Source organism: Mesocricetus auratus, unplaced genomic scaffold (genome assembly GCF_017639785.1).
Source record: "Mesocricetus auratus isolate SY011 unplaced genomic scaffold, BCM_Maur_2.0 Super-Scaffold_100009, whole genome shotgun sequence".
NCBI lineage: Eukaryota > Metazoa > Chordata > Mammalia > Rodentia > Cricetidae > Mesocricetus > Mesocricetus auratus.
Genome location: NW_024429193.1, coordinates 24,809,169 through 25,093,396, shown reverse-complemented (window position 1 = coordinate 25,093,396; position 284,228 = coordinate 24,809,169). Strand labels below are relative to the sequence as shown.

The 284,228-nt window shown below is 39.8% G+C and overlaps 1 protein-coding gene, 3 long non-coding RNA genes and 1 other non-coding gene across 5 annotated transcripts; 2 read left to right on the top strand and 3 right to left on the bottom strand.

Annotated features, from left to right (window-relative positions):
* The first annotated feature begins 148,534 nt into the window (after positions 1–148,534).
* Positions 148,535–253,646, top strand: LOC110343071. The gene is made up of 5 exons (XR_005879309.1): positions 148,535–148,570; positions 152,694–152,774; positions 158,877–158,939; positions 165,797–166,028; positions 253,383–253,646. It is a non-coding gene; the product is annotated as an uncharacterized LOC110343071 (long non-coding RNA).
* On the bottom strand, positions 161,673–165,836 carry LOC106022113. Its single transcript, XR_001197165.3, has 3 exons — positions 165,747–165,836; positions 164,816–164,912; positions 161,673–161,825 (listed from the first exon to the last, which is right to left on the bottom strand). It is a non-coding gene; the product is annotated as an uncharacterized LOC106022113 (long non-coding RNA).
* On the bottom strand, positions 180,510–181,381 carry LOC101841383 (60S ribosomal protein L7a). Its single transcript, XM_005081980.4, has one exon. It carries the CDS (start codon positions 181,357–181,359, stop codon positions 180,562–180,564), a length of 798 nt encoding a protein of 265 aa, XP_005082037.2. The 5' UTR covers positions 181,360–181,381; the 3' UTR covers positions 180,510–180,561.
* Positions 252,664–267,060, bottom strand: LOC121142323. Its single transcript, XR_005879310.1, has 3 exons — positions 266,884–267,060; positions 254,262–254,393; positions 252,664–253,373 (listed from the first exon to the last, which is right to left on the bottom strand). It is a non-coding gene; the product is annotated as an uncharacterized LOC121142323 (long non-coding RNA).
* An 11,952-nt stretch (positions 267,061–279,012) lies between these two features.
* Positions 279,013–279,121, top strand: LOC121142556. The gene has a single exon (XR_005879590.1). It is a non-coding gene; the product is annotated as a U6 spliceosomal RNA (small nuclear RNA).
* Positions 279,122–284,228: the final 5,107 nt, after the last annotated feature.

Here is a 284,228-nt window from a genome sequence, read left to right as displayed (position 1 = left end):
TCCTGAATGCAAGTTCCTGTTTTCTTCCCATCCTTATTGTCTAAATTCAAGTTCCTGTTGTCTGCCCATCCTTTGCCAGTGGACCCTGGGAACGTGAGCTCCTGACCTTGGTAGTTTTCTATCGTGCCTGCTACTGGTATTTAATGCTCCACTCTTGTTATACTAAATGCCATTCTCCTTGCAACAATGAGCTGCTGTCTTTGTCTTCATTTAAATCCTCAGCCCTTCGCCCAGGTTCATTGAGAAGTGTTGTAGCCCCAAAGCCTGCAACTGTTCGTTACATATTTTAACAGACAGTAGATTTTAATGAAGGAAATTTACCTGAACCACTTACATCAGAGAATACCTGGAGCCACTGTCTTCTAGAAAGCAAGAACTAAAACAGTCTGTCTAGATTGAAAGTCTGGAGAAATGTGACATAATATTTTTTTGGGGAGAGGTAGTGAGGTTGACTATTGAAGGTACAGGCAACATGAACTTTAAAAAGTAGATATTTAAGAGCCACATGTAGTATGTACCTGTAGTGCCAGGATTTGGGAGTTTGAGAGAAGAGCATTGTGAATTTAAGGAAGCTTGTGCTGCACAGTAAATTTGAGGACAGCCTGAGCTGTAATACCTTGCCTCAAAAAAATTTTCCCCAGAAAATGGTATTGCACACCTGTAATCTCAGCATGTAAGAGACTGAGCAAGGAGACTTGCTGTAGGTTCAGGGCTGGCCTGAACAAGATATTGTGTTTGAGGACACCCTGGCCTATAGAGTGAGACCCTGTTACTAAAAACCAACAGGACCAGCAAGATGGCTCAGGATAAAGATGCTTGCCTGTTGCCAGATTGACAACTTGACTTCAAACCCCCAGAACCACACAGTAGAAGACAGGAATGGACCCCCACATATTGTCTCCCGACTCCACTCACACATCATAGCATGTATACCACTTCCCCTGCCACGAAATAAAATAAAACCCAACAACAACAACAACCACCGTTTTCTCTTGGGCCACATATTTACTAAAACAAGAATATTGCAGAGATGATAAACATGGCACATGTGTAGGGATTAGATACAAACTTATAACCCATTCCATGTTTTATTAAACTACTGTGCATGTATACTGCATGAGTCTGAGCGTGCAGGTGCAGTGGTCAGAGGACAACTTGGTGGAGTTGGTCCTCTCCTTCCACCTTTCCATGGGAACCAGAGCTAAAACTCAGATTAAGCAAGCTTGGGTAGGAAGCAGCTTTGCCTGCCCAGCCATTTATTGTCTTTAAAATACTGAAGAAATTTAGAGAGAGAAACTGAGGGTTAGCGAGATGGTTCTGCAGGCAAAGGTGCCTACTACCATACCTGATGGCAAGAACTTGATCCATGAGACCCAAATAATGGAAAGAAGAAATCCAACTCCCACACGTTATCATTGGACATCCATGAATATGCCACAGCATGCCCTAGGGTGTACACACAGACACACACACACACACATTTTAAAATGTAACTTTTTAAAAAGAGAGAGAACTGATAAAAGCACACCTTTTTGAAGAGTCAAACTCAGTCTGAGGCAGATCAGTGACAAAATCCAGGACTGTATTCTACGCTCTGCGACTGATAAGTACCCGAAAGACTTGCTTAGCCCTCTCTTTTTCAGTGCTGGGCAGGTGTTCTCTGCTCCTGAGCTATGCTCCTTACCTCTGCAGTAGTCTTTAAAGTAAGACTGTGTTGATTCCCGTCTAACTGAATCTTGTCTTTTAGCATGAGGAGACTTGTGTTTAATGCAAGCAGGGATGTGTCAGAAAGATTAAATAACTTGTTTTGGGTTGAACAGCAGGCAACACAGGGTTCAGATTTGGTCTTCAGTGTTCTTTTATGTGCTGATTCTCTCCTTCAGGTATACGATGGTGAAGAAGCTGTGTTGCTTTGCCCAGAGACATTCTGTGCAGGAGTAGGGAAACAGGCATGCAGAGGGGTTAATACAAAGCACTGTAAGCTGTGTGAGAAGAGATGTGCTGGTGTGCCGTAGCTCGGATGCCTCAGCCTCAGAGAAAACTCCCCATGGCAGCTACATTCCAATGGATCTCCAGAGCAAGGAAAGAACTCCAGAGGCCAAACATGACTTGAGAGAATACTTCATGAAGAGAAAGACTATGGATAACTTGCTCATAAGAGAGCAGGATGTACTTGAAGAAATTAATTTCAAAGGACTTTCAGATAAAATCAAGCCAGATGTTGGGGTGGGGGTGAGACTGGTCTGGACTATCTAGTGAGTTGAAGCCCAGCCTACGATGCATACAAAACCCTGTGTGAAAACCAAAAACAAAAAAACAAAACAAAACAAAACAACAAAACAAAACAAAACAATAACAACAAAGTAGGTCCAGCATGGTGTATATACCTTTAATCCTGATACTCTGGGAGCAGAAACAGGCGGGAGTCAGAGTTTGAGGCCAGTCTGGTCTACAGAGTGAGTTCTAGGCCATCCCATGTTACAAAGTGAGACCTTGTCTACCCTTCTACCTTGAACCCCAAAAGGAGAACAGACATGGTAAGTCAAGTCTGGAAGACTCACCAATATGGAAGAGCAGAGGCAGGTAGTTCTCTGTAAATTCAAGGTTAGCCTGGTCTACACAGTGAATTCTGAACTAGCCAGGGCTATGCAGTGAAACCTTAAGAATAAAAAGTTTTGGCAAAGGTTGAGGAGATGGCTCAGCGATTAAAGCGATTGCCTGCCATGTAAGGGAGAAGACCAGAGTTCAGATCTCCAGAACCCATGTGGATCCCAGGTGAGCATAACAGCTCTGCTGTAACTCCAGCCTCCGACGGCGGATGCAAGATATCCCGACAGCAAGCTGGCTAGAGGCCAAGGTAGAAGAGCAGTTGAGGAACCTCAAATGCTGTCTTCCCTGTGCATGCTCATTTTCATATGCATGCGAATCCCCATACACATAAACGTGTACACATAGGAAAATAGAAAGGGAAGGCCAAACAATAGGAAGAAAGAATTGAGTTCCAGCCTTCATCTTTCTCTCTTCTTGACTTCCAATGCAGCGTGAGTCAGCTCCCTCAGATCCAGGCTGCAGTGCCTTCCCCACTGTCCTGGACGGGACCCCTGGGCTCTGACACAGAAACGATACCTTCCTTTCTTAAACTCCTTTGTCAGGTGTTTTGCTGCTGCACTGAGAAAAGTGACTTAGCACTTATGTAAAACCAGAGTGGTCTGGATTAAAGATCAGGCTACCGGGAGAAGAATAGGTCAAGCCAGAGGTGTTCTAGAAACAGGAGATGTGGAAAGGAGGTCAAGGGGAGTGAGAAGACCCTTTGCTATGAGGGTTGATCTAAACCATGGTGAAGGGTTTTCAGCAGTGTGCCTCTGGACACAGCCAAGGATCCCACTCACAGCTCCCTCCTGGCCCGGGGGATGTTTGGTGATCATTTCTAGAGCTAAAAATACCAAGTGGGGGTATTCTTGGGAGTGGACGCTTGACAGATTGTGGGAGGAAAATCTCAGTAGTAAACAAGTTATTCTGAGACACCTGAGAGGCACCCATGTGGACATACTCAGGTGTGGCGGTCTATCTGAGCCAGACCCTTAGAAGGAAGACTCGGAGTAGAGGTTTGAATCCGTGAGCCACCTGGATAAAGACAGCATTGAATGAAGCTGTAGCCTTAGTAGGGAGTGAGAAGGTGAAGTGAAATTCCATCCCTGTGGCAGAGGGGTGGGGTGGGAGGGTCCTTCATGCCAAGGGAGCAGGGTTAAGGAATAGTTTAAAAGCTTCTTGATGGAATGTATGACCTGGTCAGCAGGGCCACCCGTCATCAAGCTGTCACAAGACACAGGTGATGAGAACTGTCCTCGGATACACAGTGGGACAGTCCTGTGATCTTTAGCCAAGTGAATTTCAGAAGAAGAGCCTTGATCCCAGAAGCCAGATCGCCTGAGGTTGAAGGCCGAGCAGGAAGTGAAGCTGTGGAGACAACTATTTAAAGCACGTTTACTGTAGCTGAGAGGAAGGAGACAGAGTAGCTAGGAGGGATGTGGGGTGAAAGGGGGGTTTTCTTTTTAAGATAAGAAAGACTTGAAAATGGTTTAATACCTGTAGGAGAGAGAGAGCAAATTAAGGTAGGTTACTGAAGGGAAGAACTTGTGTAGACCAGGCTAGCCTCAGAATTACAGAGATCCCCCTGGCTCTGTCTCCTGAGTACTAGGATGAAGAGCCTATGCCACCAAGCCAGGTTTTATCTACTAATGCCTCCACGGAAAATAAGAGCTAATCGGAAATGAAAATAAACACATCCAAATCCTCTACTTTATGGCTTTCTCAATTTTGTTGTTATATATCTTGGACATGTACTCTGTGTTTGTGAAGAAAGTGGGGGTGCCCACCAACTCTGCAAATAATTTACTTCTCTTCCTCAGAATGCAAGAAAAGTACTGTAAAAAGAAAATTGTAGCCAAAGAAAAAGTTTCCTTCAAAGTAACTGTTCACATCAGGGCATGAAACTACTGATGAATAAATCCTGGAGTGCAATGCAGAAGCCTGGTCTGTTTCTTTTCTAGGCAAGCAGTGTGTGTGTGTTTGTGTGTGTGTGCTCACGTGCATGTGTGCACACACGTGTGCATTAGAGAGGAAGAGAGGAAGAAAGAGAGAGTGTATGTACATGAGAGAGATTGGGAGAAAGAGTATATGTGTACACATTCATGAGAGAGAGAGAGAAAGAGAGGGAAATGTGTGTATACATGCGTGAGAGAGAAAGAAATGAAAGGAAGGAAGGAAGAGAGAGAGAGAGTGTGTGTATGTGTGTACGTATTTTGAGAAGAGATCTCATGTAGCACATGTTAGCCTTGAACTCCTGGGCCTCCTGTCTTTATTTTCCCAGTTCTAGGATTATAGGTACACACCATCCATCATGCTTGGTTTATTAAACAAATGCTTTTATTCATGTGTGTTCACTCACACATGCCAAAGTGTGCATGTCAAGTCAGAGGCCATTTTTTCCATTCACTATGTGGGTCCTGGGGACTGGATCTGCAGGCTGACAGCAGGTGCCTTTAGCTGTGGAACCATTTCAGTGCTCTTCCCTTGTAAGGATTTTTGAGACAGAGTTTCTCTGTGTAGTTCTGGCTGTCCTCGAACTCACAGAGATTCACCTGTCTCTGCCTCTCAAGTGCATGCGCCACCATGTCTGGCTCCTTTTAAGGATTTCCTAGAATTTTTTTAACTTAGTGTCTATGAGGATTATGCCTGCATATATGTCTGTGTGCTGTGATGGTGCCTGATGCCTTCAGAGGATGGAACAATGTGCTAGACCCCTATAACTGGGGTTGCAGACAGTTGTGAGTGGCCATGTGGGTGCTGGGACTGAACCGAGTCCTCTACAGGAATAGCAATTGCTTTTATCCACTGAGCCATCTTTCTATCCCCATAATGGCTTGGTGTTTAAAAAATGGTTATAGATAAGGTTTGGCCTGACTAGGTTGGCCTTGTACTTATAAGAATCCTCTTGCCTCTGCCTCCCTAATACTCAGTTGAAAGTATGTGCCACCCAGGCCCCCTCTTCCTCCCTCCCTCTCTCTCTCATTCCCTCCCTTCCTTTCTCTTTATTTCTTTTTGCATTTATATATTTACTATAATAAGTTTTGATACAGGTTGTCATGTGGTCCAGATTTGCCTCACATGTGGCTGACACTGGTCTTGATCTCCTAATCCCAAACTCTGGGAACACAGACAGGACCCACTCTGCCCAGTTGAAAGTAGCTTTAAATGTCTATCATGAAAAAGAGGATCCAACGTGGATGTCACATGGTGGCATTCAAAAATAAAGAAGTGAAACTAGCCATTCATGATCCATGCATAGATCCTCAACCACTTGGTTTAATCATCACCCAAAAATCTTCTCCTTTCTTTAAGCATTTTCATCCCAGAGGAAGGGGGTGATTGTGCACCGTGGTACTGATATCACTATGTCATACATGCACATATGGACTGCTGAACACCCGTAGGTGTGTGAGTGTCATGTGCAAAGAGGAGGCACAGAGCCCCTACATCCTTCTCCCGTCCTGTGGGCTGTGCCTCTCTTCGACCACGCCATTTGTTATGTCCTCTGTAATAAACAGGTCCATTTGAATTACTGCCTCCCTGAGTAGTTCTGAGAGACACTCTGGCAAAGCAGTCAGACCAGATCAAGGGATTGTGGAAACTCTCCTTTGTGGCCAGTAGTTCAGAAGCACAGGTTAAACACCTTGGGGTTTGTGACTGGCTTCTAAAGAAGGTGGAAGCTGTGGGACTGAGCTTTCAACCCGTGGGTTCTGATGGTGTCTTCCTGGATTGAGTTAGAGCACATCAGGCTGTTATTCATGGCTACAGTCTTACAGCATTACTTGCTTGCTAGGAAGTGTGTGTGGTATTCTTACATTGTTGTTGTTTGTTTGAGACAGGGTTTTTCTGTATAGCCCTGGCTGTGCTAAAACTCACTCTGTATGTAGTCCAGGCTGGCCTTGAACTCAAAGATCCACCTGCCCCTGCCTCTAAAGTGCTGGGATTAACATTGGGCACCATCACTGCCCACGTAGTACCCTTATATCTTTTAAGGCTCCCCAATTAACATCTGCTAATTGTGGTGTGAAAGTAGGTGGGGGAAGCCTTTACTTTTTTTTAATTGACTTCTTACCCGTTAAATGGAATTTGCTATAAGAGCCCTGGTTCGTTGATGGAAATGTGGTTTGGAAGTAAGAGAATGAATGGGCTGGAGAGGAACAGTGATTCCCTGGTGATCACATGGCCACCATGCTCTATGGAGTAGTCACTGAACTGTAATCAGTTATGAAAGGCCAAAGGGGGTCCATGGAATCTAGAGACAGCTCCAATTATGGGGTGGAGGGTGGGGGTAGGTTTATTAGATGCTTAAGGAATTTTGAATTAATGAGAAAAAATTAAATATATAACCCTTTGGTTACTGCTGTCTTTCAAAACAAGTTTTACAAATTTGTGTGTGTGTGTGTGTGTGTGTGTGTGTGTGTGTTTTGTGTGCGTGTGTGGTACCCATGTGATGTCATAGCCACAGAGGTCAGAAGATAAACTGAGGAGTCCGTTTTCTCATTTTACTATGCAACTTCTATCAGGGACAGAACTCAGGTCATCAGGCTTGGCAGCAGGTGCCTTTGCCAGCTCTTGCCAACTCCATTACAAATTGTTTTAAAAAATTACATTTATTTGCATGTTCATGGATGCGCACCACCATGTATGCACTCAAGCGTGTGTCACCGTGTGTGTGGAGGTTGGAGGGCAACTCTCTGGAGTGGTTCTCTCTTTCTATCATGTGAGTTCCATGCCTTGAACTCAGGTTATTGGACCTGGCAGCAAATGAACCAAACGGAAACATTTGGCTGGCCCTATACTTCTTGCAGAGGTCCTGAGTTCATTCCCAGGAACCATATGGTGGGTCATAATCATCTGTTGTGAGATCTGATTCCCTCTTCTGCTGTGGGTGAAGACAGGTCACCCATATACATAAACTGAATAAATACTAAAAAAACCAAACACAGTGAAATAGATAATTGCTAGATTGGGCCTTAAGGTTGGACTCAGTTCTCATGGCAGTCTGTCCAAGCTCAGGCCACTAGCATCAAAGCTGCTCATAGAGCGGACAGTTATACGAGAACAACACAGATGCTGATGGTCTCTGTTTAGCAAGAAGGCTGTCAGTGTGAGCAGAGGGATGCAGAGTAGGAGAGTATGATGGGCTTGGCCACTTTGGAACAACCACAGGTAAGTGTGTGTGACAAAGACACACAGGGTATCAATCCCTAGGGAACTGTAGTAACATCTCACCTTGCCAGTGAATTTGTGTTAGTGGACACCCCCTTTGGGCGTGGCTTCAGTTGGGGATGTGATCAGAGGGTAGAGAAGCAGGGGGTAGGCACTCTCCCTTGGGTCTCAGATCCCATCGGAAAGGCAGAGACTACATCTTCTGGAGCAGGAGCGCCGTGGTGGTTTTTTTTTTTTTTACTATTATCTATGTAAGTTGTTCCCCAATAAAACAGCCATTTTTCATTTATTTTGGGTCTAGTGAACTTCTCATTAATACTCTGCCTTCAGGAAATAGCCATCCCAGTAGACTAAACAAAAGCCACTGTAAGGGAGACTGCTTACCCCTTCCTGTAGCTGCCTGGGGAAAGCAGCTGGTGTGTGTTGTGTGCAGGCTGTATGGGATGAGCTCTATGATGTGGGTAAGTCAGGGTAATACTGTGGTTAAAGGGGCTCCTCTCACACTCCTCTAAGTCACCTCATTGGTGCAAAATAGGCTGTAGCCAGTGAAGCACAGCTAGTAGCTAAATCAGCTTCCCTCCAAGAGTCTTGTAGATGCCGAGAAAAGGAAAAAAAAACTTTTGGTTAATTGGTAGGAGATTGGGGAAAATGGGAGGTGGTGGTGTCATGTTTCTTCCCAGGCAGGTGGACATTTTACAAAGAAAACGTTGATAAGGTGACGACTCAGCTCTGAGCTGACTCTGCATTGTAAAAACTCCTGTGTCACGGTATTCACTGCCTTGGTGTGGTGACAATGACCTACTCACAGAGTTGGGCAGAAGATATTGTTCTTTTGGCCTATTAAAGGGATGTCCATGTGGGACTCCACTGTGGAAATTTGAAGGCTGCATTAAAGTAGGGCATGCCAGTGCCATTAGGACTTAGCTGGTTTTGGAAGGTGACTGGAGAAGAAAATCTGCTGTCTTCTGTGTTCTTTTATGGGGGGCATTTATGTCCATGCAATGAATACATGTAAGGGTCTTGCAGCAATACTGAGCTGCGATATAGTTAGACATGTTCCTTTAGCATCCTCAGTTGCACAAAATGCAGATAAGAACTATTATCTGCCATCAAAGAGACCCAGAGTAATGATAGCTGTCAGGTCGATTCCATGGTGGGAAGGTCCTGGATGCAGCTGGAAGCTGTGACCTGATGCTTATAGTTCTTGGGGCCTCAGAGAGAATCTGAAAGAAGAACCATCAATTCTAGAGCCTGCTTTGCTTAGCTGAAGGAAAATGCAGATTCTCAGGGTGCTACAGAAATACTAGGATAGATGGTACTGTATGGGCTCGATCAAGTAACCATCTTGTCTTCAGACCAAGTACCACATCATCTATCCCATAGCATCTGCGGTAGTTTGAATGAAAATGTCCCCATAGGATCATAAAGAGTGGTGCTATTGGGAGGTGTGGCCTTGTTAGTGTAGGTGTGTCTTAGTTGGAGGAAGGATGTCACTGGTGGTGGAATTTGAGGTCTTAAACGCTCAAGCCAGGCCTTGTGTGATTCAGTCTCTTCCTGCTGCTTGTGGATCAAGATGTAGAACTCTTAGGTCCTTCTCCAGCACCATGTCTGCCTGCATGCTGCCATGCTTCCTGCCATGATGATAATGGACTATACCTCTAAAACTGTAAGCCACCCCAATTAAATGTTTTCCTTTGTAAGAGTTGCCATGGTCATGATGTCTCTTCACAGCAATAGAAACCCTAAGACAGTATCCAATAATGCACACATAGTTACCCTCAATACAGCAATGATAAAGAAGTGAACTGGGTAGGGTAATTGAAACATTGATTGTCTAAAGCAGAGGATTTGAAGGGCTGGCTTTCATGTAATAAGTGTCTGCATTACACTCTCCTCTACTCCTGGTAGCTCTAGCAGTGAAGGGTTGGAGAAAGATTCTGATATAACTTCAAGGGTGAAGGATGCTTACACCCTGGCACTGTTGGCTCTTTCTTCCCTGAAGCTTTTCTTTCACCCCGTTACCAGTAATGGTGGCCACAGGACCCAGATTCCGACTACATGTGCTGAAGCCAGCACTAATTGTAATCGAGGAACTGTTTTCAAGCCTCACGACAGAATTCCTAGGGGCCTGACTGGAGGTGTGTTGAAACCTTGTCCCATCTGGCAAAACTGGGGTTAACAGGTGATTACATTGCTTGTTGATGGACACAGACACTGGTTCTGCCCAGGTGAAAACCTTGCCCTATATAAGAAATGGACTAGGGAGATACTCCTTAGGTCAGCATTGCTTCCTGCCATTCAGACACGCAGATCTATTGCCTGTTTGAAAGGTGGAACTCTGTGGGTATTAAAGGAGAGAAGAAAGCATGGAAGGGAGGGAAGGAATGGATTACACGGTGGGGTGAAATCCAGTCTCATACTGATGCCTTGAAGGAGACTTTAAGCAAGTCTTAGCTCAAATATTCCAGATGTCTGAGATGCTGGCACTGTCTATGTGCTGGAAATCCCTGCTTTGGGAACCTGATAGGATAGAATGGGAGGCTGAAACCTTGAGTGGGCTCAGCTTGGAAGACATGTTCATATGATGGTAGACTGGACTGATTCTTAGTGATGAAAACTGATTCTGACAATACAACAGTGAAGACAGACAGGCATCAGTGCTGGCTACAAACTCCTTACAAAGAGTCTCAGGAATTGTTCCATATTGTTTGATAAAAATATAACTAGAAAGTTAATTTCTAATCAATAGCATCAAATTTTATTTTATCTATCTGCCTATCTATGTATGTATCTATCTATAATCTATCATTTATTTTTAACATCAAATTTCTTGACAATCTGTTGAAAATAACCATCTACTTTTCATTATAAAGAGAAAGCTGGAGATTAAATATTTACACAAGAGCACTATCACACTACTATGAGGAACATGCATGTAGCCTAATCCAATCCTTAAGACAGGGTCTGATTATATAGCTTTGACTGACCTGCCATACTTTGTAGACCAGGCTGACCTTGAATTCACAGAGATCTGCTTGCCTCTGTTTTCTGGTTAAAGCAGTGTACCACTACACACAGCAAACCACACATTTCTTATCAAAGTCCTTTAAAGGAGATAATATTAAGAATATTAAGAGCAGCTAAAGAAAAAGGCCAAGTAACATACAAAGGCAGACCTATCCGAATTACACCTGACTTCTCAATGGAAACGATGAAAGCCAGAAGATCCTGGTCAGATGTCCTACAAACGCTAAGGGTGTCGCACCTGCTGTGCGGCCTGCATCCGAGAATGTAGCGAGGTGGTCGGGATAGATGACACAGAGACCGGTCGGTTGCTTTAAGAAAACTTTATCTTCCCAAGTCAGTTTAGGAGAGCTCTCAGGAGAAATCTCAGGAGAAGTCTCTCTAAGAAAAGGGAGCTTCCCTTTTTAAGGACTTTTGCCATCCATTTACATACCATTCTTTCCACTTCTCACCCTCCTGGCTGGTGGTTTAATCTCTGGCCCCAGAATCGGGGAGACACCACAGGGGGCAGGAAGAGGCATCTAGCCATAGGAGGTGTGGAAGGCATGGTATTTCAGTGAGCCAGCCCTATCTGAGCCCTATCAAGCTTTAAAGCACTGAATTGTTTTCAGTAAACAATACATAGATGCCTGCTCCCAGGCCAAAGGGGAAGTGGGTTTCTGCTCAAGGTCTGGTGTCCCCACAATTCACCCCTTTTTATTTTTAAATGAGGCACTCCTGTCTTAGGTCAAGTAGGGTCACCCTCCCTGGCCCGTCTTTGGGGGACCTTGAACCCCTGTTAGGTGGGAGTGGGTCTTCCCCACAAGTTGCCCGTCATTGAAGTAGCCCCACCCTTAAAATCATTTGTAATAAGGCTTTATGGCTATCGGGATTGCCATGGGCTAAGGCACTTTGAACTCAGCATGAAGCCAGAGCGCCTACTGCCACTGTTACCATTCCTAGGACCCCCACTGACATAGCGCCTCTCTGTCACCTGCCCATCCCCCGATCTGGGCCTTAGCATTCTACCACCAGCCTTTCTTTGCTACAAGGGTGATTTATAGTTACAATTTGACGGTCAAAACAGTGATAAAGTTTACAATTATTTTAAGATCTACTTAGGAAAGCATTAGAGAGTGCGCTTGCACAGATACATTAGGTACAATCATTGATGTTACACATGTAGCATTATAAAAAATATGAACAAGAGGCTTGTTGCACTATTTACAGGGTACCAATTTGTTCCTGTGGTGATGTAGTCTGTTGATTTAATGTCAGTAGTATCAGCCGAACATGCAACCCGAGTCAAAGTCTTTTTGTCGCACCAGGACAAACCACATTTCTCCAGAAAAACACATTGTGATTCCAGAAACAGGAACTACCGAGTCTGATATTTCAAGTGACCATGTCCTGTTCAAATACTGAAAAAAGGCTTTTGCCATTCATCACAGTCCATACCAATGTCTAAATGTTAAATGGGTCCTTTTTCCCCCAAAGGGAAAAGCTGGCAAAATGAATTCTGTTGTTTTAAGGTGTATCAAAGGCTAGCTGCTAATCTTCCAGTTTTGTTGGCTTTGGGATGAAAACTCACGGGTCCAGGAGGTTGATGTAGCAAGCCTGATGAGAAACTGGAAATCTCGAACTGACTGTTTTATTTCTTTCTCGGGCTGTAGATTTGATGACATCAAGGGTCAGGAACACTGATTTAGGAGATCTCGAACTGGCTTGAGCAGGCTCCCACGGTCTCAGGTCCAGTTTTTTCTGTTCCATGCATCTCACCAGATGTTGTGACCGCTACTGAAGCTTTATTCTTTTCCTGTAAGAAAACACAAACATGCCCTCGACCCCAAATTAGGGTCTTCTCTACTGTCTAGTGTATGGATGTTTCCATTTGGCCTGAGTAATAGTTATTTAACTTTCATTATGTTAGAATCTGTCTGAAGCAGATTCCTCACTGGCATTTATATTTTATAAATATTTAAATGAGGAGTGGATTATTTAATGAATCATGTGGAGACTGGGGACATTACTCCCTTTTATTTTTAAGTTTTGTTTGAACTGTTGAAGTTGGACCATAACAGTAGAAGGATTTGTCTACCCTCCTTAGTCAACTATCTAGGTGAATTGGGATCACTATTTAAAGTATAGTAGATGTCCTTTAAAAGGGACATAACCATTAAGTACCTTTGAGAATCATTTAAGGATTGTAAACTATACTATGTCCCAAATAGTCCTTTTTTTTTTTTTTTTTTTAACCTGTAGCTCTCACTAGCTGACAAGGCCTCATTTGCATCTGAACTGACAAGGCCTAATTTGCATCTACACAGACACCTTTGGGGGTGGGGGCCTGCCAAAGCGGCAGGACAGTTCCCTGAAAAAAACCTCTCTTTCTCTCTCTCTCTCTCTCTCTGACTGGCTCTGAGGGCTTAACTTGAATTTTTTTGTTAAAATATTAACCGACTGACTGGATGTTTCTTTTGGCTATATCTAAATCGATTTAGGTAGTTTTTAACTGTTTGAAGGGATTTAAGTATCCCTTTAATCATATCCAAGGCAATTAGAACAGTTGCTTTTGTCAACATTCACGCATTTACATTTCACACTTCATACATACTGACGTGGCCACGTCCATACACACAGACCATGCATACATATCTCTCCTTGCCTAGGTTATGATTAGTTTGTTGAACTGAAACTTCTTTAACAGAACAACTTCAGTCAATCTTTTAATTAAAACTAAAGGTTGAAAAAGTCCTGTATGTCCCTCGTCATTTCTTCATTAGAGAAGTTTTGAGCTACACTCAGGGGCTACAGCCATACCCACTCCTTGTAATTCTGTAGATGCAAAGTGGAAAGGCCAGGCTTTTGCCAAAAGTTTTTAGAGATGACTCACAAAATTCAATAACCTACCCTATATAAATGTAACCAAACATTTTTATTTTATATGCCTTTGTCTTTTTCTTTACTGAATACTAATACCTCATTTATTAACTGTTACCAGTTTTTTTAAATTTACCCATCTTTAATCTATCCTCCCATTGAGGATGATCCTCCAAACCACCCTCTAACTGAGGGCAACTTTTCATCTTAGGTTCCCTTTCTTTTTTTTTGACCTTTGTTAGGTGAGGGCCTAGACATTTAATCCAATCCACCCTTCAACTGAGGGTTTAATCATGGAGATATCAAATATTTTTAATAAAGCAGAGATTCCCCTTTTAGGAGGGGGAAACTCAGACTCTCGTGTTGGCAGCAGCCACTCCCAATGTATTTGTTAGTGCTATAAAGGCGATGAATGGGGAGCTGCAGTGACTAACTGCCATCAAAACGGTGGGAGGGGTTTTCCTCACCAGTGTCCATACTTCCCTTACCTGAGTTTGGCAATGTTTGGATCATTTTTATCATGGCGAGCATTCCTAGTGTCGGGAGCAGAGTCGGGGTCAACATGCCTGATGCACCGTTCGGGGACCCAAATAGGCTTCTCACTTCCTGGAGGGAAACACAAACAGCCCCTCGGACCCTAGCTAGTAGGAGAGTGGGTGGCTGCCATTTTCCTGTAATCAAATCCTTCCATCTGACCCATCCCAAAGACTGGGAGGGTTTGTTCCAATGTCTCTCCATGGCAGACAAATTATTACTGTCTATGGTCAAAAAATTTAAAATATAAAGTATGGTGGATAACTGAATATTGGGGAGGTAACATACTCCCCCTTTTTTATTTTCTTAAAATACTGTTTGAGAGTGGCATGGGTGCGCTCCACAATGGCCTGTCCGGTGGGGTTGTGAGGAATACCAAAAGAATGGACAATGTGATGTTCCCTGCAAAAGGCAGCAAAGCGATTGCTGGCATAGGCAGGGCCATTGTCCGTTTTTAGGGCATCTGGAACACCCATGTAGGCAAAGGCCTGCAGGCAATGAGAAATAACATCTTTAATCTTCTCTCCTGAGTGGAGAGAGGCAAAAATCAGTTTAGAATACGTATCCACCGAGACATGCATGTATTTTAATTTCCCTGCCTGTGGCAGGTGAGTGACATCCATTTGCCAGAGATGGTTGGCCCTGAGGCCCCGGGGATTTACCCCCTCATTGGGAGAATTATGATAAGGGGCACAATCAGGGCACTGAGAGGTAATCTGTGTAGCTATGGATAAGGGGCACCCAGTGTGAAATTTAATGGAGCGGGCATTTAGATGATACCGCTCATGGAGCTGGTGGGCCAGCTGCTCCTGAGTAAATAAGACCCTAGGGCGGGTCAAGGAGTCAGCAATTTCATTGCCCTGGGCAAGGGGTCCTGGAAGGTTAGTATGTGCACGAATAAATCCCACATAAGCAGGGTGGATGCGCTGCCAAATAAGATGTTGGAGCTGAACTAATAAGGAACGAACCTGGGAGGTTGGAAGAACATATGGAGAAGTTTCTAAAGGTCTAACAATGTTGGCAACATAAACACTATCAGTATATAAATTAAAGGGCTCTCCCTCAAACATTTGGAAAGCCATCAAGCATGCAAACAACTCGGCGGCTTGTGCTGACATCTGCCCTATGGGTACCCTCTTCTGCACCTGAGAAGAAACCACCACCGTGAAACCCTTGGAGGAGCCGTCTGTAAAGACTGAGCGAGCTCCAACTAGAGGGTTCTCCTTTAAAATCTTGGGAAAGATCACAGGGTGTTGTTTGAAAAAAGACATCAAGGGGCTGTTGGGATATTGGTTATCAAACTGTGCGCCTGTAGATGTAATAAACAGGGTCCACCCATCATGGAAGATCTGTAGATGTTCCACCTCCTCCTTACCATAAGGAAGGATAATTTTATCAGGACTCTTTCCAAAGGGTTGAATGCTAAACTTGTGCGCCTTCCACAACAATTGTAAAATGAGATCATAGTACGGGGTCACTACCTTCTTAGGGGAGGCTGACAAATGTACCCAATAAATAGGACCAGTCTGCCAAAACACGGCAGTGGGCGAAAAGCTAGATGAAAGTACAACCAGAACAAGGGGCTGCCCATAATCTATACGCCGAAGGTGGGCTTGCTCTATACTTCTTAACAACAATTGTAGGGCTTCCCTGGCCTCTGGGGTAATCTGTCTAGGGGAAGTTGGAGCAGGATCCCCAGGAAGAATATCATAAAGCGCTTTAAGAGCCCCTGTTTTAATAGAAAGAGAAGGACGAAACCATTGCACCTCTCCCAAAAATCTTTGCCAATCATGAAGTGTTTTTAAATTTGAACAATCGATCTGGAGTTTTTGTGGCCGGAGGCCAGTTTGTTGAATTTGATGACCCAAATAAGTATAAGGGGGTCTCTTTTGGATCTTTTCAGGAGCCAAAATAAATCCTCGGGCCTCCAGAAGCTCCTGTAGCTCTGCAAAGGCTATGTAACATTGTCTTTCTTCGGCCGCGGCCAAAAGAATATCATCCATGTAGGCCATCCTTGTATATAGAGCGAGTTCCAGGAAAGCCTCCATCCTACCTACCTCTGTCTCTCGAGTGTTGGGATTAAAGGCATATGCCACCAACACCCGACTCTAAAGATCATAGCAAACATCCTTCCAATCTGGGACATTTAAGCCTTCCCCAGTAATGAACCATGGACTGGCACGTTCAATCCATTTTAAAAAGCCTTCCAAGGTTTTAGACTTTACTGTAGTCCCATGTCCTTCAAGTAACTTTTTAACTTGATACTGTAATTCAAGCTTCCCAGAACTATTCCCCATGGTTTCTTTTTTTTTTTCCCCAATCTGTCCCTGGCCAGAAAAAGAGATGAACCGGCTCACTTACCTTGCTTTCATGATCTCGGTGGGACCTCCAATTGTCGCACCTGCTGTGCGGCCTGCATCCGAGAATGTAGCGAGGTGGTCGGGATAGATGACACAGAGACCGGTCGGTTGCTTTAAGAAAACTTTATCTTCCCAAGTCAGTTTAGGAGAGCTCTCAGGAGAAATCTCAGGAGAAGTCTCTCTAAGAAAAGGGAGCTTCCCTTTTTAAGGACTTTTGCCATCCATTTACATACCATTCTTTCCACTTCTCACCCTCCTGGCTGGTGGTTTAATCTCTGGCCCCAGAATCGGGGAGACACCACAGGGGGCAGGAAGAGGCATCTAGCCATAGGAGGTGTAGAAGGCATGGTATTTCAGTGAGCCAGCCCTATCTGAGCCCTATCAAGCTTTAAAGCACTGAATTGTTTTCAGTAAACAATACATAGATGCCTGCTCCCAGGCCAAAGGGGAAGTGGGTTTCTGCTCAAGGTCTGGTGTCCCCACAAAGGAAACAAGGATGCCAGCCCAGACTACTATATCCAGCAAAGCTCTCAATTACCATAGATGGAGAAAACAAAATATTCCATGACAAAGCCAGATTTAAACAATACGTATCCATGAATCCAGCTCTACAGAAAATGCTAGAAGGAAAACCTAGAGCCAAGGAAGATAACTACATTCACAAAGACACAGGCAATATATAATCATACTTTACAAAACACCAAAAGAAAAAGGGAGGAGAAACTACACAAAATAACTTCACTAACAATAAATCAAGCGCAAACAAGGATCACCAATCAATGGTCATTAATATCCCTCAATGTCAACGGCCTCAACTTGCCTATAAAAAGACACAGACTAGCAGAATGGATACGAAGACAGAACCCTTCCTTCTGCTGCATACAAGAAACACATCTCAACACCAAAGACAGACGTTATCTCAGAGTAAAGGGCTGGGAAAAGATCTTCCAATCAAACGGCCCCAAGAAACAAGCGGGCGTAGCAATCCTAATATCTAACAAATTAGACTTCAAATTAAAATCAATCAAAAGAGATGAAGAAGGGCACTTCATATTCATCAAAGGAAAAATACATCAAGACGAAGTCTCGATTTTAAACATCTATGCCCCAAATACAAAGGCACCTACATTCGTGAAAGAAACATTACTAAAGCTCAAAATGCACATAAAATCTCACACACTAATAGTAGGAGACTTCAACACTCCGCTCTCACCGTTAGACAGGACCTCCAGACAGAAACTTAACAAAGAAACAAAAGAATTAATAGAAGTTATGACACAACTGGGTTTAACAGACATCTATAGAACACTCCACCCAAATACAAAGGGATATACCTTCTTCTCGGCACCACATGGAACCTTCTCTAAAATTGACCACATAATAGGAAACATAGCAAATCTCCACAGATACAAAAAAATTGGAATAACCCCCTGCATCTTATCAGACCACCATGCATTAACATTAGAATTCAACAATAACACAAATCGCAGAAACCCTACAAACTCATGGAGATTGAACAATGCACAATTGCACCATCCCTGGGTAAAGGAACAAATAAAAAAAGAAATTAAAGACTTCCTCGATTTCAATGAGAATGAAGACACAACATACACAAACTTATGGGACACTTTGAAAGCAGTGCTGAGAGGAAAGTTTATAGCACTAAGTGCCCACATGAAAAAACTGGAAAACAGTCATACTAGAGAATTAATAGCACAGCTGAATGTTCTAGAACAAAAAGAAGCAAACTCCCCCAGGAGGAGCAGACGCCAGGAAATAATCAAATTGAGGGCTGAAATCAATCAAGTAGAAACCAGGAAAACACTGAGAAGAATCAATGAAACAAAGAGTTGGTTCTTCGAGAAAATCAACAAAATAGACAAACCTCTGTCCAAACTAACCAAAAGACAGAGAGAGAACATGCTAATTAACAAAATCAGGGATGAAAAAGGGGACATAACAACGGACTCTGAGGAAATCAAGAGAATCATCAGGGCATACTTTGAAAATCTGTACTCCACAAAATTTGAAAATTTAAAGGAAATGGACAATTTCCTGGATAGATATCACTTGCCAAAACTAAATCAAGAACAGATAAATAATCTAAACAGACCTATAACCCCTAATGAAATAGAAGCAGTCATCAAAAGTCTCCCAAACAAAAAAAGCCCAGGCCCAGATGGCTTCAGTGCAGAATTCTACCAGAAATTCAAAGAAGAGCTCATTCCAATACTCGTCAAAGTATTCCACACAATAGAAGCAGGAGGCTCACTGCCAAACTCTTTCTACGAGGCTACAATTACCTTGATACCCAAGCCACACAAAGACACCACTAAGAAAGAGAACTATAGACCAATTTCCCTCATGAACATTGATGCAAAAATACTCAATAAAATACTTGCAAACCGGATTCAAGAACACATCAGAAAAATCATCCACCATGATCAAGTAGGCTTCATTCCAGGAATGCAGGGATGGTTTAACATTAGAAAATCTATCAATGTAATCCACCATATTAACAATCTGCAAAAGAAAAACCACATGATCATCTCACTAGATGCTGAAAAAGCCTTTGACAAAATCCAGCACCCCTTCATGATAAAGGTCCTAGAGAGATCAGGGATAACAGGAACGTACCTGAATATAATTAAAGCAATATACAGTAAACCAACAGCTAACATCAAACTAAATGGAGAGAAACTCAAAGCAATTCCTCTAAAATCAGGAACAAGACAAGGCTGTCCACTCTCTCCATATCTCTTCAATATTGTACTTGAAGTTCTAGCTACAGCAATAAGACAACAAAAGGAGATAAAGGGGATACAAATAGGAAAAGAAGAAGTCAAACTTTCACTATTTGCAGATGATATGATAGTTTACATAAGTGACCCAAAAAACTCCGCAAGGTTACTCCTAGAGCTGATAAACACCTTCAGCAATGTGGCAGGATACAAGGTAAACTCAAAAAAATCAGTGGCCCTATTATATACAGAAGATGAAGTGACTGAGAAAGAAATCAGAGAAACATCACCTTTTACAATAGCCAAAAACAGCATCAAATATCTGGGGATAATGTTAACCAAGGAAGTGAAGGACCTGTATATCAAGAACTTTGTGTCTTTGAAGAAAGAAATCAAAGAAGATACCAGAAAATGGAAAGATCTCCCATGCTCTTGGATTGGTAGGATCAACATAATAAAAATGGCAATCTTGCCAAAAGCAGTCTACAGATTCAATGCAATCCCTATCAAAATTCCATCACAATTCTTCAAGGACCTGGAAAGAACATTAATCAACTTTATATGGAAAAACAAAAGGCCCAGGATAGCCAAAACATCCCTATACAATAGAGGAACTTCAGGAGGCATCACCATACCTGACTTCAAGCTCTATTATAGAGCTATAGTCCTGAAAACAGCTTGGTATTGGCACAAAAATAGGCAGGTAGACCAATGGAACCGAATCGAAAGCCCTAATTTTAACCCACACACCTATGAACACCTGATTTTTGACAAAGAAGCTAAAACTGTACAGTGGAAAAAAGAAAGCATCTTCAACAAATGGTGCTGGCATAACTGGGTACTGGTATGCAGAAGACTGCAGATAGATCCATGTTTATCGCCTTGTACAAAACTTAAGTCCAAATGGATCAAAGATCTCAACATACATCCAGCCACACTGAAACTTTTAGAAGAGAAAGTGGGAGATACTCTTCAACGAGTTGGTACAGGAGACCACTTCCTAAACATAACACCAGTGGCACAGGCACTGAGATCGACAATTAACAAATGGGACCTTTTGAAACTAAAAAGCTTCTGTAAGGCAAAGGACACAGTCAAAAAGACAAAAAGGCAGGCCACAGAATGGGAAAAGATATTCACTAACCCTACATCTGACAGAGGGCTAATCTCCAAAATTTACAAAGAACTCAAGAAACAAGTCTCCAAAACACCAAAGGATCCACTTGAAAGGTGGGGTACAGAGCTAAATAGAGAATTCTCAGTAGAGGAGGCTAAAATGGCCAAGAGACACTTAAGAAAGTGCTCAACATCCTTAGCCATCAGGGAAATGCAAATCAAAACAACTCTGAGATACCATCTTACTCCTGTCAGAATGGCTAGAATCAAAAACACCGAAGACAATTTATGCTGGAGAGGATGTGGAGAGAGAGGAACACTCCTCCACTGCTGGTGGGAATGCCGACTCATACAGCCTCTTTGGAAATCAGTATGGAGATTCCTCAGGAAAATGGGAATTAATCTACCACTAGACCCAGCAATTCCACTCTTAGGCATTTATCCAAATGAGGCAGGTTCATACAACAAGGGCATCTGCTCCACTATGTTCATAGCAGCATTGTTTGTAATAGCCAGAACCTGGAAGCAACCTAGATGCCCCTCAACTGAAGAGTGGATAGAGAAAATGTGGTACATTTACACAATGGAGTATTACTCGGCAGAAAAAACAATGGAATCTTGAAATTTGCAGGGAAATGGATAGCACTGGAAGAAACCATCCTGAGTGAGGTAACCCAGTCGCAAAAAGACAAACATGGTATGTACTCACTTATATATGGATTTTAGACATGGATCAGGATAGTGCCAGTCTGCACTTCCACAGATAGAGAGTCTGGGAAACAGGAAAGAACCTAAAAGATATGCATATATGCATAGTACCCAAGAGAAGAGGATGGAGACAAGATCCTCTGAATGGATGGGGAACACGGCGAGGGGAGGGGGAGTGGGACCTGGGAAGAATAGAGGGGGTAAAGAGGAAGGGAGTTGGTCATGGGGGAACAGGAAGTTGAGGGGGTGGGGGTAGAATAGGGGGAAGAGGGAATCATAGGATCGAAGACAGATCAGGCACCAGAGTGACCTCGAGTGATCTAAAGGTATAACATCAATTGGCAAGCTAAGCAATAGTGGAGGGACCACCTCGAATGCCCATTCCTGATAATGAACTTGATGTCTATAACCATCCGGGAGCCTTCATCCTGTGACTGATGGAAGCAGAGGCAAACACACAACTAATCACTGAACTGAACCCAAGGAACCCAGTGACAGAGAGGAGTGATGAGCAAATTGGCAAAGAATGGGCTGGCAAAACCAGCAGAGACAGCTGATCTGAACAGGGGAGTGCTCTTGGACCCCAGACCGACAGTGGGGAGGCCAGCATGGGACTGATCTGGACCCCCCAAATGTGAGTGTCAGCGAGAAGGCCTGGGCAACCTATGGGGCCCTGAGCTGTGGATCAGTGTCTATCCCTGGTATACAAACTGTCTTCGTGTGCCTATAGCTCAAAGAGAGATGCTCTCTCAGCCTGGACTCTTAGGGGAGTGCCTTGACCCTACCAAGAGTAAAATGACAGACTCTAGATAACCCCTATGTGGAAGGATTTGGCAATAGGGTGGGAGGGAGGGGGGGAAGGGGAGTGCGGGAAGAGGGGAGGGAGAGGGAACTGGGATTGACATGTAAAACAAGCTATTTAAAATTAAAATAAAAAATGAAAAAAAATAAAAAAAAGAAATATATTCTGTACTGGCTTATTTTATGTCAACTTGACATGAGCTAGAGTTATCCAAAGAGGATCTTTAATTGAGAAAATGCCAAAGATCTAGCTGTAAGGCATTTTCTTAATTAGTGATCACTGGAGGAGGGCCCAGCCCACTGTGGGTAGTGGCATCCCTAGTCTGGTGGCCCCAGGGTCCAGAAGAATGCAAGATGAAGTGAGGCAGTGTTGGTGCACGCCTTTAACCCTAGCACTGGAGAGGCAGAGACAGACGAATGTCTGAGTTTGAGGCCAGACTGGTTTACAGAGCAAGTTCTGGGATAGCCAGGGCACCACCGAGAAACCCTGTCTTGCAAAGCCAATCATCATCATCAAATGAAATTGAACAAACAAACAAATATTTTTTAAAAGAAGAAAGCAGACTGACCAAGCCATGAGGATCAAGGCAGTAAGCAGTACCCCTCCATGGCCTCTGTGTCAGCTCTGCCTCCAGGTTCCTGCCCTGTGTGAGGTCCTTTGATGATGAGCAATGTGGAAGTGTAAGCTGAATAAGCCCTTTCCTTCCCAACTTGGTTTTTGATCATGATGTTTTGTTGCAACACCATTGAAAGCTAAGACACACACACACACACACACACACACACACACATTTTTTTTTTACTTTCATAGTAAGTAAACATTTTTGTTTCAAACTCAATGGTATCCACTCTTTGTCACCTACTAGATAATTTTTCAAATTTTTGGAAAAATCACCAAATTTCTTAAGTATTGCCATGTGAATAGCACTCAAATTTTACCTTTTATAGAATCACTAGGAAAACACCCTCATCTTAGCCCTGGTGTGCAAATAGACTTTGGGAGCCCATTCCACATGGAGGGATGCTGTCTCAGCCTGGACACATGGGGGGAGGGCCTATGCCCTGCCTGGGATAATACAACAGACTTTGAAAATTCCCCATGGAGGGCCTCATCCTCCCTGGGGAGCAGAGGGGGAGTTGGGTGGGGGTTGGGGGAGCTGGTGGGGAGGGTGAGAGAGCTGGGATTGACATGTCAAGCAAGCTTGTTTTTAATTTAAATAAAATAAAAAATGAAAAAACCCTCATTTCAATTTATAAATTAAAAATGGAATACATTTCTATTGACTATTCCTGTTGGGGTGCATATAATGTTTAGTGATCCCATGCTTCCAATATAAAGCAAATACATATATTTTCCTTACCTTCCAGTCTTAGAAACTTCTGAGCCATGATCTCCTTCTTGGTTAAAATGATGCTTTCCCTTCTTCATGCCTTCATGTGTGACTGACCGGAGAGCCTTGGATACTGCATTTTGTGGTTGAAATTTTGACTAAGAGATATTTGCAGGATCGATTCAGAGCATTTGAGGGTAATTAATTCACCATACTCATCCTGGAAAAAGTGAGGTGAATTGTACAAGCATTAAAAGTAAGCAGGCAACAAGTTCATCTCAGCATTATAAACCAATGCTTTCTGTTGAGCAGGGTGAGATACATGGAGCCTAATTAATGTACTGTTTGATGGAGTCTGCTGTTGGGAACTTTCCCAACCAATCCTGAGCATCTGAGGCTTGGAATAAAACCTCTTGCTGTTTTCTCACTGATTGTCCTTGAATTTGAATTCCGCTATGGGGATCAGCAGGAGTATCTGAAACAAACAAACAAAATAACTGTTCACAAAGTAACTTCCTCATCTTATTTTAACCCTCATCTAAGAGTGACTTTAGTCACACTGGAATTGGCTGCACCCACAATGCCATGGTGTTCAGGACAACTGCCAATGATTTCAAAACCTAGAGGGCTCAAGACAAGTGGAGTTTAGACTTGAAAACTGATTTTGTAAGTGCTTTTGCTTCTACTGTGTTTCTTGGAATCTCACAAACCCATTTCACAATCGTGTGATGATTATCACATTGATTCCCCAAAGAATGGCAATCATTTTAATTCATTAGAGGAGTAAAGTCCTTGTCACATGAAGTCAGGGTCAGTTTATGACCCTCTACTACTGTTCAATTCACCATTGATTGTGATGTCTCTCCTCTTGGGTGCAGGGATTATAGGAATACACTACCATGTCCAGCAAATACCTGCTTCTCTGTAGTTTTTTAAAACAATTTATTTACTGTTCATTATTATATTATTATTATTAATATTATTTTAGTTTTTCAGGACACAGTTTCTCTGTTATTTGTTTATGGTATTGGGGTTGAGCCTATGCACATGCTGGGCAAACACTCTATTACTGAATCCTATTCCAGGTCTTGTCACTAAATTGCCCTGACTGACTTCAACCTTGATCTCTTCCCACCTCTTGTCCCAGCCTCCTCAGTATCTCAGATTAATAGCCATGAGCTTGATGGGCCAGCTGACTTTCTAATGTTTTCTTTTGTTTTGAGACAGAGTCACTAAGTCTTGGGTGGCCTTGAATTCACTATTTAGTTGAAGACGTCTTGGTTCTCCTGCCTCCATCTCCTAATTGCTGTAATTGTATATTTCTACCATCACAGCTGGCTTCTTTTTCTGATTTTAAGAGTGTGACTGGTAAAGCCAAGTGTGAGAGCCTGGCGTGACAGCACATGCCTGTAGAGCCAGCACTTATTTACGAGGCTGAGGTAGGAATATTGTTGTTGAATTTGAGGTCAGCATGACCTGCATCATGAATCCCAAACCAGCCTGGGTCTCAGAGTGAGACCCTGTCGAAAAAAAAAAAACTTCAATAAAGAAATTAAGTTATAGGAATTAAGTCAGGGATGGTGGCTCGAGACCTTATTCTCAGCACTCAGGCGGAGAACTGCAAGTCTTAAGCCCATCTGGGTCATGTGTTACATGAAGAGTAGTAGCCTGTAATCCCTGCAAATGCTAATAGCATTGCAAATCCAACTACAGAGAGAATTCAGGTCCAGCTGGGCAACCTAGTGGGCCACTTCCTTAAAATAAAAAGTAAAATGACACTTCAGTTATACCTCTAGCACAGAAAAACAAACAAACAACAAACCTCATTCATTTTTTTAAGCACTACAGAAGGGAGAGCCAACAACCAGATGAGTCCTTGCTGTTGATGTATTGTTAAATTTTACTTAGATTTCATTTTCCACAAGTGCTTAGTTACTGTTTTAATTTCTTGTTTACTTTTATTGATTCCTTGTGGATTTCACCTCATGCATTCCCATCTCACTTGTCTCCCTGTCCCCTCACAGCTACCCTCTGCCCTTGCAACACCCCCCACCAAAAATTTTTAAAAGACAAACAAAGCAAAGAGAACAAACCAAACCAAACCAAAACCAGTCAGTTACTTTTCTACTCTATAATAAAATACCATGGCCAAGACAACTTACAAAACAAGCATTCATGTTTACTCAGCTTCAGATGATCAGAGCTCAGCTGGCAAGGACAGCTGAGAGCTCACATCTTGATCCACCCTTGCAAGGCAGAGAGTGCTAACTGAGACTGGAGAGTTTTTTTTTTTAATCACCCTCCTTCTGCCTGGGGACAGAACTCTGTTGTCACTCTTGGTGGTAGATGACTTTACCCACTGACCATCTCTCTGGCAATGTAGTTTATATACACCATGGATATATTTATCCATAAAGAAGAATAAAACTCTCTTGTTGGCAGAGAAATGAATGACGATCATTGTAAGTGAATCAAGTCAGTCTCAGAAAGATGCATCCTGTGTTTTTCTCATTTGTGGATCCTAGATGTTATAGATGCTTGGTGGTTGGAAAGAAAATGGTCCCCGCAGGGAGTGGCACTATTTCAAGGTACAGTTTTCTTGGAGTAGGTGTGGCCTTATAGGAAGGAAGTGTGTCACTGGGGGTGATCTTTGAGGTCTCCTTTGCTCAAGCTGCACTCTGTGGTAGAGAGTTCACTTCCTGTTGACTGTGGATCAAGATACAGGACTCTCAGCTCCTTCTCCAGCAGCTTCTATTTTCTAAAATTTATTTGTTTCTTTTACTCTATAGGACTAAAGAAGTCATTTTCATGCAAGTACAATGTACTTTGCATGTATCCCCCAGACCCACTGCCTTCCTCCTTCTCGCCCCTCCCATCAGTCCTATTTGCTCTCCAGATACCTTAGCTTCTACTTCCATGCCATCAGTGCATATATGGTATTAGTTAGGGTTTCTATTGCTGGGAAGATATACCATGACCACAGCAACTCTTATAAAGGAAAACATTTAATTGGGGTTGGCTTACAGTTTCAGTAGTTTAACCCATTATTGTCATAGTAGGACATGGTGCCATGAGGGCAGACATAGTGCTGGAGAAGGAGAGTTCTATACCTAGAAATAGAAAAAGGAATATTAAATTAAGAATAAAACCACCCAACCAAACCCAAAACATAAATGTATACTCACACTGTAGAAGCATCTCTGATCCTTTTAAAAATATTTTGTTTTATTTAAATAACATTATTTCTTTATTTTACACACCAACTGCAATGCTCCCTCCCCCTTTCTCCCTGGTCTCCCCCTCCCCACATCTTTGCTCCTTAATGGATAGTACCAGCCGTCTTCAGAGGCAAGAAACGTGCCTCGGAATCCATTTTCCTTTCTAATTTTGAGACTTAATTAAAACCCCCACTTCTCCAGGGATTATGTTGCTTGTCAGTATTCTCAGAACTCAGGAAGTAGAGGCAGAAAGGCCAGAAGTTCATGGGTTTCTGCAGATTTGAGGCTAGCCTGCTCTCAATAGCAAGCACCAGGCCAGCACCACTGACTGGGTATTTCCCTCCCTCCACTTCTCCTAAGAAAAAGAAACCTTACATTTACAAAAAAAAATCCCTGTAATTTTAGACACTTATCCATTTATTCAACAATATTGATCAATACCATCTGTCTTCCCTTGTCTTTCCTTGAACTTAAAATCCTCTCACATATGAGATGAATTACAGTTAGCAGGTAAGCAGAGGAATAAATATCAACTTTATAGTTTCAAGTCTTTGGAAGGAATGAAAGCAACCTAAAGGATAAACCTGGCCAGAGTGTGACTATAAGATGTCAGATTAGTGTGCTCAAGAAATGCCAAGAGCTAGCAGTTGGTCAAACAGACCGCAAGCACACAAGGTCAAAGATCAGCAGGAGGGTGAGAGGGTAGCTTCGGTGGGGCCACTGAAAGTTTAGCTTTGTGAAGACTCCTCTGTAGGAGGAAGCCGTGTGCCGCCATTAACCATGTGACTTACTAGAGGCACATACAGATGAGGTAATAAAAGAGTGGTTTACCACACCACTAACCACACCCACTTTAGGCCTGACTAAAGACGTATACGTACGTAGGCGGTGAACTATGTCACTAGCCAGGCCCACTTTTGGGCATGGCTGGGGGCGTTATGGGGGAAGGCATAAAAGACAGCACAAAGGAAGTCTTGGTCTCTTTTCCCGGATTTCGGCTTCCAGTTTGGCAGCGGAAAACTACTGGGCTCATCTGGGTTACTTGCTTGGTATCTTGTGAGTAATTTCTACAATAAATACTTAGTTTTATTTTCAGTAAGTGTGCCATTTATTGTTACAGCATCAGTTTGGTGTCAGAAGTGGGATTGTAAGGTATACCAGTTACATGTTTTATATTATAATATTTGAAACATTGTTCCAATTTACTGGAGACATATGCTGGAGCAGTGTCAGTTTTTATTGTTTTAGGTATACCCATAACAGCCATCACCTCTAAGAGGTGTGTAATAACAGAATCAGCTTTTTCAGAGATGAGGGCAGTAGCCCATTAGAAGCCTGAGAATGTGTCTATGGTATGGTGTACATATTTCAAACTGCCAAATTCTGGGAAGTGAAATACATCCATTTGCAAAAGTTCATTTCTGTGAATACCTTTAGGATTACAACCTGCTGGTAATGGAGTTTGATTGTAGAATGAGCAACTGGGACAATTTCTTACTATTTCTTTGGCTTGTTGCCAGGTGATAGAAAAATCCTTCTTTAAGCCTTTGCTATTAACATAGTGTTTCTTATGAAATTCTGAAGCTTCCAACACATTACCTACTAATAAACGATCAATTTCATCATTGCCTTGTGCCAGAGGACCTGGCAGACCTGTATGGGATCTGATGTGTGTTATATATATATAGGATGAGTCCTGTTTCTGAATCAACTAGCCCTGAAAATGGATGGCGCTGAACGCAGTTTTATCCGGTAAAGCGAATGATTAGAGGTCTTGGGGCCGAAATGATCTCAACCTATTCTCAAACTTTAAATGGGTAAGAAGCCCGGCTCGCTGGCGTGGAGCCGGGCATGGATGTGAGTGCCTAGTGGGCCACTTTTGGTAAGCAGAACTGGCGCCGCGGGATGAACTGAACGCCGGGTTAAGGCGTGCGATGCCGACGCTCATCAGACCCCAGAAAAGGTGGTGGTTGATATAGACAGCAGGACGGTGGCCATGGAAGTTGGAATCCCACCCAACCCCCCCCCCCCCCCGTCCTCTTGCCTCTGCCTCCTGGCTGTTGGCATCTCAGGTAAGCACAGGCATTCCCAGCCTGTCTATTGTTTTGAGGGCGGTGATAGATGGCTGAACATGGTTGTTCATGAAATGCCAGTTATTACAAGAGAGGACATCCAAACTGCATTCAGCTGTTTGATTATGTAATCAAGTTAAGTGAAGGCATTCTTTCCAATTAATGGAAGAATGATTGTCTCAGGAAATGTGAGGGAACAGGCAGGCCAGGTGTTGTATATCAGTACTCCCAGTACCAGAAACCAAGGAAGGAGTTTCATGAGGTTGAGGCGAGCCCAGGTTACATAATGAGGCCCTATATAGAAAAAGAAAGAAAGAAAGGAATGAAGGAAGGAAGGAAGGAAGAACCTTGTGTGAATTGATGGGTGTTTTCTCTTGCTGGATTTTTGAAATCCATTGATACAATGTTCAGACAATATATTTTAATTATATTTTGTTCTCTTTTCCAATTCCTCAGTGATCCTTCTCACCTCCCTACTCACTCAGATTCATGTCCTTTCTTACTCAAAAAAGGATAACAGAAAAACAAAAAAAATTAAAACAAGCCAAAACTAAAAATAAAATAGACAAATAAAACCCAAGCCAAAGTTAAACAACATAAAAGCTCTCTCTCTCCCTCTCTGTCTCTGTCTTTCTTTCCCTCTCTCTCTCCCTCTCTCTGTCTCTGTCTCTCTCTCTCCCCCTCCTCTCTCTTTCTCACACACACACACACAATTCAATAGTAACCGTGCTTGGATTCTTGCCATGCTGTGCCAGGCATGTGCTTACACACACACACACACACACACACACACACACACACACACACACACACACACACACACAATTCAATAGCAGCCGTGCTTGGATTCTTGCCATGCTGTGCCAGGCATGTGCTTTGCCCATGAATCTTTCTGCCAAGGACACCGTCACCGTCACTTGGTCTTCAACATCTTATTATATTTTGGAAGATCCCCTCAGGTGATTCTACACATCTAGAAAATAAAGTCTATCTTCTAGACAGTTACAATATTTATAAATAGTTTTATATGCTTGAGTTTGAGGCAGGATCTTGATACATACACCTTAGTCTGCTTGTGTCTTGCTGTGAATTTTAGGCCAGCATCACACTCCTTGTCTTCCGCCCCAGCCTCCCAGAGCTGGGTAGCAGGCATGTGCCACTGTGCCCAGCCTCTTCATCTGTGTCTCTCTCTTTCTCATTGTCTGCTTTACTCCTACTCTCTGCCCTCCTTCCTCACCCCTTGCTTTGGAATAATGCTCTTGTGCACTATAAAGACTTGTCATTCAAAATGGTTTAATACAACATCGATTGGCCAGTAGCCAGTTAGGAAGCATAGGTGGAGCAACTGTTGTAATTTGAAAAGTGGTGCCAGAGAGAAAAACACCATTTAATTAGGGGAAAGGGAATGTAGAAAAGGGAAGGGGAGGGGGAGATCAGCTTCTGGGGACAAGAGCAGCAGAAGAGAAAAGAGAGGTGGGGGAGGGAGACAGAGAGACAGTCAGAGATTCAGAGAGAGAAATAGAGATAGAGAGAGAGAGGGGGGAGGGAGAGAGGGAGGGAGGGAGGGAGAGAGAGAGCGCGCTTAGCAGATAGAGAGAAAGATAAAAAGATGGGAAGTAGGCAAGGCCCTTTTGCACAGGAGATGCTCTTAGTGGCTGCAGCTGAGGGCGTATCCTGTCAGAACCCCATGGACAGGCCAGTGCAGATGCTTGAATACTAACAATGACCAAATAAGGATAATGGGAACGAGAAGAGTGGAGTCAGGAGTCACCAGCCAGATGCAGAGGGAGCAGAAGGTGAACATGCCATGCCACGTGGCAGAGTGTTGTGGCTCTCTTTCTTCAGCTTCCAGAGTAGCTGGATTAGGCCCTGTCCTACACACTGAGCTGCTGTCTAGGCCTAGAAAGCCAGCATTGGGACTTGATCTGCTCAAGACAAAATTAAGAAAATTACCGTCTACTATCCCTTAATCTTTCCATCCTCTCCTCATTTCTAGAACTAGGACTCTAACATATGTTTACAGATCTCATGCCTTCTTGTTCTTTTTAGTATTAAAGCACAGAGCCAACTAGATCTTACTGGGGGCCTTAGATAGGCATGTCAAACTGTACACAACTGATGTGAAGGTTCATATGTACAGAAAATGTCTGCTTTTTAACACTGGACAATTGCTTAATTCAAGAAAGAGGGTTGAATCATGATATGTTCAGAACAGACAATGATTTAATCCAAATTAGTCTTTGCCTTCCAGAAGTTTTGCAGGGATTTTCTGGGAGAATGCCTCAGTAAGGGCAAGATCAGGATGAGCAGCTAACCAAGAAAGACAGATCTCACAGGAAAGGGACTGTACGGGCAATAGAGGAGAAAGTGACTAGCTCCTGAGTCATCTGGTTAGCTAACGCTGTACGAAAGAAAATCACCCTGAAATGTGGTGTTTTAGAACAACCATCTTGCTTGCCCGTGGTTCTGTGCATCAGGAACTGGGCACAGCTTAGCTAACCGCTTCTACTTGCCTTGGCCCTAGCTGATGTTAGTCACTCAGTGGCACTCAGAAATCTCAATAACTCTTCCTCCATACGTTGTACCTTTGTGTTCTCCTATGTGGAGGGCCGGCACACACATAGTCCTGGGTTCCTCTGTGAATTCCGGGTGAACTTCTTCCCTGGCAGTACACTTCTCAGAAAGAACATTCTGGAAAAAGAGATGCAAGGACCTCTGAGGTTCAAACCTAGTAGTTACATGTTACTTTTGCCACAATCTACATAGTCTCTGCTATGGTCAGTGTAGCTTTAAAGAGTAGAAACAGACTTTATCTCTTGACGAGACATGGCATGATTTAATGACACCTCAATGTCACCACTCATGCCATGAGGCCTTCTAGCTTTGTGTCTCTGAAGTATGCCTACAGAAGGTCCTAACAGAAGAGGTTTGGTGGAGGGGAGGTATTTTTAAGTGTCCTCTATGATAGGTCACCATTCACTTTGGGAATGGTACCTTCAATCATGATGAATACACAAAAGAGATTTGTTACATAAAAAATAGTAAGAGAACTTGGTTTTGGACTAAGTTTCTGAAAACCAAACTGGTGCCATTCATGCTAAAGTTCCCCACCATCAAGCTGAAGCTGCACTGCTCATCTGACCCAAGAGATCAGGAATAGAGAGACAGCAGCCTTATCCCAGGGAAGTACCTTCAGGTGCACGGTAATGAAGCTCCTCTCCTTACAAAACAAACAAGCAAACAAACCAAAAAACAGCCACTTAGCCTAGAACCGACTGATGCAAACTGATCTGCTATTTCTTTATTATTATTATTACATTTGTTGGTTCTTTTTAGAAGAAAAGTAACTTCAAAATGACCAATTGACTTAAATTTTTTATATTATCAGTTGAAATGACCAATTAACTTAAACATTTTTATATTATCTATGTATCTATTTCGGTATCTATCCTTATATGTCTGTCTGTCTGTCTGTCTGTCTGTCTGTCTCTGTGTGTGTCTGTCTATCACCTACCTATCACCTGTCCACCATCTGTCTACTTGGTATTTACGTGTGTGTGTGCCTGTGTGCATGCTCTGACATTCACCTATGGAAATCAGAAGACAACCAGCAGCAGCTGGCTTTCTCCTTCCACCATTGGTAGATACTCTGGGCTTAAACTCAGGTTATCAGAGTTGGTGGCAAGCACTCTGGTCTCACTGAGCCATCTTGCCAACCTATTTTTTGTTCCTTTTTTCTTCTTTATTCAGCTTTTTGTGCCTGTAATGACCAATCCCCTTTCCATTTTCTGAAAACAAAAAGTGATTAGAGAGTTATAAATAAATTGTGATTTGACTAATTTGATGGAGATAAAAAGGACTTTAATTCTTCTTCTTCTTCTTCTTCTTCTTCTTCTTCTTCTTCTTCTTCTTCTTCTTCTTCTTCTTCTTCTTCTTCTTCTTCGTTCTTCTTGTTCTTGTTCTTCTTCTTCTTCTCCTCTTCCCCCTCCTCCTCCTTCTCTTTCTCCTTCTTTTCTTTCTTTCTTTCTTCTTCTTCTTCTTTTGAGACAGGATTTCTCAGAGTAGCCTTGGCTGGTCTCAAACTCACAGAGATCTGCCTCTGCCTCTTGAGCCCTGGGATTAAAGACTTGTGCTACAACTGCCCGGCCAACTTTAACTTTCTTTAAGGTTTTGCTAGTGAGGTGGTTCAGCTTGCTGTGCAAGCCTAAGTACCCAGGTTCAATCCTGGAAGCATGGTGGAAGGAGAGAACTGACTCTTGCAAGTTGTCCTCTGACCTCCTCACAAATACTATGGCATGCATGTGCCTGCACCCATGAACATGAACCTACACACATACATGCACACACATCACATATATATCACACCCCACACACACATACAAAACACAGAGTGAATTGTGAAATTCATTATAGTTGTGGGATAATTGTGAAAGATTGTTAAAGTGTATTTATTTAATTTACATGTATGGGTATTTAGCCTTCAGATGTGTGTGTGCACCACACGTACTCCTGGTACCCACTGATGCCAGAAGAGGGCGTTAGGACCTTGTGGATGAGAGTTACAGATAGTTGTGAACCACAGTGTGGTTGCTGGGAATTGAACCTGGGTTCTCTGGAAGAGCATCCAGTGCTCTCAACCTCTGAGTCATCTCTCCAGCCCCTGTGAAAGAGATTTTTAAAGAAGTTGGGTATGAGTTGGGGAATGTGACTCATGGGTAAAGAGCTTCCCTAACTTGAATCAGAACAAAGTCCATCCTCAGTACCAACAAGTAAATAATAAAATAAAACTAGAATTTGTACAGCAGAGCAAGTACAAGACATTTGCATCTGTTCCTCCATCAGTGATATCAAGTAAAACAGAAGAAACATGTATTCAAGAGGACATATTCTGAAGGACACTTTACTGTGTCCAGTTAATCAATTCAGACTTCTTAGAAATGAAAAGGTTTTTGTTTGTTTGTTTGTTTTTAGAAAAGGGACTGTTGTTACATTTCAAAAGCTAGAGCTTTACACAGAATGCCCGTAACACATGTCCTGGTGCTTGGTGGAGAGGGTTGTGGGTGGGAGAAGCTGGAGGGAGGGGCTCATGTAGTGATAGGATTGAGGTGACCCTGATAAGAGAAAGCCCCTTGATAAATGGTGAGAAAGAAGACCCAGAACAGCCTGGGATGTAACTGGTGGTAGAGACTTTCTAAGCATGTAAGGGGGCCCTGGGTTTCATCCCGAGTATCACACCACACACACACACACACACACACACACACACACAGGAGAGCAGAAAAGAAGCAGTCATGTTGTTCCAACAGCGGTTGCCAGTCTCTTACAGTTAGCAAAGACCTTTGCTGTCATTGGTGGAACCAATGAGAACCAAAATAACACTTGCCAGAATGAAGCTTTTAAAGACTTGAAGCTCATGAAGAACTGTGCTTTGCTACGACCCGATTTTGTGTCCATGGCTTCTTTGTGCATTTTTCTCTAAAACATTCTTTTAGATTTATTTTATTTTAGGCATCTGAGTGTTTTGCCTGCATGTATGTCTGTGCACCATCTGTTGGAAGGAGGTGCCTGATTCTGTGTAACTGGAGCCACAGATGTTTGTCAGTCACCATGTATTAAGCCAGTGCTGGGAACTGAACCCAGGTACTCTGAAAGGACAAGTATTCTTAACCAGTGAGCCTTCTCTCCAGCCCTGACTCTTCTTTCTTAAGTGACACAATGTGTAAGCTACCTGAAAGCAAGAATGGGACATTATACTGGGTCTCAGCATAGACTTTCATGTTACAAATGACCATGCCTACACTGGAAAATTAAACCAACTGGATGGTATGGGACACACTTTTAATCCCAGCACTTGGAAGGCAGAGGCAGGTGGATCTCTGCGAGTTCAAGGCCAGCCTGGTCTACAAAGCAAGTACCAGGACAGCCAGGACTATTACTCAGAGAAACCCTGTCTCAAAAAACCAAAAAATCAGAAAAACTGAAAACCCAAACCCAAACAAACAAACAAACAAACAAGAAACAGAAAAAGAAAAAAGAAAGAAAAGTAAACCAATACCCCTGAGAAATTTGGATTAATATTAACGATTATACAATTAGCTTCTCTATAAAAAGCAAAGAAAAATTACTTGGGATGTCTGTAAGTCTCTTGGGGCAGTCCAAATGTGAATTTAGGGTCATAGATAACTGTGAACTACAATGTGGGTTCTGGGAATTGAATCTGGGATATTTGAAAGAGCAGATAGCACTCTTAACCATCAAGTCATCCCTCCAACCCCCAAATTTGATTTTTGGGACTCTGGGTAAGAGGTGTTAGGGCAGTGATGTCATCTCAGTTTTTTTATTTTATTTTTATGTGTGTGTGTGTGTGCTGCATGTGTGTATGTGTGCCGCATCATGCCTGTTCTGACAGGGCATCTGGTCCCCAGGAACTGGAGTTCCAGATGCTTCTGAGCTGCCATGTGGGTGCTGGGAAGAGAACCTGATTCCCTGCAAGAGCAGCCAGTGCTCTCAGCTGCTGAGACATCTTAGAAAGGTCCCCACATTAGCCTCCAGCTTTGCTTCAATCCTATGCCTTCGGTGGGACTCACAATACGACACATCTGCTTGTAAATTTGCATGTTTTTTTCTGGAAAGATTTCCCCAACCATATTATCTAATGTTTAACATAATATTTCATATAGTGATATAAGCAGGCATTGAAGGAATGTTACTCACTGAATCCTCTGATTATTACAGAAATAAATCTAAATGGAAAATCAAGTTCTACAATATAAAAAATGATATGCCTTAATTTAACCACCCTTACAGACAACACCTCATTGTATAAAAGTGGTCGATTAAAGAGAGCTGGGTCATGGGATGTTGTTTAATGTCTGTAGATGTTATGCACGGTGTCTATAGAGTAAGCCCACATGGCCTACAAGGTCCTGGGCACCATACTCAGTACTGACAAATTGAAAAAAACAGTAAAAAGAAACAGCAATGACTCCTGATGGTCACTTCTGTGACTAAACACATTTCATACACACTGACTCATAAAATCTTCACAGTGTCCCAGTGAGTAGGTCTGCTTTTTGTATTCACTTTGCATATGGGGAGGGTCAGAGGTACAGAGACTTTATTAAGAAATTGGACATGAGAAACTCACAACTAGAAGATGCAAGATATTTTACCTCAAATTTACATAATGATCCAGGCCTCATTTTAGCTACACCCAATATAAAATGTGGCTCTTTTAAAATTAACCCTTTTAAAGGAGAACCATAAACAGAACCATAGCAAAGATACAGACCAAAAATAATTGCTTGCATCAAATTGTCATAGGCAGTTTTTTCTGATCTCAAAGCTATCATTGTCATTCCTTGAAAAGATGTTTCTGTACCATTCTAAACTGAGATCTAATTTAATTTTAATATAATTTGATGTGCTTAGTATGCAAGAGAGGTGAAGGGAGAGCTTGTATTTGACACTTCAAAAGAGATATTCAATTTGATAGACTTTGTTGCACACTGTCCTAGGCTATTTACCAACAATTCTACTGACTATAATAGCAAGTGAGTCACAAGCCAGAAGATTGCCTTCGCCTGTGCTTAGCCTTCCCATGATAGAGTCATAGTATAGCTCTGGCTCCCATGGCTCTGTGCTGGCATTTTCTCTATTGGGGTTTGTAAAGGATTGTGAACATTTCCTTATTATTGAGCATTTCGTTTCTGTTGCAGTAAGTACCCTGGAATGACCATCTCAATGCATATAGCAGTGTCCTCTGTCTCCTCCTCCCTCCTTTACTTTTGCTTCTTTCCTTTGTATTTTGCCAACCCCATCATCCTTTGTGTAAATAACGAAACATTATCAATGGATAAGAATATTGTAACTCTTGGAATCACTTGCCACATTGACTACCCAAAGCACTTTACCATTTTTTGCTGAATCTAGTGATGGCTCTCTGGCCTTACTATTTCTGTTTGTCATTGTTAATAATCATTCATTATAATTTTAAGCTTAGTGTAATAGTAAATGATTTCTTTTTTTTTTTTTTTGGTTTTTACGAGGCAGGGTTTCTCTGTATTGTTTTGGAGGCTGTCAGCCTGGCCTTGAACTCAGAGATCCGCCTGCCTCTGCCTCCCGAGTGCTGGGATTAAAGGTGTGCGCCACCACCACCCGGCAGTAAATGATTTCTTATTAATAGATTTTTTTTTTTGCTTTGGGGGAAGGTTTCTTTTTAAGGTTTCCATCTAAAAATATATATTTGTGATCTGAAAGTTGAAGGGGGACTGTGTGGGTGGAGGAAGATGTAGGGAGAGGGAGGAGGGAACAGGAGGGTAATGGAGGAGTGAGACACATGCTCTCTCATGGGAAACTACCTTTAATAAAACATACACACACATATGAAAGACATGAAGGCAGAAAGAGGGTTATTTGGGGTGAGGGGAGGGCAAGAGAGGGGTAAGAAGAATGTAAGGGGTGAACAGAAGCAAAAATACTGTGTTATGCATGTATAAATTGTCACAATGAAGCCCATTACCTTATGTGCTAACAGTCATAGTAAACAAGAAAAATAGTTTTACACCTTCTAGAGTATTGGAGAAGCATACATGTACATCTTCCTTCTCTCTTCAGAGACAGTCTACCCATCAGTTTATTCTCCACCATATCTGCCTAAAATACATGATACAAATTGATATACCTGTCACATAATCTCCTATTTGCTTTTCCCCTCAAGAAATCACACAGCCGACTCAATTGAGGAGAAGAAATTCCCCTGGGCTCTGGGCTAGCTTACTTCATTTTTTTTTTTTAGCTTTTTCTTTTTTTATTTTTTAGCCACAAGCTTAATTTGCATCTGGAGGTTCCTAATTTCGACTCTCAATGTTACCCAATAGATACCACAATGTAACTGCTCCTGTCCACACTCATAGGCAAGAACTCCTGTGGTCCTAATGAGAAGAGTAATACTAAGCCCCAAAGACCTTGTGTTCTTATTTGCAGAATCCATCGATAATTAGATGGACAAATGTGGAGCATTTCTGAAAATTTAGTATGTTACATACTTAAGGGTTTTAAATTTTTTCCAGTATATATCTTATTTATTTATTTATTTATTGTTTGTTTGTTAGTTTGTTTGATTGATTGAAACAGGACTCTCCTGGAACTTGTGCTGTAGGCCAGGCTGGCTTTGAACTCACAGAGATCTACTTGCTTCTGCCTCCTCAGTGCTGGGATTAAAGGCATGTGCCAGCATACCCAGCATAATTTAGTTATTGAACTGTTATGTGAATGGATTCTTTTGTAGGTCAGACTGCCTGAGAACTCGGATCCTTCAGTCTCATTATTCTGAGTGCTGGGACTTCAGACCCATGTTCATTCCTTGTTTTAATGTGTGTATGTGTAAATGTGAATGCACGCCACATGTGTCTATGTTCCTTAAGAGACCAAAATAGGGCACTGGATTCTTTAGAGCTGAAATTACAGGTAGTCACAGCACCTGACATAGTTTCTGGAAACCAAATTCAGGTCCTCTGGAAGAACAGAAACACTCTTGAATGCTGAGTCATCTCTCCAGCCCTAAACATTTTAGTTTTGAAACTTTAAACTTACAGCTAAATGACAAGAATATACAATGACTGACTATGAAAGTTGCATTTATGTCACTTATCAACATTTAGATTGACTGGCTTTGTCATTTATTACAATATGTTTTCATCCTCAAGAAGTTGACACTAATCTCAGGTATCCTAGAACTTTACTGGTCTTTAAACACCACATATACCATCAAATAATAATGCCTATTATATACAATACATAGAGCATAAGTATATAATATGCGTAACTACAATACTGTTATTGCTTTTAGAAAATGTAGCAATACAGTACCTATAATCCACATCCAAATTTTCCCAGTTCCTCCTAAACTACCAAAGTATTACAATCCGGTTTCCCAGTAGGGTCATTTGTTGGTTTTAGTTTTCTTTCATCTAGAACAGTTTTCTCACTTTTGCTTTGTTACTCATGATATATTTTTTGAAGTCTCAAGGCTCTAACTTATTCCTCTTATTTTTTTCAAATGGGAGATGTGGCGCTAGGAACTGGACAAGGTCTTTCCCCACTTTGATCAAGTGCCTTACCAGTGTCTTTAATTTGTCCCTTTTGTCCCCCATGCTTCCTTTCATTTCCCTGGAAAGCCTCTTCACCTTTTTTCTGCAGTACCACTAAATGTGATAATTACTACCCTCATTTTACAAATGAAAGCAAGGAAGCACAGGCTTGAAGTAACTCTTCTGTTTGTTAGTTAATTGATTATTTTTTGTGGTGCTAATGTTCAAACTCGAGTCCTCACAGTCTGCCCACGAGACTTACTGCAAACTCTAAATTTGTTCGAAGTGTCAAAGTGGGATGAAAACTGAAGTGGTATGTTTCCAGGGTTATAGACCAATCTTTCATAGATTCATTTATCTTTGTTTTATATGTATGGGTATTTTGCCTGCATGTGTATATGCATATAACATACCTATACCTAGTGTCCACAAAGGTCAGAGTTGGGTATCAGATCCCCTGACATTGGATATACAGACAGTTGAGAATTACTGTGTGGGTGCTGTGAATTCGATACAGGTCCCATGGAGGAACAGCAAGTGTTCTTTACATATGAGCCATCTTTTCAGCCTTTACCCACTTCTTGATCTTAAGGCAATCAAGCACAAAAATCAGTCCCTCAGGAAAAAGGAAAATGAAGCCGAGATAGGGTTCAGTGTTTTCCTTATTGGTAGCCAGTTGTGGTTTTAATTAAAGTGACCCCCATAGATCCATAGGGAGTTGAAGATGGAGTTTCTTTCTAGCCAGGACCTGCAGCCCTTTAGTCCCAAATAAACACACAGAGGCTTATATTAATTGTAAATAGTTTGACTGATGGCTCAGGCTTCTTACTGGCTATATCTCTCTTAATTAACATATTTCTATTAAAGTATATGTTGCCACAAGGCTGTGTCTTGCCCGTAATGCTCTGACATGTTACTCCTTTAGCAGCTACATGGCATCTCTCTGGCGACTCTCCGAGTTTCTCCTCACAGTATTCTGGTAGCTCTGCCTATACTTCCTGCCTGGCTACATCCTGCCTGTCCATTAGCTGAAACAGCTTTATTTATCAACCAATAAGAGTAACATCTTCCCAGTATACAGAAGGACATCCTCCATCAGGGAGTGGCACTATTAGGAGGCATGGCCTTGTTGGAGTAGGTGTGGTCTTGTTAGAGGAATTGTGTTACTGTAGGGGCAGGCTTTGAGGCTCAGAAGCTCAAGTCAGGCCTAGTGACTCAAGGCTTTTCTTCCTATTGCCTGCCAATTTGTTTGTAGAATTCTCTCTCTCTCTCTCTCTCTCTCTCTCTCTCTCTCTCTCTCTCTCTCTCTCTCTCTCTCTCTCTCTCTTTGGTTTTTAGAGACAGGGTTTCTCTGTATTGTTTTAGAGTCTGTCCTGGAAGTCGTTCTGTAGACCAGACTCGAACTTACAGAGATCCACCTGCCTCTGCCACCCAAGTGCTGGGATTAAAGGCATGTACTACCACTGCCCCAAGAATTCTCTTTTCTTTTTCCAGCACCATGCCTGCCTACATGCCACCATGCTTCCCACCTGGACAATAATGGAGTAAACCTCTGAACTGTAAACCATCCCCAAGTGTTGCCATGGTCATAGTGTCTCTTCATAGGAATAGAAACCCTAAGACACCAGTCAATGAAGGAATACTAGCCTAACCTGAACTGTGTATGAAACTGGAAATTCCCCAGTATCACCCAGGGGGTACATTCTAAGAGTGACACTAGCTCCCGACATTTCACTCACAGTGCTCTCATTTTGTCCATATCTCTTTTCCCTGCCAATGTGAACTCTGAAGATGGCTTTTTGTAGGTTATATCACCCACAAAAAAGAACTGTAGCCCTATGCAGAAAGCTGTATGTGTCTGCTAGAAACCAGACATTTACAGCCAACATTCTCCTCCAACAATAGAAAACATCATTAAGTTAAACCCTACATATCTTATCTCTGATGAATTTAGTCTGGTTTTCATTAAAGTGAGACAATGTCTACATAACTATTGCTATAAAGTAATTTAAAAGGTCATTAAAAGCAGACATAAATACAGTCCCTAACCAAGTTGAATTTTTGGCCAAGAGTATGAACTAAGTTACCTGCCAGGCATGGCCTAACATTGGGATAAAATCTGGCTGCTGTTCAAAGTGCATAATATTTCAGACACTTCTGTCTGTTCTTAGATTTTGCAACAACACGAGACCTAGAGATGTATGCTCCATGCTCCAAACAGCATATCTGCAGATGTGACTACAGGAGCAATTTGGACTGGTGGGTTCCCAGAAAGCAATAGTAGCTATGGCTTTGGATCTTCTGATGTGAAGGAATGAGACAGAGAGGTGCTTACTGTGCTTGAGACTGTTTGTGGAGCACAAGGGGGGGGTGGGGGGTGGGGGGACGAGAGGCTTAGGAGAATCAAAACAGAAGACGGGCTGAGAGAAGATGGCAAAGACACAGTAGGGCTGTTTGTGAAGCTAGATGGCGAGCAGCATGGCATGAGGTCACTGTACTCTAACTTTAGAATGTTTTCAGTACTCCGAAGGAAACTTGATGCCTGCTGGCAGTCATGGCCTACACTGCTCCCTCAGCTGCTCAGACGTTGACAAACTCTCTTCAGCTCTTTCTCCATGAATCAGACTAGGATGGGCGCACACAACTTTAATTCTACCAGCTACACCAGTTAGCTATAGAAGCTGGGCAGTGGTAGCACACACCTTTAATCCCAGGACTCAGGATACAAAGGGCAGATGGATCTTTGTGAGTTCAAGCCCATCTAGGGTTACATTAGACTGAATCAGTGTAAAAGAGAAACAGCTCACACAAAGGAGATCTCAGCAATTGGGAATCCCATGCTTTTAATCCCAGCTCTAGAGAGGTATATAAGATAGGATCGGAGCATTCAATAGTCAGTTTCAGAGATGTATTCTGCAGCTGTGCTGAGGACAGGGCAGCCCTTTCAGCCTGAGGTAGAGGTAAGAGCTGGTGGCCAGCTGCTTTGCTTCTCTGATCTTCAGCTTGGAGCTTGAACCACAATGTCTATCTCTGGTTTTTATTATCCATGTTACAAGAAGTCATAGTTAGAACAGCAAGGCAATAGAAGCAAACATAAGGGATACGACTAGGAAAGGAAGAAGCCAGAATACTGTTTGTAGATCCTAAAGATTCTATTGGAATACTCTGAGAACTGTTAAACCAGTGGTTCTCAACCTGTGGTCACAACCCTTTGGGGGTAGTTGAACCACCCTTTCACAAGGGTTGCCCAAGAGCATCAGAAAACACAGAAATTTATATTATGTTTATAAAAGCAGCAAAATTACGGTTACGAAGTATCAATGAAAATATATAGTTGTAGGTCACAACAACATGAGGAACTGGTATTAAAGAGTCTCAGCTTTTAGGAAGGTTAAGAACCACTGGCAGGTTACAGAATCAACATACAGAATCAGTAGCCTTCATATACACCAAGGACAAAAATACCGAGAAAGAAATCAAGGAAACAATCACATCCACAAGAGCGTAAAACAAATATCTTGGCATAAACCTAACCAAGGAAGTGAACAGCCTGTTTTACATGATAAAGAACGATTCTTTTCAGGTTTGACAGAACACTGAGCTGTGTTTCAGGTGGAATATCCTCCAGTTATGCTGGCCACCCACAGCTGGGATAGGAGATCCAACAACTCAGAAGAACAAAAGAAAATTTTTGCTTTCATATACTTGTAAAGGGAGAGGACTTTGACTAGCGTTAGGGCTTTCTTTCAGGGTGAATAATCTGATATGGAGCCGCTATGTACTGGTAGCTTAGAAAAGGTACTAGGCAGGATACAAGGGCATGAAAGATGTTGCTTTGCGCCTGGGCAGTGAGAAGCTGATCCTATGGCCCCACCCTTCCTGGGTTTTAAAGATCTGATGGTAATAGCTGAGCCTGCCTGTTGTACCTGGGTGGGAGACTGAATGGATAATTCTTATAATATGGCAGCAGTATCTGTGATCTGATATTCCAGCCTTTGTTTTGTTTTGTTTTTTTGAGACAGGGTTTCTCTGTGTAGTTCTGAGATCACTCTGTAGTGTAGCATGATTAATAAAAATCCAGAGACAGTTATTGCTTCAAGCTGAAGATCAGAGAAGCAAAGCAGCCAAGCCAGTAGATCTTACCTCTAGACCAGGCTGGGCTTGAACTCAGAGATCCTCCTGCCTCTGCCTCCTAAATGCTGGTATTAAAGGCGTGTGCTACCATCACCCAGTAGCCTTTTTTGCTTATATAAAAGGAAACTGCTTTATGGAACGGGTTAGTGGGAGGTGAGGCCCAAGGGATTTATGACATTGACCTAAGTTCTGGCTACTTACTTCTGAATTAGAGTGTCAACGGGGAACTAAGGTCAACACTGTCCCTTTTAATCCTATAGCTGGTGAATTAGTGATCCTTGTGTTAGGGGCTGGTGTCCATGACTGTATGTTAAGAAATTTGTTATTCTTGTGAGTCTGTGCAGCACTATGGATGAATTCACAGCAGTCTAGAAAGGGACTTATGGGGATGAGAATCAAAATGGTCATTAAAGGAGAGACAACCTCTATGAGTTAAAAAAAAACCAAAGAAGACAAAGCAAACAATGTCACCAACCTCTACATGGAGATTCCTTCTTATTCCAGTCAAAAGTCAGACATTAAGAAAACAAGACAAGTTCCAGGAGAGCCAGGACTGTTACACAGAGAAGCCCTGTCTTGAGAAAAACTTTAAAAAAAGGAAAACAAGGCAAACTGAGCAGGGTGGCATGCGTCTAATCCTAGCAGTTGGATTTCTGAGAGTTGTAACCCAGTCATACATAGTAAGACCTTGTCTCAGACAAACCAACCAACAAACAAGCACAAACACAGGGTTGGAGGGATGGCTCAGCAGTTAACAGAATTTGCTACGCTTAGAGGAGACCTGAGTTTAGTTTTCAGAATTCACATGGGACACAATCACCTCTAACTTCAGTTCCAGGGGGGTCCTATGCTTCTGGCCTCTGTAGATACCTGCACTCATGTATACAAAACGACAACCACACACACACACACACACACACACACACACACACGCACACACACACACAGAGTTAAAAAATGAAAAAGAAAACAAATAACAAACACTGATATAGATGAGAATAGGGATCTTTGTACACTGTTGCTGGAAATTTTAAACTAATTTGACCTCTACTGAAATCATTTTGGAGGTTCTAGAAAAAATTAGAAGCAGATCTATCATATGATCCAGCTATACCACTCCTGTGTATTTATCCAAAGGACTCCTAGCTGGCATGCCAAAGAGACCTGCATATGAATGTATGCTATAGCATTATGTACAGTACCTAAGTTACGGATCTGAGCTTAGATGTGCAACAACAGAGGAAATGAATAAGAACAACGAGATACACACATGGGAATTTTGTTAGCCAGAAAGAATGGCAAGTTAAGTCATTTGTGGGGAAATAGATATAGCCGAAACCAATAGTAAGCAAAGTAGGCCAGTTGCAGAAAGATAAATATCTTAGGTGCTTCTCATTTGTGGTTGATAGATTTTATGTAGTTCCGAAAATGTCAAGCGGAACAAAGGGGACAAACAGTGCAGGGAGAAAGCTAAAATAGAGATATTCTTAATACACAATATATTCCTATATGAAAATTAAAATTAGAACCTAATTTAAATGATATTTATGTATGCAGTTGTTTATTATTAAGAGAAATTTTGCTTGGTAGCCCAGGCTAGCCGCTGACTTGTGATCTTCCTGCCTTAGCTCCTGAATGATGAGATTATATGTGCATGCCACCATGTCTGGCTTATTTTTGTGTTTTTAAGAAAGTATCTCACTATATAGCCCTGGCTGGCCTTGAACTGGCATCAATCCTCCTCCCTCAGCCTTTTGAGTGCTGGCATTATAGGTGTAAGCTCCCCACCTGACTTCAAAGCCTGGACTTGATTTCTTATGTAATAAGGCCTCCCTTATAATGGAGGATCATGTGAGTGTTGGCTAGTTGTAAAGCGTGGCTCTCCCGGTTGGACACACAAGGAGAGAGGATATGCCAGGTTTTGTCTATGGGTTTATTGTGAAGCCGACTTTGGCCAGGATTCACGTGACCTTTAAGAACTCCACTGAAGCGGCAGGGCCTAAGGGCAGAGATCATGTGCCTCTGCCTCTCGGTCACATTAGTATATCTCACCAGCCTGCAGAAGTTAGAGTCCTCTCCTCCAGCATTTTACCATGGCGAGTGGGCAAAGGTCTTTTTCCATAATGAATTTGGGCAAACTTTATTGCATATACTTCCTGCAGCAGTGTGCATAGTGTATATTCCTTTAGAAGGGGTCATTGTCCCCTTCAGTGGCTGACACTCTCTCACATGGCTGGTGGAAGACTGCAGTTTTAAACTGTAGAGGCTTTCCTGTCTGTCTTAGGCTTTCTAACCACTGACATTGTTTGTAGTCAGCTGCTGTGTTACCGCTAAGAATTCTGTAGTAAGGATGTTACTCCTAAGAATTTCACAGTAGGGTGTTCTAATGGCTAGTAGAGATTTGAAACCTGCTGGGCAGTGGTGGCACACACCTTTAATCCCAGCACTTGGGAGGCAGAGGCAGGCGGATCTCTGTGAGTTCGAGACCAGCCTGGTCTACAAGAGCTAGTTCCAGACAGCCTCCGAAGCCACAGAGAAACCCTGTCTCAAAAAACAAACAAACAAACAAACAAAAACCAAACCCCCCCCAAAAACCCAAAAGATTTGAAACCTCTCAGAATAATCTCTTCCACCTTGCTTTGACTGGTAACTGTTGGAACCTGGCTACTAACTTTGTGGAATTTTTTACCACTGCTAGCATAGTGGAAATTAGTTTCACTGTTGTATCATTTCTTTCTGTCTAGTCTGGAGAAAGAAACACTTTGTCTGAAGTTCTCAAAGAAACAATGGCTACTCTCTCATAAAACATTTGTTTTTGAGACAGGGTCTGATGTAGCCCATCCTGTAGATAAGCTTGAACTTCAGGTCCTCTTGCTTTGACCTCTCTAATGCTGAGATAAAGGCATTTTCTTGACCACTACATCTGGTTTGACATGGTGCTGGGGCTTGAACCAAGAACTTCAGGAATGTTGAGCAACCATTCCAACCAAACTACTTCTCCAGGCCATACAACATTTTTCTCTGTGTCTCTGTCCCTGTCCCTGTCTCTGTCTCTCTCTGTCTCTGTCTCTCTCTCTCTGTCTCTGTCTCTCTCTCTCTCTCTCTCTCTCTCTCTCTCTCTCTCTCTCTCTCCCTCCATGTTTTTGAGACAGGGTTTCTCAGTGTAGCTTTGGCTATCTGGGAACTCACTTTGTAGACAAGGCTGGCCTCAAACTCTTAGAAACTGGCCTGCTTCTGCCTCCCTCATACTCGGATTAAAGGTGTGCTCCATCACTGCCCAGCACAACATTTATTTTTAATTAATTATTTTGAGGATGCTCAATATTGAATCCAGAGCACCCTGGGCAAGTGCTCTACCAGTAAGCTATATTATTAGTCATTTTTTTGTGTTTTTTTTTTGTTTGTTTTAAGACATGTAGCACTCATGTAGCCCATGCTCCCCTTAAACTTGTGATGTAACAGAGGGTAACTTTAAACTCCTGATCCTTTTGGCTCTGTCTCCTGAATGCTTGAATTACAGTCTGTGTACCATTATGCCAGGGGTTATTTGGTGCCTCAAACCCAGGACTCTACCAAGCTCCTCCTCTGCCTCTGTGCAGCCCAGGATGGTCTGAATTCATGGCAGGCAGTCCTCTTGTCTTACTTCTTGAGTAAAGTAGTGGAATTAGAGACAAGCGACACCATGCCTGGCTAAACGCTTGTTCTTTCTTGTTTACATAGAAGCACCGTATTCCATGTGTCCTCTGAACACACTAAAGTTTTCTCTTTTACTTCTGTCGGCCTTCTCAGCCCTGCCTCACACTGCCCAGGCTTTCCAACGTGCCCACCTTCATTGCTGAAGGGCCCCGAGTCTAGGCTCTGGTCAAGGCTTTCATCTGAATCAGGACTGGCTTCAACTTTTAAGAAGATGGGAGAGGGGAATTAGGAAAGACTAAAGACTGAAGGTCTGAGAAATATGTAGAGAGCTTGATGGTGTGGACTAGAAGAGAAAATTCTCAAAAGGGAGACGATCTGTATCTTTAAATTGGAAATCCAGAAATAAAAAATACCAAGAAGAAGCATGCCCTGCAGGTCTGTGCTGACTGCTTTGTAAACTCCAGTAGGGTGGTGAGGACAGATGCCGGACAGTGTATTTTTATTGTTTTTTTCTCTCTTCCTCCTCCTTGTGTGTGTGTGTGTGTCTTTCAGTATCTCTCTTGTATGTGTATATATGTATTTCAGTGTCTCTCTGTCTCTTTCTCTGTCCCCTGCCTCATGTCTTTAAGTATCTTTCTCTGTCTCTCTGTGGTCTCTCTCTCTGAGTGTCTATATTACAAGGTATTTAAATGTATCCCAGACTGGCTGGGATTACAGGTATGGACTGTGTGTGTGTACTACTAACCCAGCCACCACAGGGCATTAATGAATCAAACAGGAAGGTGCAAAACACTCAGGGTGATTCACTGAGAAGCAAAGCAGGTGTGTCATTGAGGATTAAGAGAAGTTTTTTTTCTGGGTGGATATTCAAGTTCTAAGCCTTTAAATCGGTCATCTCAAAGGCTTTCTTCTCTATCCCCAGCTAGTTAGGTTGACTTCCTGGGAACTTAGCTTTTCAGCCCATGGAACAGGAGTCTTAGTTGCTTTCAGGATGTAGCTTTTTTTTTTTTTAATATCTCACAGCTTCCTTTCATAAAATGAGACTAGGTTGGACTTGGAGTTTTGCTCTTAAGGCCTGAATGTGCGTGAGGGCTGGGGATATCTAGAGCCTGGAAACAGAAGGAAAAAGTGATTAAAATCAACACAAAGCTTGCTTACGTGCTCACAGGAAACTTCTAGGGACACGTTAAAATGGAAACAAAGAGAACAAGTTTAAGAATGGGATACCAGCCTTGATTTCTCTTAATCTTCAGAGGCCAATTTTCTTTACAGTAAAAAGTCTTGGAAAAGAAAATTAGCCAAATGCACTGGGGTTTTTGCTGGCTGCCAGCTTCCAAGCATGCAGACACATTGTCGCACTGATTTTCTCCTTCATTATAGGCAGGCAGGAGCCTGTAGATCTCTGCTGAAGCAGAAGGGATCCCAGCAGATGCGTATCATAGGCAATTGCCGTATGACTCATGGCTGAGGCTGGGAATATTGGGAGTTGAAGTGAGGACGAGGTGGGAGGGGTTTCCCTTCCCTAGGCTGGTGTTGGGAGGTGTTCTAAAAAGAACTCCTTCACACACCCTACTTTTAATGAGAGCTCAGTTCTTAGTACTCTGCCTTTCTTGAGAAGTTTGTACTTGTAGCTCTTTGGCTTTGCTCACTAACTCTTTGTGCTTTTCTGAGCCATTTTTGTTTTTTCTGAAGCTTCCCCAGCTTCATATTTTAGCTTGTGAGAGTATTTAGAGCCAATCTCATCATCTGTAAATCTATCCTTATTGAGGTGTCTAAACTTAATGGATGTCACTCTTAGAACACCGGTTACAACACTGGGAGTTACAAGGATTTCTGTTGATACTCCATTACAGACTAGACTGGGCATGTTCAGGGTGGTATGGTCATAGACCTGGTAACCCATTGCAGGTACCCCGAGACAGTATTCCTCCTCTTTCCTTTCTTCCTCCCCTTTCTCTTTCTTTTCATTCTCTGTCTCTGTCTCTGTCTCTGTCTCTGTCTCTGTCTCTCTCTCTCTCTCTCTCTCTCTCTCTCTCTGTATCCCTGGCTGTTCTGGTACTCCCTCTGAAGACCAGGCTGGCCTTAAACTTAGAGCTCCACTTGCTTCTGCCTCCCAAGGGCTGTGATTAAAGACATGGGCCACCACCACCTGGCTCTCTGCCTTCTTGATGTTATGATTTCTGCTCTTCCAGTTTGCTTTTCTCACGGGGCTATTGTGAGAGTCAGTAACTCACAAGGAAGTATTTTACATTTCATAAAGTCCTACAGTATTGTTTTGTGATTATAACAGTAGCCTCTGTCATAGTTTGGAATGAAGATCAAGGATGATATCATTGAAGGAAACATAGCAATGGCCTGCATGTTTCTTTGCATCTGCTCTGTACAGGAAATGAGTAGAAACAGTGAACCTGTACTATTTGGCTTAACTGCAGCAGTAGCTGTACTTTCATGGCATTCTCTGTGATGGGAGATGTCATTCTGAAATCTGTCTCTTATTGGTTGTTGAAAATAAAGCACTGTTGGCCAATAGGGAAGTAAGATAGGTGGGACTAGGAGTCCAGGAGGACTCTGGGAAGGAGAAACACAGGAGTCACCATGTAGTCTCATAGGGGTAAGAAGTCCAGACCTTTTCTCTGGTAAGAGAAGTACTTAGAACAACAATTATGGGGTAAATACTTAAGTCAGAGCTAGCCAGTAAGAAATCAAGCAAACAGCCAAGAGCTTCATAATTAATACAGCATCTTGTGTGTTATTTGGGCACTACAATGTGGCAGAGCCCAGGCGACTGGTGGGGAAAAACCAAAGCGGCTGGCAAGGAAAAGGCTTCACTCTACATCTCTGTGTATACACACAGCTCTGTGGAAATAGCATATACTTTGGAGATTGTTAGTCATAAATTTTATCAGGCCCTTCAAGCTGTTAGCTTTTTTGGAATCTATGTGTAGCCCTTCTTGGTCTCTTTAGTTTCTCTAACAAACTTCAGCCTCCCTTTTCCCACAGTGGTTGGATCTTTTCTGAAGTCAAGGGCAGCCTGGGCTTTCCAGAGCTTCTGAGATCATCGTAGCTGTAGACTGTGGAGACAGATGGGTATCTTTTCATGTTACTGAGTAACTTTTCCTATGTTGTTTGTGTGTGTCTGTGCACGTTAATGTGTACACGTGTGTACATGTATGTGTGCTGTGTGTATGTGTGTGTGTGAGAGAGAGACAGACAGAGAGAGAAAGAGAGAAAGAGAGAGAGAGAGAGAGAGAGAGAGAGAGAGAGAGAGAAAGAGAGAGAGCATGTGTGTGTCTGTAGGGCATAGAACAGAGAACAACCTCAGCTGTCATTCCTTAGACAGCACCTACCACTAATCTGGGACTTGTAAGTAGGCTAGACTGGCTGGCCAGTGAGCCCCAGACATCTCTGCCTCCCCAGCACTGGGGTTACAGGTGCACAGTGCCATGTTTGTCTTTTTTAAGCATGTGGATTCTGAGGACCAAACTCAGGTCCCTACTTTCATATTGTCTTCAGCATTCTGTACAGAACATTAGTTAACGATGTTTGATGTAATATAGATACAAAGCCAATCTAGCTCATACCCAATTGGATACTTGCTGGGATTCTCAGAAAGGACATTTGAGTGACGTGTTAGGTTTGCATCTCAGGAAGACACGAACAGTTGACACATGTTTTCCAGGACACTCAATTTGAGTTACTATTGCTATGATCAAAAGCAAGTTGAGGAGGAAAGGGTTTCTCTGGCTCACACTTCCACATCACAGTCCATCACTGAAGGAAGTCAGGACAGGAACTCAAACAGGGCAGGAACCTGGAGGCAGGAGCTGATGATTCACAGGCTATGGAGGGTGCTGCTTACTGGATTGTTCCTCATGGCTTGCTCAGCCTGCTTTCTTATAGAACCCAGAACCACCAGGGATGGTCCAACCTCCAAAGGGCTGAATCCTCATCAGCCACTAATTAAGAAAATGCCCTACAGGCTTATGGTCCAGTCTTATGGAGACGTTTCTTAGTTGGGTTCCTTCCTATCACATGACTAACTTATGTCAACTTGACATAATATTAGCCAGCACACGAGGTGAACACTGTCAGCCTCAATGTTCTTAACACAAAAATCTATTCAGAAATAAGATTCCTGCTTCTTGCTACAGGGCTATTGCTTTACTTGGGTATCAATAAAATCTGAATTATTTATATTAAAAAGCAGAGTATGTTTTTCTCTCCTGGGGTCATAGGTTGACAGAGTACGACATTCTTTCTTCATATTCTCCTCTTTCCATCCTATCCCATGTTGTATAACACACTACAAATACCACATCCTGGGTGTTCTTCCTTCACTGGAATCAATAGAACACACAGATTTCTGGGACTAAGTAGCTCATGACCAGCATTGGCTCTCAGTGGGGACAACTGAAAACTAGAGGAAGGTCACGTTCGGGAAATGCTGCAGATTTGTTACTTACAAGTTTGCCAGCCTCCTCTCAACATTATCCTTTCTTCCAATTGTCAACTGTTCCCACAGGGGATAGTAATGTGGCTTAGTGGTGGAGCACTGCTGTGCAGCCACAGACTTCTCATGGAAGCATCTCCTCCTGAAGGAAAGAGGTGCACTCAGGACACCCAGGGAAACAAACTTCACGAGTTTGGGAAAGCTGAAGCTTACAAGGCACACAAGCCCCCTCTCTCCAAAGTTATAAAAGCAGGGGACAAATGCTGGGGGGTTGGGAACTCTCCAACTAGCTGAACTGCCAGGAAGATACACTTGGAACCCATGGAGCTGCCAGCAAGTCCTGCAGAGAGCTTCAAGATATGACCTGGAGGTGTGCAACTTGCTTGGCACAACCTGTGCTGGGGTGACATTTCCAGTGATGCCTTTGAGTCATCCCTCCTCCTGTAAGCAACCCCAAGAAAGTCACTTGCTCACCAATTCAGACTTTGATGAAATAGTTTGGTCTGTTATTAGTGCCTTCGCTGGGGTAAAATAGATGTTTGCTTCTGTCTCCTGGGATGATTCTCATATAAGACATGTTTGCTTGAAGCCCTGAGTTCAATCCCCAGCACCACAAAAAGAATGTAAGACAAAAGCCAATTACCTGTGCCATTACCACATTGTGTTACACTGAGTGTGTGCTTCTGGTTCCAGGATCACACTGTCCACTGCATTTTCACTCTGGGGGTGTCAATGTGTCCTTGAGAAGAGCTTCTTTGGGCTCAAGACCCCCTCCTTCTCCAACTAGGACAGGACCATCACACATCCCAAGGGACTCTCTCATCCAGCCCCAACTACAGATTAACACAGCGTTTTATTGCTTAATCACTTCATGCTCAATGTTATGTACAATAGCACAATGGGGGGAAAACGCATTCAAGGCATTGAACATCACAAATGCCAGGCAATTTCACTAAACTGGAACCTAGGCATGTTTTTCTTGATTATGAAGCAAGATTTTGTGCAAGGGGTTTTAGTTTCATTGCTGGAGTGATGTTGCAAGAAGAGCATCAACCTTTAAATAACACTCCAATCACCATTTAAACCTCGTTCAGGGCCACTGGATGCTCGAAGTGAAGCCCAGAGTGCAATCGCGTGTCTGGGAGAGTGGCTGCAGATGCTAATGTAGATTTATGGAAAGAGACAATGGGCCGTGGCAAGCACGGAAGCGCAGTAGAGCAGCTGGGCTCTGAGAGGACTCTTGCTAAGGAAGCTGCACACCTCCCTCTCCTCTGCTCTGAACCCGGCAATGGGTACTTAGAGCAGAGAGCTCATCACTTGCTATTCTTCTGCTCTTTTTTCTCTGAGACAGGATTGCTCTGTGCAACAGTCCTGGCTGCCCTGGAACACACTCTGCACACCAGGCTGTCCTCAAACTCACAGAGATCTGCCTGCCTCTGTCTCCAAGTGCTGAGATTAAAGGCCTGTAGCGTCCACCGCTACCTGACAATTTTGGCTCTTTTACGAGCCCATTTGCTATCCTTTCCCTTTTATTCCTTTATGTTTTTGATGTTTATTTCCAGCAAAAGTCGAAGATTATTGAATTCGATTCACAGTACTGTCTCTAATAGGAGCAAACCCTTAAATGAAGAATTCACCTTCCGCTTCGGAGAAGGTCTCCTCTAAAACTACAACAGAAGCAGCCTGTAATTTTCCTTGTGTGCTTTGGTCCAGGCTGCTTCCACACTGAATCCCGCCGACAACTGTGGGTGGCAGGAGAGGCAGATGTGGTGTGCTTGGCTTCAAAACATCAAGCGAACCTTGCTCATGGTGTAAAGTTAACTTTCCCATAGCTCCCCACGGCTGGGGCCATCCTCCAGTGCTTTCATCAGTCTCCGATCGTCCCTGTCCTCCTATTTCTTCTTCTATTTCATCAACACTGGAGTATTCCTTTGGAGTCACTCAGAGTTGTATTTTCTAGCTGATTCAGTTTAAGATATGCCAACCTTTTGATGACAAAGACTTAGCCAATCAAAACCCATCAATGATTCACAGGGCACTAAGGTGACAGATGACCCACACGCCTGGTTTTTAAGGAGGAGGCTGAGCTGTGCTTCAAGTGTTGGTTCCCTTCACAATGCATTGGGGTTTGTTACTGTAAAAGTACGGAGTGAACTTTTAAGTCATGACTAACCCATGAGGACTCCCCGTCATGAATGGATTAATGCAATCGTGGCATTAATCAAAGAGCTGGCTTCTGTACCAAAGGGAACATTTGGACTGGCTCTGACCCTCTCTTTCTGATTGGGGTTTCCACCTTCTACCATGTCAGATGCAGCCTCCTCAATCTTAAGCTTCACAGGTTACAGAACTATGAGTCATAGTCTTAGATATTCTTTTAGAGTATTCAAAAATGAGCCACAGCAGTCAATAGCATGGAGAAAGCATGGCAAAAAGTGATACGCTGCCAGCTTTTCCAAAATTATTATTTTAAACATTTTAATTGCATTTTACTTGTTTTAGTCTCTCTCTCTCTCTCTCTCTCTCTCTCTCTCTCTCTCTCTCTCTCTCTCTCTCTCTCTCTCTCTCTCTCTGTATGATGCACATACCACACCACATGAGTGGATGTCAGAGGACAACTTGATGAAGTTCGTTCTTGCCCTTCACATTTCGGTTCTGGTGATGAACTCAAGTCATCAGGTGTGGTGATAAGTACCTTTACCTCCTCAGTTATCTTGTCCCCCATGGATGTTTTTCTTGATGTGTTCTTGTGTTTGGTTTGCAACCATTTTATTAAGAATTTCTGTGCTTATATTCAAGGAGATTGGTCTTCAGTTTTCTTTTTATGTTGCATCTTGGTTTGCTTTTGCCACCAGCATAACAGCCTCTTTGTACTGTAAGTTGGGAAGTTGACCTTCTTTTCCTGTTTTGTGGAATAGCTGGGGAGAATTAGTGTTGGTTCTTTTGGAAGGCCAGGTAGAATCAAGCAGTGAAGAGTCACCATTTTCAACAACACGAAGAATACACATATTTAATGTTATAAAGTTTATATGATGTAGTTTCTATCACTCTCGTTCTCCCCCACTTTTTTTTCATTCTTATTTTTGTTTTTTGAAACAGGTTTCTATGCAACCCAGGATGCGCTAAAGTTTACCATGTACCAGAGGTTAGTCTTGAACTCCTGATCCTCTGGCCCTTTTCTCTCAACTATTGGTTTATAGATGTGCAGCAGCATGCCTGGATTTTACCCTTTCTTTCTGGTGATTTTTAAATGGTATTTACTGCTTCAGAGCACTTCACAAACACCATTTCTTGCCCATTACAACTTTAGGAGAGATTTTATTTATTTACTTATTCATTTTACATTCCAACCTTAGTTCTCCCTCCCACCCCTGCTCCCCTGCCCCTCCTTACCTCCCCACCTCCCTCCCAGCCCACCACCCATTCCTCCCATAGAGTAAGGGTTCCCATGGGGAGTCAACAAAGCTTGACCCATTAAGTTGAGGCAGAACCAAGCCTAGGAGGGATTTTTAAAAAAACTGCTTCTTGCACAGGAATTGAGTCATTTGTCTGGACTTTTGAGCTCAATTCAAGCTCCTATTTACCTTTATATTTTATTATCATTCTTTTAAAACAAAGGTGATTTTTCCCATGTCTGATATCTTCTCATTTATACATTATAAACATTTTTTTTGCTGTAAGAATTATGGGTAAAAGTCACCAACTTACTCAATATCACCTCTTTAAACTGAACATGTGACAACAACTTCCTATTTTTAATTTTTTAAAATGAATTTGTACTTATATTTCCATGCTCCCTTCAAGATGATATTTCAGGATTATTTCTCAAGATAAAGTTGTATTTCCTCAAAACTGGTGAAATGGGACCAGTCTGGCTTCTCAGGGTGGCTGGGGAACAGAGATGGGAGCAGATACTTCCTTTGCCTACACAGACAGAATGAAAAAAATGATTTGTCATGCACTGATAATTACAGTACAATAGAAATGTGACTATATTTAAAGATCCATTTTTCTCCTTAAGATCCGCAGCTTCCTAACCTCTTACAAAAATCCATTCACCTGGTATTAAAAGCTTCATTCCCTGCACCAGACCCCACTCTCTGACCTCAAGCGTATAATGGCAAGTTCTAAGAAAATGATGCAGCCGCTGCCGCAGCGGAAGCCTTTCTTGTTCTCACTTATCCTTGCACGCAGTCATCTCTGAATAGAGAGGCAGGTGCTGGTTGATAAAAAGAAAAAGGAAAAAAAATCTAGTCCCCGCAGTAAATGTGGATGGCAGTCTGAACACATTTACACCTCCTCCCTTTGCTTTGCAAAGGTGATGTTAGATAAGTTTGGACTCTTGAAATATCCTTCTACAGTTCAGCATCCTCCTTCCTTCTTTATCGACTGATTCTAATATCCTAAAGTCGTGTTCAGTTATTAATTCATATAAGTTGTTAAGATGCAGACATCCCAGTACATGACCAAACAATGGTTTCAGGGAGGATTCTGAAGTCAGAATGGAGGCTGTGCTTGAATATTCTCATTTCTTATTATCTGGAGAGATTCTCTGGAGTCTTTCTTTGCAGACACAGCAAATTCATTGGCAGGATTAAACAATTTGGAGCAGAATTGCAGATGAAAGTGTCGCTGCTTGAATATCAACGCTAGCCACAAATCAGCACCAACAATTGTTCCGTCATTAGCCAAGCCTGTGAACAGGAGCGCTCCTAATAGTAATCCTGCTGGCGTTCTCCTCGGATTTGTTTGACTAGATTGCATCCTGTTACATTTGCAATCTGTTCTGTGATATCGGCACACAGACTGACAGACTTTTAAATTCACATTTAGAAAATCTGAAAGCAGTTTGAAAAAAACAAAACAAAAACCAAAACACAAAAACAACCCCATCCCCATTACTGGAAAGAGTAATTTATCAGCAACATTGATTTACACTACCAATAAACAATATTTAGCCACTGCGAACAAATAATATGATCAATTTAACTTCAGCAGTCTCAGAAATGAAACCTGGGTTCTGTTTGGTGTATACATGTAGAGCTGGCTCTCTCTATTATACTTCTTTTAAATAGCTAGGCTATTATATGAGCTCCCACCTATACCCACAGGAATACAAAGGGGTTAATATCTCCCAGGGCTTTGGTCCTCTGAGATGAAAGGTACCGTGGGGACTCAAAGGCCATTAAAATTATATGCATGGCAAATGCTGTTATCATTCAGTTCAGACACACGAAGCAGCTAGATGTGCACAGTAATAATAATGATGAGAATGAATTCCTGTTTAATGAGTATTTATCGTGTGCTGCCCATGTGTGAGCTATTTTATATTGGCTTTTGCTTCTAATACCCACAGCACTGTGATTATCTCTGTTTTACATGCACAGAGGTACTTGGAGAGGTAGGTGACTCATGTAAGACCACACAGCTCAGGGTTACAGATCTAAACTATGCCCACTTGTCTCCAAAGCCTGTGTTCTTCATTCTGGTATAATTGGAAGGCTACTGTCAAGGTTATATTTCCGGAAGCTTCCTCTAATAATCTGTGTCCTAAATCACATGTACTCCATATTTATGCTTTTGATTGGTTGTTTCTTGTCTTGCAAGAAAAATCTAAGGCTGAACTCCTTGTTCGTCTCTATAACTGCTTCTATGCTTTGTTACAAAACAAAACATATTTTAACGTATTTTGGTTCCCAACAAACAGACTTTGTTTGATTTGCCTTTTTGTTTTTAAGACAGGATCCCACTCCATAAACCTTAATGCCCTGGAACTCACTCTGTATGTCAGGCTGGATTTGAACATTTGTCAGTCTTCTTACAGGGGTTTCCCACCATGCTCAGATAAAAAAAAGAGTTTTAAGGTTCTGAAAGACCTTGACACTGTGATCCGAGTCCTGTGGATTGTAGAAAAAGATGTGAAATTAGCACTCTTCCACCTTAGCAACTAGAGAATTAGCAGAAAGATGAATTGAGTTTTGTTTTCGTCTGGCCCAGCATACATCAGTACAAAAGACGTTCATGTGGTTTTTCTTGTTGATTAGGGATGAGGTGAGCTTGACACAGTAGTTACTACCATCAAAAAGTTTACAATGTAGAGAAAAACATCTACTATCACTGCTCAAAACAAGCTGGTTTTAATTACTAGGGGGGCAAAAGTCATCATATTTTAAAACTGGTAAGACAGAAAAGATTTTTATGTTGGAAGTAAAATAGTTTGACTAAAGAAATTCCTTCCTTCTTGAGTTAAAGTCCACTATGCAGATAAGGTCCTTAAAAATAAAATACATGAGTTCCTGCACCAACAATGGGTCCTTTCTGATAACTAATGGTGTGAGCGTGGATGAGCTATGTAACCTCTATGGGCCCCTGCTTCCTTGAAAGGAAGAGTTGACAGTAATTCCTGTTCCAAAGAGCTAGAAGAAAGGGAAGATGAGTGATGTGTTTGTGGATGTTCCTGACCTAGAACTGCAGGTGCTGGCTCTAGTCTTCCTCTTCTTACAAGCCCCATTTTCCCTCTTTCTGAAGAGAGGAGAGATATATCTTAGTAATCAACATTATGAAACACAACACATTTTGAGGCTATCTCTATAGGAGATAAATATACTTTATTTTTTTGTGTGCTATTTAGGATAAGTAGTGCTTAGCCCTAATTTCAATGGGAAATAGGGGTTGTTGCAAGGCAAAGGGTTAGCTTGCATGTCTGCCAAGCGTCATGGGAAATATGGGACACTCAGGGGCTCTGTTTATTATTTTTCTACTCTTTTCATTGCACATAGAACTTAGCAGTTTCTAGGGACCTATTTTGCATTTAACCTGAAGTATGCCTGTCTTTGTCCATGAACTTGCAGTTCCTCTAACAATCTATGATTGGAAATTGAAGAAATTAGTATGTGAAGTAGGAGTACCACCATTTCCTCTTTTCACAGGTGTTGGCTTCTTATTAATAAGGATCCTTTTATTCATGTTCCATTCATCTTTCCAGGAATTTCTACCAATAATGTTTTAAATGCTCATCCCTTTTATAGAACATGTTTCTCAGCTGACCAGTATTAATACAATTGATACCAAGTATGTTTTGCTGGATCAGATATTGAATGAACTAGGGTTTGGAGCCTAGCTTATTCATACCCAACAAGGGCTAGATAATCCCTGAGTGAAGACCTCGGTCTGGTTGTTGCTTACCCTCCAGAGGGGACATTAGAGGACACACTTGTAGGTAGGTGTGCAGAATCAGGCATTTGAATAATATTAGATGAGGAACAGAAATCCTGCTGAGCTGGCTGATGATAACGGGAAACTGAGTGATTGTCATTAACAAATAAACCCTAACTTTGAGAGGCAGAGCACCTGTTCGGTAGTTTATAAAGTGACTCTTATCTCTTGTGGTGGAGTAGAATAACCAGGACCTGATAAATAGAGTTCCAAACACCTTTGTCAGGAAACTGAGACCTTAAACATGAGATGAAGATGTTTGGATACATTCCTCTTGAACTTTTTGTTCTTTAGTCACCATGAATATTAAAGGTTTACAGATGTGGTCTATTCCTCCACTGGAAGAGTTGCCAGCTGTTAGTATGGGATATCATCCATACAAGTTCCAGTAACCTGGCGCTTTTGTGAGGTTTTTGTATGTGCAGTGATTAGGGACACAGTAGAGTAGTAAATCCTGTAGTGTAATAGTCAAAATGTTGTATCTTGCATCCCTACCAAAGGATAGGAAGTGCAGCTACTGGTAGGTCTCTGTGGTTTGTCTTTTCTTTTTCTTCTTCTTTTTTTAAAATTTAAGTTAGAAACAAGCTTGTTTCACATGTCAATCCCAGCTCCCTCTCACTCCCTCCCTCCCTCCCAGGCCTCCCAGCCCCCCACCCTAACTCCACTCCAATTCCCAGGGAGGGTGAGGCCTCCATGGTGGATCTTCAGTAACTGCCATTTCATCCAGGGCAGGGCCTAGGCCCTCCCACAAGAGTCCAGGCTGAGAGAGCATCCCTCACTGTGGGATGGGCACTCAAAGTCTATTTGTACGCCAGGTTTTTCTTTTCTTTTTCTTTTGGTTTTGCAAGACAGGGTTTCTCTGCGTAGTCATGGCTCTCCTGGAACTCTCACTATAGACAAGGCTGTCCTGGAACTCACAGAGATTCTGTGAGTGCTGGGATTAAAAGCATGCACTGCCACTACCCAGTTCTCTCCTTGGGTTTTATAGGTACTATCCTCTACAGCTTAGACTATACTTCAGCTCCAGTCCACTGACCTGGTTCCACAGAAGGCTTCCAGCATTTGCAAGCTGGAAAGAACTTTGAAATAGGTCTGGGATACAGTGTGGCCAAAGGTCTTGTGCTACTGATGCTCATGGTGGGAAAGGGTGCAGTTTGTAGCTTAATAAAATTTCCAGTGGGTGAGACTCAAGGAAGACCTTTGGGATTCTGGAGCAAGATCATGTTATCTGCAGTGGAGAGTAACATCTTCTCTGCCAAGCAGATCCTGAAGCAGGTTTCACTGGAGATAGAACTCTTGCCTGTGAGGTGCCAACTGAGGCATCATTATGATTTAATTTCTGTTTTACTGCTCAAGTGAAATTATCCATAAATGTGGATAGGACTAGCAGCAATATATCATTAAATAGAAATGAAGTCCAAGCATGACAACAGCAGAGTAAACTTGAGAGAGCCACAATCAGCTCTCTCAGGTCCCCACGTCCCATATCACAGTCATCCTAGCGATGTCCCCAAGGTTTTCACTGGTATACACCTGAGGGTGTATCCTGTCCAATCAGAGAAGGAGAAAGAAACCTAAGCATGGTTAATGGATGGGTTGTATCTGCATGCTACAATGGAAAGCCACTTATAGTTAGCCTATTCATGTCAGTTACAACTCATTGATAATATCTTGACTATAAAACTCAACATTTTAAAAAATTAAATGTTTCTTCTTGAAGATTTTTAATAATGAAAGTAGAATTAAAAAATTTAGTCAACTTATAAATTATGTAGGTTGTAGTTATATTCATATGCTTTCCCTCCCTGACCACCAGTTCTTAGGGCTTTATTTAAACATTTCCATCTGCCCAGCAACTGGAGTCCATCTGGAATAATGTATTTTTATCAAATTGTGTGGGTAACTTAATCCAGGATCATTCATCTGAAGGGAAAATTATTGTATCTCATACTTTTCACACATGAGCAAATTGATCTATAGATGTGCAATGAATAATATTGTTATTTGACTACACATTTAAGTGAAAATCTTAGAAATTATATAGTTAAATATTTTGCACTATTATTGCTGTTTCTTTGGATTTCTTCTTTAGGAAGATCTTTGTCCTTAGAATTTTCTTTACTTTTCATCTTTACTAAACAGTGAAAAGACAGTAGTATTGGTATAGAGTAGGTGAGCAGCTCTGTAATGGTCCATGGGTGTGATGACAAGAATGCCTCCTAAGGTAGATTCATGAGATGAAGGTCATCACCACATCCTTCACATGACTGCATCACAGCATCCTTCAGATGACTGCATCTCTGGCTAGAGAGGAGCATCTCATACCACAGGATACAGGGTAACTGGGTCATGCTGAAAGCAGTTTCCCTAATTTCTACCCCAATCAGTGGCTATGTTGTGCTTGGCTACTTTTTTCCTGTCTAAATGCTGAAGCCTTTGGAAGACATTTTATTGGCTTGTACCTTAGTTTCTCCATCTATAATTCAAGCAGATTTCAGTAGGTTATGTATTCAGTAGATTTTTTTCTGATTTTAATTTCTAGATAGGAAAATTTTTTAACTCAGTTAAGGCTCACTGAAATATGTATCAGCCAGTCAAAAGAATTTCCTTTCGCCGGGCTGTGGTGGCTCATGCCTTTAATCCAAGCACTCGGGAGGCAGAGGCAGGTGGATCTCTGAGTTTGAGAACAACCTGGTCTACAAAGTGAGTTCTGGGACAGCAAGGAGTAAACAGAGAAATCCTGTCTTGAAAAACAAAACAAAACAAAAGAATGGAAAAAAAGAACTTGCTTTCAACCATTTTCTTAAGTTACACAGAAAAATGTATGCATCGTGAGTCTTCTATTAATTGTGTTGTCTTCATTATTCATCTGCTATCCTCCCTCCAACAATATGATGCTAAAATGACCCATTGTAAAGTATAGTGTTTTTCCTGGCAGATATTGAGTGATAGGGATCAATTCAAGTATCTATATAGACGACATGTGCCATCATGTATGTGGCATGCCATGTAGAAACTCTTGAGAGATGATTGCATAGGATATAAATATGTGACACTTTCTATTTTTTATTATTCACCCAGATTCTGCTAATAATTGTCTCAAAGTTTGTCTGAGTGTTTCTTAAATCCATTTAAACTTCCAAACATTTTCAAGTAAAGATTTTCAGTAATTCATTACATGTTTGTGAGGTACTATTTCCTGGTATTTGTCTAAAACCTGTGTCTCAGTTTGGGGTTTCTGATGCTAAGATGAAACACCATGACCAAAAACAAATTTGGAGAAGAAAGGGTTTATTTGACTCATAGTTCCACATATAAGTCCATCATCAAAAGTAGTCAGGACAGGAACTCAAACAGGGTAGGAACCTGGAGGCAGGAAGTGATGCAGAGGCCATGGTGGGTGCTGCTAACAGGCTTGCCCCCCCTGACCTGCTCAGTCTGTTTTCTTATAGAATCCAGGACCACATAGCAGGGGGAGCGCAACTCACAATGGGCATCAGTCACTAATTAAGGAAATGTTTGTAGACTTGCCTACAGGCTGTTTTTAGGGAGGTAATTTCTCAGATGAGGCTTCCTGCCCTCAGATGGCTCTTGCTTGTGTCAAGTTGACATAAAGCGAGCCAGTAAAACCCACCTCATTTAATTTATACCAATATTTTCTGTCTTCAGAATATCCACTGATTTGAGTATATTTAAAAAGTTCTCCCCCACTGCTGTTAAATCACCTTCTTTTGAAAATGTACCATGGAAGAAACAAATGTTCTTCTGAGGAAGGGTGCTCAGAAGTCTTGAGAAACCAGAGCAGTGCTGGTGTGACCCTCAGAGATATGTGGGAGAGAAGGAATACCTGTGACTCATAATACCTCAAAGGGTGCCTGTCCTAATATATGAGGCCACTGGCAGTGGGTTCAAGATCTAACTCTTATGCTCTTAGTGGAGCCCATTCTATATGGAGAGATACCTTGCTCAGCCTAGACACAGAGGTGTGGGGGTGGAGAGGTGCCTTGGTCCTGCCTCAGTGAGATGATGGGGCAGACTTAGTAGACTGCCTAGGGAAGGTCTTACCCTCTCCAAGGAGCAGATGGGAGGTATAGGGGAGGAAGTGGAGGGGACAGGAAGAGAGAAGGGAGCAGAAACTAGGATTGGAATGTAAAAAATAAATTAATGAAAAAACCAACCAACCAACCAAACAAACAAACAAACAAACAAAATAAAAAGAGTATCTGCCCTGGAGGAAGCACTCAGTAGATGCTTACTGAATACCCAAAGAGACTAACTTGGAACAGGACATTTATTTATTTATTTCCAATATATTTTTTTATTTAAATTAGAAACATGCTTGCTTCACATGTCAATCCCAGCTCCCTCTCCCACCCCTCCTCCCTTGTCCCTCCACTAGTCCCCCAGCCCCTCACTCAATCCCCACATCATTCTCCAGGGAGGGTGAAGCCATCTTTGGGAGATCTCTAGAGTTTGTCATTTCATTCAGGGCAGGGCCTAGGCCCACCCCCATGTGTCCAGGCTGGGAGAGCATCCCTCCATGTGGAATGGGCTCCCAAAGTTCATTCGAATGCCATGGTAAACACTGATCTACTACCCAAGGCCCCAGAGATTGTGGAGGCCTCCTCACAGACACTACATTCAGGGGTTCTGGATCAATTCCCTGCTGACCTCTCAGCCATCAGTCTGGGGTCCAAGAGCTCCTCCTTGTCAGGTCAGCTGTCTTTGTGGGTTTCACCAGCATGGTCTTGACCCCTTTGCTCATCACTCCTCCCTCTCTGTCACTGGGTTCCAGGGGTGCAGTTCAGTGTTTAGTTGTAGGTATCTGCCTCCAGAGATCGGCCTTTATTTTTAAATCCTGTTGCTGATGGTAATCATCAAACCATTGTATCATCCCCAACATTTCCCAGCTAGCAAATATAATCATGTCTCTCTCTTAATTTGGGAGATTTTGTGTCTAGTAATAGTACTGTGGGTCAATATCTGAAACCATTTCACTGGTTATAAGGTACTGAAAATGTAGTTAACACAGTCTGAGCGCTTGTTTTTGAGTGAGACAGACATTTTCATTTTATTTTGTTTATTTGTCTCTCAGGACAGTATTCCTGTCTTGACTCCTTAGCAGAAACGTCACTCATTAGACTTAGTTCACAGCTGATTCCATCCTTTGACTTCCTGTTTTCACAATTTGCCAGCCAATCAAATGTATCTGTGGTTTTAAAGCGCGTGCCAGTGGAGCAGATATCAGGCACAGAATGCATATCTACATCCCCAAAGACCTTTGTTAAAAATCGGTAAGATTGCGCAAGGCAGGAACCTCAGAATGCATTCAGACAGAAATGAAGCATCAGAAATTAGTTCATTGAGTGCTGTATCAGAGCTTTATAAACCATTCCTTATCTTTTTTGGCCACTGGGCAGCTCCTAATTGCTAAGTGTCCAAGGTAAGGGAAACAAACACAAGAAAACCTCTCTGCCTGGCTTTGCACATGGGCAAGATAGCCCTATCGTACATCAATGGACAGCCTTCAAGTTGACAACAGGAAAAATGTGACTCAGCGCATACAAAGGGGAAGTCCTGTGCTGAGCGCAGACAATGGACCTGTCATTTTACGGCTTTGCTCGGACTTCTTATGTGAAGATACGCAGGGCTGAGGACTCAGCATTCTCCTTGGGGACAGTGCCTTTAGCATCTAAGGTAGGAGCAGAGCAGAGGAAACAGCAGGAGTACTTACTTCATTTAAGGGTGGAAACAGGAAAGGAAGCAGTGAGACAAAGGCAAATGATAACAACCAAGGCCCTTCTTTAAATGACAGAGTCTGGAGAACAAATAAAACAAAGAGCTAGTCTGTAAAAGACTCACTTTTTTCTTCCTGTATTTATGCTTGTGCCATTCCCTCCACAGAAAAGGCAGTGGTATCAACCTCCTTATTGATGAGGGACATTCCATGGTATGTCACTAGACATTGTCTACATATGGTTCACACACCTTCATCATCAGAATTTTGGGGGGATTTTTATTCGATACTTATAAAGCTGAAGAAAATGTGTTTTTCTCTGGGATCCAAGCACTTGGGTTACATAAAATAATACCACCAGGTGGGCAGACCTCAGCTGTGGAGTTCACAGCAGAAACACCATGTTCATTAGAGGAACCACTTCATGTTGTCCTGTGTGTTCTATGTCGTCCTGTGTGTGTGTGTGTATATGCAGTGGCATGATGCCACTTTCCTCTGTGTGGATGGCCCAAGGCCTTTCTGCACGTCACCCTTTCCAGTTTCTCGTTTATGTGAGTCTTCACTCTCTTCTACATCCATGAATGATGAGACCATGGTGAAGATGGTGATTAGGTCCACAGTAAGACAGTGAGTTACTAAGAGCAACTAGAAGATTACTAAAACTTTTCAGGGTTTTGGAATTCTACAGGAAAGGCATTTACACCCACAGGATAATTACACATGAAAGCATGACTTCCAAGCTTCCATCTTTTGAAAACAGTGTTAATTTTTTACTGAATTGTCTAGACTCTAGAGTGTGATAAACCCATTTTACTATTATTCTGTAACTTGTAGTTATTCTCTTATGGGCTGTGATCTAACAATGTCACAGGAGTTATTAAGGATAGTGCCCCCCCATCTTCATCAGTATATCCTTGATACACAGTGCCTGAAATATGTCAATCATTCCATTGGCATTTTGTTCCTATCAGGCTTAGATTATTCAAATTTACTAGAGAAAAGAACATTCAGGAAATAGGATGAGTTATGTGGATCTTTTTAAAAAAATTTTTTGTTTGTTTTTTGACAAGTTCTCTCACTTGGCTGGCTTAGAGTTCTCTACAAGGCTGGCCTCCAACTCATAAAGATCTGCCTGCCTCTTCCTCTCTCCCTACCTCTCCAGAGCTAGGGTAAAAGGATGTGCTCCCATGCCTCACAGTGATTTACCTTTGACTTAATGCTACCCACAGGATTTCTAGAACCTTCTTTAGTCTCAGATTCGAGGGAAGGTCCCTATGCCTCACCTGCTCCCCACTCTTCAGTGTGGCAGACTTCTCCTTTCTCTGTTCCTGTTCCCATTCTCTCACGTCACACAACAGTACCAAAATGACTACAGCCTTACTCACCAAAGCTGCTGTGTGAGTCAAAAGCAGATACTCTGGCAAATTGGCAGATTTACCATATCTTCAGAGCTCCAAGGTAGCAAGAACTGCAAATCTTCTGTGGAGCTGGAAGAAGGAAGTGACACATTCCCTTCTCAACTACCTTTGGCTAGCCTGTTTGCTTCCTGCAAGCGTGGTCAAACTTCACCTTGTGAACAGTACCCTGACCATTCTCCTTGGGCTATGAACTGCCCATACAACATACTAAACTTCTGACTTATTATATCTTTTCTATGGCACATGTCTTCTAATCAACTAGCCTACCTTCTTACATTGATTTTCTGTTCATACTTTTTACTTGAATGTAAGAAAAAGGGTTCTTAGTTGGTTTGCAAATATATCTTAAGCTCCAAGAACATATTGAAGTAGACGCTCAAGATTTGTAGAAATAAATTAATATCCACATCCTTACCTAAACCTCTGAGTCAGACAACAAAAACCTAAATGCAATTTCATAGAACCCAATAGAGAACTATTACCAAATATAACCCAGTTTTGTACTCATATAAAGCATGACTGATCATAAATGACACATCAAGGCACAGTTCAATTAGATTCAATTCATTAAGATATTTAAAGTGCCTACTTGGATATAGGACTATGATGGGTGCTGAGAAGCAGGGATGAACAAACTGTTACTTTTGCCAAGAATTTCATCTGTTAGGAGACAGATGTGTAAAAAGTGTCCTATAACACAGTTTTATGGATACTCAACTAGTAATACAAGCTCAGAACAGTGTGATGGGAAGTTCCATCAAACAGAATGGTTCTCTGTTCTAGGAACATGAGGAAAGTGGACTGTAGGAGATTGGTAATGAGGGCAGAATCATGAAGACACCACAATTACATGGCCAGTTTTCCTCCTACCAGAATATTTTTCTCTTTAGGACTATCTCTGGCTTCCAGTGTTCGAGTTGAGCCATCATGCAGAGTGGGAAGGATAAATTGGTAACCTGGAGCTTGCCTGTTGGGGCTCTTGAATTTTGTTTCTCCTCCTCTTTTCCATACCAGTTGCTGCAGACTTGGGTTTCATGAGCATGTATCTGCTCGGTGATGCTCTGAATCAGCCTGGTTTCCTCCTAATAGCTTCTCACAGGTCTCAGTTCTCTTCATGTCTTTCTGTCAGTTGTGTACTTTCCTGGTATTGCCTCACTCCCAGCTTCCTGTACCTTGACTTATCTTTTTTGGATGAAAAGCAGTTGGCAGATGACTCACCAGTACAATCATTATGACTTTCTTTGATGCTCATAATAATTGCAGATTCCTGGCCTCAACGGTTTATACTTCTGCTTCAGATGAGTCATATACTTTTAGGTAGTGGATCAGAGGCTCTGTTTTCTCTGTTCTGGCTGGTTCTGAATGTTTTCCAAGGTCTAGTGAGTGTTTAGAAGCTGTACTGCTAAGAGAAATGATGGGCAGGATGTAGCTAGGCAAAATAGGGAGAGAGTACAAAGACAAAGAAATTATGCTAGTGAGTAGTTCTTTCCCAGGGGAAGTTGCTTGGTAGCATCCGATTTTTACTGGTTGGCAAAGGACTGTTGAATTGATCATCACTATAAACCTATAAAAGCATCCAAAGGCTTCAGTGGGTGACAGTTTTGAGCATGTCTCAAGCATCAGTCCTATTGTCACTATGATTTGAGAAAGTCAGAAACAAATTAGTTATAGCTCCTGCAAAACCTCTAATGATTTCTTAAGATAGAGGCAGGGAAACAAAAAGGCAAACATTTAACTTTCCAACTCCAATAGGTTAGTAAGACCCTCATGTCACATTTGTCCTTTCTATGTCTTTGGACATGGGGTTTCATGTACAGTATTAGATGAAATCAGTAAGTTGTGGGCTGGAGAAAGAACACAGGGGTTGACTTATTTCATGATAGGAGACACAGAATGGAGGCTGTCTGTCCTACATGCTTTCTACTGCTGTGAGGAAAGGGTTTATTTCATCTCAAGGCGTATATTCCATCATGAAAAGAAGTCAGGATGGGAATGCAAGGCAGGCACCTGCAGAAACTGAGATCATGGAAGAATGTAGTTTACTGGATTACTCTCCAGGCTCAGGTTCAGTTACCCTTTTATTTTTTCATATCCCCAAGACCATCTACTTACAGGTGGTACCCCTAACAGTGGGCTGAGCCCTCCCGTGTCAATCATTAACCAAGAAATCCCCTGCAGACTTGTCTGCAGGCCAATCTGCTACAGGCATTGTCTTGATTGGGGTGCCCTCTTCCCAGAAGACTCAAACTTGTGTCCAGTTGATAAAAATTACCCAACACACTGGCAATCCAGATTTTATGTCCATGGGGGAAAAACATTATGCCCATCAGCTATCTGCTAATGAGAAACATTGAAGGGCAAATTAAGCAGCTGAGATCTTTAGGCTCAAGAAAATGTGTAAACACTACACTTCTCCAATTTTATAAGAAGTGAAAGTGCACCAAATAAGCACCATCCACAGAGTACACGTTGAGGGGCTGGCTTATAATATCTCTCACTCTCCTGTGACACTTCTCTTCCTCTCACATTGTGGATAATGTCCATCAGTAACCGTGACCTCCAAAGTCAGGTTATGAGCATTTTCACATTTGTTCTTTGTTGTTATTTATTTATTTTTTACTTTTATATCTCACCCAAAGTTTCCCATCCTTCCTCTCTCCCAGTTCCTCCCCACCACCTCTGCCCCCTCTATCCACTCCTCCTCCTCTGTTTCTCTTCAGATATAGGTGGGACTCCCCCTCTCCCATGCATGGTATATTGAGTTGCATTGAGACAAGGTACTTCCTCTTCTATTAAGGCTGGATTAGGCAATCCAGGAGGAGGAAGGGGTCCCAAAGGCAGGCAGCAGAGTCAAAGACAGACAGTCCCTGTTCTCACTGTTAGAAGTCTCACAAAAGACCCAGTTACATAATTATAACACATGCAGAGGACCCAGGTTGGTCCCATTCAGGCTTCCTGGATGCTGGTTCAGTCTACATGAGCCCCTAAGAGCCAACGTTGGTTGATTCTGTGGGTTTCCTTGTGATGCCCTTACTCCACTGGCTCCTAATATCTTTCCTCCCTCTCTTTGGCGGCATTCCCAGAGCTTCACGTATTGTTTGACTGTGGGTTTCTGTATCTGTTTCTGTCAGTTCCTGGGTGAAGCTTCTTGGATGACTGTTGGGCTAGGCACTAATCTATGAGTATAGCAGCCGAGTATTCATTGACCTTTTCTTTAACCAGTCATGTTTGGTTCTATCCTAGGTCTCTGTGGTATCCTGCCTCTGTGGCCTGGCCCTCACTGGTGAGCTCCCTCTCAGTGTATGGGTTTCCAACTGGGCCAATCATTAGTTAGTTGCTAGCACATTTCTGTGCCATCTTTACTCCAGTGCATTTTCTAGGTAGGGTAAATTATAGGTCTAAGTGTTTGTGGCTGGATTGGTGCCCCACCCCTCCCCTGGAAGTCTTGCCTGGTTTCAGGAGATGGCCAGTTCAGGCCCCATATCCACTATTGCTAGGAGTCTTAGCGAGGGTCACCTGCACAGATTCCTGTGAATTTCCATTGTTTTCTAGTTCATTCCAGAGATGTCCTCATATTCCAGTTGTTACTCTCTCCCAACATCCTTCCCCCATCAGATCCCTCCCATTTACCATCCCCATCACTCCCTTTCAGCTACCCTCATCCACTAGCAATGCCCATTCTATTTCCCATTCACAGTAAGATTCATGCATCCTCTCCACCCCCACCCCACCAGCCCTCCTTGTTACCTAGTTTCTTTCAGTCTGTGAATTGTAGCATGCTTTTCCTTTACTTTATGGCTAACATCCTCTTATGAGTGAGTACATACCATGTCTGTCATTCTGGGTCTGGGTTACCTCACTAAGGATGATCTTTTCTAGTATCCAATTGCCAGCAAAATTCCTGATGTCATTGTTTTTAACAGCTGAGTAATACTCCATTGTTTAAATGTACCACATTTTCTTTATTCAGTCTTTGGTTGAAGGACATCTAAGTCATTTTTCAGTTTCTGGCTATTATGAATAAAGCTTTTATGAACATAGTTGAGCAAGTGTCCTTGTGGTATGACTGAGCATCCTTTGGTTATATGCTCAAGAGTAGTATAGCTGCATCTTCTGGTAGATTATTCCCCAGTTTTCTGAGAAACTGCCATACTGATTTCCAAAGTAGCTATATAAGTTCACACCTCCACCAGCAGTGGAGGACTGGTTCCCTTATTCCACATCCTCTCCAGCATGAACTGTTGCTTGTGTTTTTGATCTTAGTCATTCTGACAGGTGTAAGATGGAATCTCAGTGAAGTTTTGAGTTGTATTTATTTGATGCTAAGACTGATGACCATTTCTTTAAGTGATTCTCTTCCATTTGAGATTTCTCTGTTTAGTTCTGTACCCCCACTTTCAAATTGAATTATTTGTTTTTTATGTTTAGTTTCTTGAGTTCCTTACATATTTTGGATATTATTCCTCTGTCAGATGTGGGGTTGGAGAAGATCTTTTCTAATTTTGTAGGCTACTCTTTGTCCTCTTGGTGGTGTCCCTTGCCTTATAGAAGCTTTTCAGTTTCATGAAGTCCCATTTGTTAATTGTCGATCTTAGTGCCTGTCTTATCAGTGTTCTGTTCAGGAAGTTGTCTCCTTTGCCAATGCATTCAAGGTTATTCCCCACTTTCTCCTCTTCAGATTCAGTGTATATGGTTTTGTGTTGAGGTCTTTGATCTATTTGGACTTGAGTTTTGTGCAGGCCGATAGATATGGATCTATTTGCATTCTTTTACATGACAACATCCAGTTAGACCAGCACCATTTGTTCAAAATGCGATTTTTCCCATTGTATAATTTTAGCTTGTTTGTCAAAAATCAATTGTCCTTAGGTATGTAGATTTACTTCTGTGTTTTTGATTCAATTCCATTGATTGACCTATTTTTATGCTAATACTACATAGTTTTTATTACTATGGCTTTGTAGTACAGATTGAAATCAGGATGGTGATACCTTGAAGGTTCTTTTATTGTATAAGATTGTTTTAGCTACCCTGAATTTTTTGTTTTTCCATTTGAAGTTGAGTATTGTTCTTTCAAAGTCTTTAAAGAATTGTGATGAAATTTTGATGGTAATTGCATTGACTCTGTAAATTGCTTTTTAAGATGGCCATTTTTACTATGTTAATCCCACCAATTCATGAGCATTGACGATCTTTCCATCCTTATTGATAGCTTCTTCAATTTCTTTCTTCAAAGATTTGAAGTTCTTGTTATACAGATCTTTCACTTTCTTGGTTAGAGTTACACCAAGATATTTTATATTGTTTATGGCTATTGTTTTTAGGCATTAAGTGGGATGAGGAGAATTGAATGAGCATTTTCTCAAATTTCCTACTTTTGCAGTTATCCTTTTTTCCCCCTCAATATATGTTTTTATTTAAATTAGATACGTGAATGTTTCACATGTCAGTCCCAGCTCCCTCTTCCACCCCTCCTCTCTTGTCCCTTCACCAGCCCCCCAAGCCCCCAGCCAATCCACATATCATTCTCCAGGGAGGGTGAGGCCCTCCTTGGGAGGATCTCTAAAGTCTGTCATTTCATCCAGGGCAGGACCTAGGCCCTTCTCCATGTGTCCAGGCTGAGAGAGCATCCCTCATTTGGAATGGGCTCCCAAAGCTCATTCATAAACTATGGTAAACACTGAATTACTACCTAAGGCCCCAGTGATTTCTGTGGCCTCCTCACTGAGACTACATTCATGGAGTCTGAATCAGTCTCCTGTTGGCCTCTCATCAATCAGTCTGGGATTCAAGAGCTCCCACTTATCTGGTCAGCTGTCTTTGTGGATTTCACCATCATGGTTTTGACCCTTTTGCTCATCACTCCTCCATCTCTGTCACTAGGTTCCAGGAGTTCAGTTCAGTGTTTAGCTGTGGGTATCTGTCTCTGCTTCCATCAGTCACTGGATGAAGGTTCTAGGATTGCATATAGGGTAGTCATCAACCTTATCATCAAGGAGGGGTTATTAGTGTAGACTCTCCACTATTGTTTAGTTTGCCAGTTGGTGTTATCCTTGTAGATCTCTGGAGATGTCACTAGTGTCAGCTCTCTCCTCAAGCCTACAATGACTCAATCTATTACGGTATCTCTCATCCTGCTCTCCTCTATTCTTACCTCAACTCAACCTTCCTGCTCCCCTATGCCTTCACATGCACACAATGTATTTGATACAATCCACCCTCCTTTCTAATATCACATATTCACACCAGACATTTTACTCCTAATTTCATGTGCACTTTCAAAAACTAGTTTTTAACTTTTAAGATTATCATGTATTAATGCCGCATTGATATCATTTTCTCCCGTTCTTTCTTCTCCTTGCAACTCTTCCTGTGTGCCTTTCACATCTTTTCAAGTTCATGGTCTCTTACGTTTTAATTGTTGTTGTTTCATATATATTATAAATGCAATCTGATAAGTCCCCATTTAGTGTTGCTCATATATGTATGTGTGTAGACTTATCCTTGAAGAAGAATGAATCTTCTTCTCCCAGCTGCCATTAATTGGCAATAATTTTTCATTTAGCAGTGTGGTCCTAGGAGATTTTCCCCATCAACTATTGCAAACAGCCACAACTGGTCAAAATGCAGAGAACAACTGAGTATGGTGTGCCCATTCATGATTGATGTATCTACAACATAAGCCCTACACTTAAGACTTGGTGAATATTGAGGAAGAAGAAGCAGAAAGATTTTTGAGAGTAGAGGACCAGGACATCTACTGCAAGATATGACATATCTACATATGACAGTGAAAGTACACCCATGACATCTCAGCATGTGCTTTTTCTTCATAAGCCTACTGAGTCTTCTAGGTGCTGCCTGTATGTGAGTGGATATAGACTTTGTCACCCTGGGTATCTTGCAGCTGGAATTTCCCAAGTATAATTTGTGGATTCTTATCCTACTTACACTCAAACCTCAGAGGTTATGATTTATATCAATTCTGAGCTTACTTTTCCTTAATGGTGTTTATGACTGCTTGAAATCATATGCTATTTTAGTCATTGCTTTTAGCAATGAGTAAACTCTTGGAGTGCATGGCTTTCTCAGGACCACAGAAAATAGTGCTTGATTTACATTAGGTACTCCATAAATACCTTAATAAATTACGTATGAAAAAGACTTCAGTGGGCATATTGATTTGGAGAATATTGAATTAATTAACCATTAACAGTTTTATATGCTGCAGGGCTCAAGGAACATTTTAATGTGCAATATATTGTGAGTGTCTGGATGGAGAGAAATATTTTTGTGTTCTGCCAACTACTTGATCCCTTTAACTATCTTCTCTTCCAGTACCTGCAAATTCCAATAGAGTAGAGGAAATATAGGGAGATACGGTTCATCAGCAAGATACACTGGCATGCTCTAAGAGGTTCCTTGTTGCAGTCCCTAGAAGTCAGGGTAAAGGGAAAGGGGGGATGGTGACAGAGGAGGTCTTACAAAGATGGCTTTAACTATCCTTCCCTTGAGAGACCTAGAAAAATGCCACAGAATTGGATAAACACAACTTAGAATAAAGAACTTCAGGTCATATACCAAAAACATGTATTTTCCCCCTTACGTAAATGTGTGCATACTGGAAGGTATGTAGCAATGTGGGGGACATGATGATTTTGTACAAACTAAGGATATTCACATGCCTAGAAGTCAGAGCAAAGCAAAACAACAGTCCCCAGCATTACCACAAACCCACAAACTGAGTTTTAGCATTACCCATGGCATTGCTTTTCTAAAAAATATTTCATACTTTTTAATGTTTTAAAAAATTGTGTTAGTTTGTACTTAATTTAATATTATTTGTACATTTTTGGGGATTAAAAACAAGCACTGATTTTCTTTTTTGCTTTTGTAACACATGCACTCAGAATTACACATTTGTTAGTTTCATTTTCTGTTATTTTGAGGCAGGGTCTTGCTATGTGTCCTAGGCTGAGGTCTGGCACCTGCAATCCTCCTGCTTCAGCTCCTCAAACCCCGGGATTATCAGCACATACAACCAGGCATGTCTTCATTTTAAAGTAATTCCCGATTTCTGTTCCACACAATGCATTCATTTACACAGGTTCTTACAGTGCAGCCCAGGTTATTTTCAGGCTTGTGCTCTGCTTCCTCAGCCTCCTAAACACTTGGATTCTAGGTAAGCACCATTGTAGTTGGGTTGGCTTAATGTACTTAAGTGTTATTAGATTTACACAAGTTTAGATCCTCCCTCTTAGTTTTGTGATGCTGGGAATCAAACCACGGGGCTTACACATTTTGGGCAAGTGCTTTACCCCTGAGTCACACCCTAACACCCAAGCTCCGGATTTTTATCTGCTTTATGTAACACATCATTTTAAAATGTCCTTTCTAATAACTCGTAATATATTTTCCATTTTTGCTATGCTACCCGTGCAGCTTTGTCAACTTTCTCTTGTTGATGTTAACATGATCTACATTTTCTATCTGCTAATATTCAAACCTCCACATCCTCTATAGTTCAAATGTTTCTTTTCTAAGAAGAACATCTCTGGTTGTCATTTTGATCAAGTGCTGTCAATTTTTGACTTTTAGTTGGAGTTAGCTGTTTTCTTGCCTCTTTATCTAATCACAAACTTGCTCACCAAATGCTGTCTTCTGTTTCTTTTCTCCATATTTCTATTTTTTCCTCCTTTCTTCATGGCTGCACTTCTATGTTTTTATTTGTTTGATTTCTGAGACAGTCTCACTAGGTATCCCTGGCTAGATTTAAATTTGCTGTGCAGACCAGGCTGGCCTTGAACTCGCAGAGCTCTGCCTAACTCTGCCTTCTGAGTACTGGGAGTAAAGGTGTGTCCTGCCACACTGGCCAACTGCTGCCGTTTTGATTGTTGAAATTGTTGCACATTGTGCATATGCTAGGTAGAATTCTGATGGAATAGGAAATTTATTTCTATACATTTATCTACCATATTTTATAATGGTTACCATAGATATTATATAACATATAAATGAAAATTTCGCTACTTTATAAACCATGTTAAGACAATCAGAGACCCTAATTATGTTTATTCTTTGCCTGTCTTTTGCATAATTTTCATCACTTATTTAAAATTTACACATATTAAAGACTGCACAAGGTGTTAGTGGCATTTTATGCCAATATTAATCAACTCCTACATTCCTATCTCCATTCTTTCTTACATTTCTGTGTGTTTACTGGGATTATTATTCCTGCCTGAGAACTCTATTTTCTTCCTGTGGTAGGGATCTTTTAGGAACATATTTTCGGTTTTATTTTTTTCAGTCTAGAGTATATTTATTTTATAACTTCATAGTGTATTTTCACTATGCATATAATTTTAGTTTGGCAGCTAGTTCCTCCCAATCCTTTGAAGACATCATGGCATTGTTTCCTGGCTCCCATGACTACTGTTGAGAATGTGACTACCCTGCCGGTTATTTCTTCCTTAAAGAAAGCCTGTCATCTCTCCTCCCCTAACAGTTTGAAGATTTCTTATTCAGTTTTTAGTACTTTCCTTTCTCTTCTTTTCCTCATATTTTGATGTCTGGGGTATGACGCCCGGAACCTTGTACACACTAAGCAATTGCCTTACTCCCAAATTGGACTCCTAGGCCTAGAACTAAAAAACAAAAGAAAACTGAAATGTCTATAATTCTGCTGTGTAACTGCCTCTCTTAGAAAGGGCTGCATAAACAAGACCTGAACAATTACAGTACCTTAGCTCAGAAGGGAGACAATCTCATAGGGTCCTATCACTTAGACAAAGTATTACCAGGAAAACAGTGACTTTCAAACTCTATATACACAACCCAGCATGTTGTATTTATATATTTGTTCACATGTGTGCATGTAACAATAATAATCAAAGAAAAAGAGGCTATCCATTTGAGGGGGTTGTGAACAGGAATGCCTAGCGAGAGGAAAAGTGAGGAGGAAGTAATGTGATTATATTCTATTAAATATGAAAAAGAAAAAAAACAACAACTCTAAAATGCCCAGGGATGATTCTATTAACATTGTTTAATCCAGAAAAATTTCTGATCTGTAGATTGATGTCTTCCATTAATTTTGAAAAATTCTTTGCAATTAAAATGTTGTGCTGGGCGGTGGTGGCGCTTTAATCCCAGCAGTCGGGAGACAGAGGTAGGAGGATCTCTGTGAGTTTGAGGCCAGCCTGGTCTACAGAGTGAGTTCTAGTACAGGAGGCTCTAAAGCAACAGAGAAACCCTGTCTTAAAAAACAAACAAAAAATTGTTGCTTTTAATATATTTACTGTATGTTCTCTATGCTTATAAGACTCTATAATGCATTATTTGGAAATTTTCCATGTACTTTATGTTGCTATCCCTTTTTGGTTAAAAAAAACTCTCTCCATTTTACATGCGTATTTTCTTTCTCTTTTTCTCCCGTTGAATATAGCATTCTGTTGTCTTTACTTTCATCTGCTGAACATTTTAGTTACAGTATATTCATTTGATTCTTTTTCTGGATTCACTATCTTTGATTAAATTTTTTTCTGGTGTCATCTAGTTGTTTTGCTCAATCTCACTTTTTTAAATGCAATGCTTTATAATCTCGTTCTCTGTAGCCCCCGAAGTTTGGTTCTGCTATCTTTGTCTATTGCTATTACTATTACTGGGATGTACAGAAAGTATAAAGTAAATAATGGACACCATATATGAGCATTTGTAAGTTCCTAGATTCTGTCTTCATGGAAAGGGGCATCTTTATCTGTACACAGTTTTAAATGTGAACATCTGTCACCTGATTAGAACAGGATATAAGGGGGCTGGGGCAATGGCCCAATGTTTGAGAGTCCTTATTGGTCCTGCCGAGGAGCCGGCTGATTCCCAGTACGCGCATGGTTGTTCACAACCATCCATTCCACGGGAACAGAACTTCTGGTTTCCGCGGGCGCCAAGCATCATGTGGTATACAAACAGACATGCAGGCAAAACGCCCATACACATTAAATAAATACATACATAAACAAACAAACAAATAACAAATATGAAATAATAAGAAAAGGAGGATGTAAGGGCTGGCTCGGCAGGCAAAGGCACCTGCTGTGAAGCCTGCTGACCTGAATTTGATCCTGGGATCCACACAATGGAAGGACGGGATGGACACCTGTGGGCTGTCCTCTGGCTCCCACATGCACATTGTGACATTCCAGCATGCACGGTCACACGTACCACCCCCTCCACATACAGTAAAATAATAAAAAAATGAGTAAATGTAAATAAGATAGGATGTGCAGGACTTTGAAGCTGGATAGTGTTGGGGTAAGATTTTGTTTGTCCCTGGTTTGCTACCCCCAGCGTGTGCCCTATGGTACGTTCGCCTTAATGTCCATCCAGCTGCTTGCTCCAAGTCTTCTGCTTGGTTCGACCTGAGCTTTGGTGTTTGGTTTCCCTTCTCTCACAAACGGCTGCAGTGTCTGTTGTCCCATCCAGTGGCTTCCTTAGTGCACCTCAGGAAATTGGCTGATTGCTGGGGTCACATCTTTGGGTTGTGCATGCCACTGAGATTTTGGCTTCTCAGACTCTAGGTACTTTCCACATCTCAAACTTTAGGTTTTGTTCATTTGTTTCTTTTTAATCTTTTTTTTTTAAATCATGCTAGGTTCTTTGCCTTTGAACAGGGGTGTTTTGCTATTTCCTACCAGTTTCCTGCACTGGTCCAAGCTCTGGTAGGAAACAAGAACATGCAGAACCAAACACCTTTTCTCTAGCACATGTTCCCTCACATCCTTGTTGCTCTGTCATCTCTTTTATGTCATCAGATATTATCTTGAGTTCTTAATTTCTTATAACTGAAGGGTAGATCTAATGTAGCTTCTTCGTTACACCTATAAATGAATGTTTTTTTTTAATTCTCAGCATTGATTCATTGAATACTATGGACATGAATTTGTAAAATGCATTTCATATATTCACTAATTTATTAAGCAAATATGTTACCCACTATCAGATATTTGTAAGCATAGAAATTATATCCACAAACAACACTCATATCTGTTTCCATATTTCTTAGGAGTGTAGTAAGACTAAAAACTAACAGTAGAGATGGATATGGTGACATGTAACTGCAACCCTAGAACTTTGTAGATGGAGGGAGCAGGGCAAGGCCTTCCAGCTCACTACTGGCTATTCTTAGTTTTGTTGTTGATACAACACATGTGAAGAAGGAACCTCAACTGAAAAGCTGCTTCCATTGGATAGGCCTGTGGGATTTTCTTGGCCATTAATTGATGCAGAAGGGGCCAGCCTATAGTGGGTAGTGCCATCCTTGGGCAGGTAGGCCTGGACTGCATTAGAGAGAGATCTGCATGGGACATTGGGAGCGAGCCAGGACTCTTCCTCAGAGACTTCTTCCTCAGTCTCCTGCTCTTGCTCCAGTTTCCTGCATTGCGTGCCTTGAGCGATGGGCTGTCACTCAGAAGCAATGAAATAAGCCCTTTCTTACTCATGTTGCTCTTGGTTAGTGTTTTATCACAGCACTAGAGCAGCGGACTAGAGCACTGGCTACATAACAAGTTTGAGAGAAAGCCCAGGGCTTCAACACTGCCGAAGCAATAACATTTTATCAATCTATATTTAAAGATGAAACAACTGAATACTCCCAGATTTCTTAGCTTCTTTAGGGTCACAGATTTCTCAAGTTGCCTAGGGTCCAACAAGTGGTTAGTGATCTTGTCAGAGCTTGTAACCCCGTCTTCAGCCTGCGGGATGCTGTAGTAAATGGTTGTCTGAACTCTCCCAGAATTGAGGACTCGGCTATTTACACATTTTGAAAATATTGGGAGAACTGCCTATATAAACTCCAGGTGCTATTTATAAAATGGCAGATCTCTTTTATAAATAACCTTGTAGACAAGTGGCTTGTCCGTGCTTGACACTTAAAATGGATCTACATTGTTTTCAGAGCCAAACGTGAGGGAAAGCTCCCATGAGCAGCGGCGTCACTTTTTCCTAGGAGGGTCTCCCATTGTTTTTTAGGTGCCTGAGCCCCCTCATTGTCCGTGGATCCACTTTCTCCTTATATTTGGGCCTCACCATGGCTTCCAGTAATTACTGAAGAAAGGCATGGATGACTCTCAGGACATGATTTCAGCTTTTGCCTTTCAGCTCTGCACACACAAGTACAGGCAAGAAGCCGGATTCTCTGCAGCCTTCCACTATTATGACTACGTTGCATCAGTATTTCAGCTGCTCACTTAGTCCATAAGTCACATTCTTTGCAGCTGAGTTCTTCTCAGCTCTCGAGGCACACAGAGTAAATTGTTTTTTAATCTGGCATTTATTCTCACTTGACTCATTTTTAAAGTCTTCTTCATTTTTTTTCTCCTGTTCATTTATAACTCTATTAGCTTAGAGACACCATTCATTTTGTAAGCAGACTTTAAACACATTTCATCTATCAGGATTAATTTTGCTGTACGCACCACCAAATAAATACATTAAAAACAATTGTAACACTTCATTAATCAAAATGTCAACTTCCACAGGAGTGAAATGTTCCCTACCTTAAAAATCTACTTTCTTTGCTTGTGAGTGCTTGTCTATTCAGCTAAAATATAGAAAGTGATGCAAAAATTCTATCATTCTATTAGAATCTGTGTGCGAGATTTGAAGAAGTAATCCATTATAATTAAGGCTAATTAATTATTATATGGTCAAATGAGCGACAAATGCACATGCAAAATCTAAAATGTTAATTATTTGAAAATTGGTTAATCAATTGTGCATTCAAATGCGCATTTGTTTTAGTATGCAGACACTCTGCACTTTTATAAGGGATTAGTTTGAAGAAAAAAGACATAAAAGTCAAATGTTTTCAAGCTATCTCTGCTCTCTGAGGCTCTCTGAGGAAAGAAAATAAATTAAGATCAAATGGATCTGAGTTTTAAGAAGCAAACCAGGTTTTGTAATAAAGAATCTTCAAAAGAAAAAAATTAATGAGTATACTTATTTATCATAACAAAACGAAATCAGTCCAGATCACCTACTTTATGGAAGGTACTTGGCAGGAGCATAATTAAAAAGAAACCTCCCCATATTTAATGGTCTGCCACCTGCATAAAACCCCCATAGGCCAATAATTCCAGAAGGAATTACTATTTTCTTAAAAAACAAAACTAGAATCATGTAAAGATGAGCTAACCCTCAGCCAGTTGATGCAGTTCCCAGTAAATTCTTTCCATCCTCTATTTTTACAAATAACCTATGTTAAAAAAATGAAAAGCGTGGGGAATCACTCTGAGATAGTCAGTTTCAGTAACAATGGAAACCCTAAAGAAGAAGGCAGAAAGAATTCATTTTGAGGCAGGGACAGAATGATCGGGAGTGTAGGACAAATACTGGAGACTTGCAGAATGCTTAAGCCAGGGGGATGGTCACCTGTAGCAGTTCAGCACTGCAGCAGGTGATGAAGGGCAGAGCTTTTATGTGAGTGTGGTCAGTAGAGTCTGGAAACATGGGATGAGGAAGAACGAGGTACAGGCCCGAGGAAACAGGAGTTGTGAAGAAGACACAAAGCTTTTTTTCTTCTTGTAGTTTTGACTCTGTCATAGCCTTTTGTATTTATGGTGGTTAAGTTTACTTAGAAAATAATGTCATTGATAAAAAATGTACAAAACCCTGAGTAAAGTTTCATGGTTTCAGAAAGGCCACTCTGACTTTACAGAAGTTCACTGAGATGCATAGAGTTTAGGATGGGGTAAGTGTTCAAGTGGCTTCCTTCATTTCTCTGTGTGAGGTTTTTATTTGTGAGTTCATTACAAGGACCTGGGTTTGGTTCCTACCAACCATGTGTCAGCTCACAACCATGCGTGATTTCAGTTCCAGGCTCTACAGGCACCACACAGGGGTGGGACACATACATACATGCAGGCAAAGGTCTGCACACAGAAACACTTATTGTATTTTATTTTTTACTTCTTAATAGAAAGGGGTGAAGTTGGTTGGCCCAGCCTTTTGTCCTCTGGGTTTATCCAGGTTGGTGTTTGCTTATAAACAGTTCTAATTCCCCAGGAGCAGTTGGTAACCTGTAATGACTTTGCCAAGTGAGAACGAGCACCTACTTTCTTTGAGCAGATGATCAGGAAGAGCCTGGGTCCTTGTTACCATTTTCTAGAGCAGCTTCACTGGCCTGGGATGTGTAACTGCACATCTCATTTTGTGAGAAAAAGGTAACTATCTTTAGCAAACTCGTTTATCTTTGTTGTCTTTTACAATTGAGTATTTCCCAACTCACATCAGTTCTGAGCCATGGTCATTACAGGACACAGATAAGTTGATCAGAAGGCCTTGAAAGACAGCTGAGAGAGACAACAGGCCACATTAGGCAGAGCTTTGGCCAAGACATCCGATTTTCTGCTTTGGCTGGAAGAGTCTCTACACCCATGGGTTATGGTGTATGGATGGTCAGTGACACGTGGGGACAGAAGTTTCATGACCAGGAACAGAAAGGTATAGAAAAAGGGCTCATGAGTGAATGGATGGTAACTAACACCAAGTTTAAAAGTCTTCATGTTACTTATTAAGACCAGCAGAGAGAAATCACTACAAGAAAGATGATAAAACTTAAAGCAGAACAAAGTTGTTGATATTGAATAAAGAGAAATATCCATTGTAGACTGTCACTAGTCAGTCCAGAGTCAAACTAATAGGCCCTGGAGCAAAATTGCACAGAGACAAGGATTCAGGTTGTACCTGGAGCTTTCAGCATGGACTCCCACTTAATAAAACCAACCTCACTATTGCTATCAATATGGTAGCATTTTCTTTCTATAAACTAATATTTTAATTTATTAAAAACATTCGCATATAGTTTATTTTGAACATACTCTTCTCTTCTCCCAACTTTGTCCACCCTCCACCCACCCAGCTTCTTGTTTCGGTTCTTTGAACTCTACAATGGCAACCCAGACTCTCTCCCTCTCTTCCTCCCTCTCTCCCTCCCTCCCTCCCTCCCTCCCTCCCTCCTTCCTTCCCTCCCTTCCTCCTTCCCTCCTTTTCTATTTATGTGCAATGGTGTTTTGCCCTTGTGTGTGAAGGTGTTGGAACTCAGTTACAGATAGTGGAGTTACACGGAACTGGAGTAACAGACAGTGGTGAGCTGCCATGTGGGTGCTGGGAATTGAACTTGGGTACTCTGGAAGAGCAACCAGTGTTCTTAACTGCTGAGCTATCTCATCGCTCCAGCTCTGGAAACCCTGATTGTCTGGATAGACTTCATGGGTGTACTTGAATCAAGACTATTTTCTTTTCTTTCTTTTTCTCTTTTATTTATTTACTTATTTTGGGCACAGGGTCTCACTATGTAGATTTGGCTGGCCTGGAATTCACTATGTAGACCAGGCTGGCCTCAAAGTCACAGAGATTTTCTTGCCTCTGTCTCCTGAACAATGGGAGTAAGGGTGTGAGCCACATCACACTTGACTCAATGTGATTTTCATACATGGAAAAATAGCTAATTAAGTTACCGTTATCCCTCAATCATCAGCAGAGAATAACCAATAATTGATTTGGGAAGGAGGGAGACCTTTCTTAAGCTGCAGCTTTTCTTTCTTTCTTTCTTTCTTTTTTTTAAAAATTGGATCTGTCTCATGATGATTAACACAGAAATTCCTCTAGCAATTACAAACTCTCTTATAAATGGCTCTCATAATTTACAGCTTGCCAGAAGCAGCTTCAAAGTCAAACATGTGTGTAATTCACTGTCTTGGCTCATTTCCATCACATTTTCGCCCCCACATGTGAAGTTCCTCACTGGGAGAGTGTTTTCCTCTCAGCCGGGCAAACTCACGATGGAGGGTGCACTGTGGCTGGCTTCCCAGATCCATTTGGATGGGAAATGGGGATATTTCCAGATAAAGTAACTTCATTGATCAGTTCTACTCTTCATACGTAATCACTGATTCTAGTATAACCCCCTTTATACCAGTTTTTTTCCTCCCCACCTTTTATTTTGATGCTCCCTGAGCTAAAGGGGAACAATTTAGGTAATGAGTTTGAACTTCTAAGGGTGATTAAGAAGAGGCCCTGGATATTCATCTCCCCTCTCATAAAGAAGAGCCATATATATAAGCTGTGTTTGATGATGCGTGGTTGTGGCAAACCCTGAAATAGCAGGGCAGAGGTCAGAGCCTTGTAAAGCTTAAGGAAGCAGGACAATGGGGACTTAGGAAAAATGAGCTTTGGAAGCACCATCCTTGATGCCGAGATACCCTGGGAGGGGCTCTCTCTTTTGTAGAAGGAAGGGTGGGAATTCTTGCAAACTTTATCAGCAATCCTGACATCTGGAAACTCTCAGTTCTCACAGGGTGGCAGCCCTCCAAGGTGAGTAGCCTGGCACCTGTGTGGTGGCCGGCCTGTGGCAAAGGAACTCCTATTATTTTCCAGACAAGAGGTCCTGTCTGACTCAGGGCTATTCCGTGTGTCAGAAACCCAAACAAGTTCCTAGCTTTCACACTCCACAGACAATCTGATGCACTGGATCAGCCTGTACTGCTGATGAATCCACTACGGCTCAGCAGAGTGACTCTGATTGAGACACACTGAGTGCCCTGTGCTGCAGGGTAGAGATGTGGTGACAAGGAGGGAAGCAGAGGACTTCATATACGGGAATCAGGAGACCAGGAAAATGGCTTGCTACTTGTTTTCTGTCAGTGCCAGAAGAGAACCAAGATACCCACATGGATTCCACTTTCCCTTCCCCTTCTCATGCCCCAGATACCTACCACTGAGGTGAGGAGGGGGTGCTGAGCTTCTGTTCTTATGGACAAGGGGTCAGTTGAGGGACCTTGAGCAATGCTGGGGCTCTGGCTATCCCCTAACCCATGGTACTCACAGTCAAAGAAAGCCCCCAGAGGAAATGAACCTACTCTAGACATACTATGTTCCTGCATGGGGACTAGATACATGGCCTGGGTCTGCTCAAGTGACACAGCACTGGGAAGGTTCACCCTCAAGCAGAGGGGAGGCTCACCCTCAAGCAGAGAGGAGCACCACAGTTCTGACACTCTGTGTGGCTCCTGTTACTGTCCACCACCTCTTGTTCTCTGACCATGACAGCGTGAGTACCACAGAGTGGGTACTGTCCTACTTGCAACCCATATCCCTATCCTGATTCTGGGTCTGTACCACCACCTGACCAGGAAACAAGAAGCTCAGACATTTCATCATTGCTGGTACCTGTAGTGCTAGAGGCCTTTGATTTTACACAAATAAGAATCCTAAGAGTGAAATTGCTGGGTCTAGTGGTAGATTAATTCCCATTTTCCTGAGGAATCTCCATACTGATTTCCAAAGAGGCTGTATGAGTCGGCATTCCCACCAGCAGTGGAGGAGTGTTCCTCTCTCTCCACATCCTCTCCAGCATAAATTGTCTTCGGTGTTTTTGATTTTAGCCATTCTGACAGGAGTAAGATGGTATCTCAGAGTTGTTTTGATTTGCATTTCCCTGATGGCTAAGGATGTTGAGCACTTTCTTAAGTGTCTCTTGGCCATTTTAGCCTCCTCTACTGAGAATTCTCTATTTAGCTCTGTACCCCACCTTTCAAGTGGATCCTTTGGTGTTTTGGAGACTTGTTTCTTGGAAGAATAGAGGGGGTAAAGAGGAAGGGAGTTGGTCATGGGGGAACAGGAAGTTAAGGGGGTGGGGGTAGAATAGGGGGAAGAGGGAATCATAGGATCGAAGACAGATCAGGCACCAGAGTGACCTCGAGTGATCTAAAGGTATAACATCAATTGGCAAGCTAAGCAATAGTGGAGGGACCACCTCGAATGCCCATTCCTGATAATGAACTTGATGTCTATAACCATCCGGGAGCCTTCATCCTGTGACTGATGGAAGCAGAGGCAAACACACAACTAATCACTGAACTGAACCCAAGGAACCCAGTGACAGAGAGAGAGGAGTGATGAGCAAATTGGCAAAGAATGGGCTGGCAAAACCAGCAGAGACAGCTGATCTGAACAGGGGAGTGCTCTTGGACCCCAGACTGACAGTGGGGAGGCCAGCATGGGACTGATCTGGACCCCCCAAATGTGAGTGTCAGTGAGAAGGCCTGGGCAACCTATGTGGCCCTGAGCTGTGGATCAGTGTCTATCCCTGGTATACAAACTGTCTTCATGTGCCTATAGCACAAAGAGAGATGCTCTCTCAGCCTGGACTCTTAGGGGAGTGCCTTGACCCTACCAAGAGTAAGATGACAGACTCTAGATATCCCCTATGTGGAAGGATTTGGCAATAGGGTGGGAGGGAAGGGGGGAAGGGGAGTGAGGGAAGAGGGGAGGGAGAGGGAACTGGGATTGACATGTAAAACAAGCTATTTAAAATTAAAATAAAAAATGATAAAAAAAAGAGTGGCAGGAGCTAAATAGTGACAAAACCAATAGCAGCCACTACCACATTGACAACAGGAGCAATATACCTTAATAATAACTTGTTTAAACTGGGTTTTGCAAGATTTCTCATTAAAAGTTTAGAATTAAAAAAAAAAAAGAATCCTAACCAGAGGGAGCCTGAGCTCAAGAATCCACGATTAGCCAATAAGAGCATCACTCCGATTGTATGAGTAGCCACACACACGCAGAACCCCACACCCACTGCTGTCTACATATCTTCCTGTATGCCTGGAACTTCCCCAATATCCCTCTAGGTGGTTGGACACAGACAGAAAGATGTCCAAGTGGAAAGTCATGCTGCTTTCTTGCCTGTTTTCACTTCTTGCTGGTGAGTATAGCTATCCTGCTGCTACTGGGGCTGCCATCCTTCACTGACACCAAAATCCAGCTTGTTTGGTCTTACAGTGTGGACTGAAGAATGGCAACTCTCTAAACATCCTGTAGACCTTGAGATTGGGACTGTTGGGTGATCCAGTATTATGGACTGAACAGCTAATCCTCCTCCCACAACATGCTAACTTCCCTTGGCAATAAATCAGCCAGTTTTTGCTAGCAGTGGTCAATGAGGAAGCTCATTAGAAAGACAGCACCCAGGACTTTGGTTTTAATGGAGTTAGATTATGCAATTCCTCTCTGCCAAGTGTCTGGATTCCGGACTCCCAGGAGGAAAGCAGATGAGGAGAATAAAACCACAGTCTGCACAGTTGAGGCACAGGGAGACACGTACTAGTTCTAGCAATGGTGGGAATGCTCTTCAAATGCAAGTTCCTAGACATCCAGGGGCCAGGCTCATGAGTTGGTCTTTAAAAGGGCAGGCACTGGACTTGCTGTCTTAATGCTTTCCTACGCAGGCATTTTTATTACACATCACATAGAGACAACACATAGTCCCTTTTTAAAAATTCTCAAGACCTCATTCCTCATATTAAAAATGTCTAAATCTAGCTTAATATAGCTTCACATAACCTTACCCCCTTTTAAATAGAACAATCCAGGGACAATTGATTGTTTATAAAAAAGGATGCCAAGGCCTCCCAGACTTCTATCTCCACTCTTAAGAAAACAAACTAGTTTCCATGTGATCCATGTCAGAATAAAAGTGGGGCTTCTATTTATGTAACACTCAAGATCGTATGCCTCATCACAGCTACTTCAACATGAGAACAAAATTTAGAAAAATAAACTCAATGTGGAGTAAATTTATTTTTCAAAATTAAGCTTCCAATGGCTAAAAACATTAACACTAGTTTTTTGTCTATTGTCCAGTAATTTAAAACACTATCTCCAAAAAGAAATAATTTATGATCCTCTTAACTATGTATGAAGAGTTTATTAGTAATGATTTCTATATAGAGGCCATTCCAGAGAGCAGAAGGTTGCAGGAATAAGAAATTCTGAGACTCTCTGTGGCTTCACTCTTTGCTCCATTAAAACTTCCAATTGAAACATGAACACAGTTCAACTAGTCAGAAAGTACACTTTATAATATTTTGGGAATTTGTCCAGGTTTTCCTAAGTGATCACTTAGTGTCAAGGTCATTAAGAGTATGGAAGCAAACAGACAAATTGCCAGAACCCTTTGTTTAGTAGCCACGCTTCCTGGGAAAATGAGGAGATTTACCGAAGTGTAGTTCCTCATTTGTCAAGTGGGATAGGAACAACGCACTCTTCCCTTTCTGAGTGGTAGGCAATATGAACGAAGCACATAGTTGGTACTCCTGCACTGGTTCATAATATGATCTCAAAACATTTCAGCAATCATGCACTTCATCAGGATGCTGGTATTTTCTGTGTGGTGACTCATTCCTATAATTCCAGCACTTCAGTGGCTGAGGCAAGATAGCCATAAATTCAAGACTAGCCTGGCCTTTATAGTGAGACACTGCAGGAATGAAGGAAGGAAGAGGGAAGAAAGGAAGAAAGAAGAAAACATTTCTTGTATTTGACATTGAATCTTGCTTTAGGTAGAATACCACTGTGGTTAGGATGACTAGAGTCTGCCCTATCATCATTAAGAGTCTTCATTACAGGCCACAAAATATGTAGTTTCTAACCTAAATAAAAAATATAAAATAAAAAATATGTGTGTTAATTAATAGCTGATAGTCACCACAAGAGCAAAAGTAATAAGACAATTAAAACATAACACATAAGTTCATAGACTGTTTCACTGGGTTAGACATCAACTTCAGTTTCTAACCAATTTAATCTGTGTGTGTGTGTGTGTGTGTGTGTGTGTGTGTGTGTGTGTGTGTGTGTGTGTGTGTTTGAGACTGGGTTTCTCTGTGGCTTGGAGGCTGTCCTGGAACTAGCTCTTGTAGACCAGGCTGGTCTCGAACTCACAGAAATCCACCTTCCTCTACCTCCTGAGTGCTGGGATTAAAGGTGTGCGCCAGCAACGCCAGGCCCTATTTAATCTTTTATTAAAATATATTTTTCTTAATTCTTTGAGAATTTCACACACTCATACCATGATCATATTCACTCTCAATCCTATACTTAATGCTTCCCAGATCTGCTCCTCACCACTCCATCCTTTCCCAACTTTGTGTCCTTTGAAAAAAGTTTGTTTATTCATTTTTATAATACACTGAGGCCAATTTGTGCTGCCCACATACTTCTGGATGTAGAGCCATCCACTGGAGCAGGCCACCCTACTGGAGTCCATACCCTTAAAGAAAACTGACTCTCGTTCCCCCACAATTCCTCAGCTAGGGATGGGCACTCATGAACCTTTCTTCCCCCCAGGCTGTAATGTTGACTGATTATGTGCTGGTTTTGTGCAGGCAGCAACAGTTGCTGAGCTCATGACTGTGATCCTGTCATATGCAGGAACCACTGATTTGCATGGGTCCTCCCTGACATCTGGCTTTTACAATCTTTCCTGCCCCCCTTCCTCTTCCATTATGGTCCCTGAGCCATAGGTATGGGGCATGACATGCACATCTCATCTGTGGCTGAGCACGTCACACATATTTAATTTCTGTGTGTTGACCAGTTGTGAGTGTCTGTAACTTTAGGCATCTTTAAATTAGGATAAAGGAGATGCTGGGCCATTTTTGTTTTGTAAAAATAGTCACTAATAAAAATAAGCCTATAAATTATTATCTATATATATGACCACATAAGAGATCAAGGGCAAATTCTGTTTTATTCATTTTTCCTTAGATCTACAAAATGTGACAAGCACAATTGATACTTTTTAGACTTTGAGTCACAGTTCTCTCTATGTAGCCCAGGCCATCCTGGAATTCACTATTATATATCACTCCATGACTTCAAATTCATACAGACCCCCGCCTCTGCCTCATGAGTGCTGAGATTAAAGTTGTACACCATACCTGCATCTTTTGAAACTTTTGAAAAAAATAATGTAAGAGTTTTAAGAAAAATAAAATTATGATATGTGGAAATGCTTTCAAAGCCAACTATGGCTATCCTAGCAAGAAGTTATACACCTGTACATCATAGAGAAGAAACTGGGTAAGAAGAGGACTCTAGCTTAACATTGGGTCTTGTAATGACAGGCTGTAGACACGGGTGCCAGCTCCTAGATTTTTGGCTGAGATAACTGGATGCGCTTATCTAGCCAGAGACCCTAAAAGAGCCAGGAAGTGCTCATAACCGAGCAGTTGTGGTTTGACTTTTGAACATGTCAAAATTAGGTGTCTGCAGAACACGGGAGGACATAGTCATTTGACTAGAGGGTCAGGAAGACTGTATTGACATGGAAGCAAGGTTATCATTCATTTGTCATCGTCTACTCTATGGCAGGTACTTGTTAAAAGCTGTTAAGACAGAGGGACCACCTTGACTGGTCCATGTCCCTGGGGATCTAGCCTCTATTCACTCTTCCATGGATATGAACTCCTTTGTTCTTACCCCTTTACATTTCAGGTATCTTCAAGTAACTCCAGGCAGTCTAACTTTGAGCTCTTCACTCTCTGCCCACAGCCTCTAAGGTTCTACTCTCGTCCTTCTCATAACCTCACTTCAAGCAACTCTTTGTTTTCTGGAACCAGTAGTCCACACCCTTTTGCTGTCTCTAGTGTCCTCATGCCCCCAATTCACCTCTTTTCTAGATCGGATTCCAATCCCATTTCAATTAGAGACTGCACAGCAGCCTTGCCTTTTCAGTCAACTCCTTTGAAACCCGGGGTTTTCCTGTGATTCATGTCTTCATGGTAAACTGTCACAGATGTCAGGTAGGTTTTGAGTGTGGGGTATTTTTGAGAATTTTGTCCTATTTTGAACTGGGTTGGGATTGTGTGAGCTCTGGCATCTGTGTTGCAATCATGAATTTTCACCAAGATTTTGGCTTTTGCTACGCTGGTGTGTCACTGAGCCAGAGGCAACCATTGTATTTTGCAAAAGCAAAAGCAAAAACAAACAAACACAAACAAAATGAACAAGACTTCCTAGCATGAATCAGAAACACACTCTTAAGTAATGTTTCATCCAACAGCGAATGATTTGCAGAAATTGTGTGATAACAAAACAAAACAAAAACTCCCCCAAACATCCTGCTGCAGGCATTTAGGAAAGTTGGTGATGTTTAAAGAAAAGAAACTTTAGATCTGAATTTTCTAAGAGCCTTCTGCTGGTGGGAGGGCTACACACAACCATTTCCTCCTTTGGATCACTTTTTAAAACTCAGTCCACATGGCCCTGGCAGGGATGTCCCCTGGTCTTATATTCTAGGTATTAACCCCCAAATTCACTGCACACCAAATATAGGTATTTTAAATCCATTTTGGAAATGTTCTAGTCAGAGCTAGAAGAGGGAAGCTGAGTCCTGATTCTGGAATCAAGATCTGCGATAGAATGAAGTCCCAGTTGCTCATGTCATATGATCAACTGTTTCACGTGAGGGTCTCTGGAGGGTCACACTGTGATAGAATTTGGGGTACAGATGTTTATTGGGATCAACCTCCTGAAAAGGAATGTAGAAGGTGTATGATGAGGCAGCAGAAGAAGTTGAATTGTGATGTGAGTCTGACTAGGCTCCGCCAAGCTGGGAGTGAGTGGGACTCATGATAACTCAGGATGGTCTAAGATCAATGGTGTGTCTCACTTTGCCACCTCTTGTGTACAATTCTGGGAATGTATGGCCTTCAGGGATGGGGGGGTTCTTTTCAACCGAAGTGTAGTCTAAAGGACTGTTGGCTGTTGTGGCTGCTGATTGAGTTAACAGAGTTGGGAAGATCGTTCTTTCTGGAGGCATGATATGGCTACTGCGTCCACCATATTAACCACATCAGTCATGGAGAAAGGCTGTTTGCAACAAGTGAGAATGAGACATGCAACGAAATAATCAGAGCCTGGGAACAGAAGATTAAACCCAATAGCAGGCTTGAGGCTCAGATCCAGAACTGTTCTCACTGTCCTTAGCTCTTGAGCCAGTAACTTCTCTTGGACTAGCTGTTTTAGCCATTGTAGTCATATTGGAAACATATATTTAAGGTAGTGGTTGTTCTGAGGGTGTGAATGGTAGACACCTTTGTAGGAGTTGAGGAGACTGGATGGGAGATGAAGATGGACAAAATGGTGATTAAAATAAATGCTGCATGAAGGAATCAGTAGGCTTTAAAGACAGATTTAAAGAGGGATCGAAGAGAGCAAGAACTTCTAGACAGCTTTCCAGCCAGCCTTAGGTTAGGTAAAACATGAGGACAGTGAGGCTGGGGAATTTGTAAAGACTTGGGATGCATTTGGCTCATGGTTCTGGGGCCTCTGAAGTCCAAATACAGGATGCAGGCGTCTGGGGAGGGACTTCTTGCTGGTGGAGACTATGAAGAGTTGCATGACAGCACAGAACATTGGGTGTTATTCATAAGAGATGCCCAAACTGGCTTCTTTAGCAGACCCTCTCTTACGTTAATTAGCCCACCTCTTGATAATGGAACCCGGGCTGGCTTAATCTACCCATGACATCAGACCTCAGCCTATGCCCTGATGACTCCTCCAAGATTCCATATCATAAGAGTTTGGAGATCAAGTTAATAACACATGAACTCTGAGCATGGACCTTTAAATATTAAGGACACTATTTATGGAGGTAAATTTAAATCAGAAATCTGCTTGTTTGTTACATGGCTGTAATGCTCATCTTGCCTACAAGAGTACATTTGCCAAGAAAACTGGGCTATTTTTCAGCTGGCATGGAACCTATTGCCTGGGACAGCAGTAGCAAAAACTTCATAACTATGTGTAATCACATACAAATAAATAAAAGGATATGCAGTATACATTAATGCATATGTAGTGTACATTAATGATACTTAGAAAAGAAAACTGTTGGTCTCTTATCTCTGTACCATTCTTTCTTTCATTCTTGGCCTTCTGAGTACAAACTCACTGAAAGTATAGAATTACAAGATGCCCTTTCATGACAGACAGATGATACAAACTTTGAGCCCCTGTGAGAGATCATTTGATCAAGTCTCATGGATTTCCCTGCACAGGGATTGCTGCTCATGTGGAGCAAGTATCGTATCATAGCTGATCTCCTCTGACTTCAGGCCAGAGATCACAAAGGTGGAGTTCTTTCCCACAGAACCACAGGGAAGCCTCGGAGCACTTTCATATGCTTGTCTAACCTAATCTGGCTCTTCCAGGGAGAGCATTGTCTTAGTTGCAGTTCACCAACTGGAGTCGCCATGGAAGCTGAAGGTAATATGCTGTCCTTGACTTTGTTCATTCAGCATGATTTTGTTATTAAGTGAACATGAAGAGCTTCAAAATAGGCCACAAAGTGATTCACATGTACAAGGAAGCATAGGTATTAAAGCAACAAACAAGCCATGCTGGAGAAAATAGGCTTGAGACCTCCTTTTTACTTCCTGTATGTCTGACCTTGGACAAGTTGCCTAACTTCCTTGACTCTTACGTTCTCATCTCAATAGCTAAATAATAACAGATACTTCTCAGAATCATCATGAAAACTTAAAAACATAGAACATGTCAAACATTTGCTCAAATGCAGTCAATATCATCTTGAGGTAATTATCTTGTATTATTACCTTAATTTTTGTGTTTACATTCTTTGGCTTCCCAACTGCCTTATGTCTTTTTATTGTTGTTGTTGTTGTTTTCACTACTCACTGGGTCTAATTAGTGACACCTGTGTATAAATGAACACTGGCCACATGAACATGGGCCATCTCCTGAATCATGGTCAACCTCAGAAGAAAGCTGGTTCTCCTTCCTGAAACAGTCATCTGCTTGTCAATAGCTCCTCAGCTAAGGGTGGGTGCTCATGTACCTGTGTCCCGTGTACCCTGGAATGTTGACTGGCTTCCAAGTTCAATGAATTTGGAATAAGGCTTTTTAACATATAGGATATTTTGAGATTATAAATTAAAAAACAATTGTATTAAATAATTTTTCAATAAACACACTTATAAATGAAGTATAGTAAAAGTTAATCCAGTGAAAGACTTATTGCTCCAGGCTTAAAGACTAGCATGCCTTGCTTCAGTAATGACCATAATTTCTGTTCTCCCTCTTCATCGTTGCCCCTTCTTTGCTATTCTCCACATGGAGTAAGTAAAAATGTCCAAAATGTAAATCTATGTTCATAGTTTAAAATATGTAATGACTTAAAATTCTGCACAAAGTTGAAATTCCCTGCCATGACACATCGGATCTATAGTGTCTATTTAGTACTCTGGCCTCATTGGTTTTTATCACCCAGCCACCCTGGCTCTCTTGCCATCCTGTGACTGAACAGCTGCTGAGGTCTCTCTAACTTCTGATTTTCTCAAGCTTGTTTCTTTTCCCAGAGTATTTCATTCATTAGTTTTGGTGCTAGAACAAACCATTTTTAAAGCGCTCTTTAGATCTTGCTTGCCGGTGTGTCTTGCGGGAAACACAAGCCTGCTGTGTTTGCTGTAATTATTCTTGTATTTCATTGCAAGTGCTTCTACACAGCTCCTGTGACTCTGGCTCCTCTTAGCTCATGCCTCCATGTCAATTCCCTCAGGACAAGGACCCCATACACCCTCTTTGCTGTACTCTGCAGCACCCAGCGTACAAAAAGTATGCAGTAGATTTTGTTAATAAACAAATGTCTGCCGGAGTCTTGGTTATGAAGAATAAAGTTGGCATCTGGTACTAGGCAATGGCACCAGAGGTCAGGCAGTTAAGTCCTGGACAGGGATGACAGGGAGTCTCTGGTTATATTGAGAAGTTGGGGACAGGAGATTAAGGACCCAGTTGTGATGAATGACGACTATAAAGAGTCATGAAGATTTATGTCAGTGTTTTATTTGTTCAACTGTCATTTGACTAGAACCAGATAGTAGCTCATCCATATGTTTTCTTTATTCCAAGTTGTTAACAAAATAACTAATTAAAAGCAATGTCCATAGTGAATACTGATGATTTTTCTCTAATGTACGATGCTTTACAAAAACAAATGGATAAATGTGTTAGTGACCGACTGATGCATTCAATCGGTGTGCTTTGAATATCACACTGGCACTGTCATTTCCTGGTTAGAATTATCCAGAGTAGTCGTTTGTATTATCTCCTATCCACTGAGTTCTATGTTTAGATGTAAGTATTTAGAAATACACTTACAGGATTTAAATATTATATAATTAACTAAAATTTAAATGTATATTGGATTTAAATATATGTGTAAAGGGTGTTTTAATTTTGCGGATGATCCATGTGGTAAAGATGGAGCATTTGTCCTATTACACGCTTCACATCATCGTATCATTGCAATTCAGAGTTACTAAAGATACTTAGTCATACTTCCAGGGATTCTGCCAAATTTCTGTTGAGTCGCAATGCAGTACTAAGTTCCTCTTGAATTTCCTTCTTGTAAGACTTGATGCTGATAGTGAGAATGTACCCATTCCAACTTTTATTTTATACTTCATTTGAAATAAAGTCTTGCTACATCTTAAGGCAGAGTATGTATAATGTGTTCCTCCCTGAGACGATGAGCTAACATAAAGAAGATAGCTGTTCATGGGCTTGTCACTGAACTCTCTAACGTGCAACACAGGGCCTAGCAAATGTCAAACCAGAATTTCGTTTAAGTACCTGGACACATGCATCCATGGAAAAAATTCACCATGGTGCGCTCAAGTTTTGTCTAGAGTAAAAAGTCACCCCAGTATTCAGGATAGGAAGATGTTGGCCCCTTACCACAGGAGTGCTGTGGGCAAGGGCTGGTAGCTTCATTATCAGCAGATCTGAAAAGGCAGCAGTGCAGGGTGGCCACTGCTTGAGAGCCTAGTTGCAGGCACACTGCAGAGTTGTTCGCCAGAGGACGACTGTGGCTACTGGAATCTTTTGCTGATGATCTCAGAGCCCACTTATAGCAGGTGATTCCTGGGAGACGCATCGGCAGCCAGGCAGTGCTGCCAGCAATGATCTCATCTGCCTGCCAACAGCTGCTATGAGAAAAGTGACTTCTCTTCCAAATGTTATGAATGCCTCATTGGCACAATTTATCCTGGAGTGAAACTGAGAGGGGATTCTGGGAAATGGAGTTCCTTAGTATAGATAAGCATGAGGGTAACAGCTGATAAGCTGCAATTCAGCACTCAAGGCTATTAGCTGGGAGGTTTAAAAATATATTCTTTATTATTTTGTACAGAGTCTTACTATGTAGCCTCGGCTGGCCTGAAACTTCTTACATGTAGACCAGGCTGGACTTAAGCTCACAGAAATCCACCTATCTCTGACTCCTGAATGCTGGGATTAAAGGCATATACCAACACACTAGGTTAGGAGGGAGTTCCTTTTTTTTTAAAGTGAGATTCAATTAATCTGCATCTTTCTTGAAGAGAACAGAACCAATCTCTCTTCGTTCCCTTCCTCCCAGCCCCCTTGCTTCCTCCCTCCCTCCCTCCTTTCTTTTGCTCGTTTTCTTCCTTGTCATCATCATTATTATAATTTTAACTGAGAAAATGGTAAGCTGTAGTTACAGACTTTGTGGGCTGACACATGGGTTCAGGGAACTGAACCTGAGGCCTCTACAAAGGCAACAAGTGCTCTTTACTGCCAAACCGTTTCTTCAGCCTTTACTATTGAAAAATGTGTGAGCCAGGTTCCCACAGCTCATAGCCCAGGAGCCCCCAATTCTATCTCTCCTTCCATCCTCCCCACACTGAATCCACCATGTTCCCATCCCTACTACCCCCATCCACTCTCAGTGTCTAGTCTACTTCCCTTTCCCAGGGAGATCCAAGTGTTCCCCTTTGGGCCCTCCGTGTTACTTAGCCTCTCTGGGTCTGAGGATTTTGGCATGGTTATCCTTTGCTTTACATTGGAATGTGCTGGTCTTATAGACACACATCACCACACCTGGCATAAAGGAGTTATTTTTATGTAGAAACTCTATCTTCAGAGACTGGTGCTTATGGCAGAGATGAATGAGACAGTTCCAGTCCCCTTCCGGAGCACAGCACTGGTTCTGAGATGCAGCTGTGCGGCTACTTTCACAGCTTATCTGCATCTAGGTTGACCGTGATGAATCTCCATTCTGAGATGAGATGATCCAGGGTCAAGCACTCAGTTTTCCAAGACACTTTTCTGGCCTCTGGGTTGTGAGGCTTGAGTGTAGGATATCCAGTATTGGACTCTGAAGGGATCCTGAGATGTCACAGAGTCACTCACAGAAACATCTAGATTACATCATCACTTGGGCAAAAGGTGCTAATTAAGAACATCCAGCGGGACTCTATGTAGGAAATAAATCTTCAAGTATACAAGCAATAAAATACGGGGATTGCTTATTAAAGTTGTGAATTCATAAGAAATATTTGATAGTAAATGCATAAAATCAAGTGGCTTCCATGGTGCCATCACAATAACTAAATTATGGGCCCAACCTAGGAGGCTGTCAACAGATGGTGGATAAAGAGAGTGTTGTACAAAGTCACAGTGGATTTTTTCAGCTATAAAAAACAGCTAACCACAAAGGTAACAAGTGCTCTTTCCTCTGTAGGAAAGTGAATGGAACTAGAGATTATCATTTTAAGTGCATCAGTTAGGTCCAGAAACACATATATCATAGGCTGTCTCATTTGTGAATCCTAGATTTTATACGTATCCACAAAATCAGATATGAATATATAGTTTGAAATTGAAGTAGAAGTGTCTAGGGAGAGAATGGGAGGGGAAAAGAGAAAGAGGAGTGGAAGAATATAGAGAAGGGCGCTTAGAGTACATGCAATGCATGTTTGCAAATGTCTTTATGGAACGCAGCATTATGCACAAGAGATATAAACAAATAAAAGCATAAAGAGAAAGACTTGTAGTGTCACTGCTTAGGGATGAGTTCCCTGGAGACAGACTTCACGTGGCTGTGGGCACATTCTTTTTTTTTAAATTCTTCTCTCATAGATTACATTCTGACTGCAGTTTCTCCTTCCCCCAGTCTCTCCCCTTTACCTCCCCTCTCCATCACATTTACCCCTATTCTGTCTCCCCTCCAAAATAGCATCCCTCCCAAGGACATCAACCAAACATGGCATAATAAGCTGCAAAAAGATTACATTAGGGATGGATGAGGCAACTCAGTAGGAGGAAAAGGGTCCTATAAGTCGGTAAAGGAGTCAGAGATACACCCCCCTTCCACTATTAGGAATCCCACAAAAGTGCCATGAAGAAAACCTAGATCAGACCCCTACAGACTCCCTGATCTCTGTGAGCCTTCAAGTCTTGGCCAATTGTTCTGCCAGCCTTGTTCTCCTGATGTTTCTGACCTCTCTGGTTTCCCTGATTCTTTATCCCTTCCTTTATAGGACACCCTGAGTTCTGCCCAATGTTTGACTGTGGGGCACTGCATCTGCTCTCATCAGTTTCTGGTATCTCTGAAGATGATTATGCTAGGTTCTAGTCCCAGAACACTCTGCAGGCAGGACAAACAGAAGGTCAAAAGTTTTGTGGCTGGGTTTGTGTCCTAATCCCTCCACTGGAAGTCTAGCCTGGTTACAGAAGATGGCTGGCTCTGGCTCTATGTCCCCCATTGCTAGGAGCCTTTTCTAGGTGTCCTCTCCAAGATTGCATGGAGTTTCCATTGCACTAGGTTTCCACCTCACCCCTAAAAGTCCCCAATTCCACTTCTCTCTCCCACTACTCTGTCCTTCCATCCTCCCCGCACTGAATCCACCATGTTCCCATCCCTACTACCCCCATCCACCCTCAGTGTCTAGTCTACTTCCCTTTCCCAGGGAGATCCAAGTGTTCCCCCTTGGGCCCTCCTTGTTACTTAGCTTCTCTGGGTCTGAGGATTTTGGCATGGTTATCCTTTGCTTTACACTTAATATCCACTTATGAGTGAGTACATGCCAAATTTGTCTGTCTGGGTCTAGGTTACCTCACTCAGGATGACTCTGTAGTTCCTTCCATTTGCCTGCAAATTTCATCATGTTATTGTTTTTAACAGCTGAATAATATACTCCATTGTGTAAATGTACCACATTTCTTTTATTCATTCTTTGGCTGAGGAATTTTAGGTTGTTTCCAGTTTCTGGCTATTACGAATAAAGCTGCTATCAACAGTTGCTCAAGTGTCTTTGTGGTAGGATGAAGTGTCTTTTGGGTATATGCCCAAAGTAGTTTTGATTTGCATTTCCCTGATGGATAAGAATGTTGAGCACTTTGTGTGTACATCCTTAAGAACCGCTTGTAGGGCCAGGAAATGTTGCTCAAAAATCATAGCAGGCAACCATGACAATACTTGCAAAAATCAAAAGCTGTAACAAACTTTCTGATCATAATCTGTAGAATAATTATTAAAGGGATCAATAGGCCCATACTCCTCTAGTATCTGCTCTGATTAAGACACAGAACTCTCGGTAGTGCTATTTAGAACTGTGTAGTTACAGTTCGACAAGCTGAATGAAATAAACAAGGGTCCCTGGAGCCCGTGGCACTCATAGAACCTCATTGTAATCTTGGGGCAAGATCAGCGATTGGAAATTAACCCACCATGTTCTAGTGTGCTCTAAGTTCTTCGAGCAGATCTCTTTAGTCCTAGTAACACAGATAAAGCTGACAGCTAACCACAAAGCAACAGGCACTATATTAATTGCTTTCCAAGTGCCCCCAGGCCTTTAGCTTCACACACAACCCAACTGTCACCATTCCAACCTCAGGAAGTGGAAGCAGTTGCTCAAGAAATAGTCTCAATGTCACGCATATATTGAGTATTTTGATCTTTATAGATTCTTCACAAGCATAAAGAATCTGTGATTTTGCTGGCAATTGAAAAATAGGAAATGTTTTTATACACAGTTTCCCCCAGTTCTACTAAGTATGATGTGAGAAGGGTTACTTGTCCACATAATCCATCACAAGTACCTCTGATTTCAGATGCATCCGTCTTATATTCATCTCTCCAGCGCTATATGCTACTTAGAGATAAGTCTCTCTTCCCATTGCTTTTAAAACCAGAGACCATTTAATTAGGTTTGATTTCAGGAGTGAATAGAGGTTTCTTAGGTTGTCTCAGTAGTTAGTATAGCAAAAAGATTTCCCCAGAGGAATTTTGTTTGCAATGACCATAAGCTTCAGTTGAATGCAAGTTTCCAAAAACACAAATATAAAATCATCTTAGAATATTAGCAAAGTATCTCTTTTATCTTTCTGAATTTTTACATATATGAGTATTTTGTTTGCATGCGTGTCTGTGCACCATGCGGATGCCTGGTAGTGAAGGAGGCCAGAAGAGAGAGTCATATCCCTGGAACTGGAGTCACTGGAAGTTCTAAGTCACTATGTGTGTGTTGGGAATTGAGTCTTGGTCCTCTAGAAGAGAAGACAGTGCTCTCAATCATTAAGCCATTTCCACAGCTCAGAGAAATGCTTCATGTTCTCTCTCTCTCTCTCTCTCTCTCTCTCTCTCTCTCTCTCTCTCTCTCTCTCTCTTTGTCTGTCTCTGTTTGAGACAGGGTATCTCTATATAGCCTTGGCTGTCCTGGAATTTCTTTTCAAATCAGGATGGCCTTGAACTCATGAAGATCTACTTGCTTCTGCCTTACAGGCACTAGTATTAAAGGCATATGCCACCACTGCTTGGCTTCTGCATTGTCTTATACAACTATTCTTACTATGTGGAAGGAGTTGTTGTCATTACCTTTGTGTCAAAATTATTTACCAAATGTCTGTTATTTGTTTCTACATGCTACCAGAAATTAATACATTTGATACATTTTTATTATTTGAGAATTTCAAACATGCCTATAATGTATTTTGAACATATTAAATTTTACTTTCTCCCTAACTCTTCCTAGATCTACCCTCTCTCCACCTCCTCCCAACTTTGTATAATATGTTTTATTATTTTTTATTTTTATAATGCAATTTGTGCTGCCCATATTTTCATGGGTGTGGTGTCATGTACCAGAGCATAACTGGCAGACTAGGTGATCTCACCTTAAAAAAAACCTACTCTTGCCACCCCAGAAACCATCTATTATCAATAGTTCCATAGTTGGTGTTGGAGCTCAAGAGCCCCTCCCTTCTCCGTGATAGAATGTTGACTGTCTTGATCTTGTGTAGCTCTTGTGAGGGAACCACAGCTGTTGTAGTGATTCTACAATGTCTGGAACATACTGTTTTGCTTTGGTCCTCCCAAAACCTCTGGCTCTTAGCATATTGCACTCCCTTTTCCATGACTGTCCCTGAGCCTTGGGGAGTGACTGTGTTGTAGATGTCCTGTTTGTGGCTGAGTACTCTACTGACACACATTCTCTGCACTTTACCAGTTGCAAGTTTCTGCATTAATTGCCATCCAAATCACAAGGAAACTTCTCTGAGGATGTCTGAGAGCTGCACTTATCTAGGAGTGCATAGATAAAAATTTAAAGACTAGCTTGATGTCCATTTAGCAGAGTAATAGGGGTAGGTTCAACCCTGGTGCCTGTCAATTCCTCAGCCATGGATTCTTGGCTAAATTTACAGAACCAAACATGTTTCATCCTGGGTCCTTAAATATAACCAGAGAGCAGTTGATTACCTCTGTGACATTCATGCCACTCTTGTTCCCTGGGCATATCTTGTCATGCTTCCCAAAATGATAAAAATATTAAGTTAATGAATCAATTAAAATGAGATCTAGAAGTACAGAGAGTTCTCAAAAGATGAGACACAAATGTCTGAGACACTTAAAAAGTTCAACATTCTTCCCATCAGGGAAATGTAAACTAAAACTACTTTAAGATTTTATCTTACTCTAGTCATAATGGACAAGATCAATAAACAAACAAACTGACAGACACCACATGCCGTTGAGGGTGCAGGGAAAGGGGAAAACAGATTTATTGCTAGTGGGAGTACAAATTGATGTAGCTAGTATGAAAACCAATGTTGAGGTGACTTAAAATGCTAAAAAATTGATCTACCACAAAATCTACCTATAGCCCCCTTTGACATGCGCCCCCCAAGACTCTGCATCTTACCACAGACACACTTGCTTATCTGTGTCCATTGCTGTCCTATGTATAATAGCCAGAAATTAGAAGCAGCCTAGATCTCCATGAGCTGATGAACGGATAATGAATATGTGGCACAGTTACACAATGGAATATTTGATTGTTAAGAAAAACAAAATGTGAGGATCCATGGATAGAAAAAAAGTCATCCTGAGTGAGCTAAGCCAGACTCAAAAAGACAGATGTTTGCATTTGTGGATTTTAGCTTTATAAGCTTTAGAAATGTATATTTCATTTAGAATATTCACAGAGGGTAGATAGCTAGTACGTGCTGTAAGGGAGGAAAGAATTGTCCAACGCAGGGCAAATAGAGTATGGTGTTGTAAAGAGATAAAAAGAGAAACCAGACTTGGGAGGACTGGGTGGCAGAGGAGACAGGACAGTAGGGGAAAGGAAGGAATACGGAGAGTGACAACTAACACACGTTGGTTGTTATGGCTATTGTTTCATCTTGTGGAATTCACAACTGGGTAATACTGTTGATGGCTCCTCCTTTGATCCCCAGTAGCCTGCAAAGCACCTAGCAGTACTATGCAAGGCGACCAGCAGGGAGAAAAGTTTCCTGGTTAGTATTAGCTAGATTTTCCCATGTTATGCAACCACAGTTATGTGGTGTCTTCAGCAAAGGATCTTATCATGAAGTTACAGTGGAAAATCAAGGTAAATGGCAATAACTTATATTGTCTGGGGGCTAGGGTGTCTCTGGGATGCCCCTGAGCAACAACTTGAGGTGAGGTACCCCACACTTGGTACCTTTTTTTCTAAAACAAAACAAAACAAAACCCTTAATGTGCATAAGAATTGGTGCATCAACATTGCATCATGGAAGGGGAGGGGCTTATGAGTATCCACTACTTCCTGGGGAAGCTATAGGCAGCTAATGGTTGTTGTGGGCAGGGGAAGTAAGATTCTCAGTGTTATAGCCACTGGTAAGTTGTACTTGCTCAAATAAATACCTTCTTGTTCATATTCATACAAGCATGACATTCATATTCTAATGCTAGAAAAAGAGGAAAGTCACAGGAACCTGAGAAATTTAGGAGAATTTGAAGAGTTGTTATTATTATTACTCCCCTAGACAAAGGCTTCTAGGCAGGTAGCCAATGGCAGGTACTCAGGTACATGCTTATACATACAGGCTGCATACAAGGCAGGCTGCACACAGGCCCCTTTTTGGTAGGCATAGATACCTACAGACAAACATAGGCAGGATGGTAAAGGCAAAGGTGAAGGCTTAAGACTCTGTCCTCAAGACCGTGTTATATATCGAATCATACAATGTGGGAACTCTGCCAAAACAGTTACATAACAGGTGGCATTACTGTTTACTTCGAGGTTCCCAGGACTCCTGGTGGCAACCATTTTCTGCTGACTCATAGCTCCCTTCATGTCCAGTGTCAGTCATGTTTTATTTAGTTGACTCATATCAGATATCCATATCAGTGCCATGTTGTCTAAACATAAGCTGGCCCTGACTGCCCTTGTTCCCAACAGCAAGAAACCCTAATTAAATGCAGTGGGGCCACAGAGCCTCCAAATAGACATGAAAATTGAGAGGAACTGTGAGGAAGAAGGGCCTCAAAGAGAGGGAGATGAGATAAAGATGACAGGATGGATGTGGTCAAAGTACATTACATATATTTATGAAATTCTGAAAGAATGAGTACAAAGAACACAGATTAGTGTAAGCTCATTTGTAATAACCATGTGAGTTAGATGTCATCATTTTTATATTCTAGGTGAAAAAGCTGAGGTTAAAAACTTTGTTCATGGGCACAAGTCTAGTTATTGTCAGAAATCAGGCTGGAATCTGAACTCAAGTCCTGCTGTCATTGCACCATGATGCCTCTCCTAACTCAGAAAATAAAATACCAACCTGAACTGTGGTCTGGTTTACAGTACTGCAACCAGAGAGAAGTGCTCAACTACGTAATGACAGGATTCAGCTGCAATACTATGGACTATCAAGTCCACATGTGACTTCCTGACTCTCGTGCCCACCTCCATGAACCGTCCTCTCTGTTTCTGTCACACAGCTCTCTCCTCATTGACAGCATCCAAGTTATACTTTATTGTGTGTTGGCATTACAAAGTGCTGTCTTCCTAAGACTTCCAAGGTTCCTCTCATGAACATGACTTCTTTAGATTGAGCCTTGAGAGGAGGAAGTCCTTGTTTGGATGATCAGACAGGAACAACCACTAGACAAAGTATCCAGTTAGCTGATATGTGGTAGAAGGAAGCATAGCTCAATTCTGCTCTAGAGAGTCTGCTGAGGACTACCAAGAAAAGTCATGGCATCCAGCTATAATTACCAATAGTATTGACCTGTCTCATCATCTCTGATGGGTAAGGATGTAAAGATAATGCATTAATTGGTAGCATTCCCTTATTTCCAGACTTTCTATATTGGACGTAGGACAAAGTTTTTCTGGAGAACTGGACTTTTTTTTGGATGGTATTAAGTATCTCTGGTTGGCTCTAATTTGCTACAAAGCCATAAATGACCTTGACCTTATAATTCCTAGACCTCATATTTCCTTCTGCTTCAGCCTCTCAGGTTCTGAGATTGAAGGTATGAATCACACCACCCTTCACTGGGTCTATTTTCAACCCCAAGATTGAAGCAAAATGGAAACAGAAACAGTGTCTCAGAGATTTGGAGCTTCAAGAATGGCAGGATGGAATATGAAAACACATCAAAAAAATCATCCACCATGATCAAATAGGCTTCATCCCAGAGATGCAGGGATGGTTAAACATACAAAAATCAGGAAATGTAATCCATCATATAAATAAACTGAGAGAAAAAAGTCCTACATGATCATCTCATCAGATACTGGAAAATCCTTTAACAAAATGCAACACCCCTTTATGGTGTTGGAGGCCTGGATAGATCAGGAATACAAAGGACGCACCTCAGTATAATAAAGTTAGCTTACAATAAGCCTATAGCCAACGTAAAATTAAGTGGAGCGAAACTCAAAGCAGTTCCACTAAAATCAGGAACAACACAAGGCTGCTCACTCTCTCCATATCTATCTAATATAATACTTGAAGTTCTAACTAGAGCAATAAGACAATTGAAGGAGATCAAGGGAAAGGAAAAAGTCCAAGTACCATTACTTGCAGTTGATATGATGGTATACATAAGTGTTTCCATCAGGGAACACCTTCAGCAAGTATCTGGATGCAAGATTATCTGGAGCAATAAGACAATTGAAAGAGATCAAGGGAATACAAATTGGAAAGGAAAAAGTCCAAGTACCAATACTCGCTGCTGATATGATGGGATACATAAGTGTTTCCATCAGGGAACACCTTCAGCAAAGTATCTGGATGTAGATTAACTAAAAAAATCAATATACTTCAAATATACAAACAACAAACAAATCAGAGAAACAACACCTTTCACAATAGTCAAAAATAATATAAAATATCTTGGAGCAACTCTAACCAAACAAGTGAAACACTTGTATGATAAAAACTTCAAGAATTTAAGAAAGAAATTGAAGAAGGTATCAGAAGATGAAAAGATGCTCATGGATCAGGATTACCATAGTGAAATGGCCTTCCTACCAAAAGCAATCTACAGATTCAATGCAATCCCCATTAAGATTCCAACACAATTCTTTATGGACATTGAAAGAACAAGCTTCTGTAATGAACCATGTAACAGAGTCCACAAAAGCCTGGATAAAGGGAAATCAGGTATTTATTGGGGAATCACTCAAATATAACAAAGCAAGGTAGAGAACCACCAAAGTCTTCTGCCCTTACCTCCCCTGGATGCTGCCATTGGCCTTCTGATAACCACCCAGAGTGTCCTCTTGCTCCCAGTCCACACATAGCCTCTGAGACCCCACCCTGAAGAGGGTGGTACCTCAAAGATTATTGGCTGAAAGAATTTCCTCAACAAGATTCAGTCCCACATGAAAACAAAACAAAACAAAAACCCAGGATAGCTAAAATTATCCTGCTGAAGGTATCACCATCCTTGATTTCAAGTTATATTAGAGCAATGCACAGTAAGTAACAAAAACTTTATGATATTGGCATAAAAACTGACACGTTGATCAATGGAATAAAATTGAAGACCCACATATGAATCCACATACCTCTGGACACCTGATTTTTGGTAAAGAATCCAGGAATATACACCAGAAAGAAAGAAAGCATCTTTAAGAAATGGTGCTAGCCTAATGGGATGTCTACATGTAGAAGAATACAAATAAGTACATAATTATCACCCTGCATAAAACTCAAGTCTGTAGCATGAATAATAAAACCCAAGAACAGATACTGGGGTTCAAGCTGAACATCAGAGATGCAAAGCAGTTAGCCATTAGAGAGTTCTCACTTCTACCAGTGCTCAGACTGAAGGGGTGATCCATCAAACCTCAGATCGCATCTCCAGACTGCACTGCTCTTAATCAAGGCTCAGAATCTTAGACTGCTCTCTGAGACTACACTGAGCTTCTTATATAATCTCTAGTGCTAAGATTAAAGGTGTGAGCTCTTTTAGACTGATTCACTTTTATGTAGTCCAGGGTGGTCTTGAACTCAAAGAGATCCATCTGCCTCTGAGTCCTGGGATTAAAGGTGTGTGTGCCACCACTGTCCAGCTTCCTTAGCTAACTAGTGTGGTTGGCTTTGCATTCAGATCTCTGGGTAAGCTTTATTAAATAATAAAGAATATATCACCACACAAGTCCAAGTATATCACAGAGCTCAACATAAAACCAGACACACTGAACCCAATAGAAGAAAAAGTGGAAAATAACCTTGAATGCATTGGTACAGGGAAAGACTTTCTGAAAAGAACACTGATAGCACAGGCACTATGATCAACAACTCACAAAGGGGACCTCATTAAATTGAAAAGCTTATGTAAGGCAAAGGACATTATCAATAGGACAAATGGCTGCCCACAGAATGGGAAAAGATTTTCACTAACTTCATATCCAATAGAGGACTATTATCCAAAATATGTGAAGACCCCAAACTAGATATCAAGAACTCAAATAATACAATTAAAAATGCAGTGCAGATCTAAACAGAAAATTCTCAATACAGGACTCTGAAATTGATAAGAAACACTTAAACATTCAATATCCTTAGCCATTAGAGAAATGTAAATCAAAACTACTTTAAGATTCCATCTTACACCTCTCAGAGCTGCTAAGATTCAATATCACAAATGACAGCTCATGCTGGTAAGAATATGAAGCAAGGGGAGCACTCTTCCACTACTAGTGGGACTGCAAACTTGTGTAGCCACTTTGGAAATCAATATGGTGGTTTCTCAGAAAATTGGATGGTTCTCCTGAAAACTGAAAATTGATCTGCCTCAAGACCCATCTATACCACTCCAGGGCATATACCTAAAGGATATCCCACCAAACCACCAGGGCATTTGCTGAACTATGCTCATAGCAACATTATTTGTAATAGTCGGATCTTGGAAAGAACTTAGATGCCCCTCAACTGAAGAATGGATAAAGAAAATGTGGTACATTTACACAATGGAGTATTAATACTCCGCTGTTAAAAACAATGACATCGGGAAATTTGAAGCTAGGATGGAACTAGAAAAAAAATAATCCTGAGTGTTGTAAACCAGACTTAGAAATTCAAACATAATATATATTCACTTCTAAGTGGATATTAGCTGTAAAGTAAATGATAATCAAGCTGCAATCCATAGACCCAGAGAGGTTAGGTACATTCCTTTGCCTGAGGAGGGCAAATAGATTAGATTTTGTGGGTAGACTGAGGGTGTGTATAGGGACAGGAATCGGTTAGGTGGGGATGGAGGGAGAAAGTTGGGGGAGGAGAACTGGGGGCATTTGGGGCAGTGTGGAAACCTAATGCAGCGGAATCTATGAGGGTGACCATAATAGAGGATATGGAGCATTAAATTGCCACCTTTTGTAGCCAGGAAAGGTCCAAGTGATGGGGCTGGGTTACATTTGTTGAGGTGTTAGCCAAGAGAGTCCCATGGTGATCCCAAACCTTCACAGGCTGATACTAGAGCAGAGGGCCACTCTAAAAAACTAACAGCAAGACGCCATTGCCAAGGGCAACAACCACACAAGTCATTGAACATAGAGAGTTCAAGCTGGTAGCTACATGGGCCCTTCATCCCTTTGCTCTAGTCTCTTTGGTGCAGGAAGTTACTCTGTGGGCTACTGAGAAAGAAACCTCGATACTAACCTACTCACAAAACTTTTGACCTGCAATCTGTTCCGTTTGCAAGATATGCTGGCACAGAACTTATGGGAATGGCTAGCCAATGTGTGGTATAACTTTGCCTGACACTGACTCAATGGCTAGTAACCATAGACTGAATATCCAAGAGACCTAAGGCAGAAGAAAACAGGACTGGTCTTTAAAAAAAATCAATGAAATGATTCCTAATGATATTCTTCTATACTCTGAGATTGATGCCTTAATCAGTCATCATCAGAGAGACTTCCTCCAGCAGCACATAGGAGGGGATGTAGAGACCCATGGCCAGACATTATGCAGAGAGTCTAAATTGGAGATTTTCACTGGTCCTTCCCCTCACAGATTGGGGAACCCCACCGAAAAGGGGCAGAAAAGATTGTAGGAGTCAGAGGGGATGGAGGATACAAGGAGCATATGCCCACTGAATCAGCTATGTAGGGCTCATATGGGCTGACAAGATGAAGAAGCAAGTATGGGACCTGCATGGGTCTGAACCAGTCCACCGTGTATATGATATGACTGGTAACTTGGTGTTTTTATAGGCTCCTAGCTTGGTGTTTTTATGGGACTCCTAACAGTGTGAGTAGGCGTGTCTTTGACTATTTTGCCTGCTCTTGGGATTATTTTCCTCCTGTTGGGTTGTCTTACCCAGCATCCATATCCTTTGCCTTGTCTTATTGTATCTTACTTTGTTGTATTTGAAAAAAAGAATGGCAGGGTATCCATCAGCTGAATGAGGCCTCAAGGGCTTTAATGAGTCTGTTAGACTTAAGGTCTCTGTTATACCATGTTGTGGTAGGCTTTTGGAGCAGACATTATTTTAACTTCATGTGTAGAGTTGGTAAATGACTAGAGTTACCTACTATAGCATATAGGAACCATATGGGGTGGAGGGGAGGCTCATGAAACCCACACAGTCTTAAAAAATCCCAGAGCACATCCACGATTATTTAATGTGGGGGCAAAGGGTATACGGTGCTCCAACAGGGATTTGCTTATACTTCAGAAGCCCATTGGGGTTCTCTAAGTGATTTCAGATGAGAACTTGGGACCAGGTGAATAACGCCAGTTATGGAAAGACAGCATATAGAATATAAGTAGAAAGTGCTTCTCTGTGCAATGGACACAAAATATGTAGCCCAAGGACAAATGCAGATGGTCAACTGTGTGGGTCATACAACAGCTAGAGGCATTAGCATGCTTGGCTGGGGTGACGATTAAGCTGGTGTCCTGTGATGGAACACTAAGGAATGCCAACTTCCTCTTTAGACTTCTCACCTCTAATTTAGAAGATTCCTCTCAGTTCCATCTAGCATTCCTAATGCTCTTGAGGGATGGGAAGAGAACCCAATGACATCCCACCTGAGACTTTATTGCACCTTGTAAAGCCACCATCCTCACAGCCATCAATGACCTGTTGGATTGATGCTCTCTCTCCTTTTTGTCTATTCCTAGTGGTGCCTTCTCCATGGAAGGAAAGGAGGACTAACCAGAACATTGGCCAGCTCTGCAGGTAGGGTAGAGTTCCAGTTGTAGGTTCAGCATTCAGATGCTCCCATGAGATCTGGAAGAAACACGAGATCTAGCCATGTGCCTGGTTCTGCTGGCAAATCCCATACTGATCACCTAGCTTTGTGGTGGTTTCCTGTGTCAGCCAGTGTGAGTTTTGCTTTTGTTTTGTTTTAGAAAGAGTCCTGGTCACAGAACTATGATTTCATCCACAACTCACAGTGGTTCACACTCATTCTACAAACCTCACCTGCAGTTGATTCTTTTCCAGTGGCTCTAATAATCATCTAATCATGGAAAAATATTACTGCTTGACCCGAATAGGTTTACTATCCATTGCCCTTTGACTTGGGTAGATGCTAATGCAAAAGTCTGGTTTTTGTGTGCATAATGTAATTGTGAAAGTCTGCTACCATCTTGCCATATTTTCTTGAAATCTGTTTTATGATATATTTTTAGTAATAAAATTTCAGAAACTTTCAGTCAATGCTTTCGTGCTTCTTCTCATTGCTGTCTCTGGGCGTTTGCTTAGGAAATGAGATGGCAGATAGCCTGACGTCTCCTGTATCCCTTATCATCCTCAGTGCTGTACTGCTGGTGCACATCCCAGTCATTTATTATGGAGCAGACAATAACTTCTCAGAACGCTCTCCATTAGTACAGCTTTTGAATGAAGATTTAATTGTACATTCCTTTGGCATTCTTGCTGTTATGTGTGAGTCATTTTTCCTTCTCTCAGCTTTGTTTTGGATGCTATTCATCCCACTACTGTTCATCACTCTGCCCTCACAGAGCTCAGAGTGAGACTGAAGTAAACAGTCTGATAAGCAGACACAGGCTCTTTCTCTGTTTCCTGTCTTCAAATCTGCAGGGTCTAATGGAGAGGCTGTAGAGATAATGGGAAGCTCTACTTATGGCAGATCTTTGTTTCAAGAACAGGAAAGAAAGCCAGGAGGCCTGGGTACTTTTACAAATACAGTGGTCATTCACAAATTCAGGAATTTGGATTTTATGTAGCTGGTGGAAGCCATGGAAGGAATTTTAGCCTATGAGTGAGAGATTCAGGTTTGTGTATAAGATGTTCGCATTTTAGAGTTGCACAGAGTGATTGTGCTTCAATCATATAAACACAGGAAGTGCTTGGCATTTGTTAATGTATATCTCCGTTCTCTTAAAGTAGAGTAGTAGGGAACTTGTAGTTTGATGTAACTCCAAACAACTTAACAAAATATAAAAAAGCAAGTCAGAACCAAAGGGGAGAAAATATACAAAAGTGAATTCTATTGTTTCTTTGATGCAGTGTAAATTTTACTCAGGTTTGCTGTGAGTGTGGACTTCAAAATGATGTCTTTGTATAGTCTAAATACTAACCCTCTGTCAGATGTAGAGTGGGTAAAGACTTCCCCCCTATTCTGTAGATTGGTTCTTCATCCAAATGAAGGTATCCTTTTAGAGTCATATGGTCCCAAGAGAGGTCTTATGCACTGGATGGCAGTTGGTATAGAGACTCACAACTGGTCAGCGTGCGAAGACTAAGAGACTTCATAGTGCTCAGCAACACACGGGAGGTCTATATCACAGCTGTCTCCATTGAGGCTAAGAGATCTTTGAGAAAGCAGACACAGGAGGACTGTAAGACTCAGATGTGGAAGATGCCATCCAGGAAATAGTGTTTTTCAGACACAGCAAGGCAGACACACACAAAAACCCACAGTGATTGTGACAGCATGCATAAGGGCCACAGAAGCTCAAGTCAGACAAAATGTCAGCATGGGGCTGGGGACTGTTGGCATTTGATGGCTTCTGGGAGAGAGAATCAGCTTTCTTTAATGATGTGACACCTGATATATCGACCACACTCCAGGGCAGTCCCTACACCCAAAAGTGGTTGGGCAACACAAAGTAGACTAGATTTCTTTTAAAGAGACGGTGAGAGAGATCACAACATTGGGTGGGGATGGAGGTAGGGGAGGATCTGGAAAGAGTTGGTGTGGTGGTGAATGTGATCAAAACACATAGTATGAAATTCTCACAGAATTCACAAAAGAGTTTTAAAACAACAACAACAAATCCCAAACATTGGGCATTGGTGGCGCACAACTTTAATCCCAGTAGTAAAATGAAAATTTAATGTTGGAAACCCTAAGAGCATCGCAGGTCCTGTATCTGCAATTTCCAATAATATGTATATATGTATGGGTGGTGGGGGACAGTGCACATGAGCACACACCAGCCTGCATGAATGCTGTGGTGTGCATGGAGAGGTCAAAGAACAGCTTGTGGGGGTGGGTTCTCTCCACCATGTAGGTGCTGAGGCTCCAACTTTGGCTGTCAGGCTTGGTGGAAAGACCTTTACCTGCTGAGCCATCTCACTGGCCCTTCCTGACATTGATGAGTGCATCATAGAAGGAATTCAGGTATCCTTTTGATTTGGAGAATGTTAAAGTCATTATGCTTTATTTATTTTCTATGTGGTGATGGTAAAATATGATTCTAAGTATCATGGTGTCTGGATACTCTTAGTCATAATAAACCATTTTTATACAACTTACTATGTGATTTTATTTTGTTGTGACCAGCTTAATCTTTTAAAAATTGTACTGTGGACTTCTTTTCTGTAGAAGATCAAGACATTTTGGTCATCCTTGATTTGTAAGGGTATTTGGTAAGTTATGAGTTCTCACAGTGGGTGAAACATAAAAGCCATGTTCCTTTGTGAATTAACTAAGACCTGTAGGAAGCACCTATATAAATCATACATAATAAATATTCCTTAATTTTTAATCTCTTTATTTTTTAAGATTTAATTTTGTCTTAGTTCATGTTACTGTTACTGATTTAGGGTTGTATTGCTATGATGAAACACAATGACCAAAAGCAAATTGGGAAGGAAAAGCTTAATTTGGCTTATGCTTTCATATCTCAGTTCATCATTAAAAAAGTCATGGCAGGAACTCGAACAGGGTAGGAACCTGGAGTGGGAAACTGATGCCGAGGGCTGCTGCTTATTGGTTTGCTTCCCATGGCTTGCTCAGCCTATTTTCTGAGGGAAGCCAGAATAGCTGGCTCAGGGATGTCCCCATCTACAACAGATTGGGCCTTCCCTGGTCAATCACTAATTAAGAAAATGTTCTGCAGACTTGCTTGTCTCCAGTACAGTCTTACAGAGGAATTTTCTTGATTGAGGTTCTCTCCTTTCAGATGACTCTAGCTTGTGTCAAGTTGACATAAAGCTAGCAGGACAATTATTGCACATTGTTTTTAGTTATTTTGTTTTATTTATGTGTGTGTCGGGCCTGGATGCAAATCAGTGCACCACTATTGTGTAGGAGCCCTCAGAGGTCAGAGTAGATCACCTAGAATTGTAGTTACAGACAGTTGTAAGCAGCCATGAGGGTCCTCTTCAAGAGTAACAAGTACTCTTAACTACCAAACCATCTCCCCTGTGTTACTTCTCTAGAGGTGGTGGGACCTTGGAAATGGAGCTGAGGCAGACTAAAGTCTCATGCAATAGCCACCTTTATTCAGAGCCCCAGACAATTTATACTCGGAGGGTTAAGAAAGGTCACCTGGGTACAGTTCTCATCAATTCAAGCTACATATGGAGTTACAGACTGTTGTGAGCCACCAGAAGAATGTGGTCATAACTGCTGATCCATCTCTCTAGTCCCCTTGTTTTTCTCTTAATAAGAGACTAGTTACCAGATATCAGGTGGGGTTATGTTGTTGTTAAGTATAAATGCCAGATGAGTAAAAAGCAAAGAAGACATCTATACATTCGGCAAGCCTTTCCCCTACATCCCCTTCTCACTGGTTTTTGCTTTTGTGACTCCACTGATATTGCAAGAGACAAAAAGACCTTTGAAAAGCCCTCATGGATGATGGGACACTTGAAGGATAGTTAGGCTCACAAAATAAAGGAACACTTGGCTCAAGTAGAGAAGCACTAAGAAGAGCCAAGAGATGTGTCACAGGAAAGCTCTTGTGAGCTAAGAGGGAGTTTATCCTTGATTGGCTAAAAACGATCCTCAACTGAACTAAATTGGTCAGAACTGCTGTTTTCATAAGAGTCATTGTGGACACATGAACTTTGAATATATGTAGTTCAAGTGAAGGAGACCTATTTCCCATTTATATAGCAAATGTAATTTTGACTATTTTTATATTGTTATATCCCAATTGTATACCAGTTCCCCCTTTAAGCTGATCTACATGGTTGAAATGTATTTATTTCTGACTTTTTAGTGTTGAATATCAATGCCTCAGAGCTAAACAGTGAATTCTCAAAAGAGGAAACTCAAATGGCTGAGCAATACTAAATGGTCAATATCCTCAGTGATCAGGGAACCGAATGTCAAAACTACTTGGGAATTTCATCTTATACCCATAAGGATCACTAAGATCAATAAAAAAATGACAGCTAATGTTGGTGAAGATGTGGAGTAAGGGGAATTCTTATCCTTTGCTGATGGGACTGTGAACTTGTACAGCTACTATGGACATCAGCGTGGTTGTTTCTCAGGAATATTGTAACCAACATACTTCAAGATCCAGCTATATCACTCTTGGGCATATACCTAAAGAATGCTTCATCCTACCACAGAGACACTTGCTCAATCATGTTCATTGCTATTCTATTCATAATATCCAGAAACTGGAAACAACTTAGATATCCCTCAACAGATGAATGGATAAAGAAAATGTGGTACTGGGCATGCCCAGGGTATGAGTCACCACCTGTGGGCATTTTGGTATCCAAGAGCTGTGTTGCCACTGGGACCATGTTGATCTAAGTGGCTGGTGCTGCCACTGGGGGACATGATGACATCTGGGTCTGGGCTGCTGCTGGGGGACAAAGTCTGGGTCCGTGTCTCAGCTGTAATCAGGGTCTGTGTTGATGTTCATGACTGAAGGCCATGCAGATGATTGAAGTCTGGTTAATACTTGAGTCCATGTCTGGGTTCATGGCTGTGCTATAACCAGGGTCTGAGTTGATGTATGTGGCTCCTGATATCATTGAAGGATATGCTGATGCCAGAGCTCTGGGTCACCATCTGGGGCCATGTTGTTGTCCAAGGGCATCTCTGCTGCAAGGGCAGTGCTGATATGGGTGGCCTATGCTGCCGCCTGGGGACATGGTGACATCTGAGCCTGTGCTGATGCCTGCAACTAAGTCTTGGTCAGTGATATCTGTGGTCCATGGTGCCACCAAAGGCTGCATAGATGCCTGGGGTCTAGGCCACATGTTATGACCCTTTGGGGCCATGCTGTCACTGGGATCATAGTGTGGTCAGGGCCTGGGATGCTGCCATGAGCCACCTCTTGGTCTTTGGTCCAACAGCAGTCAGGATCTGGGCTGATGTCCATGACTTGTGTTAACTCTGCAAATACAGAGGCACACAGGCTGGCTTTATGCAGAAAGTAAGAGACCATGAAACACTCAGCCCTAAACAGGATGTCCCCATCAAATCCCTCTGCTTAGGGCTCAGGGAATCCTAAAAAGAGAAGACAGAAAGGTGTAAGAGCCAGAGGGGAATGGAGGTCACCAAGGAAACAAGGCCTTCTTTGCACAGCAGGACCAACGCACATAGGGACTCACAGGTTTCTGGCAGCATGCACAGGGCCTGTATATGTCTGCACCAGATAGGGTCCTACAAAGGAAAGGAGAGGTGGACAAATGCCCCCTCCTTAATCCAGAAACTCTTCCCAATTAATAACTACTTGCAAATGAATTTAGTTTTCTGCCATGTAACCTCACTGGAAAACAAGCTACACTTAAGGCAAGGCTGTTGTGATGTATTATTTATGATTTAATTAAGCTTACCTGAGGATTCAGAAAGCAAAGCCAACCTCAAGCTATAGAGATCAGGCAGTGGTGATAGACACCTTTAATCCTAGGACTCGGGGTTAACAGGTAGATAGATCTCTGTTAGTTCACAGCCATACTGAAAACATGAAATTGATCCAGTTCTAAAAGAAACAGCTCCTACAAAGATGATCTCAGCACTTGGGATCACATGCCTTTAGTCCCAGCACTAGGCAGGTGGAGACAGGAGGATATGGCTGGGCAGAGAAAGGAATATAAGGAGGAGGAGACAGAAATTCACAGCCTTTTGCATCTGAGTATTTGTGGAGACACAATTGCTATTTCCGCTGGGTAGAGGTGAGAACTACTGGCTTGGCAGCTGTGCTTCTCTGATCTTCAGCTTGAACCCTAATATCTGTCTCTTGGTCTTTTATTTATGGTGCTACAGACTGCCTACCCAGCAGTAAATGGCCAACAGAAAATGAACTCAAAATTATCAATGGAGGTTCGTTGTCACATAATGTATCAGGGCTTTAAAATATGATTTCATCTTTCTTTTATTTATATTTAAAAATTTAATTTTATATGCTTCCTTGTCTTTTTAACCTACAGATCCTTTGTGCATATATTTTGGCTTTCTAATTTGAGTTTCTATGGGATTCCTGAACATGTGAACAAGTGGGTCTCTGTGTCTACATCTGTTTCTTGTGTCTTTTCTTGGGCTCTTTTCCTTCTGGTTTTGTTTGTTTGTTTGCTTGATTGCTTGTTTTTGTTGTTGTTTTGTCCTATCCCAATGTGGGTTTTTTGTTTTATATGCTATATTTTATTTTTATTCCTTAGAAGTCTGTTTGTTTTCTAAAGAGAGACCGAAAGTTTGTGGATCCAGATGGGAGGGGAGATGGAAAGGATCTTGGAGTAGAGGTAGGGGAATACATAATCAGGATACATTATATGAAAAGAAACTATTTTCAATAAAAAATAAAATGTAGATGATTCTGAGATCCAAGAAAAACCTGAATCTCACAGTGACCTCCCCAAAGTTATATAAGCAGCAACCAGGAGTAATACCTGCAAGATGTACAAGGAACAGCCCCTCACCGGAACTGTTGTGAGTAATACCAATGGAGTCATTGGTTTACCAAAAAGAAAAAAAATTCTCTTGGCTTTAAATGTGGTGAGAATGTTTCACATGGCCAAAAAGACGATTTAAAATTTTGACAGAAGGAGAGAACTGGTTGCTTTTGACCCTTGTGAAATATTACAGAAACATTTTTATCCATATCTTAGACCTACAAATGGAAAAGCTGTTTTACAAATTTAAGCGGTTTAAAAAAGACTTCATATGAGTTCTAGATAATGAGATATGATAGCAAGGGTACAATTTTCCTGAAAAAAGTATGTGTTTTTGCAAGAAAATTTGCATGAAATTCATCTTATTTTTCTCTGAACATTGTGATTTCCCCAGAAACCAGTAATTTCCTTCTGGTATTTGAAATCAATATCCTTCTTTTTCCATCAGCTGTTGATGGTGGGACACTTGAACTTGAAACTCTGCTTCACCCTCTAGGTGATGAGGTGACTACATGCTTCACACTGAGGACATCCTCTGAACTCCAATCAAAGTGTTGATTTAGTATCAAAAAACGGAAGCCACTGCTTCACATGAAGACTTACTTCAGAGTGAACGTGGCAAGGGAGGTAAAAAGGCAGAGAAGACACAGAGACAGCCAGGCCCTCCAGAGCTATTCAATACACCTAGAGATGACTTCCTACAAGGCTGGTGGAAATGTCTCTAACTCTCTAAGTTTTTAACAGAGAAGGGGGAGTTGCTGTTTCCTTCTAAATTTCACTGGCAACGATACAAGAAACAGCTATTAAAGAAATGATGTGGAAAAATGTAAGCTGTTTTAAACTTCTCCCTAAGATTCCATTGCCTTGCCAATGTTGAGATATTCTGTTTTCTTCTAATAGCTGGGCATCTCCTTGGGTCATTTAGCCTGAATTCCTAAATTTGATGGTTTTTGTTTTATTTTTCAAATATTTTAAAATTTATATTTGATTTACACATAGAAATGAAAAATTGGGTAACACATTTAATATCTGCATACATTCTAGAACATTTAAATTAGATCAAATACATCTGTTTCTTCATTTATCATATTTTATGGTGAAACTTTAAAATTCCCCCTAGTTTTTGTGCAATGCACAATAAGAACATTTCTGTACATTAGGTACATTTCAGAAGATACAATCTGGCTACCTCGCTGCACACCAGAGCGTCTATCTAATGTAAAACATTTCTTAATTTCAGTTTCAGAACATTGAAATAGAAAATACCCATGCATTAAAATAAATTCTCCCAAGAAACAGTTCTTTGCTTCTCTTCCTTTGTTTTGCTCAAGCAGTGCTCTCAGATTTTTCTCTACCCTTTTTATAACCTCCCTTCAATTTTTCCAGCTACCAATCATCTCTCTCTAATTCTCTCTCCTCCCTTTTCTTCCCCTCCCCCTCCTCACCCGGTGTGCAGCCCAGGTGGGCTTTGATCATTTCAGTTCCCCTGTGTCAGTCTCCTGGATGATGGGATCATAGTAACAATACAGGCGGGTATCTTCATACCGAGTTCTCTCCCTGATACTCTTGACTTTGTAACTCTAACATTTTGACAATTATTTGCTACTTTCAAATTGCTACTTTCGCGTTTTCTTACTGGATCTTTACTCTTGGCTCTTGTTTCCAGTTGGATCATCTTCATTCACTCAGTTAAGCAACCCTGCTCCCTCACCGTTTCACAGCCGGAGTCTGCCCACTCATTCACAGCATGAGCTGCTGTTTGAGATCTTGAAGGCTTGGCTCTTGCTTGGAGAGACTTCCATTCTTCTATTAGTCCTGCCAAATCCCTGTCTGCATGTAAGATGCAGTGTGAATTTTGCCTCCTAAGGAAATGTGGAAATGGCTCGAATGGACCTTGAAATCTTGGCATGATGAAAACACCAGCCTTCCCCAAACCAAATGAAAACCAGCCTTTAAAATTAAAGGACACATTTCTAGAGAATATGGCTTTGCTTTGCAAATTTGGCAAGCCTGCCCTGCAATGACTTTTAAATCCTCTGTGAAGACAAAGGAATAATTTTGAAAAAAATCTCTTTGATGTCTGAAGTTCCCAAACTCTTAGTCTGAACACTAAAGCTTCATGTTTTATCTCTTTCCATGTATTAATTATACATGATAGTGTTTCATTATGACATTTTCATATGCATGTATGTATGTATGCATGCATGCATGCTTGTATAGTGTATTTTGACCAACTGTTTTATTTTCAGTGAATTTTGTGTAGAGTTTGGTCCCAGGTTAGATTTTGTCACATCTAGGCAACTTGACTGAGTTAAATGACCCTTTAAAATTATCAACTTCCTGTCAAAGGAAATATTCAGTTATCTGCAGAGGGCTATGCTATTGAATTAGCTGTAGCAACTATGGAGAGATATGAGGTTACTAACTGGGAACCCCAGTCATGAATCCAGAATGGGACTCAAGTATAGCAGTAATATACATAGTAAAAACTGAAGCAGGAAATATGGATTTCTTCCTTACTTTTGGTTGAATTACATTTGAAGAATCATGTTTACTTTTCAGAGTCTGATTTTGGGGAAAGAGGTGGACATCTCAGTATTTCAGGGGAGAGTGCAGGAGAAGGTCTGCGTGAGGTACAGGTAAAGTGGTGAGGTTTTAGTCTGCAAGACAGTGAGCATACTTAGGCTAACCATTGCTTTCTAATACCTGCTGGACCCTTGTGTGGGAGATACACACACTCCTGTTATAGATACTGACAGGCAGGGTGTCCTTATGAAGGGGGAAAATCATGTCGCAAACTTTTTGATTATGAAAAAGTTTATGTTTGTATGTGTGGTGTGTGTATGTGTGTGTGCATGGTATGTGTGTAAGTGTAGGTGTTTATGGTATGTGTATGTGGATGCATATGTCACAACACATATGTGGAGATCAGAGAAGGACTTTGTGGACTTGTTTTTCTCTATTCATCTATATGTGGGTTCTAGGAACTGAACTAAGGTTATGAGGCTTTCACACAAGTGCCTTTGCCCACTGAACCATTTTTCTGGAACCACTATCTTACTGCTGGGAACAGGGTCTTTTATTAAGCCTGGATCTTGCTATTTCAGCCATCCTTTGCAGCAGCCAGCACTCTCCAGGGACCCTTCTGTCTCCCCAGCGTGATAAACTACAAGTGCACACTGCTGCTCCAGGATTCTACCGGAGGACCAGAGTTAAACATGCTCTCTGTGCTTGCATGGCAAGTGTCTTATCAGCTGAGCCTTCTCTCTAGCTCTTATATGTGACTTTTAAATGTTCATAAATACTTTTATGATTTTCTAAGGTGAAAGTAAATCACTAGACAACATCCAAATAGATGTGAAGAAAACATTTTATATATACACATACATACACACTTTATCTTTTTTGAAATTAATTTATTTTATGTACATGAGTGTTTTGTCTGCATGTATGTCTATGCATCACATGTGTGCCTCATACCTATGGAGGCCAGAAGAGGGCATCAGATTACCCCAAAACTGGAGTTAACAGTTGGGAGCTGTCATGTGGGTGCTGGCAACTGAACCCAGCTCTTCTACAAGAACAGCAAGTGCTCTTAACCACTGAACCATCCCTTCAGCCCTGAATTTTCAGAACCCGAATCTCATAATGTCCGTTTCATGGTTCTGAAGAGCTCCATTTAATTGATCTGATAATCGTTGGCCTTCTAGGCTTTTCCTCAGTTCTCACTTTTCTTCCTGGAGTGTCTATTCAGTCCATACACTTATCTGCCAAGTCTCTGATGCCTGCAGATCAATGTAATGAATTATATCTGATCATGGAAGCTGTTGAACTGTATCTCTTACTGCTTACTGCCCTTCCCATCACGTCTCCAGTGTTTGACCTTGGCAGTCATGGTCTTGAAAGCTCATAACCATTTTTGGTGACTCCTTCAGCTTTCCCTTCTTCTGCACCTCTCGCTTATCTTTTCTACTGGGACAGAACCTTTTACCGTTCTCCAATTTTGAATCTCTCAGGTTAGATTCTGCTAGGCTCTCACTGTCTGGCATGGCTATTATGTGGCTGGATCTGACCTCCTCAAGGGCTATACCTTCAGTCTCTACTGAACCTGTGTGTGCCCAGAAGAATGATTTCTCCTGCACAATGCTTTTGTCTTCATTTTATTTCTTCATATATAAAAGTTTACCTAGGATTAATATGCCAAGTCTTTCACTTCACATTTCATAACTTTTTATTTTCCTGACAAGCCTATTATTCATGCTCTGTATCATGCTTCAATTGGATGATTTCAGTGTCTCCCGAAGTTGATACTTCTACTGATGGCACTTGAGATGTTCCTTTGGTAGCAAATGAACAAGCCTCAAAAAGATGAGAGAAATATCATTTTAGGTTGCAGTCAATGGAGGGATGTATAACTGGTCCAAGCCCTGACTGATTAAGAGACTGAATGCTTAGCCATAAATGGGCACCCCCTCCAGCAAGCTCAGAGAGTGTTGAGGAAGAGGAAGAGAAAAGAAAAGAGCATAAGAACTCAGAATGGGGAGGGGTGCTGTGAAATGCCATCCTCTGGGGGTGACATAACCCTGGTCCATATGAACTCACAGGAACTCTACAAGACCTATACAAACTCAAGCCAACCAAAATCCCAGGAGAGATTAGATCATCTCCAGACTTCACTGAGGGGCCATTGGCAGTGGATAGTTCCTGGAGAAGGGAGAATTATTGTTTCCTGAGGATTTGGTCATTGGGTAGGTTGTTCTCAAACTCCAGTGGGTGGCTTTGTATCCATGCACATATGGGCAGCATTAACTGGATTTAGTGGGTTACTAAAATGACATGAAGTTGGGAAGCAGCATGTTGGGGGGTACTGTGTATTTATGAGAAGAAATGGTTGGATATGATCATATTTCATGTATACTTGTATGAAATTTCCACAAGTAAAAGGAATTGAACATATATGCAAGTAATATGTATTCTTCCCACCAGCCTGGTCCCAGAACCATGTCAGTCCCAAATGAACACACATAATTAATACAGCTGTTGCCCGTTTGCTATGGTTTCTCATTGGCTAGCTCTGACTTAATTATTAACCCATAGTAACTAATCTATATAGTTTTACAAGGATTTATCTTACCGAGGATGCAGCCTAATTCATCCTTTCTTCCTGAGATCACATGGCGACTCCCTCCTCTTGACTATTCCCCAGAATCCTTGACTCCTAGTCACACCTATCTTGCTTCCCTACTGGCCAACAGTGCTTTATTCATCAACCAACAAGAGGAACATATTTATAGAATGACATCTCCCAGCATATATAAGATAAAGTAGAAAAATGCACATATACCTCAAATTTACTATTTCACTGGAGTATTTTTGTTGTTGTTGCTTAGACTAAATCTAAGTATTGAAGGTTTTTGTTTTTGCTTTGACAGCATCAGTTTACTTATATACTCCAGACTGACTTCAACCTTGTTATACTCCTTCCTCAGCCTTAGAGTTTTTGAGGCTCATATGCATTCACCAGCATACCTGACTTTTAAAGTTTTCTATAAAAAGGGTTAGTTTAAATAAAGCTTTACATACATAATATAGAGACATTGTCCATGTGATGTCATCCACAAAACATATTCTAGCACATTCCAGAAAAGATTCCAGTCCTCCTTGTAGGTCTAATTGAATTTCACAGTTCTCTTGTGAAATCTCTAGTTTGCTGGGAGCAAAGGTCATGAACCTGAAGTTCTTTTGAGTGGTGATGTTAGGCACTGATGCATCAGTTTCCATTACGTGGGCTGCTTTCAGTGGCAAAGGGAAAACAAAAGCCAGAATCAGTCTTAAGGGAGGGACCTGGGAAAGCACTCAGCTTGTGTTAAACTGAAATCTTCCTGAAGGTGAACAACTTAAATAGTGGGACACTGTTGTGACTGGGGAGCACCATAAGGAGAGCCCTACTGTGCTTCTGTCTTCTGTTCATCTGTACTTGTCATCCTGTGTCTCTGAATGGAGCCAGTTTGAAGTGAGCAGGGAGTGAGACACCAGAGGCAAGAATTGACACGCCAAGTGCCAGAGGCAGGTGTGACTTGTCCAATTCTGGATTTACACTTGGGAAACCAGTTCTAGAACAGCTTTGAGGAGGAAGCCCAAAGTAGCAATTAGTGTTATCCATCCTCCTCCCACTTCAGGAGCATGGGCTGTTCCCACAGCCAAACCAACACTGTTTATTTAATTTTTCTCCCTCTGGGTCTTAAACTCTTGAGTTGCCCAAGAAAGCATTGTGGTGTATTCTTCCACTTATCAGGGTGCTACTTTTGAGGAATTGTTCCCCTGCCCCTTTGATTTAGAGCAGTAATGGTGAGAACAGTTTTCACAAATGTCTTATAAAATCACTCCACTAGTGGTTTTTCATCTTTCTCACACGTGAGGCAATCCCAGTGAAGACAAGGTGACTGCTGGTGAAGATGGAACTAGGGTGTGTCAGCTCTGCCCTGAGCAAGCTGGGGTTGTATAACCTGATTCCTTCACAAGTAGTGTGGAAAACTGGAATGCACCTTCTTCTCCTTAAGCAAATAAGTGTGAAGGATGCTTTTGTCATAAGTTTTACTATAATGTTTCCTCTTTGAACTCTTGGGACGGACTGCTGGATGGACTGGCCGCAAGTGCTTCCAATAGCATGACAGATCTATTTAACAAAGGGGTGGCTAGGTTCAATCTCACTGTCTACAACACTCTTGGCACCAACAGAAAAAGTCATCATTTCTCTTAGCGCCTGGGTTGAGTAAGAAATAGTCATTGGTTTGATGAGCGGGGGCAATGGTGAATGAAGAGTGGGCTGCTTTTTACCCAAGTAGGGATATTAGACTTCAGTTAATGAATGATAGAAATCCAACAACTGGCTTTGTGAAAATCTAAATGGAACATTTGGACATTAAGGCTGAGATCTGAAGGGAGTTGGCAGGTTCTGCCTCAGGAAGGTTTTATGTGAAATCTCATGCTGAACGCTTCTAGCATTAGACACTTACAGCATCAGTCCTACTCTTCTGGTTCTTGATGATGCTGACATAGTTTACAAGCATGTGGTGGTTTCCTCCAGAGAACAGAAAGTCACATTGGTTATGTACTCCTATTTGTGCAACGAGACAAGTTTATGACTTATGTTTTCACAGGAGAAGCTTAGCTTTTAGCTTAAGGATGCTTTGGGTGGCTATTCTATCTGTGCATGTGGTGAGTTCCATATGCTATGAAATTATAATGTGCCACTTAATACTTCCTATGTTTTCATATAGACAGGAGACACTTGGAAAGAATCTCTTCTTAACAGGAACATGGGCCAGGCGGTGGTGGCACACACCTTTAATCCCAGCACTCGGGAGGCAGAGGCAGGCAGATCTCTGTGAGTTCGAGGCCGGGCTGGACCGATAGCCTCCAAAACAATACAGAGAAACCCTGTCTCGTAAACAAAACCAAAAAAAAACCCCAAAAACAAACAAACAAAAAAACAGGAACATGGAATTAGCAAAAAAAAAATCCAAAAGTGCTCTCTCATGGAGCTTTTTACCATAATGTTTCTGTGGTGATGCCCAAGTCACACAAAACTTTCACTCTAAGAATACAATAGATATGAAAGGAAACTCTTTTCCTTTTTTTTAAAAGGCATATCCTAAATTTTCTAAAATAAGTTCTAAGGAAAAGCATATCAAGAGCAAAAAGGACAAATCTGGAAACCTCACACTTCCATACTTCAAAATATACTCTAAAGATATAGTGATCAAAACAACACGGCATTGGCTTTTATTTTTATGTAGATCAGTAGTATAGAAAAAAGAGCACAGAAATAAACCATGAAATTATAGTTAATCATTTTTAATGAGTGTATATCAAGAATTCCTTTGGTAGTTTGAAAAAAAAATGCACTATTAGGAGGTGTGGCCTTGTTGGCGGAAGGGTGTCACTGTGAGGGTGGGCTTTTAGATCACTTTTGCTCAAGCTTTTCTCTGTGTGACTTTCAGTCAACTTCCTATTGCCTCTGAGACAAGATGTAGCGCTGTCAGCTTCAGCACCATGTCTGCCATGCTCCCCTTCATGATCATAATGGGCTGAACCTCGAAAACTGTAAGTGAGCAAACATCAATTAAATGCTTTATTTATAAGACTTACTGTGGTTATGGTATCTCTTCACAGCTATAAAAACCCTAACCAAGACAATACACAAATAATGGTATTGGGAAAACTAGATGTCCATATGAAGAAGAATGAAATTAAAGTACATTTCACACCATATATAAAAATTAACTCAAAATAGATCATAGACTTACATTAGAGATTACAAATTTGTATGACCATAAAAGAATAGGGAACAAAAGCAAAAATAGGCTAATCATTTTTTATTAGACTTAAAAGCTTCTGTACACAATGAAACAATGTACAGAGTGAAGACATGTTGTCGGATATTTGTACACTATGTGAAAATGTATTGTTGTGATTGGTGTAATAAAGAGTCGAATGGCCAATAGCTAGGCAGGAAAGGCTAGTTGGAATTTCCAGAAAGAGAGAGCGGAAGAGGAGGAGGCATCTAGGTGTGTGGATTATGCCATCAAGATGTCAGACACTGAAGAGGTTGTGCATATGGTATAGAACAGAGGTAACTGAGCCATGTGGCAGACTGCAGATTAATAGAGGCAGGTTAATTTAAGTTACAAGAGCTAGTTGAGACAAGCCTAATCTAAAGGGCAAGCTTTCATAATTAATAATATGTTTCAATGTCATAATTTGGGCCCGTTAGCAGAACAGAAAGCCCAACTACAAAGACACAGCAACCAGGACAGAAATATATTTTTAAAATCTACAAGCCTTGTTTAAAATGCACAAACCCTAAACTCAGTTTCACCCCTGACCTACATAGAGGAGAGAAATTACTACCACAATTTGTCCTCTGACCTCTGAACTCACAAATATTAACACTTATAAAACATGTAACAAAAAATGAATAAATGTAATAAAATATTTCTTCAGTTTCTTTCTATTGAATTTATTTATTCTCAGGAACTTTTTCTCTATTTCAAAGGATGATCAAACTTGATCAACTAGAGTACAAGTGCCAAGAGATGGTTGACAATATATTACTTTGCAGCTCTATTTTTCTGTATAAATGCATGTACATGTATAGTTATTATTATATAATAGAAGTTGAATTTCATTTATAGTATCACATATTACATGGGCCTATAATATATAAAGACATGCACTTTGTAATCTACTTTTATTGCTTGGAAATAGATCAACATCTTTTTATGATAAAACTGTCATTATACAGCATCATTTATGATGGTGGTATTTGTCTTACTGAAAAAATACTATTATTAAAAAAACTTAATTCAATAGCCTGAGAATAAGGACTTTAAAATGTGCAGAAAACCTGAATAGATCTCAAAAGGAGCCATCCATATGCCAATATGCATGTGGAGAAATGTTCAAAATAACTAACCTTGGGGGAAGTAAAATTAAAATGATGTTTCATTAGATCTTGTAGAATGGCTGCCATAAAAGGATGAGTTAGAATGAGTGTTAGTGAAGATACAGAGGAAAGATCTTTTAATAATGTCCTGTTAAAAAGTATAGCTATTGATCTGAGCAAGTGGGAGCTCACAGACCCCAGTCTGACAGCTGGGGAACCAGCGTAAGACTGAACCAAGACTGCTGAATGTGGGTGTCAGTTAGGAGACATGGGCAGTCTATGGGACCTCTGACAGTGGAACCAGTATTTATCCCTAGTGCACAAATGCACTTTGGGGGCTCATTCTCCATGAAGGGATACTCTCTCATCCTAGATACACAGGGGAGGGCCTAGGCCCTATCCTAAATGAAGTGACAGACATTGATGATCCCCCTTGGGATGCCTCACCCTACCTGGGGAGTGGATTGGGGGGTAGGATGGGAGGCCAGTGGGGGGCAAAGGAGGATGGGAAAGCAAGGAAACTGGGATTGATATGTAGAATAAGATTGTTTCTAAATTAAATAAAATATATAAAAAAGTACAGCTGTTATGAAAAACTTAATTTCCTCAAACAGCAACAACAAAAAATAGAGAATCACTATGTGATCCAGAGATCCCATTACCACATGTTTTCAGCCTGGAAATCGGTGTGGTGAAGTGTCTACAGCTCTTTGTTTATTATAACACTATTCACAGAATCTATTGATATGTAACATATGACTACATAATGACCACTCAGTATATGCAGAAAGTTTTAAGGAAAAAGAACAGTTCTACTTGTTACAATCAGGATAAAGAAGACAACACAAGCCAGGCACAGAAAAATAGATATGGGATAAAGACATTGGCAAGTGGAACTTAAAAATGTTGATTCATAGCTCAGAGATGGTGGTGCATGCTTTTAATACCAGGACTTGGGAGGCATAGGGAGGCAAATTTCTTTTATTTTTTTTGTGGCATATGTTTTTATTGTCTCATGTAGCACTCAGAATTAGCAATTTACATTTCAGTAAGTTACAATAATAGCTCTTCCTTAGTACAACTATGAGAAAAATTAACAGTGTTCAGGTAGTGAACATGATTAACTTAGCTTTTTCAACAAATATCCATAAAGAAAGATTTCTAAATTTCTTATAAACCATCTATGTGATCTTGGAGGTATAGTAGAGTAAAACACTACCTTTCATGTATGTATGGGAGGCAAATTTCTAATTTAAGTCCATCCTGGTCTACAGAGCTGTAGACAGAGTTTCTGTTCTATCCGGTCCTGCCACCCTTCAATCCCAAATAAATACACAGAGGCTTATATTAATTATAATCTGTTTGGTCAATGGCTCAGGCTTCTTATTGGGTAACTCTCACTAATTATGAACAAATTTCTATTAAACTATATATTTCCATGAGGCTACAGCTTACTCTCTGGCACGTTACTCCTTCAGCAACTGCATGGTGTCTCTCTGGCGGCCCTTCTGCTTCCCTCTTCCCAGCATTCTCCTACTCTGGTAGCCCTGCCTATACTTCCTGCCTGGGTATGGCCAATCAACATTAATTCACCAACCAATAAGAGAAATGTATTCACAGCATATAGAAGGACATCCTCCATCACAGAGTGAGTTCCAGGTTAGCCAGAGCTGCACAGAGAAATCTTGTCTTGTAAAACAAAACAAACAAGTTGATCCATCAAAGTAGTAAATGAAACAGCACTTGCAGGTTTGAAGAATGTGTTAAAGATATGTATGCTTGTCTCAGTCACAAAAAGAGAAACATGGCATGTACTCTCTCATATATGGATTTTAGACATAGATCTGGGGAGTGCCAGCCTACAATCCTATGGCCAGAGAGTCTGGGAAACAGAAACTTCATTTAGTGGCTGATCGAAGAAGAGGCAGACTCCCTTGGTTAAGTACTGAGCTGAACTCAAGAAAGCCAGTAACAGAGAGGGAGGACTGGTGATCAAAGGGATTAAGACTGGGCTGGTTTAACCCCCAGAAACAGCTGACTAGACAAAGGTTAACTCTTGAAACCCAGGCATCAGCCTGGGAATCCAGCATGGGACTGATCAATACCCCCTGAATTTGGGTGTCAGTGAGGAGGCCTAGGGAATCTATTGAGCCTTGGGCAGCAGATCAGTACCCATCCCAAGTATATACATGGACTTTGGACTCCCATAGAACAATGTGAGGTGCACTCTCACCCTGAACTCTTGGGGAAGGGTCTAGGCCCTGCCCTATATGATATGACAGACTATGGACACCCCCATGGAGGGCCTCACCCTCCCTGGGGGAATGAGGGGATAACGGGGGGGGGGTCTGGGGGGAGGGCATGGGAGGAGGGGAGGGAATGGGAGAGGGACCTGGAACTGACTTGTGAAGCAACCTCGTTTCTTATCTAAATTTAAACTGGAAAAAAAAAGATATGTATGCTTGTCAAAGAACATAGAATTCCCAGTTAGAAATTAGCTTATAAGATCCCCTATAGCAGGGGGACTACAGTCAATGCTGACATATTTTATTAGTGAAAATTGGGATGAGAGTTTAAATGTTCTTACCATTAGAAGACGGTAAGAATGTGAGACAATGCATATGGTAACTGACCCAGCGTCACCATTTCACAATATATTCATATTTCAAAACATATTAATGTGTATGTATGATAGATACATACAACTGCCTACCTATTAAAATAAATTGGAAAATATTGAACGAAAATGTCTTAATTATTGTTCAGCTACATCATTTTCTTCTTTGCGAAGGTGCTCAGTACAAAAAGAGCTTTATCTGCTCTTCACAGGGCAGCAGCAATGACACTGGATGGGGAAGCCTTGTCGGGCAGCCACTGAGGACTGAGAGTTTGACCTCTTAGCTCTTGCAATCCACAGGAGAGTGATTTTTATTTTGCAAATGAGGAAACTGGAACTTGGAGATTGAGTGTTCAGCCCAAAGCTGTATATAAAGCTACCTTTTATTAAATTGTTTAGGGAAACATATTGTGTTCATGTTTAACAAGAAGTCTTTTCTTTTATCTACTCCTTTTATGAGATCAAATCTTTACTGATGCAGCTTTATACACACACACACACACACACTGATACACACACACTTGTACACACAAACATCATTACATACACACTGCTACACATATGCACACACTACTACACACACTGCTACACACACAGTTCTACACACACACTACTACACATACACGCATGCGTACACACACACACACACACACATACTGCTACATACACACACACAGAGTGCTGCGAAAGAAGTGTTTCTGGAGCACAGCAATAACTTCCTCTTTGTAGCAATATACATCTGTGAGTTGGGCGTTACAAAGCAAATCCTTGGAAGATAAGAATGTTGCTTTAGTTTAGAAACTGGGATTTTGACTTTTGGTTTACTTGTTAATGCCAATATGGATGAAATACTCTTTTTTTATATAATGCATATCCTTAAATGTGCTTTTTGTGCCCTTTAAAAATGCATCCTGGGGAAAGCCAAGATGGCAGATTAGAAGCAAGCAGTATTTATCAGCTTCTCGGTGGCTCTGAAATGAAACAACCACAAAACAGCTTCTCACTGTTTGACTAAGGGAATGCACTTAGAGAGACTCTTTGTACTGAAATAGAGGGCAAGAGAAAAAAAAAAAACCTCAGCCTGGAGCGCATTGCATCCTTGCTGTGCAGAGGGGTAGGAAAACTACAAAGCAAAGGGACGACACAGAGATGAAATCGGCACGGAGCCAGGGAAGAGCAGAGTGGCAGGCTGGACTCAGCTGATCTGGCTGCTGCATGCTCTGCTGGTGCTGAAGAAGGCATTTGCATTTCTTAGTGTAAAGGGGAGCCATGTGGAGATGCTACCCATGCTTGCTGTGAGAAACATAAATCCCTCCAGTGTCCTTTCCTCTTGTCACTCATAACAAGTATTTCCCTCTACCCCTCCTAGCACCAGCTTAGTGGTCTAATGTGGCCTTTGCATATGACACGGAAGAAAACTTGAAAAATATGTACAGAATGACTTGGGTCAGAGACATTGACTATGATAGACACTTTCCATTCAAACCTGGTGGGTGGCAGTCAGCTAACAATGGAAGTCAGACTAGGCAGCCCTGTGTTGATTCGAGGCAGAGCCTGAGCCTTTGAAAACAGGGTTAATGGCAGTGACAAGGATGGAACCTGCTCTGCTCTTTCACCAGGACAGTGTATCTCCCTGTACTGTGTGGGCTTGCTCTTGAATGGTCCACTGCTCAAGAAGTCATAGGGAGAATAGAGAGTGACTGTGGTTGTCAATATCTACCCTTGCCAGCACAACTACCTCAACTTAAATAATTCGTTTCTTAGTTTTTAAAAATTAAGATCCACATCCCTATCTTCTAACTAGCTTATTAGAGTGTGTCTTAGGGTTTCTATTGTTATGATAAGGCACCATGATTGATGACAACTTGGGGAGAAAGGGTGTATTTGGCTTACACATTACATCCCTTGCTGAGGGAGTGAACTCAAGGCAGGAACTGAAGCAGAAGACTTGGAGGGTTGCTGCTTACTGGCTTGCCCCCTGTGGCTTGTTCAGCCTGGTTTCCAGTACAGTCTAGGAACACTAGGAATGGCATTGCCCACAGTGGGTTGGGCTCTCACACATCAATCATCAGTCAAGCGTCTACAGGACACTCCAACAGAGGCATTTTCTTGATTAATAGTTCCTCTTCCTGGAAGATACTAGCTCATGTCAAATTAACACAAACGCTAGCCAGCACCGTGTGTGTGTATTTTATATTGTTTCTTTTGTTTCCTGTTATTCTTTCTTCTTACGCTGCTAGAATCCTCTTCCTCATTACAACCTTTCTCTACCTTTTTCTTTGAATATTCTATTCTAGGTGTTCAATTGATTCTTCCCCTTTTCTTTTGCTTTTTGATCTCTCCTACACACACACACACACACACACACACACACACACACACACACACCTGTTTTTAGGGTTGTAGATGGCATATTGAGTTTGCTTTTGTGTCTCACTCACTGCTATTTCTTGCTATTATCTATTTAATTTTTTCTATGCAGTGCTAGAGATTGAGCATGCCACTTCAAGCATCATATGTGATGCTTCACCTCTGAGATATACTCCCAGAGTAGCTATATAGGTCAGCCCATGTTGCTTCAGATATCACCCACTCCTACTCAAACTTCAATGAGTAACCCAAAGTCTGGGAGTGATTAAAAAAACCCTAGCCAGCTGGGCATGGTGGCACATGCCTGTAATCAAAGTACCCAGGAAGCAGAGGCAGGTGGATCTCTGTGAGTGCAAAGCCTGCCTAGTCTAAAAGTCTAGTTCTAGGACAGCCAGGGTAGTTACACAGAGAATACTTCTTTCAAAAAATAAAACAAAACAGAAACAACTATATTAAACCAAAACACCACCTACCATTCAAGCAAACCAAAGTCAATGACCCCAAAAGTGTGTGCAGTCAGTGAGTTACAGAGTACCCACTTCTGGATGCTATTTATATATCAACATCAGACAGAAACAACAAAAAGTCCCCGGAGTACAGCACAGATTGCTCCAGCTGTACTTCACTGTCAAGATTAGAGGAACAATTACACAGGGTATATCTTACTGTCTGCAACATGTCTGCCTGAAATATTAGAAGTTACTCATTCATGGGACCTGTATAGAAATCCAGACTTTCATGTTCCAATGCAAAGTTCACTGTTATAACACACTACAGAAATGACAAAGAAACTAGACTACAAAACGTCAGCTGGGCCTATGTTCAGCACTTCACAACAATCTTACATCCAAGGGCAAGTTGTTAAAAAGGGCAGTTTTCATTCAAGAGGTTCTCAAACATTAGTTGATGCTCTGGAACCCCACGAAAGAAGGGGAGGAAGGGCTGTAGGAACCAGAGTGGTTGAGGACACCAGGAAAACACAGCCCACAGAATGAACTAAGCGGGGCTCACAGGGAATCACAGAGACTGGAGTGGAGCTGACATGGGACTGTGCTAGGTCCTCTGCATACATATTATGGTTGTGCAGCTTGGTGTTCTTGTGGGACTCCTCACAGTGGGAGTGGGGACATTTTCTGACTCTTTTTCCTGCCCTTGGGACCCTTTTCATCCTACCAGGGCACCTTGTACAGTCTTGATATGAGGGTATGTGCCTTGGGGATCCGCTCTTTTATGAAGGGAAACAGAGGAGGAATAGATTTAGGGGAGAGGGAAGGTGCGGGGAGGCTGGGAGGAATGAAGGATGGGAAGGGTATGGTCTGGATGCAATGTATGAGAGAAGAATAAATAAAAAAAATTAAAAAATGAGGGAGATATCCAATAAGTTTCTGTCAGCATGGAAATACAAGCAATTAAACAAACAAACAAACAAACACAAAAAAAGCCAAGCAGCACCACTGCCCCAGAAGTTGAAATGCTACAGCAATTAGTTATAAAGCTTTTTTTCAGTACATGAAAGGACAGATAAATAATTGAAAGATGGGGTTGTAAATTATGGTTAGGTGTTTAAGAGAGTTAGCTAGTACTCAGTTTGGTGTTTGAAGATGAGATGAAACTGATCAATTAGAATACCCAGACACCAGTAGAGAAATAAAAGAAACATAAACAAAAAAATGCAAGTCTTCTGAGACACAAATAAAAGAGCTCCATAATTTCTGTCCATAAGAAGGTAGCAAGGTACAAAGGAAAGACACAGAAAATGTTCTCAGAAAAATATGAATAGAAAATTCCCACTCTCAGGGAAAATGAACAAAATGTACAGGAGTCATCATGAATCTCAAATAGACACCAACAGGAAGAACATCTTTGTGCTATTACAGTTAAAATTTCAAGTACATAACAGAGAAAGTGTGTTACATTCTATATGAGACTAACACCAATCCACTTGCAATGGGCATCCTATCAGAATGTCAGCAGATTTCTCAACACAAATTCTGAAGATCAAGAGACCTGGCATGTTATAGTTCAAATTCCAAAAGACAATAACTGCCAAACTAGATTACTACATATAATAAAGTTATTCTTCAGAATTGAAGGAAAACACATTCCTAGATAAGCTTAATTTAAGAGAATTCATGATCATAAAATCAGCATTGCATAAGATATTTAAAGGAATCTTACACACAAAAGTCCATGAAAACACAAACTCAGGAAAAAACAAATTCTGTTTGAAAGTAGATATACAAATTGGAAGAAGGAAAATTGAGTCTTTGAAAAACAACAAAATGATAGGAATTTGTACTTATCTATTCATTACAACCATTAATATAAATTGTTTTAGATTTCTAATTAAAACAATTAGACTGTTTTTTTAGATTATAAAACAATACCCAACTATTGCTGCCTTCAAGAAACACACATGCTAACATAGGCATGCACAGAGTGAAAGAGACAGGATAAAAAATAATATTCAAAGCAAACAGTCTGAAAGTAAGAAGAAGTAGCTATGTTAATGTCTTACAAATTGACTTAAAGCCAAAATTAGAAGAGACAAGAAGAGCACTATATATTGGTAAAGGGAAGAATACATAAAAATATTTAATGAAAAAAAAGAAAAAGAAATGTCTAAGTCTATGCCCAAAATTTCGGTGTACTCAATTTCATAAAACAAGTTTTACTGGACCAAAAGAAACAGACAAACCCTAACACAATAATAGTGAGAGACTTCAATACTGTAGTCTCATAATATGTAGGCCATTTGGACAAAAAATCAACAAAGAAACTTAAGCTCAACTAGACTCTAGATCAGATAAAGTAAACACATCCAAGGAACAATATTTAACCTCATAATGCACACAAAAGTTTTCCTCAAACTGTGTTTTGGACCATAAACTAAACTTGACTAAACACAAAAAGAATTTCCTGCATCTTATCGTAATCTTGTTCCCTAATCACTCTCAAATGTGCTGAGAGGAGGGTACCATTCTATAGGTAGCAATGAAATGAAGACCCAGGAGGTTACAGAAAGAATACAAATAGTTTGTTTGCATTCCATCACTGGCCTTTTTCTGATTTTTTAAAAAAGGACCACTGAAATCTCATTCTTACAAAAAGCCTTGGGATTACCTTCTGTTACTTAAAAACAACCCAGTCTCAAGTATGTGGTTATAGGAGTAAAATGGTCAAGACAGTGGGCGATAAGAATTTAATGTAAGGGCAGTAATGAAATGGCCATGCTCAACTTGAGCCTCTTGCAGTTAAGAACACCTCATTTAAATTAATGTGTTAAGGAGGTTTATAATCTTTTTATGTGGTGCAAAGGGGAAAATTGTAGAGTATGTTTTTACTCAAATATGGTAAGGAAAAAATATGCTAGTAAGGAACATATTTCACCTCAGTTTCCTCCCCACCCATAGGATGCCCACACATGAGTTGTCTGATGAAAGATTTGCCAATTAGAACTGTTCCAACATGGATTAATTGTGCATCTCAGTTGTCCACGATGTTATTAGATTGCTGGAGGAAGAGTCCTTAGCATGTATGAAAGTAAGATGTGTTTTTCAAAAGAATGATTGTTAAGAATAATCATTTCCATAATTATGACCCATAAAACCACACTGTGCTACACTTTGCAAATAATATACATTTTCCCCAAAGTATACTTGTCCCTGTGGAGGGAAAGGATGGAAGAGCTACCCAGCCTGGGCTAAGGAGTCGGTGTTTATTGGGAGCATGCCATTTGGGTGGTGTACAAACCACACTGACAGTCAGAATAACTTAAATCCCTTTCTGATTCCCTGCCTCCTAAATTATCTGAGCATTCAGGCTGAAGAAGTCCATTTGTGCACCATTCAAGAAAATGTACCAGTGTAGACAACTTTTAGTAAGACTTTTGAAACAAGACATAGACATTATTTCATTCTGCTATGGGTTTTAGTGCATATTCATCACTATATAATATGAGATTTGAAGTTATTTCAAATGTTTTTAAGTCCCACGGCTTTTCATGAGAACGAGCTTTTTATGGTCCTTTTCTTTAAATCAGAAAAGGCCAGTGATGGAGTGCAAACAGACTGCTATTTGTATTCTTTCTGTAAACTCCCGGGCCTTCATTTCACTGCTACCTATAGAATAGCACCCTTCTCTTAGCACATTTGAGAGTGATTTGGGAACAAGACTGATAATACCAAAGACACGTTACAGGTGGTTGACAGTTGCACATAGCAGCAAGATGGATATCAGAAGCAAATTGCATAAGAAAATCCCTGTCCAAACTGTCTCCACAGAGTAAGTGCTAAGCATGTCTTTCCTTTGAATTTTTAAGCACTTCCTTAGTTCAGTTTTTACACATTCAATTTATGATTAACAGCAGAAGTCTACATATTGACAGGCTCATTCTTGTTCTTTTTGTTTTGTTTTTGCTGTGTAGCCCAGGCTGGCTCAGGACTTGCAGTGAACTTCTGGCTTCTGCCTCCCAGTGTTAGATGTGTACCATCATGCTTAGACTAAGAAAGGAAATTACAAACACAGCTAGAAGCTGTCTTGAGGGTATTTGATAAAAAAGATCTTAACACAATTCGACTTAAAATTGCAACATGAGTCTTTAGTTTTTTCTTATTATAATAGAGGACAGAAATCATGGAGAGATATTGGATGAAAAAGAGAGAAGACAAACAGACTGGATGACCACAGCCTTGATGTTCTATCCCGAATGACAAGTCCAAGCCAGCTGGCTGATAGAGTTGGAGAGAAGTAAATGAAATGAGAAAGGAGCATTACTTTTGCTATGGGTAGTTGTACTGCTTAGTTTATTTTTGTTTCTTCATTTGATTTTGCTTTGTTGTCTTGACACAAACTGGAGACACTTGGGAAAAGGAAATATCAGCTGAAGGATTGCCTCCCTCTGATTGATCTGTTGGTATATCTGTGGGGCCATACTCTTTCTTTAAACATATTTCATGTATGGATGTTTTGTCTGCCTGTATGTCTATGCACCACTTGCTACAGTCCTTAGAGAGGCCAGAAGAGGGTGTTGGATTCTTTGGAATTCCAGTGAGAGATGGTTGTGAGCTGCTGTGTGGTTGCTGGGAATTAAACCATTTATTTTAAAAAATTATGTCATGTTACTATTTTCTTCTTTCACATTTAATTTTTAACAAATGAAAATGGCTTATTTATAGCTAAAAACATCTAAAAATTTCATCATACCTAGGTGCTAAGACGTTTCAGTTAAATACTCTTATAGGACTATAATCTGTACTTCTAAAAACTACTAATCATTTCTGTAAATCAAGTCCTATGTGGAAACAGACTCTTAACCATCAATCTTCAAAGTTCTAGCTACATGAATTGTCATGGCAAATATTTTTTAACATTATGGTAAAATTAATTCAGGTAATTCTATAAGCCTTATGTGCTGATATTCATATCCATGATTTATATCAGCATGATAAATATGAATTCTTATTGTATTTACATTTTGTTGCAAACATAGAAAGGCAGGATTATGCTCTGTAGAAACTATAAATTTTTTAAATATTAGTTACTTCAGAGTTTATTTAGCATCTTGGTCATATTCACTGACCTTCTCAAACTCTTTGCAGGTCCACCTCACCTTCCCTACCTAGCTCTTTTAAAATGAAACCCCCAAAGATCAATATATACTACCAAGATATTCTTGAATGAATGGTCTTCCACTGGAGTATGGTTGAATTACCAGGTCCTGTTCTCAGAGAAACAGTCTCTCTACCTCTTATCAGCTAACAATCGCCAATGTTGTCACAGATAGGGGTAGGGGTGTGTACCAAACTCTCCTCTCCACACTGGGGTGTTGTCTGGCTTGGGCTTGCATAGGTTTTATGCATGCTGTCAGAACTGCTGTGAGTTCATATGTGGAGCCACCCCACTATATCCATATTTCTTTATAGTCATCCACCGTCTTTGGCTTTCATACCCTTATTACTCCATTTTCTACAATAATCTCCAAGCAGTGTGTGTGTGTGTGTGTGCGTGTGCGTGTGTGTGTGTGTGTGTGTGTGTGTGTGTGTGTGTGTGTGTGTGTGTGTGATATGTTCTTTTTAGGCCTGAGAATTCGGAAGTTCTTTTATTCTTTGTATTTCACCTAGTTGTGGGACTCTTAATCACTCTCTACTGCAGAAGAAGATTCTCTGTTGAGGACTGAGAGATGCATTGATCTATGTTTACAATTATAAATTAGCAGGAATGCATTTAATTCTGTGTCTATTTAGCAGAGTAATAGTAGTAGTTTCTCGCTTAGGGCCTCTGTCCTATCTATCCACAGGTTCTTGACCTAGTAATGGTGTCAGGTATGGGTCTCATCTTGAAGAGTGGGACTTAGATCAGAAAGTCTTTGGTTACTTCCCTGATGTTTGTGTCACTATCACACCAGTCACCAGATCTTGCCAGGGCAGTCATTATTGCAGCCCAAAGGGTACACAGCTATAGTTCAAAGGATAATTGATGATTTCTTTCTTCCTCTGCTAGAATGCATAGTACCTCTCAGCGGTAGGAAAGATAGCCACTAGGGATGAATTTTCCAGGTTAGTGCCAGGATTTCCCCATTTCTATTACTCAAGTATGCAATGGCTTCAGCAATAGGGTGTTATTGCCAAGTTTTAGAGGGAAGTCAAGAGAATTGTCTATAGTATGTAATGCTCACATCTTGATGTAGAATCCATCAGCTGTTACTGTGTTCCATTCATGTATACATCTTCAAAAGACAGTGCTTAGCTGAAATGTGTTCTCATTATTTTGGATCCATCTAGTTGTGTAAGATATTCAGATGGTTTGATTTCTTTTTGGGTAATAGGGTTTACTTACATATTTCAGGTTTCCCTTGAACTCATTCTGTAGCCCAGAGTAGCTCTGGATGTAAAATCCTCTTGCCTCAATCTTCCAGGCTCTGGGGTTGCAGGTGTGCATTGTCAAGGCCTGTCATTGTGTTTTTTCTGAGAAGATATGTCTATCCCCTAACCACAGGACTTTTGCCTGTTTGACATATAAAGGAATTCATAGTCATTATTGTTTTACCTGTTCTTAAGGTGCAGTTTTTGGATGATTAGCTAACATATTAATGATATTGAGATGCTTTCCAGATAGACAACATCCTATATTGTAGCTTTGGTAGAGAACTTTTGACATGACATTCATCTATAATTATTGCCATGTGAATACATAGTGCTGTAGATTTTTTGTTGTTTTATGGTTAAACTACTCAAACACATCCAACAAATGCAAAACGCACAAATGAAATATTTATATCAACATTAATAAGAAAGCTAAATCCAGGATTTATTTTATTAATCAACAGGTTTTAAGCCAAATAGATAGTGTTACCTTAATGTGTTTTAGACAACAGAATAGTAACAATGGACTTCATTATGACATTTTCACGCATGAATATTGTGTTCTTTCAGTACATTAGATTTCCTATTTCCCTCTCATTCTCCTATTTCCTTCAGTTGGTTGACTTCTTCTTGGTAAACCATTAATTTTTAAATGAAGATATGGACAGTTTGGAATATGTTCACATTTATCAGTTGAATTGATTAACCTTAGGAGAAAGTTTTATTTTACTTAACAAAGTAAGATTTTTATTTGAGACAAAGTTTCTCTATGTAGCCTTAGCTCTCCTAAAACTCACTGTGTGTACACCTTTAATCCCACTACTCGGGAAGCAGAGGCAGGTGGATCTCTGTGATTTCCAGGCCATCCTGGTCTACAGAGCAAGTGCCAGGACAGGCTCCAAGGCTACACGGCTACACAGAGAAACCCTGTCCCCCCCCCAAAAAACAAGCAAGTAAACAAACAAACAAACAAACCCCCCCTCACTGTGTAGGCTAGACTGGCCTCAAACTTACCAGAAAAAAATGCCTGCCCCTGTCTCCCCATTTCTGGGATTAAAGATGTATGCTGCCATTCCTGACTGAAGAAGAAAATTTTCATATCAATTATCCATTTTTCTTTAAAAAATAAACTACATATTAGGCATCAAATAAATGATGCAAATGTAACAACTCATTTTTTTCAATAGAACTTTGGGAAAACAGTGGTACTGTTTCCTTTCATATATTACAGGTGATAAGACTGATATTTTGGGAAGACATGATATTGGTGAGATCAGAGAAGGAGAATCCCAGATGTCACAGACCATGGATTTGTAGGGTTAGGCTTTGTTCAACTGAGCAACTAACAGACACTGATGTTGACTATGTTGTAAACAGAGAAGTTGGTCAGTGCGAAAAGACAGACATAAAGTGGGGATCAGCAACGACAGACTTGATGCCCCAAGAACACAGTAGAGACCAAAATGATGGCTCATCGGTATATATTCCTCCATTTTGAGGGATTAGGAAGAGTGAGCTTTGCTTCAGGGAAGCATGTCATTTTCACTGCAGAGGTACATGGGTATCTCACTCATATTTAGGGTGTTGAGGGAGAGCTAGATAACAAGGAGACCTGTATGCTGCCATGTACCAAAATATGAGCCAGTAAGTTGGGAATGTTCATGAGGTATAGCAATGTGTGTCCCTCCCATGTCCAGACTATGAAACTGACCACAGGTAAAGTTCTGCCTTGCAAGGTTGTTTCTCTTTGTTCAAGCAAGGCCAGTTTTGAAAAATTCCTGGAAGCTTGTTTCCAATTTAGCCATGCTGGTATGCTACAATTTCACCACACAAAGGTTAAGCAATTGCGAGGGTCACACATTTAATAAGTGATAGGGGCAGGAGTTATACCAAATACTACCTAATACCAGACCTGGGTTATAATTAACCACAGTCCAAAGGGCCTTATTGCCTTTTCATTCCTAGGTCAAGAGAGGGGATTCAATAAGTAATTAATTCATTCAACAAAAATTTGAGAATATTATTATTGTTGGATATTATATAAGAAAGAATAACACCCCCTTTCCATTTCATTTTGAGAGAAAATTTGGAAAAGGAAGAAAAGGACAGGATCAGTAGGGAAACTTCCTGGAGGAGGATAAGGGGGAGGACAGGCAGTTATGAGGAGCCAACTTTGTCCATGCCATGGTGTAGACAGTGGTGAACAATGTGCTAATCTTGCTTCTTCATGCTTCTTCTCTGGATGGGAGCTCATTTCAGAAGTCCCAAATGTTTGTGCCAGGCTTCATTTGGGTCTCATCTTTGGGTATTGACCTTTGCCGTTCTGCAGAGGCTCACTACATATTAAGAATTCATGTATTTGTTCATCCTAAAGCTGGAGCTTATTATAATCCACTTGGAATGCTGCAGGAAAATGAGATAGACTGTGGATTGTAAGCAATAGAAATTTAATTTTTACGGTTCTGAAAGCTGCTAAGCAGTGTGCTAGTAGATTTAGTAACTGTGGAAGTCCATGTCTCATTTCACACTGGGTGCCTTCTAACTGTGTCTCATTTGGTGGAAGGGCTAGCTATTTCTCGGAGATTCCACTTACACATTTATTTTCTGTTGTTTAAGATTGAAACTAGGGCCTTGTACATGTAAGGCAAGAGGTCTACCAACAAGTTATAAGCCCCAGCTTACGGTTCCTGTAATAAGGGTACTACATTCATGAACTATTGTCTCCCACGACCTAATTACCTTTCAAAGACCTCCCCTAATATCATCATCTCGTAGTTTTAGTATTTCAACATGTGAGTTTTATAAATAAAAAAATCAGCTTATACTACCCCTCAAGCTTGGGATGCACACACTGTGGCAATTCTTAAGGAGGTCAGCTCTTCATTCATGCCAGCATTTTCTGTGAAAATAATAAACCACAGTTTCTGGAGTAAATTCTCCCTAAAGCGTTACAGCTCTGTGGGAGTCTATCTACATTATTATTCAGCAGAGACACCAACTGAATGCATAAGAAATGTTGCACTCATTTGCTTCCATATTTGCACTAGAAGTGAGACTATTTTAAAAATTATGACCATTGTGTAGCGACCTCTTTAAACACTTTATAATTTTTAACTTACATACCAACAATTAAATAGTTTGAATTTTAATTCTCAGTTCTTTGAGATATGAGAGGAATGACCCATGAAGCAAGCCAGCAGACTATTTCTTTTATTGTTGTTATCTGTTGTTGGACCAAGATAGCCCTTTGGTCTGAGCATTCAATAGAGGTAAGATCTAGTGGCTGGCTGCTCTGCTTCTCTGATATTTCAGCATTTACCCCTATATCTGACTCAACATTTTTATTATTAAGACAAATTAGAATATAGGCTACAGTGATACTTTAATACTCATTTTTCCAGATCTACAAAAATATAAAGGGTACTGGAAAAGAAAGGTAATTATCAATATCATTCAGCTATAAACCTGCAACCTACGACAGTGGCATGCCTATAAAATATACTAGTACAATAGTGGAACAAATGGTAAGGGAGTAACCAATCACTTTCTACTTGGATTTAAGACCCAGTATCTGATGAAACTCATATCTGATACTGCTGAAGTGGCCAGGAAACTGAGCCTAGATAGGTCAGGGAGCTAGGAGAAGCTCCTGTTTCCTCCTGCCTTATAGTCCCCTCTCCACCCAATAATATCACTTCTGTCTCCACTACCCTGGTGCTGGGATTAAAAAAGTATGATCCTAAGATCTGGGATTAAAGGTGTGAGCTCTGTTTCTCTTTGAGACTGGATCAGTCTAGTGTAACACAAGGTGGCCTTGAACTCAAAGAGATCCATCTGCCCCTGTCTCCCTAGTGCTGGGATTAAAGTTGTGTACCACCACTGCCTGGCCTCTATGGCTAGCTAGTGCCTTAGTTCTGCACTCTGATCTTCAGGCAAGGTTTATTTGTTAGATCACAAACAAAATATCAACACAGACTGAGCTACATCACTTACACAATTCATTTGCCTTTATTTGTTCAATAACTTGTGTGTCTTTGGAGAGCACAGAAACTACTGTAGATTTTGGGGCTGAGCTATTTTAGACTTTCTTGTTTTTGATTTTTCAAGACAGGGTTTCTCTGTATTGTTTTGGAAACTGTACTGGAACTTGCTTGGTAGACCAGGCTGGTCTCAAACTCACAGAGATCTGCCTGCCTCTGCCCCCCCAAGTGCTGGGATTAAAGGTGTGTGCCACCACCGCCTGGCTAATTTAGACATTTTTAAAATTGAAATATGAGCCTAGGATGCTGATAGTCCTCACAGCCTTTCTCATCTTTCTACTTAGGATGGTATGGCAAATAAAACTCTTCAAATTAATTGAAAACTGTAGCTATACAAGGCAAAACTATAAACATTCATTGATGTGATTGATCAATGTTTGCTTTAGTAAACACATATTGGAAATAGCTATATTGTCATTGAAAGGGCTCTAACAGATCTGAGAATGGCAAACATGGTTCTCACAGGCCTGGCCCTTCTCAAATTCCTTCTACCTTGCTAAAAACAGTAGACTATATTCCTGAAGCCAGTCACCAGGGTCTAATCCTTCATTTGGCCACTTATTCCCCTTGAGGCTGACTACCAAGGCTTAACTATCCAAGTATTAAAGTACAGCAATTAAAAGTTCTCTTGTGGCTACCCTAATTAGCCTGTCTAAATAAAATTAACCAACTCAAGCCAGGCAGTGGTGGCACATACCTTTAATCCCAGCACTCGGGAGGCAGAGGTTGGTGGTTTGAGGACAGCCTGGCTTACAGAGAGTTCCAAGAGAGCCAGGGCTATAGAGAGAAACCATGTCTTAAAAAACAAAAAAACAAACAAACAAAAAACAAATAATTAAACAAATCATTCTAACTCAGGGTTTCCCCTTTTACCTTTATAAACTGCCATTTGCCTATGGGCCATGTCTGTCTCCTCTCTATTCAGAGGCAGTCCTTTGTCTCTCTGGGACAAATATCTCTTTTTCTCTTCCTTGTTCCCTTCCCCTTCTCCCTCATCCTCCATTTCCTGTCTTTGTTTCTTATTTCCTGACCTTTGTCCCTCTGGGACAAATACATCTCCTTTGTGCTAAGAATGTGGTCTTGGGCGTCTTGTGCAGATACTCTTCTTTCCAGTCACCACCAAGGAACATGTGAAACTTAAGAAATTCATGCCTGTGACTGCAAGGGACAGGATTATCCATCACAGCAGCTAGTGATGCCAAGGAAAGATGATGTGTGTAAACCCTATTTTAAAAGAGAAATGTTGAATCCTGGGTTTGAACTTGCTTTGAATCACTTAAAAGAGTGAAAGACATGGCTATTATTTGCTAACATTGGCTGTCAATGTTCTATTGCTGTGAAGAGACACCATGAGCATGGCAACTCTTATAAAGGAAAACATTTAGCTGGGGCTTCCCTGAAATTTCAGAAGTTTAGTCCATTGTCAACATGGCAGAAAGCTAGATGGCATGCAGACAGACATGGTATAGGAGAAGTAGTTGAGAGTTCTATGTCTTGATCCATAGGCATCAGAAAGAGAGAGCTACTAGGGCTGGCTTGGGCTTCTGAAACCTCAAAGTCTACCCTCAGTAAGCACTTCCTCTAACAAGGCCACATCTCAATAAGACCACACCTCTTAATCATTTCAAATAGTGCCATCCACTAAGGATGCAAATATATGAGCCTGTAGGGCCATTCTTATTCAAACCACCTTATTGGCAAAAAATACTGCAATAAAAAGCAAATGAATTTAAAACAATATTTTGGACAGAGCTCTATAGCAGCTTAGCTTGCTTATTTGAGTACGTATTAAAACATATTGGCCTTTTCATAGTTAAAGAAATCATGCCACATTTCTTGTGCTTCTTTTAAAATATTTTATTTATTTATTTGTTTGTTTGCTTAACATATATATATATATGTATATATATATATACATATATATATCACGTACATGCCTGGTTACTCAGAGGCCTGAATTGAACATTGGTTTACCTGGAACTGGAGTTACTGCTATTATGAGCTGTCGTGTGTTCTGGGGGCCAAGCCCAGGTCTTGCTTGCAAGAGCAGCAAGCACACTTAACTCCTGAGGCATTCCTCTAGCTCTTCCTGTCTTTCTTGATTAGCAATGAATTTCATGGTTAAGTTGGAGATAATGATTAAGCTTAAAATTATTAAGAATACTACTTTGATAATTTTCATCCAAATAAGTAGCAAGCAAGTTTATTTACTGGGCACTTATGTAAGTATCTGAGGTCATTTATCTGTTGGAAAGAATTGCTGTTTTCTGCTAAGAAAATGTACTTAAAGCACTTAATCCCACATAGTTTGTGGCATTCAAAATATTACTTTCTCTTTGCTGTTTTCAAGGCTATATGCCCTATTGGGATGTTATAAATACTGTAAGGCTGCAGACTTGCCAGTGATGTGGGAGCAAGAAGTCATGAGGAAAATGAGATTCAGTACAGCAAAGGGCTAAGAAGAAAACAAACATTCAATTAGTACCTGCAGAGAATACTACAGAAATTCCTCTGATTCATCCTCAGTAACTCTTGTAGGGGCAGATAGGTTTTAATGCTTCCATGTGCCACAGAGGTTGTGATATAATGCCTGGCAATTAGCATAAGCTGGAAGCCAAATAGCTGGAAAAACACGTTCCAGGACATTGCAGATCAAATCATGTTTCTATAAAGGGGACCCGCTGGATGTTTCACTGATGGAACATCAAGCATAAGGAGATATTTAATGGATCTCCATCATTATCTAAACACAGACTCCTTCAGCCAAGTTTATGCGCATTGTTAATTGTACATTGCAAACCCGGTAGGAGAAAGTGGGGCAGAAGTATCACATGAGATGTTTTTCTTTTTCTGAGATTTGGATTGCAGTATTTGAGTTTTGAGACTCACTTAAAAAGAACGGCTGCTTGAAGCCTCTTCTAGGGGAACTAACTGTGTGCTTTTAGGGGAGGTAGACAGGAGTAGAAGAGCTCTGAAGGCAGTGAGTGGTGGGAGGTAGACAATGGTAGAAGAGCTCTGAAGACAGTGATTGCTTTGTGAATCTGCCAAACTTCTTGCTTTGGCTGCTGCTTCAAGTGAGGAGAAGAGCTGAAGTAATGACTCGGTGGTTAAGAGTACCTGTTGTTCTTGTCAAGCACCTTGGTTAGGTTCCCAGAACTGACGTGGTGGCTCAACCATTCATAACTCCAGTCCAAGGAATTCAAGGTCCCTTTTGACTTTTGAGGGTACCAGGCAAACATGTGGTGCACATACATACATGCAGGCAAACACACATAAGACAAAATAAAAAGCATAAAATCCAGTTGAAATGTGACTTAAATTGTGGCAGGGGGCTTCTCTTTTCATGTATTTGTGGTAGAGTATGTTTTTGTGTGTATTTTAAGCCAGCCTTCATATCTTAAATTTAATAAATTATGCTGATGACCCAGATGTTTCCTAGGTTATTTAAAGCCAACCAATCTTTGAAAATATTGAAGACATGACACACAAATTTTTAAAGAATATTTATTAAGGTAGATGATTGCAAAGATTAGATGGGACTATATTATAAAAAATATTGTCAGTAGCATTCTGATACACCATGTTATCAACCACATGGAAAAGTTAAAGGGAAATCATTTCTTTATCTCACTAAAAGCATCGAAACTTAGAAATAGCCTTTGGAAATAGTCATAAACTTGATAAAGAAAATTAGGGAACTCTACATGATAGTATCATAGAAAGACTCAAGGAAACAGAAAGATGTGCCTTGAAAAACAAGATCAATGTTTTAAAAGAAGTTAGTTCTGTTTAAGTTTGTTCTATCTGCATTATGCCATCAATAATGAAAAAAATTTCTTGCGAATATTGTAAAGAATCTGGTAAATCATTTTAAATTTTACTTTTAATAAGTCTCATCCTATAAGAGCAGCTGGAAGAAAACTAAAAACAAAAATACTAAGAAAGAACATTGCCTTAGCTGATGTGCTATAAATGAAAAACATATGTCACTGAGTCAAGGTATCAGTCCTCAGACCAAACTATGTTTAGGGGTTTAAAGTTCAGGAAAACACTGGTCTTTGAATCAATGTGTTGTGTTTTTTTTTAAATAGTGTGTTTAGCACATTTATGAAACGATATCCAGTGTGCAACCATTTAAGAAGAAATGACATTCCTATAATGCCATTTATTTTTTACTTGCTTATTTTCTATTTTAAATTTTATTCAGTGTACATCTTCATGTATAAGTACAGATATTTATTTTGTAATTTTCAGGAGTAGATTATAAGTACATCACTTTCTCTCTTCATTTTCAGAACTCCTTCCAGCCCTACTCATGTACCCTTCCTTGCTGTCTCTCAAATTCATGTTGTCTGTGTCTTTAATTGTTACATATATTTATAAATACATACATACAGCTTGTTCAGTCCTTATAATGTTACTTGTATGCATATAATTTCAGGGCTGGCATTTTAGTATTTCATAACCAGCTGGGGATGCTCTTCCCTGGCAAAGACTATCTCTCCTGCTCTCGGCTTTGCTTTGTTACCTGTGGTTCTTTATCTAGGGTTGAGGCTTCCTTCATAAGCTTACTCCCTTCCTTGTCAGCACATCTACTGGTCTTGTCCTTGTTCAGGCCATGTCTAGGCAGTCATGTTAGTGAATCTTCATAGGGTAGTTTCTCCGATGTTTCTAGGAGAGAATCTCACAGCCAAGTGCCTCTCCCTCTGACTCTTATAGCCTTCCCAACCCCTCTTCTGCTATGATCCCTGAGCCTTGTAGATTTATCAGATAACAAACTACTTTTAGGGAAAGCGCCACTAGGGTAATTTCTTGGTGAATTCATCCAGGAACCTTCCTAATTAATATGAATGTTGATTCATTTCTAACTAATTAATGACACATGTATGAGAAGTCTTCACAAATTTGTTCTTTTTGTATGATAGTTTATGTTTTCTTTTTTATAGTGATTATGTAACTTGGTTAAAGCTTTTATCTTCTGGGGATTCATTTTCTTTTTGTTCTTGTGAACTTAAATCACTTTTTAACACATTCTACATCTTAATAGAAGTATGAGCACTATGGGAATAATTTATGGCAGCTTTGGTAAAAAGTGGCTCCTGCACTTATGAAAGAATGAGTATGGGATTTGCTAGAAATAGTTACATGCATGCTGGGGAAGAGGAGAGACATGTGCCTCAATTCTGTTATAACACATTCCTTTCCTGTGGGGAAGAACAAAAATGTTGTGTTCTGTTAAAATGTGTTACGTACAAGGTAGGGTTCTCATACCTCTTTCCCATCTACAAGCAAACTCGTACAATTGCTGAGGCAGAGTTAAAGCAGTAAGAACCAGGACTTGAAGCACAGACAGAAAGAGGTACAAGTATAGGTGATGCTGTAATTAAAACTATCTGGGACTGACTGACTGCTCTTAGTAATCATATAGATGCATTTCCCTCTAGGATTCCTATAGGGGCTGTTTTTTCTCCACTCTACTAAAATTGGGGCTTTTATAGTTGGAAGGCATCCACTACAGCATACATACAGAATGTATGCACAGTTCATTAACATTATGGGTCGGACAACTTAACTTTTGAAGTTACTTCACAATCTCTACAAACTGAAGATTCATGCTTATCACCTGTATTCCTTCATTGAGATAATTTTTTAGCATTGAATGTTATTTATTTTTGTGGTTTTTACCTTTTTTATCTGTGTATGTGTGTGAGTGTGTGTATGAGTGTGGATGCATGCACACACTGTGTGCATAACGGTGTGCTTATGAAGAAAACTCCAAGGACTTACTTTTCTCCTCTTATATGGGCCATGTGGCTCAAACTCAGATCTTCAGGTTTGGTGCGCATACCTTTACCTACTGAACCATCTCACCAGCTTGTGAATTATACTTCTGTCATTTTCGTGTGGTGTGCATCTGATTGACTTCAACTTTCTGTGGGCTGTCGACCTTTTGAACAGGTTATTTTTGTTACAGCTGATGGGGGTGGTGTTCTTGGAGAACCTCAGGGATAATGACATTGCAGGTATGTCACCAGTCAGTTTGCTGAGGGATCCTTTGATCTACCTAGATAGATAATGGGTGGTTTAGAATCACTGCAAATACTGGTTTCCAGTCTTTCATTTTCCTTACCGTTTGGCATCAGTGACTGGTGGCATTAGGCAGGAAGAAATCGCAGCAGGCTGCACTCTCTAAAACTACAGTCCCAATGCATGCCTTGGGTATCTGGATCAGTACTAGATTTGTAGTCTCTGTGAGGGCTTCAGACTATCAAGACCTTTGCAGCCATAGAAGTCACATACTCTACATCTCCATATAGGCTGATGGTACTTGTCAAAGCACCGTGGTCCTTGTAGATGGCAGTTGTTACAGTTCCCAGTCCAGGATCTGAAGCTCTTGGCCCCAAAGAATTGGTTTCAAAAGCCTCTAGGAAGTGATGTTAGAAAGCAACTTTGCTCTCTGGAGTTTCAGTATGGTTTACAGAGAATAAATGCTTTGCTAGCTGGCAAAGCCTTGGATCAGGGTTTCACAGTGCATTAGAGGATGCTGATAGACCCTCTACCTGGGTAAAAATAAACTATAAACTATAAATTTGCTCAGTTGTTTTATAGGGCATGTTCCAACACAATTTAAGCTTATCTGCCATCAAATATCTTTTAAATGGTGAAGGTATGTATAAATGAGCTCATTTATTGGGGATGATTGAGTAGGGAAGGATTGTATGCCATTTCTGTCACCATGCATGTCTAATTCAGCTGGACTGAAATGTGCATCTTTTTGTGATGGGATTAACATTTAGATGCTATGCTAGTTGTACATGTGATGGTGTTTCTGGATCTCATACTTCTCTCATTTCGTGGGATAGGTAGACTTCATGCTGCATTTACAAAAAAACAAGTAGCAGATCTGGTTCTCTCTAGACTGTCATCTATTAGTTAATGTGAAGTTAAAAGATGGAAAGTGTGTTGCTGTGTGTGTTCATACGTGTGTGTGTTGTCTCTGTGTGTTTCTGCTTGTAGGCACAATTTTGGCTGTCACATGTGGCTTTTTGCTTTGTTGGGCTTCACACATTTTCTTGTAGAAAATGTTTATTAGGTTTTTAATTTTTTCTCATTTTTTTCCAAATGCATTTGCTATGTTTTCCTGTGTGTCAACAGGCCTTCTTTCTTGAGCATTGCTGACAAGACAATCTCCTTTTCAATGCAACCCAATGCCCTAGTAGAAAATATTGTGGGTAATCATCCAAAAGTTGGATGATCTTAAGGAAGTAGTTGGACTTCCAGGTCTCCCTGTCTTCCCTGGGCATAGCGGCGGTGCGTCAGGGATTGCCATGCAGGGTTTAAAGATGATGTCACTCTAATGAGGACACTGCTCCATTGTGGGAGGAGACAATGTGGGCTGCTCCTGCTGCTGCTGCAGCCCCAGCCAAGGCTGAAGCCAAGGAAGAGTCAGAGAAATCAGATGAGGAGATGGGATTTGGTCTCTTTAACTGATCCCTCAGAACAACCAACTCAGCCTATTCAATTTAAAAAACATGGAAATAAAAGCTTACCTCTGTTAAAAAAGAAAATGTTTTGGTTATTATTTATGTGAATAATTATAGGGATTACTCCTATATTTTATCAAATTATAGAAAGCTTAACATTTTTTACTTGAGGGTTTTGATCTCAATAAAATGTTACCTGAGTCCAGTGCTTTGCTCTGAAGTCTGTATGTAGTGTATGTATTTAGCTTTACAGTGAAGTGCTTACTTGCATGCATGAGGCCTTGGGCTTGATGTTAACCAGTGACTTAGAATTATTGTGAGAATAAGGGCTAGATTGTTTCTCCATGTTTCCTCACAATGTATTAATTTATAAACCAAAGACTTTAGACAGAAGCACTTAAAATGTAAGTAAGGAAATAAATGGTACATTTTAATTATATTTTACTTCAGAAATATTTTGTTTGTTTGTTTGTTTTTTCAGGACAGGGCTTCTCTGTGGCTTTGGAAGCTGTCCTGGAACTAGCTGTTGTAGACCAGCATGGTCTTGAACTCATAGAGATCAGCCTGCCTCTGTCTCCCGCGTGCTGGAATAAAAGGTGTGCACCACCACTTCCCGGCCCAGAAATATTTTTAAATAAAATTTTATTAGCTAATAGTCAATGTACATACTGATGGGTTTTATTAAGACTTTATCATGCAAATATCTATACTTTGGCTATATTTGCCATTCCCATTTCTCTCGCCTTCTAGACTTACTATGTGGTTTGAATGAAAATGGCCCCCATAGGCTCATAGGGAGTGTCACTATTGGGAGGTGTGGCCTTGTTGGCATGGGTGTAGCCTTGTTGGTGTCACTGTGGGTGGGCTTTGAGGGTTTAGATGCTCAAGCCAGGCCCAGTGTAGCTCACTGTCTCTTCCTGCTATCTGCAGATCCAGATGTAGAACTCTCAGCTATGTCTCCAGCACCTTGTCTGCCTGCATGCCACCATGTCCTGCCATGACAATAATGGACTAAACCTCTGAACTGTAAGTCAGAACTAATTAACTGTTCTTTTTATAAGAGTTGCTGTGGTCATGGTGTCTCTTCAGAGCAATAGAAACCCTAAGACACTCACCATTACCGTTCATTCCCCCAGTATGACTTTAGTTTTCATTACTCTCATGTGCATGCCTGAGTGCATATGTGTATGTGTGTGAGTGTGTGAGTGTGTGAGTGTGTGAGTGTGTATGTGTGTGTGTGTGTATGTGTGTGCGTGCACACATGGGCACACATAAGCTCGTGGGCATGTGTACATAATTCTGGATGCAAAGAAGAGAGAAAATGCTCAGTGTTTGTCTTTCTGAGTCTGACTTATCTCACCCAATATGATGAGTACCCAGTTGTGTACATTTTCCTGTTTATTCTGTATATATACATATCACATTTTCTTTACCTGTTTACAAGTTTATGGACACCAGGACTGATTTCATAATTTAACTATTTTGAATAATGCTGTAGTCAAAAATCAGCAGTGTATAAAGGTAGCCTGTCCTTGGATTCTCACCAGCATGTGTTATTCATTTCTTTTCTTAATGATAGTACTTCTGGTTGGGAACTCAATGTGCTGTTAATTTGTATTTCACTCACATCTAAAAAATAAATTTTTTTCATGTTTATTGGCCATTTGTACTTTGTCTTTTGAGAACGGTCTGTTTACTTCCTTAAACCGTTTATTGGCTGGATATTTGGTTTCTTGGTATTGTTTTGAGTTTCAAATCCTAGCTACTAGTCCTCTGGGAGATGTGTATTTGGCAAAGTCTTTTGTTGAATGTTGTAGGCTGTTCTGAACTCTTGGTGTCCTTTAGAGATGACACTTGCATGTCTTTCAGTTTGAAGCATTTTCCCTGGGTTTTCTTTTAGCAGTTCAGAGTTTCATGTTGTGATGGTTAGTTTTAACTGTCAACTTGACATATCCTAGAACTACCTGAGCAGAGGATGGTAATGAGGAATTGTCTAGACCAGCTTGGCCTGTGGGCATGTCTGTGGGATATTGTCTTGATTGTCAATGGCTGTGAGAAAGCCTGTCTATCATGGGAGGCACCATTCCCTAGCCAGGGTATCCTGAACAGTGTGACAGAGAGGACAAAGGTAGCTGAGATCTAGCAAATAAGTGAAGGCCCATGCATGTGTTCCCTCTCTGCTATGGAATGTGGATACAGTGCTTTAGGAGCGTTTGACTTCACTCAAATCATAGACTGTATCCTGGAAATGAAAGGCCAGCTTTTACCTTCTTCCACTCTATTGCTTCACTCAGATTTTACTTTATCACAACAACAGAAATGAAGCCAGGACACATATCTTGCATTAGTATGTTTCACCCATTTTGTGTTGGTTTTTATATCTGGTATCATACTTCTCCAGAGAATATCAATTTTGAAATGTCTGTCTTTTCTTCAATGTATACTTTTGACTTCTTAAAATTCACGTGGCTATTAGCTACATATGTTTATTTCTGTAGCTGCTATTCTATTCTTTGATCTACCTGTCTGTTTTGGTATAAATACCATGCTATTGTTATTATTATCATCATCATCATCTTACAACAGTTCTGTGGTATAGATATTAAAATAAAGTCTTGTTATATATAGAATTGTTTTTTTGCTTAGGATTACTTTGTCTGTTCTGAATCTTTTTTGTGTGTGTTTCTGTATGACTTAGATTTTTTTCAAGTTCTGTAGAGAATATCATTGGAATTTTGATGAAAATTCAATAAATTTTTCAGAGATTGTCACTTATATAGATGTTTTCACAGCATTAATTCTGCCAGTCTATGAGCATGAGTGATCTTTCTATCTTCTAGGGTCTTCTTCAATTTATTTCTCCATTATTTTCAAAATTCCATTGTTGTGGTCATTTATTTCCTTGGTTGGGTTTATGTCAAGATATTTTATTTTAATTTGAAGGTGTTGTGAGGGGGATTATTTCCCTTACTACTGTCTCAGCATGGGTATTATTGGTATTAGGAAGGCTTGTGCATTTTGTATGTTGACTTTGTATTTTATTACTTTATTATTGGTGTTGTAAGATTAATAATTTTCTGGTGCATTTAGGATATTTTAAATATGGAACATATCTTGTGAAAATAGGAATAATCTAAAATCTTCCTTTCCAACTTGTATCATTTGTATTTTGTTCTTTTATCTAATTTCTCCAGATAAGACTTTAAGCAGTAAGTTAAAAGGAGTGAAGATAGTGAGCAAGACACTCTTGCTCTGATTTTAGTGGGAATACTTTGAATTACTCCCCATTAAGAATAATATTTGGTACAAGTTTTGCATATATAACATTTATTATACACTGAGGTATATGTCTTCTTTTCTTGATTTTGTCAGGATTTTTATCATAAAGAGATGTCAGACTTTGTCATAGGTCTTTGCTATATCTATTGATAGGATCATATGATTCTGATTTTGAATCTGCTTATTTGAAGAATTTTATGTATAGATTTTTCACAAATTGGTTCATCTTTGTATGCATAGAAGTCAGCTAACCTGATTATAGTGAATTAGATCTTTGCTGTATTGTTGAATTGGGTTTGATAGTAGCATGTATGTATGCATGTATGTATGTATGTATGTCTGTATGTATGTATATATGTATGTATTTTGAGACAAGGTCTCTTTATGTAGCTCTTGCAAGCTTAGAATTCTCTGTATAGATCATGATATCCTTTAACTCACAGAGATCCACATGCCCATGCCCCCAAATATTGGGATTAAAGGCATGCACCACTATGTGTGGCTACCAGCATTGTAAAATTTTTAATTAACCTATTTTATATGTATGAGTGTTTTGCCTGTATTATACCTTTGCATAATGTGTGTGCCTAGTGTCTGTGGAGTCTAGAAGAGGGTGTTAGACCCTTGGACTGGGGTTACAAATAGTTTTGAGTCACCATGTGGATGTTCACAATCAAACATGGATCTTCTGGAAGAGCAACCAGTGCAAGAGACATTCCTTAATCAGTGAGCCATCCCTACAGCTCCATGCCAGTATTTTTCAAAAAATTAATTTTGTGTTCATTTTCATTAGGGAGAAATGATTATAGTTTATTTTGTTGTGTGGGTATGGCTGTTATTTATTTATTTGCTTTGGTTTTGATATAAGGGTAGTACTATATTAATAAAATAAGTTAGCGTTCAGTATATATTTTGCAGGACATAGATTTTAGATATTTTTTGGTAAATATGACTTAATTAAATTAAAATTCATAAGTTAGATATTAGGATTGATACACCTGCTTGTTTCTTAGGTTCATTTGACTGGAAAATCTTTTCCCAACCTTTGCTGCTCTTAATATTCTTTCTTTATTCTGTATGTTTGGGGTTTTGATTATTATGTGGCAAGGGGACTTTTTTATGTGGTCTACTCTATTTGGTGCTCTGTAAGCATCTTATACTTTGATTGTCATGTCTTTCTTTACGTTGGGAAAGTTTGGCTGTAGATATTTTTTAAAGATCTTGTTGAATTCATCAGTGAATCTATCTGAGTCAGGTTATTTTAGTAGGGGGAACTGTTAGATCACTCCAATATTGTATGTTTTAAATCTCTTTGTTTATTTCTTCTTGGTTTAATTGGTGGTTACACATGTCTAGAAATTTATCAATTTCTTTTAGATTTCTCAGTTTATTAGAATATAGTTTTTTAAAATGATTTCCTAGTAATCTGATCTTGGTATCTTTTAAAATGTGTCCCTTTTGCCTAATTTCATAAATTGAGCAATTTACCTAAGGGTTTACAATTTAGTTTATCATTTTACAGACCCTACTACTTAAGTAATTGACCCTTTGTATTTTTCTTTATATTGATTTCTGCTCTGATCCTTCTTTTCATCTCCTGATTTTGGATTGAGCTTGTTCTTCTTTTACTAGGATTGAGACATAGTATTAGATTTTTTCTTTTGGGATCTAATTTCTTAAATGCTGACATTTTAACAGATTATCTATCTATCTGCTATCTGTTTATCTGCCTGTCATCTGTCTGTCTTTCTGTCATTTATCTACCATCTATCTCTCTATCTCTATCATCTATATGTCTATATTTATTAAATCCATTAGATTTATAATGCCATTTAACTGAGTTATTTCTTTGCTGATTTTTTTTGTCTAGATGATTCGTGTATTGGTGAAGATGGGGTATTCAAGGCATCAACCATTACAGTATTGAAATCAATGTGCACCTTTACACATGGTAAGGCTTTGGTTTGTCTTTTTTTTATTGAAATTGGGTTTACTGATGTTCCCTTAATCATTATGAACTGATTTTATTTGCATCTTCTGACGAATTGTGATTTGAAGTCTAAGTTTTCCATTACTAATGTGGCTACATCTTGGTTACTGCTGTTATTATCTGATTTTTCCTATTTCCCTTTCCTTGTAATGCCCTTTTCCATTCTTTCAAACTAAGGCAATTTTAGTCTTGACTAATAAGCTTTGTTTCTTTTGTGTAGCAAATACATGGGTCCTGTTTCTTAACCCAATTTCCTAGTCTGTGCCATTTGATTGGGGTATTGAGGCCATCTTACTATTTGGAGTTATTGTTGATAGTTATTAATTCCTAACATTTCGCTCTTTTTGTAATGTTTGGCATTTTTCTAATCCTAGTTTGCATATAGGGTATTATACTACAGTTTATTCTTTCTCATAGCCTCGTGAGTGTATTCATTTACCTTTTTAGTATGTAGAATTCTTCATATATTTTCAGTGGTGCTCCCATAGTGGTAATAAATTACTTTAGTTTTTGTTTATCTCAAGGTTTTTCTTTCTCCTCCAATTATGATGGATAGTCTTGGTTTATATAGAGATTTGGTTTGGCAGTTACTGTGTTTCCAAGCTTGAAATACATCACTCCACGGTCTTCTTTCAGAGTTTCTGTGGAGAAATTTGCTATTATTCTAATGGGTTTGCTTTTGTGTGACTTGATAATATTGTCTTGTGACTTCCAAAGTAGTTTCTTTGTTCTGTATACTTTTTCTCCATGGTCTTATCTGTTTGGAATTCTAAAGGCTTCTAGTATCTGCATAGCCATCTTTTTCTCTAGATTTGGATTTCCTTTTGCTTTTGTTTTATTGAATATACTTTTTATCTTGTACTTTTTCTCTTTCTGTGCTCATGACTCATATACTTGGTCTCATAATGGTGTATTGTAAATCTTGTATGTTCTGGTTATAAATTATCATTATTGAATCTATGTTATGTGAACACTGTAATTCCCACACACTTTTCTTCAGGCCCAGATATTCCACCTTCTTTCAGATATGCTCTATTTTTCAATGAAGTTTTTACTTGGCTAACTGAGGTTTCCATTTTAAATTTGTTATTTTTATTTCAGTATTTCTATATGCTGACTAACTTCCTCTTTCTATATTGTATTGACATGTTTACTTCATGCAGCTGCTTATTTGTTTTATCTATGACTTTATTCAGGAGGCTAGTTGTATTTTATTTCATTTTTTCAATATTCTGAAATGTCTTATCATAATTATTTTTAATATTTATCTGTTACTTCATCCAGTTCACTCTCATTAGAATCAAATACTATGGAACTGATCATTTTCCCAGGAGCTGTGATGCCTTGAGTATTGATAATTCTTGCACTGGGATTTTTCACATCTGGGATTAGGTTATAGGGTAGATTTTATTTTTAAATGTCTTCCCTTTTCCAGTTGAAAACTTTTCAGTGTTTTATTGGGACTGGATGGTGGTAGGGTTGAGGTCTTGTTAGTCCCCCCCACATCCCCGGACTTAGAGTGTATGCAGGCTAGTATCTACACTTCCAGATGAGTGTATGCAGGCTAGTATCTACACTTCCAGATGAGTGTATGCAGGCTAGTATCTACACTTCCAGATGAGTGTATGCAGGCTAGTATCTACACTTCCAGATGAGTGTATGCAGGCTAGTATCTACACTTCCAGATGATGTGCTCAGGGCATTGCACATGAGTCAGCACCATTCTGAGAGTAGAATATTAGCAGAAGGAACAACCCGCACTGAGGAGAGTTCCATCTCATGTGGAAGGTGCCCATTTTTTTCCTTTGATGATAAAAGAATTGCATTTTCCTTCTGATTAATTCACACATTTTGTTGCCACTCACACATTTTGCTATTCTGCACAAGAGGGTAGTATAAATAACTAGTTAGGATAAAGTTAGCTGTGTTATTTAAAACATAGTCCATAAACAGACTCAGCATATCTGTATGTTTGTGCTGGTATTTCCCATGGAAGGCTAAATGTTTGGCTTTTAATGGACTGAAATATAGCCCCTGTGAATGAAAGGGTACAAGATGTCAGTGAAGAGCAAAACGGAGCTGGTGCAGGCTTAGTCTGTGTGTCTTTCAGGGAAGGTTAGCATACCTAGTGTTATAATGCTTCATGCAAAACAAAATCCTGCAGTTGAACTGTTGTTAGTACATTGCTTTAAAATTGTAAATGTGATTTCATATTTTAATCACATTCTTCTGCAGCCATTTATGTCTATGCCTTCTGTTAGATTGGTTAAGATCACAATTGAGAGCCAAGAGAGGGGTTGCTACAACTTGGTGTGCAGCACATCTGCTCTCCAGGTAAACAGAAAAGATGCACTTTATTTTCTATCTTGGGTCCCATACCTGCAGACTTATAGCAAGAGACAAATTAATATAAGAGGGCAAACAAACTTACCTATGGGAGTTTCATGTGTTACTGGTTACTTCAGAATTACAGACCCAAAGAAAAAAGGAACACACACACACACACACACACACACACACACACACACACACACAGACCTGAAAGTAACAGTATTTTAAACCAGGAGCTTGTCACTAAACTAACTCATGGATACACTTGTATTATTCTAACAAATATAAAATTTAATAAAAAATAGTAATACATACCCATTAAAGATAACTTTAACAATACAGCAAGGCATAAGGAAAGAATGGCAATAATAGTTAATGCCACTTTTTTCTCCAGCTTAAATTAAAAGAAGATTACATGTCCATATGTTGTCTAATGTCTTGGGATTCTTCCTCTCTCAGGAGCCCATTAGACACTCAGAACTTAGTGAGAAGAGGTTGGGTATCAAAACCATCCATGGTTGTTATTCCTGTTACTAGTTTATTCCATACCCTTGCTTTGCATTGCTGCTCTCTCTCAAGGCATGAACGCATGAGGAACTGAACTATTACCTCAGTCTAGGTTGCCATTCCTGGAGTTCAAAGTTTACAGTTCATCTTCATTTCTCTTCACATATATATCTCCCTTATGTTGGGCAAAAGCAGAGAAATTTAAAACTTATATGGCATTTGCTTGGACTTTGGTGTAAGCAATTTATTCTCCACATTAATAATTTATAGTTGTTATAAATTATTATATATCATCATTATAAATTAATTTATAATGATAATTTCTCATTTCTTCAAGTACACTGAGATGGAATTGGAGTAATTTAAACTAAGTTATATGTCAACAAAATGCTTATGTGATGAAGGGTATATCAATATCAAACAAAGTCAAAAGCTTGTGGTTGGATAGGTCAGTGCATCAAGGGAAAGTTTATTCTGGTTCTAGAAGGAACCTTCCTCTGAACCTGTCTGAACTGTAACATTATGATAAAGCAGTTTGATAACTAAAGTGGCTGTTTGAGTGAATCCAAAGACACTACCTAGAGACTGCTAAGTGTGGGAGGCATTGAGGAGGTGCTGTCCAGGCACATTCGGTAGCAAAATCAGCTCTACACCACTCATCACGTCACAGCAACACAGAGTGTAAAGAGAAGCTTTTTCCTTGAGAGAAGCCTTCCCGCCAGCCTGGTTCTAGAGCCGCATGAGTCCCAAATAAACACACAGGAGGCTATATTAATTATGAAGCTGTTGGTCTTACTTGTTTCTTACTGGCTAGCTCTGACTTAAATAATTACCCCATAATTGCTAATCTAAGTATTTCTCTTACCGGAGAGGTTTCCGGGCTTCCTACCCCATGGCGTTACATCTCGACTCTCTTGTGTTTCTCCTTCCCAGAGTCCTCCTGGACTCCTAGTCCCACCTATCTAGATTCCTATTGGCTCAACAGTGCTTTATTGACATAAGACTTCCCCAACAACAGAGGCTCTGCAAGACAGTGAAGGAGGATAGCTGCTATAGCTATACACAGTTTAGAAGGGTACATTTAGTTCTGAGTCTATTAGAAAGATCAAAACAACTTTTATTGATCAGAATGAATCATGGGCACAGTTAGAATACTGTAAATAGGGTACAGAATAAAAAAAGTATATATGGAGATTCAGAGTTGTCCTTTGCAATTTACTGCATGGTGACATTTCAGGGCAAGCTAGGAAGGAGTACACTGCTATTTACGTATTAATAACGATTGGATTGGCAATATGCAAAACTTTATATTGGGGGTATTTTTAATTAATTATTTATTTTTAGTTAATTATTTAGTTTATTTTTAGTTAATTAAAGCATTTTTCAGAATTACAACTTTAAAAATGGAAATAGATGCTCTAAGTTGCTCTAAAGGTAAGCATGTTGGTTTGAATAAGAATGTTTCCAATAGGTTTATATCTTTGAATGCTTAGTCACCAAGGAGTGGAAATGTTTGAAAAGGTTAGAAGGATTAGGATGTATGGTCTTGTTGGAGGAAGTGTGCTGTTTTGGGTGGGCTTTCTGGTTTCAAAAGCCCCCTCCAGGCCAAGGCTCTCTTTCTCTTTGTCTGACTACTGACTGAAGATCAGGATATAAAGCTACAAACTATTTCTCCTGCACTATGCCTGCCTGCATGCCTTTATGTTTCCAACCTTGGTGATAATGGATTCTAAGCCTCTGAAACTGAAAGCAAGCCCCTAATTAAATACTTCCCTTTATTAGAGTTGCCTTGCTCATGGTGACCCTTCATAGCAGCAGAACAGTGACTAAGATAGTAAAGCATGAGAAAAAGAGATATATCCCATCTTCGAATCTAGTCCCCAAAGCACAACTTGAGCATACATATTGAACACATGAAATAAAGGCATGGCGTCAGAGTGACATCCACAAACTTTGGTTTTAGTTTTCTATGTGATTTGTTCAAATTATTTAAACTTCTTGTGTCCAACTTGCTTTTTCTCTAAAGGTGATAATCATATCTGTTTTGGAAGATGCCTGTGAGGATTAAGCATGATAATGAATATCAAAGAATCATTATGAGGTGGATATTGTATTGTCTTCTATGCTAGAAAATTAATTTTCAAAGGTCTCATTTCAGCATGATTTAAAGCCATAATATTAATATAGCAATGAGCTAAGGCATAGTTCTTTTTCTTTTTTTGATGAGTTTAAAGGTCCTTCCTATTTAAAAAAAATACCCAGAGGAAAAAGAATTCAAAACAACCTTGTCCCGTGGTGCCATCTTTCTCGTAAGTACGATTGCACAATTGTTGGTTGGCTGTGTTGCATTTGGCTTAAAGAAAAAAAAAAAGCACTAAAAATGCAACGTGTCAGAACAAACATTCTTAGCAAACAAATTGCATTTACAGTTCTCAGAAGCCCATGTGGGTAACATCACAATGTAAGTGTTTATAGAATAAATATTTATCTCAGTCTTGCTTTTTTAAATTTAAGTTTACACATACATGCACACACACACACACACACACACACACACACACACATGATTTAAGCTAGGAAAGATAAATAAAATAACAAACTTCTTCCCCTGGGTCGCAGAACAGAGGTGATCATTGACTTGGCATCTATTTGCAAATTCATATTAGGAAGAATGTTTGACTTTTATGTAGAGTTTTGATTGGTTGAAAGTTTAGTATTGAAACACTGAATAATCACTTTTCTTTCCTTTTCTTTCTTTTTTTTCTGAGACAGACTTTCTCTGTGTAGCTCTGGCTGTCCTGGAACTCACTCTGTAAACCAGGCTGTTACTGAACTCAGAGATCTGCCTGCCTCTGCCTCCCAAGTGCTGGGATTAAAGGAATATGCCACCATGCCTGGCTGAAGATTACGTTTTCAATGGATATTTATTACTTCAGTTAATATATGTGTTTAGATAAATATTATAAGAATAATCTATCTTATTAAGAAATAAATATTAAGAAAATTTACAAAACCCTTATAAATAAGATTTTAAAAAATTTTCAATAAATGCCTTCTCCCTTACATCATGGTTCCTGTTATAGTTAAGGAATCTGGTAAGGGGTGCCTGAGTGTACACTGAGTTTCAAAGCTTAGTAAACTGTGAATGAGGAACATGTATAATCCTTATTCTGTGAGTAGCACCATACAACTTCTTGGAATTCCTCCAATTTTGTATTTCTCCAGGTGATTTTTCCTTTGAAATGGACTGGAGACACATGCTGGAAAAGTCATGATAAAGAACAACAGGTAAGTAATGACTACCCAGAGGAGAGTCAGCTTCTCCCAGGCATGAGCCCCTAGAACAGACTGGCCAGTCCTGAAACCATATACACACAAACAACAGCTTGTATTTGTATATTTCTTTATATGCATATATATAGTTACAAATATATGTATAAATTGTTACACATATGTAACAATAATGTTTAAAGAAAAAGAGGCTCTCACATTGAGAGTAGGGAGGCATGGGAAGGGCTGGAGGGAGGGTAACTGGAAAACTGGCAGAAAGAAGAGAGGGCAAGTAATGCAACTCTATTTCAACTAAAATACATTAAAATTATCAACTTTAAAAATAAATAGTTAAGTAAACACCCGATGCAGAAAAAGAAGTCTAAAATGCCAGATTAGAATAACTTTAACTGTCTGAGCTACAATATCTTGGACTTCAAAATTCCCTCTATTCTTATTTTAGATGTGATCTCTATTCTTATCTTCAATGTGGTCAAAGGGAATAAATAAATACTAAGTAGCTCCTGGAAGGCATATCTGAGAGTCTTCACAGAGGTCATTCCCAGGAGGAGAGTTCAAGGTGGAGGACTTCGTAAGGGTTTCCAAACTGTGGATCAGTGAAAACTGTTGGAAACTTTCTTCTTTTTCTCCCCCCCCCTTCTATATAACACACACGTTTCTAAATAGCACAGGCGATATTACATCAAACCACACATAAGACTTCCACTAAAGCACTGACACAAATGAAAAGAACGGGTATGGTATGAAAAGGCAGAGTCAGTGCATGGTACATATGAGCAGAGTAACCAAGAAGGACTCTGGGATATTTTAGTTATATCTTAGGTCAATGAGGGTGAACACTAAGACAGCAGAACAAGGAAGTGAAGTTGTCCAGTGGGGCAGAACAGCAATGCACCTTAGAGGCATGGGACAAAAGTTTGGAAATGAGACAATATCAACTATCAGTATATCTATATCTATGTATCTATATATGTATGTGTGTATGATTGAAGCCATGTGGAAGGAGTTGTTTAAAAAATTAAAAAGCAATATTGAGGGAGACAATCACTGATTAACACTAAGGTGGATGGAGAGATGGCTGAGTTGTTAAGAGCACTGGCTGCTCCTCCAGAGGACCCAGGTTTATTTTCCAGCACTCACATGACAGCTCACACCTGCCTTGAACTCCAGCTCTGGGGGCTGTGTCTCCCTCTTCTGGTCTTTGTGGGTGCTTGTCATGGATGTGCTCCATAAAGATACATGCATGCAAAAAATTCGTACCAATAAAAACAACAAAAAAACCACAAAACAAACAATAAAACATGAGCGCGAGTGGGATCCATGAGAAAAGGAAGACAATTTGCAGCTAGAAAGAATGAAAATAACAGAAATGGATAGAACACAAAACCAAGTGAGACAACTTTAAAATTTATGAGATGGCAGAGCCAAATGTTGCAAAAAAAAAAATCAAATAAGAACTAAGCACCTATTAGATTTTAAAACTGAGACTATTTGCTGTGGTTTATAAAGATAATTTCAATGTAGGAATTACGTAACATTAAGGTCATTGTGTGATGAACACCTTTTAGTTTTATGGACAGAAAAACAGTAAAAAAATCATTAAATCTGCATTCTTGAATCAAGGGTAATTGTTGGAAGCTGGCCTCAAACCTTTGCTTACCCAATGCCATGACTCATGCTCTTCTACTTCTTCAAACTGAATATGAAAATCTGGTTTCACTGAGATACTAATTTATTTGTAATATTGACTACAGTTTTGATAAAACAATAATATAAAGTTTGGGGCTGGCGAGATGGCTTAGTGGGTAAAATGTTTATGATGTAACCACAAGGACCTGTGTTTGGATCCTGGGCACTCTGCAATTCTTGGAGGCACAGTCAGTAGATGCTAGGGTCTTGTTGATCATTTATTCTAATGGAAACAGTGAGTTCCAAGTTTAGTGAGGAAAGTTTGTTTCAAAAACAAAAACAAAAAGTAAACAACCGGAGAGGAAGGGGAAGAGAGCTTGATGTCAAACTCTAGCCCCTACTATACATATGCACGGGCATGCCCACACATTGAACACACACACACACACACACACACACACACACACACACACACACACACAAAGAGAGGGAGAGAGAGAGAGAGAGAAAGAGGAGAGAGAGAGGGAGAAAGAGGAGAGAGAGAGAGAAAGAGGAGAGAGAGAGAAAGAGGAGAGAGGGAGAAAGAGGAGAGAGAGAGAGAGAAAGGAGAGAGAGAAAGAGGAGAAAGAGAAAGAGGAGAGAGAGAGACAGAGAGAGAGAGACAGAGAGAGACAGAGAGAGACAGAGAGAGACAGAGAGAGACAGAGAGAGACCACACGGCTTATTGACACCACATCATGGAATGTTTACTATGAGGGATGACGTAGAGATGTGGCAGAACATATTCTATAAATTCTCTTTGTTCAACTCCCTACCTATTTTCATCTCGCTCTCTTCTCTCTTAGCTAGCTAGCTTTCTGTTACTCTGACAAATACCGGGGAGCAAAGGTTTGTTATATAGTTCACAATATTGAAGGTTTCAGTTGATTGTTCACTGACCACATGACTTCTGGACCCACAGAAAGGCAGTAGAACATGGTAAAAGTATATACTAGAGTGTCTTTCTTGGTCAAAGACAGGAAAGCTAAAAAGAAAGAGAACAGGGCCAAGGGAACCGCAGTTCCCTTCAAGGACATGCCTCATGCTTTGAAGACCTTCTCACTTACCTCATTAAGGAGTTCTGATGTTTCCAGTTCCCCGAAACACTGCCATCCTGGACTAAACTTTAGCAGATAAGCCCTTGAGGTACAGTCAAGGTTCACACTACAGCATCATCCCTCCTTATTCATTCTTCAGCTGATTGCTTTGATAATACTGTCAACCAGGAGTGAAGCTTTGTGACCATCAATGGGTATATCAGAGTTATATGTTACAAAATGAGTTTCTTCTATTTTCAGAACTACAGGTAGTATCAATCTTCTAAAATAATGCCTCCTTAAAAATATAATCTTTAAGTTGACTGATAGACCTTTTTCTGTCTTATAAAGCTTAATTGGCAAGATCAAACATGACAAGAATTAAATAGTCACCTTCACATTTACCAGATGTCTTATTAGCAACACAAGATTCTAGGTTTCATGCCAAAAGAGCCAAAGCTGAGGCAAATACTTTAAAGAGACACATCCTATGGTTCTTCTCTAGTAATCATAGATGTCTGCATTCCCAAAATTCTGTTAGAGAGCAGTATCAGAATAAGCTTTTTGGTAAAGTAAATGAAAGGCATATATCAACCTGAAGACGCATTCGCTCTAGTGTGTCAAAGCACCTGTGAGTCTCATGTAGGAAATTCAGCTGGCTTTCATTTTACACAGTGGAATTTTGTTTTAAATGAAGGAAAGCAATTGGCACCATTTGAACACATTGTTCATTAATGTTTATTATTTTTATATGAAAAAGTCTTCTTTGTATCTCTTGACTTTCTAACCTAGGGTTTCTGCTATGATAATTTCATTTACATGTTTTATTTTTAGCATTAAATGATATCCTTATTTGGGACCTCATTTTAGGGGACACACCATAAAAAATAAATATAGAGAGTCTAGAGTATTACACAAAGGCTTTAATACCATCCTATTTCAGTTGAAAGTTTTGATAGCACAATCTGTGTTTATCCACTTTGCATTACTATAAAAATTCTGTTGAAGTTACACATTGTCAGAAATTCCTTAGTAAAAGAAAAAGAATTTCTTTTGTAATTTTTGTTTGAAGTTTATGCTATAGTGATGAGTTGAGAAATGACTTTTATGCAAAATAATTTCTTATTTTTGCTTTTTATTTTTTTGAGACAGGGTTGTGCAGGCCAATCTTGTCTCATGTTTACCGTGTAGCCAAAGATGGCCTTGGACACCTGATCCTCTTGTTTCTGCCTCTTAAATGCTGAGATTAAATGAATGTACCAACACTCCCATAATGTAAAGCAACTTTTAAAAATATTTCTACCTGGGCTGCAAATATGGCTCATTCGTTAAGAGCATTGGCCATTCTTCCAGAGGACCTAGGTTCAATTGCCAGCACCTGCAAAGTGGTCAAAACCATCTGTAACTTCAGTTACAAGGGATCTGACATTTATTTTTCTGACCTCCATGGGCACTAGGCATGTACATGGTGTACAGACATACATGTATGAAAAATACCCGTAACACAAACAATAATATAATAATAATTAAGAAACTAAAATTCTTCCATCTCATATGAATGAATATATTATACACATTTGCATGCCCAATTTTATAAACATTAAAGGCCACCTTATTACTTAAATTGCATTAAAATAGGACACCAATTCATAGTCTCCTTTTCAAATTGAGATGAAATGGATAGTCAGAGACATTTGACATCAACCTGTAATACCTTTGCTATTTTTAAGTTGTCTATATGGAGTTTCATATAAAATAAAAATAGAAAATGTAGCTGCTATTCACCAATTACATGTAACAAGAGATAGGATTACAGAATATGTTTTGCATTTTACAAGATACTAGCTAGGGCCTGACATAGTAGGAGTGCCCTTATAATTCCAGCACTCAGGAGGTAGAGGCAGGAAGATCTGGAGTTCAAAATCATCCTTGACTACATAGTAAGTTCAAGGCCAGCCTGGGTTACATAAGACACTGCCTAGGGGAAAAAGGAAAAACAACAATAAAAACGACACATCACACAAACCAAAAGCTCAAACAGATACTAGTCAGTAATGTACACTGCTACCTAGGAAACCTTAGGAAAACAAAACAGTTCATAAAAGTAAAAACTAAGCTGATTCTCATTTCTAAAGCAAGGGTACTTCTTAGCAATATTTATATGCTTTGTTTCATTATTTTCATGAACACTTTCATTTATCTTATTCTATTTTTTCATTATTACGGTCCTAGGGATTGAATTCCTAGACAAATTGTCTACCATTGAACTAGAGCTCCACCCCTTAAATTAGCCTATTCTAATAACTTATCCAGAAGTTCTCAGTGCTTTTTATTATAACATCGAATCTCTGACTTGAGATATAAATTTCTCTATGGCCATATCACCCTGAACATGCCTAATCTCAGAAGCTAAGCAGGGTCGGCCTGGTTAGTACTTGGATGGGAGACATAAATTTCTAATAAATATTTTTTTCAGAATCTCGTATGATAAAAGACAGTGTTACAACACCTGAATTTCTTCAGGTTTATGAGAGATACCTCAGCAATTAAGAGAACTTGCTATTCCTACAGAGGACCGAGGTTGTAGCCCCAGCACCCCTACCAGGGCTGAAAATTATGTGTAACTCTGGATCCGGTAGACTCAATGGCATTTTCTGGACACATGTAGTCATACACATACGTCTAAGTAAGAATATGTTAAAACAAACAAGTAAATATAAAAATTCTAATTTATCTACAATGGCAATGGAAGTAGGAATCTTGTATACTGACTTTACGTTATTTGTTCCTGAATTTAAAAAAAATCAATTTTTAAAATTTTAGGAGTATGAATATTCATTCTGCCTACATGTGTGTAAGTGCATCCATGCATGCATTATTTTAAACCATAAATAGGCTATTTTTTTCATATGTGGGGAAATTACATGAAACTGTTTCTTGAAATTAGAATAGCTGTTGTTTTTTGAGACAATACCATTAGTTACAGATAGACACAGATGTGTGCTCACATCTATACGCTCAGTTTGGGAGACATTAAGCTTCATATTATTACTTAAACTGTATTAAATCAGGGTGGTAGCTCTTTTTCTGTTAAGTTAAATACATGTTCTATAATTTTATGATACTGAGTGTGTTTATCCATTGAACAAATACAATCTGATGACTTACTCTGACACAAGTTGACTTGTAGAACATAAATGCTCCATGCTCTTGAGGCTTCAAGGCTCATGCTTAGTGTAGCTATCAAGACTACTTGGTGCATATGCTAAGTAAAAGAAAAAGAAAAAATAATAACACAAAAGAAGCAAAGCTGAATGAAATGGCAGTGGATTACAAAACCCTCTGGTTAACTGGTTGAGGACAAAGGTTGTTAGTTCCATTGGCCACACCTCTCTGAAAAGAACCCAGAGGGTCAAGTTGACCTCCTACTGGCCACAGGGTGACTACCAAGGTTCAGTGGTTTGTACATGATGTGCAGCCAGACTTTTGGACATTGGTCTGATATTTGTAGTTACAGTCTTGGATTAATTTAAGGAATCACAAAATGGGCCATGCCATGCCACAGAACAATCCCAGTTTTATTTTATCATATTTAATAAGAGACAGTCCATGTTTCAAACGAATTCCTTAAAGTTCACACTGCGTTAAAAAAAAGTGTGAAAATTGTTATCTGTGAATCGTTGTGCTGAATTCAGAACTGGAGACAGAAAGTAAATATGATCATTGATTGTGATGAATTTTGTAAAAGAAAGGAATGGGTAATGTGGTGGGTACCATTTGGGCCTGGAGCAGGGGGAGGAATGAAGCGAAACAGTGTCTTTCTAAGGAGGCAAAACAGGAAGTGAGAGCCATAGAAGAAATCACTGAAAGAACCACCTGCAAGCCTCCTACGTAAAGGGAACAGAAAGTGTAGAGGAATGAGGAGAGAGGAAGAACGTAGCTACAGAAAGGGAACGTGTCAGCTCTCGTGGGAAGCATTTTTCTAAATTAGACTACTCATGTCTCACAGTGTCTTGCTATTGAACAGGACAGCCAAGGGCACTGTGCAATTGGACCCTCCCCAGTTCAGCCCCTCTAAACAGTAGGATTTCCCACTCACTGTTCATGTCTGTCCCAAGCTGACTTGGTGCTCTATCCTCGGCACTCCAGGTCCTCTGCTGACAGAGCAGTTTTGGTGACGGAGTAAACCCAGAAAGCATGGCAAAGTGCGTGCAGGCTCTTAAAGCTCCACACACGGTACGTCACTGAAACTCACATTTCATTGGGCAAAGCGCTTACCTACCTTACGTCATCATGGAAGCATAATTCTCCAGTGAGTCTGGAAGGGCGTAGACCTGGACACCCTGGCCAACCGGAGCAACTAGAAATTTGTTTGTAGCAGGTTGGTATGCTGTGGTGGTGGTGGTGGTGGTGGTGGTGGTGGTGGTGGTGGTGGTGGTGTGTGTGTGTGTGTGTGTGTGTGTGTGTGTGTGTGTGTATTTAAGCGTTTGTCTCCAGAGAGAAAGTCCATTATTATTTTAATCCAATTCTCAAGAGACCTGCGATGACAATTAACAACTGCTGAACCAGTTGAGAACTGTCATGTAAACATAATTATTTTTACAAGGCAATTTGCAGTCTTGAGTAAGAAACTATAGAGATTCAAGAGCTGTGATTTTCTTTGTGTCGAGTGGTGATAAGTCAAAAGTTGAGGAAATGAGTTGACCATTTAAGCAGTGGCTTAAAAATACCCAAGTCTGAGGGAAGTGACTAGTGTAAGGAGATCCCAGAGGACACCTGGGGGAGATGGTGGACAATACTCTAGAGAAGTTGTATCTTGAGCACTGAAGGAGGTAACTCTTCCCTGCCTTAGGAGGAAGGAATGGAGAACCAGGTACCCTCTTGGTTCACAGACAGAGGGGAAGGGCAATGCTTCTGCTTTGTCTGTGGTGTATGAGCAAGGTGTTAGTCTAGATAAGGTGATTGCACTGCATTTCAGTAGTGGAGTAGTCACGGGTGAAATGTGAGATGGAGCTCACTGGGAGAAGACAATAGGGCTTCCCACAGCACAGGGGCTAAGCTGGTGTCGGAGAACATAGATGCATCAGAGGGCCAGTAAGTGGGATTCTGTGATTTCCCTCTATCCATGGAAACAGGAGCTGTGACAGTTACTGTTTGGATCGATGGAGGCCAGGGATTGGCAGGGCAGGTGCAACAACATGTTCTACACATACTCTGAAGTTCAGGATTTTGCATGTGTATTAGACTTTTAGCATTGTGAGAAAACCAAACACAAACGAAGAGAAAGAGCTGCTCAATAATGGTACAGAGAAATTGCATCTGACGATAACCTAGAGTTGTCTTTCATGAACGACAGGCTTTGTTCCTTGTAAACTTGCCTTGAGCAAATGATTGATGTAGACAGCATAACTGTGGACAGGGATGGGAGCCTTAACTTATTTCTTACTGCTTAAGTAAAATTAATCATGCTTCAGCCACATGAGATTTTATATGCTATGAATACTCCCCTTGTTCACTAGTAAAAATCTGGCAGAAGAAAAGTAAAAGAAGAAAAAGAGAGAAAGAAAACTCTAAAAATATAATTACATGCTCAGACACAGAATTGCTTAGCTAGGCATCTTGCTATTAATTAGTATGCCATAAATCTTGTTGCTGTTACTGATGCTAAGACACAGTATTTAGAAGAACCATTAATGAAGACAAAAGAAGATCTGGGATGGCCCAGCTCCAGTACAGACTCCAGGCTGAACTAACATTACATTGCATTTCTCTTTCCTTACTGCCTGCCAAATCCCCAACTGACCCAACCCTCCACCCCATTTCGGCAGGATTACATCACAGGCATTTGACACAAACGATATCGCTCTTTATAAAGGCCACATATGCATGCTGAAGGATGCAGGCTCTGAGAGCAACTCTGCTTTCTTGAAATCTTTCATTTCATTTTCTGTTTCCTCTGAAAGGAGGCCTGACCTTCTTGGCATCTCTTGCTGACTGACAGGTGTGGCGAGCAAGCCACACCTGATCATTTGGAATTGTATTTGAGGCTGAAGTTAAATGTAACTTTACATCCTTCCTTAACGGGAGGAACCGAGCAGGAGGCAAAGAAGTTCAACTTGTAAACCGAGACTGTTGCTGCGAATGGCTTTCCCCCAGAAGACCCTCTTTCTGATTCTCAGTTGTTGATAACTAGCAGGTTTTTATCTCCAGGAACTAAGATAGTTTTTTTTCCTCACTTCTGGCCTGCCAACTTATAGACTTGTCTTCAGCTGAGGCAAGGCTGCCAGATTGAATACATGGAGAACCTACTCAACTCTATTTATTTTAGAGTATGATAATTTGAGGGAAAATTTAAATTGTCAGTTTTCCATTACACCCTGCAGCTCCCAGTGCTGGCTATCTTATCAGACCTAAAAACATACCTCGGTGGGAAATTGTGTAAACAGATGGAGAAGCCAAGAAGAGAGAGGGCTGATTCTTGCCAGGGGGCCACACAGTCTGCTCAGGACAGAGCCAGACATTTCATATCCTGATGGATCGGTCCTCTTCCTTTCTAGCTGCCTACAGTATGTGGATCGTGAAGTCCCACAGCAAACACTGAGCAGAGGTTTGAGCATACAAGAGTCAAGCGCCATAGTCTTGGCAGGTCCATGTACTGATCGCGGTTGGGTAGATTCAGAGGCCCAGGGACTCTGAGGGCAAGTTGTGATGCTGTGCCCAGTGTCTGGCATATACTCAGTAACTCAATCTACACTTAATAAGATATGAGTGAGAAATGTTGCTAGGCAATATCATTTCTCTGCTCAAAATACTGCACCATTGAAGCCCTGACAGACTGGTGCTTGTTGCTGGTGTGATGGTATTCCCCTTGCTTTCTTGTCTACTCTTATGCCACATGCCTATCTCAGCCTCCTTTCTGGTCCCTAGGGGGTGGGTAGGTCCCTTACACTGCCTTTCTTTATATTCCTGGACTCACACTCTACATACCTAAGGGACCACCCCCTTCCTTGTTATAAGACAATATCCAGCTGTCCTCCTTCATGAAGTCCTAGTCCCACTGTCCCTTTCAAAATTGAAATCTTCTTTCTGCCCTCTGCTCGCCTACACTCTTCATCTATCCTAGCCTGCACTATTTCTCCCGTGACATTTGGCATCGTCCAACTCTTAGTGTTTAACACTGATGTTTTACTGTTCGTCTCCACTTTGGTTGCTTGCAAGCCTCTAAGGGAGATGATTCTTGTGGCTCTTGTTCTTTGATTCCTCTAACATTTCCTCCCATATCAGACACTTCCAAAAATACTTTGTAAGTGACTGCTGAATGAGTATGAATTGAGCTGAGTTGATGAAGCAAATGAAAGAGCAGAAGAGATAAACCTTTAAAGCTAGGCATGAGGGTGAATGGAGCATCAGTTATGGTACATTCACAGGCAAACTTGGGCTTTCATCAGAAACCTTGTCAATTAATGATGAACTTGGCCGACATCTAGAGTCATAACTGTCAAGCTGACCTGATAACTGTGTGGCTCGGCCTCTGGTGAATTGAGACAAAGAACTCAGTGTGTGGTTTGGTGTTTTCCCACTTGAACTGTGCGCCTCCTCCATTAGACGTGCTTGTTAAGTAATCTGGTTGCCGAGCCCTGTGCACTTCCTAATGGTTACTAAAGAGTAGATCAACTGCTGATTTGAATGCATGCCAAAGTTCCAGAATGAGTAGTGTGTATGAACCCCCCTGAAAAGATGGGGGTAGAGTAGAACAGGATTTTCCCTGCTCTGGTGCCAAGGTTTCATAGGAAGTTTGTAAGAAAGTGCTCCATTAGTTAATTAAAGTAACCCTGAGTAAGATTGTTTGGGTAACAGTAATTTCCAGAACCTTTAAAAGTCTGATGTCATTCTGAGTTCCCAGGAGGGGAGTGCTGTAGGCAGGGTCTCAAACATTCTACTGCAGGTGGCTTCTCAGACCCATCTTACTTCTGATAAAGGAGTTCTTTGTTTTGTTTTGTCTTAAAAGAAAAGCCTGTAATAGCGAATCCTTATTTTAGCTCCCTGCAATTCTGTTTTCTCTCTTATTAACTTCCTTTTAGCTAAAAATATAACTAAGACCTCCACATTGCCTAGGAGAAAAAATATAAAATAGTATTCCTGTGTGTTGTAATTCCTGGTGAGCATCACTGTAAATGGGAAAGGTTTCTTGTATGAGTGGGGTGTATGTGAGTGTGTGAGTGTGTGTGTGTGTGTGTGTGTGTGTGTGCATGCAATCAAGAATAGTACACAAAGAAGCTATGAATAGTGCACCTGAACAAGGCTGCTTGCTAAAGCAAAACTGGCGGGCTTGCGAGGATTCTATCTTCTGTATGAAGCCTTGTGAATTAGCGGGATGCACACACATAAATATTTCACATGGTGGAGGCACTCATGCTCCCTGATTCTCCCATATTGATTACCACTAATCTATCCCTTATGTCGCTTTCCATTCCTGTGGAAATAAGATAGGTATGTGCCTAGAATAAATAGCCTTCTCCCCATTTGGAAACCGTGCAGGGTCTAGAGCACATTACATCCTTCCGTATAATGGAAGGACCCACACGCTGGCAATTGCTGTCTGCAGATGTAATGAACCAAGTGGGAGGTAATGAGAAGTGACTGTCACGCCATCTCAGGGGCCTGGTTTCTCCTGCTGCACAATTACACTGTGACCCCAGAGAAACCAAGAAGAGGGGAACATTCTTTCCTTCTCTAATGATCTTAAAATCAGCTTTGGCTTAGGGTGTGCGTGTGGAGGGATGCAGGCTGCAGCATCCCTCATTTGGCAGTCTGGAGGATGTCCAGGGAATGTATGCCTGCAACATAGCATGCAGCTGTCCAGACACGCCTGTCCCTCCCTCAGCACTGACTTGACCTCTAGATAGAAAGATGCCAGCAAGTACAGGCCTTTCCTACTTTCCCTGGTGTGTCTTTGGGGTGAGAACTGCTACTTCTACTATAAGTGGAGAATGTACAAGGGAAGGAATTGTTCAGAGCTGCACTTATGCCCCAGGCATATGTGTTTTGGCTTTAAAGGGTCAGGAAAGCCTTAAAGAAGAACCATGGTGACAGCAGCTGTGGGTACCATGTACCCTAATCCCATCTCTGAGCTTCATGAAGGAAGAACCTTTATTATGAAACCTCTGGCTGGTGCTTGGAGAGGCAGGTGGCAAGGTTGAGGGAAAAGGTGTATGTGTGTGTGGGGGGGGTACCTGCTGAGTCAACTTCTCCAGAGGGAGTGTGCGAAGAAAGTGCAAAAAGGTAGAAGAAAGCTTTTAAAATTCCTTTCATTGTCTTCATCCTGCTCAGGCCTGCCCACACTCTAGGGGAAGCCTGCCAACTGCTCACCGAACAGTGAATGGAGACAAGCTGGGCTGCTTGTATTGCTCAGCAAGGGAGCAATAGCAGTGAGGGCTGGCTACTGGCTGGACCACACCACTCTGCTCTCTTCCTATGAGGCCTCTGCCAGCAGGAGGCCCCCGGGTGGCATGAAGGGAGAATTAGTGTGCAAATGACAGGGTCTGCTAATTTCTCACCACTTCATTAGTTGATAGTTCCACAGAGCTCTGCTGTCATTCTCCTCACGTCTGAGGAAAGGGCCCTTGTCATCAGGTGCAGCAGGGCTCAGTCCTGTTGTGTTGACAGGCTTGTGAGTTTTTGGTGTCTCCCTGATGCCCTCCTCCCCAACTCCAGTGTGTACTATTTTATTCTCTGACCTCGCTGATAGCAGTTACTTCCTTGGATATCCCTGCAGCGTTGACCTCACATCTTTTTCTGGCAGGCTTCATTTGGAGGTAGCAGAAGAAGATAGAGACTGATCCTCTTTATAGTCTAGGTCCAAAGGCATGCCACAAAGAAAGGAAGAAGAAAGCAACATATTTAAACAGAGCATTCAATAAACAGCACCGACACACTATCACCTTAATGTCACTTACTTTGCCAGAGTTCCTTGCCCTGTAAGTCCTGTGACTTCCTATCCTTCTTGTATATTTGATGCAAATGCCAGCTGAGAAATAGTCATCATCAGGAAATTAAAATACATGTAGATCCAGAGTTGACAGAGTTTTCGCTATAAAGGGCCAAATAGTAACATATTTTGGGCTTTGCAGTTCCCATGGCCTTTGCCTGAGCAAGGCTGGAAGCATCCATAAACAGCATGTAAATGAGTCTGTGCTGCAACACAATTACAATAATAGGCAGCAGATTGTATCTGGTCTACGGGCTGGCTGTACAGAGAAAGAATGAAGAGAATATCATGACAGCAAGTGGCCTGTGTGGTACTCCTTGTTCATGAAGTGTCTCAATGAAGTAGCATCGGGGCACAGAGAACTGTGAGTCCTTGGGAACTGGGTAAAAGGCTTGTAGAGAAAGTGAAGTGTGAACCTTTCCTGTAGATGGAAAATGCTGGTTATCTTTGATCAGTGACATGTAGGGTATGCCTACTGGGTAGAGTAGGGAGGATTTCTCTGGAAATTATTTTTTTGATCGAAGGGAGATTCGCACATACCTCAGGTTCTTATACACTACAGACATGAAGAAGAGCCAGCCTTTGGTAGAAGACCAAATCAACATGCCATGGTGGAGAGTGAGGACTGGAGTGGGGGACCTGGGCACTCTGTTGCCTGACTCCAGCACTCATATTAAAATATTTAACCAGTGCTTTTACTCTTTAAGTGACTGTCAGGCAAATAACAGAAAACAATCATCAGGAGTTATTTACTACTAGAAGTTTTCCTGTCTTCTTGCTATGTCAGAAAATTGTACTAAATCACATGAGAATTATTTATAATTACTTTCTTTTTCTTAATGTTTTCCTATATAATATATTAAAGAGAAGAAACAGGACATTTGAAGATGCATACTATCCCAATTTACTTATATATAAGCACAAATATTTTAAAGGAGGCACAAGGAGGGGCAGATATTGGTATGTCAAACTATTTGATTCTCTCTAGAGGTAGATTTAGGTGTGACACTTTGATTTAGAAAATTTATGAAAATTGTTAAAGAAAAATTGAAATGGCAATAATAAAGTCCACACTGGTTTTGTCCTCGATGTCAGTTTTATAACAACTTGCATTGTTTCCCTCTCATTCTTTCCCTTTTCACTTTCTAGGATCGCTTGCTTATCCTTGAGTTTCTAACATTATTGTTTCTGTTTGATTATAAAACCTGATTGTTTTCATCACAAATAATCTGCAGAACTGTGTTATAGGTATAAAGCATATTCTAGAAGTTTAAGTGTTATAGCACTAACCAAATGTCCTCTTCATTCACTCATTTAGTACCTTTGCTGGGCTGGTCATGTGTGCCAATGGTTACACTGTACATTGCAAACTTAGAAGGAATGAAGATTTAGGATCTTTGGTTTATCTCTTTTATCCCCATTTTCTCTGGGTTGCTACACTTCTAGGCATTATATAAAAACCCAATATAAATATCCTGAAGTCACACACTTATTAAACTATTCCCACAGTCCTCTATATTTCCATGGCAGCACTGCTTTGGCTTCTATTTGGTTATTTTCCTGTGTGAGGGTGTATTATACTGTCTTGAATGTGGATTTACCCAGGAGGGCAACTGTGTCATTTTAATCTCTCCCTGCTATCAAGCTCCATGATGCTCTGTTCAACACACTCCTGTGTGCTACACCTTATCTGGCCTGTCCATAATTTCCCTCAGACCCCTTGCCATGTTTTGTCTTTTCTAGACTTTTTCAACCATACCCTTCAACAACTTTATTAGTTAGATCCTTCTGGGAGGCTTCAATCTCATAGAATGACCCAGAGAATGGCTATATTTTTTTATTTAGCAAGGCCTTATTAATCTATTTAACAAATAAGTGAAAATTCAGAGGATATATGCTTAGTACTTACTATTGTGTAGTAAGTTTGGGATGAGAAAATAAATGCTGTTAGCCACTGGCATTAACTGAACTTTGGGGAAGGCACGCAAAGATAGGCCTTTAACTCCACTGCGTACGTGATGAGGTCATACAAGCTTCCCCTGGTCACCCAGGCCTTCTGCTTCTGCACCCCTGTTGGTGCAGCACCTCCTCCCTTTGAAGCAAGGGAGAGTAGGAAAAATGCAAGTCCAAACTCAAGTTAGATCAGGAAGTTGTGTGGCAATTTCTGGAATGTCAAGAGTAAAAATAAGAAAGCAAGAATTAATCCTGCTAGCCCCAAATGAGAAGCTGTCACCACGAAAGCTGTAACTTTCTAAATGAATCTAACACCTCTGAAAACTCCCACAACTATGCCAAGTATTTACATGTTCTCTCTGAACGTGGCATCTACAGCAAGTGGTTTTGGTCGTGAAGCACACCATCTGTGTGATTACCCAGCCCTTGCGAGAGTACTCTGAACTCAGCAGTTGTACAACAGATGCATTTAAATATACAGTGTTCCCGCTCGCATAGTTCAGAATGGGTGTTAGAAAACAACCAGCCTCCTGGAAAACTCAGACTGCTTCTGACATTCTTCCAGACACACCTCCCGTAGCCGCCCTGCATTCAGTTTCTGGAAGACAGTATTATCAATAATAGATTTGTAGACCGCAGAGCAGGTCAGCCTGACCCAGGCAGGCCATCAGCAGCTGCTGTCACAGTCATTAGGAAGTCAATCAGTCTGAGAAGTGAAAGCAGATCACTCTTTAGTCCCATTCAAGTGGAGGTCTGTGGAGTCTGAGACAGAAAACAACAACAAAACAGCCTGTAGGAGTCAAAGGGCGAATATTCCCGAAAAGGGAATAAAAGTAGTTTCACTGTTATTCAGCCCTACCACATTTATAGAGCCCTGTCTCTTGAAAAATAACATTAGACTGTAATTTCTGATGAGGACTGAAGAACTGAATTCAATTTCTGTCCTTTATGTTTTATTTAGTTAAATATTCTACATATATTCACCACACATTTGGTCTAAGTTAGCTTTAGCTATGGGAATGATATGTAAAGCTCTGTTTATCAGACTGTGTTTCTTAGTGAAGGTCATTAGGCAATCCAAAGTCATAGCTTCTCTGGCTGCCTGTTGCTTAGTGACTACATGCTTCTTTTGGATAGCCATAAAGCTATGGTAAGAAGGAACCGGGTGGTGGTGGCACACACCTTTAATCCCAGCACTCGAGAGGCAAAGGCAGGCAGATCTCTGTGAGTTCAAGGCCAGGCTGGACTGACAGCCTCCAAAACAATACAGAGAAATCCTGTCTTGTAAAAACCAAACCAAACAAAACAAAACAACAACAACAACAACAAAACACAGAAATTCCTTATATGAACAAAACACCTTTTTCCAAATGGCTTAGTTGTTCTTTTCCTGTGTTTCCAAACAGAGTGGTCTATGGGACACAAGGATGTCATTGAAGTTGAAAATGAGCAGACTCTGAGAGGACTGAGTGTAATTTCAAGAATTTAGGAGGAAAATATAGAAAAATGTAAAGATGTTCTACATCTATACAAGAAAATTTAGAACAATAAAGTGAAGATGATTGAAGAGTTCTCAGTAACGTTTTCCTGTATATTTTACATGAGATCTGGTTTATGGCACATGCATCAGGAAAGACGGGACCAATCTGCAAGAATTGTTGGCACCTGAAGCTCATCCCAGGTGATGTAAATAGATCATATAGATACTGCTGGGAAACTTCAGAGACAGGGTCTCTACTGCATCAGTACAGACAGGTTCCCAAGTGTCCTGGTATTGTGACTCACAGAAACTTTGTTATGTTGTACAGCCTTCCTCTCCTTCGTCCTCTCCTCCACTTTCTCCTTTCAGTGAGAAAAATAAGAATATCATAGGTTCTTTAGCTCATACTAGGTCAGAAACTGGCAACAAGTTTTAGAATGTGAAGAGTAAAAGTAAGAATTACAAAGAAAAAAAAAAGAATTGGAGAAAAAAGAGCCCCTCCAGTACAAAACCAAAGCAACTCCCCCAACATGTTAATGATATGTTCTGGATCTGCACAGAGAGGCATGGTTCTTGGGCATAATAGACTCTGTTTCAAATGGGCAGGGAACAAGTATGTTAGTTCCTCTTCTCCACCCATTGTTTTTAGTTTGCACAAATAAATCGCATGTCAGTAATTGCTTTTTTTTGTTTGTTTGTTTTCCTGTGTTACTTATTTAATTTAGAAACAATGTTATTTTACATATCAATCCCAGTTCCCTCTCCTGCCCATTCTCCCATCACCCACCATCCCATCAACCAACCATTCCCCAAGGATGCTGATACTTTCCATGGGGGGATCATCGAAGTCTGTCACATCATTTGGAGGAGGGCAAGCTCCCCCCCCCCCCCCGGTGTAACTAGGCTGAGAGAGTATCCCTCCATAGGGAATGGGCTCCCAAGATCCATTTGTGCACTAGGGATAAATACTGTTTCCACTGTCAGAGGTCCCATAGCCTGTCCAGGCTTCCTCATTGGCACTCCATTCTGAGGGCTTTGTTTGGTCCAATGTTGGTTCCTCAGCCTTATGACTGGTGTCTGTGTTCTCTCACTTGGTCAGGTCAGCTGTTTCTGTGGGTTTCTGCAACACATGTGCCCATAATTGTTAATACATTTTAATTAACTATGTATTATATGGACAGAATCTCTACATGAATGATTTGAACAGGATCTCCATACCATAGAGTGACCTTGACCTGGAGAGCTGATTTGAAGACTCTAAGCTGTTTGCTAGCCAGTAAATGAATATTAAAAGAATATTTATCATGTCAGCTAATGACATTTTATTTCAGGTTTGCAGCATGTCAAAAGACATTACAGGCCAGAAGTGGCTGGGAGAAAAATACAACGGGCCCTTCTGCGGCTGGTTCACAGAACACAGGGAGAAGTTGAGGGCTCAGACTGGAGGGAGGTGAGAGTGCCCATATCCAGCAGAGCTTGTGACATCTGAGAAGGAAGACAGAAAGGATGTTTGAGAGTTTATGCTTAGGAATTCGGGCTATTGAGCTGTGATTTCAAGTGAGATGACACCGGGGGAATGTTTAACTATATCCCGGTTGCACTGTAATCCAAAGGGCTTCTGGGTGCACTTTCTCAGAAATTGCAATCAAATCTTGGATTAATCTGAAAGTTTATTTAGGCATTTGGGGGAATTTCATCAATGCTTAGCATTTCCAAATTTGTGAAATCAGTTTCTCAAAACAAGCAGGAATGGAAGAGTTTGATTTTCCTCTCTGGAGCCACGTCTACCTTCAGTGTATACCTCAGCATGGTTCAAAGATCTCCCAGACTACTACAGCAAAGGATGGCAGCAGTTTTGCTGTTTCTGCCGTGCCATTTAGACCTCACACTGGGTGGTGATCAATACTCCCTCATTTAATCTCATGATTAGAAACAATCGCAGTCAATATTAACAAGAGAGCAGAGGGTCATTGCTACTTTTAGAATGGTATCCTGGGCGTGTGTGTGTGTGTGTGTGTGTGTGTGTGTGTGTGTGTCTGTGTGTGTGTGTGTGTGTGTGTGTGTGGTCAGCATAATGCTTCCAGCTTTTGTCAAATGGAAGATATTCACACTTGCAAAGGCAATTTCAAGCTAAAGGCATGGAAGATGCAAACTACCAATGGTTAGGAAAATTTGACTGGTAGTTTTGGTACAGGAATAAAAGTCCCAGACAGTCTCGCTGACTGAGATTCTAACAGAATGCTTGCTTTTCTTACCATGTTATGGTTTCTGTTTGTGATGAGTATTTTGGCAGAATTCTGTCAAGTAGTACATGCTAATTAATGCGGCTTAGAGGGAGGAAGAAAAATGATTCTACCCTTGATGAGACAGTCACAACATGATAGGTATTTTTGGTATTATTTGCAAAACTTAATAATGAGATGGCTTGCAATGCATTAAATTGAAAATGTTTTAGAAAATTAATAACAATTATAATGATAACTTACCAAATTTCTTGATGTTTACAAACGTTTTCTTTCTAACCAACACTCCCCTTATCACATGTTCATGATGTATTGAATTAGACCAATGCTTTGAGGAAGAAGTTGGGATATACAGTGTATGAAGTTTTTTATAGCATTGTTTAGATCAAAGGCAGACATATTGAGAACCTCCATGCCCATTCTACTAGATCACACTGTTTCCTTTATTCACTGTTTTAAATCTCAATTTAAAGGTAATATGTAATAGACAAAAGCCAAACCCAATTTGATGTAAATCTAAGGAACTCTAGTAATCCCAGCATGTGGATTCTACAGTTACTAAGAAGAAAGCCTTTGTTTCCATTCATCCTCATTGCTCCTCTTCTGTGTAGGGAGAATACACATTGAGTAGCTTCAAAATAAGAAAAGGATAATTTTCAATTTGTTTGTTACACTAGTGACTGATAGTAACTATTATGGTGCACAGGTGGAAGATATGCTAACCAGACAACAGAGTGAATTCTAGATCAATTCCCCCATTATTTAAATGTTTTAGATGTAACTGTTTTGACAGTTATACCACTTTCTCCTAGGGACAGATGGCCATGATAACTTGTATCACATAACTACCCTGTGGTATGATTGGGACAATGTCTGAGACACATGAACAGTTTTAGCCCGTCTTTCCTGTCTTGGTGAACACTATCATATCCATTCAAGTCCTGAGTAAAATCTTTGGAGCCACCCTTATTCTTCTCTCATCCAAATATAGACAACTACACATCCCTCACAACGCACTTCTTATTTGCTCCTTGTTTCCTTTTCCATTGTACCTTCCTATCCAGGCAACTATAATAGCTATTAACTAGTCACTCTGGCTAAAATGTTGTTTTTAAGACAAAAAAATCATGCTGTTGCCACTTAGATGTCCCAGTTAAAGCTAAGAACTCAGTTGTAGTTTTCTATTCTTCTCATGATGACCAGATGTGGGCCTTTGTGTTAATCACCATCTATGGAAAAAAATGAAGCTTCTTAGATGAGGGTTGAGAAATGTAGTAAACCATGGGTATAGGGATAAATTGGTATAATGTTATATCTATTTAGCAGTGGGTTATCCTATACAGCCTGTGACCTACGTAGCCTTGGGTTTTGGGACATGTTAATGGTGCCAGACAAGTGTTCTGTCTTGTCGAGCTAGCCTTAAATTCCATTAGAAATGTGGTTGGTTACTCTCATAACATTCATGCCACCATTGTAACAGTGGGTATATTTTCATAGACTGGTCAGTATTGTAGCTTGTGGGATTTGTATTCTGACTGGACAGCTTTCCTAGCATTTGGATTGGTACCAACTTTATTTCTCCATGTTCAATGATCAAAGTTTGTGTTATCTTTAGTAAGAGAGTTTTACCATTAAGTTGCAAAGGGTAACCTAGTCATCAGAAATGATTTCAACCAATTGTTCATTTTTTGTCTATTTTTTTTGCTAACTAGAATATTTTGAGACAAGGGTGTTGTCTTTCTTTTTCCTTTTTCTTCCATCGAGGATTGAACCTAGGACCTCATTCATACTAGTCAAAAGGTCTACCATTAAAATGAGTCCCCCAGAGAGATCAGGGTCTTTATGTCTCTCTCATAAAATGCTTTAAAATACAATGCATACCTCCTTTTATGAATTACATACAAACCCACAGGACTTCATCATTGTTGTACTCCTCTCTTCACCATCACCACCAACTCATGGAAGAAACCATTGAATTCTGAAAGAAATCAGGCTAGCATGTCCTTAGGCATGTACCAATAAGGTCAAGAAGAAATAGAAAATATCCAATGACACCAGCTTTTCAGGTCACTCAAGTCGATAACAGCTGAACATTTCCATTTTATGATCTGTTAGAAAACTGATGGTTTAGTTGTATTATGTCTTTTTATTGTTCCTTGGCTCGGGTCTCAGTATTCAGCATGTCCTTTAGTCATAAAATATTAGGGGGCTATAAAGTCATGGAACAGAGCCCATGAGAATGTCAGGTGTGTTAATCATTTAATGGGGAGGCACTGGCCCATTACAAAGATGAAGCAGTAAGTTCACAATCCAATTAATGTGAACTCTTGTTTATATTGTAATGCCTAGCAATCACTTATGGATACCAATAGTGTTTAGGTTATTGAGGGAAAATGATGATGAACAAAATTTAGCTAGCTTGTAGAAAGACTGTTGCTAATGCAAATTTTGAGATGCTTAATTTGATTTAATTTCAGTAAATTTATTGTCTATTGTCATGATGAACTATATAATTTTTAACATGTACTACAAGAGCAAGTTTAAGGTGTGTGTGTGCACATTTCTGTGGTACACATTTTAACATAGTTATCCACAGAAACTCAATGGCTAGGAAGAAGTTGAAATATTAAAATGGAAACCCAGGTGTTGAGATTCCTAGTATCTCTAAGACTGTCTTGAGTCTCTTCCTCCATCTGCCTGTCAATGTGACTTTCTGAATAAACTAATCTGGAAGAAATACGTTAGAAAAAGAATTGTGTGGACTTGTTTTTCTTTTTTTCCACCCTAATAAATGCCAGTCTTGAGCGATGTTTTGGTTCCAGCTTTAAAAGCCAAAGGAAGTGTGGAAATGAATATACAAAAATGTGATTTAAAATGCAAATGTAGATTCTTAGGAAAACATCAAAGTAAGATAGTAGGGTTTTTATCTTTTTCTTTTTTTTCACAGTGGTTCAGTTGACAATATTGTTGGTACCTTCCTCTTGCTGGGAAAACCCAGACTGCTCATAGATGCAGTGCTCTTTGTACCCTCTCTGATAAAAATGCTTTACCTAGGAAAACCCCAATTCCAGTCCCAGAAATCAACAGGTATTTAGCAAAATACCAGTATACTAGTATACAGAAAAGCCACTGTGTATGATAGCATGGTTGTTAATTCCTGAGAAATCTTCATAATAGTAATAGTAGTTGCATATTTTTTTGGAAGATAAGTTTGTATTTATGTACAGAAAACTTAGCAGTGAGTGTACATTTAACCCAGTTTAGTGGCGAGTTCTTTGGCCTTTGCCTTTTCCAGCTTGGCAATTCGAGCCACAGATTTAGGACCCAGGACATTGCCTCCCCAGTGGCGGCGGATCTCATCGTATCTGTCGTTGTAATTGGTCCTAATAGCTTCCACCAGCTTAGCCAGAGCACCTTTGTCTTCCGAGTTAACCCGTGTGAAGGCAACGGTGGTACATGTCTTCCTGTGGACCAGCGGTCCCAGCCTGGCCTTCCCCTTGATGATGCAGTAGGGGACACCCATCTTCCGACACAGGGCCGGCAGGAAGACCTCCAGCTCAATGGGGTCTACATCGTGGGCGATCACCACCAGCTGAGCCTTCTTGTTCTCCACCAAAGTGGTGACTGTGTTGACTCCTGCTCGCAGGACAGGTGGCCTCTTAGTGGGGACGTCCCCTTTGCCAGCAGCCTTCTTCTCAGCACGAGCCAGCAGCCTCTGCTTCTTCTCCTGCTTTGTCTCTGGCCTGTACTTGTGGGCGAGCTTAAGCACCTGGGTAGCTGTTTGCCGGTCCAGGGCCTGGGTGAACTGGTTAATGGCGGGGGGCACTTTGAGCCGCTTGTAGAGGATGGCCCTTTGCCGCTGCAGCGGGATGTAACGGGGCCACTTGAAGCGTGTGAGGTCCCTCTTGGGCTGGATGTCCTGCCCGATGCCGAAGTTCTTGGGCCGCTTCTCAAACAGAGGGTTCACCACCTTCTTGGCCTCCTGTTTCTTGACGACGGCGGGGGCCGGGGCCACCTTCTTCCCCTTGGCCTTCTTTCCCTTGGGCATCTTGCTTGGCTGGTGAAAAGAGAGCGTAGTTGCATATTTTTACAAAAGTATAGTTTAGGGCTGGAGAGATGGCTCAGCTATTAAAGGGTAGGCTCACAACCAAAGAAAAAAAAAGCATAGGTTATATTCTCTAAGAGCTGGCAGTATAGGTTTCAAAAAAAGAATCAAGCCCCCAATAAAAGACTCCATTTGTGTATTCCTTTATTGCCTTTAATGCACCAGGCTGCATGGATGGTTTATCATAAGATTTACTGAGGGTCAATTATAAATGGACAGTTATGGATTCTTTTATCTTTCTCCCTGTTATAATGGGATAGTATAAGACTGTGTTTTCTGTTGAGCTTCAGAATGATGTAAGACTTGGAGTAAAGTCTGGTTACTCTAATAAAATCTTAGAGCTTGTTTATGAAAAACTACAAAGTCATTTTTGGACTTGAATTTTCACTCTGTCTCCTTTTTCTAGAAGTGGATGTGTGTTATAAAAGTCAGTATTTGTTACGTGAAGTGAATGGGTATTTGCACAGGAATACCTACTCCAAGGTATTGCTGAATGCATGAGCAAGCCAAGAGTGGGTTTATCAAAGAACATACCTGTTAGAGAAAGATTAGATCCCCAAATTGGATATGGAATATTGTAAAATGGTTTTGTATCTTAAATGTAAATCCATTTCCATTAAATATGCTAATTACAACCAAAGACCCCCCCCCACATACACAAAGTATTCCTGATTTTATGAACTCCATTAAGGCTTACGGCTGTTGTATCTGTTCTTCCTGCCATTTGCTCCTCTCTTGTGGGAATGCTACTACTAGGTTACAATATGGCTGAGTAGAAGCAAAGAGGGTTTGAGAGCAAAGAATTGGATGACCTCAGGACATCATGAGGTTCCAGGTATCTATCCAGGTGCTAACTCTTTGAGCCTGTACATCCTCCATGACGGGGAGAACAAGCTGTCTAGTTTAGTCTTTTAAAGCACTGGAGTTGGGGATGACTCCAGTTTAGACCTGATTTCCCCTGGGTGTTATCCTTGTTGAGTGAATCCTGCCTTTCATGTACCCTAAGGAAAAAGCCGGAGCCCCTCATGTAACTGTGCGAGTTACCACACTCAAGGAATCATATCTTCTTGTTGGCAGATTTGATGATATGTGTTGGAGGAGATGAGATGACAATTGTGTGAAGATGGGAGAAAGGGAAAATGAGTTTCCTTCTGGACTTGGAGAAAAATACCCCTTGCAACCACATGAGGAACACATTTTAGAGTTGCTTCACAGGCATCCATCCTTCAAATAGCAGTTGTAATGTTTTATCCCAAGAGTCAAATTGTTCTGGCTTCTTCATGTGGAACAGCCTTATTTTCCCTGCAACTATTTACTTTCTGTTCCAATTCATAATCTATTTTTTTTCTTTTTGAAAGAAAGAAACTGAAATTTTAGAACTCCTTCCTAGAAATTGCATGCTCAAATTCATTTGAGGAAAACAGCACCTTGACATTATCACTCAACATATTTTTCTTTTACTAATTATTTGGGTTGGTTATTTTGTAAAATTTTTTAAAAATGAAGACTGATGTATTCCTTTCTTGCCATTCATGAAATGGAGGAGTGTACATTTCTAATTAACTAATTGACTGATTAACATTTGTCTTTTGATACAGTCTCTCAAATGTAGCCCAGGCTTGCCTCAAACTAGTGGTGCTCCTCCACCATGAAGCTGTTTATATATTTATAATACATGAAATAGGAAATTGAGGAAAATGGTTGGAGAGGGACGAAGGGTCTTCTGACGAGGAGTGAATTTATCAGGAGAGGTCATCTATTTAACCTTGGCTGGCAGCACTCTGTATTAGCCGCTCCTACCTTCCTCAAATGAACAAGTCTTTTACTTGGCCCCATCCAAACTGACTCTTATTCCCTACTCCCCTACTGTCAGTGTTGCCACTTCTAATGTGTCTGTCAGTCTCGGCAGAAAAAGAAGAGGAGATTGGTCTTGTTCTTAGTATTTACAGCGGTTGTATGTTTATTTTATATGTTTCCATGAATTATTTTGCTTTTAGAAATCCTGATGTTAAACTATTCCATTTATGGGAGCTTCCACCTGCTGGTTCTATGGAATGACTATCAGTAATAATTTTACTGCTGCCTCTGTCCTAGCTGGTTGTAGGTACCCTTGTATGACTGTGTGCTAGAGACTACTGTAAACTCTACATGATGATCTATCTGTCCTTTGAGAGTCCTATAGTAAAGATACCATGTTTGAGTTACATCCAAGGATGCTGAAGTTGACCAAGTTGGTAAAGAGCACACAGCCAGTGACTTGGAACTGTGACCCAGAATGCACCATGGGAATGCTGCACTCAGTGGGGCCCAGATTTAGTTGTAGATCCCAAGTAACTATCTGTACCTTAGAATTTTCCTCTGTATAAAAGAGGTGATTCTGTTTACTCCAGTTGCTGGGAGTCTGTGCTACATTAGAAATTAAATTAGAAACTGTTACTGGTGCAGCTTGACCAGCAGTTTTGCTAGAGTTTAAGAGATGTAATTATCAACCCCAGTCACTATTTTGAGAATGAGATTGCAGTCAAGTGAATTTAAAAGGATCTGTAAGAGATTTTCACAACCTACATAAATGTATTGGAGACTTTTGTATAAGACAAATGCTATAGGATGCTTCTGTGGGAGCTTGGGAAAAAAGACTTCATCCCAAAGAGAAACAAAAGTTTTAATGGAAGTTAAAGGATACCAGAAGAGAGTTAGTGAAGCCATGCCACCAGAAAGAGAAGCAAGCCAAACATAGAGTCAGGTGTTCAATGTACCAATGGGAGGAGGGGACACAATTATCCACCAAAGGTAGGCAGTCATAACCCAAGGACAAGCCTGGGTGATGGTGAAGCTATGATTCTTCTGGCAGGTAGGTCAGCAGTAGAGAGAAATCCCATTTGGAGGGTAATAGTCTGGCGCCATATTGATGGAGAGTCTATTGCTAAAACCTGAACTACTCCAGGTACATGAGATCAGGGAGCACCCATAGGTCAGGAAGCTCCAGTTTGGCCTGTTAGAGAAAGGCCAGAGAGTAAGACTGTCTGGATCCTGATTGGCTGAAAGGTTATATTTGGGCTGTACACAGGGAAAGACAGCCATGCTCTCAGATGGTGGCCATGAACAGATCTCATCAACGGAGAATTACCCTCATGACACAGTCAAGATGCCAACAATACAAACCAAATAAACTATACAAAAAGCTGTAAGAGAAAAACACTAACTTACTTACTAACACAGAACAATGAATTCATATGCAGTTCCTCATCATCAGTTTACAAAGCCAAGAAGGCATTAAAAGTCAGTAACTGCTGACTAAGAGTTCTATGCCTTGCAATGCTGTCTTTTAAAATTGATGGAGAAGCAAAAACATTTCAAGAGAAACACAAACTAAGGCAGTTCATGACTGCCAACCTAGCACTGCAGAAAGATGTTTCAAGGACTACTATACAGAGGAAGAAGAACATCTCAATTTCCAAAGTCCAGGAAATAATAAACTTCAAGAGATAATAGTTGAATAAAGTACAGCAAGGAAGGACTCTATCATATCTAACACAATTACCCAGAAAACCCCTAAGGCTGATAGAGGAGAAAGTAAGGTCGAACAATAATCCAACCAATCATAAAAACAAACAAAATTATAAGAGCTAGTGAAAAATTTCTCAATAATAGCATTAAATGTAAGTGGTTCAAACTCTCCAATAGAGAGACACAGACTGGGTAATTGGACTAAAATCTAGATGTAGAAACTTATTTTTCACCAGTAAATACACCCATAACCTGACTGCTAAAAGATAGGAGACAATGTATCAAGTGAATAGAAACTGAAAGAAAACTTCTATTGGACGTATTCTATGACAAAGTAGACCTCAAACAAAAATCAGCCAGAAGAGAAAAGGAAGTACACTGCCTGTTAACAAAGGGAGCAATATATGAAGACACTGTATCAAGTATCGATATCTGTCCACCAAACACTGGCACATTCATTTTCTTCAATCATACTGATTGACAATGACGTTTAGATAGGTTCTGGTACAATAATAGCCATTTCCTTACCTCTCTCCCATCTAAAATCCAACAGTTTTTATATTTAAACTGTGCCATAGATAGAATGAACTTAACAAACATCTACAGAAGGTTCTACTCAGCATAAGTAGGATATACGTTCTTCTCAGAATCCCATTGGGCGTTCTTTAAAATAGAGAATATTTTAGGTTCTGGACCAACCAAATACTAAATAACCCCTAATATGATACTTATTAGATTACAATGAAGTAAAGCTTGAAAAAAATGGCAGGATAAACTACAGAAACTAAAGAATACATGGAGAATGAACAAAATGCTCTTGAATGACCCGTGGTCATTGATGAAATCAGGAAGTTCAGTATAGGGGATATGCAAACACTGAATCATATCTGAGGTACTATCATATGGTATTTACATTGTAAGCACTATAAAATACTCTGTATCATAAACTTGGTAAGTGGTCTTTCTCAATCTGTTTGACTATGTGTAATACATCCATATATCTTTTATTAATTCTACCTTTGTTTAAGCACAATAATCCTATATTTAAGTAATATAAAAATGGAGGTGCCATGATGTTTTGTTATTAAAAGGAGAGACTAAATTAATTAATTTAAAAACGACATGTGTGAGTTTGGATGCATACCTCAGTGATAAAGTTCTTTCCAATCTGCATAAGGCCCTTGGTTTGATCTCTTCAAAAAGAAAGAAAGAGAATCAACAGTCCCATGGAGGAGTCTGGGCAATGTGAGAGCTGAGTAAGTTCTTCTGGTGCTCTCTCTCTCCAGGCACACCAAGTCAGGTGTTCATCCACGGACCAAAACATGTCCACGACAGCTAAAGGAACCAGGCAGGACCACAGTGCATATTGTTAGTTCCTTGGAACAAACAGGGGAAGGGTCAGGCACAGACATTTGAAGTAGGCAGGATGGAAGAGTTGCTTATCCCATTCATTGTCCCTTCCAAGGAACTTGGCATTTAGAGAGAGGCTTCCTGCTTGGGGACAAAGTGAGAGGTAAGTCTGGGCTGTGGACCTAAAATGTAGTTACATGAAGAATACTGCTCAACAGAACCTCATAACTCCTCCCACTAGGGCAAGGTATTGAGCTCCTGGAAATCTGTGGGACCTGGAAGCTTCTAGCACACAACCAACCTCAGCAGGCAGATCATGGGTCAAGACTCCACCTGCTGGGGACAAAAGCTGAAGTAGCTTATCTTAGAGATAAGAGTCAGGTTTCTGTACTTTGGGATCGAGTAGAAGCTAAAGGTCAGGAAGGCAGGCCAGAGTATACAGAGGGAGTTTCTGGGTCAACTCTGGCATCAGGTCAAGACTTGGACACTAATGGACAGAACCGTATGTTTCTATAGCAGTGCAGAAGCCAAGAAAGGTGTCAGACAAGGTTTCTGGACTGCATCACTGCCTGCTGTAGTATGAGTTCTACTGAACCCGTAGGACCATGTAGGATTTTGTTGCTATAAGACTTAAGGATGGCCGGGCGGTGGTGGCGCACGCCTTTAATCCCAGCACTCAGGAGGCAGAGGCAGGCAGATCTCTGTGAGTTCGAGGCTGGGCTGGACCGATAGCCTCCAAAACAATACAGAGAAACCCTGTCTCGTAAAAACCAACAACAACAAAAAAAGACTTAAGGATGGTTCAGCTAGTATTAGCCTCGGTGGCCCAAGGTCTACTTTCATAAACATTCCTGCAACCTTAGGCAACATAGAGTTGGAATAAGATCCTGTTTGCTGAAGACAGGGTAGTAAGACAAACATACAGCTTTAGGTCTTAATGCTGTTAAAACAACACTGGGGAGATCCTAGCAACCCCATCCCCAGGTACCTGTGGAGCCAGCCTCTAGAACCTCTATCCCACCCCAAATGCCAGGGGAAAACATGTAGCCCTTGCCTGTCAGGCTTCTATTCCTGCTAGCGTCACCTATGGATGGCTGTAATTATCTTCATCTGTGAGTCCACCAAGGCAATGGGCAGCACATGGGAATACAGGCCTTCATCCAGCCCACATGCTATGCTGGTCTTAGCAGGCTGTGAACTTAGAGTGTAACCAGGCTTAGCACTATTCATGACCACAGTAACACGGAAGCCTGTGACTGGTCCTTACAGGCTGGAACTCTGGAGATGCACAGAATCCTGAAGGGTCTGACTTCAAGCCAATTAGCATGGATGAGGCATCCAGGCATACTCTGGCCTCAGGAAGAGGCCCACGGAAGCAGACTGGATACTCTCTTACTTCCTTTTGAGCTGCACACCAAGATAATCCTTGGTTGGATTGCCCTCTATTGCTGAAAAAGTAACAATCCATTAGCAGCAGATTCCTGGCAAGCTCTACCTCATTGCCGTCTACTGCCAAAGCAGTGGAAGTGACAACCAGCTCTCAGAACATAGGCTGCCTACTTAGGATTCCCGGAAGGAGGCACAAAGCCAGATGAGAAAGACTGGAAAAACATCCAGTTCTACAATGTTCAGATGATGTCACATGCCAAAAATCACAGGACCTTCTGATAAACCATGCCCTGACCAGTTTCTCAAAGTGCCAGAAATTGACCAGGCAATAACTGGCAAGGGGCAACTCTCTGGTGGAGAATTGGAATGGTTGTTTTAGGGGAGCAGATTGGGCTTGAAGGAAACACTCAAAAACATTTCAATACTCTAACCAAGATGCTTGGAGAAATGGGAAGTACCTTTAAAGATCAAACCTAATTGTCTAAAAATGTTTCTCAATCATTATATCAAAGCTGAATTTTATACCTTCTCACAAATACACAAACACCTCATCATTATCATATCTTACTCATGCTTGCAACTTACACACTTTTCTCCCATCCATCCTCTTGCTGTCTTCCTCCCATAGCTCTTTTTCTACCTTTATGTTGAACATATGCACATTTGTATATATTATATATATTAAAGTGTGGTTTCTGCATATGAGAGAAAATGAGTGATATTCCCACCCTCCCAGTGAACCTCCTGTACCACTCTCTCCACCCCCTCAGACTCCATTTTCTCTCTTCAAAGTCTTTTTAGAATTTCACGTGATTTAAATATGTATATTAAAATTTAGATTGTGCATAAGAAAGACAGGTCATACTTATCTGAGTCTAGCTTATCTTATGCAGCATAATAGTATATATTCATTTTCCTGCAAATGTCGTGATTTCACATTTCTTTACAGCTGACTTAAAAGTCCACTGTGGACACACACACACACACACACACACACACACACACACACACACACACACACACAGCTGTTGATGGATACCAAGGATAGTCACATAATTTGGCTATTACTGTAAAGTTTGAGTCACTTTCATAAACATTTACTTAAAAAGAATTTCACAAAACAAAGAGTGATAAATTATCTATCAGTGCAGTGTAGCCTCAAGCAGATGTGACCAGGGTAACTTAAAAAAATGTAGCCTGTATATAATTTTTTTGTTGGAGATGTTAATTTGATTTGCGAAGATTTTAAATGTCCTTTTAGTCCCGGCTGGAAAGACTTTTTCCACATATATACTATCATCATTGGAAAAGGAGCATGGGACTCCAAGGCCATTTACTCAACAGTATTGTATCCAAGATGTTTCTGAAGGTGAATCAATTTTACCAAATCCTTCAGTTGGTGGGATCCTGGGGAATTTTCCCCTTGTTCACATCATGCTCCTGTAAGTATATTCTGTGTTGGAAACTAAAAGGATTCTGGGAACATCAGTCAGTTATGTATTCTGAACTTTTCAAGGACCAGTTGCCCAAAATGATGGTCTTTGAAGAATACGTTCTAATATAGGTATGGCAGCCTTCCCATTTCCTGGGTATCAGGAGTATTCTAGGTGCATACAGAAGCTATGGATAAACCATCCATCTATTTGATTAGATATAGCAATGGAGCTCCTGGCAGATAGATCAGTTCTCAACCTGAAGCCAAGGACTCAGTCAGAGCAACAGCCACAGCTCTGCACCCTCTGCCAGGGTACTGAATTAATCATGGTATGACTGGCAGAATTCTGCTCTAGGCTAGGTATCAGTCCAAATTCAGTTACGGTGTCTATCCAGGTCATAGGAACTGCCTCTTTTAAATGTAGGCAGTGCTCTACAAGAACAGCACTAACTGTCATGCAGTGAGTTATATTTGTGCTAAGAAAACAGCTCCGCCCTCCACAGAAGTCTTGACCTATCTCAGTTATTTATCTAGTGGATGAGTTCTGCTCAGAAGCACAAGCCAGAATGGGTGTCTGGGGCCTTCAGTTTATCAGTTACATTGACCAGTCTCAGGGTTCACAAAGTGGCCGTTTAACAAGTAACTCCTTCCTTTTAATGGAAACCATCCATACCTTTGATAAGGCAAATCAAAGTTGTGGGAAAGAACTGGCATTCACTGTGTAAGAATATTCAAACTGATACCACTACAGAAATAACTTCAGCTGAACTTATCGCAGGATATCTACAACTCACTGCAGGAAGAGTTCAAAGCTTTGCCACCATCATCGTTGTCACTGTCGTCATAGAGAGTATAGGGAAAAGGGTCAATAGCAACCTAGAGACATGTCCCCACCCCTGCTCCTGGAGGAGAACCAGTGTGATTTACACCTTCAGACCCTCTTGTGAATGGGTGCACTTCCACAGGAATGCATGTGAACAGGAATACCAAGCAAGAAGAGCGTAATTAGTTATCGGTGATGCAAGGAAGAAACACTTCATCTGCTCCATGACAGGACCACCCAGACTCATGACAATAGATCACTATTGGTGCAAGAGACATGACTTTCACAAAGTCTGGTAAAGAGCTCTTTCCATTGTGTAAACACACTTTACCAGCTTGCCTTCACAGAGAAGAACATTGTCAATTAAATCTCCAGGCTTTGACACTCATCAGACATTGGTTATTATGAACAGCAGCCAATTGTTGATGTGTTGTGTGTGTGTATGTTATCCATGAAGGTATAGTTCAATCAAAAGTCCCTAAGTTTACTGATAAAATGAAGTGGGGTGGAATTCAGCATGTGCTGGGAGCAGACACTTTATTTCTATCTTCCTATGTAGTATTCTCACATTGTCTCTGGAAAGTTTTCCTTTTCCCACGTTTTTTACCTTAAAAAAGAACCCCCCCAAACTTCACATCTTTATTCAGGTACAGGTATAATTTCACATACATAAACACATGATATGTTTACACACACACACACACACACTCACACACACACATGCTAAATGATTCCTGCAACTAAGGTGATTAAGAAATTAGTCACACACAAATGTTCTTATTCTCCTTTAAAATCCATACTTCATGTTCTGAAACATACTTCCCATCCCCCCTTTCCTGGGAGAATGCTGGCCTGCTTTTTGTTATTGTATATTATATTTTCTAGAACTGTACAAGATGAAATCAAATAATATGTACTCTCTCATATGTGTTCTTTTGTTCATTATCTTTATTTTGGGATTTACCTATATTGTTCCATGCTAACTAATTATTTTTATTGCAAACTAGTTTTTTTATATACACAAAGGTCATTGGTTTATCTGTTTACATGATGAATGGTATTTGAAGTGTTTGGAAGTTTTTGTTGTTGTTGTTAAAAGAAATTGCTGAAAAAAGTTTATGTGGACAGATGCTTCCATTTTTCTTAAGCAAACATGTAGGAATTTAAGGACTGAATCTTATCAAATCTTATCACATGTATATGATGCTTATTTAAGAGCTATTTTCCAAAAACAGTTGCAATATTTGACATCACCCTCAGCAGTGTAGAAGGTTTCCATTTCTTTACATTCTCACAGACATTTAAAAAGCAAGTTGTAAGATTTTATCTATTCCAAGAATTAAGACCTGGTAACTCATTGTCATGTTAACTTGCATTTCATTAATAATCAATTAATGCTGAGTGTCTTTTTCATTGTTAACTTGTACCAAACATACAATCTCTGGGTAAACTTCTGTTATACTTTTTGGCTGTTAAAATCTTGTTCTTGTTGAGTTTTTATTTTTCAAGTATTCTCCAAATGCTTCAACTCATATGTATGGTTCACAAATATTTTCCAAGTCTGTGGATTGTCTTTTTTCTCTCAATACCAGTTTTGAGTCAGAATTTCAAATCTGATGAGGTTCACCCAATCAGTTTATTAACTTACAGATTCAACTTTCAGGGTGGTGTCTAAGCCATCCTCACCTAACCCAATCATGATTCCTTCTTTATCTTTCTGATTTTTCTTGTCATTTCTTGATGCCAGAAGTAGAAGAGGCAGAGCTGGTTTTCATACAGGGAGAGACACGTGCTTTCTGCCTTCAACAGCTCTGTGCAGTCTGGCTGTTTGCTATTCAGAGGAAGTAGGAGGTTTGAAAACTTTCTGTGAAACTTGACATTCTGACTCAGAGGTGGGGGGGGGGCTGCTAATTGCTGCTAGAGAGCTTGTCAAGGTCTCAGATGTGGGCACAGTCAGGTTTTCTCACAGAAAATGAAAAGTACCTTCATGCCACACTTTGACATGTTAACCAGCAGCATTGGATAGTTCACAAAACTGGGAAATGGGAAAAACTTTCTTGGCATTTTAATTTTAAAATGTAATTTATAGAGGTTTTCTCATTTTGTGCCACCCCCATAATTTACATAGAGTGTTTCTGGAATATAGGTAATGGCTTAAACCAATAATCAAGAAAGGTAGTAGATGAACAGTTCTCAGGACTTGAAATCCAAGTTATAGTAATGCAGGCTTCACTGCTCCATTTGGAGCTCTATTCCTGAATTACTTTGATTAATGGAGATTTTATATGATGGCTTCCTAAACAGTAGCCTTTTAAGTCACCAAATGTAGAAACAAAAATTTCCCTTTAAGCTACTTACTTTAAAGCAAAAACTAGTTCCTGTGAAAAGAAACCACTTGAAAAGTTTTGATTTAATTCAGTGCAACTTTTATAGAGCATATAACTTGAAGTTGCTACATTATTACCCATGATGTTCCTTTCTGTAGGACTCTCATGTGTGTGTGTGTGTGTGTGTGTGTGTGTGTGTGTGTGTATGTGTGTGTGTGTGTGTCAACTTTGGGTGGTATTCCTCAGCACTGTAATACTCAAGGGTTCTCTGAAGGAATGAATCTTCTAAGATCAATCAGCCTATCTACTTAAGGGTCAGATTTATTAGATTTCTTTACAGGATGTGGTCTGGGTAGTTCAACAATTGCTGTCTCACATCAGAAAGATAAGAATCCATTACTTGTTCAATTCATGAGGTTGGTTATCTCAAACATTCCATGATGGCACTGAAGGCATGGAGGATTCCTGGAGAGCTGCTGGTCTTTAGACTATGTTGTATTCCTGAAGAAGTTGGTTCTAACGTTGGTGAAGGAATGATGCCATAATAGAGCAAATGAACTTGCCAACAACAAGGGTAAAGGCAAGCCGACCTTTAGGTGATACTATAGCAATGGAGCACTTTCCCCATGCTCATTTCCTATTGCTACTGTAGCTTACCACATCAAACACGGGAGCTAGAACAACATATATTTTGCAGTTTCAGGAGTCAGCAGTCTGACACTTATCTTACTGGACTACAGTCTAAATATCATCAAGGCTGGTTCCTTTCAGGACATTTATTTCTTTGTTATCTGCCATCCTAGAGGTGCTACTGGTCCCTTGGTTCTTGGTCTATCCTCCAACTTCAAAGAGGAGCATCAAGTCAAGTCCCTTTCTGGCTATTGTCTCTCATGTTTCTAATTTTCTCTTCTGCTTCTCAGGGCCCTGATGACTACATTGGGCTTACCCAGATAATCCACACTATCTTCCCCATTTTAAGGTTGGCTAATCAGTCCCTTTAGTTCCATCTACAATCCCTGTTTATTTTGTTATATGACATTATGTGATGACTTGTTCTAGGGCTTGCAACTTGAATATCTTGAGTATTTTGCTTCTTATCTCTTTCTCATTCAATCACTTCCTGACTCTTTCAACATACATATTCCATTTTCTTTTTCTTGTCATTTATTTTAGATTTTCAAATTTGTTTTTAATGACATGCATTTTTGAATGCATTCATATGTGTATGTGAACTATGTGCGTGTCTGGTGCTCACAGAAACCAGAGGAGGATATCAGATTCTCTGGATCTGGAGTTCCAGATTGTTGTTAGCCACCCACTGTGGGCACTGGGAAGCAAACCTGGATCTTCTGTGAAAGCAGTTAGCACTCTTCTGAACTGTCTCTCCAACCCTTCCTGGTTTACTTTTCTCCATTGCACTGATTGTCATTCAGTGGTTGATCTCATTGTCAAGTTGACAGCATCTTGAGTCATCCAGGAAGCACACATTTGGGCCTGTCAGTGAGAGTGATTTCAGAGAAGACTAGTGGAAAGGAGATGACCCACCCCCAAAGTTGGTACATCTCCCAAAGGTATGATCCAGATACAAAGGGTGTGGGCCTGCCTGCTTTGCTTCTGTTTTTCTAAGCAAGCATATCTGTCATTCTTGCTGCCATCCTCTGTTGACATCAGACTCCAGCTTGTTTGATATTTGAATATAGAGTCAATACCAGTGACTCTACAGAGAATTTCCAGGCTTCAGAGCTGGACGGGGACTGTTGAGGCATTCAACTTTATAGGCCGAGCTGCTACCAGATAGTCATTGTAGGACTACCCTGTCTCTTGTTAGTCTATCTACAAATCCCCCTTTACAATATACACACATTCTACAGATGGTGCACCTCTAGAGAAACCTATCTAACGATTGATTCATTTGTGGTTTTTCACTCTCTGGTGAAATGAAAGTATCAAAAACAAGGAAAGATTTTGTCTTTATTCATTTATTTATTTTATCTAGAGCTACATCCAAAATATTGTAGGTCCCCATTAAACATCCTTTGAATTAATGAATCAGGATCTGATTAGTAAATGAAGATTATCAGCTGGACTTTAATAGCATGATCCCTTTCATGTTCTTTGTGTTTTTCAGTTTCTCACATTTCTCATGGAAACTTGCACTTTTTCAGTAAATTGCTATCTAGTAAATACATATTAAATTTATTTCCTTATTTCTAAATCATAGATCTGCTTACCTCAGCCTTCTACTTAATATTCTATAATGTCTTGGGTCAAAGATTTTAAGATTATGCATGCCATGTCTCTGCCTATCTTTTCAATGCATTTTGTAGTTCATGTTTTAGAGATTCTGGAATTTGTTCATGCCTTCAATATTTCTTTGGCTCTCTGGAGGAATCCTCATTCTCTTCAGAGACACTCATTAAGCACACCGATCTCAACAGGCATTTCAATGGGAAAATATGCACAAGATGCCTGCTCCCTCCTGTGAGGCTACTGTTGTCAGGAGCAAGAAGAAAGATCTGGTCTGAGGGGCCAAAAAGACTCAGACTGTGAACACATGTTTTTTTTCTGTTTATAAATAAAAAGTGTAGACCCACAGTTATCATCACACCAGATCACTTTCCATCATTACTAGTAATGACTTTCAAACAACTTTCTTCCCCCCATTCCTCAACACACATATATTCTACTGGGATACTTCAAATTGCTGAGGCTGATAGAATTTCAGAAATACTATTGATACACAGTGTTCATAAGTTTTCTGTACTAGGTGTCCTACATTTCAAAAATGAGTATGTTTTATGAGTCACCCATGTCTTTTTGTTTCTTTGAACTCTCTCAGGCTCAGGAGTCAGTATTTGTTGGGGGTGTGTGGGGGTGTTGAAACTTTAGTTCTGCCACATCATAGCTATTTAATATTTTTGAGTGAATTACTTAAATTCTCTTAGTTTTGATGACAAGAGAACCATTTAATACATTTATTGAGAGTTGTAAATCATTAACAAAGGTGACATACTTGGTGCTGAGTTCATGTTACTAATTTTTACATGGTGAGTTTTCTGAAGCAGAGTACCATTTATAATTCAACTATATACACCCATAATTAGATACAATTTTGAGACCTAATAGATAATTTATAAATATTTGTTCAGCAACAAACACATATTAATTACTCTCAGAACCTCAGGATACAGTTTATTTCTTAAACACCTAGCCAGAAAAAAGAGCTTCATTTGAAAAGACTGAAAAATGTTTAGTGTCTCTATGTGTAGACAGTGCTTGAATATTCTAATCAAGCACCCTACCATTGAGCTGTATCCCAGTATTTCATTCATTAGTTTTGACTTTTCAGGTAGAATTAAACTGTGTATAACTTAACGGAGTTAGGTAAACTGGGGTTTAATAAATAAGACTAACATGCTGAGAGTTGTTTGTTCAGTAAGCCAAATACTCATGGGGCAATGGTATGTATGGGGGAGGGAATTAGTTCAGTTTGGGGGTTACAGAAGTCACAAAGACAGTATAGAGCATTTGTCTGTATCTTCCACACAGTTTCCCACATTGTGAAGCTCTGACATTCCTATGGTATCTGCCACAGCAAAGAAGCCAATGCTGATAGAGTGTTACTAACTGATGTCTACACGTTATTCAGACTTTACTGGTGTGTCTCTCATTTCCCTTTTCCATTTCAGAGTCTAATATTTGAGATCACATTACACTCGGTTGTCATGTTTCTATAAGTTTTGCTTGGCTGTGACAGTTTTTCAGATTTTCTTGTTTTTAATGACTGACAGCTTTGAGGTGTACTCATTGGACAGTTTGCCGAGAGTCCCTCATTTATGATCTGTCTTGATGTTGTATGTTTAGACTGGAATCATATGTGTTTAAGAGAAGGTAACAGATATGGAATACTGTTTTTTAACATACTTTGGTAAGGGTACAACTATTTCTTGGTTATTGTTTATATTAGTGTGATAACTTGAATGATGTCCTGTTATTACATTTGTCCATAATAAAGTTACCTGGAAATTGTCACACGTCATAAACCTTTATATGTATTTGCAAAAGTGAAGTTTAAGAATAACAAAGGAGCCGGGCGGTGGTGGTGCATGCCTTTAATCCCAGCACTCGGGAGGCAGAGGCAGGTGGATCTCTGTGAGTTCGAGGCCACGCTGGTCCGACAGCCTCCAAAACAATACAGAGAAACCCTGTCTCGTAAAAAAAACCCAAATAAATAATAAAGGTTTACTTCAGCATAGATTCCCACCTCCATCTCATTTGCATCATCTTCCTCGAGTCCTGGCAGAACCTATTTTTGTGATAAGTCTGAGTGCCATCTCATTGTTTTCTCCATCGTGGTTTCTCTTGTATCTTTTCACAGTTGACTGGAAAGGTGACTATGAAGTTGGCAGAGGGAATTCAAAAGGATACTGTTTGGAAGGTGTAAGCAACGGTGAGCGGGTGGGATGAACATGTGTGCACACAGGTTGTCAGCGAAGAAGGCGTAGCCCAGGAATGAGGCTTCTGATCAAGGAAGTCAAGAACTATGAGTCAGCTGCACGTCAAAGGCAGGGTTTTAGGTTAAGACCTGAATGAAGTGATATGATAAGCTGTGCGTGGGATGAATGAAGAACATTGTGGAAATTGAAAGTACAAAGGCATCTGTAGGAGCTGGAATAGGAATACCACTTTCCAATGATTTCTTGAGGCTTCCTAGGGACCTGCCCTGGTTTTGGATACTGTAGGAAAGTTGGCCTGGTTTCTGAAATCTGTGGAGTTAAGGATATATTTTTGAACCAGAGTATTAGTGTATTATCTTAACTTTGAGTAGATTAGATCTCTTTTCTTAAATTTTTATTTTATTTTTAAAATAATCCTTCAATAAAAGTCCATGGAAGTTCTGAAGGAAATACACCAACGCTTGATTTATCTTCCTCTCCTGGAACTTGTCTACTTCTACAGGATCATCTGGCTTGGGCGGAGTGTATTTTTTTTTTTGAGTCAGTTGCCTCTAGAATGTTGCATTAAATTTAGCCAGGGACTAAGTGTTTCCCTCAGCAGATTCAGGAAAGCAGTTGTTAAGCATATTTATTTGTAACAGGTGTTAGAATTTGACATTTGATGTGACTTGCCCACATTTTCAGAGGCTATGAATTAAGAAATCATCAGAAATATGCACGAAATGTTATCAGAAGCATACTTACACAGAGTGTTTTTGAAAAGCTTTCAGTGAACTCTCCTTTATGCTGCAGGTTTGAAAAGGCTTGGTGCTTCACTAATGGTCTCTAGCCAGCTGATTTCAGTCCAGGCGGCTGAAAGGACTATAAGAAGAAACCTGTTCTTTTAACATTTTCAGTCTCTCTGGAATAGGTCTGAGCAGGAAGTGTGCTGTAGGAAGTCTGTTCTCAGATTCCCCCTTCTGCCTTCTCATTTCTAGAGGTTTCTTCCAAACCCAGATGGATATCTGAAATACAGTTTTCTTCTTCCATATGAAAGAAATTCATGGATGGAAACAAGAGGATCCAACATCTCAACACAGTCCAGTGGCATAGGGCTTCCCGTTGGCTTCTGATGACATCAGCATAGTTGCTTTGTCATGTTTTGTTTATATTTAGTACTAAACATTGGTGCTAAAACTAAGAGATACTGCATCATTTCATTCCCCTTTCACTAAGCAGAACCACTAAGCAGAACTACGCATTGACATTTATTCTGTGAGTGCAAGAAACACGTGTATCTCCATAAAAATACCCGTTACATGGAACATGTTCACTAAAAATATACCAGGATATGAATGCCAATCATTTGACAATATCTACATCTTCTCATATCAGATTCTAGGGATTGTTTGGCCAGAATATACTATTTCATGCCTTCATCATTGATTCAATTAAAAAATATCTGGAATAACTTGAATTCTTTCCTCTTACTAACTCTTTAAATACAGGGAGCTTACACTTTTATTACAAATATGTATTTTAGATAACTACATTAAGATATAAGAGAGTCATGATTTGTTTTGATCTAACAATTATTCTCACACAAACTCTATATTCACAAGAACCACACTGTCAATAAAATACCATTAATAATGTTAACAACAATAATTAAAGAATCTTTAGGTCGTATAATTCAAGACTGTGTTTACTAGAGACTTATTCAGTATTAAATACCATAAGGGATTCTGCATAGGAATACACAAAATGCCAGAGATAGAGGCTTTAATTCTGAGCTATTTTATAATGACAGTGATATCTGATGAAGACTCCATGTATACTACATCTGTATACTAAATCCTACATCATTAGTCATTGCTACAGGCCTTTGAATTAGACACTTGGTTTCTCACATTCAGCATGTTATAAAGCTACAGGTTAGAAATAGTCCTTGATCAAAATAAGAAGAAATGATAGAAATAGAGTTTGAAAGTTTTTATGTTGTAGTCTACACTTCTCCCTTGACAACTGAACTTTGTTTTCTTTAAAGTGTAAATGCTAGCTGAGGGTTCTGTACACCCAAGTGCAATTCTGCTCATGAGACAACCCATGCTGATATAGTAACTATAAGGTAGATAGGTAAAAACAACAGGAAGGCACACTCAACACATATGGAGTGGAAGGAAGGCTTTCTTTCAGATGGTGAGGTATAAGCTGACTATGCAGCTATGAAAATGTGCATCAGTGAAAATTATGATCCTTTCACTCTTAACACATATAGCACTAGACTCCTGGTCAGGTAATAGCAATAACAGCAAGAAAAATGGTAATTACCCATTCCTGTATGAGTCCAAAAAATATCTTATGTGTCAAGTAAATTCATGGGTCTTAATATGCTCCATTTTGATCTAACTAAAAAAGAACTAGAGGAATCTTCATGGCAAAACCTTTACAAAGACAATTCAGCAGACAATAGGGTGATGGGATGCCTATGCTGTCTTTTTCTAAACTTTAATATTGCTTATGAACTGTGGCTCTGCCCACAAATGCTATCCTTCTATATCCCATCTCACGCCCCCGCCCCAGCTACACAAAGCCATGTTTTTTTTTTCCAAAAAAGAGAAAACTCTGTACTTTGGATGTGATTTTTTTTATAACCACAGACAAAAGAGCTTAGACTGTTGAGGTGCGTCCATTGGCTGAGACAAAAACTAACCTTCCTGCCTCTGATTCAGGGCTTTTGTGCTGAGAGTTCTAGTGTTGATTCAGATATACACAATTGTCAGAGATGAAATCTCCGTTTCTTTATCTTATTATCATACACCTCTATCATATTTAGAAATTCAAGTTGGCTATTCCTTTCAGAAGTATAGGTGTATATATAAAAATCCCCAATTCATGAGACTCTCACTGCTTACCAAAAAAAGCATGTTAAAGTGATCAAGTAAAATCAGGGAAATAAAACATGTTATGGTATTTTGGGTAAATAATAAAATAAAGCTCCTTTTTAAAAAACCTTTTAAAGTATGATGAGAGGAGAGGAACAGTGACAGAGGATGCATCAGAGATGTGACTTGCCACTGATATGTGACCAGGTTTCACTAAGAATATTCAGAGATTAGTGGAATTGATAGTCCAGCATGAGCATTTCTATATGAATAACAAATATTACTATCTCCACATATTTTATAAAATAGTAAAGAAAATAATGTGATCTTTTTGCTTTTCGTTGCTGAAATAATTTTTGTTATTCTTAGCATATATTCATTAAATAATAGTGAGTTTCACAATGCACATAATGCATTTTGGAAATATGATCTTTGTAAAGAGCTTCTTCTGGATTTATCAAATGACAAAAAAGAATTTTTGAAAAATTCTCTTGTCGCCGGGTGGTGGTGGCAGTGCATGCCTTTAATCCCAGCACTTGGGAGGCAGAGGCAGGCGGATCTCTGTGAGTTCGAGGCTGGTCCGACAGCCTCCAAAACAATACAGAGAAACCCTGTCTCATAAAACCAAAAAAAATTATCTTGTTGTATAATACATCCTGACTGCAATTTCCTTCCCCCCCAGATCCCAGCTCCCCTCCAACTTCCCTTAGAAAATAACAGGCCTCCCAGGGACATCAGCCAAATACAGCATAGCAAGTTACAATAAGACCAGGCACACACCATCACATCAAGGCTGGACAAGGCCGTCCAGTAGGAGGGAAAGTGTCCCACAAGTAGACAAAAGAGTAAGAGATACCTCCTTTCCCACTGCTAGGAATCCCACAAGAACACCAAGCACTGAGCCATAACATAAATGCAGAGGACCTAAGTCAGACCCATAGAGGTTCCCTGATCTCTGTGAGCTCCCATGAGTCCTGGTCAGTTGATTCTGTGAGGTGTGTGATCCTGGTGTACCTAAACCCTCTGGTTCCTTAGATCCTTCCTCCCCATCTTCTTAAGATTCCTAAAACTCCCCCTAATACTTGGCCGTGGGACTCTGCTTCCATCAGTTGCTGGATGAAGTCGCTCTAGTCTTTTTGATGAGGATTCTGTTGGGCTCTGATCCCAGAATACACTGGCAGGCAGGACAAGCTGTAGGATGCAAGTTTTGTGGTTGGGTTGGTATCCCAATCCCTCCACTTAACGCCTTGCCTGGTTATAGAAGATGGTTAGTTCAGGCTCTGTGTCCCCCATTAATAGGAGTCTTTGCTAGGGTTATTGTCATAGATTCTATGGAGTTCCCATTGCACTAGGTTTCCACTTTGTCCCTGGAAATGTCCCCCAATTCCAATCATTTCTTCCAGTATTTCTCCCCCCCCTTGTCTCCCACTTGATCCCTCCTATTTCCAATCCTACCTGCCCCCAGTCTACCTGACAAATATGTTCTATTTTCCCTTCCCTGGGGTATCCTGGCACTCCTCTCTATTTCCCGCCCAAGCACTCCTCATCACTTAGTCTCTCTGGGTCTATGGATCATAGCATGGTTATCCTTTGCAGCTAATATCCACTTATAAGTGAGCATGTGTCATGTTTGTTTTTCTGGGTCATTTCCTTTTTTAAAGACTGCTTTCATCTTCGAAATATTGGTTTTCAGGTCGTTTTCTTGTGCTTCAACTGTGCTGGAATATCCAGATCTTGTTGTTGTAGGATAGCTGGGGTCTGGCGATGCCACATTGCCCTGGATGTTGATTGTGTTCTTACTCTGACATTCAGGCATCTGTATTGGGGATGATTATAGGTCTATGTGCTGATTCTTGGGTTTGTCCTTACTTAATGGGTATTTTGTTCCTTGGTTTCTGTTTCATCTTTGGTCTTCTGGTCTTTGTGGTCTGGATTTCTGGTGGCCTGCTTGACCTCTCTGTCCAAGTTGAGGGCTGGACTTTTGGTAGCTAGTTTGGCCTTTGCTGCTGCAAGAAGTCTCTGCCCAAGATGAGGGGTGGGATGTGGTGATGAGGAAGGGAGCTGGAATTGGGAGAAACTGAAAGAGTAGAGAGGATCCACTGGTGTGCTGCCAATCTGTGGTTCTGGTGGTAGGTGTGGTCTTTGATCTAATAGAAAGTCTCTGTCTCAGTTTGCCTATCTGTCTTTCTGACTTGCTTGGCATACACCTTTTCTTCAAACTGTTCTGGCCTGTACCTGTTCTGACTGGTGTGGCCTTTTCCTGGGTAGTGAAAGTCTGTGGAGTTGGGGTCAGGGACATATCAGGAGGAGGGCAATGTGGTGGGGTGGAATTGAGGGCAGTGGAATGGGTCTTTGGGAGCTGAATCTGTGGGGTGGGACAGTTCCAGTGGCAGAAGGGTGACTTACCTGTTCTGACTGGTGTGGCCTGCTCCACTGGAGGTGGGGGCAGAGGGCCTGCAGTGGGGCAGGTGGTGAGCTCAGCACAAATAATTCTAGTCACTCTTTGTACAAGAAACAATGGATAAGGCTTGTGTGTCAAAATAGCCTACATTAGACAGGGGAGACAAGAGAAGAAAATGCAGCTTCAAGCTGGAAGGGCAGGGAATGAATTGGTGATGAACTTGAATGCAAGGGATACAGTGAATTTATGTTGGAAAATGGCTGAAAAGGATATGCTAAATCATGTTAGGAAATGGCTTGTCTTTATGACATTGCCCTATTTTTGAGTTAATATCTCCTCTAACAGTCTAGATTAGTCGAGAGTTCATTTGTGAGGCCTTTTAGTGGTTTTCATAACTACCAGAAATCAACTGTACATTTGCACACTGTGACTTGTGGTCCTACATGGGAGGGAACATAAATAAAAGCTTAAGGATTAGAAACGCTTCTGGGCAATGTATATTTAATAACATTTAATTCTCAATCATACAAACACCATGAGACTGCCAAAAATGAAATATAATGGCAGGATGTCCTTCTTTTAAATTATACTTTATATTTTTAAAAATATTTCAGCTGTGTGGCATATTTAATTAATTAAATTTTGAGCATTAGGTTATTCATATGACTTTTTAAAGTTTGAGCATAGTAAGTCAATTGCTTTTGTTGTATTTGTGTTTGGTTATCCAAAGACAAATTTCAAAGTGACTGAGCAGAAGGAAGCATAGAAAATAGACATTGATTTTTCCTCCTGTTTAATTCAAATTAATTGCATAAGATTTCAAATACAAGATTTGTTTTCCTAAAATTAGAAAACAAAAGTTAAGTGTACCGATGTTCTTTAAACTAAACCTTAGCTATTGTCACTATTAGGGAGATGGAGAAATAGGGAGTGGTATTTCTGTGTGTTTTAGAGAGACCTAGATATTCTTAAATGCTAATGAAACAAAGCCAACAAAAACATCTGTGGGATTTCTTGGGGTTGGAGAAGCTCTTCAGTGGTATCTTTCCCCACCCCAAAATATCAAAAACTTAGAGGGCAGGTTTGTGGTGAATAGGCTAAAGTATGAAATCAGGCAAATACAACTCATGTATTTAAAAGGTATTTGATGAAATTTTGCATGTTCCTGACCTTTTTTACCCCTCCAAGTCCTATGGATATAATGGACAATAAAGGCAAACTCTTCCTGGTCCTCTTATGTCAAGAAGAAAGACAATGGGGATGAGGGTGGTGCTGTGTGGTAAATCATGTGCCATGTACCTAAGAGACAGTGAATTCAGTGCCCCCCACCCACCACACACAGAGGCATTAATCAAGAAATAAAGGTGGGATCACAACCCTTATAAGTGCTCTCCAGAAAAGAAGATACAGTCTATAACAAAGGATGTTAAATCGTTAGTTGGGATGCCAGGGAAAGCTTCCTTGATGAAGATGCTTAATTGAGGCCATAAAGAGACAGGTGAGGAAATGTGTTCCTAGTGGTGGAAACAGGAATGAAGACACATCTGATGCCAACATAAAGAGTGGTATTGATGGGGAGCAGAGGGTGCGAAGGTTGGTAGAAATTAGGCCATATGGGCCTTTGCATCTCACATTGTTTTTATCCTAAGCCATGAAGATTCGTGAAACAAGTAGGTGACTTAATCAGATATGGCATCTGGAAAGAACAGATGCTGCTTTGGAGGACTGGTTGTAACCAGTGTGGGGTGGCTGAGCTACAATTGGGATGTTTGAGAAAAAACTCTAGGGGACTTAATGGTACCTCATAAAGCAGCTGGTGGTAGGCAGTCAAAGAAATGAAGGAGTCACAGTATCCATAGGAAATAAAATTGACATCACTAGGTGATAAAATGGATATGCACTCCCTTGGCATCTTGGTGGTCTGAATAGGTATGGCCCCCATAGAACTCATGTGTGAATGCTTGGCCCAAAAGGAGTGGCACTTTTAGGAGGTGGGGCTTGTTGTAATAGGTGTATTCTTGTTGGAGGAAGTGTGCCATTGTGGGGGTGGGCTTTGAGGTCTCACATAAGCTCAAGTCGCACCCAGTGTGACAGTTTACTTCCTGCTGCCTGTGGATCAAGATGTAGAACTCTCAGTTCCTTCTCCAGCACCATGTCTGCCTGCCCACTAACATGCCCCACCATGAGGAGAACCAACTAAACCTCTGAAACTGTAAGCTACCAAGTTAAATATTTTCCTTCATAAGAGTTGCTATTCACAGCAATAGAAACCTTAACTAACAGTGCTTTATAGAGAATGATTAAGAAGATAAATCATTACGATTGATTTCTTTACCTTTTTAAAGCAGACTTTTCACTTTCTCAATTAAGAGCAATGCTCAGGATTTTAATGCTCACAAAGTATGAAATGACTGAATGAACAGGAAGAACAATTTTTCTCTTTGCTGGGAAAACTTATCAGTTTAAGAATTCTATCACACACTTTACTCTGTTTAAGGTTGATTCTGCCAAGCTTCTTTCAAACCACTCATCAAAGAAGTCACTTAAATAATGACTCAGTTATAATAATGTATTAGAGTCAAAGTGACAATAAAGGATACTTAAAAGTGAAAAATAGTGAATAATATGTGACTGTCATCATCCAGGTAGGGCATGAATGATTTAGGGTCAGCCTGAAGAATGATATCGGAAAAGTAACTGGGCTCAGGCTTCTACTTACTGAATTTTTATTTTATCATATTGATTTTTCTCCTGTTGCAATCATACAATTCTTTTTGATGAATTCTGCAACTTTTATGATTCTGATTTATTCGAGTAGTTAAAAGAAGTATAAATTAAAATTTTCATGTGTTTTCACATTTTCTAATAAGATTTATTTTTTAGGTAGCAGTTAAATCATTACCCCATAAAAATACATTTAACAGCAGTTTCTTGTATTATGCAGTGCCTGAATATCATGTCTGAGAAAATCTTATTGGGGGTCTCAGTACATGGTCCACCAATTAATAACTAAGAAGAGATGGATCTATCTATAGGAGACAATCGACGTGGAACAAAACATTTATGTTTGTCTACTATTAGTATTTGTATATAAATGAAATTTCACTTTCAGAGCAATGAGCAATGGAAATGGTATTTCTTTTAGTGGAAAAAATAAGTTGCAACTCAATGCTGAGCTGCATGGAGATTTTATGGAATGGCTTACTTAGCGGCTCTGGTTGGTAAGACCAGACCTTGGAAGCATGTAGTGTTTTGGAGATTTTTTGCTATGATATAAGTTTCCAAGACTCTAAATAAAACAATTATATTGCACATTACTGTGTTAATTTAGCCTACTCATAACACGAAGAACATTTAAAAAATACAGTATTACAAGGGCTCTTGCAGCTTTCCTTTCTTCCTTCCTTTCTTCCTTCCGTCCCTCTTTCCTTCCTTCCTTCCTTTCTTCCTTCCTTTTTTCTTTTCTTATTTTTGTTTTGTTTTTGAAACGGGATCTCATTAGGTTGCTCTGACTGTCCTGGTACTCTCTTTGTAGACTAGGCTGGCCTTGAATTCACGGTGATCCTCCTGCCTCTACCTTCTGAGTGTTGGGATTAAAGGTGGGCGCCACCATGCCCAGCCCTCTTGTAGTATTTTATGTTTCCTTTCTTAATCATAGGTCCATTGTCAAGCATCAACTACTGGAAAGGATACTGCCTTCTAGAGAAGTGTTGAGGAATATTTAGGTTTAACTTTAGGCCTATTTTCTTAATAATAATATAAATAATTGCCTTCAGGTTGGTATTTTATATTGTAAGTGATTAATTTGGCTTGGGACATCCTTTATTCAGGAGCATTTCTAAGATGCTCTTGACAGTTTTTGTCACTGAGCCAACAGGAAGTGCTACTGCTGTGAGCAGGGAATGTTAAAATGGCTGCCACTCTGACCCAGCCATTTTGCTTCCGCTTCCGTTTATACATTGTCTTTTGAACAGCAGTGCATTTTCTGTCCTTCCTTCTGACAGCATTATGCCAAGTTGATTTCTCTCTGTTAGAAGGGTTACTGATATCGCTCTCCTAATCCTCATGTGTTCTTGTCCCTGATCAACAATCTATACCAATTATTCTTGTGAGATGTAAAATGTTTTAAAATAATAAAGTCACTTTTTTTGTAATTGAGCCCATATTGATTTGGGGTTCAAGTTCTACCATTTTTAGGAATGCTTTTTGATCATTCTTCCTGTTTAGTGGAATATATCTTGACTCTAGAAAGACTAAAACATTTTCAAGATGGCACATATTATGTATCATATGTAATTCAATTTATGTTGTGACTGTTTTATAAAGTAGTTACAAACTTAATTTCCTTTGTATTTTCATGTGTGTGAGTATAAATGAACTCATTTTATCATTGAAGATATCAACATTTCAAGATATTATATAGCTTGTCTATGGTAATATTTGTAGAAAATGAAGAAGTTTAGACACATGCTAAGCAACATTATTTTTTAAACATATAATTCACAAGTTGTAATAGTTAATAAATCCTTTTTATGGGTGAAGGATGGTTTTGACCATGCCTTTGGTGACAGAGCCTGGCTAAAAGGTAAAAGTTCATGCTTAAGACTCCTTTTCCACAGTTTTGAGTCAAAATTTTTGGTATAAATGCAAAGTAAGATGACTTGCTTATTCCTCCAGGTTTTTATACTCGTTAACCTACCAGAGGTTCAGAGTTTCCTTTCAGAAAGAGGAAATGTCATATTGGAAAAACCACCAAACTATCACCAATATAGTATGTCCACGTTTCTTCAGATGGGATGACAATGGGACTTGTACCTTGACAATGTGCTTTTTTAGAGCAATTGGATGAGCTGCAGAGGGCTGTGAGAAGCATCAAATGCAGGTCGGCTAAAGGATCTGGACACTGATGGCGTCCTGGTCTTCGCCAAGCTTTGAACCCATGAGCAAAGAGCCACACTGAGGCGCTACAGTCGGGTCTGTGCGGATTCTCCTACCCTGGAATCCTGTTCTGTGATCTGGTGCCAGGGGTCCGACTCTCAGGTATTTTAGCAGCTGTATCGTTTTAATGCAGACCCTGAAGCATGAAGTCAACCCTTCTTCCTCCTTAATCAAGTATCTGGAAATTGGGTGACTCATACACAGGAAACGGTCCCCGGCCATGAATTTTTCTAGGAATTCTTAGAAGGAAGCCTTCACTAGAGTAGCTGTGTCTGGCAGCTCTGCTCATTTGGAGAGAAGCTGGTGGAAATTGTCACTAAGATTGAAATCCTAGAATGGTATTTAAAGCACCAGCAAAATAACTAAAGCTTTAAAATATCCACAAGACTTTATTTCTTTGGAGAAGATTATTTGTGGGCTAGCGTACAAAGGGTCTGTGAAGCAAGAGGCAAAGTTTAAGTGAGTTCTTCGTTTTGAATGGTGGCTGCCCAATATTTGAACCAAGGTAGTGAATGAAACTCCATTAAGAAAAAAAAACAAAAAAACAAAACAAACAAAACCAGGAGGCTACATAACACTGGAAACGTTGCATTCATGAAATGTTTATAATTAGTAAATTACTTTGACATTGGCACTGTGACCTAGAAACTTTAAAACACCCCCTTTAAGCATTGTTGTAAATGAGGGCCCCCTTTCTCTTAGGTTGCACAGGAGGGGATGACGCTGCAGTTCTGCACATTTCCAGCAGAGGTCAATATGTTTTCATCATTACATAGGAACGCGCCCAGGAAGCAGCCTTAGTGTTGATCCTAATTGGAGCAGACACAAGGATCTTCTATAATCCTCTGACATCCTTTTCAAATAATAATTCTTAGGTGGGTGGTGGGCTGGTGGCTGCAATGCCAGTGCGAGGCTTCTCCACAATGAAGCCTAACCATTGTCAATTATTTTTGATGTATGCTAGCTTAACTTAAGAATCCTTCTGACTGGCGTTTCCAACCCACAGAAGGGTATTCCTCCTCCTCCTAATTATTGAGACACAGTGCCCGGGATGGTCAGAACCAGTGTGCTATTTTGGCTTAATGTGCTCTCCAAAACCCATCCCGTCTTCCCAGCCTCCTCGTGCTTTTCCCACTCAGCACAAAGCAAAGCATATGCTTTCAGTCAACTATCTTAGGGATGGTATACTTATAACCTTAATAGCTGAGGCCATTTGACTTAACTCATTATATGCCAGTCCTTGGCAGCAATTAGAGACATCCTGAGTGTGCCTGATTATAGCCACGTGCATACGTGCTCCAACAGTTTAATAATCACAACTACATCTCCCTTGTCTATGCACTCTCTAATAATTTGTTTAGGGGCTCTGCCAGCTGTGGTATGTATTTAGGGATCCAGTTGTCACCCTTTGTGTCCATTTTAAACTCTTGGTTGCTTGAGTCTCCAACTGTCAAGCAGAAGGCTTTTTGTTTGTGTGTTAGCTTGAGAAAATAAAAATATTTCCTGCTTCCCCATACAACTCGTTCAATTTTTACTATCTTTGGCTCAGGGCACAGCCCTTTCTGCCGACCAGGGGAGTGAATGTCTCCATGTAGAGACATTTGCAGAAATCTGATTCTGGAGAGCCAGGAGTGTTGAGCAAGAATATATTACCAGGACACGGCGAAGATGGTTAACTGCTTGTGTGCTGCCGCCATCTGCACTAGGGATGAGCAGTCACTTGGCAGAGCACAGCACCCTCAGTGAAAGGGAGGTTTTTACCTGAGGCCTTCACACCTCTCTAGGTGGGGGTTGGGAAATGCCTTTTGGAAGGTGCAGTACAAGCTGGAAAGCTACAGTGAGCATGGCAGACTAGCGGTATTTGAGCTTGTACCAGGTTTATAAGGAGACGGGGAAATTTCTACTCCATGTTGAGAGGTTGATGGGTTTCTACAAAGATCTTTGTCACCTACTAAATTGGTACATGCTTTTTATACTTGTAGGTGCATTTTACACACCTACAACTGTTGTTGCTTCTTTTACTGTCAAAGAATACCAAGAGCCTTTAAAGTTCACGCTGCCGTATTTAAGCAAAGCAGGTGATAACATTCTTTGACGGCACCACTCCATTTCCTGTCTTTCGATTCCATCTTTATGTTAAAAAATGTAAGAGCCATCCTCAAATTCTGGTTGAGGTGGAAAGCTTGCATGGCACAAGTTGATATGTCTTGGATCTGACAGTCAGTAGAAGATGGGGAGAATTTTGGGCTCACCCTTGGCAGTTGCCAAAGACAGATTAATTTCCCGCTGTTTTAGAAAAAAAAAAGAATTACTTACAGGAGTGTAAAAGTAGTTCACTGCACAAGAATGCATCTTTTAAAAATAATTATTTATTTATTTGCTTACTTAGTGTCTATTATAATTCCAGAATCTGCTACCAGTATGGGACTATGCTGGTGAATAAAACAGGCTTGGGCTGTATTCCCATGAAGGTTACATGCTGCTTGCTAAAATATACATGCTTTGAAAGTATGTATGTTCTTAAAAAAACCTCCCCAGTATATTTTTATTTCCTTGCTTCACACATTTGCTTCTTCATATTTAAAATGTAGGCTGAGATACTCCTTGCATTCTTTGAAGGTGGAAAAACATTATAACTGCAGGGTGAACTACAGAGTTTTGGTGACTGCAGAATTGCTGCAAAGTCCTAATTGGGAACAGGGTGCCTACAAACTGGTTTACAAATAATTAACAGATTAGCATGCTTTTTAGAAAGTTCACTCATTCATAAAATGGAGTAATAACCCTCTGGAGCAGCTGACACTAGAGTTCAAGATTGCCTATGCCCTCCACAGGAGGCTGTGATAACTCAACATGGCCATGTCTTGTTCTCACAGCAAGGCTTCAGCAGAACCAAATGGGCTCTGCCCTTAGAGTCCTGACCTCACAAATTAGGAGCAGTGAGAGGAAGCAGCTCCCAAACTAGTCTTTTAAGACTTGTGTGCGTTTTAGTTCTATACACTGAGTTGACTGCTAAATGTGGAAGCAACCTTAAAGGAGAGTAAATTAGTTTTTGTTTTTCATACTCAAATACATCTCAAAGTTCAAAGAACGACCATCTGCATTTAATTAAAAAATAGTTTTGAAAGTTTAAGTGAAACCCAGTTCTTGAAGGTGGACTAGGTTTTTGATTTTTGTTTTCAAGACATCTGGAAGTTAGTACCTTGGGCATCTAGCCTAGGCCATGTCCCTTTCAAAACTCAACTTTGATCTTTTACTTTCCCTCACTTAGAGAAAACAACAACCACCACCACCCCAGGACTAACAATGTAAGCTAGTGACACCCTCCCCCATTGGGACATCTTTCTTTTCCTCCTCAGAAGATGTGATTGATAAAATATGTTTTCTGTTCATGTTTTCCTTGAACTAGTGAATAATTCCAACCAATGAATAGGTATCTTGCATTGACAGCTTCCTCACAACAAGAAAAGCCTATGCTGGGGAGGTCATATGCCAGATGGAAGAACTTGGTGCTGTATTGCTGTTTGAAAACAATGACAATCTACTCCCTTAGAAATATGTTTGTGTCTACAGATTAGTGTGAACCTTGGCCTTGTCAGAGAAGCTTCTGGTTGAGGTGGGCAATAGTGCAGAGACTCACAATCTGTGTGCATGTTGAAACAATAGGACTGTTGAATGCTCGGCCATAAATGGAACATCTGTATCTTAAACCGAGCCCTAATGTTTATGAAACAGCATAGAAAAAGTGTGTGTGTGTGTGTGTGTGTGTGTGTGTGTGTGTGTGTGTGTGTTGGGGTGGGGGGACTGGAGAATGTGAGAATTTGAGAGCTTGGAGATGGGTAGGAAGAATGTGAAAATCTGTCTTTTGGCCATAGCATGTCTGTTGCACTCATAAATTCATAGCAACAATAGCTGCCTGGGCAAGATTGAGCCTGTCAACATTCCTTCAAGGAGTGAAGAGAGTCTCAGAAGAACCACCCCTACCTGTGAAGCTCTAGGCCAAGGCATAGTTCATAGGGTACAGTCACTGGTAATGCTCATGTTTAGGTAAACAGAGACCAACCCACCTACTCTCATGGAGGCAACCTTAATTAAATGCAACAGGCCACAAAGAACAAAAGAGATATGAAAGCAGCCGTGAAACCCATTAGAAAGAAGAGGTTCCATGGGAGGAGAGGGGGTGAGAGAGGATGTGGGAGAATGTGATTAAAATACACTATGTATGTGTGGAATAGATTGATGAAAGAATAACTTAAAAAAATGTACCCCCTGCAAAAATATCTCCAAATTTCAAAACGCATTTGTGGGAGGCATCAGAAAATCTAGGTACTCTTTTGCTTCTGAGTTTTGGACTTCAAAGACAATTTTTCATTTCTGGACTTTTCACTTCTGTTTGCTGATACACTGCTCACAAAAGAAAAGAAAACACCACCAGCAAATGCTGCTGTTTGTGTTGAGAGCCCCAATGCCTGGTCTCTCTCATATCTCCCAATGCTTGGGTGTTCAGGAGGATTGCATAGTTCTCTGTCCTTATGTAACTATTGACTTTCTTGGCTGCTGCAAAGGTATTGACAGTTATAAATCAATTTTGAAATAAAAAGAATTGATTATGTTAGGCTTTTTCTTAGGCTGCCCAGGTTGAACTTTCATCCAAAAGCCAAGAGAAATGTCTAAGGAACAAACATTTTTGGGCATTATTATGGTAAGATGACTCTTAAGGGTTTTTTTGCCTGTTTGTTTATTTGTTTGTTTCCAGTTTTAATCTTGAAACAGAAAAGTTACTCTTATTGTACCTTGTTAAGCCATGTTTAGTTGATAACTATGGGAGGCCTGTTTTTTTTTTCTTCTTATAAGTAAATGGAAGAGGGGTGGATCTGGGGAGAGCAGAGGTGGGGGTAGGAATTGGGAGGATCAAGATGTATTGTATGATAGAAGAATTAAAATAAAACAAAACCTGCTTTAATCTTGTGAATTCTTTTCTGCTAGATGTGGGACAAAGGAGTCATATGCAATCTAGGTGCTGGTAAAAAGCCTGTGTCCATGTACCAGCAGGCAGTAACTCAGACACTTACATTGTACCTTGGCAACCCAGTATTTCAGTATTCTAGCTCCTCTCTATATTGTTTTCTGACATAAAAGAAAAAGTTTTATTTTGATTTTTAACCTGCAGTAGACCAGTTTACTTCATCCACTGGGACATTCAATTCAAATTGTAGACACATCTATAGAAAACACGCCCCCCCCACACAGAAGTTCAATCTCTCTGAGTCAATCACTGTCTTACCTAGCATCCCAAAGCCCTGGGTTTAAACCCTATTGCTCATAAAACTTGGTGATGTCTGTTATCCCTATAGGAGGCAAGAGGATCAGAAGATTAAGGTCATACTCATCATTGTGAATTTAAAACCAGATTGGGGTAGGTGAGATTCTGTCTCTCTGTCTGTGTATCTATTCTCTTTAGAGAAGGTAATATGATTCAGTATTCCTATAATATATTATTTACTATGTCTAAAATGCAGACAAAAATTAGTTAGCATGCATAGAACCAGTAAGACTTCACCTTATAGCAAATAGAGAAAGCAGTTTGAATTAATCAACTTCAGGATATCACAAACTTACAAATATGATCAACTGTTTGGCCTGTTGCTCAGGCTTATTACTAACAAGCTCTTACAACTTGAATTAACCTATTATTCTTATCTGTGTTTAGCCATGTGGCTTGGTATCTTTTCTCCTTGGTAAGGCATTCTCATCTTCTTCCTCTGTCTATGGCTGGTGACTGCTTCTCTGCCTTTCCTCTTCCCAGAATTTTCCTGGTCTTGTAGTCCCACCTATACTTCCTGTCTGGCTACTGGCCAATCAGAATTTTATTAAACCAGTATGAGTCACAAATTTTTACAGTGAACAAGGGTCTTATCCCACATTAGGATGTCATAGGTTATTAGGGAATTATGCTCCTACAAAACATCAATAGATGTAAGTGATACATTTTTATACACTTTCTCATTTGTTGAGAAAGTGACTAGATGGCAATCATATGTGTAGAGAAGATTTGACTAGTAGTGTCAGAAAACTGGACTCTTCAGTATTTTTTCTTTTCTCTACAGAATACCTACACAATGTGCATTCATTTCATATGTGTAGGAAGAATTCACCCAAATAAGGGCTGCACTGTCAATAGAGTATGGACTGAAATCTTATGGGATAAGGCTGATAGCAGAAGATGTATTAGAAATCAGTAATAAGGGCCGGGCGTTGGTGGCGCACGCCTTTAATCCCAGCACACGGGAGGCAGAGGCAGGCGGATCTCTGTGAGTTCGAGGCCAGGCTGGACCGACAGCCTCCAAAACAGAGAAACCCTGTCTCATAAAACAAAAAAAAAAAACCAAAACAAAACAAAAAAAAAGAAATAAGTAATAAGGTATCTTGAAGGTCCTAATAATTTGGACTTTAAAGAGCAACCATCCAAAGATCATTTAAATAAAAGTCACAGACAAGATTATGAAATATTTGTCTTCAATAAAAAATATTATATTTAACAGTAAAATGTGGATCAGGACCATCTTTGCTTGTAGAATAAAATCCTAGTTCAGAAGACCTAAAATAAATACACAAATAAATAGAAAGAAAATATGACATGTCAAAATTTGGGAGACAGAAGGAGCTAAAACAGGACTGGAGGATAGCTTATTGTTTTGTATGCTTATGTTAGAAAGTCACAATGCACTGGTAAATCATCAATAGACTGAGAATCAAAAAGCATGAAAAGCAACATGCTAATCTAGCAAGCAAATGGAACCAAACCAATATCTTGCACAGCTATTCTCTAGCTGATTAAAAAACAACAACAACAACAAAAACCCTTTAAACCCAAATTAGTCACAAGAGCTAAAAAAGGCCACAATGTTTTAATAAAGGTAACACTTGAAAAAATATATATAATATTTGGTTTCCTAATATATAAGATAAATACTGATATAAAAGTTCAATTAGATTCTAATACAATAATAGTTTGTGATTTCAATGCTCACTTTTCATTTTAGGTAGATCATCAAAATTAAAAGTGAACAACAACAATAAAAAAACCCATAGATAAAATTACTGACAGAGCAACTGAACATAACATATATATATATATATATATATATATATATATATAATCTCATTCAATAGACACAGAGTACATTTTTTCCACATGATCCAATAGATTCTTCTCCAAAAGTGGCCACATTCTAGGAAATGTCTTAAGCCTTACCAATTAGAGGAGAATCAAAATATTTTATTGGGTCCAATCAGTATATATCGCAATAAAACATGAAATCAACATCAGGAAAGCATCCAGAAACTATACAAATCTGCTGAGAAGAAACAATATATTCTTGAACTAGTCATTGATGAAACCAAGGAGGATTTTTTTCCTGAGGAGGAATTTTTAAAGTTCCTAGAGACAAATGAAAATGAAGACTAGTTTGCCAGAACATGGGGATGCAGCTGAATTAGTTCTCTTAAAGATCCCAGATAAACAACCACGAAATACTACCAAGTCTTAGGCAAATGAAAACAATATAATCCCAAGAGCATCATATGATAAGAAATAATAAATACCAGACCAAAACTAATGAAATGCAGACTAAAAACAATATAGAAATTCAATCAAAAGGGTGGTATTTTTGAAAAAAAAAACCTGACAATTTTTGTAGTCAAACTAACCAAAAGAAGGAAGAAAAGACACAAGTTACCAAAATTAGAGATGGAAAAGGAGAAGTTATTAGAGATTCTTATGAAATATAAAAAAATTATTAGGTAATACTTTCAAAACCTATATTAGAATAAAGCTGGAAAATCTAAAAGAAAGAAATTCTTAGACACTTATGACCAAGAAAATGAATAAAGTTTAGCAATTAAAAAATCAACTTAATTAGATCTACCCCAATAAAATCAGTGAACAGATTATCACCATGATTGAAATAATAATAAAAAGTCTCCTAACAAAGAAAATTCCAGGGACAGATAGATTCATTGCTAGATAATACTATCCACAAATGATAACATAAAACCAGGGAAGAATGTGGTCAAACTTGTTCTTTTAAATTTTTTTATTTAATCATAAGCAATGTTATTTTACATACCAATCCCAGTTCCCTCTTCCTTCCCTCCTTCCATCCTCTGCCCATCCCACCCCCATTCACTCCTCAGGGAGGGTGAGGCCTCCCATGGGAGATCATCAAACTCTGTCACATCACTTGGGCCATAACCGAGGCCCTCTCCCTCTGTATCTATGTTGAGCAACTTATCCCTCCATAGGGAATGGACTCCCAAAGCCCATTCCTGCACTAGGAGTAAATACTGATTCCACTGCCAGTAGCCACAGAGACTGCCCAAGCTCACTGCCCCCCCCCCAACTGACACCCATATTAAGGGGGCATGATTCAATTTTATGCAGGTTCCCTAGTTGTCAGTCTGGAATCCATGAACTCCTACATGCTCAGGTCAACTGTTTTGTGGGTTTCCCCAGCATGGCCTTGACCCCTTTACTCGTAATATCATTTCTCCCTCTCTATAGCTGGATTCCAGGAGTTCAGCTCAGTGTTTAGCTGTGAATATCTCCTTCTGCTTCCATCAGCTACTGGATGAAGGCTCTAGGATGACATTTAAGGTAGTCATCAATCTCATGATAGGGGCAGGGAATTTAAGGTAACCTCTCTACTATTGCTTAGATTTTTAATTGGGGTTATCTTTGTGTATTCCTGGGAATTTCCCTAGTGCCAGGTTTCTCGTTAAGCCCATAATAGTTCTCTCTATTAAGGTGTCTCTTTCCTTGTTCTTCTTCTCTGTCCTTCCTCCAAATAAACCTTAACATATTCAGACTCATTTTATAAAGTCAACTTTACTGGATTCTAAAACTGTATGAGGAAACAATGAAGAAAACTAAAGGCTGATTCCCTGATGAACAGAGATGCAAAGATTCTCCCTAGAACTCCTATCACCTAAATTCATGAACATAGTAAAGGGTTATCATAACTAACTTGGTTTCATGACAGAGATGAATTAAATTTGGCTCAAAATACAAAAATCAAGATATGTAATTCAAAATACAAATTGATTGAGGAACAGAAATTAGTGCAACTATTTCAAAGCTAACAGAAGAACCTATCAACAAGCTCACCACTCCTTCATAATGAAAGTCTAAAAGAACTAAAGATAGAAGGAACATACCTCAATGTGATAAAAACGATTATGACATATAAAGTTGAGTATAGTTCTTTCAAGATTTGTGAAGATTTGTAACGGGATTTTGAAAGGGATTGCATTGAATCTGTAGATTGCTTTTGGCAAGATTGCCATTTTTACTATGTTGATTCTATCTATCCAAGAGCATGGAAGGTCTTTCCATTTTTGGTATCTTATTTAATTTTTTTCTTTAAGGACTCAAAGTTATTACTGTACAGATCTTTCACTTGTTTGGTTAGCCTTACTCCAAGATATTTTATGCTTTGTGTCTATTGTAAAGGGTGATGTTTCTCTGATTTCTTTATCAGCCCATTTTACCATCTGTATATAATACTGTCACTGATTTTTGGAGTGAATTTTGTATCCTGCCACTTTGATGAAGGTATTTATCAGTGGCAGGAGTACTCTGGTAGAGGGTTTTGGGTCACTTATGTAAATTATATCATCTGCAAATAGTGAAAGTTTGACTTCTTCCTTTCCAATTTGTATCCCCTTGATTTCCTTTTGTTGTCTTATTGCTCCAGCAAGGACTTCCAAGTACAGTATTGAAGAGATATGGAGAGAGTAGACAACCTTGTCTTGGTCCAGATTGTAGAGGAATCACCTTGAGTTTCGTTGGTTTGCTGTATATTGCTTTTAACATGTTTCAGTATGATCCAGTTATTCCTGATCTCTCCAAGTCTTTTATCATGAAGGAGTGTTGGATTTTGTCAAAGGCTTTTTCAGCATCTAGTGAGATAATCATGTGATTTTTCTTTTTCAGTTTGTTTATATGGCGGATTACATTGATGGATTTTGGTATGTTGAACCATCCCTGCATCCCTGGGATAAAATCTACTTGATCATGGTGGATGATTTTTCTGATGTGTTTTTTGATTTGGTTTGCCAATATTTTGTTGAGTATTTTTGCATCAATGTTCATGAGGGATATTGGTCTGTAGTTCTCTTTCTTAGTTGTGTCTTTGTGTATCTTGGGTACCAAGGTAATTGTAGCCTTATAAAAAGAGTTTGGCAGTGTCCCTTCTGTTTCTATTGTGTGGAACAGTTTGAGGAGTAATGGTACCAGCTCTTCTTTGTGTTTCTGGTAGAATTCTGCACTGAAACAATCTGACCCTGGGCTTTTTTTTTGGTTAGGAGACATTTGATGACTGCTTCTATTTCATTAAGGGTTATAGGTCTGTTTAAATTGCTTATCTCTTCTTGATTTAATTTTGGTAAGTGATAGCTATCCAAAATATTGTCCATTTCCTTTAGATTTTTGAATTTTGTGGAGTACAGCTTTTCAAAGTATGACCTGATGATTCTCTGGATTTCCTCAGTGTCTATGGTTATGTCCCCCTTTTTAATTTAATTAGCATACTATCTCTCTGCCTTTTGGTTAGTTTGGAAAAGGTTTGTCTGTCTTGCTGATTTTCTCAAAGAACCAACTCTTTGTTTCATTGATTTTTGAAAATATTTTCCTCGTTGTTTCTGCTGAACTGATTTCAGCTCTCAATTTGATTATTTCCTGGTGTCTACTCCTGCTGGGTGAGTTTGCTTCTTTTTGTTCTAGAGCTTTCAGTTGTGCTGCTAATTCTCTAGTGTGACTATTCTCTAGTTTCTTCATGTGGGCAGTTAGTGTTATGAACTTTCCTCTTAGCACTGCTTTCAAAGTGTCCCATAAGTTCAGGTATGTTGTGTCTTCATTCACACCGAATTCCAAGAAGTCTTTAATTTCTTTTTTATTTCTTCCTTGACCCAGGAATGGTACAATTGTGCCTTGTTCAATTTCCATGAGTTTGTAGCAGTTCTGCGATTTGTTTTGTTGAATTCTAACTTTAAAGCATGGTAAACAACAAAAAAAAACACCAGCATAGTCACAAAAACCCTTCCAGAGGCATCACCATCCCTGACTTCAAACTCTATTATAGAGCCATAGTCCTGAAAACAGTTTGGTGTTGGCACAAAAATAGACCAATGGAATGGAATTGAAAACCCTGATATTAACCCACACACCTACGAACACCTGATTTCTGACCAAGAAGCTAAAGTTATACAATAGAAAAAAGGAAAACATCTTCAACAAATGTTGCTGGCATAACTGGATGTGGACATGTAGAAGACTGCAGATAGATCTGTATCTATTGCTATGCACAAAACTTAAATCCAAATAGGTCAAAGACTTCAACATCAATCTAGTCACACTGAATCTCTTAGAAAAGAAAGTGGGAGGTTCCCTTGAATGAATTGGTACAAGAGACTGCTTCTTGAACATAACACCAGCAGCTCAGACATTGAGATCGACAATTAATAAATGGGACTTCCTGAAACTGAGAAGGCAAAAGACTCAGTAAACAAGTCAAACAGCAGCTCCCCCATTACTATCTCTAATACCCTCCCTCTCTAACAGAACCTTTAGTCCCAACAAGCTCCCAAGGAGAAGGGCTTACTCCTGGAATGATCAAAATACTTTTCTAAAAAAGATATAGACTGTGGCAGGCATTAGACATGTGAAATGAAAAAAAGTCATAAAATCTTCTGGACTCTAAAGGACATCATTGAGAACAATCTATAAGCTGGCCATAAAGAGGAGAAAATATTTTCAAAGCTTATTTTTATTAAGGTTCTTGTAGGAGGAATATGTCAGAATGTCCCCCCAAATTAAAAAAAATAAAAAGATTAACAATCTCATTTTGAAAACTGGTGAAACTTGATCAGACACATGGCCTATAAACACAGGAAAGTATGTTCAGCATCTCCCTGTGGAAGGGGACACTGGAACTAGAGCTTTCAGTGTTCACCTATTTGGATGGCTGAAGGTGACAAGACAGTGTCACATATCAGACAGGTTACAGTGCATCTAGAACATTCATAACTGCTGTTGGAGATGTAAAGCAGTCAGTTGAATTTTCTTTGGGGCTGTAAAAATCGCAGAATTTGTATCTCTTTAGGGAATAATGCTTCCATTTTTGTAAAAAAAGTAGTAATTTCTATAAAACAGAGCATGTAATTGCTCTTTACAGCAATCATATTTAAGAACTTGGGTGAATTTTACAGATGTTATGTTAAACAAAAGAATCCAGAATAGATGATCATATACTGTATGATTCTGTTTATGTGTCTTTCTGAAGACATGGAACTAATTTAACTTGTGGAGAAAGTTTGGTTGTAATTGCTTCTGGGACAGATGCAGGATAGATTGGGGAAGGCTCCAGAGGGGCATTTCTTGGAGGGGGGATAAGTATGTCAGCAGTGTGGGTTTCTAAGGTACCAATGTTTGTCAAAACTTATTAAGTTGTGTACTTAAAGCTTGCATAGCACAAAACCAAGGAGAAAACACTGCAATGCAAATTTTGCTGTTTATGATGGTATGATAATCCGAGCTGAAACTACTTTCTGGGTAGTTTGGGTAAATGAATAACTTCCATCAAAATAACAGGAGCTAGTTGTCTTACTATTAAAAGGATTAAAACATTAAATGAGAAAAGTCTAGAAAAATCCTGTGCTATTGAACTATGATGTAAAGTATTAGAAAAATGTTTATAAATGCATGAATACACATATGTGCACACTTAATATATACTTTTATCTCCAAGCCTTGTAAGCTAGGAAGTTCTAGGCAAAAAAATAAACAAATCAACAACAACAACAAAACACAGTGGAAATGATCAAGAGCTCCCAGGTCATTCCACTGAAGGAGAGGGCTGTCCACCTTAGGGTGAGAACAAGATAAAACTCAAAGCCTCAGAACGGAAGGAAATGTTCAAGAATGAAGAGGACCTGGGAGAACCACAGGGGTAGTTTCAGTTCTGAAGCATCAGAACCTTGTAGACTGTCACTTTCCAAGAACATCCACAACACAAGGTGCAACCATGTGGAAATTAGTGAGTTTTTTTTATCCCAACAAAGAATTGATGGCATAAGACAAAATAACCACTCTGAAATCTGGAGTGATGGATGGCCCAGAAAGATTGAGCAACTGTAAGCCACTGGCACCCTGGACAAAATAGACCACCCAAAAGATGATTGCAAACTACATTTGTGTGACAATGAGGAGGACCCAGTGCCCACCCTTCCCCCAGGTTTTCTCTAGAGAACACTGTCAGCCTCTCTTGTTGGCTTATCAGAGAACCTATCACAGCTCTGGCAGGGACAGGACAATACCAAGCAAAGGACATTAAAAACTTGAAAGTGTCTTTGGGAAAGGTCTTGATCTGCATGCAAGTCTGGAGCTTTCCCACAGATGGGATATGCCATTATTTCCATGTTACCTTATTTCTCCAAAGAGAAAATAAAAACATAAATGATCTATAGACGCCAGACTTTAAAAGAAGCAGACCGATTACTCTAACCCAAGGAGTCTATCACAACAGAAAAAGATTTACCATGGGAAAGACTCTTCTAATATTCACATCCCCAAGACACAGGCCCACAAGAAGACTGAAATTTAACTAGTCTGTTATAAATGTTTCTCCTCCTCAATACCTCAACCGTATCAAAATGGCTAAGCATAATAAATTAGATTATAGCTGAAAGCTTTGAGGCAATCTTATACTAGGGAAGTGTACCCAAGAAAGTCTTGAATTCAACAGGACAGGAAAAAAATGGTGGAAGATGCTTGCCCAGAGCAAGTTTCTTTTCTGTATCCTTTTTAGCAAATTTTAATTTTAGGTCTTATATTTAAATATTTTGCTCATTTTTGTGCTACATAAATGTAATACAATTTTGATTTGCTCATTAAAATAATATTGTTTACAAGAGGGCAAGTCAAATATTAAAAAGACAAAGATGAAGAGGACACAAAAATAATTTGAAGTGTTCAGTATGTGGTAAACACAACCCAATGGCCAGGCTAACAGGTTAACAAAAGTAATTGCGCAGAATAATCCCAGCAGCACTCAGGTGACACAGATATTGGAACTCTTAGACAGAAAACTGAAATGGCTGTGATTAATATGCTAAAGGCATTACAGGGAAAATGCAGATATCATGCAAAGGAAACATGGGCTACATAAGAAGTGAAAAGAAAACTCTAAGAAAGAATCAAAATGTAAAACTATCAAAGACAGGCTAATAGAAACATCATAAACTTATAAGCAACAGACAAAACAAAAACAACAAAAATACCAACAGTAGGGGCCATATTACAACGTGTTGAATGTATATAATTAGAATTCTAAATGGGAAGAAGACAATTGGTTAGAAGAAATGACTGATACAAAAATGACTAAAAATTCTTAAGTGATAATTACAAACACCAAACTATAGATTCTAATAGCCTCCAGAACAAACGATAATAAAAATAAGTCATAACAAAACGTCCCAAACAGCTTAGGCATATTACATTCAAACTGTAGAAAGCCAAATATAGAAAAATGATATCAAAGGAAGCCACAGGAGAAAAACGACCTCATCAGTAGAGAAATGAGGCTTAACTATCACAACGGCATTCTTCAAGAATTCATTGGGTGATAACAAAATTTAAAACATGGGCATGGATAGCTGAAACCAATGACAGTAATAAGTGGCAGGAGAATGGAACTGGAAATACTTATGATACCTGTACTACATGTTTTCTAGATGTAGATTTATATATTTGGTATATATTATAAACTTGAGGGCAACTGGTATTTTTTAAGTATAAAGTTGGTCAACATTTATGCTGTTATAAATGACTGGACACATACCTGGAACAAATAGATAAATCTACTGCATAGAATGATTCCATGTACTGTGTTATGTCCCCAGTTTTCATGGAAGTAGCATGTTGTCATTCCCATTCTTTATGGATGAGTTGAACACATACCGTTCCCAGGAATATAGTGTTAAAGGGACAAAGTAACTGTGGAGTGAAGAAACCTGGGCAAACAATTTGTTTGCCTGCATTGGCCAGTGGTCAGAGTTTGCCATCAACAGTGATCAATCATATTGATGACATACAGTTTTCACACAGTGTGATAAAAATGTCACTTTATCTTCATTACTGCCCTTCTAAAAACACAGAACACCAAAGTGATTGGGGCACAAGGATCAGGCAAATCTCAATGAGTGAATGTTACACAAAGTGCCAGGCTAGTACCAAAAAATGTTAAGGCCATCACAATATTTAAAAGTAAAAAATTGCTATAGCTTAAGGAGGAGATAAGTGGTATTCTAAATGAAGTCCTAGAATGTTAAAGAAGAATGTTAGAAGAAAAGCTTAAGGAAGAATGGAATTCAATTAATTTTTCATTGCTCTAGCACATTAGTAAGGTAGTAGGGGAAACTATAAATGACCAGATTTTATTTCTAGTCTGTTGCTGCTTTAAATTATTACTTTGAAACCCATAATGAACTTAGAGTGGTTCTTACTAGTCAGCTATGGAAAATGTGTTACTGAAATGAAACAATATAGTGGAGGTATGTGTGGATACATATTGCTCAGTAGTAGAGTGCCACCATGTACAGGATCCCCAGCTCTGATTGTAGCACCATAAAAACAATATGGCAGTACATACAACCCCTTGATTTTAATACACTGGGCAAAATAAATGACTCCCAAAGTTCTGTAAAAAATTGGTATAGAAAGGTATCGTTTACTTTATCGGAGAATGTTCATCAGTACAAATGGAAGGAACTGTGGGATTAGACTATTTTGCCAGTGATGGGAATATAGTATCACTAGTAGATTCAAAGCCTAGTGAATAGAAAAGTTAAATGAGGAATAGGGAATTTTTACACTCCAAAATATCAGCTCACTAATTACTAATTAATCATACTGAGAGAAGTATTAGCTTTACAGTTTAGGAACCTGGCAGAAAACACTTAAAATGAGGAATGGCAGTTAGCACTCCTGATATTAAGATGATTAATTTTAGGGGCCTCTGGATATAATATATTAGGTAGTGTCGAGAATCACATTTGTGTTATTCCTGTAACTAAATCTAGGAAACAGTAGATGCATCCAGACATAGAGGCTGACAACAACTGGCTCTGTAGTGTTAAACACATTCAGGTAAAAAAACAAAAACCGAGGAAACGTACGAAAAAACACAGGGCTCTCAGCCTTCCTAAAGCTGTGACCCTTTAATACAGTTCCTCATGTTCTGATGGCTCCAACAATAAAATTATTTTCATTGCTATTTTGTAACTGGAATTTTGCTACTATTATAAATTGTAATATAAATACCTGTGTTTCCCCGATGATCTTAGGCGATTTTTGTGGCAGGGTCATTTGACCCCCAAAGGGGCTGTGACCCACAGCTTGAGAACTGCCACATTAAATCAACGCCTTTTAGATATTCCCACCTGTGGCCTTCCCGGATGTGCTCTCATGCAATCACGGTATGCAGGATATGAAACATATACAGAAGTTCAATATTTACCACTAAAAGAAGCCATAAATACTTCAAAATTATGTGTATAGTTTTATCAATTTTGACTAAAGATAGCATACATGTTAGTCAGATGGATGGATATGCTTGTTCATGTTTACATAGTAAACTGAATCTTGGCTGAATATTTCACCTTTCAGGTCAGAGAACAACTTTACTTTTTAGAGCTTATCATTATTTTGACTTTAAAACTATCAGTGCTGAGAATGGTGCTTAGTGTAAATACATAATGCGAATGGCAGAAGATTGTTAATTAGGGCATTTCAGAAAATTTTGGAAATTCTGCTCTAATGCCTTGCCAAAACTGACTTGATTTTTATGGAACTCAAATCAGAAACATTTTTTAAAATCAAAGATTCTAACATAATCCAATCCAAGGATATACTAATTTGATTTTAAACTGCTGATGAATAACAGTGGGAAAATACTAGAAGGTTTTATTGTCTCATTATTAAACTGTTACATTTCCATAGGAGCAGAAAACTTTGTATGTACAGTGAAACACTACAGTTTATTCCATACAATAGTCAATAGTCTGGAATCTGAGCTAAGGTGTTTTAAGCAACTTTGGTGGGTGTTGCATGGAAGGATGACATCACAAAGCAAGGTAAAGGTTTTGTGTGTTCAGAACCAAGGCTTTTAAAACAACTTGGTGATGTATGCTCAAAATTTTATGAAGGTGTGGACTGACAACTTAAAGACTGTACACCACCAGAACACCAGATACCAGCCCCTTCCTTACCAGCTAGGAGAATGGTTGTTTGCATGATTCTTTTTTCAATTAATTTTTATTTAAAACAAAAACAATCTTATTTTACGTACCAATCCCAGTTTCCTCTCCTTCCTGTTCTCTCACTACCCCCACAGGCCCTCCATCCTAGCCCCCCCCCCAGTTTACTCCTCACATCATTTTGGACAGGACTTAGGTCCTCTCCCAAGTTTGGATTACTCTTAGGTGACATTAGGCTGGAGTGCTGTGATCAACTAGGCTTCAAATTTATGTTGTCTTAGAGTAGCTACTCATTTAATTGATATACTAGGGGCATCCCAGGACAACTTGACATAGAATAAACTAAGCTCACAGATTTTTATAGTTTCAGAAAAGATAGCAAATCTATTTTCCTGCAAAATCTATAATATAATTGCACAGTCAATTTTAAACATGCTAATTTAAAAATATGTTATATCTAACATTATATGGAACCTTGTTTGAAAAAGTCCCAGTCTCTGAGTGTCCTTATTAACAAACTTCTAAGCATTATTCCTAAAATCAAAAAAGCCTTTGTTAGAAGATAGAGCATAAGAGTATATAGAAATCCTTAATGTTACTTTCAATCACAAAATAATTTATGCTATGACCAGTATTTAGGTGCAGAGGTCTTCTTTGGGATATTGACAAATGATGTTATTTGCACATGACTAGATGCTTCCAGAGTTTAAATGTTGCAGTTTGATTCTTAAAGTATGTGTTATAATGAAACAACCTTTGTTTTAGGCTAGTATCACACTTGAACCTACTGTTATTTCTTAGTGCACTTTGCCAATGTTAAAGTTAAAATTAACTCAATAATCGTAAGAGGGATATCAAGAAATTCCAACATTGAATAGTCTTTGCCTCATGAGCTGCAACCCAAATTGAAGGTAATTCTGTTGTTTTCCCTTATATCCCTAAAATTATTTTTCTTGTTTTCTACAGAGAAGATATGTGTCTAGGGATCCATCCACTTAGTCTGTTTCCCAGTTTTCTTGGTTATAAGTTTTCAAAATACCTCATAAACATTCTCTGTGTTTCATTGGAATCTGTAGTAACATCCATTTTTACATCTCCAGTTTTAAAATTTTGTCCCTTTCCCCCCTTTCCTCAGGATTTGTAAATTGCATTTGTCTTTCCAAAGAGCTACCTTTTTGTTTGACCTTACATATTGTCCTTTTAGTATCCATTTTAATAATTTCTGCTCCATTTTTAAAATTTATTTCTTGGCATTTAATGCTTTTGAGTTTTTCTTGCCTAAGACATTAAGAATGTTTGAGATCTTTCTACATTTTTAATGCATATACTCATAGGTATAAACTTTCCTTTTTGAACTTCCTTATTTGTATAACAAAATTTCTGGTAATCATGCCTTCATTTTCATTTGATGCTAAGATTTCTTAAACTTTCCTCACTGATTTTTCACCAGTGTATGGTTAAGGTCCCATGCAATTGTGTGATTTCTGTACTTTTTCTTGTTATTGATTTCTGTTTTTATTTCTTTCTGATCTTACATGATACAATAAATTATTCTCCAGCAGTGAATAGCAAGTCCGTGCTTCCGGGGCTTAATCTTCTCTAGCAGATCTCAGATTTAGAGCTGTCACACTGCAAGCATGTTCTCAGTCGATGAGATCTACTCCTAGGTCTTGGAAGGGACTGCCTTATGCAAGGCTCTGAGCCAAACCTCTGTTGGCTGCACTTGCTCCCTTCCTTCCTCAACTCTCTCCAAACTGTTCTTCATGCTAGGGCTCTGGGACACCGAACTGATGCTCCCTGACCTATGATTGTTTCCTGACTTCAGGGTCACAGGGTAGGACAATTTTCATCAATAGATTATCTTTCAAGATGGCTCCTGTATGCCTTCTGGGGCATAGAGAGTGACAAAATGGAATCTCTCTATATGTCTTATCTGATGATGCAATCATTGTCTTACTAATACCTGCAGCTGGATTTGAGGTGTATTTTTGTAAGCTTGTCATGGGGTTACAGCTGCCCATTGCTTGTCTCTTGCCTGGCTTATATTTTGGAAGAGGCTTCTTTCTTTTGTGTTTACATTTATTTAAATGTATTGTATAAAAGATACTCATTTATTCTTTTTTATTTGAACAAGCGTTTTGTCTGCATGTATATATGTGCACCATATGAGTGCCTAGGGACTTCTTAGGTCAGAAGAGAGAGTCAGATCCTCTGGAACTGTAATGATGGATGCTTGTAAACCACCTTTAGGTGGCTGAGAACTGAACCTGGGTCTTTTGCAAGAGCAGCAAGTACTCATAACCACTGAGCTACCTCCCAAGCCCCTTATTTTACTTTTCAGTTAAAATATAAAGTAGTAGATATTCTTATGACATTTGCATGCATATACACATAGTTTCCTACATACCTGCTTCTCTCCCCATCTCCTTGTCTCCCCACTTCTGATTTGTACCCCTCTGGTTCCACTATCCCCCTTTCCACTTTACTATCACATGCCTTCTCTTACCTGCTTCACCCTCTTTCCTGAAAGCTTCCTTTTCCCTCTTGAGGGTTTCCTGCTCTTCTCCTGATCTCTACTTCCATTCATTCATACATAAACACAGATATATGAAAAGTAGGTGCTAGGATCTGCATGTAAGAGAGAACATGCATTGCTTGTCTTTCTGAGCCTGAATTCCCACAATATGGTTTCAATTTCCATTCATCCTACTATTAACTCCATTTTTCTTCACAGCTGAGTAAGATCACATCGTTTGTATGTACCATGTTTTCATTATCCAGTCATCAAATTATGGATGACCTGGGCTGATTCCATTTCCTTGCTATTGGGAATAGAGTACCAGGAAACATTGCTAAGTGTGGTGGGGTATTGTGTCCTTTGGGTAAATGCCCAGAAATGCTGCAGCTGGGTCATATGGTAGTTCTATTTTTAGGTTTTAAGAAATCTTAATATTGATTTACATAGTGGCCCTATCATTTTGTACTCCTGCCAACAGTGAATAAGGGTCTCACTTTCCTCTGCTCTCTTTCCGCACTTGCCAGTTTTCCTAATGGTAGCTGTTCTGTGTGGGGCAAGATGGAATCTCAGAGTAATTTTAATTTGAATTCTTTTCCGATGGCTAAAGATGCCTAACACATTTATTTATCAATCATTTATATTTCTTATTTTGAGAAACATCTGTTTAGTTCATTGGCCCCGTCTATTGATCGACAGACATTTTTGACATTTAAGTTTTTGTAGTTCTTTGTATATTGTGTACATTAACCCCTGTCTGAAGTACACCCAACAACGATTTTCCCTGGTTCTGTAGGTAGTCTGTTCAATGTGTTAATGGCTTCCCTTGTGTGTAGAAGGCTTTTGCTTTCTTGCAATCTGACTTGGCACTTTTGGGTGCTACATGTGTTACTTGAGGTATACTCAGAAAGTCTTTGTCAATACCTTTTTAAGTTCAAGTGGGGGGAAAACTGAATAACTTCTCTTTAAGTTGGGTTCTTTGAACTTCAGGAGATAGATTCAGTCTGCAAAGGAAGTTTATCCTGTCACTTCATAGGGATCATCTAAGTGGAGCCATGATATGCAGACTAAAGCACCTAGACTAGCTGGTTAAACCCCACAAAAGTAACCCTCTCCAGGCCACCTTAGCACTAAAGGAAGGCTGCTGTCTGACGTTGTCCATCCTGACCCTGAGACTTATGTAAAAGCATGGAGCACAAGCTGTGGTATTAGAAATCAACCCACAGAACTATGGTCTTGTACCAGAGTACATCTACAGTCACTGCAGTTTTGAGATCCTGTTCATTATGCTCTATTTCTACAATGTTCTTACTACCCCATATACACTTACAATCAAACACAGAAGTATAAATACATGAATATCTCACAGCCTCTTCTATATAAACATATTCCCCTTTCCCAACTTTGATTCTTGAGGATCTTTATGGCCTCCCTCCGCTTAACATTTCTGCTTGTTTGTTTTTTCTTCCAGGTTTGGGTTTTACTTACTACCTTATCCTCTTTTTTATCTTTCAGTTTAATTTCTGCAGATGTTATGAGCTGCTTGATTGTCAAGTGTGTTTGTGTGTGTGTGTGTGTGTGTGTGTGTGTGTGCATGTGTGTGTTACAGATTCCTGACCATCTTGTTATGCATCTATCCATCTATTTTAGGGATGGGGCAGTGATTCACATTGATGGTCACCATAATAGCTGATAGACAAGGGCAGAAGGCAGGGTGTGGCATGTGGCAGGTGGGTTGTAAGCATGCTTTCTAAAAGTTCTTATTCAGCATCCCTCCCAAAAGAAATCAGAAGATACAGTGGGCAAAATTAAGGTTGCAAGACTTCAAGCATTATTGACCTTTCAAAGAAAATTGAGCTGGAAATAAGACCGAAATACAACATTAGATTTAAAAAGTCAATTTACATAGAAGTTGCACTTTTGATTCACATACACAGGAAAATGAAAAATTCTGGGAAGTGCTGTGTGGATGTGTTAAGTTTAACACCTTATACACTATGGACATGGTAACAGCTGGGGATATTTCACAACATGCACCTCCCTTCTTTTCCTGCTAGTGTTCCCCATCTTAGCTTAGAATCCTTGTTTGAATGAACATTTAACATTAAATTCAAGAGCTCTATATTGTTATGGAACATCCTGCTATTGAAACATATTAATTCAATTTAAAATATTATTGACAATTGCTCATCAAACTCCATTTTACCTTGAAATACTTTATTAAGTTGTTACTATTTTGATAGTCACATGTAAGTTGTAGGTAATAAGATATTGATTTTTTTCTCTTATGTTGGAATCTGAACATTTCTTTCTGTAACAATTTGAAGACTCTCCAGATCATACCTTCCAACTTCTGGGGATAAATTTCCCTTTTTTAGTTGACTTCCCTACTTTCCCGGTGGTATTTCTCTATTTTTCTCAAAAAGTGTAGCTAGTGCATGAATTGGATTTCTATCTAAAATATAGTATAGATATAAGGTACTATAAAATACCCATATCTTTCATAGTTTATATATGTGCATTATATGAGTGATCACATCAGTGGGAGTATAAGGATGTTGGATGTTGTAAAGGAAAAGAAGGGAAATCTCATGAGTTTGAAGAAAGCTGTAGTTAAAAAATACTGCTGTTTATGTCATCTCACCATAGGGAATGGGCTCCAACACCTAGTTCATGTACCACAGATAGATCCTAGTACTACTACTACAGGCCACTCAGATTGTCCAAACTTCATTCGGTTCCCTCATCCAACTCACCAATTTCATTATAAATAATACGGTGGGCTAGGGAGATGGTTCAGTTGGTAAAGTGCCTGACATGTAGACACGATGAACTGATTTGCATCCCCAGCACCAACATAAGGACTGGACACAAAGGCATGTGTCTGAAACCCTATCACTGGGAAGCAGAGACCGTCAGATCATGAAAAAACATTGGTTAGGGAGTCTAGCTAAATCAATGAGCCTTAGGCTCATTCCCCTACCTAAAAATGAGGAGAAAGCTCAGAGGGAGACACCAGTCATTTACCTCTGGCCTTCACATGCCCCACACCACTTCCCATATTACTGCAGGCATCTGCACGTACACACAAATCTGTACAGTCCACACACATAAAGAAGTACATGAATGCTGCAATTATTTCCACCTAAGTATTTCAATTAGTGTCTCTCATTTTTATTATATTTATTTTATTTTTATTTTATTATTTTAATTTTAAATAGCTTGCTTCACATGTCAATCCCAGTTCCCTCTCCCTCCCCTCCTGCCACACCCCCCCTCCACCATCTTCCCCAGCCTCCCACTCTATCCCCATTTCTTTCTACATAGGTGATATCTAGAGTCTGTCATTTCACTCAGGGCAGTGTCTCTCATTTTGATTTATAATTCTTTCTCTTTTCTGAATTCAAAATGCTTTTGTCAAATATAAGACAGATATTTTTAATGTATTGTTTGGTGTGGTTTGCAGGTATCATATGATCCACAGCTTTCCTTTGGAAAGGTTTTATTACTAATTTAATCTCATTGTTTATTATGATCTATTTAATTTTGTAAATGCCCTTTAGATTCCATTACACACACACACACACACACACACACACACAGACACACATACACACAAACCACACATTTAGTTTATATGTGTGTGTGTGTTTAGCCATTTCTTCTAGATGCTTCATTGTATTCAAATATTTATTTCAAAGTCATTTCATATTTGCTTCTGGATTTTGGTCGTATTTATTGTAATAACCTCTTTCTCTAATTCTAATGTCATCCAATTTTTATTAGTCCATGTCTTCTTTCACTTTTGGCTAGCTTTTCTAGTCGTTGTTCTTTACTTCTTTAATAGAATCTCCATTTCTCTCTGCTTTATATTACGTTGTAGCATTTCTGAACTTCTTTGGGTTTGATAACTGTACCATACTCTTGCTCTTTGCTCTAGTTTACAGCAGTTACTGTTTGTTTGCCTGAGAAACATTTTCTTGATTTCTTTTGCTAACTCTTGTCAATGCTTTTGCTCTCTGCTTCAACATTGAGGTTGTTGGTTAGAATTCTTCTGCTTCATAAGGTTAAACTCTTTATAATCCTAGATTGAAATTGTTTGTTCAGTTGATATGTTACTTGTAGATTATAAATTTTATTAGGATTAAAACCATACCTATTTGTTCATCCTTGTAGAACTTACTACATATCAACAAATACTTCTTAGCTAATGATGTTTTATTTAACCTCTTAAATTAAGCAAGAATATAATGAGTTTCATTTTATGTTCGATTGATGATAATAGATATCTACCCATAATCTGCCGGGAGATTGTGTGTGTGTGTGTGTGTGTGTGTGTGTGTGTGTGTGTGTGTGTGTATACGTACATGTGTACATTACAGAATGTTTTGTGATAGGGTTTCTCTGTATTGCTGTGTTGTTTTGGAGGTTGTCGGTCCAGCCTGGCCCTGAACTCACAGAGATCCGCTTGCCTCTGCCTCCCGAGTGCTGGGATTAAAGGCGTGTGCCACCACCGCTTGGCCATTACAGAATCTTTTACATGGATACTGTTCCCTTCATTCCCTTTATGGAACATCCATGTCTCATCTGCTTTTGCTCATATGCTTCTTAATGTGGGAGCAGATCATGCAAATGATAATCTTGAGGTAACAAGTTACAGTTTCCAGCTCCCTCTCTTGTCTTCCTCTTTGATTGTACATCTGATTATTTTCTTATTTTCTCTTTTATTAGTCACTGGTTTAGGAACAGAAGCAGCAGAATGCTGTGTACTGGCTCTTACTGAACATTGCCATTCTAGGATTGCTGTATTCTATTGCTTCTAAATGCTGCATTTACGGAATAAATATTTATCCAATATCTACTATGTTCCAGGAAGTCTCCAGGTAGATTAATTTATCTGATTTTTGAGAATGAAACAGGTTCTTGGCTTTACTTCTCCTAGTTTATTTGGATGAGCTGGAATTAGATGTCATGTTGCTCTCAATGGATTTCAAGTATGTAAAATTTGGTTGGAAAATATTTTATGAGGGTTCTTCATCTAGCACACTAATTTATGTGTGCTTTATTTTCCTATCACTCTCCTTAATTCCTCTAGGTAAGTAGGGAACATGGTTCTTTAGCTATCTAGATGTGTTTTGCATTGTGCCTCTGTGTTTGATTAATGCAATTTTTTACTTTCAGAATATCTAAAACTACACTTAAGCCAAAGCAGTTTCTATGGTAACATCATAACTTTCTAAATTCAGAATCCAATGTAATCAACTAAAATGACTATCACACTCAAATTCCTGTTTGTTTCACCTGCAGAATTCTTCTGGTCTATCGTACCACACGTGGATTTTCCACATCTGAACTGATTTTGGAAATATAAGTTTTTCCAATTGCTAAGTTTCAGGCACTCATTGTTCAATTTAACAGTATTATATTTCTTTTGGAATTAAGATATCAATCAAATTGGTTGTGTTAAATAGAGAGAACAATATGATATCACTGTAGTTTTTACAAAATTTAGGGACATTTCTACACTGTCTGACAAAATGTGGAACATCATTGTTGTCTCAATCAGTAATGTATCCGATCTGATATAAGTTTTGTTTTTTTTGTTTTTTTGGTATAACACAAAAGTTTGATTTTATTGTTTTTCTTTTAGTAGTAGTTGTAAATGACAATTCTGATGTATGTGATAATTGATGCTAATTTTTATTGTTGTCCATTGGTGGAAAATGTTAAAATCCTTATGTTTTGGTACAGATATTTCTTTGACTAAATCTAGTTTGTTTGTTTTTCCGAGCATATGAACTCTGGGAATAGACTTTCATAAGTAGCATTTCTTCATTCAGATAAAGGTTATTTGTAACTAATGTCTCCCTTTGTTATTTATTTATGGATTCAGTCAAAAACCTAAAGACAGAGATGAGAGAGAGTCTGGAACATCTGTGCAAATGGTTGTTATATTCCAAAGCACATAATGGAAGGCGGGAAGCAAATTGGGAGATCTGGGGATTCTTTTACCTCTATTAAATCAAATCTGTGCACATGATTCCAAGACAGAAGGAGGAATCTGGGTCATGACTCCAGCATCTCTGCTGGTGTGCTGTAACCTCTTTCCCAAAGGGCCAAGGGGGACTCCAAACTGTAGCTCTGCCAGTTTTCACACCATCCCAGAGAGAGTGTATGACCCTCATCCTCAATTGTCATCCAGTCACTTACTCAGAGAAGACCATGCCCATAGGGCTTAGTCACTCCAGTCCCATTGGTTTATCAGACTGAATTCCCACTACATTTCTCCCTTTTGCCTAATTACAAGATTTTAATCCTAATAAAACCATGTACAATAAGAACACTTATCAAGTATTATCCAAAAGTAAGAAAAGGTAATAACATAAACAAAAATGAAACTACAAACAATAAGAACAGCATCAAGTAAGAAACACATTCTATATGTCCAGATCACAGGTAACTGGTAAATTACAGAGATGACTCCAATAGTTGTCCTTTCTTGAAGAGTCTAAATCTTGTACCTAATGCATCATTAGCTAAGATTCTAGAGGATTGTATCTGTATCTATATAGTCTTTAGCCCCATCAAAGACCTGAGAAGGATAGTAATATTATCTTATTAAGAAGGAAGTGCAGGCAAGCATCTTCCAAAAAATATAAGAAATGACAGAATCAGCTGGATGCCTAGATGGTGACCCAAGGTTTCTCTGTAGTGTTGCAAAGTTCATTATAAGTGTCATTGCTGTCTCAGATGCTCTGGGTACTTCTTTATGGACCCAGAAAAGTTCGATGCATTTAGAGAATGTACAGAGCTATAAACCAAAGAAAAGATTTTATAATAATTTACCATGAAAGATACAGTATCTTTCCTGTCAACATATACAGAAGTATTCCTTTTGTTTGTTTGGCTTTTGTTTTTTTGTAGCATGCTTGTCCCCTCCCCCCTGCATTTACCAATATTGGCAACAGTGTCAGAGAGATTAGTCACAGGTAATGAATGTGGAGATTATTAGATTCTTTGCTGGAACAGATCCTGGTGGGGTTTGAGTGTATTTCTTCAGCACTCAGGGAAAACATGCCATTTTCCGTAGTCTGTGCATTAAAGGCTTAACACAATTAAAGACGGACACATTTGTTGGGAAATTGAAGGAGCAGAGGTAAGGGCTGCCACTGAGAATAGGGAGGATGTTGCCAATAGGCCAGAGAAATTGACCTGAGAATCCCCATCCAAAACATTAAGTCTTCTGTTGCAGTCTGGAACCTTTTTGTGTGTATAAAACCCAGAGGGAGCACCCAGTCACTTTCTCAGGCTACAAGGGAACATAGCTTCTCTGAAAACCACCTAAAAGTCTCATGTCTACATCTCTCTCATATGCTGACTTAGCTTCTTCTCACAGTTGTGTGATAAAATACTCTGACAAAGCAACTTAAATGGGAAAGGCTTATTCTGATTCACAGATCAGATTACAGTCCATTATGGCAGGAAAGTTACCACATCAGGACCTCAAGACATGACAGGAACAGGAAGATGACAGCTCACATCTCGAATCTCAAGCATGAAGCAGAGAGAACAAACTGCAATGAAGATGAAGTCTGAAACTTTCAAAGCCCATTCCTAGTGATACACTTCTTCCAGTAAGGTTTCAACTCCTCAGCCTCCATAAAGAGTGTCACCAACTGGTAACACAGAAATATTAAGCTGCACAAAATAGGGATGTCCTATGATATTTTATTGAGGGAGAAATCACTAATGAGAGAAGCCAAGAAATCCAAGAACCAAAGGTCCCCACACTGCTCTCCGGGATGCAACCAGAACCCAAAGAGAGAGTGTCTCCTTCCCCACAGCTGTTTTTATCCCCAATACGTTCTATGTACCCTGTGACCACACCCAAACATGATTGGTCAGTGCTACAGGTATGTAAGATCTCTTCCTGCTAACTGGGAACCAAGTATTCAAGTACCTGAGACTATGAGTGATATCTCATTCAAAACAAAGCATGGATTTTTATGAAGAGGGGAAAAAACTAATAGCCAAGGACTAAGTGCAGTATAATAAAATGAGATTGCAAATGGAGCAAGTTCTGAAGCAACTGACTTGAGAGGTTGAGAGCAAGCATGACTGGAGAGTTTAGTTTCGAATAAGGAAGAATCAGCCTGTATATGAATCTGAAATAAAACAGCATGATGCAAAAGTAGACTTATCTAGAGTTTGGAGTGATGGATGGATAAAACATATGGGTGATGACCTCAATTTCCTCTGTGAAGTGGGAAGTAACGAAGTCTGTTGAGAGGGGTTCTGTCACAGGTGAAGTTTTTGAGGAGTGGATAGGTTTGGAGTAATGTTGAAGGGAATGAGGACAAGATCAATCCATGACCAGGTAAGAGCCTGCTGATTTCATCACACATTCAAAAGTACCCAGCTTCATGGATACTGGCTTTTACTTGTCTGAAGTTTCATTTTTAATGATTTTGTGAATTACTTGAGTTCTTTTTCATTATAGTTTTAATAATTGGTCTGGATTATTTTTCCTCACGGGCATTCTCCTGGACAAAGCCAAAATGATCTGCTTGCACCTGAGTCTTACAAGGCATACAGTAGGAAGTGTATTAAAGATAAGTGGAGAGAACATGAGAGAGTCTTTGATGGTTCACTGGGCGGTGGAGTCTATGCAAACTCAGGAACTCAGGAGCTTGTGAGGAATATCTGCAGCAATGTTTCCCAGTCAATGAAAGCAGGAGTTCAGGCTATTGGAAAGAAAGTGATGCTTGGGAGATAATTAAAGGATAGAAATGAAGGGGCAGGAGGTAAGTGTAGAGATGTCTGAGAGCACAGTGAGAATAAGAAAATGAGAAAACAAAAGGGCTAGAAAGTCAAGGTGTCAAAAGAGCAGACTATGAAGTTATTTCAGGAATGTAACAAATCTAGATGACAGAAAAGAAGAGGCTTCTGATGTTATAACTGGAATGAACGAGAAACCCAGAACACCGAAGGAATAGAAAGTACTGTACTGTATTGGAACATTCCACATCCCCAAGCCCACGTCACCTCAATGCATGCTGCCCTTCTGTTTCACTGCTGAGTGTCATGTGTACAGTCCTGTTGTTTTCACACACAGCTTAGCAGATGTTCTTGCAGTCACATATGTAGAAGGACAAGGATGTGAACTCAGAGGCAGGCCTTATAGAACACAGAACAGGAACTTCTGGCCCACAGGAAGAGATTGCTCTACAACAGGGAGACCAGCAGGAATGAAGGGCTAACCGTGGCAAAGTGCTCTAGCTGTCTAAATGCATAATTCCTGTTTGTCATACCCATTCAGAAGATAGACATCACTATAACATGCCAGGAGAGTCCACTGAATCTTGGAGAGTAGGAAATGGTCTACTTTTAGTAGATAGGCAGGAGGTACTAGAAACTCACTGCTGTTGTTTCAACAAAACTGTCTGGATTTAAAAAATTAGAAAAAATCATTTATTTGTTATTGGAGGCAATTGTGAAGAGTTCTCAAAGCATATTGTCTTTATAACTATGAAAATGAAGGAAATAAATGGATAGATTTTAACAAGTGTTTTCTTAATTTGTTCCATGAAATTATTCTGATATATTCATAGCATTTACTTCAGAGAAACAACTGTTTTGCAGACAGCTATTTTGTATTTATATTGGCAGTATTATTCATTAAAATTATAGTATCTAATAAAATTAGTATTATTATTTCACTTTATATGAACCATTGCTCCAAGGACCCCTGAAAGATTAGTAGAAATATTGCAATAATCTCAAAAACACCCTGTTTAAGGGGTGCTTTTATTAAAGTTCTGTTCTTGCTAACTCTCAAAACAATGGACTAGTAGGCTGCATGCCAGTAGAGAAAGAATGGGTAGCAGTGAGCAGATCTAGTTCTAAAATGTATGTCATTGTCTGAGACATGACTGGCTACTTCAATAAATAAATACTGATATCTCAATAAATAAAAAGGAACATTTAAAATATAATTTTATTAAATTAACTTTCAGTTAATTTTGGTTATCATACAAAATGATATGTTTCATTATGCCATTTCCAGACATATTTATCATTTTAACTTGTTAATATTTACCCTACTATATATTACCATCCTTACTCTCACCTCACTGGCTTCCATTCTCCTCTCAAATAGTCCCCCTTCTGCCATCTTGCTATAAACGTATATGTATGTATGTATATAATGTAGTCTTACATGTGATATATAACCTGCATATTAAAATGAGAATTTTGCCATTGTCACTACTCCATTATACCTGTTTTACTTCTCTAAAGTTCTGCTGGTGGTGAGAGGTAAGGGGTGAAGTGAGAGTGGCGGGTAGTCACACGGGCACAGAACTTTCAGGAAATGATCATTTTCAATGATATGCGACTTCTTTTTTTTTATTTTATTTTCCAGTTTAGATTTAGATAAGAATCAAGGTTGCTTCACAAGTCAGTTCCAGGTCCCTCTCCCATTCCCTCCCTTCCTCCCGTGCCCCCCCCCCGTTATCCCCTCATTTCTCCAGGGAGGGTGAGGCCCTCCATGGGAGTGTCCATAGTGTGTCATTTCATATAGGGCAGGGCCTAGACCCTTTCCCAAGAGTTCAGGGTGAGAGTGCACCTCACATTGTTCTATTGGAGTCCAAAGTCCGTGTGTATACTTGGGATGGGTACTGATCTGCTGCCCAAGGCTCAATAGAATCCCTAGGCCTCTTCACTGACACCCAAATTCAGGGGGTCTTGATCAGTCCCATGCTGGCTTCCCAGGCTAATGCCTGGGATTCAAGAGTTAACCTTTGTCTGGTCAGCTGTTTCTGGGGGTTAGACCAGCCCAGTCTTAATCCCTTTGCGCTAGACATTTTCATATGGAGAACTGATGGAAGAACTGTGTGGATGATTGTTACTTACCATCAACTCTCCATAACCAGATCATCGTCACATGTCATACCTAAGCTGGCTGTTGAACAGCCTGGTGAGGTTCTCTCTCTCTCTCTCTCTCTCTCCTTTCCACAATCAATATTCAATAGCTCACAAAAATGCGTGATTCCTAATATGAGATAATAAAATCTTTCCTTAGTTACCCTCTTTTTGACAAACCAATTTAGGCTACAGTACAGCAACATTTCATAATAGCATCTCTACATTGGTTCGGTAGACATTTTCTCCAGCAAAATTTCCTATCTTGTCATAACTCCTAAAGGCACACATGCATGAATGGTTGTTACAACTTTAAATGAATTCACAGTAGAAATAATCGAAGAAAACTCTACCTCTTTCCCATAATGCAGTCATTTTACACATGAGTAACCCAAAGCACACTAGTCTGGGTGTAGTAAAAGAGTGAGGACAACTCATTTATTTGGTTATCCAAAATAATATTGGTATTAGATCTTAACAGGAAAATGGGGAACTAATGCTTTGACCCTAAGAAAGAAGACACTTTTGGGAAAAGACCCTGTATCGTAGGTCTGATCTCTAAGAATAGAAGCAGCACTTAGGAGAATGCCAATGTTCAACCATCATGATTTCTAGATTTGGTAAAACATACACAACTGTTGTTGAAATCTCCCTTTTACCATCAATACAAGAAACATGGCAGTGTATGGAATATAATTCTGACTCTCAAGATAGCACAAAAAGAAATCCCAGATGTTGGGATGAAGACAGACCAACAGTGAGCTCATTAGGCATTCTATACTCAGCTTCAACAATACAGAACTTACATATCAGATGGAAGACGATGTAGTGACTGGGGGTTTGTGTCTATGCATGAATAGAATTTAAGACTGGCTCTCAGCTTGAAGATAGAAAAAATGAGATTCTGCATAAAGACTAGAAGTAGAATGGCTACATCTTCAGAAAGAGTAATTTAGAAAAAGTAAGTGACTTGCTTTTCTCTGCTCAAGCCTCTGTGGCTTTAAAATGAATCGTCCATGAGAACCCTGTGTCACCTGCAGCAAAGATCCCAAACTGAAACTAGATTTAAACTAGATTTCCATTGGACACCTTGATGTGTGTATGTTGTTGCGGAAAGAATACTCATTGAGTATGAGTGGCTGAGCATAAGTTGTTACCAGAATGCTACCTCCTTAATATTCAGGTAGAATAACAGACTGAAATAGTCAATTAAACATATTAATTGATTATATTAATTAATACATATGTGACTGAAATAGGCACAAAAGTGAGTAAAGAGATAAAGGATTGAAAACAACTATGGGAAAATTAAGAGAGATGAAACAAACATTTCATTTAAAGATACACACACACACACACACACACACACACACCACAAAATCATGAGATTTAGAGTAAGAAGCTAAAACTAGTTCCAAAAATGAGCAGCCAAGGCAAAAGAAATACAAGTGAAAAGACAAAAGTTACAGAGTATTCAATAAAATGTAACCCCTTCAATGGTCAGAAGCCTGCCATCTAAGCTAGGTGCACTCTCAGACATCCAGTGAAGCCATGATGACGTCATGAAAACCATGGAGACATAGAAGATCTTTGAAGCCACTAGAGAAAAGACGGCATGATCACCTTTCTGTCAGTGTTGTGAGTAGATCTGCTTGGAAGTGAGAATAAATGGAACATGTGGATAACATAGGCATGGCAGATGGACAAATATGGGATACCTATGCTCCAGACTGGTCACCTCAATGCCAAGATGGGATGCGCTCTAAAAACATTGCTATGCCACGGTCAAACATTTTCGGAGGGGGATTCTTTTAATACATGTGTGTTATTAGGATTTCTATGGCTGTGTTGCTATGAAAAGACACCATGACCGTGGCAACTCTTATAAAAGAAAAGAAACCTTTTAACTGTGATGGCTTAGGTTTTCAGAGGTTTAGTCCATTATCATCCTGGTGCCTCATGGTTGTGTGAACTGAGATTCCTACATATTGATAGGCAGATGACAGGAAGTAGTCTGTCTCAATGGGCATGACTTGAACATGAGACCTCAAAGTCCACCTGACAGTGACACACTTCCTCCAACAAGACCCCACTTACTCCAAAAAGGCCACACCTCCTAACAGTGCCATTCTCTTTGGGAATGATTTTCTTTCAAACTACCACAACATGCTTGACATAAGGTTCTCAAAAATTAGAAAATTATTACTTAAGGATAACCCTAGAAATGTTTTGATGCAAGTATTTTATATTGTGATATATGCTGAACTGTGAATTATACATCACTTTTGTATGCATAGAGTTAATATCTCAGAGCAGATTATTTCTTAAATTTATGTGATTCTGTTAGATAAAATAGTTGTTTGTTATTTTATTTATTTTATAGTCTCCAAGGGTATAACAGGGAAGTATATTTTAATTAATCTTTTCCTATTTTCTCTGTGGTTTAACCCTTTATAAAAGTAGAAAAATTATTATTCATGTAAAAACAAACGTGACAATGTATTGCAAAATAAAACTTGAGCTACATGAGAAAAGCTTGAGGTAGCACAATGCTACATTTCAAAATCAAGAAACTACTGATGAAAGTGTTAACTCAGTTCTTTCTCTCAAGAAGTTAATCTTCCATAATAATGAGGAGACTAGGCAAAATATTAGACCCTAATATTTCATGCTTCAGATGAGAGAGAGCATAGGGCTTAGAAAACACAAAAACAGTGGACATCACCACGGCCTGGCTTATTTTTCCTGGAGTAGTGTCTAGACCTCTTTAAGAAGAGAGAGCCCAAAAGCTGTCTAGCAATCTTCCAAACTGAAGAGGTAGAGTAGCATTTATGGAGCCTGAGATGAGCAGAATTTGTGGATCAGTTCCTTGATGATTATAGAACTACATAGAAATGAACTTAAAAAGTGCTTAATGACATGTCAGGAAAAAATCAGAGCCTATATCTATATTATTACTTTTAAAATTACTTATTTTATATGTGTGAGAATTTTGCCTATATTATATATATATATATATACATATATATATAATATAGGCAGTGCTTATGGAGGCCAGAAAGAGGCATCGGAATCCTGAAACTGGAGTTACAGATGGTGGTGTGCTGCCCAGCGAGTGTTGTGAACTAAACCCATATACTCTGCAGGAGCAGCAGTTACTTGAAACTCTTTAAATGGATAAAGCAAAATTATGTCTTAAAACATGTAATTTACATAAAATTGGACATCCAACAAAATTCACTAGACATTGCAAATGAACAAACCAGACAGCCATATTCAGAATGCTAGAATTTAGTCATGAAGGATATGGAAACGCATTGCTCTTTTTTTCTGATTTGCTGTGGCATGCTACTGTGGTTATGATTGACATTTCCCTGATTAGTGAGGCTAAAAATGTTTTCATGTACTGACTGGGTATTTGTGTATCTTCTCTGAGGTAATGTCTAGTAGTTTTGCTTATTTAAAATCATTTATTATATATTTACTTTAGCTATTGAGTTGATAGAAGTCTTTAGATTTCCTGGACATTCATCCTTTGTCAATTGCACAGCTTGTGAATATTTTTATCATTCTATAAGTCTTCATCCTATGATTTTCTATATGATATGATGTAGATTCATTTTAGCTGAATGTAATTACAGGTTTTTAGTTTTACTTTTCTTGCTTTTACTTTTGATGTTTAAAAGAAATCCTTCCAGACTAGTGTCTTAGCATACTTTCTTCATTCCTCTCTAAAAGGTAGTATTGCTTTTTCACCTTTAAGCTATTTAGAGGTGAGTTTGTGTGTGGTAAGACAGGAATCTGTTTTTTATTATTTTGCACGTGGATATGCAGCATTGCTAGTTATTGAATGAGATGTTGTTATGTATTCTTAGCAACTTGGTAAAAATCAGCTTTATGAAAATGCACAAATCTGTTCTACTGATTGATTTACATGACAATAACACAAGGTCCTGTTCTTACAGTCTTGAACTGTATTTTGATATAGTTTGATGCCTTCAACATTTTCTTGACTGTTTTGGCTTCTTCAGATCTTTTATAATTCCACATGGATTTTAGAATGCTTTTCTGCTTCTGAGAAGAATATTATTGATATTTTTCTAGGGATTGCATTGAGTCTATTGATCTTCGGGGTCATTATAAACATCTCAACATTTTTCCAATTAATGAGAATTCACTATCTTCCCATTATTTCTGTCTTTAATTTCATTCCTTCTTTCTGGAATCTAGTACTTCCCCTGTTCTATAGAGGAACTCTCCACCGATGAAACATCAGTTCTCTCGTTTGCTGGCCATGCTGTTAAGCACTTGAAGAGGACTGTGGTAAAAGACAGGAAAAACAATAGATAATGACTGAGAACACATTTCAGCATTTAAAACCCGACAAAGACCTAGAGGGAAGAGGTAAACTCACTGGGAGGACTGATTTCACAAAATATGATGGTCCACTAACACAAGCAAGAATGAGATGTCTGATGGCTCTATCAAATTCACAAGAAGGAAGTAAGGGGCTAGGCACCATTCATGTTACACCAGCTGTGTGAAAACCGTTTCCAACACGAGGCTCAGAGGGTACCCTATTCACCAAGACCAGCAGGAGTGCACAGATGAGAGAGGCTCCAACATCACCAATAAATTCCCTTGAAGACTTGAAAGGTTGTTGCAGACATACACTTATTATATCCAAGAGGCATTGGTATCATACAGTAATGGAGGCCAGGAAGTGGCCCTTAATTATCAGAAATTAGGAGGGTGCAATTACTTTAATTACCAGAAAGATCAGAGGGCAGCCAGAGGGATTTGTCCTACAGGAAATTACAATGATCTTTATGGAGCATGCCATCTTTGAGGAAAAATAGTTTGGGAACCAGCAAGCGTGTTATATTACTCAGTCTGTAACCCAAGAATGAAGAGGCAGTAGGCTAAGGATGTTCAAATCAAGACAACGTTAATAAGCCATCCTCTGCTTCTGAATGGAAACCAATTTTTTTTTCAGATTCAGAACCCACTGACTAAAATGGATGCTAATTCCATAGAAACAGACATCTTGTAAGTTAGTAGTGTTTTAGAGTGTTCTCACATTTATCCCACAAGATGATCTAGAGTCATTTACTGGAGAATCTTTTTTTTTTGTAGAATTTAGCTTACTATGATGTTCTGATCCCTTGTAGGCTGCCAGGTAGGAACCCCTTCCATTCTTTCAGACCCTGTTTATTTCTTGCTTCAGTTACTAATGCTTCTTTTTCACATTTCATGAATGTAGGGACTTTTAGGAGATGAAGTGATTTTTTATTGTTTGTTTGTCTTTAATATTTGAAAAGCAATTCACAGGAAGATCTGCTACATTCACACAAGGTGCTTTCCTCTTTTTTTTCTTTTATTGAAAATGGATTTTTTTCATACAATATATTTTGACTATATTTTACCATTCCCCACCTCCTTCAAGAACCTCCCTGCCTCTTGTCCCATCTGAATCCATAGCCTCTGTCTCTTGTTAGCAAAAAGATCCCAGACTTTTAAAGAATAATAATAAAATAAAGTAAAACAAAAACAAACCAGAATAAGACAAAAAGACAAAGAAAAAGAATAAGAAACACATATAAAATCAGAGACACAATGTGGGCACACACAGGAATCCCATAAAAACATGAAACCAGAACACATAATATTAAGTAAGTACCTGTAAGCTTAAAAATATTCCTGAAAAACATTATGAAACAAAAAACTTCCAAAGATGCTATAGAGTTTGTTTTGTGATGATAATCTGCTAGGCAATGGGCTGGCTCTTAATTAAGAGTGTTATGTATCCCAAGTAAGACTCTGTTGGAGAGAACCTATTTTCATTTGAAAATGGTTATCAGTTGAAAATAGCTTCTGGGTTAGGGATGGGGGCTGTGATGGTTTGGAAGAAAATGGCCCCCCAAATGAATGGCATTAACGGGAAGTATGGCTTTGTTGGAATAGGTGTGGCCTTGTTGGAGGTAATGTGGCACTGTATAAATGATCTTTATGAAGTTCCCCTATGTTTAAGCTACACCCAGTGAAATAGACCACTTCCTGCTGCCTGCCTCCTGCAAATTAGGATGTAGAACTTTAAACTACTTCTCCAGCACCATGTCTGCCTGCACACTACCATGTTGCACCATGATGACAATGGAGTAAACCTCTGAAAATGTAGGCCACCCCAATTAAAAGTTTTTCCTTTATAACAGTGGTCATGTTGTCTCTTCATAGCAACAGAAACCATAACTAAGACAGGGGCTTTTGCCTGCTTCCCCTCTCAGCTCTAGGAACCCATCTGGCACAGACCTGTGTAGGTCCTGTGCATGCATAGGCCCTGCTGTGTTTAGAGAGCCTTGTATTCTTGAGATAGTCCACCCTCTCTGGCTTAGAATCTTACTGTCTCCTTTCTTTTTTTCATTATTTTTTATTACATTTTTTTTAAGAAAAGACCTTGGCTTCACATGTCAATCCCAGCTCCCTCTCCCTCCCCTCCTTCTACACTCCCCCTCCTTCCCTCCCAGCCTCCCACCATATCCCCACTTCCTTCCACATAGGGGATATCCAGAGTCTGTCATTTCTCTCATGGCAGGGTCCAGGCCATCCCCCAAGAGTCCAGGCTGAGAGAGCATCCCTTTTTGTGTTATGGACACAGGAAGTCCATTTGTATGCCAGGGATAAATACTGATCTATTGCCCAAGGCCCCAGAGGTTGTCCAGGCCTCCTTACTGACTCTCACATTCAGGGCGTCTGAATCAGTCCCATGCTGGCCTCCCAGCTGTTGGGCTAGAGTCCAAGAGCTCCCCCTTGTTCAGGTTAGCTGTCTCTGCTGGTTTCACCAGCCCATTCTTTGCCCATTTGCTCATGGCTCCTCTCTCTGTCACTGGGTTCCAGGGGTTCAGTTCAGTGTTTAGCTGTGGATGTTTGGCTCTTTTTCTATCAGTCACTGGATTAAGGTTCTAGGATGGCATCAAGTTCATTATCAGGAATGGGCATTTAAGGTAGTCTCTCCACTATTGCTTAGCTTATCAGTTGGTGTCATCCTTGTAGATCACTAGAGGCCTCACTGGTGCCAGATCTCTCTTCAAACCTATGACTCCCTTTATTATGGTATCTCTCACCCTGTTCTCCCCCTATTCTTCCCCAAACTCAACCTTCCTGTTCCCCCATGACCTACTCTCTCCTACTCTTCTCCCCCTCTCTTCTTCCCAGCTCCTGTTCCCAATCTGTTCAGGAGATCTTGTCTCATTCCTCTTCTCTGGGGTACCATGCATATCTCTCTTAGGTTCTTTCCTGTTTCCCAGACTCTCTGTTAGTGGAATTGCAGACTGGCACTCCCATGATCCATGTCTAAAATCCACATATGAGTAAGTACATACCATGTTTGTCTTTTTGTGACTGGGTTACCTCACTCAGGATGGTTTCCTCTAGTGCCATCCATTTGCCTGCAAATTTCAGGATTCCTTTGTTTTTTTCCACTGAGTAGTACTCCATTGTGTACATGTACCACATTTTCTCTATCCACTTTTCAGTTGAGGGGCTTCTAGGTTGCTTCCAGGTTCTGGCTATTACAAATAATGCTGCTATGAACATAGTGGAACAGATGTCCTTGTTGTATGAATTTGCATCTTTTGGATATATGCCTAAGAGTGGAATTGCTGTGTCTTGTGGTAGATTGATTCCCATTTTTCTGAAGAATCTCCATACTGATTTCCAAAGTGGGTGTTCGAGTTGGCACTCCCACCAGCAGTGGAGGAGTGTTCTCCTCTCTCCACATCCTCTCCAGCATAAATTGTCATTGGTATTTTTGATTTTAGCCATTCTGACAGAGGTGATATGGTATCTCAGAGTAGTTTTGATTTGCATTTCCATGATGGCTAGGGATGTTGAGCACTGTCTCATGTGTCTCTCAGCCATTTTAGACTCCACTGCTGAGAATTCTCTATTTAGTTCTGTACCCCAGTTTTTGATCGGATCCTTTGGTGTTTTGGAGACTAGCTTCTTGAGTTCTTTGTAAATTTTGGATATCAGCCTCTTTCTGTCAGGTATGGGGCTAGTGAATATCTTTTCCCATTCCGTGGACTGCCTTTTTGTCTTGTTGATTGTGTCTTTTGCCTTACAGAAGCTTCTTAGTTTCAGGATGTCCCATTTGTTAATTGTTGATCTAGTGTCTGTGCTACTGGTGTTATGTTCAGGAAGCGGTCTCCTTTACCAATTTGTTGAAGAGGATCTCCCACTTTCTCTTCTAAGAGGTTCAGTGTGGCTGGATTTATGTTGAGGTCTTTAATCCATTTAGACTTAATTTTTTGCAAGGCGATAGACATGAATCTGTCTGCAGTATTCTGCATGCCAATATCAAGTTATGCCAGCACCATTTGTTGAAGATGCTTTCTTTTTCCATTGTATAATTTTAGCTTCTCTCTCCTTTCATACAGTCTTGAGGAGAGGAGTTGATGGACACATCTCATTTAGAACTGCGTGTTCCAAGGTCTCTCCCTCTACACTTTGTCTATCTTCGTGTCTCTGTGTTTTTTTCCATTGGCTGCAGGAATAATCTTCTCTGATGAGGCACTGATTTATGAGTATAACAGAATGTTGTTAGGAGTCAATTTATGGCTACATTTCTATAGCAGAATAGTAATATGGCTTTCCCCTGTGTCTCCGGTCTATCTGATCTCAGGTTCTGAGCCACCTGAGGAGTGTTGGGGAAGGGTTTCATCTGATGGAGTGAAATCATGGTTGGTTAGTTTCAAAACCTTTTTGCCACTATTGCACTAGCACATCTTCTAAGCAGGTCATAATTGTAGATTGAAGAGTTTGTAGTTCTTCTTTTGTTCATATTTTTCCTTGGTATCATTAGAATACTTTCCTGTACCATGAACACTAATTCATAGTGGTGAATGCTCTATGTAATTAGTTACCAGGTTGACTCCTCTGTGTTCAGTGAGTTGTGTAGGTGATATCTTCATCAATAGGATTGTATTCAGTTCATGGAGAACAACTGGTAGCCTTGGTAGTAGCCTGAGTTCTTTGGGGATTCCCACAAGGTCCTTCTGGCCAATAACTTGGTTAAATGCTACTCATTCCAGCACTGGAACATTCATATGATGACTAGAGATGTTCCCTTTAGGTTCTAATTCTCCAATTACTTGACTGTTTCAGTTAGTTCACCTTCCTGCCTGTATATGTTTTAGGTAGCTTCTACTCTACTAAGATTTCCATTTGATTTCTCAAATGGCCCTTAGTTTTAGCTGTTCCTCCCTGTATTCCTTCTCTCTTCCCCCTCTTCCCTCTCCCTCCATGCTTGTTCCTTCCACTCATGGTTCCGTTTGTCCATTCATAATTATTCTATTTCTTCTTCCTAGGGAGATCTATCTTTTTCCCCTATTCCCTCACTCCTTACCTAGCCTCTGTGGTTATAGAGATTGGAGCTTGCTCATTGATAAGATCTAATATCTGCATATGAATGAAAACATACCATATTTGACTTTCTGATTCTGGGTTACCTTACTCAGGATGATTTTTTTTGTAGCTCCAGTTACCTGAAAATTTCATGTTTCATTTTTAATGACTAAGTAGTATTCAACTATGTAAATGTACCATCTATGTTACTTTCTATTTCTAGCTATTATGAATGTGATTGAGCAAGTGTCTCTGTAGCAGGATAAAGTGTCATTTGGGTGTGTTCCCAAGAGTAGTATAACTGGATCATGAGACTGATTTCCATATTTCTAAGGAACTGCCATTCATTAATGACTGTATTAGTTTGTACCCTCACCAGTAATAGGTGAGTGCTCCCCTTACTCCACATCCTCATCAGCACAAGCTATCATTTATTCCATTTATCTTGTCCATTCTGACAGGGATAAGATGAAATTTTCAAGTAATTTTGACATGCATTTCCATGGTGTCTAAGGATCTTGAGTCTGTTTTTAAGTGCTTCTCAGCCATTGTGTTTCATCTTTTGAGAATTCTCTGTTTAGATTTGTACCCCATTTTTAATTGAGTTATTTGTTCCCTTGGCATTCAGTTTTTGAGTTCTTTAATATTTTAGGTATTAGTGCTCTGTCAGCTCTCTATCAGATCATTCTAGGTATTTTCAAAACCTGCTTCTTGTCTTTCTATAATCTGAATTTTTCTAAAACTATTTTTATTTACCCTCTCCCTCTATTAAGCAGATACAGAAAAGGAAAGGATCTTGTGTCTGCCATACCTGTTTTCAGTTTGGTGACTTCCCTTTTTTAACCTGGGGTCTCTGCTGACCAATGTTACCTTTGCTTTCTATGGAATTGTCATGTTCTTCCATACTCCCCAAACTCCTTAACTCAAATACTGTATGTTCAAGCTGGGGTCTGTCCTTTAGTGTGTTGGTAGCTAGGGAACAGATATAGTACAGATACAGTCAGTGTCATGTGCTTTCCAACCCCCATGTATCAAACTCTTTCAGGAGAGATGCAGCTGTGGGTATCAGTCTCTTCATCATCAGATTTCTTAGACTCTGCAGTAGTGAGCATCAAATCAGTGGCTCCATAAGTTGGCCTTCTGCTAAACTCTATCTCAAGGCTATTGAATTCCAGGACTATGGTTGGTCAATGAGGTATGCTTCTGGCTGTGGAGAATAGCATCATCCTTTCCTGTATGTTGTACTCCTATGCCTCTTGCAACTTGCACTTTTCAGTTCATCAGGGGCCAGCCCTCCTGCTTTCCACTACTGCCACCACAGTGACCCACACTCTAAGGCTGTGGCAAGTAAAATTTAGACTCCCCATTTTGTGATTGTTCCTTGTTCTCATGTACCTCAGGGTAGCTCAGTTTTAAACAACATGTTCATTCTCAAGGTGGCATCTGACTATGGCTGTCTGGGACCTATAGAGTGACAAAATGGAATTACTGTGTAGTGCTGACCCAGTTGATAGAGAACCCACTATATGAACAAAAACTTCAGCTAGATGTGAGGTTTGTGAACTTGGGGATTTTCATGAGGGTAGGACCACCATCCTCCCAGGGATTCCAGGGATGAGACATTATCTCTTCTCACTTTCCAGGGAGCCACATGGCTGAGCTGTGCTGGGCTTAACTGTCCTCAGTACCTCATTTGCCCTTTTCTCCACTCTGTCTCCTTTCTGTCACCCCTTTAATGCATTCTTAAGTTCCTCCTCTCTTTGTCTCTTTGGCATATAGCTTTTACATTATCGTTACTGCTACTTACACCACCACTTCTCCTTTACCAGATCATGTGGAAAAAGCTTCCAGCATGCCATCGTACCCACAAGTCCCTGCACTTTGTTTTCCCCTCTTTTTCAACTGACCTACCCAACAATTGCCTTTTCTTCCCTCCTTCTTCTCTGTTCATGTTCCACAGATGACATCATCAGTCTTCTTGATTTTCTAATACTCTTTTCTCTCAAATTCCCTTCATCACTCTGTCTCCATTTTTCCCCACCTCATCTCGTTTCTCAGGAAACAACCTTGTTTGCTCCCTGGAAGCTTCAGTTGCTACTGTTTGCACAGTCTACATTCTTTTCTCTCATAGACACATTATACATATTCATTGACTCTAAATAAGCAAATAATTGATAAGTCAAATTGATTTCTTCTTAATACATTCAACCCACTAATAATGTAGTTAATGACATGTAGAGTTCGCTGTAAATTTGTCTTAATATCGTTTTTTTCTACTAATCTCACAGGGAGGTTGGAAATGCAGGGCTAGTCATCACTTCTTTCTCCTTGCTTTGCAACAACACTGATTCTCATTCTATATGCCACTGTACTCTTAGTAAATTTGATTTTGCTCAGGCTTCCTGTTGTCTTAGTGAACTTGTGTGGTTATAACAAAATATTCAAGACAGAGTGATTTATAAAGAGCAGGTATTAATTTCTTAGAGGGCTTGAGGTTGTGACTGACAAGAGCAAAATGCAGACATGTTTAATACCTGGAATTGACTGCTTTCTTCTCTGAAGGGTTCCCTTACTGCTGATGTTGGTTGAAGTACTTTTATTTAAATTATTGTTATTATTTCTTTTAGTGTGTGCATTGCATGCATATATGTATCATATCATAGCATACATGTGGAGGCAAGATGACATCTTTGTGGCACTGGTTCTCTCTTTCCACCATTGAAATTCAGTCATCATGCTTGTGTCGAAACCCCATGTACCCTCAGAGCCAACTCAATAACCAGGAGGAGCTCATTATTAAGATGTTAATTGCATCCAGAATGGCCTATCAACTCCTAAAGTCCTTCTAATTTGTTTACCTTGGTGATTAAATTTTAACATGTGAATTTTGGAAGGCACAAGTGTAACAGAGCATCTATCAAAACAAAGTATATTTTTATGACTTTTATTAGAATTTCTCTTTGTTCACATTAATTCTAGTTTAGGAGACCTGAAGATTTCCAAGGGAACCACATTCCTAAAGATATCAGTGCAGTGCTTAGTTGACATTCAGTTATTTTGTTTCTTTTCATTCATATTATATCATATTAGTAAAGCTCATCCCATCTGGAAAAATTCTCATTAGTTAGAGAGAGTGGAATAGGAAGAAATTATCTTAGATTCTGGCAGGAAGATTTAAGTGAAATATAATAAAAAGTGACCATGAGAACTGTTAAACAAAAGTCTTAATTGCCAATGAAAATCATGACTTTACTTTACTAATCATATTCAATATAGCACTTGACCTCATCCATCAGGGACAAGAGAAGAATATTAAAAACTAGCTTCTCCAACATTCTTAGAATAGATTAAATAATCCAAGAGGGAATACTTATCTGAATTCCAACCATGAACTAAAAAAATAGGTTTAGTTAAAAACAGTAGCTTAAAAAATATATGAAGGACAAAATATCAATCCTATGAATACATTCTGGTTTTCTAGTATATAAAACCCAAATTTGTTTTCTATGATGAAAATACAGATAAATCCTAAATGTTAAGCCTAGGTCACTTATTCATTGTGTAATTGGTACCACCAATATTTTTCATATGGGAAATTTATGCATAGGCCTTGTATCTACATTGTTTCTGCTATTCCCTCCTCCAACTCCTCATGTGTATCCATAAAGTTCATTCTATTTATTATTAGTTAGGGTTTCTATTGCTATAAAGAGACACCAGGATCATAGCAACTTTTATAAAAGAAAAACATTCAATTGGGTGGCTTACAATTTCAGAGGTTTAGTTCATTATATTCATGGTGGGACACGGTGGCATGCAGGCAGATACGGTGTGGGAGAAGGAGTTGAAAGTTGATACATTTTGATCTATATGCATCAAGAAGTGGTCTGATGCACTGGGCATGGCTTGCATTTTATCCCTCAGTGACACATGTCCTCCAATAAAGCCATACCTGCTCCAACAAAGCCACACCTCCTAGTAGAGCCACTCCCTTTGAGTTTATGGGGGCCATTTACATTCAAACTACTACATTATTGTTATAGATTCCTACTCATGTAGATGTACATATATATATATATATATATTATATGCTAGTGAGTTCAGTTACTGTTGCTCTCATGTATATGTATTCAAAGGTGACAATATTAGATTGGACAGTCTTGGAGAAAATGGCTTCTCCCTCTCAGTAGACATTGGCCACCTATCGCTCTTCATTTAGAGTGGGATCACATGGAATTTTCTCTGTCAATGTTGGCTTGTAAACTGGTGTTCTTATTATCCCAGTCTTACTTGGGTAACCATAATGTTCGGAATTCATGGGTGCATTTCATTTTCCTTCAACCACTATTCAGTAGTAAGTGTCTGGGTCTCTGGATCTTGTAATCTTTCCACCTCCTCTCCCACAGTTTTATCTTAGCCTTAGATGGAAGGTTGCATAGCAGATGTATCAGTTGAGGTTGAGCACACCACAGTCACTTGTTCCCTACCTTGTGACAAATTATAGGTCTTTGAAAAGTCTCCACCTGTTGCAAAGAGAAACTTCTTTACATATGTCCCTATTAAGAAAAATATTTTGAGTATTCAATGCTAATAAGGGATATTACAGAACAATTAATGTATTAAGTATGTCATAAAAAAGACAATATAATTTGTAAAAAGTGAAGCAAAATTAAGTAAATCTTATTTTAAAAACACATTGCTGGTTTTGGCATCTTCATCTAGCATTAGCTTTTTAGACAAAACCACAGCAACTGTTTAGAAACAGCTTTGTATTTGATGATGATTGTTACTCTTGCTAGCAAATCATCTTTTAAAAACCTTTTTATTTATTCTCAAGAATAATACATGAACACAGTACAATATGTTCATATTTACCTCCTATTTCTCCCTCCACACATGACCATTCAAACTTCATGTTTCTTTAAAATTGCATATATGCTCTACTAAGTCCTACCCATATGTACATGAGTGTGGGGCCATTCTCTATAGCATGAAAATCTTATTCATGGAAAATTCCTCTTTCCATCAACTATCAATCACTAGTAGCTGAGTAGGGGGTGGGTCGTGGAGATCATCTAGCCTACCTATGTCAGAACTTTGTCTGCCTTAATCTTGTGCTGATTACATGCAAGTAACTCCAGCTTTGGTGAATTTATGAGAGTGGTTGTGAGCTTATGAGTGTGATGCCATCATCTTGCCCTAAAGATATTTCCCAGCACACCCCCCTCCAGCCTCCTCCTCTTCTATTCTTTCTAAAGTGCATTGGTGCTTTTTGTAGACTGAAACCATGTAAGGAAAATCCGATGAAGTAATGATCAGTGAATAAACACACTGATATCTCCTTCTGTACTTAGAAGTATTATTAAGGACTAAGATGAGAAATGCAAATGATAATAACCACAAAAATGTAGATAAGATGGATAAAAATACCAGAAAACATATCAAAATTGACTCAAGAAGAGCCCCAATGTGTGTAGAAATTACGCCAGTATTTTAAAATCTTCTCACCAGGCAAACACCAAGTCCAAATGATTTTTACATGAGTTCTACCAAATGTTCAAGATTCAAATAGATGATCATTCAATTACATAAAAGAAAGTAAAAAAAGTGGCAAGACACAACTTTATTTTAGGAACACATATGTATATAAAATCATGAGTGTGCTATATGCAACATATATAACATTTAATGTTTTTATTACATATACGCATACTTCATGAAGCTCAAACCAGAAAAAGGATAGTATAGAAAATCACAGAGCTGTCTTTTTCATGAATAAACATGCTAAAAACCATCATTATCATGCATATAAACGTATGAATTTTATAAATGTAAGTATATAACAAACTCAAAAATGTCTGAGGCAGTGTCTTACTATATAGCCCTAGCTGGTCTAAAATTCGGTATGTAGATCAGGCTGGCCTGAAACACACAGAGATCTTTTTGGAATTACAGACAGTAGACATCACATCCAGATATCCCTGGTAGGAAGGCAAGGAGGTGCAATCTGAAGCTGTTTGGCAGCCCACAGAATGGGAACAGATCTTCACCAACCCCACTTTGTACAGAGGGCTGATCGCCAAAATATACAAAGAACTCAAAAAGCTAGTCTCCCAGGCTTTAGGTCTCTCAGGAGATGTGTCAGTGTGACTTCACATGAGATGCTTCTCTGGACCATACATCCTTACTGTTTACTCTGAAACTGAGCTTCCTTTGGGAGATAGCACTTTGATGGGTTGATCCTGTTGTGTCTGACTCTTGGGGATATGGTGTTGTCTTGCTTGCACTTCAGTTTGTATGATGACAATCTTTTCTGTCAAAGGTTAACAAACCAGACATCATCTTCGGATAATAAATGACAAGAAGATAACTGCAGAAAAGTCAAGACTGAGAAGAATGCCATTCCAGAATCCCATGTAACAATTTAATATGAAAACATGCATAGGGTCTGATTCCCTTTCTTTCTAAATCTGATTAGATGTCATAAGGAGGATTTTGGGGTTACTTTGTACCCTATTAAAACTGACTTGTGAAGCAACCTTGTTTCTAATCTAAATTTAAACTTAAAAATAAATAATAATAAAAAAATTTTTAAAATGTTGATTTAACTGGTAAAAAAATAAAAATAAAACAAATCTAAGTATTGAATGCGCCTTGTTCTGTTTCATTTCATTTTTCATAAAATCAAAGCAGTAGTAAAAGGTGATAGATTTTGGAGAGCTCATTCATTCTATTGGTTTGTTCTTTATTGGTCAAAAATGAATGTTTACGTGCAATTTATAATAAACTAGGTTGTCATGAAAAAAATTTCCCCACATGAGCAGCTTCCAATGAGGAAAGATTTAATTTGGCTCACCATTTTGTAAGATTTGAACCTGTTGTTTTTTGGCATGTGGTAAGACCAAATATTATATTGAAAAGGCATGATGAAACAAAGATGATTGTCTCATGGGAATCACAGAGATGCACAGGGCTAATGGCAAGAAATATCCTTCACTTCCTATAGCCAATGACATAACTTCTTTAGCAAGGCCCTATCTAGCAATAGGTAACTTACCATGTACTCATGATTGGACCATTAACAAAGTTAATACCTATAAGACAGAATCATTTCCCAATAGCACTGCAGCTAGGGGCTAAACCTTCATTACAGTAATGTTGTTTTGGGTGAATACTTAACAATAAAGCCATGACCTCTTACCTCTGTCATCCAAAATGCTAATGCCCCTCTCTTAATTCAAAACACATGTAGTCCATCTCCAAGAGGCACCATAATCTTAGCACTCTATAGTTTCTCGAAAGTCCAAATCTGGTATCCTCATTGAGATTTTAGCTGTGAGTCCATATAAAAAAATGGAAACTAGTTATATATTTTAATATGATGGCTAAACATTCTCATTTCAAGAGGAAGGAATGGGGAAATACCAACTAACTAGAACAAAGCAATTCCAAAATCTATTAGGTCAAACACAAAATTCTAGATCAATGTTTAACATCTGAGGTACCCAGAAGCATGATATGAGCTCAAAAAGTTTTGTTCAATCTTGCCCTGGTGGCCTTACAAGCTGCATCTATACCACCTCTACCTGGCCTGGCTTTACTCATTGTGGCTTTTATCAACAGAAATTCACTCCCTGAAGGCTCTGCTGTGTTGTAGGCTTCACATTTGCACCTTCAGGAATACAAAGGCAGCCAACAGGATTGTGACCCACTATACTACACATTGTCTACACCCTCACCCATGATAACAAGTCTTGCAGTCTGCATTCCTGAGAAAACATCATGTGGATGAAAAAAGTATACTTTCCAAATTCTTCGCAACATCTGAGTCCCAATGTGGCTCGCCTCTGAGCCTAGCTGAACATACAAAAGATCTTCCCTAGAAGGTCATGTAAGAACAGGCTTCCCCTGAGCCCTTTTCTCCAAACAAAGTCTTTCAAGTGAGTTTCCTTCCATATATCCTAGCCTGCAATGGGCAGCATCAGGTGAACTTCTCAAAGACTAAATTGTCTTATCTGCTCCTCTTATGTGATTGAAAGCTCTTATATCTGTTAGTATCATCATCTGAAGCAAATTAATTTTAGTCATCTAAACATGGATGGAGGAAATATAACTAAACATGAAAAAATGCATGATTTTCAAAGCAAAAGGAACAGTCACAGAAATTAATTGCATACTTAGCTACAGAGAGTCTGAGGGAATCCCCAAAGCACTGTGCTATACAGGCTAAAGTGACTTGCTGTTACTGCATAAATTTAGGAATAGCTTATATGATAGCTAGGATCTTGTCTATTCTATGTGGTTGCTAACAAATATACAATTAGCTAATTTGGAATTATGCAATATTACGAAGTAGATACTTAGACATATTTGACCTTGAAATTCAACTTATCAAATTCATCAAGCCAGGGTAGATATAATTAGAGAAACATTGACAGCTTCAATATACTTACAAAGACAGTGGGAGCAAATGAGATATGAGATCTACACAATTAATCTAAGAGAAGAGAAACATATACAAGAACAATGTAAAAATAAACCACAATGAAACATACACAGAAACAATGTAAAAACAAATCACAATAAAGGAGAGAAAAATTAGAAAACACCAACTAGACAGAAATTTGCATTTCACAAAACAAAACAACAAAATAGACATAAGTAAACTCTGGCAAAACTGAACAAGAAAATAAAGAGAGGTTAGAAATAAAAATTATAAAAACAAAGATGGATGCCATAATCTAACAAACTAATAAAGAAAAATAAACAGCTATATGCAATATTTTAAAACAGTACAACGAAGCAAAACCAAGTTCTGTAGTTTGTATCAGAGTAGAGAGGAAGAAAGGGTGAAGGATGGTAATACTGTGATCAAATGAAACCTAGGTCAGCCCATCCCCATCAAGTAAAAGATTTGGGTTTGGGAATTTCTATCAAAATTCCATGCCATACTTTACCCATCTTCCTTTAGAGTTTTGCTATGAAATAGAAAGTAAGTCAAATCTAATTAATGTACAGTATAAAGCAAGTACAGACGTGATTCCTCAGCTGAATGAACAGGAGGAAGAGGAAGGTGGAAAAGCCTTTAATCATGAGCACTGGGGCAAAGGTAAAAAGGAGCTGCCAGTCACAGGAGTCAAGTGTGAATTCTACAAAGTGGTTGTGATGAGTCTGTCTCAGACGTCTAAGGGGAGGCAAACAGCAGAACATCTACCAGAAGAGCCTAATACATTGCTTAATCTAAGGAAAATAATTTCCGCTAAAGCAAAAAGGAACATAACAAAAACAAAGATCATTTGAATTTTATTGCAAAATTCCACAAACGTTAAAATAAAGTTATTACATATAAAATCAAAGTATAAAAATGAAATATCACCAGGCAGTGGTGGCACATACCTTTAATCCCAGCACTCGGGAGGCAGAGTCAGGCGGATCTTTGAGTTCAAATAAAGCCTGGTCCACAGGACAGCCAGAGCTACACAGAGAAACCCTGTCTTGAAAAATAAAACAAAACAAAACAAATAAAAAAGTAAACATCTTTCTGTGTCTCGCAGCAACCAACTAGGATGTGAAGTAGGAAATAGGAGAACAGTCACAGCCAACAACAATAAAACTCAAGAATGTGTAGAAATTAATAAAGAAAACCTGAGACCTTTATGGATAATAGCAAATCATGTTCAGGATTGAATGAGACATTCAGCTACAACATAACTGAAGATTTTTCACTCAGCATAGACAAAATTAATTGAGGGTGATAAATGGAAGAAGATGTCTACAGTGTAAAAATATCACAAAATATTAATGTCTGAAGTATACAAAAATCAGCAGAAACCAGACAGAGATCAGCAGAAATGTCAGAACTTCATAAGGAAAATTCTGGATAAATTATAAGATAGTGACATGCTGCTATGATACTGTTTCTATGTGATACTAAAGTCAATCTCTCCCCTTCCACACAATGACATGCAAACCATTGATTAGCTCAGCCTCCTCATGATGTAGTCACCGCTAGAAGTACCCTCCCAGACCCCCAAGGATGCCCTAATAATTTTATATCAACTATCCAAAAAGGCACAAAGAATAAGGCTGCTAGGCATATGTAGAAAAATAAAAATTATTCAAATGCATACCAAGTGAATAAATTAGTTTTTGAAATATGATTTTTTATTGAGATAGAATCATATCACTTTCCCCTTTCCTTTTCCCCTTACAGTCCTTCCCTCCTACCCCCTTCCTCTCTCATGTTGATAGCTTCTTTATTATTATTACTGTTACATATATGTATGCATGCATGCATGTATGTGTATCCACAAATTAATTGAGCTACAAAAAATCAACCAGATACAATAAGCTTGCAGGTTTAAGGCCATTTCTTACTTTGAACTTAGTCATTTATGAATAAGTTAGAGAGCCAGGTCTATATAAGGAACTGTGTTTCCTGTACTCATTTCCTCTCTGCTAAGCCTAGATTTCCCATCAAGAGAAACTCCCATTTCCCATCATATCAGGAGGACCTTGCCTGCAAGTAGCTTGTTTGGAGAGCTGATTTCATATGCAGAGAGAGTGCAGCTTTCTTATTATTTCCAAGTTGTGCTTATGATGATATTTAGTGGGTGTCTTTAAACTCCACTCTGAACACTTTCTGACCAACAGTGCATGACTTCCTAAATTACTAATGGAAGTTTGCCTCTCCCTAAGGTTCTTAAGTTAACAACAGGGAGGCTAATAGCATATTGTCTTTTGCTTCCCTCCCTCTGTCCCTCCCTCCCTCTCTCCCTCCCTCCCTCTTTCCCTCTCTCCCTCCCTCTCTCCCTCCCCCTCCCTCCCTCTCTCCCCTCCCACCTCTCTCCCCCTCCCTCCCTCTCTCCCCCTCCCTCCCCCTCCCTTCCTCCCACACCCCTCCCTCCTCACTTTCTTCTCTCTTCTCCCTATTTATTTATTTTAAATTTATTTATATTTGTATTTTTGTCAATTTCATGCAAGTATATATCACTTTGTGATCATATTCAGCACCTTTTACCTTATTTTGTTCCGATTTCTATTCCTATCAACCCCTTTCTACCTCTTCCACATCCTAACCAGTCTCATTTCCATTTTTATGTTTTGTGTGTGGGGGAAGTGGGTAAGTGTGTCTGTGCTTGTGTGCACACAGTATTGTGTACTAGATATCACTGGGCTGTGTTTATTATTGCAGTGGAGATGTCATACTGAAAAGATGGTGTTTTGTAGTGTTCTTTTGATTTTGCAATTATGTCCCTTATTTTGATGAGCAGAATATTATAGACGTCTCATTTAGGGCTAGGGACTTGGAATTCACTTATTCTCAACATGTTGACCAATCTACATTTAAACCATTCCTGTGCTTAAAAGGGAAAATCTGACCAAGTTGAAGAGCAATACTAGTCTATAAGTATAAACACATATTTCTAGAAGGCAGTATCACTAAATGTTCATTTGGCAAAATATTAGTGATAAGTATCTGTCAGGGCAGTGTCCTCCCCATCTATAAGCTTTTATCTGGAACTGGGATTTTCATTTAAAAATCTGTGGCTTCTGGAAGGAATGTTATCCACCAACCAATATAAGATACTTCTGTTCAAACTCTTTCAAATTACAGTTTTAGTTTAAGTTTCTGCTTCACACAGCCCATTTTGTTAACCCATCCAACCCTCTTTACTACCCCATCTTTCCATCCCCATACTCTTTTAAATCTTCATTCCCCTAGTTATGCCCCTTCTACTTTCATATCAATTGCATCTTTTTGTCAGTCTCCTTCTAAGACCATATCTATGCCATGGCTCCTTTCTTTCTTACTGGCCTCTATAGATACTTATCCCGGCACAGAATTATAAAAATTCAAAGTTAGGTCCATGCGTCGTTGGTCCCTTTGGTTCTCTGGGTATGTGGGTCTCCCATTTCCCCAAACTGTCCAAGACTGTGAACCCAAAAATGTTACAGAACACAGATCGAATGGAAAGTGGCATAATTTAGATGAGGTGCCAGAATTCTTCTTTCTGTTGGAGTTATTGCAACAAGAATTAGTGTAATAGCTAAGCCAAGGGAAAGGTCTAGTATAAATCTAATACATTCTCCTTGATTGAGTCTCAGAAAGAGAGCATCCCACTGCAGATGCTGCTGAAAGTGTTCCCATGGTATTTTTCTGTCACAAAGGCATGGTTTCAGAATAGAAACCATTTTTAGAGGATTGCACTTTACCATTGCCTCAGTGGCCTATGTGACTGGTACCAATACTTAAAATGTTGCACTAGTGAATCAGGTCAACATGATTTTTATTCTGTTAGTTGTATTAGCCAAGACACTGTGAATTGTTGGGTATTCGGAGAGGAAATGTATTGATGCAACAGGTAAAAGACATGGAATTTGAGCCAGACATTCACAGGATTTCCCTCCACCATCTGACTTACTTGCATAAAATTCTTTCATCACACAGTGGATCACTGCATAGTTTACTCAAATTTATGACATGGTACTTGGGATGCTAATCCACTCAGAATAGGCAGATTTCGAGGCTTATTTCTCCATGTCCAATGGTTATGGTGCTATTCTTGAACTACTGGTTACTAGGCAACCAAAATCCCATTTTCAAGATATAAACTGTCATCTGGATCAAGACTCTCCACATTTTACAACAAAAACATACCACAAATACATCCACAACTGTTAGATGCTGTAACCTATGGCCCATTGTAACAAAATTAGAAACCACAATATTCTCTTTCTTACTTTGAAATTTACTTTAAACTGCTAATCACAGAGTCATTAGATAAATGTATTTAAGGAGGATTACCATATTCAGTGCCCACTGAACTATTTACAAGCTCTTATATGATATGCCTGCATTTCAGTAGGAATGACATCATTTACAACCTATCTCTTAACTCAGATGGTAGGCTTGCTCCAGACATTTAAATTCTAGATTTTGTGGAGAGGAGAAGCTTATTGGTAGTGTATGTATTTAGTCTCAGAAAACTTTCCTCCTAGAATTTCTTCTTTCTGAGTCTTTGACTCCACCAACACCTCTACACTATTATTATTATTATTATTATTATTATCATCATCATCATCATCATCATTATTGTGTGTATGTATGATGATGTGTGCTTTGAGGGTACCTATGCTGAGTCAGAATACAACCCTATGCATTCAGCTCCCTCCCTAAACTCAGATCACTAGGCACATGTGGTAGGTACCTTTGTCTGCCAAGCCATCCACTGTCCACCCCCTCTATTGCAAGTAAAGCTTCAAGGTGTAATCAAAAAAGCATATTAACCTCAGTTTCAGATTTTTTTCCTACAATATTGATTTCTGAAAAGTTTAAGCTTTGTGTTTGTAGTTTTTCTCTGATACAGCTTACTCATCTGAAATTGTGGTACAAAATGACCCTCTCCAATCTTGGAATGCCATTGATTTTTCTATCAGGTCTTTTACATTAGCATATAGAAGTAATTCATGCATTATATTTCTTATGTAAGTTTGTCCCTTTTCAATTAAACCCAGGGCCTAATGTTTAGCAAAATCTGTCTTGCAAATGCAAGCAAAAAGACTTCTCTAAATGCTTTCCTTGGAGTCTTGAGACTTTCACTGCTAAATCCTTATGGCATCATCAGATATTCTGATGGTATGGCATGTTAGAGTTTATCAGCTTCTTATACACTCCCATGATGGAGGGATTTTTATTTATGTATGTGTGGTGAATGATCTAAGAACAAAATTTCATCCTGATCTCCAGGTATTTTTTTTTTGATCCAGCAGCAAAATGCGTAAGTTCTGTGATAAGATAGTTTATCTTGAGAATTGACCCTAAGGAACCAACGTGATAGAAAGCATAGAATAAAAACACAGGAAAACCAATAGAAAGTTCAGCCTTGAGTTGATCACTACTATGAATTGCTACGCCAGGTCATTTGGAGATTCCTGTATGATGGATTCACATCTGTCAACCTGAGGCTAGAAGAGAGGAGACTTATTTTTCAGGGATGAAAATCAAACAGGTGTTTACTATCTCATGCTTTCAGACTGGGTTCTTTGAGGAGGCCACATCATGGAGTTCTATTACAGCTGAGGGAAACTTCTTGCCATAGTAAAGAGATCAGTAAACATTGGGCTAAAGCTGTTAGTTGTACATTAGAAGTGTACTGTCTTATTTTTCATAAAATTTCCCACAAACTGGTCTTCTTAGTTTCTTGTATTGCTGCTGTGATAAAAACCACTATGACACAAACCAACTTAGGGGAGAAAAGTTACATTTGGCTCATAGTTCTATGTTACCTCCATCATGGCAGCAAAGTCACAGTAGAGGGGCTTGAGGGCGATCATCACATTTCAACAACATTCAAGAGAGAGTCATGAAATGTGTGAGTGATAGTATTTAACTTGCTGTTTCCATCTTACACAGCTCAGAGTGTCCTGCTCAGGAAATAATCCTGACTACACAGACAATGGTTAAACCATGTGATGTAGTAATCCCACATCTGTAGTCTTAAGTGTGCCCTTCTGTAGTCACACGGCATTCTTCACAGCAGCCAGACTGTGGAATCAACCTATGTGCCATCAATGGATGAATTAATAAACATACAGTACAGGGATATGATGGGATAAAAGGCTTTCCGTCTTAAAGGCGAAAGGATTCTTACAGTGTTGATCAAAACAAGTTGAGTGTGGAAAGAGAAAGCAAATTGAAATAGCACATGGTCCCGCATGTCACTGAAGAAGAGGAGGAGCAGGGGAGGAGGGGAAGGAGGTAGAGAAAGAGGAGGAGGAAGGGAGGAAGAAGAAGAGGAGGAGAAAAGAAGGAGGAAAAGGAAGCAAAGGACCAAACTCAGAAGTAGAGCACAGAATGATGCTATCAGTTCATTTTAACATTCCTGAACCCACTGAGACCTGTATTTTTTAAATCACTTTATATATTGGAAAACAGAGGTTTAGAGAGTCATTTGATTATCTACACATGGTCTCCCAAGTTAAAAAAACATATTCCCATCTTGTGAAATGGTTGAATTCATGTACCGATTTCAAGCCATGGAAAGATGCTTTACCAATGTTAAAGGAGCACAAAGCATATGAAATCATGTCACTATTGAGAAATCTTCAATCATTCATGGAAATGGACAGTGTCCAATTATATTCATACTCACAGAGAGGTTTATTGAAACTCATAAAGCTGAAATGCATTTATTGTTTACCTCAGATTTGTTCACTTACAGTTACTGTGTGTTTACTGATGTGATGCCATTGTTCTTAGCAGTGTGTGTTATTATCAAAACAGAAAGGCTTGCTTCCAAGTTGCCTAACGTTAATATGAAAATGAAAATTATTTATTATTTGTATCCTGGCTAGTAGACTAGGTGACTTTCTGTGTGTTGTGACATTTTCATGAAAGCCAGGCGTGATGAAGAGAGGACTTTGGTTCCCACAGCAGGTAGGTGAGACAGGGGGCCGATATTAACATTGTAGGTTATTCTCACAATTGCTCTTCTGTGATAGAGAGATGTCAACTTGAAGAATGAAGGTGAAACAAAGAACTTTTGTTTTGAGGACAGTTGCCTTCTTTGAGGATACGACTTCCACATAAGTAAATTTACCCCACTCTCATCTCCATTCCCCTCACACCGACTTCCCGCTTTGTTCAGCCACCAATAAAAGCATCGTCCTCATTTCTAACTTTCAACACTTGCAGGCTATTTTTTGCCAGCCTGTGGTTACCTATGGAAGACATTTTATGGCCTGAAAATGCCTGGCTTAAGAAGCTTCCCCCTCCCCAAATATGCAAAACCAATTGTAACATATGGCCCTATATTTTTTCCTTTCTTGCCAGTTCACTAAAATACATTTACTTTCAATTTACATATTCTTGTCTACATTTCAGAGATTTAAATATATTTGTAAGGTCTGTCCTGTCTATCTTTTTCTAAGATTATGCAACAGCTTTGCATGCTGTTTAGGAAATAATAAGAACTTTTTATGATTTTTAGTCTTTCATTTCCTAAGAAATTTAGCAGTGCTTTGGTTATCAGAATGAGAAAGGCCAGGATGTCCAAAGAAACATAAAAATATAAAATTGTTTCTATAAGCTGGATCTGAAAAAAATCTACTGTATATAAAGCTTGAAATAACGACTTTACTAGATAGATACATACTATATAATCCTGTTTGGATCCTAAACAAAGGTCAATTTTAAGAAACTTACAGCTAGGTAAAGAGATTAATCATAGACCATTGAATTTACTAGAGTAGAAGTGTATTCATTCAGAGGCAAGGCTACTCTGATCTTCTGTGAGAGGACCTGGAATGCTCTAAGAATATTTCAAAATATTGGTTTCCGTTTTCCAAAGTCTAGCTTCAAGCATTCTTGAGGTTTAATGCTTATAGGATGCTAAGTGTGGAAAAGAATAGTCCTGTAGACAGATAGTACCACGTACATGTGAGAAACTCTCTCTAACATGTTGAAGAAGGGATGTTGGGCCTGTGGTGGTTGCAAAATTTCTTATTCTCCTGTGGAAAAAAGAGCTGTGGCTAGCTCTTTATAAACATGATTCTGCTGGATCATCAATTTCCCTATTGCATAACTAAACACTAATCCTAATAGATCATGTGTGCGGAGTACTTAAAGCATAAAAATACTTTGCCTTTGCCCTAAGGGTCATGTGGCACGTGGAAACACGATGTCAAACGTATGGTAAAATAGTTGAGGAAGACTTTTACAGCAATGTCAACTGGAAACACTTTTATCATCCAGTGACCATTAGAAGCTTTTTAGATTGTCTTAGTAATGAAATGTTGAATTGACAATGACAATGAATGATCATCTATAAAACAAAGGGTCTGAAGAAAATGTTGATTGGCATGACTGAATTTCACAAGGGACTTTCTCAACAGCAGCAACAACAAAACCTTGGGTTAGCTGAAGTTGTTTTAGACACTATTTTCTTGTCACAAACCCTAATGTTATAATATGACAGACAGTTGTTATGTGGGTTATGACATTTCTTACTGTGTAACCTATTGTAGTGTAGCCCACCACCTTCCTTGCTGAGCACCTCTTCATCTTCATAATATCCCGCTATGTCTCTCCATCCCTCTCCATCACATCTTATTCCTGACCTAATCTCTGAACACTGTCTTGCATCTCAGCTTCCTCTGATGGACAAAATTCAAATGTGTTATAAAAATAACATTATAATTAAAGACAATGCTGAAAGCTAGTGGAGATTTTAGGCTGCAAAATGTTGTCAAACAATGTCAGATGTCCAAGACATGGATGTGTCCAAACAGGAGGATTCCTTGGTATGTGTTCCTTACAATACCCAGGTGATTGCTGACTTCCTAATTCACAGTGTTTCACAATATAGACTGGGAATCCTCTTCCACAAGGTTGCATAATGGTGCTCCAAAATCTGCTGCAAACATATCGGCATAGTCCATACAAAGGGACTGCTGAATATAATTAGTAATGAAAATGGATGATCATTTAAAAAGTAAATGAACACAGTACAGTATCAGTTAACTTAGTTTTGACATAATGGAATAGATTATGTGTAATGTCTCAAAGAAAAGTAGGCCAGGGTTTCTTCTCTAAATTTTCTGAGAGACTGATATTTCTTTAATCAGTAAAAGCCACCAGAGAATTACAGCCAGAAAGGTAGAATTAATACACAGTGGAAGAGTTACAGGGCTGGATGGTGACTTGAAATTGTAAGAAAAGTTTTGCATTTAAATTACGTTCAGAGAAATGGAAAGACAAGATTAAAGCCGAAGTAAGGGCTATGTTTGTGCATGTGTGTTCAATCATGAAGACTTTAAAACAGTATAATTAAGCTTGGTTCTCAAAGACAGCAGTGCCTGATTGTTGGGAAGAATCGTATTGTGAAAGATGGAGCAGATGTTCACGCTTTTGTGAGACGTGACAACGGCAATGTCTGATTTTGAGAGATCAATACTTTATGATTATGGAGTTTGACGTTTTTAATTTGCTATGAGAAACTCTTAATGTGGTATGGTGCTCTCTGCTTCTCTTGGAAAACAAACTGTACTTAGAATATTATTTCTTTTATAAAGGGAGGCATTAAAAGGGCTGTTGTCTACCAAAATTTTCGAGGTGTTTTCTTTAGATTATGTAATGAAAATTCCAAGAGAAGGAGAATAATGTGAGACAAGGGTCGATTTTGCATTGAAAATTCTTCTGGAAGGATAGTCTGGCCCCTTCAGTGGCAAATCACACATTTTTCTCAATTCCAAGTTAGTATGTGTCACCTATGTTAAAGCCTTTGATTACATCCATCTCCATCCAAAACACACTCTCTCAAGAATGGAACGCAGCACATGCATAGTAACCAGTGAAATAATTTTGCTTTTAATTTTACTTTAAAATTTCCGTAAGCTGCTTTTTGTAATTGCTTACTTAAAACAAATGAGCCCAGCCAATTTGCCAGTGGAGACAAGAAATGCTTCATGTCCTAAGGACTTTCTGTCTTCCACTGAGAGTTGAAATTTGGCATCACACAGCCCCATCATAGCCAAGAAATTAAAGGATTTTCTATTTGAATAGCTAGCTGCATTTGGAGATGTTACCTTAATAGGAATGTGTGTACAGTCAATATTACCTAAGACTGATAGCAAATTGTTGCCAGGAAAGTCTCTCAGAAATTGTTGCAGCTGCTGTGTTTCTGTTGGAAAATAAATAACAAATAATCGACATGCCTTTCCCGCTAGAAGATCAGCTGTCCTGATCAATGATGTAGAAGAGCCTTCTCACCAAAGCAGAAGTTGAATGTGACAGTGTACACTGATGCCACATACATTGATGTCCTTGTTAGTCTAATTTGTGGTAGGAGAGCTTAATTCTCCCAACTTGAACTTGCTAGATATTATTTAAATCTGTCATCAAAATTATGTGCCATTTGAGAGAGTGATGGTGTGTATGTTTTATGTATTTTCTCATCGTAGGCATTTCCTGAGTTGAACCACGAGACAGTCTGCTGAAGGGAGACACATGACTCCATTGCCCTCCCTCTCCCATCCCCTTTTCTCCAAACTGGCAATGAAAGCATTTTGCATAAACAAATTCCCAATCATAGCTAATCATATGAAAGCTGACAAAAGTATGTTATTCTCTCTCTATGAAAATACTAATCAAAGTAGCTTGTCAATTGTTAAAGTTAATGATTCAGATATGCAACACTCTGACTAAATTTTAGTAGGTAATTACATAATTATGTACAGGTTAACACAATCAAACATAGCAGTTGCCTCCTCCTCAGTGTCTAAATCATCTGAGGGCATCACAGTCTCACTCTGGAAATGATTGCACGTCTCACAGTGTCTGAGATGCAGGTATGGCCCAACTCTTTCTTTTAGGAAGGTTTTCTATGCATCTGAACTATACTCCCTAGAGGTTCCACACAGCATCAGCAGCCACAGCAGCAAGAGGACGTTTGTCTGCAAGGGTTCAACCACATTAGCCATGGCAAACAGCATTTACAAGTTTCGATCTTTTTTTGGAGATTGACGGTTGATTATTAGGGGTGAGATGATTCGTTCTAATTCATGGTGCCAATTTTCTCTATCTCAAACTTTGGAAAGTGCAATATCTAATATACATTTAAGGTATTTCAGAACAATGTCCTGCAAAATAAATTTCAGGAACACTAATCTTCATTGATTTCTACTATCCCTTAAAATTATGTTTCAATTAGAAAAATAAAGTCTTCTGAGGGATACTTTAAATTATTTTCTAGTGTAGTGGATTGAAATACTGAAATATCTTTTAGGACTTTGGGACATTATTTTAATTTTAAATTTCTTACTTCAAATCCAAAATATGGAGTTGAATGGAAGGCGCCCTGATCATTGTAGTCTCCTCTTCTTTTCTGGTAGCTTCTTCTCAAGCCTCCTCCCCCGGGTATTGCATCTTATCATGTCTCAGAAGACATAAGATATTTGGGGGGATGTTAAAAGGGACAAAATTTATAAGAGAATTCACAGCGTAACTGCAAGAAACAAATAGACAATTAAGGTAGAGAGACTGAATATATGAATAGGAAATCATGAATATTGAGGCAAGAGAACTTAATTTTTGTAATTAGAAAGATGATCAACTGGGTGGGTCATAAAAAGAAAACTCTGAATCTTAAAATTTGTGTGTGTGTGTGTGTAAAAGAGGGAAGAACGTACAATCAGAGTGAAGAAGCTATACATATATGAAGTCTGAGAGCCTTCTGGTATGCTTGGAGAACTTTGACATACACAGAATTTTTGTGTAGGAGGACAAAGAAGACCTTTGGGAAAAATCTATTATGAAGCCTAATAATTCTGGGATCAATGCTATGATTTTTTCCATCTCATGCGAACATATGGAATTAATAAGCAATGACTATTTTTTATAATTCAAGATGTGTCAAAATTTTATTCCTTCCAAAAGATAAACAGTGTAACATCTGTTACATCTGTAAATTCTCCACTTATACCATTTTTTCATGCTTCCTTTTCATTTTATTCCTAGAAAAAATAGGAATAAACCTGCCCTTTATTTTAATTTAAATGACTTGAGGGCTCTTAATTGGGTATGTCCTTGGACCTATAAATGCTATTCCATCAAAAAAGTAAAAATCATCATGTTCCCTGTCCTAGTGTTAAAAAGCCAGATCTGAGACAGAATATATATCTATATTTATATCTATATCATCTATATTTATATCTATTTATCTATATTATTCATTCAGGAATAACAAAAGATGGAGGGAAAAGAGAAGTGAGGAAGGGATAGAGAAAAAGAGATTGTACTGAGCTGTATTATGAAATGACTCCAGCTTTAAGGTAAGGCCGGTGTTGTTTAAAATCATTGATTCCATGTCTGCAATGGGAGGGAAGAAGACTTTATAGCCAGGATCCTTGTGTTTTCTGTGTTAAGTATGTCCTCTGGACCACTAACTCCCCTACTCCTCTGGTATGTGTTATCAGCACAAGAATTATACAGCCATGCTATAAACCAATGGTCTTCAACCCTTCTAATGCTTGTGACCCTATAATACAGTTTCTTACTCTGTGGTGACCCCAACCATCAAATTATTTTTGTTACTATCTCACAACTGTAATTTGCTACTGATATGAATTGTGACATAAACATCCCATAGGCAGGATGTCTGCTATGAAACTCCTGTGAAAAAGACATTCCACCCTCAAAGGGATGGCGACCCACAGGTTGAGAACTGCTGCCTAAGGCTGTCTGTCTGAGAACATCAAGCACCGTAAAGACAGTGAATGTAGGAAAGAGTCTTCTAAAAGAGAAAGAGTGTCCTGCAGTGTTTTATTCTTTTAGCCAGACAATATGGTGTCAAACGCTTTCACAATGAGGAAGTACTATTTACCTTGGGTACTATATTACCATATATACTTACTGTAATTGTTGTCACATTTCTAGGTCAGTTTGGTCCTCACAGTGCACTTAAAGATTAAGACAGATATGGGTGCAGCCAAGTCCCCTAGCAGGCACTGGTGTTCCCTGGGGAAGTCAGGATGAAGGTTCCTGTGCCTCTTTGTGCTGTGTGCTGTGTGCTGTGTGCTGTGTGCAAGGAGCTCATTCGTTCATTCCCAGTGTGACCACTGATCCGGAGAACACTATCTCATTTTTCTCTGCTTACCGAGATTCCCTGTACCACACCATCACAATACTGTCTCTCTTTTACAATTCATATATATAATACAACAACTTAAATGATAATACTTTCATAGCTATTAGAAAATAGGGAGTATTTTTGGCACTGTTTGATGAGTTGCTTCAGGGCACAAGTACAGCAATGTAGGGAGTCACTCCAAAGTAGACAAGACTGGTGGCAGATCATCTAAACTGAATTTGAAATTAAGGAAAACAGAGCCTCTGCACTGGAATATGACTTTTTAAAATTAATATACATATAAAATATGTATTTGCATGTCACTTTTTACTAATATTTAACTTTGACTCACAGCTCAAAAACGTAGTTTCTACTCTTAAAATGACATGTAAGGGATTTCCCCCCCCCTTAATTTTGGAAGGCAAGATTGAAAGAAATACCAATTCCTATGCACAAGTGTGTTTTAAATCTAGTTATAATTTCTGTTTCAGTCCAACCTGAAATGTTGATCTATTGTCCTTTGCATTACACTGAACCCATTATTGCTCTGCCCATAAATGCTCTGTTTCTGTGGTACCCTGCAGAGCCTGGTTCCTGCAGCTTTTGCTTCGGGCAATACCTTATTAGAGAAAAGACGCTGCCTCTTACTTGGGTCTTTCATCCATTTAGAACAGGAGGAAGGGCAACTGATCCCAAGGCTTCAGTATTCCTGCTGTGTTCCAGAGTCATGAGAATATGATAATGTAGAAGTACCCTTCCTATCTCTGTTTCAGAATAGAAATATAGAGACAAAGTACCCCTCTCTCTGCTCCTGTTCCCAAGTTCTCAGGCTTGAGTTAGCTTACCGCCATTTTAAAGATATCCACCTTCTCACTATTTCTACTAATCAAGAGAAGTCCTCCCACTATGACTATTCCCTTTCCTGCCCTGACTCTTCCTTAGTTTCCCTTACTAACAACTATTAATTTAGTGCTCCACAGGAAACAGTTCCAATGCTATATTTACCACATACTTTTAGAAGCCCTAATTTGATTCATTCCACTCCTAGTTTTAAATAATAGATCTTTGGGTAATCACTCTTTTGTTTCTTATATTCAGATGGGTTTTGAATGTGGGATGCCAGAATCATTCTTAATCGTGGTATTCTGTCTTAACAACAGATTCTGATTTTTATTAATGAAATATTTTCCAAGTCCCTCACCTTCTAATGCTTTAAACATCATGCTTGAACCTGAATTTAAGGTATTTACAAATAAATTCATGCCAAACTTATACTTTTCACAGATGGAACAAAATTTAGCAGTCTCCTTCTTTCCCTTTCTTCTTTTTTGCTCATAAGGGTTTGATTTTTATAAGAATTCTACTTTGATGAATGACCCTGAGTGAGAATCCTTCTATTGGTCAACATTTATGATTCAGGGGAGGTTTGAAGACAGGGTCAAAGGGGCTGTGCACCGTGTGAAATGAAAACCCCAGTGTGTGCAGCAAGAGTTTTACAGTGTGTGTGCTCAATTGGAAACCAAGCTGCATACTACAAAGAAAAACACTAGGAAAGGAGACAGAAGCAGTTTCATAAAAGTCTTTGAACAGCAGGAAAGTGAAACGTTTATTGTGAAGAGCTCCAAAAGCATCCGTGGGTACGCTTTATTATTTCTAAAATCAGCATAATCTCCAATTTATGAATGGACAGTGAGGTAAAGGCAAGCGCAGAACCCAAACCAGAGAAAGCTTCATATCTGCATGCAAGGATAAGCACAGCCCTGAAGATGGCTACTCTTAGTTGTTAATTGTATTACATGTTCATCTCTACATGGATTTCTTGCTCAGTCTTCAAAAGGGTGGGACTGATGGAGAGGAAGCCAAATTCTGAGTCTCCACTTGAGATTTTAAGACATACTCCATTTCAAGAAGATTGTTTTTATAAAAAGATAAAGCTTCAAAGTTTAGCAATGTTCACTTTTGTATGAAAAAAATACACAGATCCAGAGTATGGAAAAAAACATTAAAATGGTGCCAAAAATTATCCTCCCCAGTGTCACTTCCATAATCACGGTGCTGTACTTAATGGCTGGTACCACCACTTGGTCACCAGATTTTCCCAGCTCATGAATGCATAGAAGGAAGGGCCGAGGAGATGGCTCAGTGGTTATGAGCATTTACTGCCTTTTCAAAGAATCAGCCTCAGCTCCCAGCACCTGAATGGTGACTAACAGCTGCCTGTAACTCTGATTCTAGCAGATCCAATCCCTTCTTCTGACATCTGTGGGTACCAGGCACACATGAGGTACACAAATTCACATGTAGACACACAAACAAATATGTAGGCAACACATACACACATAAAAATTAAATAAAATGATTTTAGAAGCACAGGAGACTGAATACAGATAGTTTTCTTTAGCATAAATGAAAAATGAAGAACAAAATATTCTTAGAAGACGAGTATCTAATGAGTAATTTAGACTCTGACAGCCACATCACAATCTTTTGTCAGGGATTTCTGGGCATCATTTACTAAACATCAGTGGGGTGGTGATTTTCCTAGGGCAGCAGGTGCCAGAATGACCTCTTACTAACTATATTATCAGTTCTGGGAAAAGAGAGGGGAATGGAAAAGTAATCTCAGGTTCCTTTTCACCTCTAGTCATCACCTTTTCCTTGTATTCTGTCAGCCTGGTCTTCCCGTTATTGTTTACTTAAGTTCTTCACAGTGAACATTGACACAAAGTATGTTTTCTTGACTGGTCTATGAGCTCTTTCATCATTCAACCCTGGGAGAAATGAATGCTTCCCACCGACCCTCAACCCACCCACCACCCACTCCCCAGGGATAGTAAGACTCTCCATGGGGGATCATCAAAGTTCATTACATCATATGGGGGAGGGCCCAGGCCCTCCTTTCCGTATCTGGGCTGCAATAGTATCCCTCCATAGGAATGGGCTCCCAAAGTCCATTTGTGACCTAGAAATAAACCCTGGCTTCACTGTTAGAGGTTCCATAGACTGCCTTGGCCTCCTAGCTAGCACCCACATTCAAAGTGTTTGGTTTGAAATCCAATGCTGGTTCCCCACTTTATGGCTAGCAGGCACGCACAGCAGAGCACTGAGTCATACTCCCGAAATCCAGTTGAGGAGAGGGAGGAGAGATGACTAAATGAACCAAGACGGAATTGGAGATACCCACAGAAACAGTTGACCCTACTTAATGAGATTTACTGTTTCTTAAAGGGACATTATGAAACATACTTTTATCATCTATTTCTTAGGTAAATTTCATGACTGCCAAATCACTTTCAGTTACTTTAGGAAAAAATAATCTAACCAATTTTAAAATTACAACAACTTCTCTGGTGAATGATCACATCTTGTCAGTCTAGGCTTGACCAATGGTATGTGTGAGGAATGAGGATGGTGTTGTTAGATATAATACAAGAAAAGACGTGGCCAATTCAGAAAGGAAGCAGACAAATGCTTCATAATTCAAGAATGAAGTTCATTATTTGAGATCAGGTACATGAAGGTATGGTGTTGTGACCATAGACAAGAATGAAGTTTATTTGTGTAGAAAGGCCTCAAAGTCATGAACAAGCCTCCTGGAGGTGGAGATAGAGCACCAGGCAGACATAACATAAGTGGAGATCTAATCCTGATGGGCTCTTAAGGGAAGGGGGAAACTCTCCTGTAAAACCTGGAGGGGAATGTAGTGGTTGCATATATTATTAGGTAGGCTACTTGATTCTGGCAAAATTATTTAAGAAAAAAAAGATCAGGTAAAGAACATCAAGTGAATTTGCCCCTTCCTTCCTTCCTTCCTCCCTCCTTCCCTCCCTCCCTCCCTCCCTCCCTTCCTTCCTTCCTCCTTTCTTCCTTCTCCTTCCTTCCTTCCTTCCTTCCTTCCTCCTTCCTTCCTTCCCCTTCCTTTTTCCTTTTCTTCTCCTTTCTTCCTTCTTTCCTTCCTTCCTTCCTTCTTTCCTTCCTTCCTTGATGCAGAGTCCCTCTCTGTATCTCAGGCTGGCTTCAGGAACATTTTTGGATAGGGGCAGCAAGAAACTATGTTCTCCAAAATATCATAAAAATGATCTCTAGGTCACATGCTAACATTCTTCTCCTCTGAATCCTCTTGAGGGGGACCCTCACCATTCAAATCGCCCTTAGCACCATCCTCCATGCTCCTACTAGTATGGCTAATTACACCCTACTTAAAGTGGTCTTAAAGTGCTTTTGTGGTCCTGAGTCCTAATGTGATCCATATTTTTCCAAACAAAAGCATGGCTCAATCTTTCATAGCAATACCCCAACTCCTGGTATCAACTTCTTTCTTAGTCAGGGTTTCTATTGCTGTGAAGAGACACCGTGACCATGGCAACTCTTATAAAGGAAAACCTTAGAGATTTAGTCTATTATCATCATGGCAAGAAGCAAGGGTGCATGCAGGCAGATATGGTGCTGGAGAAGGAATCAAGATTTCTACATCTTTGCCCCTTTAGTTTTGTCCAAGTCCTCAGACTATGGAGAGTGATGGTGACAACTAAGGAATGTCTTCCTTCCTCATTTAGTCTTCTCTGGAAAGCCCCCACAGGTAATACCCAGAGCTGTGCCTTCACAGTCTCCTAGGTGATTCTCAATCCAGCTAAGATGGCAGTGATGATGAACCATCACAAAATTGGGTCTGAAGAACCTAGAAATCACTCTAGAGCCCTTTATCTGCCTTTGTAGGATACTTCCCGAGTCACTCCTCACCGAACTTCCAATTGGAAAAAGCCTAGGCAGGTGAACACATTTTTCAGGGGAAAACATGCTGTGAGTTGTATAAAACTGAAAAGTGGCCAGAAAATAGATTACTGTCCCCATTTTACAGATAAGGAAAATGAACTGCAAAGAGGTTAAATGAGGTACTAGGGGTCAGATTATATTTAACAGCAATATTAGGATTAGAACCCTGCTATATGGGGTTTTCGACTCCCATATTCTATCTGCTGTGTGTGGTTGGGTAGCCTGAAAGGTTATCACAACACAGAGAATGATGATTCAGATGTAGATTGATTAACCCAAGGGGAAACCCAATCAGCACTAGTGGATAGCTTGGAGAAGCACTTTTTTTCTACACTGATGTGCTCTACCAGGACAGCACAATATCCCCCATCTGGATCACAATCAGCATTCCAAATACCAGAACAAGCTAAATTATTCTTTCCTTTCTGTCGTCGCATCTGTCTTTTGGGGGTGGTTATATATGCTGCTAACATTTTTAGCTGGCAGCTTGGAGTAAATCTCTTTATTGTTTTGCTTTCTGTGGGCAGTCCCAGAACCTCTCTGGATGTATGATGGTGGATGATAAATCTAATAAAAGAGTAAATACTCACGTGACTCAAAATGAATGTGCTAATGCAAACTCAAAGGCAGCCTAGAATTTCTTGAGGTCATTTGCCATTCAGGAGGGTAAATCTGCTGGCATGAATTCCTCCTTGGAATGGAGTGCTGGCTTACACTCAGGAAATGACATTTTAAGTGTGGCCTTGCTGACTTGAACTGGGAACTTGTTTTACTCAATCCTGAGGGAGCCAAGAAAGAGGTAGAAACCAGGGAGGTGATTTTTTTTATAGGAATATGAAATACACATGTTCCTTTTGTTTTTATAATGGTCCCAATTTAAAGCTATCCATAAGTTACAAAGTTATCTTATTTTGTCATGATGCCTTTTAATCATTTTTCCAAATTCACCTTTCCTTTGTGAGGACATAAAGCTGAGTAATAATCTTGTATTAACTAGAATACATACAATGCACTTAGCAGAAGTATCTGTATTTTCTATTTGTTATAACATTAATTTTTTCACTAACTGTAAAGGGCACCATTTTCCTTCTTTTATATTTGAAAGCACTGTATAGTCTACATTTTTGACTCTGTTATTGTGTCTGATTCTTATAATACTCTAAGAAGTAGAGCTTATGAGACATCATTTCCATTGTGAACTCAGGGATGGGAGTGTGACTTTTGCTTTGAGAGAAATTTTATTTTGATTTATTGCACAGTTGGCTAGTGTGAAAATAGCTGGGGTGGTCTTTTATTCCAGCATCCTAACTTCAAATGGCTTTCCAGATATTTTAATAATATCAAAATTTATACAATATCTCCCAGTTTTAAAAGACAAGGTAGAAGAGAAAGTATAAGAAAAATCTATTTAGGGTGAAATTTGGTAAACTCCATATTCTTTACAGTTTTCTGTAACCATTTTTTCCTAATTTTTAGATTATGCAAAGTAGATTCAAGTTTATTTCACTTCTAAATGATCTACTAAACATCTACTGTCTTTTTGGGATTTGCAGTGATTTTAGGTGACTATCATCAGGAAAATGGAATATCTCTGCAATCTTTGACCTGTCTCTTTAAGATGTGCAGCCAGGATGAGGAGCAAAGAATCTGCAATATTCTTTATAATTTCATGGGGTCTTCTGAGGAAATGTGCCAATTTTATGGGGACTCGTAGGGAAAAATTTTGATTTCATGTGGATTCGAGTGAAAAGGTAAATTTCATGGAATTTCTAAAAATGGCTGGATTTCTCAAGATCCATGAAATCTATGACAGCCATGGAGAAAATGGGCTGCTCCTGTCATGGAGTAAATTTCAGTGCAGTTTGGCAAAAGTTTACTTCTTATACACCTGCTATGATGTGCATTGCAAACCTACAATCTTTTTTTGAAAATTTACTCTCGTATTTATGTTTGTGAAGGCCAGAGTTGCTGCTTTGAATACATAACAAACAAGATCATGTTGGGGACTTGTGTTTTGCTATGAACATATTAGGAGTGATCACTGAAAAATGATGACTCCTTTGGGTGTTATGTTGGAACCAAGGCCAGTGTGGTACAGTCTGAAGTTGGGATCATGGCAATGGGAGGCGGCCATGCCCATTGCCATGGTCATCACAGGTGACAGTTTACTAGGGTGTGAGGAGACCTTAGACACTATTGTGAGTTTCTAACACAGTGGTCCTCAACCTGGGGGTTGCGACCATCAGAACACACATATTTCCAACAGTCTTAGGAACTGAGACACTGCTCAGTACCAAAATTACAGTTAAGAAGTGGCAATAGGCAGGGCATTGGCGGCACACAACTTTAATCCCAGCACTCAGGAGGCAGAGGCAGGCATTTCTCTGTGAGTTCGAAGCCAACCTGGTCTGCAGAGCAAGTTCCATGACAGGATTTGAAGCAATACAGAGAAACCCTGTCTTGAAATAGCAACAAGGGGGAAAAAGGAAGTGGCAACAAAAGTAAATGTATGTTTGGGAATTCCTAAGACCATGGGAAATAAGTGGTTTCCGATGGTCTTGACCCACAGGTTGAGAATTCTCACTCTAAAATGTTCTGAGTTTTACATGTCTGTAAGTCAGTGCCTGTGAGAAGCTGCTAAAAGTTAAAGCTTCTTGGCCTTTCCCAAACCAATTACCTACATTCTCAGAAATCAGAATTTGAGAATATAACTTCCAAGAAGTTCTAACCCTGTCACACACTCTAGTTGGCCAACCATGTACTATATTTTCTCATATGTTCTCTGAATCTTTCATACTGATAACGTCTTTCTATAGAAAACAAGTCAATCACCATTGGCTGGTTCTATGTTATGGGAAAGGAAAGATACATAAGCAATTGTGGATGCTTAGTGGAACCACTGTGAGTACAGCAGTGTTTCCATCATGTACTTTCCTACCTGAAGTCATGAACAACTCTCGACAAAGTTCCAAATTAAACAATATAATCTTAAGTCATTTTATGTGATACCTATTCCTTGGAATCATCCAGCCCACAGTAAAAGTAAAACTTTGTCTTAACATCTAAACCGTTGTTATATTTCAATGTACATAAAGTTTCCCCATATATCCAAATGTCCATGTACATAAGAAGTAGTGTAGGTGCATACAGGGACAATTTTTCTCATCCTGGGTCACTATAGTAAGATTTCCAGTATTGTTAGACTCCTGCCCTCTAAATGCCCACAGTGGCTCCCCATCAGTGTAATGATAAATCATTCAAAATAGTCTTTGAGGTTAGAACTTACAGATCCTCTGAACACCATTTATATAGGTGTGATGGAGCACATCATCTGTAGACATTTCCAAGCTGGAAATACTCCCAGATCATTTTTCTGTGTCAAGGCTTTCTGTACTTCCTCATTCCTTTCAGGCTAACTCCAAAGCATGATCATGTGGAACCTCCTTAGTCTTGGTCACCAGCACTTCTCTAGTTCTGTCACCTGTAGCTTTGGGCACATTTGTCTTCTTAAGCACTGAGATGCTCCGTGAAGCCAACCTCTAGACCTGCATTTTTCTTCCCTCAAAGTATGAGTTTGCCTCACTCATCCAAAACTTAAAAACCACATTTCTTGCTGAGGTCTCTGGGTAGTGTGATTAGATAGTCCCTCTTTGTGCTCTCATAGCAGTACCTAGACATGCTATTGTGAAAGTGTTGGGCTGTTTAATCCATGAAAGAACTTTAATATTTCTCTAAAATGTTTATATATATATATATATATGTCTCACTAATGACCTACAAGTCTTCAAGGTATGCTCTGACACGTCTTTCAGGCTTCACAGTTCATGATTTTTTTCTGCTGACACACAGTACTTCAGTCATACATAGCTACAACTTGCTTTGCAATTCCTAGATAAGCTTGAGGACATGTCCCTCAAGCTATTTTTTCCTTTTCATCACCCATATGACTCAATTGGAACCCAGTACTATTACAATGCCATTGAGAATTCATGTGGGATCAAGTACAATTCTGTCTAGTAAGGCTGCAAAAGTGAGAGAGCTTGGGTCTTTGTTAACATGGTACTTGCTATCCACTTATTAACTTAACTTTCCCCTGATGCTGGATTAAGTCATATTTCTCCACCAAATCTCTATTACAGCGCTTACCTTATAATATTACATTATGGGCTATGAGATTCTTAAAGAAAAACAATGAGCCATCTCTCTATATATATGTATTCATCACCTGGCATAGTGTATGACTCATAACAGGCACTTAACTTGGGAGTGAAAACCTGGAAAGTGCATCAGTTATCAAGGCAGCCAACACAGTATTTATTAGAAATACCTTGAGTGTTGGTCTTGGGGATAATTCTTCCATATTCTAGTTCTGAGTATCACCATGAACATTTTGATTTTTAAACATGTGTTTATACATTGTCCTTTTTTTTCCACGTTCCACATTGGAAGTTCCTTCTGGTGTCAGTGCCAGAGCTCTGACCTGGCATTCCTGACTTCATCTACTTTCTAGAAAGGAAAGGCAGAAAGAGGAAGGATCAATAGATGAGCAGATCACCTATATGGATCTTGAGTATAAGTGTTGGGGAGCAGATAAAGTTCCCTTTCTAGCCATTTCTACAGACCAAACAGTGTAAACTGGATATTATATGTATTCAAATTTCTCACTGCCTATTTAAATAAAAGATAGAAGAATAAAACACAATCTGGTCCGGTCCTGTAGAATTCATTTTCTTAATTTTTCATTTAGTATTTAGTGTCCCGTTAGATAATAACTACCTTTATTTTTCAACCTGGCTTAACTTTTCACAAAATTTATGTAAAATTTTAAATTCTAAAAAGAATAATATTTAAGAAAGTATTTTGGGTATTAAAAACACTAGACTACTTTTTCAGTGAGATAATCTGACAGTATTTCAGTTTCTGAAACCAAGGGAAAAACCCTAAGTGTAGTTTTGAATACAGAGCACAGTAACTTGTGGGGAATAAACTCATGATTTTAAAATCCAGGACAAAGATAACTTTCAAGAATTAGAAAATCAGTACTTTCTGTACAAACATTTACCAAACACAACTTTAAAAATATTTTATGAAAATAGTTGTTATTTAAAATACAGAAGCCCCAGAAAACCAAAAACAAGTTGTAAGCCATAGATGTTTGCATGATGATTTGCAAAAAAATCCTATTAAAATGCTTTTCAGGAAGTAGTTTCACTTTTGACCCTGAATGATATCACAAATATGAGTAGTATGTCACTTTTGTGACATATAACAAGAAAGGAAAGCACCTAGATAAAAGATTCAAGGGGATGGGTCAAAAATAGCTTCAGGAATTTGTCATTTAGCTTGGATGCTAGGCCTGCCTACCATCACTGCCCACTGGCATAGACCACAGCTTATAGGGTCAATGAATTGTCTTCTGGCTCTAGCTTATCTCCCTTTGATAATGTTTCTTGTTAGTCTTCTTCAATTCTTTGATCTTCTACTCTTTTATCTGTTAAATAACAGTTTTCTTCATAGGGTTATTGTAACAGAAGTTATAAAAGGTAGACTGTATACTTGCTTTGACAACACATATACTAAAATTGGAATGATACAGAGAAGATCAGCATGGCCCCTGCACAAAGATGACATGAAAATTTGTGAAGCATTCTATGGTTTTTTAAAGTGGACTGTGAAAAATGATTGAGTGAGTTGCAAGACACAATACAATATCAATACTATAATTATTCATTTCTCATTCACTTTCCATACAGTGTCTAATCATGTCCTGCATGAAGACAGCAACTGCATAGAAGGACCTGGTCTGGGGAATCCTCTAAGCCCCTCCAAAAACTTTCAGAGTGCAGTTGGCTGTTGTATTCATTCAGCCTGAGTCAGTCTCAGGCCACTCCTTGATGTCATTAAGCCTTTGGGAGCTTGTACAGAAAGTTTTTTTTTCCTTACCACAAGCCAAGCTCTTGCATTCCAATAGAGACACTGTACAGGGAAACAATTATTTAAAGTAGAGAATTTTAACTGGATTTCTTTAGGATTAGAGCTTAAAATTCACATTGGTGTCTTCAGACATATTTTAAATGAACTGATTTCTACATAGAACTTTGTTCCATTTCCTTTCCTGGTTTGGTTTGACCGGATGATTCAAGCTCCTGCCACTGTGACCTTCCCCAGTGATGGACTACAACTTTAAACTGTGAGAAAAAAACCCTTTTTTAAAAAAATAAAAAATGTCTACTTCAGACAGCTTCAAGCTTGTGATTGGTGTTTTCTCTTTCTTTGGATAATTGCATTCATTTTTCCCGTTTTAGAATTAGATCATAGTTTCTATTTTGTACTAGGTCCTAGTACAGGCTTCATTTCTGGATATCAGAAATATCAAACTAGGCAATCAAAGTGGTTCATTAGAGGGTTCCCACCCTCATGAGACCGGAAGAGGACAAAGGGATAAAATTGGGGTTCCAATCCCTACCCCTCAAATGGTGGCTGGCAGAAGGCACACTTAGCCTTCATATAAGATTCATGACAATCCTGGGACTGGCTTGCTTCTGACACTGAATTAGATATGTGAAGATCCAAGCTTCTCCCTACGTAACTCAGGGCAGAATAGGGATTGCTTTGTAGGCTCCCTGGCTGTTTTAAAGTTTGCTTTTAACCCAGTGACTTTGAAATTTCTCAGTATATTTTTTTTGTGTGTGTGAGCAAAAAAAAAAAAAGAGTCAGACAGAGGAGAACTGATGTTCCCTAGGGGCGAATCGTGTTTTCCGCTTCCCTTTATAGCAAAGGTTTTCTTGCATTTTATCTCCCCTCCCCTCCTACAAGCTAAGATTTGAGCAGTCCCTTTCTTACCAAATTTCAGGGATAGATGCTGGAAGGACACACACTATCCTCTCATTCTTAAATGCCTTCTCACCAACAGAGGGTAAATGCAGGAGTCTTCCTGCACATCTGATAATACTGTGTGTTGTGTAGGCCATTTCGTTAGATGTCCAGACTACCAAATCCCTGTGTGTTTGTGGAAAACATTTGAAACCTTCTTAGCAAAACAATTATAGTAATGATATTTTTATAATTGTGATTTCCATCAGGCATTAGTTGAATGTATTTTTCTCTTCTAGTACAGCAGACTGTGATAAAGCAAGGAATACTTCCATATCCTGAGATCATCTGGACACTTCATCTTGTAATTTAATTGTGTTACCAGAAAAATCCTAAGGGCTGTGTCTTTGGAATGCAATTTGAGACGAGCAGGAACAGGTTGAGAAAGGCTAAATGATAAATTGAAATACACAGCAGATACACAATGGATCCATAATTTAAAATCATTTTGTCTAATTCCAAAGCTCACACATTTACCCTGGCTCCTAATGCCTCCTAGAAAGGGGAAAATTTTTGCGGCACTGACCTAGCCAGAAAACAGTGACAGTCTGTGGTCTAGTTCCCCATTTGTGAACAATTCTTCCATGAAATGGAAAATGTGCCCCATATGACATGTAAGGGCTGTCAAATATAGTGGGTACTGGTAAATTTTTAACCACGGTTAGTGCAAAATTCAGCATCTTCACTTTTCCCCTACTGACAATACTTCTGGATTTCCCAATAGACACACCTTGAGAGATTTTTCCCCTTTGTCTGAGTTAGCATTCCTGATTGGGATACCTGCTTCTCTGCTTGATTTCTACACAATGTATTGAAACAGAAATACGGGTAAATGTTTTTGGACAATAGAGAAGGGAGCAATGCTAGACCAGTTAGAGAGGCCCATCTCCCAGTTTAAAATGAAGAACAAGGTAGTTTGGTAATATGAGTGCCTTGCAACACACAACTGAAAAAAACTCCCCCGTGAAATTGAGCAGAAATAAAATACTCATGTTTTACCCATGCCTCAAATCTGACTCCTGCTCCATGCTTGCTTTGGTCATGTGCGTTTTAGTCCTTTATTTGTTGTTGGTGACAAAGCTATCAGCTGGGAGGAAGCAAAGGTGCCTTCTCTGTGGGAGAAAACTGTGCCTACGTGTTGACAGTGATACATCAGTTCAGTCAGATTTTCATTGTTTTTAATTAGCAGGAAAGTGACAGTTTCATTACAGAATTTTTATACACAGTTTGTCAGGATTGAGTCTCCCCCTTTCTCTCTTCCATCTCCTCACCCCACTCTAGATGGTGTCCTTTGACTCCAAGTAGGCCCCTTTCTAATTACATACGCTCTGTCTTGTATATTCTGTGATCCTCTCAGCCTCTTTTCTGAGAACAGATTGCTCCTACACTAGTCCACTCTTGGTTTCATGACCTACATCCTCACTCACACCCTCACACATCCATATCCATAAGCATCAATAGCTAGAAATTCCTTGTGAGACAGAACACTCTGTATTTGCTTTTGCTGAGTCTAGAATATCTCAATAATATAGTGATTTCTAGATCTGTTTGTTTTACTGAAACATTCATAATTTCATTTTTCTGCATGTCTGTGTAAAATCCCATTGTGCAACATTTCCAATTATTATTAACAGAACAGGCATGAACTTGTACATACAACTTTGTTGTGGGAGGACAGAAAGTTCTTCGCGAGTATGCCTAGGCATGGTCCAGCTGGGTAAGTCTAGTTTCAGCCTTCTGTCTGTATGTGCATATGGGGACAAAGGGCCACCTTGGGTGGCGTTCCTCAGGCACTGACCCCCTTTTCCTTTTCCTTTTGACCTCTTTTCCTCCCTTCTGTCCCCTTTCCTTCCCTTCCCTCCTCTATAATGATACTGATCATTTTGTATCTTTCCCATGAAGCTTGTTTTTCAAATGATGCTCATTCACCAATTCTTTCACGTCTGAGATCCCTTGATCTTTTTTGTGCTGTCCTCTCTCACCTGGGCCCCCATTATATCCTGGAAGATGAGCACTAGATCCTTGTGTTTCTGACATCAGACCTGGCTCATCTTGAAGGATGACACTGAATTGCTTTGTGAGGGGTTTAATATTTATAGACTTAAAGCTAAGTAAGTTGTTCCTAAAGAAATGATTCTTTTTTACTCCTCTTTCTTTATTTAAATTAGAATTTCCCTCTTTCTTTTGTAAGATAGTGGTTTTTACTGATCCAGATCTCACAACTTAGGCCATGGTGGCTGACCAACAAATGCTAGTGATCCATCTGTCCCTAGTACTGAGATTACAAGCACACACCACAGTGCTTGGCATTTTTAAATGTGATTTCTGAATATTGAAGTCTGTTCTTGAGCTTGCAAGGCAAGTGTTTATTGACTGAGCTACCTCCCCAGGCACTATCTTAGTGGTTTGAGAAACTTGCACACTGATTTCCATAGTGGCTGCAGCAGTGAATGAGGATTCCTCTTTGTCTGCATTGTCACTAGCATTTTTGAATTCACTTTTATTCTGTAATAGAGGACCATGTTCAGGAATCATAAAAGGTTCACAAGACATAGAGTCCCTAATGTGCCTTCTAAATTCTTTCATCACTAGCTGTTTCTAAGGTATCTCCGATAGGCTTCCTTTCTCTCTTGTTTTAAACTGTGCAAGGACACAGAATAATTTATTGTGAGAACTGGCCAGTCTTGAGGCTTTTGCTTTCATATTAGGCACGGTTTTAGATACCGGTGGATAGTAGACTACACAAAGCAGAGATTTTGGCTTATGTAGGTGGTCCTTTATGTGCATATGTGTGAGGTAAGAAACTGTTACTATATGTGGAGCAGAAGGGAAACAGCATTGTCTGACATTTGCAGAAACGGCAAGGAGGCCAGTGTGGCTTGAAACAAGTAACGTGGTGACCGGGAGGGTAAGCTGCATGGGTTAGATTGGTGTAGACACTTTGCTATGCTTCGCATTAACAGTGTCATATGAAGACCTTTGTGCTAGAGGCTTAGTCACAAGCACTGATGAGAAACGCTAGAACCCAGTAGCAGGAAGTTCTACTGCACACACATCAACAGTTTCTTGTCTCACACATATACACACACGCACACAGGATCACCCACATAACCACAATCTTTGTTTTGTGATTCTGGCATCCATAATACCTAGAACATGGGTATGAACTTGCAGTGGTTGTGGGATTCTTTCTTTCTTCTTTGATTCCCAGCTATTAAGAGGTAAGTAGACTCCCTGACACAGCTCCAAAAGCTGAACAGCCAGTTAACATTGGAGTGAAACTTCGGGTATTACAAGCCAACATAAAATTTTCTTTTAATTTATTTTATTTTCTGTGTTGTAAGAATGCTTTGCCTGAATGCATATATGTGCATCTCATGCATTCCTGGATTCCATGGAGACACCCACAGGAGAGGGTGTCACACCCAATGGAATTGGAGTTACAGATGGTTGTGTGCCATAATGTGTATGCTGGGACTTGAACTTGAGTCTTCTGGAAATCAGCAAGTATTCATAACCACTGAACCATCTCTCTAGCCTGCTAAATCTTTCCTTTTTATCACAGGTATTTGTCACAATGGTGCAAAGCTAATGACTTTTTCTATGCTATGGTTAAGACAGTATATTTTTAGTTCAAATAAAATGGATGCCATTAGAGCTACTGTGCTCAGAGGAAATAGAAGAGCAAGCAGCACATGGTTGTTTTCTTTAACCACCTGTGGACAAACTTAGAGGGTTTATAGAATGCCTATAGAGTTACTATATTGGTTACATTTGTGTAGAGACATCAAAGTCACTGGCAGCAATTTAGAGAGAATAATGACTTGGTTTTTCGCCTCACAGCATTCAGCCTATGGCTGTGTGGATCTGTACACCTAGGCTGAGCATCGTGG

Bases quoted from the DNA above. Each gene is read 5' to 3' on its own strand.
- LOC101841383 (XM_005081980.4), bottom strand. From the start codon at position 181,359: ATGCCCAAGGGAAAGAAGGCCAAGGGGAAGAAGGTGGCCCCGGCCCCC.